The sequence below is a fragment of the Gymnoscopelus braueri genome (genome assembly GCF_963280865.1).
Source record: "Gymnoscopelus braueri genome assembly, chromosome: 13".
In the NCBI taxonomy this organism is placed as follows: domain Eukaryota; kingdom Metazoa; phylum Chordata; class Actinopteri; order Myctophiformes; family Myctophidae; genus Gymnoscopelus; species Gymnoscopelus braueri.
This window is the reverse complement of record NC_137615.1, coordinates 19229272-19517629: the sequence shown is the minus strand read 5'-3', so window position 1 is coordinate 19517629 and position 288358 is coordinate 19229272. Positions and strand designations below refer to the sequence as shown.

General features: G+C 40.1%; 2 protein-coding genes and 1 long non-coding RNA gene across 3 annotated transcripts; 1 reads left to right on the top strand and 2 right to left on the bottom strand.

Annotated features, from left to right (window-relative positions):
* Positions 1 to 85065: 85065 nt before the first annotated feature.
* hs3st4 (heparan sulfate (glucosamine) 3-O-sulfotransferase 4) lies at positions 85066 to 211691 on the bottom strand (the record flags this gene model as incomplete). Its single annotated transcript, XM_080447511.1, has 2 exons — positions 210959 to 211691; positions 85066 to 85720 (listed from the first exon to the last, which is right to left on the bottom strand). The coding sequence occupies exons 1-2, from the start codon at positions 211624 to 211626 to the stop codon at positions 85066 to 85068; spliced, it is 1323 nt and encodes a 440-aa protein (XP_080303637.1). The 5' UTR covers positions 211627 to 211691.
* Positions 186205 to 191154, bottom strand: LOC308098600 (uncharacterized protein). Its single transcript, XM_080447010.1, has 9 exons — positions 191091 to 191154; positions 190897 to 190985; positions 189785 to 189912; positions 188424 to 188831; positions 188133 to 188340; positions 187263 to 187513; positions 187006 to 187153; positions 186720 to 186829; positions 186205 to 186552 (listed from the first exon to the last, which is right to left on the bottom strand). Exons 2-9 carry the CDS (start codon positions 190934 to 190936, stop codon positions 186241 to 186243), a joined length of 1605 nt encoding a protein of 534 aa, XP_080303136.1. The 5' UTR covers positions 190937 to 190985; positions 191091 to 191154; the 3' UTR covers positions 186205 to 186240.
* On the top strand, positions 191762 to 195649 carry LOC308099008. The gene is made up of 3 exons (XR_013934346.1): positions 191762 to 192046; positions 193211 to 193306; positions 193477 to 195649. It is a non-coding gene; the product is annotated as an uncharacterized lncRNA (long non-coding RNA).
* Positions 211692 to 288358: the final 76667 nt, after the last annotated feature.

The following is a 288358-nucleotide window of genomic DNA, read 5'->3' as shown; positions in this document are numbered from 1 at the left end:
CATGACGTCATATTGAGGACCTTAAGGATCTCTATATATGGGGTCGGAAAAGGGACACAGAGACAGACAGACAGATACACAGAGATTTGTGCATTTTTGCTTCGACAACTGCTGATCCGACTAACTTCTTCACGACTCGGCACTTCACTCCCTCGGGCCCTCAGCAATAAGCACAAGGCTAATTTGAAGTCGATCGGACGATTCCCGGGATATGTGGGGCACACATAGACACATGCACTTCAACAGTTGGGATCTCTGCGGAGTCATCAATATTGTTTGGAGAACCACAGATCGGACAGAATTCACACGGAGCACCGCATTCCCCCGGGTCCAACGACTCGCACGGTGAGTTTGAAGTCGAATGGTCAGACTGTTCTCAAGATATGCGGACAGATCTGCACATATTTTGCACATTTATAGAAGGATGTCAGTCTCTCTTCTTATATCTTGCTACCGTAGTTGGCCCCGTTACCAGTGACCTCACTGTTACTTTGAGGCTTGCACGTCCCATTACTGGTTTGACTGGCTTTTTGGTCACAGGTGCTGGTCTCCTGAATGGTTTCCTTGTTCCAGAACTTATTCATTATTGGGGAAATGAAAGGGGAAATGAAAGGGTAGAGGATAGGCTCCAGGAACCTCTTGTATACCCATAACAGGAAAGGAATCACAATGCAGGGAATGCACACCATAGCTTGGCTTAGATTGGCGGACTGACAGATCAGTTGACTGCTCTCCAAAAAAGTCTTTCTGTGTTTTGATGCTGCAAAGTACATACAGTACAGTAGCTGCGTTTAGGACAGGTGCAGGAGGAAAGTACTAGTAAAGATAAAAGAAAATAAATATACACACAATACAGTACACAATGTTACAATAAGGCTGATCCTGGCAAATGGCTCAAATCACAGTAGAAAGGTTTAAATGAGGCAGTGAGCCAATGACATCACACTGACATCACTGCAGTGGCGTCAATTCAGAAAAATATAAGGTATGGCAAGGTTAGGGTTGCCAACTCCCAGAGATTAAAACAAGGGTCACCTATCCATTCGCGCGGCTGGAAAAAATTGGGGGTCAAACCCCCCCAAAATGCATAGAAAACTATGCATTATACCTATAACACAATACAAACACAATGGTCTTACACCTGCATTAGGTTACTATTCATGATTTAAAAAAAGAAATATATATATATTTTGTTTTAATATTTTTCTTTTTCTGGAGCCAAGGTATGGCACCTGCCATACCCAATTGATATGGCGGTAAGAGAGAGAGAGAGAGAGAGAGAGAGAGAGAGAGAGAGAGAGAGAGAGAGAGAGAGAGAGAGAGAGAGAGAGACATTTTTTTTTCTGGCTCATGAAATCTATAAATAAATTATAGAATGTTAAGAAGGAAAGTCATCTTTGTATTCTATATACATTTACTTTCCCTTTTAATGGCTTGGATTTTAAAATAAAATACCAAAGGCTTTGCTTCTGAAACAGAAGCTGATAAAGAGAACTAGGAAACCACAAGTCAGTGGAAAACCTTTCCATAAAGGCAGATCACAGATAATTTTATTTGAACATCTTTCACCTTGTAGGCTCTGTCCATACAGAGCTGGTTAGCTTACTCACTGCGTTTAAGTGTTCAAGGACACTATAGGCTAGTCAGATACTCAACACATGTTTTGCTTTTATTTTTGTTAACTTTTATTTTTAATAGATAGATGATTTTGCCACTGCTCGTTGCAGAGAAACCTAATGTCTTAATTAGTTTGTAAAATATTTTGGAAATAATAAGTCTCAAGTCACTGTCAATATTTCGATCAGTGCAAAACTAGGGTATGAAAATTAGGACAACTATTAATCAGCATGCAAGGTCATTGATTAATACCAGGACAAGGTTGCGGAACACAAAAATATGATTGATGTAATATACAGTAGATATACACTTTTAATTTTTCATATAATCAACGGGCAATGGATTTGACTTAGAAGTAAGTTATGAGCAAAATCTGTGCAGCACCACTGGCAACCCTAGCGTAGGGCAAGTAGTAAGTTAGTCGATTTTAGAAGGGCAAGTAGGAAAATACCTTAATGTCGAACGCTATACATACTGTACAGACGCACGCACGCACGCACGCACGCACGCACGCACACACACACACACACACACACACACACACACACACACACACACACACACACACACACACACACACACACACACACACACACACACACACACACACACACACACACACACACACACACACACACACACACACACACACACACACACACACACACACACACTTTGCTATCTGGAAGGCTAGCAGAATATTCATTTTCAAGCTTTGAAAGAAAAAGCTCAATGTTGAAGTTGCCTTTGCAGTTGAGCCTTTGGCACGCAATCTGCTAGTATTGATAGCTAGCCAGCAAAGTTCTTAATATTGGCACGGAATTGCAAGTGGTACAGAATGCATGTTAAAGCACAAATGTTGCTGTGTAGTTCATCAATTAAGTACATCTAAGAGGTACTGAATGGATTTTGTTTTTTCTCCCAGTGTGGATTTCTTCTATCCATTGATTTCTTACTATTACTGTATGTGGTAGAAATGCTGGGGAAGGCCTACTGTATATCTGGCAGCGTTTCTACATGTCCTTCCTATAGATACTGGCTAAAAGAGGAGCATCATACATTCAACAAGGAAACTTGAGCTGCAGGGAATCATCACTGTTGGGTGGAAAACCTGTCTTGAATGTCCAAAACACTTCACAGGAAATGGAAAAATGGATCCAACGTACTTATTATTCAATCAGAAAGGCTAACCACTTTCAACCTGGCGTCCCTATTCTGAGCATGCCATTATAGGCTAAAACAAACACACACAAAAAAAGGAAGATTTTTCCAAAAATAACAAATCTACGAGCTCACAGCGAGTGACACAGCATTGTGAGCTTGTAGAAGATGGTGGGTTATTTTTGCAACTTTTGCATGACACTTATAAATAAATACATACAAAATGAAATATAGAGATACAAGGTTTCTGCCAGACAGTGAAATTATGCCAGACAGTCAAATTATGTTGAACGTAACAGCTTGGGGCCATCAGGACAACAAGCAGGTCTTTCCCCCATTTATTGCCAGGCTGAAGACTATGTTTTTGCCCTGTCCGTCCGGACTGACCGTCAGTCCGTCCGTCCGTCCGTCCGTCCGTCCGTGTGTGTGTGTTGTCTGTGTGTCTGTCTGTGATCAGCTAATCTCCGGCACCGGTGGACCAATCGGCATGACATTTTAATCAACAATAGCATTTCATGTCATGAAAGGTGCTATACAAATAAAGTTTATTATTATTATTATTATTTAAAACAGAAAGACTAGTTTCTGTATGACCTCACAGGGTAGATTTTATAGTTGTGTTTTTGTACATGTTAGTAAATAAAACAAGACCAGGACACCTGGTTCTGCCAGACCCAGAATGAAGTCCTAGTATGTAACACACCTACAAACCACTTTATAACTGAAGTTCATGATGTCATGAATAGTTCATGATGTCATGAATAGTTCGTGACGAAAGGGGACGTCACAAACTTTTTTTTGGCTGGGGCCGGAGGACAAATGGCCCCTGCCCATGTATGGACGAAACATGTACAAAGCCTCATGTAAGCCCGACCCCTTGGGTCTGGCAATAATTGACATTTTGAATGTGGGAAAATAAAATCCTTAACCTTACTTGATGTCCCTATCCAGTCAATGGTTCACGGACATTTAAAAATGAAGTACATGACACTAACTTAATCCTATTCAAGTGACCTCCAGTTTTTGGGCGGTGTAGCCGCCCCTATAAGTGGGGTTGGGACACCTCATTAGCTGTATTGTGATTGGCTCATTAGTACACCCCTAGCTGTACTGTGATTGGCTGACTCTATTCAGCACTGTGATTGGCTAGCGAGACACATGATGACATTAATAACCTATAAATAGGATTATGCACTTCAAAAAATCCATATTTTTTTAAAGTGAGCTTCCATCACTATGATGGCCACTGTGATGACCACACCACCCACTTCACACTGGGTGTGATTTTTACAGTACCTTTGCAGAGCCCATGCAGGCCCTCATTCTGGAAGATGTGTTGGGGCCACTCCGTCCAAGTTCAGCTGGGCCTGGAATCAAACCTTCGGTGGGCTGGGTGAATGACCGTGGTGCAACTGTGCAGGGTACGTATGAGTACGTCATGCGTCTTTGGAAGGGGAGGAACAGAATAAGTTTGAGTCCCTCATGTCATGGGGGGGGTGTAGATTACAGTGGGAAAACAGTGGGACAGTGGGAAAACAGCAGTCATTTCTACCTACAGTATGCGCCTGTTAAAAATAATATTATATGACATGCAGAATGCCCGTTCATTTATGTCATTTAAAACCCTGTCCATGTTCTGTAACTGTCACTACTTACTCTCTTTGCCATCAGTGTAGAAATTCTTGACGTTGCTGAAAGGCCGGTTCTGATGGAGGCGAAGCACACTTCGCCTCTGTAGCTCAGCAACGAGACTATTATAGAAAGACCTGGGGCCCTCTGTTTTTATCAGGGTACTAATTGTCCCAAACCGAACCCCCCTGTAGTGGATGTTTTTTGGCCGCCTCCGCTGCTTTCTCTCTTGAATCTGGAGGAAGTAAAGAGATGATTATTAGACAAAGTCCACAATAGAGATTGAAATTGTACAACCTTGTAGAGGATGACAGCATTACAGAGTACTCAATGGTATTGTCAGCTTGTCGTTACTGAGTACAGTAATTAGTCAAATTAGTTATGTTACTGCACTGTGCTCTAGTATTTACTGCTGTGATGTTGACAGAATGTACTGTATGAAGATTGAAGATAAAGATAATTTTTTTATTCTAGCACCATTCTCTTGGGACAAAGAGAATGTAATCATACCTGGAAACAGAATTTCAGCATCCTAGCTGCTGTGCAGAGTGTCTAACCTCAGTGTGTCTCATGGCATCAGCCGCAAACAAATCAGTCAGCTCCATATATGGGCAAAAAGGGGGCATGCCCATATATGGGCATATGACATCAGCGATCTCCATATATGGGCATTAAATGGACAAGGACTGACAGACACAGAGATCTCCATATATGGGCATATTGGTCAGATTGGTGGTGTGAAGGCCGCGTAGCGCCCCGAACCTCTAGTCTTCATATATTTGGTCCTCACTAATACTCATTAGAAGACCATTTCTGTTTTCTCATCTGTGTCTCAGTGGAGGGGCTGGGGACAGTTCAGAAACCTGCCTACCAATGACATCATCGATGAGGATTCCAAGTGAATAAAAACTACAGACTCTCTCTTCCTGGAAAGTTAGCATGCAAAAATAAAAGCCATTGTTCTTGGCGTATTTGTTTGCGCCTGATGCCATGTAAATATGTTGATACCTTGATTTTTTTATTCTGATGATTTTTTTTGATTGATTGATTGAAATTTTTATTAGGCAAAAGAATGTAAAACAACACAGTTACATTTATAATGCTTTTGTCTAAAAGGTCCGGCCAAAAAGTCCTTGCGGACTTGTTTCCGTTGGGGTCCTTGAGTTAATTTCATAGACATATATAGTAGCAACCAAACAGTTCAAAAATCAACATGAAAATACAGATAATACAGAAAAAATACCACTATGTACAAAAAGAAAAAGCATTTAAAAAATATATGTACAAAAAAAGGGGGGGGGGAAGCATGGAAAAATAAAAATTATATACAAAAAAAGCATGAGGAAATACAAAATATGTACAAAAATGCTGGTGGCGCTACAACAGGCCAATGTTAAAAGGGTGGCATTTGTTCCTCAACATAGTGTGAATGTGTGTGTACCGATTTGCGTGAAATTTGGTTAAAATGGGAAGGAGTAATATTTAAAAAAAATGTTTTACATAAGTCAGCCTCTTGGTGGCGCTATAAAAGGCAGATGTGAAAAATGCAGGGCAAAGGTTTTTCCTTGGCCTCTAGGGAATGCACATACGTTTTATACAGATCGGTGCAGTTATAGGTAAAAACACGAATCGGCCTGTTATAGCGCCACCATGAGGCTGATTAGAAAAAAATTCAAGTGGCATTTCTTCCTCAACCTAGTGAAAATGTGCGTGCAAAATTTCACGTAAATTGCACACTGTGTTCATGATTTGAGGCATTTTGTTCAAAACGGAGCACTCCGGCAAATTTTGGAAGCCAATCTTAGACAATCAGGATGGAATATGAAAAATCTGAAAGACCCGTTTTGTTTAATGACTATAGAGATACTGTGTACCGATTTGTGTGATGTTTGGACAAAATCCAGTTAGTCGAGTACCGTCAAGAAATGTGTTTTGCAAAAATCGGCCTCCTGGTGGCACTATAACAGGCCCATGTGAAATATTTGGGCCAGAGGTTCTGCTCTGGCATCCAGGGAGTGAGTGTGCACAGTTTCGCTGCGAGCAAGCCAACGGTGCCGGAGATTAGCTGTTCACAGACGGACACACGGACGGACGGACGGACGGACAGGGTGCAAAACATATAGTCTCGGCCATGTCTTTGGCCTAGCGGAGAGAATAAAGTAATAACTTCACAATTTAATCATCTATTATGACTATCTACATAATAATTTATGATAATATAAATAATATATATTTATCATCAGTGCCACAATACGTCAAATACGTCATGAGGCGTTTTGGAAAAACATGTTCAGAACCCAAGATATGATGATTTGAAGATTTGCTGCTCCATTCACTTCTTGTTTAACTTTTTACTGAAAAAGGCTGTATCTCGGCTCCTAAGCACTTTTTTTTTTACAATTAATTTTGGTTGTGGCACTCAGAACCAAAATTCCATAAATAAGCATGGCACTGAAAGAGTTAAGTACTCATTTATTGTAAGTACCTAAAAGGTGCACTGCTTGCATGTGAGAAATAATTAATGATTCAAGATTGCCCTCAAGGGTGCAATAACAAGGCTGAAAGAAAAATAACTGTTTGAGAAATCTGTCTAAATTACTAAAGTATTTACCGTTTCAATGACTGTAGTCTGCCACATCTTGAAAATGTATGGTAGTAGTGTCACTGTAGCAAGTATTGAATCACTGCATCATTTAAAGCCTAAGTATTTAGTCTAAGTCATCTTAGACCATGTAAGACTGGACTGCCATTTAAAAATGAATGTCCAATCAGGCGCCCTGTCACAACAAACAAGTCCCTCTCAACCAAGACTTGAGAGGTGCAGCCAGGGAATTAGGTTTTCTCCTTCAAAAAGATGTGATGTTCGTCACACCCACAGTATGACTAAAACAAAGACATGGTAACAGGGAATAGAAATTACGATCCCACGTCACACAACACAACGCAACACAACATTTTTGTTGAGGAAAAAAAAGCATACCATTATTGCAGCACATTCTCACACCAATTGTGTCAAAGAGGTGACGAGTTGGGACAGGATTTAGTTAGTTAGTTAGTTTCATTTATTGTCCACATGTGGAAATTTGTCTTCGGTCTCAACAACAGTAAAAAACAAACAGTTACAACAACAGCAACAACACACAATTATTTTCTCATGGCAAAAGAAAAGTACAGGACAACAGTACATTTGACCAGTGGTGGAAAGTAACTAAGTACGTTTACTCAAGTACTGTACTTAAGTAAAATGTTTTGGTATTTTACTATACTGGAGTACCTCCAATTCTCAATAATTTTACTTCTGCTCCACTACATCTCAAAGGCAAATATTGTACTTTTTACTCGACTACAATTATTTGAAAACTTTACTTAGTTACTTTGCAGACTTTTATTATTATTACAAAACCAATTCAGACCTATATATACTTTGGCAATTTTGAAAATAGCCGAACTACAATATGACAACGTGTCGCTTTGCGAGCTTGTACTGTAGATTTATCTTTTCAAAGGCTTTTTATACATGTGAAAACATGTGAAATGGGACCTACAGACAGTCAACAGTATATAATAAAGCCCATTTGCCCTGGACGCCACTAGACAATGTGCACTGCACGACCAGTCAGCCTACAAAAAATATTTTTTGAAAAGTATTTTTTGACCCGGTCCAGATCCTAACCACTGAAAAGTAAAAGCAAAAAAGGTAACCCAAAATGAAAACTTTGAGGACTCTAAACACAACCATCTCCCTCCATTGGCTTGATTACAGAGATGGCCTAATATCAAAATCTTCATTGAGTCCTGTTGGTGCCATAGTTTTAAGATAATGGATCCACCATACTTCTCTCCTCAGTAGGAGATTGTCTACATGTAGGAGAGGTACAGTAGTTGTGTTGCAACTACCCTCCAGTTCCAACTTCATCATGTAAGGAATTTGGTTTGGTGCTCAGTGTGCTGTGTCACAAATAAAAGAATGTTCCTATAAAAAAAGTTGTTGTCATGACTACTCTTTCCGATCTGAAACCCACAGTCATTACAATACTTTCACATACCATAAATACACCAGGGAATCACAGAGTGCAAAGGAAACAAATGACACCCCCTGTCCCAAGGCTCTCAATCAGTCAAGGAAAAACTCCCAAGAAAATAACATTGACAGGAAGAAAAAAAACTTCGTTCCAGGGTGAACAGGCAATAAGCACTGATTGGGCAATACTCAATTGCAAAACATAAAATAAAACACAAAAAAGTAAAATATGCTGGAAGAATGACGATCACCATTAACAAATTATTCACAATAGTATTAACAGTAGTATATATGTCAAGTTCAAGCTTCCACCCGCCAAGTATGTGGCGGGTGATTGTGCCCAAAAATGGTCTGAACCCACCGTCAGCCCAATTGCCATTGTTAGGCAACGGTTGACAGCGCAAATCGTCAATGTTTGAGAGGCAATGGTTTCTGTTGTGTGTGACATCAGACCAGAGCTCGGTCAGCGCGAGCGAGAGAGAGAGAGAGAGAGAGAGAGAGAGAGAGAGAGAGAGAGAGAGAGAGAGAGAGAGAGAGAGAGAGAGAGAGAGAGAGAGAGAAGGGGGAGGGAGGGGGAGAGAGCATATTTCAACCACGCAATAAACCGGGAACAGTTGGGTACGGAAACCCAAACAGGCTGATCGACGCGTCACAAACTGACGTGGTGTCACCACAATAACCCCTGGCAAGCTGATAATGCGGCGCTTCTCCTTGTCATGAATAAAACACAATGAGAGATATGAAGGGTTAATAAGGTTCACAAGACAATTGCCATAAAATATGGTGCTGTCTGATGCAGATCATAAAATATGGTGCTGTCTGATGCAGATCAGTTAAGGACGAACAGACACACATCAAAAAGCTTACCAAGCCCACGTTGATAGATTTATACTGCAACCAATATTTGTATTTTCTATCATTCACGGGCTTACGTTCAGGTACAAAAAAAAAACAGTATAATGCATATTGCGTACTATAGCGTATTATTTCACAACGCCTCTCTGTGTGTTATTATTATGCATAATCATTTTCAATGGACAGGACCTTACATGCCACATACAGTACTGCAGGAATATTTTTTAACCATTCTCAAAGATCAAGGACTGAAAAAATAAAGTAAATAAAAGTGTGCAGAGTGTGAATCTGACAGGCATTGCTGACAACAAACCAAGCTGTATTTTATTGGTGTTGCTTTAATTGGAAGCCTGAATCTTTAAAAACTTTGGGATGTAAGAAAAAAATAATCGCTTCTGTCTGATTTATACTTATTTGCGCACTGTGTCCTATTTTTGTACTTTGTAATTTCTACTTTTGAATACTTAGTATTTTTAAAAGCATGTACTTTTCAATATTTAAGTATTTTTTTTAAAGCAAGTACTCCTGTACTTTAACCCCAAGCACAAATTTGACAGAGCAACGTTCACTTCAATATTCGACCAGGAGTATCTATACTTTGACTTTTGGATTTGAATAATTACAGTCCACCACCACAAGTATAAATCGGGTATACGAAAACGGTAGCAAGAAAGCTCCATGCACAGCTCTGTACAGATCCTAACCACTATGATTTCTATTCCCATACACAACTTGATTTTCAAGGTCTGACGTCTTCCTTGAATGGATGATAGGAATCTGGCTCTGGGGGTTAACAAGGGAGCTCCACATGCTGCTTAACAATTCAGTCCACGCTTGGCCCACGTGAGCATGCATGCAATGGGGCCAGCACTTGTTTATATGTGTGGATAAAGCATCCCACTGGCCACAAATTAAGCATTCAGGCTCTGCAGCCTTGTTGTGGCCCAGTATGACGTGTGGAGAGTACTAAATCTGACTCGACGCCCTGGGTGCACCGCCAGCCTGTATGGGGAGCTTCATAAGAGTTCGTTTGCAAAATACAGATATCTCCGTTTATGTATTTATATATCCGAAATTATGTTTTGTTTTTCGTTTTTATGTCTGTGTTTGTGCACTCCAGGAAGTATCAATCAAACAGGTGTTGTTGGGTTGTTCTGATAAGATATCTCAATTTTGTTTAATTTTCCAAAATAATATTTATTTATTTGTTTTTGTACGTGTACTTCAGGGAATATCGATCAACTGGTGTTTTTATTATTCATTTTAAGACAGTATCTCATTTTGCAAAAGAACTCTGAAGTATCCTTTGAAATTATGATTAATACACAGCATTCTGTGCCCTTTGCTTTACATACAAAGACCTCTCTGAGATATACACAATTGCATTGTTTACAGATTAAAGGCACAGGGTTTTGATTTGAGATTTAGTTCTGAAAAACATGTGCCATGGAAGATATCTGTAATTATCATAATCAACCTACTCTACATTCTACAGTATGTCACAGCTATTATAAATATCCTATTGAGAAACTCATTTCATATTGTTAATTGTCACCATTGTACATTTTTTGGTATGAATACACAATTATTATTATGAGCACCATAATAATTAACAGAAACAATTATCCTCTACTGTACCTAAAATAAAAAAGAAGAAAAGAGCAAGAATAACAACAATCGGTGTCACTCAATGCACTGTTAATGGACTCTACTATAATATTTTCAACATACATATGTCACACTAGTTTTGATGAATGACAACGTGAGTCCGATAAAATAAATCAAAAGGAAATTTCCATTTCAGTAAGCGGCCAATAGCTTTCATTTACAGATGGAGAGACTGAGAAGTTCACATCGCTAAGACGGAATGAAGTGAAGGAATGAAGATCAATGAAGTGGAGAGGACCTCTCAAATCCATTTAAACTATATTTATTCCACAGGCAGTCTCAAAATCAGCCTCGGAGGGCTCATTTATCACCCATCACCTTGACCTAAAGCACAACAAATGAACTGCTATTTAGTCAGCTCTTTATAGGCTGCAACCCATGTGGATGCATTTTGTATTCTAATGAAGAAAGGTATATGGCACATAATAAAGTGGCCTTTACTCTGTCAAACATTATAAAAAGGCATCCACTCCAAGCTTTAGGCCACCAGCCAGCCAGGTCAGACATTTGCTAGCACAGGTGAAGTGTTACTGGTCGAGTTTTTATTCTTACAGTATGTATACCAATAATTATGTTTACCAGACCAGACAGATATTGGAAGAGAAACAAGCAGCCCATGCTGTCAAAAGACAAATGCTACCCCATTTGTGAAACAAATTATTTGATTACATGATAACATCTCAGGAAAAATAAATGTCCTTCTTTTTAAGCGGCACTTAAAGCAATATTATGAAAATAAAAATATAAATTGCCCGCTATATTACATTGTATGAAGTGAAAGTAAATGAGAGATTGATTGATTTTTTTATTTTCTTTTCTCTCTGGCACTTCTTGACATTCCCTTTATTCAGAGAAAACCTCCTCACTTGGTAGTCATAAAGAAAGCAGCCAAAGGGTAGAGATATACTGTTGATACATAAAGAGAAATACAATAAAAAGAACCAGGCCTCCGTCACCTGATTGTTTTCCATGCTATCGTGTTGCATTAGATCTGCAATATACGCAGACCAGATATGTGAAAGCTGATTCAGTCTCTTGTTTTTTTTGGGAGGGGGGGGGGGGGTGTTTGCCTGCTAGTCTAGGCAGGACCTTGAACTGCTGCTAAGGAAGCCAGGTAACTAGACTTGGTGCCTGTAGGTATCTTGGTAAATGTAGGGAAGGAAGGAAGGGAGGGAGGAAGGAGAGAGGGGGAGAGAGAGAGAGACAGAGAGACAGAGAGAGAGAGAGAGAGAGAGAGAGAGAGAGAGAGAGAGAGAGAGAGAGAGAGAGAGAGAGAGAGGATCAGAGCATGAATGTAGTATATGTAGGTTGAGGAAGATCAGTTGGGATGGGGGTAGGGAGAGAAACTGAACTGGTATGCAGGTATGGAATCCTCACCTAGATACAGCTTGTTGAACACTGGAGATGATACATTATTCAAAACTCAACTTTTAGCAGTATATGGAGATTTCCAACAAACACAGATAAACATAATATAACCCTAAACCCACACACAGCCATGCCAAACAATATTTTTTAACATAAGCTTGTAAAATGTAAAGAGTCACCTCACTCACCAGATTGGCTAGGTCATTATATACTCAACCTGATGCCTTCTTTCACTGTGAGTGGAAAATAACTGTATTTATTATTTGTGTTGATCACAGTGTGAACTTGCAAGATCTGGCTGTGTGCAAGCAAGCATACATAGTAAATATACGTATTTTCCACTCACAGTGTGATGGTTTTCAGAACTCTACACAGTCTACAGGCCTGGTCATCATTGAATTCAGTTGTTTTGGAGTAAGCTGCTATGAACATTTTGGGGTATTTGAACTTCTGGGGTTGTCCACGTGCTGCTTTTCACGATAGCTATGGTAATTTCCATGTAAATGGAAAAGTGGTAATGAACAACGTTTTTTTTTCTAGGGGGGGGGGGGGGGGTAGTCTCCTGATAGTTTTTCGATTACCAGCATCGTTTAGTTTATCATTTGCATTCTTAAGATAAAATATTCAAGATTTTACTTTTCTTTTTACATCCCATATACAGGCACACAAGAGTAAAATTATATTGGTTATTAGCACCCGGGGTGCTCTCTGGTCGTTCAGAAATTCAGAACTGTCGGAATGTCAATCAGACATTCTGAGCATGGCACTCTGGGAACACTCAGAGCACACACTGACCAGTCCAAGTGAAAAGCCAGGTTGCCCAGAGCGTTTGAACATTGGCGGAGTTATTCATTGCAAAATGCGATGGTTGCAGCTTGTATGGTACTCTATAGTATTCAACAGTCTTTTGAATGTATAAAGACACATTAGCTATTCTGGACTTGGGAAGATATTGTGTGCCTCCCTGAATAAAAAAATGAGTTAAAATGTAGGGACATCAGCATGAATTATCTTGGCAAGCCTGGACAGAATGACCCTAAATTTCTCTGGAAGCCAGAGTTCTTTGAATTTGCCCTTACAGTACCACCACCTATACGTGTGACTGAACAGACTGCAACTTGACTTTGAGGAATCTAGTTAAACTCTCAAAAGTGCAGGCAACATCAAAGTGACTTGAAATGTAAGAATTTACTAAAAACTAACACTGTAACCTATCCAGTAACCCAGAGGATTAAGCTGATGTGTTCAGAACCTATGGCCTATACTTAAGCAATAATTCTACAATCCAGATAATCTCTCAAAATTACAACTAATGTATTTCACTGCCAAGGTGCTATGATCACAATCTAGAGTGACCTCTGCTAAGAACCACAGTTGAGACTGATCACTGCTAACCACTTGAACCCCAGCATCCTTTTTCTGGCGTGAACAATTGCCAAAAATAATAGATCTACAAGCTCAAAATGTGCTGCAAAGCGACACGTTGTGAGCTTGTAGATTGGTTATTTTTGGCAAGGCGATTTGGTGTCGATGGAAAAAAGCAGGGGGAGGGCAATCGTACAAGGAACGATTCGAATCAATCGGACCCAGTTTGAATCCGCTCCCGTGGCTAGGAATCCCAATCCAGAGTGACCTCTAGTGGGATCAGCCAGTGGACTCCATGATAGCAAAAGCCAGCTCCAAGCTGTTCTTCCTTCATCGTCTGAAAAGAGCTGGAATTGTGTGATCTCCCAAGAAACTATACTGGATATATTCAACCTGCACTCAAAATATGCTAGCACAGTTCCATCACGCAACTCCTGTCAGATGACCTCAAGTGTGTGATAAGAAAAGCCTGCCAATTTCTGATTATTATCGTTTAACACTATTTAACCTTAATAACTACCGTAACAGCGATTATTAGTCAAATTATGAAATCTCGATAGCTACTCAAACGTGCTCCTCTGTCTGTCCCAGCTGCCACAGCTTAAAGACAGAAAGCAGTGTAGGGACTTTGTGCTTGGGTCACTGGACGCCAAATCTCACTCACTCAAAGAAACCAACATAAAATTCTCCTTCCTGGCGCACGGACAAATCGATACCTGAACTCCCATACTTTGCCAGACCATTAAACACAGACCTGTAATGTAGTAGCCCATTACATGTTATAATGTTCCACCCAACACCCAACTAAAATATACTTTTAAGCAAGTTATTGACTATTTCCGTGTATATTCAGATGTATTTTATTATGCCATGCAGTACTAATAAACATTAGTACAGAATGTGAAATATATTGTCAATGCAAAGTTTTTGTTGAAAGAATTTTGACAGAGTTACTTGGTTACACAAATCAGTCACTTGGGGTAGAGGTCTGTGTAACGTAGAAGAGTGAGTAGATTTAAAAACACCTTCTAAATCCTAACCTAAGTAAATCTTCTATTTTTTTTATTCAACAAATGTAAAATAATTCCTGTTGCAACATCTAAAATGACACAGATGCTTTCCCGGTTTTAAAGGTATAACAACATATAGGCTTTCCCGGTCTTAATGGGTTAAACCATGTAGTGGATGCAGGTTGAGCTTTGAGCATATCAAAGACTTGAGAAAGTGTTCCTTCTGATCAGCAAAAAAAACAAAACATCGTCTCACATGGCAAGTACCCTGCACTGAGAGGAATTAAGGGAAAACCCAGTCGGTTCAGAGAGACATCACATGACAAAGTATTCATAATTAATTAGTTAATCAGTTCACACATAAACACTTGCGAGGTGAATCTCTATGGGATGCTACATCATACACATAAGTGCAAGGGTCACGTATTCTCCTTTGCACTTTGGCATATCGTTTATCCTCGCTTTTAGGTGGAAATCTTGCATGTCCAAAACAGTTACTTTTCAGGAAATGGAAAAACAAACTTAGTAACACGCTCTTGTTAATACTTATCATTGGTTAAATATTTATAAAACCAACAGACATGAATTAACCACTTTCACTTTCAAAATGAAAGTGTTGTGCGCTTGTAGCTATTTTCGCTACTTTTGCACGACACTCTTGTACGACGAAGCATCAATTTACAAAAACAAACAAACAAACGTTGAAATATGGAGATACAAGGTTAATGGCCGACAGCGACGATATCAGGGGTGGGGGAACAGGAAGGTGACAGGGAGCCATTTCAGTGTGAGGAGTAATTCCCACTGTTATGACTTCCCCCTTGCAAGTAAGGCTCAGGATTCTATATAGATCAATGCAGAGGACTCTCCATACAAATGCCAATAAATGAAGCACAGGCTCCAACCCAAGAGAACCTGGAGATAATGCAGCATCTCCCATGTGTGTTTGACTAACAAGTTCCTCCTTTGAACCTAACGCAATCTTCCTTTGTGAAATACCAAAGAATTGATTAATCCATCTGTACTGATCTGAGTTTTCTCTGAGTTGTGTTGCATCCCTTTGAAATATTCAGAGCAGTGCTCTTGGAATGAAGAGCATGTGGACCTCTGCTCTCTAAGGGGCAAGCTATGTGAGTGGCTGCATACAAATTAAGTATCCGCACAGCATAGGGGATAAAAACTGTTGAATCCACTCTTGCATAATTTTAAAAACAAAATAACCAGTCACTCATTATACACCCATTCCACACTGATTTGGGTGCTTAATTAATTAGGATACCTCACAGGTATTTTAATTAAAACACAGGCACTGTTGCTGACATCTGTAGTGAACGTACATACAGTACACAGTCCCCTCAATACAGCCATCTAATAACCAAGATGGCGGCAGGATGAACTGCGTGCAATTACACACAACTGCAATTCATAATGAATTCAGTCAGATTTAATTTAAGTTCAAATTCATAATAAACCTAGACACAGAACATTGGATGCAAAACTACTATTGTTGAAATAAAAGTAGAGCGCTCGGGTGGCGCAGTGGTTAAGTCCCTGCCCAAAGTCCCTGGAGGTTGTGGGCTCGAATCCACCGTGGTGCAGTCCGGCTTTGTCGGGCGTCTACACAAACACAATTGGCCTGTGTTTGGGTGAGGGAAGACGGGTGGGGGGAGCGATATTGGTCATTGCACGTAGTCCTGCGTGCTGGGGCGGCACCTGTCAGCAGGGAGTGTTGGGCGGGAGGAGTAGGAGGGGGGGGTCTTCTCATTGGCTGGCGAGTCAGTAGGATACAACAGCAGTGACAACACATAAATGTGTGCGGGGAGGAATTAATTGGCATAACGACTACATTGAGGAGAAAAAGGGGGTAATAAATTGTTGGCTAAAATTTTTATTAAAAATAAAGTATGGATAATAAGATGAGAATTGAAACGCAATTTAACTGATATTCAAGCAATACAATGCCATCCAAGCTGTGTACAGCTAGGATGGGACTCTGCTGACTTCAAGTGAAGAAGTCGTAGGCCGGTGGAACTGGAAGGAACACTTTGAGGAACTCCTAAACCCAATGACATCACACCTATCTCCCTGCCTGAGGATGATAGGGGATCAGCGTCAATCTCCCGGGAGGAAGTCACTGAGGTAGTTAAACAACTCCACAGTGGCAGTGGGGTTGATGAGATTCGTCCAGAAATGCTGAAGGCTCTGGGTGTTGAGGGGCTCTTGGTTGACACGTCTTCTCAACATTGCGTGGAAGTCTGGTACAGTGCCGAGGGAGTGGCAGACCGGGGTGGTTGTCCAACTTTTCAAAAAGGGGGACCAGAGGGTGTGTGCCAATTATAGAGGCATCACATTACTCAGCCTTCCTGGGAATGTTTACGCCAAGGTACTGGAAAGGAGGGTCCGGCCGATAGTTGAACCTCAGATTCAAGAGGAGCAATGTGGATTCCGTCCTGGTTGTGGAACAACTGACCAGCTTTTTACTCTCGCAGGGATCCTGGAGAGGGCCAGGGAGTATGCATATCCAGTCTAGATGTGTTTTGTGGATTTTGAGAACCCCGGGAGGTGCTGCAGGAATATGGAGTGAGGTGGACCTTGTTGAGGGCAATCCAATCTCTGTACGCCCAAAGTGAGAGCCGTGTCCGTGTGCTCGGTAGTAAGTTGGATTTGTTTCCGGTGGGGGTTGGCCTCCGCCATGCAGGGCTGCGTCTTGTCACTTATCCTGTTTGTGATATTCATGGCAGGATCTCAAGGCGAAGTCGTGGTGTAGAGGGTCCTACTCTCACCTATGGTCATGAAGTGTGGGTCATGACCGAAAGAATAAGGTCATGGATACAAGCGGACGAAAGTAGTTTTCTCAGACGGGTGGCTAGCCTCTCCCTTATGATAGGGTGAGAAGTTCAGTCACCCACGAGAGACTCGGCATAGAGCCGCTGCTCCTTCACTTGGAAAGGAGCCAGCTTAGGTGGTTCGGGCATCTAGTACGGATGCCTCCTGAGTGTCTCCCTATGAAGGTCCTCGCTGCACTTCCCACTGGGAGGAGACCTCCTGGCAGACCAAGGACCAGATGGGGGGAAATACATCTCCACACTGGCCTGGGAACACCTCGGGATTCCCTAGGAGGAAGTGGCTAATGTTGCTCAGGAAAGGGAAGTCTGGAGCTCTCAGCTCAAACTGTTGCCCCCGCGACCCAACTCTGGATAAGTGGTTGAAGATGGGTGGAAAGTTCCAGCTATATTATATTATATTATATTATATGGGCCCAGGTTGTCCTTGCAACCATACATCATGAACAGGTTTCATTGTTTACCAGTCACCCACGTCTAATTGATAAAATAAGAGCTAATCTAATAAGTGCTTTACAAAACATAATGTCTACCGCAAAGTTACATCTACTTGCATAAAACATATAAGCAATATCACTTCAGGTGATGTACTGAAGAAATGCAATAAGTATGCTAATAAGTCTTAAGGTTGGCTTAGATTAATCATATCTGAAAAGAGAATAGTTTTTGTATGAGTAAAGAGCTAATGAGAAAATATATCATTGCCTAAGGTGGCGCCATGCTGTCACTATGTGGGGTAAGGCAATTTTGAAGAAAAAAATTAAGTCACTCCAGTTTCAAACTGAGTTTGTGTGTGTGCATGTGTTCGTGCGTGCATATAGTAGGTAAACAAGGATACAACATTAAAAAACTGAAAAATATAGCATGTATTTCCTAATGCTTACTTATACATTGCAATGTGATGCGTTGTGAGCTTGTGCCATTTTCAGCGTGGCACACAGATCTCGGTCTACAGCTCTTTGAGGGCAATCAGCAATTCCTGATGCAAAGCAATACAAAAAAAATGGAACCGCAGTCTGTGTATTTTCATCTATTTGGATCAGGTGATTAATTTTCCTTTTTCATTTGTTGAACATGTGTGACAGAGGACCAATCTGCCCTGTAACTGTTTTAACGTTGACTTAAGGCTCTGTATACACTTCTTTCAGTTGGAAATACATTTTTGTTGAGTGACAGGTTGTAGGACACTTTTTCAAGGGAGCATATGTTAGGCTTTAATCTGTGAGCGGCAACCAGGGGTGCTCACCTGGTTGCCGATTACTTTACTCAGTTACCTGGTTTTGCTTTTGAGCAGTTATAGCTTGAATGTTGCCGAACCATGCCTTCTTATTTAGCTTTCTTCTGGCTGATGTTTAAATGTAAAGAATCCCCAGAGCAACCCTGTTTTAGTAATGGAATCAATAGTTTACAGTGTAACTATGGTTCTCAGAGTAAAGAAACTGTACACCAGTTGCCTATTCTTTATGTTTGGGGACATAAATAAATTAGGTGCTATTGCTTTTATCAGACCCAGCCTTTAATTGCCTTGGGTGAAGAGTTTTAAAAGGAACACAAGGGTGATCAATTTACGCTAATTTGTCACCTGACATATCTTCCCTGTGGATTATATTATGGCAGCTGACAAATCAGTTCAAGCTAAAACTGTATCTTCCCAAGGGATTATATGGCAGCTTATCAATCAGCACAGCTAACTGCCCACTCTGAACTGGCACTGTGAGCGGTCTCCTTGCTCAAGAAATGTACCATGTCAAGCATGGATGAATTTCGTCCATGGTAGATGTCCCGGCTGAGAGGACACTCAAGTTTATCTGGGCGCAAAAGAATAAAAACACAGAGGGATGAGGTGAGGCCTAGCTGCCAGCACCAAAGTGAGCCAACTCTCTCCCCACACTGTCAGGGACTCCCAGCAGGATTATACCACTTGAGTTGTGTTGACACTGACAGTAATCTATCTATCTACTGTAGTAATCTGTAAATCTATGCTTTTCTTTTTTGCTTTGTTAAATTATTTGTACTTTTTCTGTAATTGTATTATTGCTCTGTAAAGCACTTTGAGACGCATTTCATGTCATGAAAGGTGCTATACAAATAAAGTTTATTATTATTATTATTAATTTTAAACTGCTAAAATGCTAAATTGTCTGAATAAATATGGTATCTGTTGAGTGTTGGGCAGAAACGCATTACCAAGTGATACATACTGTAACATTATTACTTTCCCCAGTAACAAGTAATAGAGGACCCTTTGTCAAGTTTCGCCTGTGGTCACGCCCCTCTTCGCTCCCATTTGTTGCCGTTGCCTGGTTTGACAAAAACCCCCTCTCTCCATCCACAACCATTGTTTTGTTGCCTCATATTGATATTTAATGTATTCAATTCTTATTTTAAAACTTAGTAAATAACCGGCTGCCTGAAGGGAACTTTACTGACCTCAACTGCAAAGCAATGCAGAGGGTCATGCAGACAGCAGAGCATATCAGTGGATGTGAGCTTCCCTCCATCTAGGTAATATACTATGTATGAGTCTTATCAAAGATCATAGCCATCTCAACCACGGACTGTTTCAAATGCTACCAAGTGGCTAGAGGCTTTATAGCCACAGAACCAAGGGCAGTATATTGCTAATTAGCTACTCGCCCCAGACAATCAGGATTAGGTACGAACGAGCCAGGAAAAATAAAAATTAGCTTGGTAAATGGAATGGAATAGAGAAAACAAAAAATAAACCTTGAACTTCTGACCCCCAAGATTTGGCAAGAATATATTAAACCCATAGAGGTGTTACCCCGTCAGAAGGCATCCATATCACAGTTCAGTCACAACTTGGCTTGTCATATTTTATTACATTTCTGCATTCCCAAGAGCTCTTGACCACGCCAACAGCAATACATGCATTATGTAAACTATACGTAAATTGTATGAATACTGTAGTGTATGTACATCACTGCAACCTGCACATCCTTTTCTAGTTTCTGCTGCGGAGGGTGAAAGGCAGTGTTTTCTCATATTTTTTTTTACAGGAGTGCACTAGGTCATACTGTATGTGTTTTCTATTTGTATGGCCATTTGCAACATAGGTATTTATCTTCCCTATGTTAGCCCTTAAATGATGCCACTGCAATACTGCCTTCAGCACTCTGATTACACTGCATTAGTCGCTGGCAAACGTATAGCACTACAGAAAATGAGTGGTTAGCCACCTACGCAAACACACGTGCATGCACGTTTTCAAGTGTTAAATGTTGACAGTCCTTATTCTGCTCTGGTAATTCCAAGGACAGCATGAGCTGATACATGAGACAATACATGCTGTTACTTCATAAAGGACTGTTTGATACAAGCAGAAAGACAACAGTTTTTCTGCTAATGATTTTTCCTGGTACTGCTAAGGGACCAGTCGAAATTTACATAAGGGGGGGCATGGAGGAAATGTATGTGCCCTGATCTAAAATGCCATGACCCTCCCTTTGACAAAAAAAAAAAATCAATGACCCTCCCCAAGTGATTACAAAAAAAAGAGTAACCCTCCCCGCCTAGAAGTGTCACGATATATTGTGTCACGATATAGCCTATCGTGGTATTAAAATGTGATGATAGGTATTGTCATGATGTCATACTGTATCGTAATATTTTTTTAATTTTTTTTTTTATTAAAAAAAAACACTTTCTTTTTTTTTGCCGGTGAAAGTTAGGAGTTTTTACTGTATGATATGAAATGTAAAGCTTATCATAATCATAGTAATTATTAATCATGTCCTCCATCATATTCAAGGTATTTTGGAGAGAAATGAAACAGACTCCAGTCAGTCACTTTCAGTTTAAAGCACTGCAGAGGGGAGGTGTTGTGTGTCAGCTGATGCTCGTTGACGCTCGTTAATGTGACATGCATCTGCACTCTCAAATAGGCCTACATCTAATCTAAGATTGTATTATACTGTATCTGGTATTATAGATTTTTTTTAGCTGTTGGAAATAACTAGGCTGCGCTTGGTTGGTAAAGTCCAGATGACAAAAATATGATGTTTGTGGAATTAAAGTTATGCAGTCTTATATTATATTATATTTGTTATATTAGTGTCTATCTGTCCTCTGAAACAATGGGTTTATAGTTAGTGAGAACTTCACTTCTCCATTAAGCTTGCACAAATGTATTTATTTGTGTGTACAAAGCACTTTGTAATTGTTTCTAACTTGCTTTATAACGTTATTTATAAGATGATGGCCAATGTTGATGATACATGAGAAAAGAACATTAATAATATATCATATCGATATCATGCCCAACATGTATCTTATTGTGAAATTCTTGACACCCCTAACCCTCCCCATCAAATACAACATGACATTTAAAACTGATATGTCCAATGTTTAGCTTTCCACATTGATTAGAACATTGCTGTAGTGTAGTCAGTCTTGCTAAATGCACAGTGTATCTGTAGTAGTGGTAGCAGAATGGATAGTGTTCTCATCTTACATGTGGGAAACCCATTGAATCCTGGTCAGATTGAAGAAAGTTGAATATTTGGTAACCAGTAGTTTAAAACTTTTGTCACTCTGCCCTTTTAATTATCAACTACAGTGACTACAACTACACTGTTGCCTACATAAAACAAATTAGGCTATCAATTATGGCCTGATGCTTCTGGTTTTACCTGTGGAGCTAGGCATCTATACACAACTGTCCATATAGATCCACATTAATCACATGCACAGAATTACTTCAAATGATTATGAATATCCAGTTATAGTAGGCCTATTTATAATGCATCTCTCCAATAACGCCTGTTGAAGTTTTGCTTAATTGTTCAACCACCATCGTTAAGACGCTGAATAGATTTGACTGGGTCGTTCACACTCGCTGTGCGTTGATGGCTTGTTAACGACCGTCATTGATTCTAAATAGACAAGGTGTTACTTGATTTGAATTCTTTGTATCTTTTGAAATGGAGAGGGGTCATTGACCACTGTTCTGCTGTACTAAAAAGGTATATAAAAAACGGACTATTTTATCAATTCAAAATTGCATGACCCTCCCTTGGATTCAAAGTAAAATTAGCTGACCCTCCCTTGGACCAAAATTAGAAAGGCATGACCCTCCCCTATTTTCCTCCATGCCCCCCCTTATGTAAATTTCGACTGGTCCCTAACAAACATGTTCATGTTATCTGCAAGGCACTGAATGGCCCCGGTATAGGCGCGCGCGCACACGCACACGCACACACACACACACACACACACACACACACACACAGAGTATAATTTCAGCCCCTGTAACATGGTGCTAAACGGCTGCTCGCTAACAAATAATACAACAGTGTACAGGAACAAGTTGAATATCTTTTAAAAATATTACAGACCGGTAATTCCAGTCCCAGTGGTTGCCATTTCATCTGTCTGTTGTTGCCACAAAAAAAAATCAAAATGAGGTTACAAGCTAATGTGATTATTATAATGATAAATATGATACTAGAATCCAAGGGCTCCAATTAAATCTGTAATTAAGTTTCATAACTAAGTCTCAGTTGACAAAGAGCAAATATGAATCTATTTACTTTACCACCCTGAGATCCTCCTAGGGCAGTGAGTGTTGATGTACTGTAGGCTACTGTATAAAATGCCAATGAATGGTCTCATTCAAAGTCCTCCAGAATTGTGAATTTGGGGAATGAACAGGTAAAGTGCAGTATACACAACCAGGTTTTACCATAAGGGAACACTGATGACATGGTTTGATAATTTACGGTGTTTAGTGTTTTGTAAAATATGACAAATTCTAGTTTCTACTCTAAATGTACCAGTGATATTCCCCTCATTGAGCATCACGTTAAATCAGGCAGGCCACATAGCCAAGCTCCTAGCTCTCTGACACACTGTCAGCCGATGGCTCAGATGAGCAACTATCCATGTCAGCTGACAGCTAAGCTGATTCACACACCAGTCATTCTCACAAACAAGGCGGTCTTTAATTACAGACCCGTATTCTACTCTCTGTATCCCAACACTTCAGACTGACTGTAATCTGTGTAAGCTACCAGCTCCACGTTATCAATCATATTGTATCGTTGTTCTGTTCAGTCCGGATGGCTGGGGGAGATTTGTTATTGAAACAAACAATATAGCACGCACATCCACTCACTAAAAACCAGGTGCTGGGCTGAGGTCAGAAGCCACAAAGAAGAATAAAAGTCAGCGCACTGGGTCATGCTCCAAAGCTTAACATTTTATTTTGGTTCCTTTTACTCCATTGGACGTGACGTTTCGAGCCTACTGGCTCTTCATCAAACCAAATGATGAAGAGCCGGTAGGCTCGAAACGTCACACCCAATGGTGTAAAAGGAACCCATTGTTTTTTGTAAGTTTTGGCGCATGACCCAGTGTGCAGACTTTATTCTTCTTTGGAGATTTCTTATTGCACATGCTGCAGGATGAGCATCAACGGGCAGCGCCTCGCGCCCAATTGGCTATTCTGGTTTATCCCATGAAAGCACACAATGGTGTCGCAGATGTGACGAGTTGTGAGCTTGTAGATCGGCTGTTTCCGGTGCACGACACCATTGTAGGACGGAGCATAAATTAGGCATTACGCTCGCTACCCATCTGTCTATGTGTGGATGGGGACCTCGGTTTTTAGTGAGTCCTGTCCCTACTGAGCGCCCCTAAGGGCGGCAGGAGGTAGAACGGCCACTTGGGAATCGGAAGGTTCCCCAGTTCAATCCCGGACTCCTCCTGTGTTAGTGTTGAAGTGTCCTTGAGCAAGACACTTAACTCATTGAGTGCAATTGACGTGTTTCACGTGTTTTACCGCAATGGCGCAACGTGCCAATGACGTGTTTGACGTGTTTTTGAAAAAAATGATATCATTATCTGAAGATTTGCAGCTCCATCCACTCCATCGCACTGGCCAGAAATAGCCAGAAATAATACTGGCACTCAGTGAGTTAACACCTAACTGCTCCCGACAAACAGGTTATTGGTGCCTTGCATGGTTTCCTCCGCTGTCAGTGTTTGAGTTGTGTGAATGGGTGAATGTAATGCACATTGTAAAGCACTTTGGATAAAGGCACTATATAAATGCACATCACCATTTAACCAATCGTCGGTCACATTGACCATTCTAAATCTAGTGCTGACCATACTGTACCACGCATCCGTGTACACCCGTCTTTATGGTCAATCGGGTTTAGGAGCAAGCAGTAACAACCTTTTAAAACACTTCTACTGTTAACAAAGACGTCTTTACAAAAACAATGCTGGCGTATCTACACATTAGAGCTGGAAAAAAAATTGCATTGTATACGTTCCACGTATGAAATGCAAGGAATTAATAATTATTATTATTTTATTGTGTTTTTGAGGGCCTAAACGTGCTCAAAAAGTTGTATTTTATAGATCTCAAAAAGGGGTGTGGCCTAATGGCTCAATAGCGCCACCTACAAAATTTTAAAGTTGAAGCCCCACAATACGGTTTCACCTATTTGTATGAAAATTGGTACGCACGACGTGTATCATGTCCCGACTTACAAAAACGTTTTGTGCATTTCATGCCATTTTCACGGGTCGCACTTTCACGAACTCCTCCTAGAAGAATGTTTTTTTTCTATGCAACTTTTGAGCTGATCGGCATACAGACTTGTGGATGATGTCATTGGACTCAGTCCGAGTCCTTGTCCTTCATTGGCGTGACTTGGCTCCACCCCTTTTCTGATTGGTCAATATTTGATAGTTCCAATTTTTTGCTATAACTTTTGAACGGTTTGTCGTATAGAGTCATGAGTCGCCTCACTGGCCTCGGTTGAAAATCCTTGTCCTTTATTAGAGTTACTTAGCTCTTCTCCCTATTCTGATGTGGACAGATGTGCGAGTGCCCGTCATCGCTGCTTGCAGCTTTAATTTATTATTTATAATTTTGAGTAATGTGATTCAATATTAATATTAATGTAATGGGAGGTATATGGCCTTGAGTGTGTCATAAGTCCAGTCTGTTTCTAAATACCAGTAGAGGCACTAACAATACAAGAGTCTGAAGGCTAAAGGCTGCCATCCTTTTAGGGCGCTGCAGTCTCAAAGGTTGGGGAAATGTAAAATTATTATTAGGTGTGTGTGTGTGTGTGGGGGGGGGGGGGGCATATATTGTATATTCACTGAAGCAGGTGCAAGGAAAGGCCACAGAGTCACCTAAATCGGTAGGGTTTATACTGCCTATTGGGTTACAAAATATATTTTGTGCGAAGTTGACCTAGAGGGTGGCACTAGAGGAAACATCATAGGGTCAGTCAAACGGTTAGAGTTCATCCACTGCAGACAGCAGTGTGCTCAGCAAGTTTCATGGTAATCTGTCCATTAGTATGTGAGATATCTTGTGGGCAATGGAAAGCTTGGGTGAAGGGTGGCGATAGAGCAAAGGCGATGGGGTCCCCAAAATGAATACTGCTCATTATCCTGGGGACATGAAAATGCACAGCAAATTCCATGGCAATCCAGCCAGTAGTTTTTGAGATATGTTGTTTAGGACCAAAGCGGTGGACGGACGGATGGGCGGACCGACATTGCCATCCTCAGAGCCAAACTGTAAAATGTATTTACAAAGTGATCCATGCTAGCCAGACAGGGAGTTGCAAGAAAAGAAATTTTTAACACCCTGCTAGATAGGAAAAAGTAATCAACAGAAAATGCTAGATGCAGAATTGAAATGTGTTATTTGATAAAACAAATTTCAAATCTTTTTGGAAAGAAATTAAACTATTCCAATATGATCACACTATCTGACTTTCCCGTTGAAAATGTGAGTCTCACGGTTGTCATGGCAATGTGGTGAAATATCTAACCTCAAGTACCGCTGAGGCTCAGAGCAAGTAGAAACGGTTCCTCAGTCTGACTGATAGAACAAGCTGTGATTTCCCCTGAGCTCTAGATGGATAGAGATAATGACACTATCCACAATCATTCTATAAGTGTGAGCCCAGCCATCAAGGATGAATGGTGAGACACTTTTGCCCTTTCTCTATGGGATCTGTAGAAGTTTACATACTGTAAAGTATATAAATAACACGCATAATGTAGTCGTTAAAGAGCCAAGAAAAGAAAAATGTTTTAGCCCCGCTAGCAGCGACGCTTCAACGATGGCGATGCCTGTCATTCGGTCGGTTGAACTGTTCACCACTTGGTCCCATGTAACATCTTCTTATTTTTAAATTGGCTTAAAGGAATAGTTCACCCAAAAAATTACTTATTTTCTATCAATTACACACACCCCATGAAGCCTTGAATTCATAGAGATTTTTCATTCATAAAACAATAATTTGATGACCGGCGGAGTCTCAATTGTATCTCCTAATGAGTCTCCAGCTGACCGATGACCCAAATGATTGGTTTAGGAATGCGACAAAAAAAAATCTATGAATTCAAAGCTTCATGGGATGTGTAATTGATAGAAAATAAGTCATATTTTGGGTGAACTTCTCCCTTAAGGGAGACCGGCCGGCCGGTGGACCACGTCAGATATTTCATGCGTTACAACACTAATCCGAGTACCTGGCTGTTATGTGGTACAAGAATGAACAAAATTGCAACAAAGTTGCAAGTAAAATGTAACTGCGGGGGTCATGCCAGTAGCTGCCTGGCCCTGGATAGTGAGTCAACCACATAATCTTGACGTCCCTGGATCAATTCTGGCTGAAGATCTGTGCTGCATGTTGATCCCTCTCCATATCCATCACTGGCTTTGTATTGTGTGTGAAAGTTTTGGACTGACAGACCAAAAAAGAAAAACGACAGACAGAGTGGCTTATACTACAGTAGCTATTCTTGGTCACAGCTATTAAAGCAAAAACTGCCTAAAAAAGTACAATGGAGGCTACAGCATAATGAGGGTTGAAATTATCCACATTGGCAAGGATACGAATTGTTCAATCAATAATCAGAGTGCAAGAGTGCATGAAATTGGTAGCATTAACAGCAAATCATTCTGTTTCGCATGTAAACAACTAATGAAATTATTAGCATAATTAAAGTCAATGATGAAACTGTTCTGTGCATGTACTGTAAACGCTGTCATTGTCAGGAAGCGCAAAGTATACTGACGGCAGATGACGTAAAGCACCCCAGCTTAATGTGTACTCTTCAATGCTCTGTCAAAAAGTCCATTGCAACAGGTGGTGAAAAGATAATTATCTGACTCAAAGGGAAAAAAGAACAGTGAAGACCCATCTTGTCAGCTTCTCATGCCTGAGATGAGCTAACACTAACAGTCTTTGTTACAGTAAAAAGATCATACCTGATGAGCACAGAATAATTTATCCACCAAAATACAGAGCTGCAACTATAGATTTTCTTAGCGATTATTCTATTGATCACTTATTTTTCATTAATCGAATAATAGAGAAGCATGTTTTGTGATCAAATATATCATCAAATCGACCTGAAAATATCTAATTGATTCTTTTTTTTATAATCGTCCAATTAACTGTTACAGACCAATTGGACTTTACTGTCCATTTATGCCATTTAAAGACGTAATGTACAAACTAGGATGTGTTTTTTGTGTGTTTTGTGTATTCAATGTAACATTATCTGCGGATATCAAGCCTAGAAATAATTCTTAATCAGACTCTCACAAAATAAATTCTTAATAATGGACTGTCTGTCCACTTTGTGGATGAAGCTGAAGTGAGGAGCAACTGAAAAGTAGTATTTCTCTATAAGCCCTTGAACACAGCACAGGAAGACAGTCATTGATGTTCAAGGTTTCATGACATCAAATTATTTTTTTCCTTTTAATACACATTTGAAGGGCCATGAAGACTTTTTATGTTTTGTAAACCAGCATGTCATGAAACCTTTAAAGGGATATTTCACTTTCAAACACGTTTTAAAGTGAAATATCCCTTTAACTAAACAATATCATTGCGTGATTACTGTATGTTAAGCTTACATTTCATGTCAACAATAAAATCTGCACACCACTTACTCCCGTTTCCACTCAATAAACCTTTGCAAAGCTACTTGGTGTACAGATTTTTTTTGTTTTACATATTGAACCCTTTTCGATCCAGCACTCTGCCTACAGTAGGTCTGGGATGTGCATGTGTTTCACAATTCAAGCTTACATTTCATATCACTCCTGTGACTTTCACCAGTACGAACGAGCAAGAGAGAGCGAGCGAGAGCAAGAGAGAGCGAGGGAGAGCGACACTTGATATAGAGGCAGCTATAGAGAAAATAAATGATAAACTGACATTTGTCTAATTTGTGGCACCTCCTATGGGTCTAAGTGAAATCCCTTTCGACTCATTGTGTAGAGGCCCTTGATATTAGACGTTTTTTGTTATTTTCTTGTATAGGCCCCTCCCACAAACTTTGGAAGCAAATTATAGCCAATCGGTAGGGAATATTAAAAATCACATGAGTACAGTGTCTGAGTTTTGGACAAAATATGTACTGTAGGAGTAGTTAGCATAGCAAAAAGTGTGTTTTGAAGAACATGCAATATGGCATGGCCTATAAGGAGAGCTGCATCAAGATCTGAGGACTCTATAGGGGAAAGGACCTTTTCAATGTACAACCTATGGTTCATGAAGTATAGGACAGAACGTGAAGCGGCCTAGTGTAGCTTCCATGAGGCCAATTTGAAAAGAAAATGGAGTGTCTTCCTTAGACTACTGACAGCTTGCACACAACGTTTGGTGCCGATAGGGCCAGTGTTTTCCGAGATCAGTTCTCTCTCTCTCTCTCTCTCTCACACACACACACACACACACACACACACACACACACACACACCTACCCACCCCTCGGCCTGGCAGAGATAAGTATATCAACAAATCGATGTGAACAAAATTAAATGGCAGATTTTTTTTTTAAATAATCATTTAAATCAATTAATTACAGCGAACCATAAGGGAGCAGGCATACCTGAGCTCTGTATTGATCTAGTGTGCAGAGCAGACATGATCCATCATGAACCAAGCTCTCTTTCACTGCAATCTTTCTCTTAGAGCGGCAAATTGTCGCTGGTGGGTGGAAACCGTGTATGTCCAAAATCGTTCCTTTTTCAGTATTATTAAAAAAAGAAAAGTTTTAAAATATTGAAAAATAGCTACAAGCTCGCAACACGTCGCAATGCTTGTAGATCTGCTATTTTCACTACCGGTACTTTTGTGCGGCACTCTCGTATGATGCAAGTATGACATTAATTAAAAAAACATTAAAAAGTTGGAATATGGAGATAAGAGGTTTCTACCTGACAGCAACGAAATGTTAGACGTTAAGTTGTTAAGAATTGAGGGTTTGACATAATGGCTTGTTATTTACTACTATACCGTAAAACCACTAACAGAAAGCTTGTTAATTTAAATTGGTAGGACTGAAGCGATATATAAGCAGAGGTGTTTGTCATTACGTCTTCAAGATCTGCCAGTACGACTACGCAACACACTGCTAATGTACTTCTTTACTTTTCACCAGCTGGCTTCTGCAAGGTAGCCCCTTTGTTCTTATTCCCATCTTCCTCTGCGCCCCCACAATCTTCCAACAAGAAGTGACACAATATAAGGGATCCTCTTCAATCAACTATAAAACGTATAGAGCTATATCCTGATAAGTTACATTATCGTCTCTGCTGGGTGGAAACCTCACATGTCCAAAACAGTTACTTTTCAGGATTCAAATTCCAAAAATAGCAGGTAGTACAAGCCCAAAACGAGTCACATTGCGACGCGTTTTGAGATTGTGCATCGGCTATTTTTGCTACAGTACTTTTGAGTGACACTGTAGTATGACGAAGTAGGGAGTTAATTTACCAAAAACACAAACATAAAAAGGTTCAAATACAGAGATACTGTAAGAGGTTTCTGCGGGACAGCAACGATATACAAAATAACATAATTAAAAAATATCACCTCCCCCCGTCCTTCACTCCTGGAACACTACTCATGCCATACTGGCACTTTTAGACGTGCACACACACACACACGTACAAACATCAGCAGACGTGGTGGTTGTCCTCAGATCGGGGGGGGGATGAGGGGGGAAGGAGAGTGTGGCAGCTGAAACCTAATGTAGATGTATGCTTCGATGCAATATACATCAATATACACTCAACAAAAATAAGTCCAGCACAAAACTTTTCTGCCAAAGCATAAAGTAAATAATCTGTAACACCCACATCTCTGGTGGTGGTGTGCACATAACACAATATACTGTACTTAGAGTAAAAATGCAACACAGTTTCATACAGTCTCTAAATATACATTCTTCTAAAAAATATTAATTAGAGGTGGACCACCTTTTAAACCCGGTTGACTGTGTGTACTGTATGTATCTTGGTTCAGTAGTGCCATGTGCTATACAGAAGCCCATTTTTACTTTGGCCATTTAATTTGGCTAGAGCAAAAAGTCATAACACTGAATTGGCTGTTCCAAATGGGATATTACTACTTCAGTCAAATGTTGAGGTACTTTTACTTTACATGTTTTGTAAAACAATATTTTGCCAAATATTGTACTTTTTACTCCACTACAATTATTCGACAGCTTTAGTCTCAAGTTACTTTGCAGATTTAGATTATTATTACAAAACATACGTACCACTAAAGCCCTAATTTATATTTTGTCTATTTTTGATGTTTGAATAAAATAAAATAAATCGAGTACTTTAACTTACTTTTGTACTTTTACTCAAGTGAAAGTACAGGCCTTTTACTTGTAACAGAGTATTTTTATATTGTGGTATTGATACTTTTACCTACTGTAAGTAAAACAAATGAATGCTTCTTTCACCACTGGATCTAATCATCTACTATAGTTCTCTATGGCTAAAGCTATAGCAAAAACACTTTGCTACTTTATAGTCCTGTAGCAGAGGCCCTCAGATTTTGAGATACCCCCACCCGAGTTAGAACAAAACACAACCATGTTTTTTCTTATCTTTAGGGTCTCCCATTAATGAAATGGATTGTTGTGAAATTTTATTTTGGGGCAAAATTTGTTTTTTTGGCTATTCTTTAGAACTACCCCAATCTCTGAAAAAGGCAAATCTGAATAGGGCAAAGGTGACCAAATATGCTATAACTTGAGAATGCTCACTCTTATCTTCATCAAATTTGCTGAGGTATGAACCAGGTGTCTACCCTACATCACCAAAGAGTCAGAATGTAATTTACATAAAGAAATACTGAAATATAGTCCTTTAAACATACCTTTAGTTTAGGCGGAAATTGTACTTTTGTAGTGAGGACTCCTCTACTTTCCCTCATTTAGAAAAACAACATACGTTTATGTAAAATAAGCTGTTACTGCATATCCTAAGATGCTATTAAACAATAACCAGTGGTTGTGTGGAGAGATCTAGTACAGTTTTATTGCAAATGAGACTTCTTTAGACATACCCCTAATCACAGTATTCAATTTGTGTAATGCTTCTCTGTATTGAGGCCTGCAATTCTCAACAAAATCAATTAATCTATGCACCTTTGGTTTGGATGTGTAAATAAAAAAGTTCTTACTGAAATCATAAATTCATATTTCCATTAATTAATGACATGGCTTCATGTTGCCCCTGCCACACACAGCAATCATGTGTGAGTGTGATTGTATATGGTGATGTACTTTGCTCACATACATAATTGCCTCAACATTGCCCCAAATTTTTCTGGAACAAAACACAACAAAACTAATAGTCACAAATTGCAATTTGCAGTAATTCAGAAGGTGGTGGCAGAGAATATTGTCAGTTGATAGATAGTATTGTTTTCAATATTGAAAGGTTTTGGATAGTTCTGTGGATCAATTTAGCCCAAACTAAATTCATCTTTGACTATACACCCCACCCCAAAAAAAAGTCTTGCATTATGAACCAATCTCTCTGCACCCCTCCCCTTACCCACCCAACTTCATAACTCCTCCCCTACATATACGAGAATATATATATTTTTTAGCGCAGTGTCATCTTGTAGATACAAGATTTTGAAAAACATTAAATAGATGTTTTAACACATTAGGAAGGCAATCAGTGTGAGTGTGCAAAGAGGGGTCGGGGTGGTTATGGAGGTTAGTGTAGAGCTGTCAGAACCGAGTATCTACTGGGTGCCTAGACAGAGGGGAGTATGGGGGGTGGGTCTGGTCTAGAGTTTAGTGGGCCTAGGGTTCCCCTCAGGTGGGTAGAGGGGAGTATGGGGGTCACTGGATTGCTCCCTGGGCACTTGGAGCGCAGAAGAGCAAAGTTAGGAGCCAAGGAGACCCTGAGTTTCTCCTCTCCCCCATGTCCGATGTGCAAAATCTCCAATAGAAATTATACGCCATTTCAACACATTTTTTGCAAACGATACATGAAAGATAAACTTGTATCTTTGCCAGATCTCACTCCAAGTGGCTTAGGGAGCCTGCGCTCTCTTCGTTCTCAGCTCCTCCAAAAGCAAATTAGCATTTGGGATGCAAACAATTTCTAAGTCACGGCACGCTGGAGGACGGAGTGAGGAGGAGGCAGAAATTAAGGTATTGGAATTTAGCTAATGCGTGAGGCTGAGAGGAGTGTCCCTATGTCGCCTGGCTCACTGGATAGTCCCACTGGTCCCAAGTGGACCTCCACGCTGGCTCCCGAGATAGGCACCCCCGAGATAGGCTCTCTTGAGTTAGCATAGGTAGTGAGGACAGTCCCCAGTGGTGGTGGTTGTAAGACCTCCACATATTGCAAGACTGTGTCATATAAATATGTATGTATGCTGGCCCCAAATGGACCTCCTGGCGGGTCTGGCTGGCTCCTATGCCCGAGATAGGCGCTCGTGAGTGGGCATAGGCGTTCGTGAGGAGGGTCAGCCCCCCCGTAGTGGTGGTTGTAGGACCTCCACGTGGTGGTGCATGACTGTGTGTCAGGCAGACAAGGGTGTATGTCGGACTGGCTCACAGGAGAGTCGGTGGTGGCTGACCATTAATATTCCCAGGGGCCCCCACTGACTTATCATTATGGCTCAGAGCGTCCTCTCCCCTCTCCAGAACAGCTCCAGAACAAAAACTTGGTGTTTGCCAAAAGCAATGCTTGTTTGTTGGATAGCAGCATAGACACATCCCCTTATGGGTGTGGAGGTCGGTTAGATTGGGATTCTATGGGGAGACTGGAGCCCAGGGCGTCATGGGCTGTCCCCTATACGTACCTTCTTGCTGTTAAAATTATCCAGAAAAAAAGATCAAGGTTCAAGCTTATTGCCAGCAGTACCAATCACAAAATAAAGACATGTGAAATTAATTTTGCACTAAAACCTCACACAACTACTAGTCTCAGGAATAAGGAGATGTTTGTGACAAGCACATCTGCACCTTATCCACGCCACACTCCTCCACCACCCCTGCCTAGACACCCAGACACTAGATACATGTTGTGATAGCTCTGTACTGACTTGCACACCCTCTCTAGGCCCATAAGGGGCCATTTCTCTCCACTGTATCCCCACTGAGGAGTCCATCTTCCCCATAGACCAGACAAGTGGCCATCTTTTTTGAGTGTAGCGTTGTGAGCTTGTACATCGGCTATTTTCACAATGTTTGTCTTTTTCTTACCTAATATTTGAGATAATATTGAGTCTTAAGAGTAATTAAATTGTAACTTTAGAAATGTGTAGATACCCTGTATACACTTATACTGTATGTTGGTTTGTTTACCGTTGAATGAGAGAACAATGTTGCACATCAAGCTAAACATCTGGGGACCCCCCAAAATCATTTGGGGGACCCCCAGTTTGGGAACCAGACACCTTTACAAACAAATTGGTGAAGAAATTTCCCGGTAAGGAATTTCTTCCAAGATTTGTGTAATATTCCCAGTCTATCACATTGGCAGCCATGTTTTTACAAATGTCACAGTACCACCCAGTAATAATTAATTTATTCCTTATTGGTATCAAAAGAAAGCTTCAACAGAATGTGAATTACATGTATAGGTGATGAATTCACCAATCCTGGGCATTATGGCATGTAGAAAAGGGAGACATGTCAAATTACATTGTTAAATATGCTTATAACCAATTGCTTTAATATATAATTGTACTTATAATCACTTGACTATAATTTATATATGCTAATTGGATTCCTAGATCACCAAAACATGGGGTTAGGCACCAAAATTACTTGTGTAGGGCAAATAATGAAGGAGTAATGGTCTTTTAAGGAACTGGTGGCGGCCATCTTGGAAATTTGACATTTCTAATGATCAGATTTTGGTAAACTTTTGATATGTTATTAAGTATACCTGATACTACAATAAACCATTGAGAAACCTTTTGTTCTAATAATTGTTGGGTCAAACCATATTTGCACCCGCCTATAATGTTTTATTTCCAGAGAAGGGGTATGTCTAAAGAAGTCTAATTTGCAATAAAACTGTACTAGATCTCTCCACACAACCACTGGTTATTGTTTAATAGCATCTTAGGCTATGCAGTAACAGCTTATTTGACATAAATGTATGTTTTTTTCTAAATGAGGGAAAGTAGAGGAGTCCTCACTACAAAAGTACAATTTCCGCCTAAACTAAAGGTATGTTTAAAGGACTATATTTCAGTATTTCTTTATGTAAATTACATTCTGACTTTGGTGATGTAGGGTAGACACCTGGTTCATACCTCAGCAAATTTGATGAAGATAAGAGTGAGAATTCTCAAGTTATAGCATATTTGGTCACCTTTGCCCTATTCGGATTTGCCTTTTTCAGAGATTGGGGTATTCTAAAGAATAGCCAAAAAAACAAATTTTGCCCCAAAATAAAATTTCACAACAATCCATTTCATTAATGGGAGACCCTAAAGATAAGAAAAAACATGGTTGTGTTTTGTTCTAACTCGGGTGGGGGTATCTCAAAAACTAAGGGCTTTTTTGAGGACTTGCTACAGGACTATTAGGTGTCAGTACTGTATTTAGCACTAGGCTATGTCATTGATTTCAACTCAGTGGCGACTGGCGAGGCCATGTCTGCTCTTGCAGAGGATGATCCATGACCCTTTGCACAATCCTTGTGTTGGATACATCCTTTGTTCATTTTCCTGTATCTCTCTCTGTCTTTCAACTGATCCCTCACAGACTAGCTGAACAAACAATCTCCTTGTCATCAGACTGTTGTTCTCTCTTGCACGTGGTGCAGGGCTGGCTGCTCACGAGCATTTAGCCTTCTCCACACAAGGTGCAGCACTGTATTATTGTCTCCGCCAGGCCAAAGGCATGGCCGAGACTATGTTTTGCACCCTGTCTGTCTGTCTGTCTGTCCGTCCGTCCGTCCGTCCGTCCGTGTGTGTCCGTCTGTGAACAGCTAATCTCCAGCACCGTTGGCTTGCTCGCAGCGAAACTGTGCACACGGACTCCCTGGAGGCTAGAGCAGAACCTCTGCCCCTTATTTTTCACATGGGCCTGTTATAGCGCCACCATTTTAGCAAAACAGTTTTTTGACAGTACTCCAACAGATTTGGTCCAAACATCACGCAAATCAGTACACAGTATCTCTATAATCATTAAACAAAACAGGTCTTTCAGATTTTTCATATTCCATCCTGATTGGCTAAGATTGGCTTCCAAAGTTTGCAGGAGTGCTCCGTTTTGAACAAAATGCCTCAAATCATGAACACAGCGTGCGATTTTTAAACGCTAATTTCCACTAGGCCGAAGAAGAAATGCCACTTGATTTTTTTCAAATCAGCCTCATGGTGGCGCTATAACAGGCCGATTCGTGTTTTTACCTATAACTGCACCGATGTGTGTAAAACTTCCCACTCGCTAGAGGCCACTCCCTGGAGGCCAAGGATTAGGAGGCCGACTTATGTAAAAAAGATTTTTGATATCACTCCTTCAGATTCTATACAAATTTCACACAAATCGGTAGACATGATCTCTATAGTCATGTGATCAAGGCTGATCTGTTTGATTTTTTCACATTCCATCCTGATGGGCTGAGATTGACATCTAAAGTTTGCAGTAGTGGCCCGTTTTGAACAAAATGCCGCAAATCAGGAACGCAGCGTCTGATTGCGGTGAAACTTTGCACGCACATTTGCACTACGTTGAAGAACAAATGCCACCCTTTTAACATTGCTCTATTATAGCGCCACCAGGAGGCAGATTTGTTTTCATTGAAATTTTTCGCACCAGTGCACTCCATCAAGCACGAGAACACCATTCAAATAGAACATGGCGGCCGCGTCCATTGAGTTTAATAGTGTTCAGAAATCCACCAGGCGCAACTACTCATGCGTCTGGTCGACTAATGCCCTCTGAAATAGGCTAGGAGTTGGGAGGAGTATCAAGTAGTTATTGCTCAGACCTGTGCCTTTGATGGGTTTTATTTACTACACAAATACAAACACACATACAGTTAACACACCCAGTAGCCAACTCGTGCTACTAAGCGGCCAGTCAAACCACTATCATAGTCTAACTTCGATCCTGCAAGTAGGCTCACATTCTACTAACAAGATCTTGACCAGGTCAGGTTATAAACCTAGGCAATAAACACAGAAATAACAACAACAATATTACCAACACAAATCTTCAAACAATAAACATATAATCATCAAGTCTCCTCTAATCACTTCTAGCATCTTCCAACTCCAACAATGAAACTGAGTCTCTCCCTCAAACCTCAGACACATAGGGAGATAGGACCCCCTGGAAGTCACTTGAATTTCTCTTCCGATAGCACACTTCGCCTACCCCTCACCCCCCATGTCATCTGAGCCTCTCTCTCTCTCTCCTCTGGAGATAAGGAACTTTAAGGAATTTATGACCTACAGCCTTCCAAACAAGCAGTACTCACCTTCATGCATGTATGTATGTATCCACCTCTGCCTGTCTATGTCAGCCTATCATTCTGGTAACATCCTAAATGAGCAGGAAATACATACATAATAATAATCATAAGCGTCGGAGGCATGGAATAACTCTACAAATAGATAGCTACCTTTATTGATCCCGTGGGGGGAATCAGTCGCCCAGAGGCAGCACAGCAGTTAAGAGTTCAGAGTTACAGGTGAAGAGGTAAGGAGTAATGAAAGAAAGTACAGTAAGTAAAGTCGTATACAGAAATACAAGGCAAGAAAAAGAAAAGAAGCGCTGTCAAAACAGAACAACAGTATGCAATAGTATATACATATACAACTGTCCTGCACTATGCAGGAAAAACAAACATTGCTATGCGGAAAAACAAACACAAGGTTACAGTGTCTCACCGCATCACGTCCTGCACTATGCAGGAAGCAACAACACAAGGTTAAAAAGTGTCTCACCGTATCCTGTAATGGAGAAGTGGCACCCTAGAGAAGTGGCACTCTATTTGGTTCCTCAAGCTACTCTATTAGAGTATGTAGTGTATGTGTGTGTACTGTATGTCTGGGTGCACCTAAATTATATGCTGGTGTACCTAAATGAAAAAGTTAGGCACACCAGTGCAACCAACTAAAAAGCTAGTCTGGAGCCCAGAATTATTGAATTATTCTAAATTATATTTGAATATCTTTCAGCCATGTCTTGACGTCAAATGGCTAGACAGATTTTTACAAAGTATAAAATAGGGCATTCATTTAAGAAAGAAATATAAAAAGATGAAATATGGAGATACATGGTTTCTGCACAACAGGGATGGTTTGACAGCTACACTGAGCAATGCCTCCCAGCATGTGAGTCCGTACAGTATGAGAAATTATGACTTTTTTTTTTAAACTCATAACCAATTGGCATGATGGCAACCCAAGTGATAAAATAAGGTCTGGGCTGAAAATAATTAATATTGGGTTTGTCCTTTAAGCATTGAAAGTATGTGGTTTGTATATTTATCATTTTCATTGCACAATATTAGGCATATAAATCTTCCAAGCCAAGTGAAAGCCTTGTTGCTCTTCAAATAGTATTTTGTTATTTCATCCAATTGTTAATATGTTATTGCAGTGTTATTATAACATCTTAGAGTAACTGCAGAGGTGTAGAGCTTTGGCTACTCAAAATGCCCTGCAGTCAATAAACAGCTGTCTCCTTTCTCATTTGGCTATAAAAGAGTTTATACAGAAGAGACAGCTTTCACATCCCGGCTCTCACGTGGTGTCAGAAGTGTACTGCTGGCCGAGAGAAAGATGATCAGGACAAGTTAAATTTGAGTGGTAGCTGTGATCAGTGAAGCAGGAAGGGATGTTCAATTTAATATTTCACTCTTGACTTGTGCCTCAGTAATATAGTCCCAGTGCTGTCAGCTTCCTTGCAACATTCTTCTGTGAGGGGAGATCTTTTAATGAGAAGAAAAATGTAATGTAATGTACTTTTTTAGTTTTTTTTTGCTTATCGTTGCCATTACCCTGGATGTGAGAACTGCAGATGTCAACTCAATCCTTGAATAGGAGATTTTTTTTTCTTTTTGAAATTTGCAAGTTATGCTATTTACAGTAGGCTACATACTGCAGAAGATTCTTAATCATGTGAAATGGAGAGCATGTGACAAACCTGACATAACCTTTTTTAATCATGCTGCTCAGAGAGGTACATTTAAGACGTTATACTTTGTAATACAACATTGTTGTTGCACAAAAATAGCCGATCTACAAGCTCACGTGTTGTGAAGCAACATGTTTTTTGTGCCATTTTTGCTACTGTATTTAAAATGGAATGGAATACAAAATCAATCAATTATCTTTTATTATCGATTAATTAATTAGTTTGATTAACTGTTGCACCCCTTTACAACAATACTGTATAATTGAAGATTAAATCAAACTGTTTGGTGAGAACTAATTGCTTCAAATCAAATTGGTCGGACGGAACCGTCTAACATTTGTTCGACTGTGGTGACGGCTGGGTTGCTTATGGATTTACTGTCATTGCTGAGTGCGCTGACAATCAAGAAGAGTCTTCCATTGATACTAAAATAAAGCACAAAAAATGACAAATTAGAGTATTCTGTCAAGTGGGAGAAACATTTGTGAGGCAGGAATAATTTGGCGGTGAACAATGTGTGATGTACTGTTGAGAATGTTGTCAGTTTTCATGACAGGCAGCCACCAAAAATTATGAATCATGGCTTAGTTGGCTGCATGGCCAGTGTACATTTTTAGATCTTTCTAGCCCCCCCTCCCCCTCCACCAGGTACCCCATAGGGATGTGTTCTCTTGACCCCTTTGCACTACCTGTACGGCCAAATATAGTTTCACTAGTCATCTATCTATCAAGCTGTCCATTGTTAGAAGTTGTATTTCCCTGTATCCTCTATTTTCTGTTAACCTGTCATTTTATTTTGAAGGCACCTTGGCAGCGGGATATTTGGAGATGTGACTTTCACCCTACATTTACTAGTTGGATATTATTGTCTCCGCCAGGCCGAAAGGCATGGCGAGAGAGTATGCTTTGCACCCTGTCCGTCCGTCCGTCCGTCCGTCCGTCCCGTCCGTCCGTGGACAGCTAATCTCCGGCACCGTTGGCATGATCGCAGCGAAACTGTGCACACACACCATAGATATAGAAACCTAGATACCTCATTGGCCTCTGCAGTTCATTGTAACGACTGGTCTCTCAATACAAGGCTCTTCCGGGGGCTGTTTGACTACTGACCAATCACATCACGTTAACTACTGGCCAACCACAGCGCGTCTAACTGACTAGTTGCTGCGCGGCTGCCTCTTAAGAAAAGACCCACCCCACCTGCCTCTGATTGGCCTACCGAAAGCCCCCTTCTGTGACGCACACGGAAGTTTCCAGCTTGCCCCCGGAAGCATAGAGGAAGCGGAAGTGCGTCCGAGATGCCGACGCTTCAGAGCCAGAGGAGGCGTCTACCTTTATATGTCTATGACACACACTCCCTGGATGCCAGAGCAGAACCTCTGCGCCAAATTTTTCACATGGGCCCGTTATAGTGCCACCAGGAGGCCTCATTTAGCAAAACACATTTATTGACAGTACTCCTACAGATTTTGTCCAAACTTCACGCAAATCGGTACACAGTATCTCTATAGTCATTAAACGAAACAAATCTTTCAGATTGGCTAAGACTGGCTTCCAAAGTTTTAACAAAATGCCTCAAATAATTAAGACAGTGTGCGATTTCCGAGAAATTTTGCACGCACATTCTCACTAGGCCGAGGAAGAAATGACATCAGCCTCATGGTGGCGCTGTAACAGGCCAATTCGTGATTTTACCTAAAACTGCACCATCTGTGTAAAACTTTGTATGCGCACTCCCTAGAGGCCAAGGAAAAACCTTTGTCCTGCATTTTTCACATCTGTCTTTTATAGCAGGAGGCTGAATGAATGAATGAATGAATGTCTTTAGAGTAGAGTGGTGTGCAGTAAGCTCTGAACAGAGTGATCTTAACTGCGTCAGAGCACATGCTGAAGTTACGTGCGAGGATGTTCGCCTGCGCATACATCCTACGGCACTGTCTGTGAATATCATCATCGTCTGTCATGTGTTGTGTAATAAAATGGCCGAGATACTTGACCTTACTACAGACATTGAGAACATTAAAATAAAGTTTAAAATCGGGAAATATTTGACCATTGTCCTCTTTAGTTCTACAGATTAAAACAACACACTTACTGGCATTATACATTACATCATTTTCAATACCATACACGGTGCAAATGTTGAGAAGCTGCTGGAGACCAGCGCTACTTGGGCTCAGTACCACCAGGTCATCTGCATACATCAGATTATTCACTAGATTATCACCCAGCATACATCAAGTGTTACAGGCATTTAACTGCTTAGACAGATCATCCATATATTAGATTATCCAAAATTCCCCCCTGCCTGACACCATTAGTGACTCGAAAAGGGAGAGATAAACTATTTCCCCACTTAACTTTCATAGTCTGGTTTGTATACCAGTAGGCTAAAATCCTAACTATGCTCCCAGGCACCCCTCTTTGGGTTAGCTTAGAGAAAAGCTTAAAATTATTGATGCGATCAAAAGCGCGTGACGCATCAATAAAGGACATAAGGACTGATGAGTTTTGTCCTCTATATTTATCTACTATTTCCTTTAGCGCATAAATGCAGAGGTCAGTGCCATGCTTTGGTTTAAAACCAAATTGATTATCTGTGGAGTGAATGTACTCATATATTTTGTCCAACAGGATAATTTCCATCACTTTAGATACTATACTTGCCAATGCTATGGGTCTGTAATTATCTAGACTGCACATTTTTCCAGTCTTGTCCTTAATTACAGGTACTAATAGAACAGAAAGCATAGAATCAGGAAGCATGCCATGAAACATAAAACCAGTAAAACATAATGCGAGGAGAGGATATGTTCTCACACTGGCATATTTCAAATGCTCAGCATCAATACCATCAAGGCCACTTGCTTTGTTGTTAGTTAGCTTGTGTACGGCATTATACACCTCCTGTGCTGTGATAACCATGGGGTCATCACTCATGATGTTGTCTGCCTTATATGGCTCACTGTTGATACAGTTAAACAGAGCACTATAATGCAGGCGCCATACCTCAGCTATATTGTTTGCACCTGAAGCTCCACCTGCAGCACATGGTAAGGGGGCTTTGCAGTTGTTTAGAACTCTGACTACTTTCAACCACATTATTACTTAACAGCTTCTTTGCCATGGAGTCAGCCCTCATGTTTTGTTCATTTTTCTGTATGTAGCAAACAGCATACTTAAACCTGGCTGGCTTATGTGAAACACATTTTTGGATATTACTCATTCAGATTGTATCCAAATTTCACGCAAATCGGTACATATGATCTATATAGTCATGTGATCAAGACGGATCTGTTAGATTTTTCATACTCCATCCTGATTGGTTAAGATTGACATCTAAAGTTGGCAGGAGTGGCCCGTTTTGAACAAAATGCTGCAAATCATGAACGCAGCTTCCGATTGCAGTGAAATTTTGCACTCACATTCGCACTACGTTGAGGAACAAATGCCACTCTTTTAACATTGCCGTATTATAGCTCTTTTTTTCTTTTTTTTTCCCAAACATCACGCAAATTGGTACACATTATCTCTATAGTCAAGTGATCAAGACGGATCCGTCCTATTTCTCATATTCCATCCTGATTGGCTGATTCCGAACATTGCTGGGCCACACCTGACCTGGCGGAGACCTGTGCTCCGAGGAGCACTCTTTCTAGTTTGTTATCATTACGACAAATTAAGGTTGTGGCTCTCCACAACCTTTCAGACCTACTGTAAGTGCTGATGTTAAAAGCTTCAGTTTTAGAATACAGCAACCAGTTAATCACTTAAGCCCTATATACTTTGTTGTATGACAAATCAAAATGCTGATCAGAAGCTCTCAACATGTTGTGATCTGGTAGATCAGTGCACATTGCATGAATGTTGAGTAATGTGTACAGCGCATTTTTAATCAACATTTAAAAGAGTATCATTAATATACGTTAAGTGTGCCAAAGTATGTTAGTGCTACTTTTAACCTGTAGCCCCATGGTACGCAAAAAGCTACAGTGTAATAACTATACATTGCATGATAACATATAACCCTGTTATAAACAATCAAGTAATTCAAATTTTTAGTTCATCACAATAGAAGTGTCCATATAAACATTACATCTCACAGACTTAATCATAAAAGTACTAGTAAAATTATGAAGTACATCTTATCAAATCAAATTTGATTGGCTTAAAGAAATTCAACTTTATTTTGAAAGTGCATTAAACAGAACAGGATTTTTAAAGAAATGTATTAGAATTGTATTTAATTATGGTGGTTTCAGTTGCATTTTAGTGATGTAAATTGCTTTTGGGGAAACAATTTGAACTAGAAAAAGTGCTCCTCGGAGCACAGGTCTCCGCCAGGTCAGGTAGGCTATTGTGGCCTCCTGGTGGCGCTATAATAGGCCAACGTGAAAAGGGTGCCATTTCTTCTTAGGCCTTGCACGACAATCGGACACTGACTGCATTCATGATTTGAGGCATTTTGTTAAAAACATTTGTTTCGCTAAATTAGACCTGCTGGTGGCGCTATAACAGGCCAATGTTAAAAGGGTGGCATTTGTTCCTCAACATAGTGTGAATGTGCGTGCAAAGTTTCACCGCAATCGGACGGTGCGTTCATGATTTGCGGAATTTTGTTCAAAACAAGCCAATAATGCAAACTTTAGATGTCAATCTTAGCCAATCAGTATGGAATATGAAAAATCAAACACAACTGTCGTGATCACATGACTATAGAGATCATGTGTACCAATTTGCGTGAAATTTGGATAAAATTGGAAGGAGTAGTATAAAATAATATATGTTTTACATAAGTAGGCCTCCTGGTGGCGCTATAAAAGGCAGATGTGAAAAATGCAGGGCAAAGGTTTTTCCTTGACCTCCACGGAGTGCGCATACAAAGTTTTACACAGATCAGTGTCAGATCGGTGCAGTTATAGGTAAAAACACAAATCGGCCTGTTATAGCGCCACCATGAGGCTGATTTGAACATTTTAAAATTGTAGTTCTTCCTCGGCCTAATGTGAATGTGCGTGCAAAATTTCACGGAAATTGCATGCTGTGTTCATGATTTGAGGCATTGAGGGACGGACGGGGTGGAAAACATACTCTCTCGCCATGCCTTTCGGCCTGGCGGAGACAATAAAGGTGATGAAAATGTGAATTGCATACTGTTGAAGTTACATTTTCATGTTAACCACTATGAAATTGGAATATCACACCTTTTTAGTGTTTAAGTGCCTTTGGTCTCTTCGTAAACCTCTGTAGAATTATATAAAGCGTGTAACTACCATCGATTCTTTACTTTATTACGCTATATATACACGCTATATTATTTTACACTTTTAGCCGCAAAACGGTGTTGTGCAAAAGTAGTGAAAATAGCAGATCTACAAGCGTTACATTTTGAGACTTTTTGCCTATAATGACAGGTAGAGATGGTTTTGTATGTAGGCCTAGTTGACCCCATCTGAATGTATTGTAAACTGCAGAGTACAGTATCCGCATCAGCGTTTACTTTGTTGAGAGCCGATTACAGTTGGAAAAGATAGGAGAATGAGCGATTCACGGATTTGTCGAGCACCAACGGACAATGGCATTGTTTATTTCTTTCAGTTGTGATTCACTACGAATTATAATTCGCATCATTTCTATAAGAATTATAGTTTGTCCAGAAAACAAGAGGTAGCAGTAGTCTCTGATCCCATATAATAAACAAATAAATGCAAAAACTGTCTCTAATTAATTTTACATGTGAGGAGGTGTTTTTTTTGCATACATATCTCATAGTAGGCTGAAAGGTCCATTGCAGTCTTGTCTTCCATTTTGTAAGACAAGCTCTTTAAATTTTTAAACCCACCAGGAGGCGTACTTTAAAAAAAAAAAGAAAGAAAAAAAGCTTTGGATCGAGATTAAACATTTACACAGATTACTTTGGCGCTTGTCCAGATGGGGTTTCCCATTAGGGAGAGAGGGGGGTGAGTCAGAGGGGGGGTGGTTGTGGCAGAACAGACTTGCCTGGAGACCCATGTCTACCTTGGCTTGGAGGGATTCCCTTTGGATGACTGGTACTGTACATGTTTAGTTCTGCATCGTATGCTGTGACTAACCTGAAGATGAGATGTAGAAATCCTTCCTTATCAAATGTCTACCCATTCGGCCATTTGGGACTTTCATTCAGCCTGCTGCTGGTGAACATCAAAACACACAGCATGACTGGACAGCAGTTTCCCTAGCCTAATAAGGAAGGCTAAATGGTTGTTATTCCTATATAGTCAATGGCCAATACTGTATCTCATCTATTTCTGGTCAAGTTTTATGGATCAATAATTGAATGCATCCACATCCCCCCCTGACCCGTTAGAGCCGTCTGTGGGGATGTTTTAGTGGAACATACAGTATGCTCACTGTCAGGTGGAAACCTTGTACAGTATGTCCAAAACCATTACTTTTCAGGAAATGGAAGGGGGAAAAAAAGAACTGTAGTTATTATTTCGGCACAAGCAATTGTAAATACTTTTAAATGGTTACATATTTATAAAACATACTTGACCACTTTCACACTGCCATCCCTGTCAATATTTTTGGGATTAAAAAACATCCAGTGTCAATGCTATTTTGCGCTTTGCAGAAACATGCAGTGATACTGTTTTCTCTGGAGACCAGGCTGAACCCAGACATGCTGACTTGTGATTCAAACCCTCCATTGCTAGAATTGATTACATACAACGGTGGGTCTGACCATGTGAGTCCATAGGAGAACTAGCTTATTAATCAGCTAATTATTTATTTTTGTATTTATCTTATTTTATTTATTTTTTATTATTTATTATTTAACCAATATCTCAGGCCATTCCAATTTACAAAATAAAAAGTTAATTGATCAAGCTTATCATGCACTTCAGACAGGACCTAAATACAATAGCTACAATCCTGGCTTTTCTTGCAAAGGTTCTCTCTCTCTTTCAACCGGCTGGACAGCGCCTGCACACAGCAAATAAACCTCTCTCTGCTCATCCTCTGTCAGACGCGCTACACTCCATTGGTCACTCGCAGACAAGCTGAACAAACTCTGTGCGCAGAAACAATTCTTTCTTGATCATCATATCGCCATTCGTTCGCCTGTCTCCATCCTCACGAACCTCGACCTTTCCAACCTGTGCTGCTCTCATCTTCGTCACATTTGTTAACGTTGGTGCTTCAAGCTTCAGGCAGTGGAATCTTTGGTCTTTAGCGTAGTGTTAACCACTTAAAACCCCAGCATCCGTATTCCGGGGCAAACGTTAGCTGAAAATAGCAGACCTGCAAGCTCACAATGCGTCACGTTGTGACGCATTGTGAGCTTGTAGATCGGCTATTTTCAGTACAGACATTTAATGTAGAGCAAAAACAGAAAAGTCAATAGTATAGAGCCCTGAGGGACTCCCGGTCAACCAAGCATAGGTGTTTAAGTGGTTAAGAATGTTTCAAGGCGTCTCGCTCAGACTGGGTTCTGGTCAACAGGAGGTTAAAAAACACGAAACGAAGGCAGCCACTGGAAAGACTAGAAAGACAACACTTAGTAGATTGTATACCCCAGCCAGTATCCTGCTTCCACCTGAAATATGTAAATTTGACCTTGACATTGATTGTGACCTTGACCTTAAACGTTGTGACTGAAAATTATGTCATGTCTTCGAGCCAGCCTACTGATCGTTCCGACCAAGATCCATGAAAATCCATCAATCCTTTCTCGATTTGGACCTCAACCTTTATCGTGATTTTTACTTTTGTCCGTTTCGACCCACTCATTGTATAACAAGTGGGTCGAATAGATATATTAGAATATATATTGTTTATGGAACCAACCACTCAAAAAGGAATGTTGCAGGGTCCTCCTAACACCCGGGGATATTTTGGAATGGAACAAAAGTTGTAAGAAATTGTATTTATTAAAGTTAAAATTCATAAATACATTTCCGGTACATTTCTGGTGCATTTTGGTGTGAGGGTTGAGGGCAGACACAAAACAAAATGTGTTTAATAATGTTTAGAGAAGTTGTAAAAAATATATATATATATATATATATAAAAAAATGTAGTGGAATATTATTGTGAAAAATATACCAGTGAAATTACACAGTATGACTTTAAACATCAGTAGAATGTTTTTTTTATTGATGAGGTCTGAAAAATGTCACATTATTGAGTGTCACTGAAGAACAGTAGTTTTTCTTATAGCCCTAGGCAACCAAATAAATAACACGCAATCATGTCATTCTGAGCACCTCAACCAACATGTTAAGATTCAATAAACCTCAGAGCTGAAGTAGTTAGGATGTAAACAAGACGCCAGTACCGCTCACACATGAAAATAACAGCCTGGGAGAAACCACGTTGGAGCTTCGTTTCATCTTCTGTGTACTGGGCCGCTGAAGGTCCTTTACCAAGCAAGAGCTTTAAGCTTAAACACCTACGCAAGTTTTATTATATTCCTATTAAGCAGGGACAATTTGGGGTTTGATAGGGTACCGCTGACACCATTTCCCCTTCACAATCAAGTTACCAAACCCAAATCTCAGAGGAATTCCGAGATCTAGCCTGGATCGTGACCCTGAAACTGAAAGCTCTTTGACAGTGCAAAAGGCGAGGCCTATCAAAGCTATGATGCTCACATATGGTATCATTTCCCCCTCACTTCAAATTCCCCAGTCGGAGAACCAAGGAATCTGCTGCCCTGAGGCAATTAGAGTAGCTGTCAATGCAACAAACGGGACGGCTGATTCTATTCATTTGGAGAAGGAAGAAAAGAGAGGGTGGGAACAGAGGGTGTACAGAACCTCTCTGACAATAGTAGTTTGACAACTGCAGCCAAATTTAGCACTACAGAGTAAAATCCTCAGTGTTAATTTAACCCTGAGAGTGTACAAATGGAACCAAGTGGAACCTACATACAGTACTGGAGGACTGTGCATTTATTTAAATCTTTGTTTAATGATGTTCAGTCCCGTCTTATTTATAATAGATTTCCTGCCACAGGGGACGGGGGAGAGTACAGTTAACCACTGCTTTTTGTTTAGTTTTTGCACTCCACCTTTGGAGTTACGTCATGGCAAGGTTACTGCACAACCCAAACCTCTACTAAAGTGGTCTTGCCCTTTAACAAAGTTGCTAAAAGGTGAATATCACTAAACATTTTAATTTGTGTGTCCACGGCCATTATTTTATTTCATCAAACTATGCAATGAAGATATTTATTTTTTCCTTCATACCAGTGTTGGTGGTTGATTTTAGCGGTTTATTCATCCAATACTGTAGGTTCCAATGTCTTGTCAATGATAGGGGAGTGCTTGTTTTGTTTCACTCAATGACCTACCTCTGGGTAATTTCGAAACAGGTGACTATCTATTGGTCTTGCCAACCTGGACATACTTCCCTGTCTGTTGGGAATGGGAAATGCAGGCCTACATTTCGCGGGAATTATGTAGACATTTACCGGCCTGTTGGGAAAAGTGGGAAAACTACTGTGTATGCCATAATTCCAGAAGATTGGAGGGAACCGCCACTGGTAACATTTCTGTCAATCTACAGTAGTACTAAATACTGAAATACATATTGTACTTTTGCTTTCATGACAATAAATATTACAACATTAAATATGTAATGGCTACTTATTTCTACGTCATGATTATATAAAGAAAACGATGCTGTACTGTATGTAAAAACAACCCCCTATAATATCATCCTTCCATTAATTTATTTTGGTACTGTGTAAAGATCTCCTTCACTAATGACAGTAGAGACCCAAGGTCAGACAAGTGTGTGAATAGCTTGACAAATTGAATTCTTCACAGAATGAAAAACAATCAGTGTCACCAAATTTAAATATCTAGATAATACTGGACAGCCTTCACGCCCTGCACTGTGCACCCTTTTTGCATGTACACACTGTCCTACTTTGCATGACTTTGATTTGAATATCTGTTAATTGAATTTACTGAGAGCTCCTTGTAAGCATATTATCTCAACACAAACATTCCGGAAAAATTCAAGTTGAGACACTCTATAAAGTCTGAAAGTATGCACAAAAATATAACTAACAATGTTACTGGTTTGGTTTGATTTCCTTTGATCAAATTGCAATTCACTGGTGTATCTGAAATTGTATTTATCAAATTAAATGGTTGAATAATTAGATTATTAGGATAAACAAGTACACAAACTGCAGGAATTTAGTTACAGCAGGTCCACCACTGATAATGCCAGAATGTCTGGTTGTATAACCTAACTAAATATTTTATTCAGTTCTGTCAAAATGATCATGTAGATAGAGATGAAATACAAAATGGTGACCTTGAAAGTGGAGATCACCAATGGTGTATTTAAGTACTATTCACAAGGTTGAGTAATGAAAAGAAAATGTCAACACATTACAAAGATATAGTAATTAAATTAGTAATATATGTTAAAAGACAACTATCCTTATAATTAATTAACCTCTAACTGCAATATAGTAGATAAAGACTAATTAAATATAGAGTGCTCTTTATTCAACTTAGCCACAAACTAGCAAGGGCCGATCCAAGGAGCGCATATCTCCGCCAGGCTGGGTTGCCTACCCAGGGTCTGTGTAAGTCATGGTTTGCAGCCGTCAGGACCCGAGGAAGCTGCCTGGGAAATACCGTTTCTACGTTTTACATTTCAACTTGTTGTATTAGTATCGCCCCCTATGGGCAGAAGTAAAAGCAATTGGCACGCGGCGGTGCGCTCTATAGAGACCCCTCGACATCTGCGGCCAATTTGGGGTTGATTGGATATTGTGTTTGTGATACAGTATATAGCGTTTTTGTTAGAAACAAAATTTGGAAGCCAACTACAGGCAAGCAGTACATAATATAAAAAAATCTGTTTGACACACATGGTCACATGACTCCCGAGATCATGTGTACCTAATATAGTTAAAGAAAAAACCTCTCTCTCTCTCTCACACAATTTGCACTGATATCGGTGATCTCCATATATCGTTCTGTTTAAATTCATCTGTGGACAGACAGACAAATCTCACAGACAACTTTAACACACCCGGTAATATAGTAGACAGCTAAAAGAAAAGGTGAAACAAGCGTGAACAATGCTAATGTTTTTGGATTACTGTTCCTATATTGTGGTTTCTGAAAGATTGGCATGCAGGCTAGTATCCTCCTGTTGTGCTGACATTAAGTTCTGTAACACGTGATCGCCTTGGAAGTGTAGTGATAGCTAATTACTTACATCTTGCTCTAAGGTTAAATACAAAACAGATACACATAGAAATCATAACATTCACGTCTTGCCGATCTGGGATATCAGAAGATCGCCTTAATTATAAGGGCTATGTAGATATCAGAAGATCGCCTTAATTAAGGGCTATGTAGACAGTAAAACCCCTCAGTGTTAATTTAATTAACAGTCAGGAATTTACAGTGTAGATGTTAAATCTGTCCCTCCCGTCCCCCGTGGGGTGCTCGTTTAGAGGGAAGACAACCCGAGTGCAGGAATCCCTCCCTTTGCCTTCACCCACCGATAAAGACATGTTCACACCTGCATACAGCTTGTGTAAAAAAAAAAGAGAAAGGTTGTGCCAGGGCCAGCTGGCACACTAGGCAGCTGTCTATACTGACTGCCACTGGAGCAAATTTATAAAGAATTAACATAAAAAGGCTTATATAATACATATCACAAACTTGACTATTATTCACCTTATTCTTGGCTCCTCTCCAGGGCAGCGTCATTGCCCCCTACAGGGCGGCGCCATTGAGTTTCTCTGTGTGCTGCTTCATTGTCTCCGCCAGGCCACCAGGAGGCCAATTTGGTGAAGATTAGCTTCCAAAGTTTGCAGGAGTGCTCCATTTTGAACAACATTGAGCACATATGGAGATATGGGGGTATGGGGTTCCCCACACCCCCTACTCCCGTGGGCAACGCCCACCGTCGGCGTGGCCAGGAATAAGGTGAATAGAGACTTTGTACCGTTTTATAAAATAAAATAAAAATACAGGGGTACACACATTCACTCTATAGAAAAAACAAACATACTGTACACACTACTGTACTCAACAAAATACTCAATGTTAATTCATCCATTTGTAACTCTAAAGGTCCTTATACACACCGGCGAATATGCGAATATACGCAAAATTCGGACTCGTTCCGAATAATTAAAAGACGCTTTTTCGCTTCGCGAAACTGATGTGGACGCTTGCATTGACTTTATAAGGTTTAAAAAAAAAACGTATTTATTCGCATGAAGAATTCGCCCCGGTGTGTAAGGACCTTAAGGGTCGTTACAGATGGGGAGCGGTGGACGTGGGCGTTACCGCTCGGATCAGCGGGAATCGTGCTACGATCATTATTGTTTTGTCCTCCTGCGCGGTGCGGGGGGAAAAAAAGCTCACCACAATCCAGCACTTGCCGCCCGCGCGTGTGTGAATAAACGAGCACGAGCGTGAGAATTTCACGGTACAGCGCCCGCCTGCCTCACCGCCCCTCAACTTCTCCGCGCGTCCCAAATAAATCGCCCGCCTCTCATTGAAAATGAATTATAGGCGCGTCGGCCGCTACCCGTCTGAAATGACCCCAAGAGTGTACAAATGGACCAAATGGACCCGACTCTGAGAGTGTACACATGTAACCAAATGGACCCTTACGGTCCATTCGGTTACATGTGTACACTCTCAGAGTTAAATGAGCAACACTCACATTTTACAGTGCACCTGGCTGTTCATGTATTCCGTTAGCACACACTTTGTCAGGAACTTGACTCAGGTCAGTATAAGAATGAGTTCATGCTTTTCAGGGAGGTCAATATGAAGACAATTTTAGCCAATGATGTATCCTCTCTGGCAACACCCAACATTTCTCAGCTGTCATCACCATCCAGACTCAATAACTATGAAGGATTGTCCTGGGCAAGGTCAGGCCTCAGTCACCGTGTCCCAGTAGCTTCCAGCTGATCTTATTGTGATCTAAAAGAAACTAATGAGGCTAAATCACCCGACTCTCGCTCAGCACCTTTTCCTAGCAAGCAAGCAAGACATGATTTGAACAAAAAAGGAAGCTTCATACAGTGTTTGTAGCAGCGCATTGTGTGCAGACGATACACGACACAGATGCAATATAGCCGATCACTTGCATATATTGCTACTAAATAAAGCATTAATGTTTAATGAAAGCATGATTGTAAACTAGCTATAATGTTAAATTATTAAAAGGCAGCGAAGAATGTGAGGTTACATTTAATAAGCCACATCAGTGTAATGTGATTGGTTCTCATCCTACAATTATGTTGTTCACCTATTGCATTCTTAATAACCACACATTATCTCCACAGAGGCTTATACAATATAGGCTCTATATTACAGAGCTATATTCAGCATTTGATTTGCTGGGGAGGGGGAGGGGGATGGGGGATCCTTCTGATATCCCCCCTTCTGGTCATTCATTTTTATCGCCGGTGGGCATAATTATGTTTTATCCCAGCTTCTGGTCAGACTGAATTAAATACTACATGCATTTCCTTTTGGGATATGTAGACTGTCTGATGAGTTTGATATTTCTGTTTGATAATATCACAATTTATCAATTTAATTAAAAATATATATGTTAACCACACCATGGCATCCCTATTGTGGGCAAAGTTTAAAATCTAAAAACTTAATAAACCAATCATCACAATAACTTTTTATTTAAAAAATGAGGAAATAGCAGATCTACAAGCTCTATAGATCTGTCGTCGCTATTTATCATACAACAAAGTATATAGAGCTGAAGTGATTACTTTACTTTATGTTTTGCACATAATCGAACCCTGGCCATATTTTTTACACAGAATGGCTGATCTCACAGCACTGCTAATAATATCAACTTTATTCTGAAGAATGTGATTTTCAACAAGACGATATAGTCCCTATACCCATTGGAAACACAGCAGACTCTCATTTGGTATTTTTTTTTAAACTTATTTCAGACATTTTAAATCTGACAGTTCTTTGTTTTTTTCCCACCAACATCATGAAACATCGTAAAAAGCTTAAAATAGTCTTCCAAGTTGTACGGTGAGTATGAATGATTATAAATCTATTATTGGGAGAGAAAAATTATGTTTTCAATCTGCATTGGATGAATAACAAAGGCCTACTAATCCATTCAGAAAACAAAACAAAGCAGTGACATATTTTGTAAGAGAAACTGCATACAAACAAAAAGGCTCTAGGATTCTAGCTCCATGCGTGGGTTTGAGAAGAATCACTTATTTGCTGACATGGATTACATTGACAGAACGTCACAACAAGCCTTCAGTACAATGCAAAGATTCACAGAGGCTTACAGTAAGGGCTTATAGTCGCTTGATGTTGTATACTGTAAATATTTGCATATTACAGATTATCAGAGGCTATGTTATGGATCATATACAGTACATGGGGATACACAGATCACTTGTTATATTGTGTTAATAGATTGTTTCCGCCAGGGGTCTTCAATGTTTTTCAGGCCAAAGACCCCTTAGCTGAGACAGAGATGAAGCGGGACCCCCACTAGATATCTTTCCGAAATTGTATATTTCAGAAAGATATTTTCAAATTCACTTGCCATAGCACACGAATGCACACAGTGGCTCTGGACTCCCTCTTTGCATTTATCATTGGGTCAAAAATGTGCATTGCCATACATGGTTACATTGCTTTTGTTGGCAATATCAGCAACTAACCACAGGGACTGTACGCTAGAGGCATACAAGCAAAATACCTGCAATGCCGATAGAAGAAATATATCCACTTATACCATGTCATTGTTTTTTATAAATCAAGCATCATTAAACTGAAAAGAGACATTCTTCAATTTTTGTTTCGTATTAGGAATAGTAAATAGCTCACTAAAGTGACATTGGTATGGTAGGGAATTGAAGAGTCTTGCTTTGGCTGCTAATAGTGTAGCTGCATCTATTTCGATATTAACTCAAGGTCTCTCCACTGCTACGGTATATTGCAGAGGATTCTGTCTGTGTGGTTTTCCATAGTGTGAGTGAGTGGACTCTGGGGGGGAAAAGCAGCAGTGATTTCCAACATATTGCAAGCTTTTTTTTTCTTTCTTTTTTCTTTCTGACATTGTGGGCAAAACGCAGGTGCATCATTATGGTGTAATTACCCTGCTGTTAGTTTTGGGGTATATTATTCATTACATGCATTCGCCACACAGTGTTGTGACAGGGAAGGTAAAATGAATGAGCCCCGCAGATAGGATCAGCTACAGCAGCCCGTATTGTCATCATTAATACTGTGCCATAGCCAATAAATACACCACTTTCAAGGCCACTGCTAAGTGACTCCACCCACCCGCCCACACATACAGTAGAGTAGTGTACACACACATCCGTGCACACACAGCACTAAAGCTTAGCAGAAACAATGTACTTAAGGGGTTGTACTCGGTGAAAGAAGAAAATCGTTTACATTGAGATTTTCACAGACAAAATCCTAGGCTGCCTGCTGTTACTATGGACATCAAACTTTAAAATTAAGCTTTACCACTTGAACCCCAGTATCTGTATTGTGGGGGAAAACTGTCACAGAAAATAGAAGATCTACAAGCTCACATTGCATCGGCTATTTTCAGCGAAGATATTTAATGTAGAGCGAAAACAGAAACCAAGTATAGGGTTTAACTCACTGAGTGCCAGAATTATTTCTGGCACTCACTCATTTAAAAAATTTAAGTAAAACAAAAGTGCTTAGGAAGCGAGATGCAGCCTTTTTCAGTTATAAGTTAAACAAGGAGTGGATGGAGCTGCAAATCTTCAGATTGATAATGATATCTTGGGGGGTTTTTTTCTATTTTTTTCAAAAACACGTGAAACACGCTAATGGCACGTTGCACCATAGCGGTAAAACACGTGAACCACGTTAATGGCACTCAATGAGTTGAGTGGCAATAAAGCTGCAATCCACAACTGCCGTGTCCTACCCAGGATTTGAATCTCACGCACGAGAGACCACTTCCATTTCTACCGCTCTTTCAATGAAGCATCCCTTGGTCAGGGGAGATGGTGTTTTTCACACACAAACACACACACAGTATATTGTTGTAGGGCGGTGGGGTAGGGTGATCCTTGAGGATTGTTCAAATCCAGAGCTCAAAAAAGGGTTGAGAACCACTACTGTATCATACAGATTGGTTAACATAATGTTTTATTCAGTAACCACTTAAAGCCTATATATTTGTTGACCAGAGTCCTCCAGGGGTCTATACTAGGCCCCCTCCTTTATCCCCCTCTACATCAAATCTCTTCGCCACCCGGAATAGGGACCTTAAGGCTCATGTTATTGGTTATTACCGGATTGCGGCTTTAACTTCTAATCATGAGCGTAGTGATCGCTTACTGATAGCGTTTCAAGTGGCAAAGGACGGCCAAATTAGCAGGGTCCAGGACTATGCTGGAGAGAGGACTCCAAATCTGAAGGACTCCAAAGGGGGATCATCACTGCACATGAGAAACACTTACTCTCATAGTAGCAGGGAAAACAAGGGAAGCCAGATCTCTGTGACTCTGGGAAGAATAAATTGAGATTGTATCGATCCTGTAGCTGGGCAGCAACAGAGAACGGAGCTCACACGGCTCCAGGAAAGGCCTCATCAGCTGTGTTGCTGTAACACACCACATAGTAAAGTCCTCAGTGTTAATGTATCCACTTGTGACACTGAAGAGTGTCCAAATGTAACCGGGTCCATATGGTTACATTTGCACACTCCCAGGCGGCGTCTCAGGTCCTTATTCTGCTCTGTACTAGCTCCTCTATCCTCGCTCCTGCAAGGGTTTTGTAAAAAAAAAAGGACATTTACACAGTATATGATGGTAGATATGTTGCAAAATTTGAGAGCTTATTGATTTGATTTGAGCACTCAAACTTGAACCTGTAATCTGTAGTCCACACACACGTAATCTGAATTTGAAGTCACACAAATAAAAAAAAAGTTAATTCACAAAAACAATATTCACATGTGTCAATCAACAGTTGCACAACAAGAATTGTTCATTATTCTGTGACTTCAAATGTAAATTTACGTAACTATTATTTGCAAATGCAAATTTCAATGTACACGCGTGTAGATTGCGAGTGCTCAAATGAAACGACACATATATACCTTCACTGTAGAGACACAACTTAAATTAACACCGTACACAGTACAACAGAATTGTACTGTGTATGTATAGAAAAAAAAGGTACAGGTTGAAAATATTAAGAATCAAATGCAATCCTAAACAGAGCAGCATGCTAGCAGCTCAATAGCGAAAAACCATAGGTCTTCAACAGGGGGTCCGGGACCCCTAGGCCGAGTTACTGCAGGGCAGCCCCCAAATATTTGTGTGATAGGAACTTTTTTTGAAAAGTTGTAAAGTACAGTATAGGGGGGAAAAGAGCAGCCCAAGTACAAAGCCAAATGTCAAATTTACAAAGTATTGAGGGTTTAAGTGGTTAAATGTGTGAAGTTACACATGAACAAAAAACATTAATAATGTATACAACAACACTGATGATAGTGCTGTCAAACAAGTCTATGAAGCTAAAAAGTTTAATCTGCAACATCATTTTATACAATATGTAGTGGGGGTCCCAAATCATCTCTGTCTCAGCTAAGGGGTCCTTGGCCTGAAACACATCGAAGACTCCTGGTGGAAATAATCTATAAACAGAAAGTGCATCAATGACCTTTGTAAAAAGAAATAAAAGAAAAAAAAAGAAAACAATAAAATAAATTTTGACCTCTGGCATCACAGGTAGTTGTAGTTGAAAGTAGCAGTTTCAGCCTCCGCACTGAATGAAGACCCATAATCCATCAAACATTAAAACCTATAGTACAACCTGGCTGATCTGTACCCAGTGGGAATGCAAGTGTTTCCGACTAGTAAGATACAAAGCCCTGTTTTATTTTCACCAACTGTAGCAATGTTTTTGCAATAATTCCATACCTGTGTGACAGACTACTTTCTACAGTAAGAAACACTTCAGTATCCCTTATTGGTTATCAATGCATCAACCTTCACCACCGGTTTCCATGGGAACTACTTCAATACCTTTGCACCTAGCTGTTTGTTCCTGTAGTATCCAGAATTCCTTCCAATCCCATACGTGACATTCTTACTGACATACAGTAGCAACTTCCTGTCTATCTTTGTAGTAGGATAAGTCTGAATTCAAAACTGAAATCTTTCCATTGATTTTGCAAGTAGTTCATGACAACAATTTTGAAACTGTCAAAAAACAGTGCTTAACACACACTTCCAATGTGTCTCAGAGTATAATACAAAATACAACAGAATGGAAGCTCCTTGCTTGCAAAAAGTGGAACTTTCATTAGTGCTACAAAAGTGCGTAACTCAATATGAGTGCATAGAGCAGGTGACAAACAGATATAAAGCATTCAGGTACATGTTTTGAGCTCAGAGTGTCTGACAAAGTGTCACGCTGCACTGACACTTCTTTTCACCTGACAGTGAGGGGGTTCACGGGGGGGAGGGGACACACACACACACACACACACACACACACACACACACACACACACACACACACACACACACACACACACACACACACACACACACACACACACACACACACACACACACACACACACACACACACACACACACACACACACACACACACACACACCATCCCAGTTCCGCTCACTGCTGAACCAACCTGTCAACCTAAGGAGTTGCTAGTGAAGCATGAAAGAACACAACCCATGGCCAATAGACCCTCTTTACAATGGATATTTTGATGGGTAACAGTAATAATGTTAATTGCGGGTGTCTTTCATTGTTACTGCATGCAGCATGGACAGCTCCTGTACAGTTAACTTCTGTTAACCTCAGTCTTTAATTGAAACACCCACAATCAAGCAATATTACATGAGAGGGTTTGCTTAACCGGCATTATTGGCATGATAAACAGGGACAGGACACTTGCGTTGTGTAAGCATCACTGAAGTACCAATAATGAGGCTAAAGCCCACCCTCAAGTGTAATATTGTGATTATTCAATGGTTACCAACAAAAAAGACATAATCAAATAAAAATGTATTCATATTGTGGGGCAATTCGCTAAAAATAAAATAAAACCTTTGCTAGTATTATCTCTATTTCCCTGGAAATACATGGAGTCTGACTGAGACAATTTCTAGTCCCTATTGAGTCAGCCAGCCAACTTGAGGTAGAGATTGTGGAATTTCCCAAACGGAATAAATACCACAAGAAATACAAAACTAGTTGTTCAAACTAAGATATCTGCTGAAAAATATATTGTATTATTATTATCATTAATAATAATTAAAGATAGGGTAAGTTGTTATTTTTGTTAAAAGGTTAAAGTACTATATTCTGATAGTATAATCATTGCTACAGAGCATTTGTTCGGGCACAGGGGTCTCTCCAGCTCTTTAGTAAACAGAATATAAGTACATTTCCAGGTAGGTGACAAAATGTAAGCCAATCAGGAGAGAGCACTGAAAATGCATTTTCTGTTTAATAAAGAGCCGGAGAGACATGGGAGACTCCTTTTACCGAACAAACACTCTATAGCAATGAGTACTTTCAGAATATAGAGCTATTTAACACTTATTTTAACCAACATAAATCACTTACCCTACCTTTAATAATTTATAAATGTATAAATATTTAAATGTATATATTTTCATGGAGAGATTTAGTCACCACATCGGCTCACTTTACTGTAGCACTGTGTCACTTTGCGGCACAGCTGATGGAGTATGCCAGTTTGTGAAAGCTTCTAGTAACATCAAGGCCAGGTCTGATCAAGGTTAATTCTAACCAATGGTGGAGTAATATATATTATAGTATAATATTGTAGTGTAGTATAAACTACCAGTATAATTAACATTATCACCTGCAGCTGCATTTACAATCAAAATATTTGCTATCAAAAGGGCCCATTGTTTTTGCTGTAGCTGCCGCCTCTGAGTCAAGTCTGTGGGCAGGTGGTGGGCGAGTATAGAATAACTTCTTATTGACTCAAACAAACACTAGATACAAACATACAGAATGTATATCGAGCAGAGAAAGATCATAATAGAGAACAATCATATTGTTGCCGTATGGCAGAAAATCTTTTTTTTAACGTGGGTCCACGGCTAAATACATAATTATCAATTTGGGGGACCTTGACATGAACATGTGGGTGGAAAAGCCTCCCTTATAAGCATTATTTGTTTTAAATGCATTTTAAAGTGCTAGGTTCGGGCCCTCACACTTACTCCGCACTGCCGATTCAACCAATTTGTCTGAGTCATAGTGGCTTTGTCAGAGTACCCGTTATACCCATCAGCCTGTGTCCTTTTTGTGCCAATATGGAGATTTCCGTTTCTGTCGGTCTACCTGTGTGTCCCTTGTATGCCCATATATGGAGATATCTGTATCTGTCAGTCCTTGTCCCTTTATGCCCATAAATGGAGATCGCTGATGTCATTAGTATATATGCCCATATATGGGCACGCCCCCTTTTATGCCCATATATGGAGCCGACTGATTTGTTTGCAGAAGATGCCATGACGACACATTGAGGTTAGACAACACACTCCATATTTGGGCGTAGCAGCATTGGGAACTCCTTATATGGTTATGGCTGTGTCAGAGGTCCGCCCGCCAGCCGGCCGGCCCGCCCTCCCATTAGCACATTTTAATATAGGATACTGTTTCAGATATTACTTTGTCTGCCTGCCAGGTGAGCCAACGTCAGTTCCCTTCTTGTTTCTCATAATTGTCTCCGCCAGGCCGAAAGGCATGCCGAGAGAGTATGTTTTACCCCCTGTCCGTCCGTCCGTGTGTGTGTGTGTCATTCTGTCTGTGTACAGCTAATCTCCGGCACCGTTGGCTTGCTTGCAGCGAAACTGTGCACACACTCTCCCTGGATGCCAGAGCAGAACCTCTGCCCCAATTTTTTCACATGGGCCTGTTATAGCGCCACCAGGAGGACGATTTGTGCAAAACACATTTCTTGACAGTACTCCTACAGATTTTGTCCAAACATCACACAAATCGGTACACAGTATCTCTATAGTCATACAACGAAACGGGTCTTTCAGATTTTTCATATTCCATCCTGATTGACTAAAATGGCCTTCCAAAGTTTGCAGGAGTACTCTGTTTTGAACAAAATGCCTCAAATCATGAACACAGCATGCAATTTCCCAGACATTTTGCACACACATTCCCACTAGGCCGAGAAAGAAATTCCATTTGAAAATGTTCAAATCAGCCTCATGGTGGCGCTATAACATGCCGATTCGTGTTTTTACCTATAACTGCACCGATCGGTGTAAAACTTTGTATGCACACTCTCTAGAGGCCAAGGAAAAACCTTTGCCCTGCATTTTTCACATTTGCTGTTTATACCGCCACCAGGAGGCCGACATATGTAAAACACATTTTTTGATATTAAGCCTTCAGATTTTATCCAAATTTCACGCTAATCGGTACACATGATCTCTATAGTCATGTGATCAAGAAGGATCTGTTTAATTTTTACATATTCCATCCTGATTGACATCTAAAGTTTGCAGGAGTGGCCTGTTTTGAACCAAATGCCGCAAATCATGAACGCAGCTTCCGATTGCGGTGAAACTTTGCACGCAGTCGTACTACGATGTCGAACAAATGCCACCCTTTTAACATTGCCCTATTATAGCGCCACCAGGAGGCCAATTTTTGCAACACTTTTTTTCCTTATATTACTCCTACAAATGTTGTGCAAATTGGTACACATTATCTCTATAGTCAAGTGATCAAGTTGGTTCCATCCGATTTTTTATATTCCATCCTGATTGGCGAATTCCGAACATTGCTGGCCCATAATAAACCTACCTGACCTGGCGGAGACCTGTGCTCCGAGGAGCACTTTTTCTAGTTTTCAGACTTTTTTGCTAATATTTGGGAAAGAGCCTGCAGAAAACCGGTATAGACTCAGAGCTAGTTTATACAGACACATGATCTTAACCACCTACAATTACTATTGCAAACATTTAGAAAATAACCAGTCTACAAGCTCACAATGTGCCACGTTGTGTAGCATAATAACATTTGTGATGCATGCTCTTTATCACAGTGCAAGAAGACCTTTGTTTGTATTGGTTTGAATGAGAAAATGTTACACATAATGACCAATTACAATGACCAGCTATGTTTACCAGTTCAGTATGTGTCTCAGTATAACATTCAAAATTGATTCTGCTGCAGGCAATCCAGAGCTGTCCAAAGGACTCCTCACCCTTGCCTTTTTCCTTGAATATGAACTCCCAGTTGGGGGTTGAGTCTGGCCCTCATCTTGTGCCTTGGTCTACCAGAGTTTCTGCAACACAGCAACATTTATATTTCAACGGGTAGGTATGAATTATGCACAATAACCAGTGAGAAGGAATTTAATGATGCCTCACTGGTACAGCATGCCTTGGCAAACGTGATTCCCCCCATCTTAGCTAGGGGGATGGCGGTGCTGATTTGAACACATCTTGACCTCATCTTTCTGGTTGTGTAGTGTTTGCAGTCAATGCACAGGTTTGGAGTGGGAGATGGCAATGAGGGTACCGCACGCTGTCAGAATATTGATCTGCTGTGACATCTAATGTAATGATTCTTTGTCAGTAATGAAACGGCTGGACAGACTGAATTTAGGTCATATCCCCGATGGCTTTTAATTAAGACTCTCTGTGCGGTCTCCTTTTGACCTCACCATCTACACACACACCATTCAAAACCAGTTGATTTTTTGTCATCCAAATAGCAAGCACCTCGGATCGGTTGTCATTGTGACCTTAATTTGTTGAGTAGATGAACCCACTGCCTTGACATCACAGATCATACCATGGTAACAACATATTGGACTTCTTAAGGTTTAAGACACAATGTAAGCGTAAGACCTACATTACAGTATGTGTGTGTGTAGGGCACACACACACACACACGGTTTATAAATACATCATCTCTGATCTTCTGCATCTTTCGATTAAAATTGATTTAAATTGATTTAACTTGGATCTAACAGTCCATCTGCAGGCACATTAAAAATTTCAATTATTCATTTAAACAGTAATAGTGTAATGTGTGTAATACTAAATGTGCAATGAAGTTGCTGTAAATTGTAAGTGATGTTTTGTCCAATGAAGGGGAAGCATAGATGATTCAATAATGCATTTTTTATCAGCACCATTTGCAAAAGCGAAAGGCAGCAAGTGCAAAGGTCAAGTGAATGATGGATGTTAAGGGCATGTCTGTGTTGAGATACTGCTGATTAGAATGCTTATCTTGATTAAACAAGATCCACATAGGTGATATTTACATTTTAGCGCTGTATAGTAGTCCTAATAAATACACACAGTATATAAGTATTGCACACCTCTACAAAAAAATTTACATGAACAACTATTCAGCAGCTAAAAGTGGTTTAAGTTCCTCTCTGTGTCCTTAAACGGCAAGGACATGCAAGTTACCTTGATTGCACTTTATTTGTGTCCGGTTAGGCCTAGTGCAGGTGGCTAGGTCAGTCCCTAGGTCTTCAAGTCTATTTATATGCCGTTTTTCTTGGTGATTGATTGCACGTGTTAAATTTGTCTCCATTTCCACCTACTGGTGGCCTACACACTACGCACACCCGACCAGGACTGGTGCAGAAAGTCAGGTCGTATGTTAAGTCATCTTTACACAGTCTATGCTGGCTTTTAGATTATTTTGTTACCCTTTTTGTTACTAGTGTAGTGTTACTACTTCTCTCTGTATGCATCTTTGTTTCATCCTTACTTCGGTGCTGCTATGATGACTAAATGTACCTCTGGATTAATAAAGGTCTATCTTATCCTGATTCTATTCTTCCTTTTCCACTGCTTTGTGACAAAGGGCAAAGGACTAAAGTATGTGATGTTAGTGCTACAAATACTTATCTTTCAACTGAACAACTGATTGACACCTCTATTGATTCGGTGTTGTACATAAACATTACTGAAACCCTAAAAGCATCCATTTTCAAATTATAGCTCAATTATCAGGTTTACATGCTCTGAGGTCAAAGGTTGATATGAGATCCATCATCCGTTTCACCTGTGCTGACATAATTTTAATAGTAACACTAGACTGACATGCTGCAGATCAACTGAAAACGACCCCTTTCCATCAACATCTCGTCTGTCAAGGTTAAAAAATCCATTTCACTTTGATATTACTTTCATCCTAACGTGTAGCTTCAATGCATTAATTATAACTGTATTAATTAAGAATACATTTAGGTTTAAGAATTATCACAATATGTGTCATTTTAAAAGAGCTGATTCAGAAATGGATATGAATTAATTTACACTCAGACAGACATCTCTAAAATCAAAATTTGTTTTGCTCAATTTGTATCACCAAGGTTTTAACTAAATTGAATATACTTTATTACTTGTAGTACAGTATGATTACAGTATGTCAATACCGTAGCTTACTAAATAGCAAAAAATAAGTTTATAACCTAAGTAGAGTAGAGATGAGAGGCAGGTAAATGTGTTCAGGCATATTTGACCCTTACGGGTCCTTGGGATTTGACTGTGTACTTGTGTGGATGCTCATTCCCACTCTCTCTCCTACACACCACGCTAGTAAGTGAAACAGCCTCTTCTTCCCTGTGTTTAGCTCGTTATTTTACGCATTTGTATTGGCATTTATTGTTTGACTCTTGTTTTATGTCATTGCTGTTCTTTCATCTATGTTAATTGCAGCATCTTTCCATTTTCCTAATTATGTGCCTGTAAAGCACTTTGAACCTTGCTGTACAAATACAAAATATATGGTATATTAATTGAAGCAACTAATGACTAGTGACTACAACTACTGTGTAGTCATGCAGCTAATGTAGCATTTAATTAGATTATTCAATTATATTAATTCCTAAAAGGAAGCAAATATGTGCATCAGCAAAGCAATAGTTTAGGTTTAGAGTCTTGAAGCTGTCCTCACACCTTTCAGCTGATATGTTATTTATTGCACTCGGCCTGCGTGTAATTGCTGTGGGCGAAGTCTTTAAACTAAAAAAGGTACAACAGCCCTAGCTCACCCCAGTGTTTGCTTGACTGACTTGAAAGGATTACACAAGAACTAGTGCACTGAATTATGCTTCCTCACACATGTAGGACTTTATAGCATCATTTGTATTTTGTCATACCAGATCTACAAGCGGCAATGAGTAGCATCACATGGCAGAGTATAAATTAAGCATAATATGACCCCCCCACTGGGCAATTTGAAGGTTTGGTGGGAGGGGGGGGGGGGGGGTGGCGGCAAGGGAAGCCACTCACATGGGGCTCCTTCCATGGGGCTCCTTCCATGGGGCTCACTGAGGGAGTCCAATTATATTTTGAGGACAGCCATTCTTTTAGGTCAGTTTAAAATTTGGATGGGGGATCGAGAAGTTTCGTCCACATTTTGTTGCCAGTGTAGTAGAATGCATCCCCCCCCCCCATGTTTGTGCCGAATTTAGGAAGACTACTAGCAAGACGACTACTAAACCCCTTTGGAAACTTTTAGAAAGCCCTTCTCTTCCAGTTTAGGTCACACCCACTTCCAGTTTACATTTTTTTAATACAAACACAAATACGTATCCTCATTGAATAGATAGACAGTGCCACCTCTGCACACCCCTGATAAAAACGTATACTGAGATGAATATCTGCTCCATTGAATATGGCCTACTTGTACACTTGAGATAGATGATTCTGAACTTTATTTAGGTGGCTGTAAATCATTTTGTAAGCATGGCAGACTGCCAATCAGGAAAACTACCGCAGTATCATGTCTTTTTTATTAGTTTGTATAAGTTATGGTTTGATTGCTAGCCAAGACATACTTGTATCAAAGACTTCAAAAATGTGCCTCTGCTTTGTATTAAAATAGATATGGGTGGAGGCTGTTTGGACTGATGTGTCATGCCAATTGCACACCTACAGTAAGGTGCTTGTGGTTTACTGTATGAGGCAGTATAAATACGTAATATCAACATATTACTGATAAGTATAGCTGACATTCTGACGTCCACATTTCGGGAGGCATCTCTTTTGAAATGGCTTAGACTGACTCATTGAACATGAAAATCTAATTTAGTCCATGGTATGGTTTTGTGTACAATATTCAATCGATTTAAAATTGCATAATTTAAATATTGCCACTTATTGTTTCAGTTTCAGGGCCTGTGTTTGACAGCGTTCATTCAATGTATACAAATAAAACCTACAAGATGATTCAGTCCTAATTAAAAAAAGAAATCCAGAATATATGATTTTTAAACAACAGTTTTCCCATTCCTTTGTTCTCCCAGTTGTAGTCATTGCCATGCACTATGGTCTCAGTTGCTGTCAACCCCCGCTGCTCTCCTGAGGAGAGTGGAGACAAGAACACATGAAGTCACCAGCCACTTCTTTTCACCTGACCTGAGGACTTTCTCCAGAACCGCGTGCGGAGGATCACACTGTATCCTACAATTCCCCTCCCCCGCTGAAGAGATGCCCCAGTGAAACAGTAGGAGTCGCTAGTACAGTGACAAGGACACTCCACCACGTTTGTTGGTTGGAGCGCCTGGCCAAGACAGAGGAGGCACAGTTGTCAGGAAACAAACAGGTTTCTGTGGTGTTTCGCGAGTGTTTCAACCTTATGCCACCTGATCTCCCCAATCTACAGTAATCAAACACAATATCCAAATGTATGGTTTTAACGAGCAGAAATTGTTTTCAAAAATATACTCTACCGATAGATGCTACCTTTTTTGCTTTGTGCAGATTCTTTAGTTGGACAGATGTTATGCTATGAGTTATTACTACACACACTGCAGGTGGATTGGGTGGTTCAGTGTATCTTGGATGCATTAAAGGGACAATAAACAATATTCAGCAACTACTGTAGATGTCACACAACATCTGGGGGGAGTACCTTTATTCTACACCTTTTCAAAATATCTGCTGATGTATTATTTTCTTAGCATTATTTTCATAAAATTATACAGAGTTTTAGACATTTTACAGTGGATCTCTCCTACAATCCAAACATCCAGGATGCATGTTGATGTTAGAGTTCCACTCCAGTCAAGCCACCACCATATAAATGCCTTTGGACATTTGTTTAAAACTGGTGTGCACATTCAGTTCACTGCTGACTGACTTTCCGAATTAGAATTTTCCCTGCCTCTTGAAAACAAATTCCCCCCTGCTGTGTGTGCCTGGTTTGCATATCACGGAAACATCAAAGAATGTTTATGCTCTGAATAAGATTCTTAGCCTGCTACCCTGTGCATAGTGCTTTTCCTCATTCTGAAATATGATCTATGGCTCTTACTCTAGCACTGAAAGCTATGAATCTAAATTATAATTGGAAGATACACACAGTCAGTGTGTCCCTGAGAACATTCTACAGAATCCTCCACTATTACTGCAGCATCGATGCTCAACCTTCTTAATTTCAAAGATGCCCATTTGATATTCATTAGGCCACAGACACCCATTTTATACGATTTTTATCTCTGCGACCCCAATCTACAGTACACTGTTAAATTCTCAGTGTTAATTTAACTATGAGAGTGAGAGTTCCATCTGTATACTCTCAAGGGAGTTACAGACTGGGGTCCATTTGTACACTCTTGGGACCTTTTCTGAATGCATCTTTCAATTATTTATTTATTGTATTAGTCTTTAGCCTTGCCATTTCCTAGCTCTGGTGACTTCATATGCTGTCAAATGTCCATGATAAAACCTCCATGTCACAATGCTAACGATGGTGAAAACGTAACTTTCAGAGTTAAATCAACACTCTGAACTTTACTGTGTGGGTACCAATCAAACTTCAGGCTGTTACATTTGCTCATAATTCCAGGAAAATGTCCACGTAAAGCTGCATTGTGTGATACACAGCCCCTACTGTACAAGGGCAATTCTGATAACAAGCCATTGTGTTCATAAACCAGTCAGCTCTACCCCCCTGGCTCCCCATGTCTATCACAAGAATTCACACACGCAAGACTATGGCGGCCAAAGCGAGACAAATCAAACAACTTAGCAACTACCGGCAGGCAATGTTTCTTTAAGACCTACTTTAGACCCCAAATCCTCTTAAAACATTCAACAGAAAAATGTTTTAAACATAAATCCCGGCTTTTCCCTGTACCTGTGATGAACGACCATGGTAATTTGCCTCAAGAAAATGTCTGATTAATACATGGAAGTCTGTGTGTTAAATTAACATAGTAAATGATTAGACGCACTCCCTACGCACTCTCTGATAAGGGAAAACAATTTGTTTCTTTTCTGACCTTTCGGTTGATTAGAAAGACATTCTTTGAGAGGTGGATTTGTCTCTAGAATATGAACAAATTGGCCAATTCGGTAGACAGGAGATAGCGTTCTTTAATGGATACATATTGCAGTCTGTTTGATAGCATGGGCAGCAGGATGGGAATACCTGCAAGCAACAGTATGATCCCAAGATGGTTCATTACACTAAATGTACACAAGCCTTACTCCCTGCCCTGGAGGACTAGCCCCCCCACACACACACACACACACACACACACACACACACACACACACACACACACACACACACACACACACACACACACACACACACACACACACACACACTTAAGTTTTTGCTGGGAATGCTTGTTTACTCACTATATTTGAACCTCTATGCTTGTTTACTCACTATATTTGAACCTCTATACTGTAATTGATAACAATTAACACAGAAAGCTGAATAGCCATAATAAAGATTGAAAGATATACTGTAAGTACTGTAGTATATTGTACTTCCAGTGTTGAGGGGGTACACAGTAAAAAACCCTCACTGTTAATGGTTCCATTTGTACATTCAGAGTTAAATTAACTCTGGGGATTTTTCTGGGTAAAACATACTGAGGGTGTTGTTCAAAGATCCTTCTCTTCAACCTTAGTTGTGTTGTTCTGCATCGTTTTTCTTTCCAGTTGAATCGCTTGAGGCTAAAACCTGACCCAACTTGGAGTACTGCTGCATCATTTATGCAGTGTCAGCGTCAGTGTTGTGGATGCTCAGGCCAGTAAACAGACACTATTGACACATTACCACAAACCAAAAGCTTAAATGAGAACCATGATTATTCTGTATAATTCTAATCAATTACTCTAAATCATTTTTATGTGCACATCACACACAAGAGCCGTAACACTCCATTCCACAGATATGGAAACCAATAAAGATAGCAATCAAAGTGATCATCTCATTAAAAAAGGGTGAAGCAGGGTAGGCTACTGCACGAACAGGGAAGGGCCTCTGTAAGGCCACTGGGACACAGTCTAGGGGCTGCTGAAGATCACCATAGGCTCCCATTAAGATAAGCAAGAGAGAAAAGATTAAGAGGAGACCTAGTTAATGGAGACACTATTGTGAGTTTATGCAAAGCGAATTAATTAATGAAATTCCATGAATTAGCATTAGGCTTTGGCTTCATCACGTTACTACACAGCATTATAGTCACCGGGGAATTTAGAAATACAGATGCTCCTCTCTCTATTAAACTGATAATGAAACTGATAGCCAACGGAAGAATTATTTGTTAGATTTGGTAAAAAAAAAAAAGGGATACTGTCCAGGCCTAATTCAGAGAATACCAGCATTCAAATAAGTAAAGAAAATTGGGGCTGCAACTATCGATCATTATCTTAGTGATTATTCTATTGATTACTTTTTCGATTTAATCAAATAATCGAGAAGAACAGTTAAATTAATATTTAATATTTTTTATATCAACGAAACAACGAACCACTTAAATTGCTATTTTATACGTCCTTACACAACGGTATCATAGAAAATTAATGACAATAGCTGATCAACATACAAGCTCACAATGCATCGTAGCTATTTTCACTAATTTTATTATATAATATTTTTTTTACTAGCTCGTAGAGTAAGCTGGTCTAGAAACACATGGCAAACTAGAAAGAGCACAGGTCTCCGCCAGGTCAGGTAGGTTAGTGTGGGCCAGCAATGTTCTGAATTCGCCAATCAGTATGGAATGTGAAAAATCGGACGGATCCGTCTTGATCACTTGACTATAGAGATAATGTGTACCGGTTTGCGTGATGAAATAAAATAATAGTTTTGTAAAAATCGGCCTCCTGGTGGCGCTATAATAGGGCAATGGAACGATGTACAAAAACGAATTTCACCCACTTCTTTACCTTGTAAACCTGTGATGTGACAATAAAACTGATTCTGATTCTGATTCTTCTGATTCAATGTTGAAAGGGTGGCATTTGTTCCTCAACGTAGTGTGAATGTGCATGCAAAGTTTCACGGCAATCGGACACTGCGTTCATGATTTGCAGCATTTTGTCCCCACTCCTGCAAACTTTAGATGTCAATCTTAACCAATCAGGATGGAATATGAAAAATCAAACAGATCCGTCTTGATCTCATGACTTTAGAGATCATGTTTAACGATGTATGTTAAATTTGGATACAATCTGAAGGAGTAATATCCAAAAATGTGTTTTACATAAGTCAGCCTCCTGGTGGCGCTATAAAAGGCAGATGCAAAAAATGCAGGGCAAAGGTTTTTTCTTGGCCTCTAGGGAGTGCACCTACAAAGTTGTAAACAGATCGGTGCAGTTACGGGTAAAAACACATATCGGCCTGTCCGGGGACCCCCAGGGGTCCTTGAGCCAATTCCAGCAAAAGGAGAAACAGTTTAACCACTTCAATCCTATTTACTTCATTGACCGGAGTCCCCCAAGAATCTATACTTGGCCCCCCTCCTTTTCCCCCTCTATAACAAATATATTTCCCAAAAGTAGCCAAATGTTCGGCCCAGAAAAGGGATGCTAGGGTTCATGTGGTTAAATAGACGGGTTTCCTGTTTGTAAACATGAGAGGATATGCGCGCGCAGTGGAGGGGTGAGCCTATAGAGGGCGCTATTACCCGCAGCAGCTCTAGTCAAATCTACATTCATAAAATAAATGGTCTTCACCGGGTTTAATGAAAGATTAAATTATGCAGTTTGTAATATCTTGTTTACTCAATCAAATTTTGATTTGTCGGAAGTTGGATCTGTTCGTCTTTTATTTGTATACAATAGCAGCATTATGCCTATTATGCCTATAATAGCAGCATTATGCCTATCTAACTCCCAAACACACAACAGAGGGCACTTCCGGGTTGGTTCTACCCCGGGCATGCGCAGATTGCGCATTCTGCTCTGTGATGACGTCGCGCGGAAACCTGTCTATATTTAAGCCCTATTTTAGTTTTTGGCTATTTTCTTCTTTTTGTTTTCTTCTCTCATGGAGGTACCCTGGCACAAACTATTTTCAGATGGGGGTATGCGGTCTAATACATACACAATTTGGTGGTCCTTGACATGACAATGTTTGAGATCCACTGTACTATTGAGTTTTGGAGTTTGCACATGCTCAGTTTGGACATCTGATACTGCAATCAGCCAACATGAATAGAGAATATCCATACTTGCAGACTATAGAGGCAATGCGTTCTTACCAAATATTGTCTTAGCTATTGCTAACAACTGAATAGGTAACAACAAGGCATATTTTTGTAATAACAATGTAGAAAGTGTTTCCTGAACTCTGCCCCATTTCCAATGTGCAAGCATAATAATATAAGCAGCAGAACCTCAAGGTATTTCACTTGACTTGGAAAAAACCCTGTAGCCTTACTTAATTATACAGTATTATGACATGCCACACTGTGCTCCTTTGGGGCCTAAAACGTCATCTAATTTGCATTTTATATAGTTCCTTTTCCATAGCACTTTACAATGTTTATAGCAGTGGATCTCAAAGTGGGTTCCAGAGTGTTTCAGGGGGACACCAGCAAAATGTATGAAATCAGCTTAACCACTTTAAACCTATAGCCGCATTGACTATTTGAAAATAGCCAATCTATGCATCACAATGCGTTGTGAGCTTGTAGATCTTCTATTTTCAACAACAAAAAAAGTTTACAAGTTTTAATATTTTAACACAAATCTTGTATGGGGGTCCCAGGCAAAAGAAAATATTCCGATGGGGATCCACAGGAAAATACATGTCATTTTTTTGAGAACCACTGGTATACAGTATGTGTTGCATTCCCATTCACACGTGTTCACACACACTGACGTACAGTCAGAGGCAGTTATGCAAAGCACCAACCTGCACGTCAGGACCACATGGGGGCTCAGTGTCTTGCTCAAGGACACTTCAACATGATGCCAGGTGGAGCAAAGATGGAACTGGAAACCTCAAACGTCACTCCTCCTGAGCCACGGACACCCCTCATTCCCGTTTTCAATATTAGGAGATGGTTCCTTAAAATGTTACGCAGAGTGAGAGAAAGAGATGGGATATGTCTGTGAAAAATATACAATTTGTTATGGGGCCTAAGCCCATTAAGCACAGAATCCTGTTTTTTTTAACCAACTCATTGCACACCTACTCTGAAAAGTGGCTGCGATAGTGCTTAATTGTTTTAATCTTACCTGCAGTAAATCAAACTGAATGACCCCCGTCCCTAAAAAATAAATAGAAATAAAACAAAATTTAAATTTAAAACTCAAGAAAAATAATGCAGGGATTCTTAAGTCTGTCAACTATTGGAGGAATAGCCTACATTATTTCCACAATGTGTGAAAGTGAGCTAAAGCCTTTCAGTTAGTGCACCAGATGCTAATGTAAGCTTGTAAGAGGGATCTGAAGCGCAACTATGACAATCTACCTACACCATAGTACATTTGGAGCAAAAATAATGATCATGCCAGTGCCACTAATTCAATCGTTTAGCGTTTAGTGAATACATGCTTGTGTCAGTGTGAAGCTTATTAACAGAGGCCAATGGTTGATCCACTGTCCAAAAGCAGGTACTGTAGCTATACTGTAGCATCTCCTACAACCAGGGGGGCCAATTGGTATGGCTAATGAAACTGGACATGGGTACATCAAACTACACGTGCTACAGAAGGTTCTTGTCGGTTTCATGTTAAAAAGCTACAGCCTGAAAGTGAATGCTTTATGGTGTCTCAATCTAAGAATAATGACAGACACATACACATTATGGATGCAGTTCATATCATTCGGTTGTCGGTCACAGCACAGGTTATTCCACATGTGTGCATTCCGCATTTCCACAGATCTCTGATTTGGGTGTATAGACAGAATAAGACAATGTCTTTTTTCTGGCATGGGGGAAATTGTCCAAACCTTTTTGGCACAGTAGCCATTTTCTAGCAGTGCATCTGTGTTGCCGTTAGCCACAGGCTGCGCCCACACGTGCTCTTCATACTGAGATAAGCTGGCATGGAAAAGCGATTAGGAATAGATGTGGACAGGAGGCGAATTGCAAGGATTGTTTTGTGATTACCTCTTGATAACTCTATTTTCAATTTCTGAAATATGCAATTTCTCAGAACCAAAAACGTGAAACCTTTTGGAATTTCCTACAAGGAACACCTTACAGGTCTGTAACTCCGAGAGTGTACAAAGGGAACCAAATGGACAGGTACAGGTCCTTTTAGTTACATTTGTACATTCCTCTCTTGAAATTTAAAAGTTTGCGAACCAAATGGATAAGGCCCATCTAAATGGAATTTGTCTTCTAGAATCTAATCGTATGCGTCACCAAGCCAGCCTGTAAGTCCCAGGTGAAGTGATAAAAGGACCTAGAGGGCGATTGGCAGCTGACCAATGAGCTTCGTCTAAAGTTCCACCATGTAGGCCTGTCACAATTATTGTCTCCGCCAGGCCATAAGGCATGGCGAGAGAGTATGTTTTGCACCCTGTCCGTCCGTCCGTCCGTCCGTCCGTCTGTCCATCTGTCCGTCTGTGACCAGCTAATCTCTGGCTCCGTTGGCTTGATCGCAGTGAAACTGTGCACACACACACCACTCCCTGGATGCCAATTCAAAACCTCTGCCCACATTTTTTACATGAGCCTGTTATAACGCCACCAGGAGGCTGCTTTTTGCAAAGCACATTTTTTGACAGTGCTCCTATAGATTTTGTCCAAACGTCACACGAATCACAGTATCTCTAAAGTCATTAAACGAAACGGGTTTTTCATATTTTTCATATTCCATCCTGATTGGCTAAAATGGCTTCCAAAGTTTGCAGGAGTGCTCCGTTTTGAACAAAATGCCTCAAATTATGAACACAGGCTACAGCATGCAATTTCCGTGACATTTTCCACGCACATTTTCACTAGGGCCTAGGCAGAGGAAGAAATGCCACTTTTCAAAACAGCCTCATGGTGGCGCACTGGCGCAGGCCGATTCGTGTTTTTATCTATAACTGCACCGATCTGTGTACAAGGAGGTCTAATATAGAAAAACTATTTTTTTGAACAAAATGCCTCAAATCATAAATGCAGTGGCCGATTGCCGTGCAAGGCCTAAGAAGAAATGGCACCTTCTCACATTGGCCTATCGTAGCGCAACCAGGAGACCACAATAACCTACCTGACCTGGCGGAGACCTGTGCTCCGAGGAGCACTTTTTCTAGTTACGTAATCACTTAATCGCAATTATTTGAGACTATCCATAGTCATACCCATCCGGGTATTTGCAGTCTTTGAGTTAAGCGCTGTGTACAGTACAGTAGGCCTACTGTACTGCAGTACATGCATTGCATTTGTATTGCTGAACAGCCATGTCGTGCATGCATGCATGCACACACACACACACACGCACGCGCGCGCTACCTGCCGCCGCGTCATGAACCCACAGTGAACACACAGACACACACACACTCACCCGGCGGTCGCTCCCACAGCCATGGGAAGTTGATGTTGAAGCAGTTTGAGCTATGTGCGCTAATAATAACACAACCTGGATTAGAACATTGCGTGTGTGAATCTGTGTGTGTGCTTGTGCCATGAAGACACGGGCCATACATTAAAGTCCTTCAAAAGTTTGCAGCGTACTCTGTCTAAGTGGCCGTGTTTGTCTGGCAGCTGGTCAAGCGCAGTTTGATTTGATCATGCAATCATCCCATAGCTTGGGGGGCTCTAACCATGGCGACGATAGCTCCCATAGCCCGAATGAACATTGAACATCTTACATTTTGGGAAAGTGAAAACAGGCGTTGTTGTTTGGTGCATATGCTAATAGTCAATGGCCGTGTGCAAATTCAGATCAATTGCTCCAGCCATTGAGGAGAACCGGGCAGGACATCAGACAGGTTCTGTCCACAGAGGTTTGCTTAATTATATGTAAGGTTTTCGTTTCCATATTTCAAACATTTTTTTAAATTGTGGAAATAACCGATCTACAAGCTCACAACGCGTGAGCCTGTATATCAGCTATTTCCACTATTGTTTTTTTTTAAAGTATAAAGTTATTAAATATGTCGGTAATTTCTTTGTATATTTAGGTAATATTTGTCATATCTGCCCTGTGCAAATTCAAAACCTAAAAGCCAAACAGAAATGTAATTTTTATTCATATGTTCCAAAGTTCAATGATAAAAACACAATTACATCGTTAATCGCAATTATATTTGTGTGACAATTAATCGTCATGGAAAATTTCACAATCGGTCCGGGCCAGCCCTACCACCGTGCACTGAACTGTCACCACAAGCAACCTAACTGCTGATCCATGTCAAACATATATGGAACTCTGCCAAAATGGTTTGGTAAAAATCACGGCAGAGGCAGTGGAGTTCATCTGGGCAGAAAGGAACCAAACCGTGACCTTCAATGGTTCAGTTTGTTCAATGACATTTTGTTCCTTGTTAACGTTAATCTATTCATTCAATTAAAGTGTTATTGAAATGATATTTTCCTCATTGCCTTTGTGAATAAGGCTAAGGGTATGCAATAAACAAATCACAACAACGAATGTCGTTGATGATAATATTCGGTTGATAATATACTGCATCACAACCATATTTGAGATAGCCTACTCGGTGAGGCAGCTACCAGATGCAACACTAATCCCTGATTGCCAGTTACAGTATAAAGTTATGATTATTCAGAGCATGATAATTGCCCTCAAATGCATGCATGACTAAACAAAACATGAAAAAAAACTCCCATCTCAGTTCTGGGCCAGTGTTTGTTAGTTGTGAGAGATAAGAATAGCTCTGGGGTTGATCAATGACTAGAATATTTGAATGTCAGGTGTCAGCCGGACATAATGAAGGACCTCTAATATCAGTAGTTCATTAATTATTTTGTTTATGTGGCTCCAATAATAGTATACACTGACCACACCTCTCACACAGATAATTAATGTTTACTGGCAGAAGGTTAATATCCACTCAAGACAAAATGAATCAACAGTAAATTAATGACACCATTAACTGCATTGATTGATAACAAAATTAGTCTTCTTTAGATGCAAGACTTACCTGGGTGTGTGAGAGTATTGATTATAACAAAATATTCCTCTTTTAGAGAAGTCCTTGTCCAGATGGTTGACTTGTGTGGAGATGATCACTGTAAGAAATGTTGTGACTCAAGATCTGAAATTAAGGAAAGCAAACAATATTCTTTTACTTATAGTGACGTCACACAGGGGGGTTAGGACATAGATACACTCCCCATGCTAGTACATGTAGGCCTGCATAGACTGGGATCAAGTTGCTTTGCAGATTGCTGATCCATTTTCCATATCTAGAGAGAATAATGGAAATGGTTCATGCATATACTACAGTACGTACAGCACATGCATGTGTGCAAATTAATGGATACAGAAGGTGGGCTCTAGACCGATCTTAATTCAGAATGAAAACAAGGTTTTCCATAGGTACTGCAAAAAGCCTGGTGATGCAAGGTTACAGGGTGCAAACGAAGGTGCTGGATTTGGATCCTTTTTGTGACACAACGCTGATACTTGTGTTGGTTGTACCTCCAAGGCAATGGTGGATTTGGCCACGCCCCCAAACACCCAAAGAATACACAGTTTTCATTGAATTATTAATTAATTATTAAAGGTTCTATGACATTCATTTTCACTTTTTTTATTTTCAATGTTTTATTTGGGGTTTTATGACCTCAATTACACCCAAAAAACCTGAACTTAGAACATTCAGTGGATTTTCTGTGGTCTGGGGTTTTCTGAATAATTAGGCTGAAAAGTAATCTGAGCTTGGCCCTTCGACAGTGAGGTCACTGTCGATTAATCCCGCCCACTCTCCTCCTCGCCCCTCCCCTCCCCTATCCTTTCCTTTGGGGGGGGGGCGGAGCAGAGGCGATGATTGACAGGCAAAATCCCTCACCAGCGACACCCGCAGGCAAAGATTTCTTTTTTCATTGCAGTTGAAAAGGCTTTAGAAATGTGAGAGAAAAACACCTGCCATTGATCACTGGAATGGAATTTTCACTTAAAACTTTTTGTACACTTTTGAAGGACCAGGACAAAGACTTTGAATGTGGTGTAAAAGTGAATGTCATTAAACCTTTAAGTCTCTTTCTAAAATGAGTTTATGTATGCAGTGCATTTTCATGTAGCTACTTGTGGAGTCAATGTGTTTCCTTTTTTCTTCAACATATTCATTACTTAGTTAGTAAATGGCTCAAACAATCTTACCTTAATTTTTGTTGAGGTCTGGCTGGCACTGGCAATTGCCTTCCTGTCAGCCATGTACCGTCCATGCATGGGCAGATCAACAACATAAGTTTATCTGGGAGCCTTTATTTAGTGTCTTTGTGGTTTACAACTGTTACGCTCTCCCTTTCAGAGGTGGCCAGTTGGTTTGACTGACTTCTCCTGTACATTCACCAAGACACCAAGAACTTTGGCCCAACGCCCTACACTTCTCTGGCCAATAACACTGTTAAGTTGGAAGTTGAACTAATTATCACCTGCACTGAACTAGTTCTTGGTAAAACTGTGGCTTGTTGACTTTCTGGAATCTATGGCTAACCCAGGACAGACTGCACCACGGTCAGTCACACTGTCATGTTTTATTTTTATGTTGTTCTGCTGCAGACTTTAATGGACCCTTTTCACAGCAGACATTTTGACAGGTAAAAGCAGCAGAAGGTAATATCGTTAATTGTGTGTGTGTTCCATTCAGGAGACTCATGTGTGCCAGCATGATGTTAACTGCACAAGAGCTATCCATGCTGGCCTGGCACAGTAACACCTAAATGAAACACACCCACAATTAATTGTTATTAGCTTCAGCTGTGTTTACCTGTCAACATGTCTGCTGTGATTGTGAAAAAGGTCTATTTCCTATCTGGAGTAGTGAGGACAGCGGGATGATGAGCCCCCGAGTGGAGAAAATGAGGGAAGAGAAATTGAACCACTTTCAACAAGCTACAGTCATACTAGGGCATTATTTTTGTGCTGTTTCACAGCTGCCGATCAAAAGTGTCTGCTGCGGGGATTTAGAGGTTTTGTGTTATAGCTACGGGATATTGATGCAATGGGGCTTCTTGGATCTTGTTTATATTTACAGACAATGGCCCAGAAATTGTTTTACAGCCATACAAACTCAAATTAAAAAGTCTGTTAAAAAAGTCATATTTTTGATCGCAGCTGGTTGGTCCACATGAATAGTAAACTACTTAACAAAAACACAACAGTACATACAAGTACATCTTTAGAGAACAAGAGGGACTCGTCTGTGTTTAGATGAGCACCTTAGTTGAGTACCTTCTGTCATCCTGTGCTGTTCACACAGCTCAAACTTCATCATGAAGTTTGCACTGCGGACGACACCACCGTCATTGGCCTGATTACAGACAATGACGATACTGCCTACAGAGAGGAAGTGAGAGCCCTGCCCTGACATTGTGGTGTCAGGAAAACAACCTCCAACTTAACGTCAAGCAAAACAAATGAGATGATCATGCATGTTTTTGAAACTAGAGGTTCGGACTAGAGTTTGAAGTTTGAAGTCGGTCGGTCCCATATACAGTATGCACACCATATTTGGGTGTAGCTGCATTGGGAACTCCTTATATGGTTATAGCAGTGATGTCAGAGGTCTGCCCACCCACCCATCCTCCCATTAGCCAATTTTAATATAGGATGTTTTAATTTAAATGGTTATAAATGTTAACTCCTTTTCAGAAACATACTAGTGCTATTGGTGATTTGGTGATTGATATCACAAAATTATAGGCAAAGATATGCTGAAATACAAAATCAGTCAAATGTTTAAATAAATGGCCGTCATATTTGATTCTTCTTAAATCAAAGAGTGACATCCAAAGATGATTTGTACAAAATGTCACCCCCTCCCCCCCTTCAAATCAACAGGGCTGTGGTGGAGAGAGTGAGCAGTTCCTCCTCCTTCACATCAGTGACAACCTAGGCTGATCACATCATGTGAGACAACAGCTCTTCCTCCTCTGGAGACTGTCAGCATGACCCCCATGATACTCTGAAACTTCTGTAGCTGCACCATAGAGTTTCCTGGCAGCTTGCATCACTGCCTTCTACTGAAGATGCTCAAAACACAACTGCAAGGCTCTACAGAGGGTGGTTGAAAGAGCAAAGCACACCACGGGGGCGCTGCAGTGGAGAGGGTCAGAGAGTTCAAATTCCTGGGGGTGCACATCACTGAGGACCTGCACCTGGAATGTGCAGACAGAGTGGGTGGTGAAGAAGGCAGAACAACGCCTCTATTTTCTCAGACAACTGAAGAAAGCTGGCATGGGTCCCAAAGTCCTATAGAGCTTTCAGAGGTGCTGTTGGTGTATAATATACCAAGATCATATGTGCATATGATGCTTTTTTTTAACGATTTTATTATTTTTATAATATATTATTATATATTACCTGAGCTGCTATATTGTCTGAAGGAAGACAAACAAAAATAAGTTTTACTCTTATGTACCTGTACACAAGATGTAACTATAAAGCACAACCTTGAACCTTGAACCACTAGAACTGAGTTGCCAGCCATGCAACTAGTCATCCCACCAATGTTCATTCTGCTACGGTCTGCCAAATGGTACCAGACCATCGGAACCTGAGTGAATCACATGGATGTAGGTGAATCGCCCAGGTTGGCATCTACCATCGCCAATGTACAAACCCAGCGGCAATGAACACACAGGAAAACTGCAGATTCTCTCAATAAAAATGTTCACAAAGGTTTATGCTGGACCAGGTACTGCCAGAGAACGAGTCTTTAACATAGAGATTACAGGTATATTATATACATAACTCGGCCGTTACCCTTGGCTGTATGTTTGAGGAGGGATGCCATGGGATTGCAATTAATGTTATCGATAAAGACTAAACTTTGACAATGTTGTTTTATAGAGAGAATACACCAATTTCCTTCATGTTTTCATTGCTTCTGGCACATTTAATGATGACGGAAGAAGTCAACCTGTTTTATTCAGCCGCTTTTTATGCAGTTTTCCTGCTGCTAGCAGTTTTTAGAAATAGTGTCTATAACTGTATTGTCTGCGTCCAGGCTTCATCTTGCCAGATTATGTTAGCAGTTGTTGTTGAGCAGGATGGCACTAGTGTTTATTACACTTTAAGAAAACCAAAACCTGTCAAATTTGGCTGGACTTTCCTCTCGACAACTCACAGTTTTACTGAGCTGTCTAAGCACACAATCTTTTGTGGTTTGTAGTTTTATGGTGCATGATGTTGTACGTAAGTGCAGTTAATAGGTTTGTCACCTATTATAGTATAAGCCATCATCGTGCATGAGTCTGGTAGATTTTCTTTTGTTTTTTACTAACTAAACAAAGCCAGTGAATTAAATATGAATTTTTATTATGCTAATTCACTGTGGCCTTGTGCCTTCTGTTTTAAAATGCCTAAACCAATTAGAATTTTCTTGAGCACTCTCCCTGCACACATAACTGTGTGTGTGTGTGTGTGTGTGTGTGTGTGTGTGTGTGTGTGTGTGTGTGTGTGTGTGTGTGTGTGTGTGTGTGTGTGTGTGTGTGTGTCTAGCTAGTAGTTACTACTGCACAGCCTCATAGAAAGTTTTGAGGAGCTTCAGGAATCCACTGCACACATTACAATAAGCATTCCCTTTCTTCAGTAATGTCCCATCATGCTTCGTTGAGGCTTGAGAACACATACATCTTAACAAGGTCAACGTGAGGTTGAACGTGAGGTTCAATGCCTTCCTTTGTCAGTGAACATTTTCTCAATCAACCACTGAAACCCCAGCATCCGTATTCTGGATTCATTATTAGATCGTTAATAAGGTGTTACAGGGATGTCTTTTTGTAGATCAAGAAGTTACCCCTGCCATGCGTTACACGGCCTATTTTAATTGGGATTGGTTTGCATTTTTGTTCAACAATACATTCAATAATCTCCACAAATCAATCCACTTTTTAGTTGCAGTTAATACAAGTAAAACATTAAAAACTGGTCAAATGTATGTGGTAAGACAAAACGTGAAATTATCTTCTCTATGTTAGCCACATACCTTATTTTATGCATAAATCTAAAACCTTATTTAAAAAAAGACTTCTGGTAGGGGAACCCCATTGCAAACTCATTTCTGAGTTGTACAATTACAAACTGTACCTCTCTATTGTCCAGTGTCTTCCTTTAATGAAATTCATATGACGGAGGTGAAATGGAATGTGAAACATGTTGAAATCTTGTCATTATACCTATATTTTACAATGGCAATAGAAGAGATATCAGTTGCATAGTAAAACTATATGGTACTTATCGGTGTCCTTAATAGCATTGTACCTCTTAATATCAAGTGGCAGTTAGATGAAATGACAAATTAGAGAATTTTCCAAGAGTGATGGTGAAATGATTCTATAAAAAAGACTTGAAAAGTGAAGTTTGGACCTTGCCAATTAGCACCAAACTACTTGTATGTGCAGAAGCCTTGGCTCTCAGAGCCAAAACATACACAAACTGGTTCCTTGCAGTATCTGTACTGCAAATATCAAAATCTGTCTTAATAAACAAGCTAGTGCATCTCCCTATCCCCTTTTCGGACACTTGGACAATGCTGCAGTAGCAGCATGTAAAGCACTGGCGATTACTGTATTTAACCTTTTATATTACAGTATCCGTCGAATATCCGAAAATAAAAAGGAACTGAACTGAAGATAGAGTCTATTCTACTCTAAGGTTTAAACAATATGCCATTAATCTTTTTTTTTTATCATGATTGCTATTTTTTTAATCAGGTCTATATAAAATAGAGAGTTACTGTATAATTCATAGCATGTGACATATCCAACCATCCATAATAATTAAAAGAAACCCTTCACATTGCAATGGAACATGCGCATTGCATAAATAATTCAGCGACGGTTGATATCCTTATTGGTCGGTAGGTCAGCTGGGTGCAGTAGGTGGCCAGGGAATACACCACTCATTATTTCAGTTCATGCCAGTCGTGGGTGATACGCATTAATACATTAAGACCTGAGGCCGATTCTACGAATGCTTTCTAAATCAGTAGTTCTCACACTTTCAAGATTTTTCAAAAATAGCAGATGTGCAAGCTCGCAGCGCGGCACGAAGTGACACGCTGTGAGCTTGTATATCTGCTATTTTTTTAATAGCCAACGCTAAAATCTAAAATGACACAGATGCTTTCCTGGTTTTAATGGCTTAATACATTAGTACATTCCAGCAGTGGTGGACAAAGTGTACTCAACCCCCCTGTACTTGAGTAAAAGTATAGATACTCCTGGTCAAGTATTACTGAACTGCAAGTGGAAGCTCTGTCAAATTTGTACTTGAGTTAAGGTACAGGAGTATGGGCTTACGGTAAATAAAATTAATTAAAAAAGGTATTCAAAAGTAAAATTACGTCGTACAAACAATTATAATAGTGAAAATAGCAGATCTACAAGCTTGGTTGTAGATCGGCGAGTTCCCCTATATTTGAAATACATTAGTGCTTAAATGGTTAATTCATAATGTTCTTTTTCCCTTCCTGGAAATGTAGGAGTCAAAAGTACAATATTTGTCTTTGAAAATATTTAGTATCCAAAATTACAAATACTCAAGTAAAGTACAGGGGAAAAAAACAAACATAAGTACACAGTACTCAAGTAAAAAATACTGTGTTACTGTCCACCACATGACATTAATACATTAGTACATTTCAGTAAAATGATAGCAATGGCTCATAATGAGTGGGAAACACATCTTTGTCATCCGAGTCTTCCTTTTCTGTGCGGCAAAACCACCGATGAACCACACAGCACCACACGACCCCCTGTGGGAGAAACATGTGGAGGACAGCTTAGCATGTCTTTCATGTGCTGGAACTCTCGCAGGATGAATCAAAAGTACCCCACCAACACTGTACCTGCAATAAGCAAAAGAAGTGTCTGAATCAGCTAATGAGAGCTTGAAATACAAGCGTAAACTTTGGCAAAGGAATTCCCCCATGCATTGTGTGTGCCTGGCAAATGTAAATGATGTCACTTCAGAGCACAACGTGCTTTCATAGACATTCGGCGTATTGCAAACGCAAGTCTACAGCTGCTCTAATAACGCTGCAAGGTTTCTCTTGTGAATTTACTGAATTACTAGCAGACAGATTGCATGGTTTGAGGGTGTTTCAGCTATGGATGGATGTGTGAAACTTCGCAGATTCTCCAGAGAAGACCTGTCTTCGTTGTGATTATCATATTTCTTTGTTTCTCAAAGAAATACAAATTTCTTTTTTCACCCTTTTTTGTAATGCAGCCAGCTTTTAAACAGCTCTGTGCAATAATCATTTGCAAATAAGATGCACTCGCTTTTTTTTTTTTATCAGCTTAGCAGGTTATATGAGGTGAGAGTAGAGAGAGGGAGAGGAAGCAAGATGGGGAGAGAGAGCCAGAGAGAGATAAAGAGAGAGAGAGAGAGACATGCACAGACAGACAGAGTGATTGCCAAGAGGACACCAAGGGATGGCTGCACACAACAACCTCAAAGTGGAAGTTGTGTCTCTGGGAAAGTGAGACTCAGCGGTAAGTGTTCAGACTTGGTGTTACAAAGGGCAGTAAAGTGCTTACTTTGATTGAATCAATTGCTCTGCGTAACTAGCTGGCGGTGCAGGGCCTCCCCAGAGTGACAGAAAGGTCTGCAGAGAGTGAACCAATCCAACCTTGCGTTGTTCGGAGAACAGGGAAGATTAACAGTGCAATGCATCATAGCTGTGCCAACCACTGATGTGTAGCAGACTGTATTTATTGACTCATTGACTCTATTGATTGTCTCAATTGATGAAAAGTCCAGAGACAACAGACAGATGCACAGCAAGTTATGCAAAAAAAGATCATGGGTCATGTTACTCTTATTTCATTGGATAAGCATGAATAAAGTAGGATTTAGAGAGAGAAGAAAATACCTGCGAAACCCTGTTATTATATAATCTTCACTCTAGCACAGTGGTTCCCAAACCTTTCCATGCCAAGGACCCACTAACAGCCGTAGCCTCTGGCTGTGGGCCCCCTGTAGCAAAATGGCTTCACCCCAAAAAACTGAAAATAGCGAATCTACAAGCTCACAATGTGTCATGCTGCAACGCATTGTGAGCTTGTAGATCTGCTATTTTCTTTTTTGATAATTTATGAAAAATAATGACATGCCCAAAATAGGGATGCCAACAATCTCATGAATTATTATTAATTATAATTATAATTATAATTTGTAATATATATATAATTGTATATAATTTATATAATTGTATATAATGTATATAATTTATTTTTAGGATTTTCTCTATCCCCTCTCCCAATTCCACCCCCCGGCGGCCACGCCCCCACCTTGAAAACCACTGCTGTAGCATGTGTGACAACCCAGTTTGTCCTGTTGATCACAAGCAGGTGGAAGTAACTTTTAGGTATATCACGTGTCCCTGACAAGCATCAGTTGATCTGATTTAGATACATACAGTACAGTAACAGCTCAGTAATTTATCTGGATATGTAGCGAAATTCACATTTTGACATTGACATTGTTCCATTGACAGGTTCACTTAATAAGCCATTAAACTCTAATGACAGCAAACGGCACCGCGGCAGATGTTTGTCAAACAACTTCTGTGCAGTCGTCCTGTGTTGTTCTTCACCCTCGTTAACCTGTATTACGTCGACGAGAAAGGGATGCAATCAAACTCTGTAGAGAACTGTCAGATTTATCTTTTCTGGTCTATCGAGCATGTTTTGGCATGGAAATGGTTATCATCAGGGTGTAACATGATTGAAAGCATAAACAATCCTCTTGATATTTGCAGTTAACAAATGATATGTCATTATGTTACAGCCATTGATACTACACCACGTCAGAGTGCCTGGTCTATGAGGACGCTAATATGCAGTCAACTATGCAGCCAATTTTCAAACCCAAGTATTGAACGTGAATGGCAGGCGCCACACATCTATTTTGCAATTGAATATGTGTGCAATTATTGAGTGCAGGGCCACAGAGTTATTGACACTAAGGAAATTAACACTTTGGTCGAACTGGATTGATGAAAAAAAATAAGAAGGATTGTCTCCACATACAATACAAAACACTGACAACTGAGAAAAGATGAGTGCATAAGGGATTATTGTACTATTTGTCTACCAATTTCTTTTTCTTTTGTTTTCTCTACAGCAGCAGGACAGTGTCAAAAGAAATAATCCATAGCACTTCTTGGCCTCAGCCATTTGAATAGAATGTCTTTTTGTACTGTATGCTGGTGAGTGGGTGTGAGGGCAACAGACTGCAAGGAAAGTAAAGGGAGGAAAAAACAGGCAGAGAGTTTGCCCTTAGGGCTCACGAGGTAAGGACACTTAAATCATCGCATGCATTGCCATAGTCAACAGGATTTTTTAGATCAGCTCTTTTGCTTTAAAAACAAAATGAATAAATCATCTCCTCTTCACAAATATAAATATATTTTATGTATAATATATACAATAATGTTTTGCCACCATCAACAACATTAGTATTGAGGGAGAGAACAAAAAGCATGTCAGTAAACTCTTGCTGATGGGTACAGACATTGCAAAGACAGTCATGATTGATTGACGTGCTCAAGCAGTCTCTCTGAAGATGATGCGAAACGATAGTTGTTGTTTTATTGAGAAGGCTGGTGGTGTGGCTGTGCTATGTGCCGAATCACTGTCTGCTAGTCCTGAGAGCTACGAGATTCTCCACCTTCCTCCAGCTCCCATTCAAAGTTCTGGCCAGTCATTTGGTAGAACATCATGTTAAAGGGTTTGTAGAACTTGTGCAGTCGGCGAATCACGTCAGGGTCAATTTTGGGATGAGTTCTCCCTTTCGACTTGCCCAGACACCTCGGGGTGCTGCTGTCCTCTGGCTTCTTCAGACACGGGAACCCTTTTGTTTTGTTAAAGTAAAAATGTTTATCTGTGACAATCCGCTTCAGTCCCAGGAAATCCTGCACTTTGGCCATCTCACCTGCCGGATCAACAATAAGCCTCTCCCCACTAACAAAGTGCATCTGAGACAGAGGGAAGTACTGCATCCAGCTCTCGAGGTGGAGAGCATATATTCCTATGCGCAGGGCGCTCCATGAAGCATCTATGAGACCCAGCGTCCGGTTCTTAAACGCCAACACCTCAAAGGTTGAAATCTCGGGTTTCTTGGACAATGTCTGTGTGTAATCTGAAATGGCTCTTGTGACAGGGTTACGCACCACAATAATAAGCTTGATGTCCCTGGCCATCGTGTGGATGCGCTTTGGGGCATGGTTAGTCACAAAGTAGCTGGGCGTCTTCTCCATAGTGATCTGGCCCTCCAGTGTTGAAGGCATCAAGTCTCTGTGAATACAAACAGCAGACACAGCAGTTAGTTCAGGCCAATGTGACATTGAACACCTATTGTGACACAATACAAATTATATACCCAAGGACAAGTGCAAGCAAATTTGGGGCGTTTATCAAACACAAAGTTACTTGAAATTACAAGTGAAAATAAGCGTTATTATCACTGGACATTATGTTGTGAGGAAAAATGTACCGCTAATTACATCCATGGAGTAATATGCAAGAGATAAAAGAAAGGAGATAAAATGGCAGACGAACAAGTATGCTCATTGCTTAATTGACTCCATCTGTGTTACTCCAGGAGCTGTTTTGGAACATTAATAATGAGTTCGCTGCATATCATTAATACTGTGGTGCCTGGGGTATTGTTTTGTCATACATTTATTATGCGCGTGAGGCTCCACTGCGCTCTGCTGTGTGAGTTTCATTCCTCAGCATTCACGTGCCTTGTGAGCAGGCACTTCTCTTTCCTCTCTGTCCAATGTTTAAGGTTAGAGGCTGTTCAATGAAGGGAACACTAGATTCATTATTAGTTTCATTGTGATCATTAATTGTAGAATAGAAATGTTCCTGTCTTTGGAACTGGGTCCTGTCAGTATGGCGGAAGGCTTTTGCCTTGGTCACAAATATTATGGTCAACGTTTTCTCAGAGAAAGAGTGGTGGAATCAATCAATGCAGAGGTAAGTATTATTCATACACACAGTCTTATTTCTACAGTTTCTATTCTATTATATTTTTATTTTGATAAATAAAGCATTGTGTTATTACATCAAACAAATCCTCATCAAATCCTTACATCTGTGTCCAATCCTAATCCCTGCTGTTCTGTTTGTTTATTGGCTATTGGATTCTGTGCTAAATTGGTACAATAAATCCTTTGTGAGACAGCATTTATTTACTTAGAACTTCAACCATAAGAACCATGAGGTACTGTGTAATCTAAAAGGAAATGGAATACAAGTATAATCTGGGGGTTTCTGAAATTAAATCTTTGTTTGGAAATACATTTGTTGTTTGCAAGCATACAATGAAGTTATTTCATAGACTTGCACAGTTAGACAATATTTCCTATATTTCTTTGATAAAAGCAATTTCATTCTTGCAAAAAGAACGAAATTCCCCCATTAACTTGGCCAGCAGTACAAACTTACAGTAACGATATGGTCACATCAATCATTCGCATCTTGGACATATTCTAAATTAGCTGTTCTCTGCAAAGAATCCAATTTACTGTGTAAAGCACATCAACTGTTATGCACATATCGACCACCCTTGCACACATACACCCATGGATACTGAGCCGCAAGTCTCACAAGTGGCTTAGTAATTGCATCTCAGTAACAGTATTGCATTCCTGATGGGTAATTTCCCCTTGGATTATGTTTTTCTCCAGACACTATAGAACTGTGGTTACTTCTTCCCCTGTAATGGGATATTAAACATATCTACAGATAGCATGGTGACTGGGAGGAATATTAGTTTTCATTATATCCCATCAATGTTGCACACTTCTTCACTTACAGTAATGAATGGCTAAAGATTTTTATAACCTTTCAAGGTCTTGAGCTCTTCACTGTTTAAAACTCAAGTATGAGGCATGGGAGATATGGCACAAGGTTTATCGAAATTAAAACACAAGGAGGGCATACTGCAAAGCACACTACAATTAATCACCTTGAAACCACCTATGTGAGGCACCTTCAGCCTACTGCATGAGCTGGGGTGTCTCAGTGGTAATGTGCTGTGCTTCTTTGGAGCATATCCAATTGACAGGACAGATGAACAATGTTCAAGGTAACCTTTTTATAAGGCTTGCACGTCGTCGTAACAAGCTATTGTCCTCATCAGGCCCAACGCTGCTCATTATATGTTTAATTACCAAAAAATGGAAATGCACGAGCCAGATACTTCCCATTGTGATTGAGGTCCCATTTGATTGGGAATCAGTCATGGATCATGTGCATTTAAAATGTCAGTGGGAAGGAGAGGCGGACCAAAAATCTGAACGCAGATAAACAAGGTAATTTCCCTGTGCACGGCAGATGACTGCTCCGGCCTTGCAGTCTAGTGGAACCGAAGTAAACAAGAGGAAACAGTTAACACTCGTTCCTCTCCGCATCAGCTGTTCAGCTCGACACGGGTCATTCAGGTGGGTAGGTAAATAAAATGCACAACGCTAAAGAGGCCCTGCTTACCATCTGCTGTTTACAGGCTCAAACCGAGAACACATCACATGACATTTGCCTTCTGTTTTACCAGACTCCAAGCCCGTTATTTACATAGACAAACAGAAGTGTGAAAAGAAAGTTTCCCTGGAACTTACAGTATAACGTGCTCCAACTTCAGTATCTAATAAGGGTGAGGGTTATGCATGATTTATATCACTCTTTAGGGTTATTTGTTTGTATGACAAACTGTACGATGTACATTCATGTAGAGAAAATATTTTATTGAATTGAAAGGAGGAGTCCATTCGGTGTGTGTGCAGAGAAAGTGCATAACCCACCGCAATGTCACATGTCTTTGATTTAGACACAAGACAGCATTTTATATCAGGTGTATAGAACCAAAATGTTATTCATATCGTCCAAACTAATAATTATAATGATTTAGCCTCTTCAACTTCTACCTAATGGTAGTAAATGGGTTTAGTGGAAATGGAGAGAAAGCCATTTGACAGCAATAAATGTCAATTTGGAAGTGCCAAAACAAAGATTATCAGCGGAAGCACTGCATAGTATATTCAACCCTTTCATTTGCAAACATAACTTTTTGAAGTACTTTTTTCAGCAACTATGCAAGCAGCTAAACAGGTGAAAATTAATTGAGTCTGAATTCATTTTAGACAGACAGACAGACCGACCGACCGACCGACCGACCGATAGATAGATAGATAGATAGATAGATAGATAGATAGATAGATAGATAGATAGATAGATAGATGATAGATAGATAGTAGATACATTGAAGTACACTAACCCTAACATTTGGGATGAATATTGTGTCATGCAATATTAGATAAAATACTGACAGAGCCTTCTCCATGCCACTTTCTTGTACATGCCCAGGACAAAATATGCTCTATCACCTACCCAAGCATTTTATTAAATGTTTCATTATGTCCTGTCAGACTAGCGAAAGGGGATGTTTTCAGGGTCTTGCTAATTTACATTCCAGATACTAATAGGGCCGAGCTGTGTCTTGGCGCACAGAAGGAGACTACAGAGAAGCTTGGTTTTCTCTAATAAACACTGGCAGAGCAATAAAAGCTCCCTCCATCTCTCGTTTGGATTGATCATTGTTTTGTCGCTGAGTTTTAATCCACTGAACCTTCTCCCTATCCTGTGTCAAATGCAATCAACCATTCTGGACGAGGATGAGTCCACATACTATAGCTTCAGTCCAGGGAAGACAAAGTCCTTGCCAGTAATGCGGTCTGACTTCTGTTACCAAAATAATGCTGTTATGAAGAATGTTGTTTCAGTGATAAAACAATGTAAATAGTTTAATTGTGATCTGTTAATAGAGACAGTCTTTGTACTTTGCAGTTCCAACGGTAAAACTTTTGCACACCAAGCCGAAAGTTGTGAGTGGAATGTTCAAAGTGAGGAGTCAAGTGGCCGCGTCCCTGTCATGAACTCACACTGTTCTCTTTGGCTTCTGCCATTTACTGTGTTAATCAACAAAATAGGTACAGCTGGTCAGGCTTATATAACAACCCTGCCTGACCAGCTTGATCTAATATGAGAGTGACACTAGCGTTGACTCCCATTATAAGAATGGAATGCGGAAATGCTCGTTCTATGCATAGACCGTAAAAAAAACGAAGGGAACGGTGACGTCACCCATTGGTTTCTACAGACCGTAAATGGAGCCGATTGTTCAGGAACGTGCAATCTGCCATCTTTAATATATACCATTGGGCACGTCGGAACTCAAACGCTATTGCTTGAGACCAGACATGTGACCAGGGAACCGGAAAACAATCCCCAAAGAATGCTATTGGTTGGCTAGCTTGTCATTCAAGAGCGGGGACGGGGAATGAAGGCTATTGGTTGTGTAGGTTGTCAATCAAATCATCCCGCCCCTCCTGGAGCATAGCCTACTTTATCGTCAATTTTAGAATAAATGGGACCATAATTTAGCAAAACACTTATCATGATGATTGAAAGGAGACTTTAAACTAGCGACTGGAAGCATATAGTATTTATGACAATTTTTATTAAGGTAAGAAAATCTAGTCTAAAGTTCGTCAAAAACCCATCCGCTTACAATGAGAGAATATTCCTTCTGAGACCTGTAGGGGTAAAACAGCGCCATACAGGCCTTTCATATGAACTGTCTCTCTTCCGTATCGGCCTCATTGTAAATATGTCAGGCTGGCCCCTTGGTTCTATGTCAATGAGACAGTTCCAATGTTTGGAACTATAGCCCATAGCGGCCCGCTTTGCGGCGAGATCAAAGCGTGTCATAACTCTTTCTCTCTATGGGTCTGTGCCTGACTAGGCTACTGCAAGGGTGTACTCAATGAACACTAATTGCATTCAACTCAGTCCCCTTGAAATTGGTCGCGATTTTATTAATTTCTTTGGTTGCCAATTGGCTACCCCAACGGCACCTTCCCGCAACCCCACTTTGTGTCGCGACCCATAGTTTGAGAACTGCTGTTGTAGAGGAAGCAGAAGATAACAGTAGATTAATTCAGAGACACGAAGAGAAGTCAAGGTATGTTTTAGTAAATCATACAGAGTAATTTAAATAACTCCTCCATTATTGCCCCTTAACCCCCCACTAAAACATACATATTAATGAGGTTTAAAGTGCAACAATCTTGTGCCCTAGTTTATTACATATTCTCCATATGTAAAATTCTTGTGCACCTGGTTAGTAGATCAACTTTCAGCAAGTTGAGTGCAAGAGCATTATCACCCCTTAATATATTAATATCTGGTCCTACTGTATATGCTAAAAGAGCTGTTAGACAAAGCACACTTTGTGGAAGTCAGTTACACACATCAGCTACATAATTACTTATAACAGACAAGCAATTTGAAAAATACAGCAAACCACTCAATGGCTTTGTGCAGTGGTGGTTCATCAGTGGTGTAGTTCCAGAGTTAATGAAGACAACGTGTCACTATGTTCCTAAAGCAGTAGTTCTCAAACATTTTCATTCCATGTATTTGGCCGTGGACCCCCATCTGAAAATATGTTATGGCAGAGACCCCCATGAGAGAAGATTTGTGTCGTACTCCTCACTATTTGTCGCAATGCGTTGTGAGCAGGCTATTTTTTTACTGAGGTTAAAGTGGTTAAACTGATTTTGATGCTATATCAACTAATTTAGCTGTGGAGTGGGGACCCTCTGGAACTAACCAAGTTCCCCTGAGTATCCCCGGACACCACTTTGAGAATCACTGTTACAGAGAGTGAGGTTTTTCCATTGTTAAGTCAGCTCGACTCTCTCTGAGCAGTCTTTCATTGAAGCTAACAAATACAGTAGAGTACACAAACTAACCACTGACACTAACCAATACAGACATATATGGTGCAAAAGGGAGGGTTTTTGCATTCTCGTTGAACACACACGGTAAAACAGACAGCCCTGGAACATCTGACAGCAAATATGAAAGGAAAAACTAAACAAAACGCTGTAAGCATCGTGTTATATGAGCAACAATACTTCAAGAGATGCAAAGAAACATGGTGCATGTTTCACAATTGTGCAGTGTGTAATCTACGTATCACATCTATCAAGTGCATATTTTCAGTAGCAGTGACGCACACACTTAACAAAGCCAATGGTTTACAGAGAAGAGGGGGGAGGGGGGGGATGGCCGTTGGTCAGGTGAGTCATTCCTGTGTTGTGGTCTCAACGTTTGAAGAGCACACAAACAAGCGAACCGTGTTTATTTCCCACATTAGAGGGTCGGGGTGTCACTGTTATGCTGTAGGGCAGTGGTGGAAAGTACATTTACTCAAGTACTGTACAGTACCATTTTGAGGTATTTTTACTTTACTGAAGTACTTCCAATCCTCCTATAATTTGACAAACCTCTGTGACCGACCGTCGTGTCAGCAAAACTGTGTGCCCGGTTCTCCTCACTGGCTGGAGCAATTGATCTGAATTTGCACACAGCCATTGACCATTACCATCTGAACGCAACTGCGAAGCCCGTTTTTCTATTTCATCAAATCTCAGCTGTTTATTAACGTTTTAAAAAACAACGGGAGATCGAACTGCGCATGCGTCGAATCCACACACCCACTCTGTTACAGTGTTGAGGCCGCCTGCCTCGCCTGTCTCGCGCCCGTGCGCGCGCGCACACACACACACACACACACACACACACACACACACACACACACACACACACACACACACACACACACACACACACACACACACACACACACACACACACACACACACACACACACACACACACACACACACACACACACGTACACAGAAAACATTCGGTAAGCGAGAACTCCACTCATTTCCCTCTCTATATTTGGTGTGTAACTTAGGACTCACTCTGCAACCTAATGGAAATGTGCATGGACTGAAACGCATGGCAATGTGCATGGATTGAAACCCCAGATTGGGAAGAACCTGTTTGTTATGATATTTAATTACTTACCTTTGGAGCTCTCCTCCACTCCCACTGTACCATTATTCTAAATAAATGCCCGTTTAAGGCTTTCAAAATGTGTGTCTGTGTGTTGGTTTGGTCTTCACTATATATATATATATATATATATATATATATATATTAGTGATGAGCGGGCCGACCCGTAACCCGCAGGTCCCGCGGGTCAACCCGTGGCGCGGGTGGTCGAGTCAGGATTTCAGAGGCAATTATGCGGGCATATAAATAAATGTGGGGCACCCTCACATTTGGTTGATGTTGAAATATCTAGGTAAAGATCGGTCAGATTATGATATAACATACAGTATTGTAAAGACTTTGCCATAATATAAGGTTAAGACCAAAACACAGATCTGTCTCACCAGCAGTACAGTAGGTGTATCCATGGTGCAGAACTGCAACAAGCATTACCATATAGAACCACTTGCCCTCTGTACTTTGTGGAGTGATGGGGTTCCATATAGTGGCTTTATCTCGGAAAGAACCCAAGTATGGGCTATAAAAAATATCACTATTGCACTTGTAATAGCCTTCTCCCAGAAGGACAGAGAAAACAGGGACTGCACAAAATCAAACTGCCTATTTCCTTTAGTGAATCAAAGTGCATTACAAAAACCCTGATGCCGTGCCGATGCAAATAGTCCATTATTAACTACAAAGTCTCAGCAAACAATTTTGTATTTGACATGACTTTAGTGAAGGTCTGGTTCAGTTAGTGGCCCTAACAAGTCTATGCTAATACAGGTTTACTGTACACTGTACATGGACAGTATAAGACTGTGGTTGTCAATCATTTGAAAATGTTCATCTACAAGCCTGTAGATGAAGAATAGGATTCAAGTGGTTAAACTTATTTAGATTTTTTCTTTTGCTGGGGACCCCCCGGAACCCCCTCAAGGAGCCAGGGGGGTCCCCGGACCCCACTTTGAGAACCACTGGTAAAAGGGAATGGTTCATTGCTGAACTTTGCTGTCCTAAAGCCTGAGTTATACTTCAGATCACAACGCATTGCAGCACCACACGTTGAGAGCTTGTACAGTAGATCTGATGTTTTTGGTGTGCGACACCGGTGTGCAAATCTTTGAATATATATTGTTTAAAGCGAACATTTTTAACTCTATTCTTTGCTTCTGGGGGTCCCTGGAACAAAACATTTTGAGATGGGGGTCGGCGGCCAAATACATATCATTTTGGGGGTCCTTGACATGAAAAAGTTTGAGAACCACTGATACAGAAACATAAGTTTTTCAGAATACTGTTGGGATTTGGAAGACATTTGTGAATCGGCTTCAGGTCTTAATGGGTTAAAGAGAAATTGACAGTCAGAAGTTTTTGATCAGCCCTCCTATATCAAATTGAATTGTAAATACTTGATGTTGATGTGTCTATTAATTAATATGTGAGCATTTCTGTCAGTGGCACTTGTACTGAAGTCATTGTGTTTCATAAAAATACAGGTTTACCTCTTAGTAATCTCTCAAGACAGATTCAGAGCTCCGCAGCTGAATCTGTCGGCAACTACCGTTACAACATGTAGAGTTTGATGTTGGTAGGAGTGAAAACAACGACGCACCACCGGAAGAGGAGGGCTGAAGGCGAGTGAACGGGTCGACATCCGGTCACTACACAGGATCGCGTGCGGTGCCCTCAGAGGCACCGCCGATGGGTTACCAGATTGACCTCTTAACGTATGTGATGTGTGTGTTCTGTGTTTGCAGGTATCAGAGAACACAAGACAGCATGCATCACAGAGTGCATGGCTGCGCGCATCAGAGAAAGCGCACATCAGAGAGAGATTAAATTGATTTGGTGTCATGTCTCTGGTACTGTAGGGCTCTGGCTGTGCTTTTTTCGAGTTTGGGCCACGGGCCAGGGCTGGAGCTTTGGGCCCGTGCAGGTCTCTACTTCACAGTGATATTATACTTGCATTTGCCCCTAAAAATAGATATTTGCAAACCGGAAGAATATTTTTTTACGAGCACAGAGTCAGTGTCTACAGTACAACCTACCATAATCTTTTCAATCCAAAAAAGAATAAGTAAAAGGGGAACAAAACTGAATTAAAAAATATTTGTAATCAGAATCCCCCAAGCCCCATGTATTTTTATAATCGTAAGCAATCCTAAAACAATTATTGTCATTTGTTTGGATTGTTCTAATTGCATATTGCCTCTGGACAGCACACGCCCGAGAGAAGAAGATAAAGAGAGAGAGTGAGTGAGTGAGTGAGTGAGTGAGTGAGTGAGTGGTGAAATAACATAATTGATAAGATGATAGACATCCTTTACAGTCCAGATATACACTAGGTTTTGACCTAGTCCTTCTAAAATACTTTTAAAACTTTCATACTTTACAATTCTGCAGAGTCACGGAGCAAACAACTTTAGTAGTGGTTTTCAGAAACTTTTCTATCTTGAAGCGCTGTAATGAAATTTGTGCTACAGTATATCGTTACAAACAAATCATCAACACTGAGCGTCGGGTAGAACCGAGTCAGTTTGTTTTAATTAAAACATAACACAGCCTCCCCACAGCAAACAGGCCTATTATACTCCTGTAGAACTATGAGCTTCAGCAGAGCAGTTGAGTATAGAACTGACAGCTGGTCTTGATCAAAACCCTATTCCATCCTTTCTTCCTGAGATCCCCTGAAGACCGTTTCACATCCAACAGTGGGGGAGCCAGGTACTTCTCTACCCACAACACCAGACTGCAGCACTAAGATCTGAGGCTGGTGTTCAAATGCCCTTTGGACACAGAACATCATGAAATAAAGCACTGGCAAGGGAGGAAAAAAATGTGGCTGTTTGGAACATCTTAATATACTGCATCATCAGTTCATAGCAGCCTTATCTCACATCATAGATAAAAAAGAAAACCACCCAAGTTCACATCTCTGTCAGTGTAATTGTGACATTTTAAAAAGGACAATCGTCTCCTTTCACAATGTAGACATGAGCATACAATGCCCATGGCAGAAATAAAATCCCTACATAATTGTTCATTAGGACTCAAATGCATAGTACAGCAAATAGCAATTTGCCACAGAATTGAATATTGACTTGTGTTTGTTTATTTGTCTTTGGATGAGCTGATGAATGCTTCGGGCTACACACACACACGCAAAAGCATGCACATACGCACGCACGCACACAAAACCCCCCAAAATCTTATTATTCATGTTATGGTTACAAAAACAAGTGAGCATGGGTTATTTCACACTGTTTTCACACTATTGCAATGTTGACAAGTAAAACCATCATTTAAGCCTTCCTTCTTCGACAGAATGTTTTACTCAGGAAATGCAGTCAAAATGTATTTCCCGAGTGCGCTCGGGTGGAATACAAATTCCAATATTGATTCATCACATATATTCTTTTATTTATATATATATATATATATATATATATATATATATATATATATATAATTTTCAGGTAAAAAAAATCGCGTTTAAGTACGTACAGTATAGGGGAAGGGAAGAGTGTGTGGAGGTGATATACAGTACAGATTTGCGTTTTGTGTGGATTTGGCTTTTGGTTCTACAAGCCCCAAATGTGTCGCAACGTGCCGCGTTGTGAGCTTGTAGATCGCCTATTTTGGTGATTTGGTGTACAGACACAACTCGGGTCAAGTCTACAGGGTTTGAGGGGTTAATCGTATTGCACGCAAAAGTTAGAAATAATTGAAGTTATATTGCCCAGCCCTATAGTTCCTGCCCATCACAGTGAAGACTATAGGGGTTTGAAACCTCTGCAGTGCATCCGGCTTGGCCAGGCATCGTTACGAAAACAATTGGCCGTGCTCATGGGAGGGAAGCTGGACGGGGAGGGCGTTCTTGAACTGTCGCTGCACTAGCAACTTCTATAGGTTGTTGTTCTGTTCAGTTGGGAGATGAACTGGGAAGAATAGCGCTCGTACAGTACATCCACATGTGTTACGTCCTCCCAGGGAATCTCCTCACTGTCAGGTGAAAGGAAGTGGCCCGGCGTTGGCACGTGTATTGGAGGAGACGTGCTTACCTAAACACCCTTCCTAAGATTACCAGTAGGGGTCAGCAGCGACAAACATGGACGTATAAATTGACAGAAAAACTACATTGGGAGAAAAGGGGGGGGGGGGTGTATTTCCTTAAAGCTGACATGCCAGGGCTATACTGTAGCAAACATACTGACCTAAAGGCTTCATCAGTGTTTCACCAGTGTCGGCCTGCCACTTGCTTGAATATTAAGTTACTGCCCCAATGTAATTACGGGGCCAGAGCTCTCAGCTCTGGACCTGTTTTAATGTTCCCCTCTTTTTTCTTCTCCCACTTTTGGCATACGCTTTTTACGAAACTTGGCCATATGGTAGATGGTCATGAAAAACTATCAAGAAATAATTCTCACAATCTTTCGTCAAAAGGTGGCGCTATAGCACTCAATTGAAAATGCCAACTTTGAACAGGTACAACTCATGCCCTGTTTGACCTACAGCCATGAAACTTCAATATACATATGCGTCTACTCATGATCAACAACTTTCACACTCTGACTTTTGACCTCTGACCTTTAGATCTCCCACCATTTTGAATAATATGAAAAACAGTTAAAACCTATCTCCTCCTGGGATTTTTTAGTAATCTGCACGAAACGTTTTACACATGAACTTTGAACCTATGCCGAAAAACATGTGCAAAAGATTTTCCATAAGTGAAAAAATGAAGCTTTAATGAGCCAATGAATATTGCAGTTTTATGACAATTATTCATCTGCCCCTAACACATACATGCAGACTCACATTTCTTTGAAACTTTGCGGTAATGTTGAGGGTCATTTCAAATATCACTGAAACCAATCTTACTCCAATTGGTCAAAGGGGGGCGCTATAGCGATTTTTTGAAAATGCAAACTTTAACCAGGCAAAAGTCATGTCTCGTTTGGCCGACAGCCATTAAACCTGCTTACACATGTGCCTTGACTCATGAGGAACACATGTATCACGTTGACCAGTAAGCTCCGCCCTTAGATTGTCCGCAATTTTGAGCAGTTTGAAAAACACTTAAACCCAGGATTTTCCAGCTATTTGCGTGAAACTGTATAATCTGAGCGATCTCCTTTTTCACAGGTTTTTGTCTGTTGGTCCAATGGCTTCTCCCTTAAACGCGTGCCTCACAACCTGAAGGTTGCCAGTTCAAGCCTCACATGATGCAGACTCATTTAAGTTAAATTGCAAAAAACATGACTGTATCAATGAATACATGTGCAAACGGTAAAGATAACATGAAATGCTTATTTGAGAGTATGTTTTTTCAATGTATGACGTACTTCATTGTGAAAATAGCCGATCTACAATCTCACAACTTTTCAGATAGCAACGTTTTGTGAGCTTGTAGATCGGCTGCTTTCACTGGTTTCGGTTTCGAGGAGACATACAATTTCTCTATTGGTAAATGTTTTGTGAACGAGTGATCTTAGTGTTAGTGAAACAGGGGCTTGGTTCATGACAGAAGGCAAAAGTTTATGATCTTCAACAGACAACTTCAGCCTGGATGAAGCTATAGCACTACAGGTAGTGTCTCAGCCTGTGAGTCTGAAGGTTGAGAGTTTGATTCCTGTCAATGGCAATAGGTTGAGCTGTCTGTTTCTCTCACTCTGTCTATCTGGCTCTGGTAGGTGGGTCATTACGGGGCCAGAGCTCAGCTCTGGACCTGTTTTAATGTTGCCCTCTTTTTTCTTCTGCCACTTTTCGCAGTTCTGGCTGAACCGTGCATACGCTTTTTACGAAACTTGGCCATATGGTAGATGGTCATGAAAAACTATCAAGAAATAATTCTCACAATCTTTCGTCAAAAGGTGGCGCTATAGCAAAATGCCAACTTTGAACAGGTACAACTCATGCCCTGTTTGACCTACAGCCATGAAACTTCAATACACACATGCGTCTACTCATGATGAACAACTTTCACACTCTGACTTTTGACCTCTGACCTTTAGATCTCCCACCATTTTGAATTATATGAAAAACAGTTAAAACCTATCTCCTCCTGGGATTTTTTAGTAATCTGCACGAAACGTTTTACACATGAACTTTGGACCTATGCCGACAAACAAGCAGCAAAGATTTTCCATAAGTGAAAAAATGAAGCTTTAATGAGCCAATGAATATTGCAGTTTTATGACAATTATTCATCTGCCCCTAACACATACATGCAGACTCACATTTCTTTGAAACTTTGCGGTAATGTTGAGGGTCATTCCAAATATCACTGAAACCAATCTTACTCCAATTGGTCAAAGGGGGGCGCTATAGCGATTTTTTTTAAATGCAAACTTTAAACAGGCAAAAGTCATGCCTCGTTTGGCCGACAGCCATTAACCTGCTTACACATGTGCCTTGACTCATGAGGAACACATGTATCACGTTAACCAGTAAGCTCCGCCCTTAGATTGTCTGCAATTTTGAGCAGTTTGAAAAACACTTAAACCCAGGATTTTTCAGCTATTTGCGTGAAACTGTATCATCTGTGTGATCTCCTTTTTCACAGGTTCTTGTCTGTTGGTCCAATGGCTTCTCCCTTAAGCGAGTGCCTCACGACCGCAAGGTTGCCGGTTCAAGCCTCACTTGATGCAGACTCATTTAAGTTGAATTGCAAAAAACATGACTGTATCAATGAATACATATGCAAACGGTAAAGATAACATGAAATGCTTATTTGAGAGTATGTTTTTTCAATGTATGACGTACTTCATTGTGAAAATATCCGATCTACAATCTCACAACTTTTCAGATAGCAACGTTTTGTGAGCTTGTAGATCGGCTGCTTTCACTGGTTTCGGTTTCGAGGAGACATACAATTTCTCTATTGGTAAATGGTTTGTGAACGAGTGATCTTAGTGTTAGTGAAACAGGGGCTTGGTTCATGACAGAAGGCAAAAGTGTATGATCTTCAACAGACAACTTCAGCCTGGATGAAGTTATAGCACTACTTGTAGTGTCTCATTCTGTGAGTCCGAAGGTGGAGAGTTTGATTCCTGTCAATGGCAATAGGTTGAGCTGTCTGTTTCTCTCACTCTGTCTGTCTATCTGGCTCTGTCTGTAGGTGGGTCATTCCACTTTTCAATTGCATCGCACAAAACATGACTGCATCAAATAATGCATGTGCAATTTTTTAAGACATTACAATCTAATATTTAATTCAGACACTGTGAAACCACATGTTGCTTTTCACTTGGCAGGATGTAAAATGTCATCTCTCTCTCTCTCTCTCTCTCTCTCTCTCTCTCTCTCTCTCTCTCTCTCGCTCTCTCTCTCATCTCTCTCTACTCTCTCTCTCTCTCTCTCTCTCTCTCTCTCTCTCTCTCTCTCTCTCTCCTCTCTCTCTCTCTCTCTCTCTCTCTCCTCTCTCTCTCTCTCTCTCTCTCTCTCTCTCTCTCTCTCTCTCTCTCTCTCATTCACCAGGTCAGGTCTGTTGGTCCAATGGCTTCTCGCTTAAGTGTGTGCCTTAGAACCTCAAGGTTGCCAGTTCAAGCCCCACTTGATGCAGACTTCATTTAAGTTGCATTGCACACAACATGATTGTGTCAATTAATGCAAGTGCAATTGTTAAAGATAACCTGAAATGCTTATTTGAGAGTATGTCTTTTCAATGTATGACATAGTTCATTCTGAAAATAGCCGATCTACAATCTCAAAACTTTTCAGATAGCAACGTGTTTCTGAGCTTGTAGATCGGCTGCTTTCACTGGTTCACTTTTATCTTCAACAGACAACCTCAGCCTGTACAAAGCTATAGCACTATAGGTAGTGTTGCAGCTTGTCAATCCGAAGGTTCAGAGTTCGATTCCTGTTAATGCAATAGGTTGAGATGTCAATTCCGCTTCCATCTCTCTTCAATCTATTATGTTTCCAAGTCTCTCTCTTCTCTCTTCAATCTATTCCGTTTCCATGTCTCTCTCGCTCTCTCCCTCTCTCCCTTCAATCTATTCCGTTTCCATGTCTCTCTCTCTCTTCAATCTATTCCGTTTCCATGTCTCTCTCTCTCTTCAATCTATTCCGTCTCTCTCTCTCTCTCTCTCTCGCTCTCTCTCTCTCTCTCTCATTCACCAGGTCAGGTCTGTTGGTCCAATGGCTTCTCGCTTAAGTGTGTGCCTTAGAACCTCAAGGTTGCCAGTTCAAGCCCCACTTGATGCAGACTTCATTTAAGTTGCATTGCACACAACATGATTGTGTCAATTAATGCAAGTGCAATTGTTAAAGATAACCTGAAATGCTTATTTGAGAGTATGTCTTTTCAATGTATGACATAGTTCCATTCTGAAAATAGCCGATCTACAATCTCAAAACTTTTCAGATAGCAACGTGTTTCTGAGCTTGTAGATCGGCTGCTTTCACTGGTTCACTTTTATCTTCAACAGACAACCTCAGCCTGTACAAAGCTATAGCACTATAGGTAGTGTTGCAGCTTGTCAATCCGAAGGTTCAGGGTTCGATTCCTGTTAATGGCAATAGGTTGAGATGTCAATTCCGCTTCCATCTCTCTTCAATCTATTCCGTTTCCATGTCTCTCTCCCTCTCTCCCTTCAATCTATTCCGTTTCCATGTCTCTCTCTCTCTTCAATCTATTCCGTTTCCATGTCCTCTTCAATCTATTCCGTTTCTTTCTCTCTCTCTCTCTCTCTCTCTCTCTCTCTCTCTCTCCTCTCTCTCTCTCTCTCTCTCTCTCTCTCTCTCTCTCTCTCTCTCTCTCTCTCTCTCTCTCTCTCTCTCTCTCTCTCTCTCTCTCTCTCTCATTCACCAGGTCTGTTGGTCCAATGGCTTCTCGCTTAAGTGTGTGCCTTAGAACCTCAAGGTTGCCAGTTCAAGCCCCACTTGATGCAGACTTCATTTAAGTTGCATTGCACACAACATGATTGTGTCAATTAATGCAAGTGCAATTGTTAAAGATAACCTGAAATGCTTATTTGAGAGTATGTCTTTTCAATGTATGACATAGTTCATTCTGAAAATAGCCGATCTACAATCTCAAAACTTTTCAGATAGCAACGTGTTTCTGAGCTTGTAGATCGGCTGCTTTCACTGGTTCACTTTTATCTTCAACAGACAACCTCAGCCTGTACAAAGCTATAGCACTATAGGTAGTGTTGCAGCTTGTCAATCCGAAGGTTCAGGGTTCGATTCCTGTTAATGGCAATAGGTTGAGATGTCAATTCCGCTTCCATCTCTCTTCAATCTATTATGTTTCCAAGTGTCTCTCTCTCTCTTCAATCTATTCCGTTTCCATGTCTCTCTCGCTCTCTCCCTCTCTCCCTTCAATCTATTCAGTTTCCATGTCTCTCTCTCTCTTCAATCTATTCCGTTTCCATGTCTCTCTCTCTCTTCAATCTATTCCGTCTCTCTCTCTCTCTCTCTCTCTCTCTCTCTCTCTCTCTCTCTCTCTCTCTCTCTCTCTCTCTCTCTCTCTCTCTCTCTCTCTCTCATTCACCAGGTCAGGTCTGTTGGTCCAATGGCTTCTCGCTTAAGTGTGTGCCTTAGAACCTCAAGGTTGCCAGTTCAAGCCCCACTTGATGCAGACTTCATTTAAGTTGCATTGCACACAACATGATTGTGTCAATTAATGCAAGTGCAATTGTTAAAGATAACCTCAAATGCTTATTTGAGAGTATGTCTTTTCAATGTATGACATAGTTCATTCTGAAAATAGCCGATCTACAATCTCAAAACTTTTCAGATAGCAACGTGTTTCTGAGCTTGTAGATCGGCTGCTTTCACTGGTTCACTTTTATCTTCAACAGACAACCTCAGCCTGTACAAAGCTATAGCACTATAGGTAGTGTTGCAGCTTGTCAATCCGAAGGTTCGATTCCTGTTAATGGCAATAGGTTGAGATGTCAATTCCGCTTCCATCTCTCTTCAATCTATTATGTTTCCAAGTCTCTCTCTCTCTCTTCAATCTATTCCGTTTCCATGTCTCTCTCGCTCTCTCCCTCTCTCCCTTCAATCTATTCCGTTTCCATGTCTCTCTCTCTCTTCAATCTATTCCGTTTCCATGTCTCTCTCTCTCTTCAATCTATTCCATTTCCATGTCTGTCTCTCTCTCTCTCTCTCTCTCTCTCTCTCTCTCTCTCTCTCTCTTCAATCTATTCCGTTTCCATGTCTCTTTCTCTCTCTCTCTCTTCAATCTATTCCGTTTCCATGTCTCTCTCTCTCTTCAATCTATTCCGTTTCCATGTCTCTCTCTCTCTCTCTCTCTCTCTCTCTCTCTCTCTTTCTCTTCAATCTATTCCGTTTCTCTCTCTCTCTCTTTCTCTTCAATCTATTCCGTTTCTCTCTCTCTCTCTCTCTTCAATCTATTCCGTCTCTCTCTCTCTCTCTCTTCAATCTATTCCGTCTCTCTCTCTCTTCAATCTAATCCGTCTCTCTCTCTCTTCAATCTAATCCGTCTCTCTCTCTCTCTCTCTCTCTCTCTCTCTCTCTCTCTCTCTCTCTCTCTCTCTCTCTCTCTCTCTCTCTATTCACTGGCCCCGTATTATCGCTGCTTGCAGCTATATTTTGCTTTTGTATTCGCTGTTTATGCTTCAGGCTGTACATACAATTTCATCCCAATATACCTAATACGATATTAATTACATAATGTGATGATTTCTTGCACTCTACCGGGCAGACACTGGAAAAAAGATGAAAAGATGTGTATTTATCCTATAATTTACTATCTAAAATGACCGTGAAGGATGTATTTGCTTAAAAGAACAGTAAATGGAAGTCATACCTGACTACGCCTGAGGCAAAAGCTAAAACGTACCTCCAGGAAATATTGCAGATCTGGTTCAGTTAACCAGAACCGATTAATATGACAGTTTGAACAGCCTGAGGAAAATGGCCAGCACTCATCCACTGACTTACAGTAGGGAGATTCTACTGAGGTTGACTAAAACTCCACACTAATACTGCAAGGCAGATGCTGTAACACCCTTATAAAACCTGGTTTAAATAAAAACCAGTAAAAGTCCTCAGTGTTAATTCAACTCTTGAGAGTGTACAAATATAACCAAATGGACCCGTAAGGTTCCATTTGGTTGCATTTTTACACTCTCAGAGTTAACAATGGATAAATCAACAGTGAAGGTTTTACTGTGTACTGCAACATATTGGCCGCACAGCCCAGCAAGAGGTTTATCATAGGGTTAGCTTTGATAATGAGCTTTATGAAGCAGTTTTTACACAATCTGAACCGCAGCTATAGGCACTAACCGTTTGTATTGTAACACCTTGTGTTGCCACATCTGCTTGGGTGACAAGAGCGAAGGGCATCAATTAGCGTGTAAATAAACATGCACACAGAGAAGACATAAAACCATTTCACAGCGTAGAGGACCCATATGGCTAATGCCATCCCAGAGAACAAGTGGCAACAAACCAGTCACCGAAGACATTGACTTTAAGAGCATCTGTTTGCATCACAATTCATTTTGTACCATGATATATTGAAAATGAATGTTTCAATAGGATGTACAGCCTTGCATATTTGCATTCTATTTTGACTTGAGTATAGAATATACAGGAAAGGTTCCCGGTTTGATTCCTGACTTCATTTCAAAGTGTCCCTCGAGCAAGACACTGAACCCCTAAATGCTCCTGATGAACAGGTTGATGCCTTGCTTTGCATGGCTGCCTCCGCCATTGGTATGTGTGATTGGATGAATATAATGCACATAAGGTGCTATATAAATTTACCATTTACACATCCCACAGTGCATATTGTCCTTGTGATTGTCGTATTTGCGTATTTTGAAGGTGTTAAGCTACAATTACGCTGAGCCGAAAGCTCAAGAACTGCTGAGGTTAACCACCTTCAACCTGGCGTCACTATTTTGGGAATGGCATTATAGGCTAAATCTTTATATATATATTATATTATATATTATATTATCAGATCTACAAGCTCACAAGTTCTGACCTTCACAGATTGGCTATTTTCACTATTTTTGTAGTGAAGGAGGGAGGGCTTATGTGGCTAAAGGAGAATTGTGCTGTATTTTTGGAGGCAGCATTGATTCAACCCCAGTTGAATATTTGCTCTGTCTGTGTGACATTTTAAAAACAGTAAAACAAAACAAACAAAACAAATGCAGCAAAGATTAATAGGAGTCAGACATTTCTCTAGATGCAAGCCAGAAATAAGTCCTATCAGGTTTATATGAGCAGGCATAGAGAGTAGGATCTTTTAGGTTCGGTTTAAATTAAAACAACATGTCATCATGGTATAACAATGCAGCCAATTGTCCCTGGAAAACATTTTTGATACTATTTTCAAACTTAGGCTGCCCTGTATCTGTCTGATATATCCTGCTCTACTGTAGTCTGGACTCATCAAATCACTTTTCGACAATTTCATTTCAGGAACGTACGGGCCCTGTATCCCATCGGGGATACTGTGGCATTATCCCCAATTAATTCCTGAAAGTAGGCACTAGCTTGCTCTCTATTTTGAGTGTCTCTTTCTGACTTTCGCCGACAGACACTGTCAAATCAGAGCGGATCCAAGACGACTTTCTTGTCAAAAATAATCACATCAGATAACTCACTGTTCTTTGACTGGAGGCATTTGTATTTTCTCTGTTATGCTGTATTTCCAGCTTGCATACAAAAAAGTGCAAGATGTTAGGCAGACACTCCAGATAGGCTGTTGTTGAAGTTTAGGCAACGTTTCTGACCTCATCACTGTTCAGATTCAATGGTCATGCCACTACAACCATATTAAACTATCTACGTACAGTAGGGAAAATAACTATGTTTTGTGCAGGTCTGGTAATAATTATAAATATGAATTACTATCATTATTATTTTCCAGGAATGAGATCATCTCCAAGTTTTAACATGAAAATAAAAACTGACATACTGGCCTGGGATATATGTTAAAGGGTTAGTTCAGATTTTTTGAGTATTTTCTGTAGGAAATACTTACCATTAATGTAGTGGTTGCAAAGGTATTAATTGATTGCCCGAGTCCCGTGGTCAGAGTTATGGTCCGGTTCTGATAAATATGAAGTAGTTCCGGTAGATTAGTAGATTTGGTGGGGGCCGCTCATTAAAAATAAATTAATTTTAAAAACTAGCGTCATTTGTATTGTTGACCTATTTCTACCATATAGAGCAGGTTTCGTTCAATTTCGACCCCTCTGTCACATGGTACTAATGTTTGTGTCCAGAATGGGGGCGGCCATAGCTGAGTGGTTAGTGAGCCCGCCTAGGGAGCCAGAGGCCCTGGTTGCCCCAGGTACGATTCCAGGCCACGCCAGCATGTGTCGATGAAATGAAATTCGTCCCTGAGCAAGACTCTTAACCCCTAATTGCTCACAGGCCCTCATTGGAAACAAGCCCACAAGGACTTTCATGAACGTCCTGTTAAAAGGAATTATCCTTAATCACTGCGCCGCGGCAGCCTACTCACGCACAAAATATATGACACAAAAAATAGTACCATGTGACAGAGGGGTCGAAATTGAATGAAACCTGCTCTATATGGTAGAAATAGGTCAACAATACAAATGACGCTAGTTTTTTTTATTCATTTATTTTTAATGAGCGGCCCCCACCAAATCTACTAATCTACCGGAACTACTTCATATTCATCAGAACCGGAAAATAACTCTGACCACGGGACTCGAGCAATCAATTAATACCTTTGCAACATTAATGGTAAGTATTTCCTACAGAAAATACTCAAAAAATCTGAACTAACCCTTTAAGGTTACATTTCGGTACGTTTTGGCTACTGATCACAAGCTCACAGCACGTCACACGATGTAAGCTTCTAGATCACCTATTTTTGCAATTTTGTCATACAGCAAAGTATATACTTTACAGCTTAAGTGGTTACAAAAATGCTGTTTTAATTTTTCCAAATGAAACCCTGATTGGCCCTTCTCCCCAGTTCAGGCTGTAATGGACTCAACTGCGAGTGAAGTGTGACAGCGTGAGAGAGGTGAGAGGTGACAGACTGATTAACACTTGCATGACTAAGCCATCAATATGACCGATTTTGAGATGCAATAGAGACTGAAGCACAAGAATACAAACTAAAGAAAATGACAAGAAGTTACTCAAATGGGGCAGAATAAAGGTATAAAATAAAAAGGAGAGTAAAAAGTTTATGCAACCTCCGAAAACTTACGATGGTTGGTTTTAAGACCATCCTGGCAGTAGCAGCACTGCTGCTGCTGCAGAGAAGGATGAGAATTGATATTGAGGAGGGCCGCATACAAAGTACCTGTCTTGGCCCCAAATCACTAAATCCACCCCTGATTGTTAGTGAATGAGATGACTCAAGGTGACAGCGAGTTTGAGATTTTGATTGACTGCGCCACCCTCTCAGAAGAAGATCTCGTGATGGGATTGGAAACGACTTCTCGGTTAAATTGTGCAGCGTTTATGATATGACGGGAAAACCCTGAAGCACGATAACAGCAAAACAACATCCATGCAAGACTTAACCTCTTAAACCCTATATACTTAGCTGACCGGAGTCCCCTGGGGGTCTATACTAGGCCCCCGTTTTTTTTGGCAGAAAATGGCCAATCTACAAGCGCATCACCCGTTATGTTGCGCCGCGTTTTGACGCATTGTTAACTTGCAAATTTGCTATTTTCGCTGAACGTTCACCCAAGAATAGGGACGCTAGGGTTCATGTGGTTAACCCTCTAATCACGCTCCAATAACATCAAGTCAAGTCCTACTGAACGGTTATGGTTGACCTGTGATTCTTTGTTATAATGGCTACATTTGCTGAAACACTTTGACATGGAATAGTAGTGGAATAAATTAAACAATCCTACTGTTATGATACAGAGTTAAAAAGTGTACATTCACAGTGGATGTAATAGAATAGCAAGTCATCATGTAGCCTATTAAGTTAACAGTAAATGGCTGAAAGACTGAAGCTAGCTGATGTAACAAAAAAAAAAAAAAATCCTGGAAGCAAAGTATGCCAGCCTACTGGTGTGTGTAATCTTAGTCAGCTGATTTCAAGCCATTCAAATTTACTGTGTTATCATCATTTTTTTCCCTCATGCCTGCATTCTCTGGCTTCTCTAGCCTAATTCTAAATGTAGTATTGTAGTGCAATTTATAGTGTAACGCCTGTATGATTTTTATCAAGTGAAAGTGGTACAGTGATATGTTATTATTGTTGCCACTGTCCTCATCACGTATTGCAATGGCATAATATCGGGGGTTCCCTATTCATTTCAGGAACACATGTTGCATCCTTTAAGATATGGACTGGGTGTTTGCGATGCCTGATGCACATGTTTTTACCAGGGTATGTCCCAATCACAATTTGAAAATCATGATTTATTTTTTGCAATGAACCAGAATCTGTGTGTTTGGAACGTATAATGTGACATGTTCCCTGGTGGACGATTTAGTGTATTTTGCAACCAAAGATAACAGTGTGTGACAGAGGCTTATTTGACAAAGACCATGCAAAGTGACTGCTGCTGCAATGACACATATCTTATCAGCCATTGTATTATCTGGTCGTACAATATACTTAAAGCTGCAATCCCTAAGTTTCATTGTACCAAATATTTGAACCAGCCTGCGTGGGAGATAAAGCTTAAATCGCTCTTCCAAGACAAAATCCCTGGTTGGCATGAGGAGATACTTCAGTCCTTCTCAACACCATGGTCTAAATTTCTCAATGGATTAGTAGGTAATTTTTTTCTATTATTGTCTCCGCCAGGCCGAAAGGCGTGGCGAGAGAGTATGTTTTACCCCCTGTCCGTCAGTCCGTGTGTGTGTCCGTCATTCTGTCATTCTGTCATTTTGTGTACAGCTAATCTCTGGCACCGTTAGCTTGATCGCAGTGAAACTGTGCACACACACTACCTGGATGCCAGAGCAGAACCTCTGCTCCAAATCTTTCACATGAGCGTTTTATAGCGCCACCAGGAGGCTGATTTGTGCAAAACACATTTTTGGACAGTACTCCTACAGATTTTGGCCCAAAATCCCCCACATCGGTACACAGTATCTATATAGTCATTAAAAGAAACAGCTCATTTCAGATTTTTCATATTCCATCCTGATTGGCAAAAATTGTCTTTCAAAGTTTGCTCAGTTTCTCAGTTTCGAACAAAATGCCTCAAATCATGAACACAGCATGCAATTTCCGTGAAATTTTGCACACACATTCCAATTAGGCCGAGGAAGAAATGCCATTTAAAAATGTTCAAATCAGCCTCATGGTGGCGCTGTAACAGGCCGATTCGTGTTTTTACCTATAACTGCACCGATCAGTGTAAAACTTTGTATGCACACTCTCTAGAGGCCAAGGAAAAACCTTTTCCCTGCATTTTTCACATTTGCCTTTTATAGCGCCACCAGGAGGCAGACTTATGTAAAACACATTTTTTGATATTAAGCCTTCAGATTTGATCCAAATTCAAATCGGTACACATGATCTCTATAGTCATGTGATCAAGACGGATCTGTTTGATTTTTCCTATTCCATCCTGATTGGCTAACATTGACATGTAATGTTTGCAGGAGTGGCCCGTTTTGAACAAAATGCCGCAAATCATGAACGCAGCGTCCGATTGCGGTGAAACTTTGAATGCACATTTGCACTACGTTGAGGAACAAATGCCACCCTTTTAACTTGGCCTGTTATAGCGCCACCAGCAGGTCAAATTTAGCAAAACACATTTTTAGAACAAAATGCCTCGAATCATGCATACAGTGTCCGATTGCCGTGCACAGCCTAGGAATAAATGGCACCCTTTTCACATTGGCCTATTATAGCGCCACCAGGAGGTCATAATAACCTACCTGACCTGGCGGAGACTTGTGCTCCGAGGAGCACTTTTTCTAGTTACTGTATTTTTTTCTGGGCAGGGATTCAACAGCAATCACCGAATGAGACAGAAAAGTCTTCATAGAAGCTGTTATGAATATATTTCTTATTAGATGGTGTGACAGAAACTGCTGGCAGGTTGGTTCACACCGCTATTCATTGTCTCCGCCAGGCCGAAAGGCATGGCGAGAGTATGTTTTACCCCCTGTCCGTCAGTCCGTGTGTGTGTGTGTGTGTGTGTGTGTCCGTCCGTCCGTCATTCTGTCATTTTGTGTACAGCTAATATCTGGCACCGTTGGCTTGATCGCAGCGAAACTGTGCACAAACACTCACTGGATTCCAGAGCAGAACCTCTGCCCCAAATTGTTCACATGGGCCTGTTATAGCGCCACCAGGAGGCTGCTTTTTGCACAAAAAAATTGACAGTACTCCTACAGATTTTATCCAAACATCATGCAAATCAGTACACAGTATCTCTATAGTCATGTGATCAACACAGATCTGTCCAATTTTCCATATTCTATCCTGATTGGCTAAGGTTGTCTTCCAAAGTTTGCAGGATTGCTCCGTTTTCAACAAAATGCCTCAAATCATGAACGCAGCTTGCGATTTCTGTGAGATTTCACACGCACATTCCCACTAGGCCGAGGAATAAATGCCACTTGAAAATTTTCAAATCAGCCTCATGGTGGCGCTATAAAAGGCCGATTTGCGTTTTTAACTATAACTGCACCAATCTGCGTGAAACTTTGCACGCACACTCCCTAGAGGCTAAGGAAAAACATCTGCCCAGCATTTTTCACATTTGCCTTTCGTAGTGCCACCAGGAGGCCGACTTATGTAAAACAATTTTTTTTAATGAATGTATCCAAATTTCACGCAAATCGGTACACATGATCTCTATAGTCATGTGATCAAGATGGATCTGTTACATTTTTCATATTCCATCCTGATTGGCTAACATCTAAAGTTTGCAAGAGTGGCCCGTTTTGAACAAAATGCCACAAATCATGAATGTCCGATTGCGGTGACACTTTGCACGCACATTCGCACTACGTTGAAGAACAAATGCCACTCTTTTAACATTGCCCTATTATAGCGCCACCAGGAGGCCGATTTTTGCAACACTTTTCTTTTTTATATTACTCCTAAAAATTTTGTCCAAACATCATGCAAATCGGTACCCATATTTTATCTCTATAGTCAAGTGATCAAGATGGTTCCGTCCGATTTTTCATATTCCATCCTGATTGGCAAATTCCGAACATTGCTGCCCCACAATAACCTACCTGACCTGGCGGAGACCTGTGCTCCGAGGAGCACTTTTTCTAGTTATTCATGATTTATGGTACAAAAAAAGAAAAGGAATGTATACTAAAAATCACACCCTGTGTGAAGTGGGCGGTGTCTTGCTAGCTAATCACAATACTGAATGGAGTCAACCAATCATGTACAAAAAATAAATACATCTATTGAAACACTCTTTATGATGGAAGAAACCATAACTTAAAAAAAACAAATTTATGTTTTTTTTAAAGTTATGGTTTCTTATATAGAGCTATGCACATGTGTCATGTGACACTGGCCAATCACAGTCCTGAATAGACTGTGATTGGCCAATCACGGTGCAGGGTTAGGCGGGGTACATTTTTGGCCAATCACAGCGCAGGATTTGGTGTACAAATATCCAAACCTCACATATAGGGGCGGTTTCACCGCCCAAAAAAGACTGTTGGCTTTAGTGCTAAAAGGGAGAAGAGGGATGGGAATGTGACTTAAACACACACTAAAACAACTACCATCGAAGTAAAGAAAATATACAGGTAAATAACGTTGTGGCTTCCATGTGGATCTTGGACTTCATGGGACCAGTCTATGACGTCAGTCACCTATGACATCACTACTATGACATCAGTCATCTCCATATTTGGGCAATGTTTCACCCGGATCCGACCGCCATTGACTTCCAATATAAGATTAAAGTTAAATATTAAAAAAATAATGAGCTTGCTAGCTCAAAGGCTGCACCACAAACAGGTGATTTGTGCAGTTTGAAATGTCATATTCAGCCATCCCCCAGCAGAGCTTATCTTATTATTATCATCAAAGATTGGAGGTGGATAACGAGGTCCTATCTCTCACTGAGGACACAGCACGGCTCCCATATAAATATAAATTATATCACTGCAATGAAAAATAAAAAGTCGAATGGATCTTTTTTAAAGCTCTTCAACTAATCTCCGTTCTTAACAGTAACACTGTGATGATGAGCTTTTTCTTGGCCTATAGCACCTGTCTGGCTGTTTATTGATTAATCTAGTGCTGAGTATCATGACATGTACTATTATTGACAATACAGTCTTTGGACTCTTAAAACGCAGACGTGAGATTACACTGAAGATTGAGAGCAGGTGAGACGCGTGCACGTACCCACACACACACGCATGCATGCACGCACGTCGTCGCACGCACACAGTGGTGGTAAAAGTGCTCAAATTTTAAAACCTAAATAAAAGTATCAATACTGCAATGTAGAAATATTCTGTTACTCTTTTAAGTAAAAGTCCAGAATTCAAAATTTACAGTACAGTACAAAAGTATTGCCGTCAAAATATACTTAAAGATATACAAGTAGATCTACAAGCTCACAGCGCGTCGATTGGCTATTTTCAATAAGCCAAAGCTTAAATAGAGCTGAAGTGGTTAATGCATGTATGTTGTAATAATAATCAAAATCTACAAAGTAACTACAGTTTTAAAATAATTGTAGTGCAGTAAAAAGTACAATATTTGTCTCTGAGACGTGGAGTAGAAGCAAAAAGTATTGAAAATTGGAAATACTCCAGTAAAGTAAAAATACCTCAAAATTGTACTTTTGACAGTACTTGAGTACATGTACTTAGTTACTTTACACCACTGGTAACTCACTTACTGTTCAATGCGTTTCATTAGAATTGGGACAGTCTACTGGCAGAGCTGGATGACAGTTTAACAGCATAGTACAATATTACCACATAAATGTTTAGGAAATATTGCTGGTATTGTACCATTATTGCTGTGATTCAGAACTACTGTACTGTGTGTTAACAGTGTAATATGTTTTTAAAAGATCATATAAAAGGAACTTAATTTACATGCACATTCAATATCATTGAGCAATGAATACGTCCTTATAAAAACCTTTACATGCTACTGGCTGGCCAGCAAGTCATATAGAGCTCAAATATAATAGTTACAACATAATGCCTTTGAAGGTACAGCAACCTAACATTTAAAATTAGTTGAGTAAAACTACAAAGAAATATGCCATGAATACTATTATGCAATGTCTAAAGCTCAATCTGACACAGCCACTCTACAGTGTGTGTTGTATGTTCCCTGTCAAAAAGACATGCGATTATGGCTATGACACATACAGTAAATACTGCCTCATTTTTTTATCCTACGCCATAAAAAGACTACATTGGAATCATGGGTTTAAAGCTGTCTGACGTTGATGCTGATTCCAGAACATCTGGCCGTAAGGAAATAGGCTGCTAAGAACGTTCATATTCATGTACACAAGACCTAAGCTGCTCCATTAAGGGCTAAGCTGACCTATCACTGGAGCTTCTGCTAATCCGAATTGTGCTTTGGCTGCCTGGCAGAGATTGCTCAATTTATACTTGTGGGTGGGGGGTTAAATTAATAAAAAATAAAGCGTCTACCGTCTACTACTATTTATCTCTCAAAAATGGAAGGACAAAAAGTGAGTCTTTTGGTTATTTTCATTCTGTAGGAGTTTGTTACTGCATATAGTAATGTGAGTGCCATCTATGATCAGTCTCATCATACTCTAATGAACTGAGTGACAGTTATTTTCACAATTGTAGACCAGAGGAATCACATACAAAACGAGGTTTCTTATGTAAGAATGACAGCTATGCTTACTCATGAATATTTTCTTTTTATGTTTGACAAAATCCTTTCTGCTTTTTAAGGGTGTCGTAGGTGCATTGCTAGGCTGCTCTAAATTCTTCTCTGTGTGACTGTACTGTGCTGTACGTGGACTATTGAGCACAAACTGGCCTTCACATTAGGCCTTTTATTCTGTGGGTTGTTTTGTGAACAGCCAATATAAGCAGCACGCACGCGCACACACACACACACACACACACACACACACACACACACACACACACACACACACACACACACACACACACACACACACACACACACACACACACACACACACACACACACACACAAAGTACCAAAAATAAAAGTACTCATTGTGCAAAATGTATAAAAAATATTTAGAAAATAGCCAATCTACAAGCGTTGCGACACAATATAAGTGTGAAATATATGTAACTAAATATATGTAGCTAAAGTTTTCATATAATTGTAGTGGAGTAAAAGTACAATATTTTCCTCTGAGATGTACAGTAGTGGGGTAGAAGTAAAAGTATTGAAAATTGTAAATACTGAAAAAAGTAAAAACATCTCAAAATTGTACGTGCAGTACTTGAGTACATGTACTTAGTTACTTTACACCACCGCGCGCGCACGCACGCACGCACACACACGCACACGCGCACGCACACGCACACGCACACGCACACGCACACAGTGTACTGTATTGGAAGAGCTGACATGACACAGGGGAATTGGATTTGCTATGGCCATACAGTGGTAGGTTTTTAGATTACAGCAAGATCTAACCCAACACTCTAATCTCACAGGCTGCTTCTTCCAAGCTATTTTACAGAGGTTCCATTCCAGCCAAAGACTGAAGGGATTTGAGAGAGTGCACTAAGAGAAGGACACTTGCTTCAAAACATGAGGGCAAGTGGGTTAACAGCACTGTCGAATAAAAGAAAGACAGGCTATAGTAGCGGCCCAACCACTCCATTTAATGTCTTTCTCTATGCTGGACAGGCTTTACATAGCACCAACAGAGCTATTTTCCACTGTCGTTTCTATTTTCATGTATATTTTATGATTCCCAGGATCAAAGCAAATTCCACTGCCAAAAAGTATATTCCTTGCAAACACGGTTAGTTTTGTGGGAACCTCAGAACTGTTTGGCTTGATTTATACATAGTTGTGTTTCTATGAGTTGCACACCAAAAATAGTAGATCTACAAGCTCACAAAATTACGCAGAGCAGTTTAACAATCAACTTTATTGTCCAAAGTTTCACAAAGAAAACCATAATAATAATTATAAACACAAATAGAATAATTTCAATATCGGACACCAGCATATCGGCATATCAGCTAATAATATTGGCTGACCGATTTTGAGATATGAGTGTAATCCTGGGATGGACCTTCGTGTAGACCTCGGAGGCCTTGAAGCAGCTTGTTTAAGCACTTCCAGTGAAGGGCTGTATACATCCTTAATCTCCCCAGCAGAGGTAGCCTGACACTGCAAGTGAATCTGCCATACACGCACATTACAAATGCACCATAATGTCTTTTAGAGATATACAGATTAACTTGTGTAATCCCTGCTGCCAAAGGAAGTGCTTAAAGAGCCCCAGTATGCTTCAAATGTTTATGGGCAAAATAAACCCAAATATTAGGCCTTGGTCTCTGTTGGATGTCTCTTTAGCTGTACACTGATAGTTCAGCTCTCTACTAAGACAGTGGTTCTCAAACGTTACGAAGGACCCCCAAATTAATATGCATTTGGTGCAGACCCCCATCTGAAAATATGTTGTGCCATGGAACCCAATTCAAGATGTGTTCGAAACAATTTAATAAAAATTAAAAAAAATCACATGTGACCCGTTGTGAGCTTATAGATCTGCTATTTTCAAAAAGCTGATGTATAGGGTTAAAGTTGTTAAACTGATTTCGATGATATATTAACTAATTTAGCTGGGGACCCCCTGGAACCCCCTTGGGGTCCCTGGACCCCACTGTTCTAAGAGTGGTTTGTGAAAGAACAATTAAGAGATGATGGGAAAACGTAACCACTAAAATCATACACTTTGCTGACATGCGTCCCTGCAGGGCTCTACACTTTTCCCCTCCATTTTTCCCTCTACACTAAATCTCTTCGGTAACAATAGCCGATCTACAAGCTCACAAATCTACAAGCTCACAACGCATCCCGCCACAAAGCATCGTTTTGAGCTTGTACTGTAGATCAGCTATTTTCCCCGAATGTTGGCCCTAGAATACAGTATGCTCGGGTTCATGTGGTTAAACAATTTGGGAGTTTACACATACAGTACACCGTACATTGAATGCAGTCTCCATTCTGACGACGGGCTGTGAACTTGGGTTAACAGAGTGTTGAGCATAAATTGACTCCCTGGCCACAGTTTATATAACTTATTACGATCTGCTGCAAAAGCTTATGGGGAAAACTTGAGTCCCCGAGTGAAATTACAGTTCTAAAGCTAACAAGTTCACAATGCAGTCCATTCATCATCGGTGCACTCCTGAACAGTACAACACTTTTGAAATGGACTTGAGGGATTTCGGTTGGAATAAACGCGAACCGACAAAAATGCATCTGGTGCGCCGGCGGTGAGGAAAGGAGATGAAGTGAATAAAACAATAAACTGAGATGTGGTCTTGTGGGATGAACACAAAGATAGAACCTCCTGCTAAGCATGCCAACACTGCCTCACACATTTGAACAGAGATATTCAATCTTTGGTGTGTTTTAATTGCCACAGCAACCAGTCTGATCACCTAAGAGCCACCAATCAGCTAACACTTTCTTACCGCGTGCCATCCAGAAATGGGTCAGTGAGTCTGTTTTGTTTTGTTTTGTCTTGTCTTGTCTGTGTGTTCTGGGTTAATCTCCCAAAGCACTGTACCGATCAGCGCCAAACTTTATCGGGGCTGAAACCTTGCCCAAATATGGAGATGACTTACGTATGTCATAGTCGTGATGCCCTCATGAAGTCCAAGATGTTTCTTTTCATCGATATAAAAATTGTTTAGTTTAAGTCACCAACATCTCTGGACCTTTTAAAGTCACATTTCCATCCATCTTCTGTCTCCTCCCTTCTAGCACTAAAGCTAACAGTCTTTTTAGTATTTCTTTTTTTTTATTCTCATGAATAATGAATAGCGGTGTGAGCCAACCTGCCAACAGTTTCCGTCACACTATCTAATAAGAAATGTATTTCCAACAGCTTCAATGAAGACTTTTCTGTCACATTTGGTGAGAGCCGACTGGTAGCTACATGGTCACTGCAGTGTGTGTTTGAACTGTAATATCCCAGTGTAAGGGACTCTTGGTCACATCACAACCACAATACATTTATGTGGAATGGTTATTGTGAGAAAAGTACTCCTTTAATTCTGAAAGTAAGGGTCCATTCGGTTCCACTTTCCAAGTTACACAATTGCTGATCACAGTTGCTCTGAATAATCATGTAATGTCTCTGTTATATGGGATAATTTTACACACAACGCCAATTCAAAGTGCCTAACATGAGGCATAAAATAAACATTTAAAGGCATACGAAAGCAAGAAATGAGGAATATTTTTTTTTTAAGTACAATTGTGTTTTACTTACTTTCACACTATCAGTAATACACTCATCCGGAGTATGGTATTGTGTAGGAGCATTTATCCTTCTGTTCTGACGCAGCAATATAATATCTATCATCTTTCTTGCTGCAGGAGAAGGTGTAATCACTCACCATTTACTACACATAGAGACAAAATACAAAAGCTAACCTCTAACCTTCCAACAAACTGTTAGGGAGCACAAAAGGGTCGTGACTCACCCATTAACTACTATGGATTAGTTCAGCATAATTTACTGGAAGGTGTACAATTCAACACAGGACCATGTCCTCTGTAGTCACGATATAATAGACCTACTATACAGAACTTATTGAATCAAAGCTCATCTTCAGCCCCATTAATGTGGAACTTTGAACATTTTGTGACAGTTTGAATTCCTAAACACTTGTTCACCAATCACCAGTCACCACAATCACCATATCTCATTAGTAACTAAAGCCTGATTTATACTTAGTTGCACGCCACAAATACCACATTTCCAATGTATTTGATAGACTTATTCCTAAACAGGCACTGATGAACAAATGCTCAGCTAGATAATTAGTATAATATGTTGTGTTTTAATTACATGCTGAAAACAGCTTTATTATCTCCACCTTTAACATCAGAATTCAATTAAGCAGTGAGATTAGATGATTTGGAAGAGCAAACTGCATTGCGGTTTTCTGGTGTCTCCTGTAATGTGAGGAATCTTAAACAGATGTTAATCCAAAGAGTATGCCTCCAATACTGAGCACTGAGGGTGGGAGCTGAGCTGTATACCTATATCCTCCATGAGCAAACCAAAAGGTTCTAACTATTTAACCACATGAACCCTAGCATGCCTATTCTGGGGTGATCATTTGAATGGTTTTTCGAATTATAGGTGGTTAAAAGTAAATTCCTTTTTGAAAACTAAAAATGTGTTCTGTGAGTTCTAAAGCCCCTATAGCTGCCTTGTACGCTGCATCCTCGAAAAATAATTGTAAGTTATATCATATATTACCTTGCCTTAAGCCTGTCAACATCACTTTGTACACATAGCTGTATTTGTCCAGAATTTTTCCTGACTCATTTTAAAATAAACAGTTATGAAGTATGTTACCCTACACCAGAGGTTCATCAGTGTGTGCCTTGGGATTTTGTGACAACCACACTTTAGCAAATAATAAACTATACAAAAGTTATGAATTATAATGTTTTAATTGCTATATCAGTACATTGTGCCAATACAGAGGCAAAATGTAAAACTTTATCATTATCATTTTTTTCCTATATTTTCCCAATTTTATATTTTCGGTGTGATGTGACACGTGAGCTTGTAGATTGGCTATTTTTTGCTGTGTGTGAAAGTATGAAATAGGGTTTAAGTGGTTACACTTCTTATTGAACATTAGTAAATACAAATACATGTTTCAGTGAATAAATGTGTTATAGAGGCTATTTTGCATGGCTGAATACAGGTTAAGATTGACTTAGGTATAGGTGGCTAGGATAGGACTTTAAATTACCAAACTTGTTATATCAACAAAACACATCGCATTCTGTTTGTGAGACATGCATGATGCAAAGGTTTTGAAAGTGAAACTGGCCAAAGTCACTGGCCACCTACTGTATTGCGCTTTGGTTTGAAAAACCACTGCCCGGCCTGAATAATACCATGTTGTTCTAAAATCTAATTTGGCACCCCCCAGGGCTGGGCTCTTGGTCTGTCACTACATACGCTCCCTCTCAGTAATATCGTTAGTAACCTGCCCACAGCAATGTGTGGAGGGTATTGTAACCGGTACTGTGTTTGCGTGTGTGTGTGTGTGTGTGTGTGTGTGTGTGTGTGTGTGTGTGTGTGTGTGTGTGTGTGTGTGTGTGTGTGTGTGTGTGTGTGTGTGTGTGTGTGTGTGTGTGTGTGTGTGTGTGTGTGTGTGTTTCGTGTGTTCGTGTGTGTTTTCGTGTGTGTGTGTGTGTGTTGGATGAGCAGATTGTTATGAAACTTGGTGGGAATGATCAATTGGCTGTGATATGAGTAACTTTTAGGCCAGAAAGGTCAAGGTCAAGGTAAAAAAAAATCAACAATGCATGGGTTTCATGATGTTTTTGGTCAAAAAGGTCAATGTCACAATCGAAAGATGTTGAGAGGGTACAGGCAGGCACATTTGTTTAATTTAAGACAACTGAGAAAACTCCCTTTCAAACACAAACACAGTCATTTGAACTTTCTTTTCAGAGAGCATAATCTGTCCCATCCTGTCCTGTGTGTACCTGGCACGTCAATGGAGGCCACACTTTCTCTGTGCAGACAAAACTGATCTACCATTTCTACTGGCATTGGGCATGTTTTGCCCATTAAGCACTTAGGCCCTACAGTATATACTTACTGTAGTAAAACGGACCCGATTTTACTGTACTTGGTGCTCTCTTTTTTCCCTCTATACCAAATCTCTTTGCCGAAAATAGCCGATCTACAAGCTCACAACAACGTGTCACGTTGCAACGCGTTGTGAGCTTGTAGATTTTCTATTTTGGTGAACATTCCCCCCAGAATAGGGATGCTGGGCCTCAAGTGGTTAATGGAAAAAAATAAAGGATCTATAGATGCATGCTTTTCTTTCAACCATTGTTGCAACCATTGCAACAAACATCTCTCTGGCTGCCCCAACTCAAAACCTAGAAACATTCACTGTATTCAAAACTCAGCAGCCCAAGGTATTCCCACCAAACAAAAATGTAATACAGTTCTTCAACACGTAGGTCTCCCTTCACCGCTCCCTCCCTGTAAACCCACAGTCCTGCAACGAATTGTGCCCCAGGACATCATGGATTTACAGTACTTACTTACTTATGAGCGTACTGTAGCTCTCCCCTTCACTCACATGACTTTAGGGTGTAGTTTGGCATAGCTTACAACTTGCCTTAACTCCCATCTCAGCAGTCATTCTTCTTCCCTTGTCCAATCCCCACAGTCTATTATTTATGTACTTCTACAGACTGATGTGGTACTACCCTGTGCTCTTACATTTAGTCACATGTGCAGACAGCCCCCCCCCCAACACACACACACACACACGCACATGCACACGCACACGCGCACACACACACACACACACACACACACACACCTTATACAATATTCTGGGTTGCATTTTTTTGTTAGACATTTATGATGTACACAGTATCCATTCTGTTATTTTATTTTCTCCAGTTTTTTTCTCAGTACTTCCCTTCTGTTTTCTGTATAGACAAGCACGTTTATTGTGCTTTATATATAGTGTAAATTAGACTTAAATGTGTCAATAAAACCTGATGGTAAGATGTGGCTAGAGATTTGATTCAATGTGTGTCTACTGAAAAATTACTTAAAAGAATACTGTTTTTCAATCTTCAATCTCCATGTCTTTATACTAGAGGAACAGACCAGTCATTGAACTGCTACAAACCACCATCTGAACACACACAGCTCTTAAGAAAGATATGCTATGTTCTTGGTGGTTTCATTATCAGTCCTCTTCAAAAACAATGTTGGTCAAAGAAGACAGAGCAAATAAAAATACTAAGCTAATTAAATAACCACGTATGCCCTATTTAAAAATAGCAAGTATTTTTGTACATCGGTATTTTTGTCTTTGTTTCCCGCCTATAATGCCTAAAAGTTGAAAGTGGTTAAACAATGAAGAGTATTAGCGCATGTGATTGAATTTCAGAACTCCATTAGCATTGGAGAAGGTTTTTCTTTCCTTCTTTCTTTCTTTCTCATTCCATGATAATTAATGGCTTTGGGCATACAAGGTTTCCACTTGACAGTGAAGATGTACTATATTTCTTCGATATTCCATATTTCTAGCAAATTTCTCTTTTGGGTCTCTAGCTGAAAAATGTTGAGAGCCACTGGTGTAGACAACCACATACTTCTTCTGATACAAATGGAGTCTCCAGCCACTTCTTTCCACCTGACAGTGACAGTCACCAGGAGGGGAAACAGATCCCCTCCCCAATGGACAGACACCCAGACCCATAGATATATATAAAGGCTAGATGACTCACCCGCACTGCTGGCCAATGGAGTACGACGTTGCCACATGGCGGCCATCTTGGGACGGTCATTCATAACATTATGTCTATGGTGCATATACTTTGAAATAACCATAGTGTGCTCAATTTTCATCCGATTTTCAAACGGTTTGGTGTGTTGTAAACACCAAAGATGTATTTATGATACTGCATATTTAATGTTATTTAAAAAAAAAACATGATTATAATTATAAGTATGCAGTATCATAACTACATCTTTGGTGTTTACAAAACACCAAACCGTTTGAAAATCGGATGAAAATTGAGCACGCTATGGTTATTTCAAAGTACATGCACCATAGACATAATGTTATGAATGACTGTTGCAAGATGGCCGCGGTTGAGCTACGCTTGCGACGCCCCCTTGAGCCATCTAGCTTTTATATATATCTATGCCCAGACCAACCAGTAGGAGTCGCTAGTGCAACCACAAGGACAACATCCTTGGCTGGCTTCAAACCCGCTATCACTGCCAACTGTGTGTTCATTGGAGCAACTGGCCAAGACAGAGCAGTGGTTCTCAAAGTGGGGTCCGGGGACCCCCAGGGGTCCTTGAGGGGGTTTGATGCGGTCCCCAGAGTTAATATAGCATGAAAATCAGTTTAACCACTTTAACCATATTTTATACTTTGGCTGATCGAAAATAGCCAATAAACAGATGCTATGCAGACACGGCCTCGGTTTCCACTGTTATGTCGATGATACACAACTCTACCTCCCCACAACCATCACTGCCATCACCCACTCCACCCTCACCTCCTGCCTGACTGACATGAACACATGGATGCAATCAAACTTCCTAAAACTCAACTGCAATTAATCTGGAATCCTAATCATTGGCCCAGACTCCCTCACCCACTCCACTCATGACTTCTCCCTCAACATTGATGGCTCCATTGTCACCCCCTCCATCCAAGTCCGCAACCTTGGCGTCATCCTGGACCCCACCCTCTCCTTCCAGTCCCATGTCAACCAGATCACTAAAACTGCCCTTTTCCACCTTCACAACATTGCCCGCCTTCATCCCAGCCTATCACACACTGCTGCTGAGAGCCTGGGACACTCATTCATGCCTTCATCACTTCAAGACTTGACTATTGCAATAGCCTCCTATACGCTGTCACCACCAAGGTTCTCAAGAAATTACAGTACGTATTAAACTCTGCTGCCCGCCTGCTCACCAGAACCCGATCCAGTCCTCCGTGACCTCCACTGGCTCCCAGAATAGATTTCAAAATACTAATCACCACTTACAAGGTCCTCAACAACCAGGCTCCCTGCTACTCAGGGGCATCGTTACGCGGGGGCTTCGGTGGCTATAGCCACCAATGTTTTATCCAAAGCCACCAATAAAAATTGCGCGCGGGGGGGAGGGACACATGGGCTAAGCCCCCAACCTAGTAGAGACCTAGCAACGCGTCTGCTGCTACTTCTCTCAACTCCACGCCACGGCCCTTCCTGCTCCTTTTTGGTTGCTATTGAGCATCTAGATGATCTAGCTTTAAAGTCACTGGCTGACTGTGTTTTAAATAACTCAGCAGCTCCAGACAGTATTAAGTGCATCATACTGTCACTACATTATATATCTAATGTGGCTGAACGGTATTTAATGGAGTGTTTATTCAAATATGATGTATTTGATTTTGCATTAGTTCTTTCAGTTCATTCATGCCTCTTGCAGGAGGTAGCCATGAACATCATTACATCATTATCCGCACAACTAAGATATGTTTTCTTTTCGTTTTGAGCAACAATGATCAAACCGTGTGTCACAGGGCAGCCCGTGCCCTACATAGACACACACTGACAGATTTTGGTAACATGCAAAGACTGCAATATGTTTTAAAACCTGTTTATTGAAAACTGTGTAAAAATGTTAGTTGATTGATGTTGGTCACACTTGTCTCTCCTGCACTGCTGGTGGCAATCCTTTTGATTAAGAAGGTACCAAGTGCTGTGGAGGAGAGGGGTGTTTAGGTACTTTGTATAAAATGTCATTCATTTGAAGTTCACCCCATGAGTTTAATTGTAAAACATAATTTAGAATTTTTAGGTTACTCGTATGATGTGGGTTATTTATGGAAGTATTTATGGAAGTATTGTTGCTAATTGGTTGTGTCCTGTGGTAGGATCCACAGTTGTAGTTATTAACTCCCTATTTATAGGAGGCTGCAGAAAACCGAAAGGTCGTCAGATGTGGGCAGGAACACATCTCTGAGGGAAAGCTGAGGGGCCTTTTGTGATAAAGGTTTAGCCTGCAAGAGTTCTTAACCGTTTGAGAGTTCTTTTGTTTCATTAGTGTTTGCCTTAAGTGTTTATTAAATAATTTCTCTATTTTTGAATTTTTGGCCAGCATTATTTTTTGCTATCTTAAATATATTTTTGCACTGTAAAAAAAAGCTGCACTGGAGTTTGGTGGAGGAAAAACTTGCATCGCTTGACTGTTTTTGTAGCCTTGGCCTCGTCAACTTTACACCGTGGGTTAAAAGAAACCATTGCAATCAGGGCTACAACTATCAATTACTTTTTTTGTGATTATTTTATCGATTACCTTTTTGATTAATCGAATAATTGAGAAGTGCAGGTTTTTTATATCAACGAATAGATTAACCACTTAAGCATAATTTCATTATTTGTTGCAAGTATTTGTGATTTTTATATATTCTTTCCTATAATGACATGCCCAAAATAGGGATTGATTATTAATATTATTTTATTACGGTGCTTGAGGTAGTCGAGGATCTTGGTGCCTGGACTGATTCAACGGAACAGGATCTGAAGGTCCAGATAAGAGGGCCCTTGCCTGGAATGCCCAGCATGGGAGGAGAGAGTGGAAAGCGGGAACTGGTGGCAAGAAAACTGACCCTGTGGGAGCCAGCCCAAGCCACAGCCAGGAAGGGAAATAGGCGTACCACCTACTTAAACACACAGTAAGAACACTAAAGAGCACAAGACCCTGATGCTTGACAGGAGGGTGTGGAGGGCAGAGATTCAGGCCAGTCCGCAGACTCGCATCTCATCATCATATTATAGATGTTTTATAATCAATTAAATCGATTGACTCTTGCATCCTTAATTGCAATGAAAACAGATTCCTAAGAAGATAAACGGATTAACTGAACTAGTTGTAGTTATTAATGTCTTTAATGGATACCTTTTCATATCCGAGCAGAGCCGTTAAAAGCCTGTAGGAAGGAATTTTCCACTCAATTAATCCCCTGTCTGATTATGCACATGATCATGTTTCACTTGTGCGTATTCAAATCAAAAGGCAAAAGTAATCCATTCAAGCAGGCTTGAATGTTGTAGGCAAAACCTTCGTCGATTTGCATGATTCATGTTAATATCCACACAGTGTGATGTATTGTTGGTTTTGCATGAGGCACAGCAGTGCACAAATGAAACTACTGTAGGAAGAGTTCTGGAACATGTTTTACAATGCATATCATGACCAATCATTTAACCCACGAGGTCCAACTGAGATCTGCCTCATTATGAATCGTGACTCCACTTTCACTTTTACCCCATAGAGTCAGTGGATTATTAAAAGATGCTGATTCTTCATCTTCGAACTGTAGTCACACACACACACACACACACACACACACACACACACACACACACACACACACACACACACACACACACACACACACACACACACACACACACACACACACACACACACACACAGTCCATATTTGCAAGTACTTGTGAGCTTGCAGATTAGCTATTTTCAGTTTACAATCCAAATCCAAATATAAATCAAGTATAAGTCAACCCAGGTTTTCCAAATCTAGCCATCACATTGACAGCCTTCTCAGGGGGGGGGGGATTATGACCAATAGCAAACGTGTCCAATTCTACTGCCAACAGAGCGGCATATTTCACAAACAAAGAGCAAACTATTATTATTATTAGACAAATATTAACAATTCAAACACACAATCCAGGCTAAAAGCAACACAGTCGCAGCTGCCAAATGCAGGAAAGCCAACTGGCAAAAAAGAAATCACCAACTGTGAATGCGGAAGTTAATAAGCTTATAATATCACTGCCCCATCATTAGAGCATGAGAAAATCTGACAATAATTATTACATTTATGTATTCCATTAAATTAATGTGTTGCTTGGATGTACTCTTATGGCAGTTTTAGCCTTATTCTTTCAGCTGCAACCCCGGTGGTGTAAAATTGACGTATTTTTCTTTATATAAAATAAATACATATAGGCGGTAAAGTACGTAGGCTTACTTTCATACCTATATCTTTTAAGTACAAGAAGTACAAGGCTTTCGTGTTCCAATCAGTCTCTGTTGTAGAGGGATATGGATATACAAAAGGATGAAATGGATTTGATATTGTTTGCAGACAACAGCTCATGGCTCAAGAAGCTTACACAGATAGCTCACTCCCGCCAACTAGAATCTATACCTCTCACTTACAAAAAACTGTCAGTGAAAGCCAATGGGTTTTGCCAGTCTCTGAACACTCTTTCCCTTCTAAGAGAGACCTCTCATGAGCCACCAATCTCCATGGGATATTTTACGAAGGGTGATGCCATTTTCCAAGAGAATCGATTGGTCAGTAAGTAGGTGGTGCTTTTAGTTTACAGTTTACAGTTTACAGTTTACAGTTTACAGTTTAGGCATTTAGCAATTAGCAGACGCTCTTAATCCAGAGCGATTTACAGTAAGCAAGGACACAAGATAATACATCATAATACACATAATACATCAGATGCATAAAAAATAGTAATCTAATAATAAAGTAATAATAAAGTAATACATAGTAGACCAATAATCTGATAATAACTAGTACATACATAAACCAAGAACCTATCCTCGGCCTACATTGACGCTATACTCACTATAGGATGCCAGGCCAACAATAGACTGGAGGAGCCAGCCCTATCGAAGGTCTTGAAGGGCGGATCCAAAGCCTTGCGCTGAGTACGAGCGCCGCTTCCTATTGCTTCACCAATCTATGTCCCCCCCCCCCCCCTGGCCTGTGCACGGAGCACGCTGACGTCACCAAATTTAGAGCGACGCCCCTCTGCACTCTGATTGGTTAGGAGATAACAAGGTCCTAAACCACCGTTCCTGCAAGGTTCTCCCAGGCTTTTTTTCTTTTGAAACAAAAAAAAAAAGGCATTGGTTTCCGAGGCTAGGCCAACAATGACCTGGCAGCTGTCTACATAACATGCTATCTAAGTTACATTTTAGCCGTTGCATAATCCTGCAAGGTCGTCAAAGGCTAGGGCAAGTGCTACGGTTATGTATGCATAACCATAAGTTACCATGCCGATGTTCCCCAGTAAAGCCTGATTCATACTTTGTCGAATGGCGGTATCGTGCGTCAAAAATAGGCGACCTACAAGCATACCACGTGTCACAGATGCAATGCGTTGTGAGCTTGTAGGTCGGCTATTAACCCTACATCCTGCTTCATAGTACATCCTTCTGCAGTCATATGAGGCCTTAAAGCCGCATTGTGCAAAACACGGCCCCTTCCCTCTGGCTCTCCATTCTTTGTTTAAAAAACATTAAAAGGAAAAACAACCTTCACACAGAATCCCACAGACTATGGCAGCCAAAGTAAGTAAGCATCAAGCTGTTTCAGCTTTGTTATCATGTGAATGAAGTGAATGTGTAGGTAGTTTCATTGCATCTAGCAAGTTAACTGGTTAATACTTTTTGCATGGATACAGCCGAAAGTGGAGAAGTCATTTTGTGCTGGAAAACATGCCATAATGCACTAGTGGGTATGGGAGGGGGTGAGCTGCACACTTTAAAACAGCGAGGGGGGTGCCAAGGGTGTTTGATCAAATCTGGCAGGAGCTCGGAGAGGGGAGCCTGGAGTCTTAAGACAGGGGCTCACAATACAGTACACCGTATTCTGATGCGTTGTGAGCTTGTAAATTGTCTATTTTCACTATTTCTGAACACGTTTGAAAATGTTTGAACGATTTGAAGATGATAATGTTTGACAATAATGTCATGCCCCAAAATAGGGATGCCAGGTTGAAAGTGGTTAACTGGCACTATAATTTTAATAAAGATTATACAGTATATTTGGCATTGGCAGGTCCCTGTTTTGAAAACCTGAGTATCAGGATGAGTTTATAGAGTCAAGTACGATTTTGTTACTTGACAAAAGGACGGGGAAAACAACAACATGCACACTGCACAGCCTCCACATGCACATATTGGTCGGTAGTGTATCTATGTGTCAATGAAAGCTTCACACAGCACAGATTACTTTCAGGCCATGCAGGTTTAATGTGCAGCTTGTGACAGGAACACACAGTCTAGTGGCCATGTTGTCAAATCATCCCCAACATAACTGGCAATTATTCATGCTGCTTAAGAGTTTCATGCCAGACATTGGAATAATTTAATATGCAAGTCTTGCGTTATTAAACAAGGCATAAATTGTTTTGTTTTTTTCTCCCCTTCTCCTTATTGTAACCCAGGTTGTGATTAGATTTGAAATTGTTGCTCATCCAAAGATAAACAATAGCAAGCCAGTGATGTTTTGAGCAGCTTTCGGAAAATGTTGGTAGAAATTTCGCCACTTATAGGGAGAACATGCTATGCAGGCAAGTGCAGTATATGACTTTAACATTTAAAGGCAAATGGCTGGCTATAATGTTACATATTAAAGGCCACTTTTATTAACCTAACCTGCCTTTTCATGTTCCAGACAAGATAACAATCAATTCAGATGATTATTACCCTGACACTTGACCCTGACTACTGTATGTAGGTTAGCAAGCATCGCCCAGCTTGACAAAGAAGTACAGTAGTTGTTTCAACTTGTCGACTGATCAGCCTAATATTAACACGTCCTGTCATTTCATCATGTCACATTCACACTCTCTTGCAGCATTTCTTGGTCCAAGACATTCCTGTAGGCCAGTAGTTTTCAAACTTTTAGTGCCCAAGGCACTAAAGTCCAAATCAAAATCTCAAGGCACACCTGTATTCACGGTGAAAATACAAAATAGCTGATGTGAAAGTTCACAACTTGTTACAAATCCTTGTGAGATGAAGATATACAGTAGATACATGTGGTGGAAAGTAACTAAGTACATTTACTTAAGTACTGCACAATTTCAGGTATTTGCACTTTACTGGAGTATTTCCAATTTCCAATACTTTTACTTCTACTCCACTACATCTCGGATCCAAATATTGTACTTTTACTCCACTACATTTATTTGAAAACTTTAGGTACTAGATTTTGATTATTATAACAAAACATACATTAACCACTTCAGCCCTACAGTATATACATTTCGGCAATTTTGAAAATAGACGATCTACAAGCTCACAATGCGTCGCGAAATGGGACATTTATGCATAATGAGTACTTTTACTTTTGGTACTTTAAGTACATTTTGATGCCAATACTTTAGTACTTTTACTCCAGTACATTTTGAATTCCAGACTTTTACTTCTATATTGCAGTATTGATACTTTTTTAAGTAAAACATTTGAGTACTTTTCCCACCACTGTTTATATATATTAATATATATATATATATATATATATATATATATATATATATATATATATATATATATATATATATATATATATATATATATATATATATAGCAATAATAATCTGTGGTTGTCACAAAAATCCCAACACCTGGACTTGTCTTGCGCCACACTAGTGTGCCACGACACACCGTTTTGGGAACCTCTGCTGTAGCCTACTGTCAGTGGTGACAGAGAGCCCCGTCTCCCTGTCATTTAGCCTGACCGTGACAGAGAGCCACACGACTCTGGACTGCATGTGCATTCCCTCTATCTACACTCTATCTCTGCTGGAATGAGCTATGCTTGAAGGCGCTGTGTGCAATTGGTGCTTCTGTGATAGAGGCACTGCTCAGGAGGCTCTGAATATCTGTCAGTCTGTGCCATAGTTATTCCTTTCAGCACTTTTAACCAACTACACTTGCTGCAAAAAATGTACAAGGCGTCCAGCGAAGATACACGTCGAGCAGAGGTAGACCGCCTGCTCGACAAATGATGGGCTCATTACTGCCTTGTTTGGCCAATGACTATTTCGGAGAATAAGGTTATGTGTGTACCTCTAAAATCCACCTGAAAAACGTCCAAAGCCAGTTATCAGATGAAGTCTAAAACTAACGTCGATATTGCTGAAATGACACACGGCAGTTGCTGTGCTGGATCGCTGTAATTTCTGTCGCAATTAACAAAATCTGCCCCACATTATGCTGAACAATAGCCTTTTTCAAATATCTCCCTAAGGGCAATGCCTTAGAGGACAAAATAATTAACAGCTGTGCTGACTCTGCTTTTGTAAAGATTGTTTTTTTTTTCTTTTCTTTTTTTGCTGTTTTCATTATCAGTGTCAAAAACATGTCTACGGAAAAACAACAGGAAATTGTAAACCTCAAATTTCTGAATTGTTTGCAAGATAGTCATCTTGACTCCGTATTCTGTCTCCTTGTTATCAGTAACCTGCAGCTGAATGGCCCTAGAGATAACTCAACTGAACCATCCACAAAAAAAAACTATAGGATTAGCCATGTTTCGTTTTATTTATTTCTCTTTTTTTTCCTCTTTTTACTTTAAGGCGAAAATACAGTGCACTAAACAGATTGATTTAAGGTTTAGATACAGAATGTATGAAATAGTTTGATACCAAAGCATAAAAAGCAACAGCCTTATCATAAAAGATGCATCCATGACTACCGTATGACACAGCCTATCATCACTGTTGGACGCGTAAACTTTGGATAATTATTATGGATAATTATCCATAACCGTTACTTTTCAGGAAATGGAAAAAAGGAACCTGTGTTCCAATGGATGCAATGTGCTGTAGTTATTTAGTCACAAGCTCTCGTTAATACTTTTCATTGGTTAAATATTTACAATAAATACCCACAGACAGACTTAACCACTTTCAACCTGGCTGGCATCCCTATTTTGGGCATGTAGGTGAAATTTTTAAAACAACAAAAATTGCTGATCTACAAGCACATTGCATCGTGACACGCTTGTAGACCAGCTATTTTCCCTACTTTTGTCATATGACAAAGTTAAAAATGCGACATTCATTTATTAAAGAAAAATTACATCAAAGCATGAATTATGGAGAGACAACCTTTCTGCCTGACAGCGACAATATCATACATGCCTCTCTTTTATGTTTGAGGGACACAGTAGATATAAGGCTCTAACATTTCTTACATACATTGATTTCATTCTGCTGTGCAGTGTTCTTCCATGCATAATTATTACATGGCGTACTTGTATTTTTAACTTTTAAAAAGTCCAATCTAAATAACAGTCGTTCCCTCTGAGTGGAGCCATTTCAAAGGTTGCAGAAAAGAGCCAGTGAAGCTAGTACCAGAATATGGAGTAGTGTTTTGATAGCTGTCTTGATAGGTTGGTCTAGTCTTGGGAAATCTTGTGAATAGAAATTTGAAGAAAGTGCCAGTCAGAGCAGCTAAATGTCATCTAAAATATAGCACAGATCAGGGTCTAAAATTTTCTTTGCACCCAATTAAAGATAAATATGCCATGGCTTGATATGAGCAGAGTCGGGTTACCAGGCCACTTCCATTTTGCAGCAATTAGTCTGCAGTAGAGTGGAAGTTTCAGTGACGGGTGAGCTGTGAAGTGATATCCACAGACCTGGCACATAGCATCAGAGAGTTGCAATCAAAGAGCATGGCCTTCTCTGCCTCAAAGATGGCCAAGTTCTCAGCAGAGAGTACTTCTTACAGTCAGGGGTGGACCAGCGACCTCAAGGTCACCTTCTCCCTCGCGTGTTGCTGTCCTTCATGGCCTAGAACACATGCCCTTTATAAACGGGGAAAATCAAGAAATGACACACGTGACCTTTTGGCGGTTCTGGCATCATTGCCACTGACCTGTAAGCCCTTTTATTCCACTCCCTTTTGGTTCACAACACAAACAGTTCTTTCACAATTCCCTTGGAAGAATGAACATTTCTGGGGGCATGTTTCATTATGCACAGTAATATCCTTGGTGTCAATTTAACACAGAGTGACTATAAATAGACCCCAATTGCCTGGGTCCATTTTTACACTCTGAGAGATACTGAAGATTTTACTGTGTGGGCAAAAGGAGATTGGGTGCTAGGGTGTCAATTAAGGTGCAACTGCACATTTTGTGAGCAAGCAGCAAATTTAGCGCTGAAGTAGTTAAGTAAGAAGATAATGAACTATTTTATACTGTGTTGACCAGTAAACATGATGTTTATCTCCACTACTGGTAAGGCTCTGTGTCTGTTGGTCGGTCCGTCCGTCCACTTTGGTCCAACACAACATAGTATCTCGAACACTACTGAAATTTGCTTTGCTGTCTCCAGAGGATGAACCATACTGATTTTGGTGATCCCATGGTCTTTCTTGTAGTGCCACCACTATGCTAAAACTTCCGCTTGCACACAAGATACAGTACTGTAGCTCAAACTGTAATGGGCCGATTGCCACGAAACATGCTGAACACATTTCCTTTGAGAATTATCCCTAGGTAACAACATAGCCTTTCCTCTAGCGCCACCTTAGGCCAAACAGCATTTTGTAGCATTTAAGGGCGGATTCAGACTATGGTCCCGGGTGCGCACCCCGGACCACATGGCAGATGGTGTGGTAGTGTGAACTTGGCGAACCGTTCCCCGTAACGCATCACCGTACCGTACCCGAAACCACCTGGGGAAGTAGTCTCGGGTCCGATTGCTGCGGACTCAGGAACGGAACGTTGCAGTGTGAATCCATCCGTACCAAGAGAAGGAAGTGGACTGCTAATCATATATCCTTTATATATTTTTTATAACTACACATTATTTTAGCTGGGTTATACCTTCTCATAGTTCTACTTGAATGTTGACAAGAAATAATAATCCCGCTAGTGTTTGAGTAGCGCGAGCCGTGGAAAAACATAAACAAAAAACACATGTGTAGTGAACGTGTATTTAAGGATAAATTATATACCAAGGATTAGCCCGTGACGTCACGATCATATTGATAATAACAGAGACGCGAGAGACGACGTTACATTTTGAGGTTTCAAAGACCAACGCACACACTGCTTTGGTTGTGTATTGTTTTTCAGTTATTATTATAACTCAAGACAACGTCAGGAACATAGTCAAACTTTATTATTCACTCTGCACTCTGACAAGTGACTCTTCTTCTGTGAATGACATCGCATCTCCCAAAGCCCCATTGTCAACAGCGCCCCCATGAGGCACATATTTAAAGGGTAAGACCACTTTGGTAGAGGTTTGGGTTGTGTAGTTACCTTGCCATGATGTAACTCCAAAGGTGGGCAAGAAATCAAAAATAATTGCTCCATTGATTAGAAATTTATAATTCAAAATATGCTCCTCATTGACTTACATTGTATGGTAAAACAGCTCTAAAAGTCACTCTTTTAGCACATAAATGAACCAAAACATAGCTGATTCGGACAATATATAACATCACCAAACCCAGTACTGTTTGTTTTTTTAATAAAAATGTCAACTTCCTGTTGACTTTACTATTTGAAGATCTGGATCCGGATCCGCGGATCCAGTCCGGGTTTTCTACTTATTAAAAATGGCAAAATCAACAGGAAGTTGAGATTTTTATTTAAAAAAAAAAACAGTACTGGGTTTGGTGATGTTCTAAATTGTCTGAATCAACTTTGTTTGCGTTCGTTTTTGTGCTAAAAGAGTGACTTTGAGAGCTGTTTCACCGTACAATGTAAGTCAATGAGGAGCATATTTAGAATTATCAATTTATAATCAATGGAGCAATTATTTTTGATTTCTTGCCCACCTTTGGAGTTTCATCATGGCAAGGTAACTACACAACCGAAAGTGGTCTTGCCCTTTAACATTACTGCTAAATGAAATGTACTCGAGTACGACAGAATTTTGGCCAGTGTGAATGCTGGCCAGCTGGGAGAAGCCAAGCGTACTCGGGAACGGTTCGATTCAATCGGAGCCAGTCTGAATCCGCCCTTAATGAATTTAATTTCACTTTTTAAACTCTTCTTGTTGCTTAAAGTACATACAATGCCCGCTCTATTTTGGCACTATTAATACTCTTCCCTTTTCTTATTTGTAGCCTCTCTAGTGAGAGTGCGAGGCTCTAATGATGGCGATGTGGGTTGGTGTAGCTAGCAGGGCTGTTAGTCTGACAAAGCTGCTCTTGGTTATTTTTATTACAGGTTAGTTAATATGCAGCACATGTACAGTAGTTTCCTGTCTGCAACTGTACATGGTTAAAATTCATCCATATTTACAATGCATTAATTATTTACAAATAAAACATCTTGCTTAACCTGTTTACTTTAATATGGCCAAGCCATTACCAAAACTTTGGAAAATAATTTGCATGGCGGAGAAAAGTGGTCTTACATCATCATTATTTTATGTAACTATTGATGTTATTATTACAGCGGCAATACGTTCTAGCTTACAGTTTCATTGAAATTCACTAGCATCAATACAAACGATGGACTAAATATTTCATTTGCTCTTGCTGCCCAGAAATTGCATTGCTCTTTTATCCTTATTATGTGGTCGCTGAAAATGATGCTTATTCTGCTACAGCACAGTTGTCAGCACCGCCGCCCAAACTCATTTCTTCACCTGGCAAACCAAACACTGGGATTTAAATGTGTGTGCGCAGGTGCGAGTGTGTGTGTGTGTGTGTGTGTGTGTGTGTGTGTGTGTGTGTGTGTGTGTGTGTGTGTGTGTGTGTGTGTATGTATGTTTCCGTGTCCGTGTGTGTATGTGTGCATGTGTGCATGTGTGCGCGTGTGCGTGTGTGTGTGTGTGTGCGTTTGTGGGCACGTGTTCATGAATGAGTGTGCATGTGCAATGTGTTACATGTGAATGCTAGAAAACGTGGTGTTTCTGAAACAGCATTTCCACACGTTCCCTCAGCATATCTACCTTTATGTCCACACTCCGTAGCACCACAGTGTGGCTTGCCGACAAGGACTGATCTTCAAGCAGTGGTGGAAAAAGTACTCAAATGTTTTACTTAAGTAAAAGTATCAATACTGCAATACTCTGTTACAAGTGAAAGTACGGACTTCAATATTTACTTAGTGATTTTGAAAAAATAGCAGATCTACAAGCACACAATGCGACGCATTGTGAGGTTGTAGATCGGCTATTTTCAAATGGCCGAAATGTATAGAGGGCTGAAGTGGTTAATGTATGTTTGGTAATAATAATAAAAATCTAAAAAGTAACTAGTAACTAAAGTTTTCAAATAATTGTAGTGGAGTAAAAGTACAATATTTGACTCTGAGATGTTGTGGAGTAGAAGTAAAAGTACTGAAATTTGGAAATACTCCAGTAAAGTAAAAATACCTCAAAAGTGTACAGTACTTACAGTAAGTACAGTATTTGTGTACATGTACTTAGTTACTTTACACCACTGTCTGGACTAATTAGGTTCAACAGTGAGACGTGGACAACTGATTACAGTATAATCTCCAACCTGAACCACATTACCATGTTGTACCAAATGATCGTCACTTTGACAGATTTGTTAACCACTACACGCTCTCAAGCGGAGACCTCACCTCCCACACACTCAGCCCACTTCCTCCCCCCCCCCCCCCCTGCTCGGGTTCAACTGGTTAACTGCTCCATTTACAGTACTTAGAACACGTTCATATAAAAAAGAATCACAGATTGCTCCATGAAAAATTCAGTTGGCATTGGATGATCCCATACCATGCATACGCTAACTGAGATGGCACTCTGGAGACAAAGGGAAACAAGAAACAAACAATGTCATTAAATATGGATGTTTGTCTTCTCTTCTGAAACGGTTGTATTTGACCATGTAATGGTGCCTTCACACGGCGATCCACTGAGACACAAAGAGAGAGGCTGGTATTAACCACTTCAGCCCTATATACTTTGTATACACGACATATAGCAAAAGCCGATCTACAGTACAAGCTCACAATGCATCGCGATGTGACGCGTTGCGAGCTTGTAGATCAGCTGTTCTTGCTATTTAAATAAATAAATAAAGTTACAAATTGCGGACAACTTTCAAAGATTCAGATTTGCCCACAATAGGGATGCCAGGGTTAATGTGGTTGAAGTGCAACAGAAACAGCCTGTGAGAGGATATGGCTGTAATAAAACACAAGATCTAAATATTGACTACGAACTGCAACAACAATATAGCATCCAAGATTCCTGATCACTTGGCAGAAAATATTAACAGTCTGCTCAACACTATCGCAACTTCATCTTTCTGCTATCAGTGAAAGTGATAGCAGAAACTCCTGCCACTTAAAAATGCTACATCACTGAGGTCAACATTTGATTATCCCTCTGAGAACAAATGAACCGTTGAATGGTCAATCAATTAAAATTGCTTTGCTTGTTTTTGTCTCTACATAATAACAACTATAGCACTCCTCCTGCATATGGGAGAAAAGTCTAACGTTGCCAAGAGTCCTCATCGTTTAATACTATGCTGGGGCCACCGAAGCTTGACTTCAAAACTGTCTCAAGGTGGATTATCTCTTATACCAGCTCAGCCTACAAATTACCATGAGGAATTACCAACTCCGTTCATGGAATAAAAATGCTAGTACAGCCATCTTCATCATCCGCATTTTAATAGTAACATCCTGGAATGAGCCGCACGATCACTCACCACTACAGTATATGGATTTATCAACATCACAAGCATTCCCTATATGCTTGTTTGAGACGTTTGAAGGCTGTCTTCCAACCTGCAATTTAATAGGCAATGGATGTGTGGGGGGGGGGGGTACCCTGATCGAGCATCGGGCTTTAGCTATAAATATTCTGACTTTCTTTTCATGTAGGCATCAAGGCAGACAGGGAAACAATGGTGGTCTGATTTTGTGCTTCCTAATTTCATGATCGGCATCACACACAGCTCCGTGCATCACTGCTTTCATATAACTTGTTTCCCCGGACAAAGTCAAAACTGTCTCCTTTCATCTCCAGCAGAGACATAACCCCGGTGCAACTCTGCTTCCCAGACACTGTCTGAAGTGCACAGCGAGCCGTGGGACTTATTTACTCCTCTCGTCCATCATCTACATGTCAAAACCACTTTGAAACTCTTATCACTTAACCCTTTCAGACCGGGAAAGAATGTGTGTAATTTTTCAGGTTTCTTAGGGCTATTCAAAAATAGCAGATCTACAAGCTCATAGCGCGGCACCGAGTGCCGCGCTATGAGCTTGTAGATCTGCTATTTTTGAAATCTTTGAATATATATATTTTTCAAAGCAAACATTTGTAACTCAAATCTTTATTTTGCTTCTGGGGGATTCTACAAATGTCTTCTAAATCCTAACAGTTTAAAAAAATATATATATATGTTGCTATAATCAGTGGTTCTCAAACTTTTTCATGTCAAGGACCCCCAAAATTATATGAATTTTGGCCGCGGACCCCCATCTCTGTTCCAGGGACCCCCCAGAAGTTGTAATAGAGTTAAAGATGTTCGCTATGGAAAAATAGATATTCAAAGATTTGCACACATTTTCACGATAAAAAAAAAAAGAGCAGATCTACAAGCTCATAGCACGGCACTCGGTGCCGCGCTATGAGCTTGTATATATCTGCTATTTTTGAATAGCCACAGAAATCTTAAAATGACACGGATGCGTTCCCGGTCTTAATGGGTTAATCTGAGTGAAGAGAAATGAAATGACGCTGTAAAATGAAAAATGTGCTCGATAATGACAGCCACGGCAACCATGATAAAAGGCGGATGGTGGTACACTCACTGCAGTGCATGACACGTCTCCTGTCAAATGTATCCAAATGTGTATATCGCATATATTCTATATATACAGTATTGTATATGTCCATTCTATACGTCTTTTCAAAAGAAGAAATTGAAAACAACAACAACAACAACTTGCCAAGCCTCTTATCTACCCAAGGCCTAGGCGAGGGGCATGTTTGCACCTGCTCTGGGTGGTTACCATGGAAACAAAAAGAATGGCTCAGGACTTTCTCTTTATTGAGCAAGTATGAAGAAAACAAAATACTAAGATTATGGCCGTGAAAATGACAATACAAAATGTCTTGCCATGGCATGGCATAGAATGTGCATGTACAGTACTGTAGCGTTAGTGTATAATCAGGTCAAGCACCTTGGAACTATAATTTGGGAGGTATATGAAGCAGAGGTAGAGCATAAAAACACACACTAAAACCTGCCCTCAAAAGTAATTCTAATTGTCTGTTTAGAGTTTGATTTGAATGAAAATAAGTTAAATGCTTATTTTTTTATACTGTATGTGGCATGAGAAAAATGAACCCATCAAACAAAACTTGAAAGCTTGAAAGAGCAAATATTGTACAAAATAAGTAAATACATTATTTTTTTTCCTTCCTACTTAGAACTTCCTAGTTCTAAGTCTTCAATTCCAGGGAGTCATTATGAGAAAGTTTTCTCATTATAATTGAGACATTCTGGCAAACAGTACAGCTGTCTTTTTATGCCACGAACTGAAATGAAGAAAAACCTGATTATATTACTTAACTTAAAAGTCTAGACTTTTTTTTAGATCACATCCCTGGTCATGTTATGCACTACTGCACAGTACTGTTAACAATACATGCAAAAAACTGCATGAATAGTCCGCCTGCCTGTCATGTTTCACTCAGAAATATGTGCAGAAGTTAGGTAGCCTACTTGAAATGCCATTTCACTGGGTTTTGATTATTTTACGGCAATTGTTTTTGTTTTTCTAAACAATAAATGAGAAGAATAGCATAGGCCTACAGCAGACAGCAGACAAATACATTTATTATTCCCATTGGTTGCAAATAAATCTCAGTTTATGCAGTTTGTAAATAAGTAAAAACAAGCCATGCTCCAATTAAGGTTAGCATGCAACATGGCCTTGGTCAAGTTGTTTATTTTTTTGCGTTTGATTCTAATTACAAGATTCTGTATCTGAATTACAAGTAGGCAGAACACACTTTAAAGGCCTTTGCAGACAGGGTGCGATTAGTCAATCAGTTTTTACCGCATGCGAAAAGACGCACAAATCGAACTGGGTTCGATTGAAAAAAAAAAAACGCATCGCCACTTGCCACACTTCAAGGACCAGTGTTGCTACTGTCATTGTCCATGGTCAACATCATATTGTGTTTGCTTTGTCCATTTATTCAATAAATGTTACTGAATGTACCTGAAAGATTCCGCACATGTGTGCACATGCATGGTTTGTCTGTCTGTGGACAGCTAATCTCCCCCACTATTGGCTTGATCGACATGAAACTGTGCACACACTCCCTGTAGGTCAAGCAGAACCTCTGCCCCAAATCATGAACTCAGCGTCCAATTGCTGTGAAACTTTGCACGCGCGTTCCCCACTAGGCCAAGGATGAAATGCACCATAACAGGCAGAGTTCTGTGAGCGGCTAATCTTCGTCACCATCGGCATGAAACTTTGCATGAACACTCCCTGGAGGCCAAGGAAGAACCTCTGCCCCACATTTTTCACATTGGCATGTTATAACAGGAGGACAATTTTTGCAACAAAAAATGTTTATATTACTCCAACAGATTTTGTCCAAACATCATGCCAATCAGTACACATTATCTCTATAGTCATGTGATCAAGACGGATCTGTCCAATTTTTTATATAATTTTTTTTCAACTTGCCCACAATAAGCTACCGGGCCTGGCAGAGCCGGAGAACTGTGCTCCAAGGAGCACATTTTTCTAGTTAATTATTTTTCTGTTGTGTGAGAGTCGGTCTGGCAAAAATAGACTGTGAGCGTAATGAATGATAATGGAGTGGGGAAAAGAACTGGGTGGTTGCGAGATGCGTGGCTGACAGTATGGACCTTGTTGACAAAAGCTGGTTAGAATTGTCTCCAGGTGATTGTCTTACTGTATGTAGTTTGTTGGAGGTGGTCTCCCTACTCTTTCGTTAAGAAATGTCTTATGCCCAAAATAATGCCCTGGTGTCGGGGAGGACAACTACTGGTCAGAGGTGGAAAAAGTACTACACTTTCTTACTCAAGTAAAAGTATCAATACAGCATTGTAGAAATACTCTGTTACAAGGAAAAGTCTGGAATTAAAAATGTACTTAAAGTACCAAAAGTAGAAAGTACTCATTATGCAGAATGTCCCATTTCACAAGTTTTCAAATGTATAAAAATCTTTTGAAAATAGCAGATCTACAAGCACAGCTTGTGAGCAATGCGACGCATTGTGAGCTTGTAGATCGGCTATTTTCAAATGGCCGAAATGTATATAGGGCTGAAGTGGCTAAAGTATGTTTTGTAATCATAATTTAAAAAAAACTACAAAGTAACTAGTTACTAAAGTTTTAAAATAATTGTAGTAAAAGTATAATATTTGCCTCTGAGTTCTTTTCTCTGAGAGAAAAGAACTGAAAGTTGGAAATACTCCCCTAAAGTAAAAATACCTCAAAATTTTACTTAAGTACAATACTTGAGTAAATGTACTTAGTTACTTTACACCACTGCTACTGGTCGACAATGTCAAACAGACGGGGCACCGGATTGGATACTATGTGCTTGGACATTGTTGCAATTTATAATGAATTTTAGCTTTTTAACCCATTGAGACCTGGAAAGCATCTGTGTCATTTTTTGATTTGAGCTAAAAAGCATTATTTTACACTTTGGGCTATTCAAAAATAGCAGATATACAAGCTCATACGCTACGAGCTTATAGATCTGCTATTTTTGAAAAATCGTGAAAATATGTGCAAATCTTTGAATATATATCGTTTTAAAGCAAACATTTTAACTCAAATCTTTGCATCTGGGGTCCCTGGAACAACAGACTTTGAGATGGGGGTCCGCGGCCAAATACATGTTGGGGGTCCTTGATATGAAAAAGTTTGAGAACCACTGATATAGCAACATACGTTTTTTTCCCAGAAAACTGTTAGGATTTAGAAGACATTTTGTAGAATCGGCTTCAGGGTTAAAATGAAATGCTTCTACGCTCATTGGGATTTGTGTGGCTCGATCGATTTTCTACTTTTGTGCTCTCTAGTGCATTATCCTTTTGTTTATACAGTATGTGACTGTATCACAACTTATATCACAAAGCACCATTTCAACTCCAGGATGCGTTTCTTCAACACATATTTACTTTGCAAAAATGTCATCTCACCATTTCTAGTGCATTCCTCAGGGAGCCCTGAACAATGTGAGTGTCTATTAATCTTGTGACAGATGTGTCACAAGATTAATACTCTTTCCCAAAGTAATTCATAACACCTAGCATATTCTAAGGTCCACACAAAGATGTTCTTACCCATCACAATGGCATAGACATTTGAGAGATAATTATGAATTAATTAATCAATAACTATCTTTATTTATCATTGGAATAAAATAAGTATATGGAGGCCTGGCCTGCATATAGTTCATTGAATTTGAGTACTGCCTCTTGAGAAGGATGTAATTTCAAATCCCACGTTCTATTTCATATGTAAAAAAAATACTACTACCTTGTGAAATGATGGCTTGCCCCTTTAGGACCTACTTTTTAAAGTTTGTATCATATTTTTCACCTCGCCCATGGTCAACTGAGTGTTTGATGATGCACTCCAAGGCTTTTGGGGGAACATGCATCAAAATAAACAAAGTGTGTCCCGGTCAGCCGGTATATTTGCCTACCGCCCTTGAATTCAACATGCAAATATTGTTTGCATGATCAAAGGACAGATATCCTAAGGAATTGGTGTTTATTGCTCAGCTCCCGGGATAGATAACTATTAAAAAATAAAAAGCACCCACAGATAAAAGGCTGTAAACATCAATCATTCCAAATGCAAAATCTGGAAATGATGGCGCACAACTGAGCTCTGTAGTGCCCATTAATCCTTTAAAAGCCACCAAATTCAAAGAATTCAGGGGAATAATGCTACTCTTGACCACTTTGATACACAGTAAAATCCTAGGTGTTAATTTATCCCTTTGTAACTCAGAGAGGGTACAAATGGAACCAACTGGACCCATTTGTACACTTTCTGAATCACATTAACACTGAGGACTTTACTGTGTTGCTTTAGCACAGCCGTGTAGCCAACATAAATGGCTTTTACATTTAAATCACTGCTTCCCAGAATCCAGATTGGAACATGTTGTGTGGACTACTGTAGTCCTACAATCTGCAGATCTATTGCATTGTAGTCCCTCACTCTGCAGATATATTGTATTGTAGTCTTACACTCTGCAGGTGTGTGTGTGTGTGTGTGCGTGCGTGCGTGCGTGCGTGCGTGCGTGCGTGCGTGCGTGCGTGCGTGTGTGTGTGTAAAACACTGATCTACCGATCCAGCCACCTTAATAGAAGAAGGCATGTGTCGTATATGTGCCTTCTTCTAGCACACCATAGTAAAATTGCCTCCACACAATGCACACATTATAATGCATGCCATGGGAAATCCAATAAACTACAGTACATTTCATGTTTTCAACTTTCATATTTTCCGTACGCTTTGTATTTGTATGAAACTACATCATTGTGCAATAGTTCTACATATGCGTCACATTTTTCCGGTCACACAGCGCATGCATGGACACGGACAGTCATGCTGTTCCAATGAAAAATAAACAGTCAACCCACTACCTGGCTCTCTTACTAGCCTATGTCAGACGATGTGTGTGTGCATGTGCACGGACGAATAATTTGTCAAAAGCGGGTCACATTTAGTTAGGGACAGATCGGTATTTACCAGAGGTTGGTATGGTCCAGAAAGGGGGGGGGGGTCATCAAACATTATTTTGAGCCCTGGGGGGCCATGTTTTTTTATTTTGGCTTGGGGGTGTCATGCAACTTTAATTTGTTGAATTTTTTATTTTTCAAATGTTCAGTTTTTCATACGTGTTATACTCCCCTATCTATATCAAGTTAACCCTGTATGGTGACTTGACATGGTATCTCCCACTTCTGTTTACGTCCCGGACGCAGTGAACAGGAGAGACAGTGTTGCCAGATTGGGCAATTTTAAAAGTAATTTGGCCAGAAAGAAAAGCATTGAGCGGGCACATAAAAGTTTCGCTTGTTTTTAACATATCAGGCGGGTTTTATTAGAGAGAGAGAGAGAGAGAGAGAGAGAGAGAGAGAGAGAGAGAGAGAAAGAGAGAGAGAGAGAGGTCGTCCGTCACCTGACGGTGAGTGGAAGTAGTTGTAGGCTAGCAGAGACATTGTAAATCAATCATCACACCTCACGTGAATTAATGTATCCACTAGCTGCCAGATTCATGTTTAGATCTTAGTTGGAAAAGTGCAATGGCATATCATCAGAGTGTTGAACACTTCTCCATCATGTAAAAAAACCTAATATTGAACACAGTGTGAGGTACCGATCAGAGAAACGTGTCAAGTTTATCAGTACTGTGTGTGCGCTCCAGAGAGCCAGCTAGTTTTTAAATAGGTTAGTCTTTTTGTGTCTCACATTTCATGCCAGTATGATCACTTTATTGTGTTTGCCAGAGGTGTCGCATTGTTTTCTTTGCACTCTGTGGTTAGTTAGCCTCTTTAACTATTTTGTCTACTTTGGTTATTTGATGCTTTCATGCAGATATGAAGCTTTGTATGCAGTGTTTTCTGTTGCATATGGAAACTGACATTCTGATCGGAGGAAGAAGGTAAAGGAGAGACAGAGAGAGAGCGAGAGAGAAAACAACTCACGCCCGACTCTGTGTTTTTGACAGCTTGATTGTAAACGAGTAGCCTAGTAGTTAATATGAAAAATAGAACATAGTTGCTCAATCTTTCTTTCAGTTATGGTGTTTTTGTAACCCCAAGAGGACACATATGGAATCAAATGGGTTCGTGAAATAGGGCGCTAAATTCGCCTATAATAAACGTCAGAAAAGATCAGCATTCATTTTATTCTCCTCCTACTGGTGTGAATATTTAAAAAAATGTTTTTTTTTGGGGGGGGGGGGGGGGGGCATGCATTTTCCTCCAGTCGCTCAAGGGGGGTCACAGAAAATGTTATGGAGGTGGGGGGGGGGGGGGTAACTACAAAACTAACAGTCCCTTACCTATCCAATATGTGTCCTGTCCCGTGACGTGTCCCGCAATGCATACTGTAGGTAGGCAGGTCACACAATCGGATGACTAACCATATGCGGTGTAACAGCCCACCGCAGATGCACACCTGCAGTTAAACGTTTTATTATTCTAGATTCTCATTTGTTATTTATAATTATTATTCAAATAAAAGTTACTATTCCCATATTAAAAGGAGGACAGCCATAACTATATACTAAGGAGTTCCCAAAGAAGCTACGCCCAATGGAGTGTGTTGTCTAACCTCAATGTGTCATAATGCCATCAGGCACAAACAAATCACTCAGCTCCATATATGGGCACAAAAGGGGCCATGCCAATATATGGCCATATACTAATGGGATCTCGATTTATGCCCATAAAAGGGACAAGGACTGACAGATACAGAGATCTCCATACAGTATGTGGCCATTACAGTCGGATCGGCGGTGCAACGTAGGTGTGAGGGACGCGTAACTCCAGACGTGACACACACACACACACACACACACACACACACACACACACACACACACACACACACACACACACACACACACACACACACACACACACACACACACACACACACACACACAGGCTATTAACACAACACAACAACACAACACATGAGTTCTTTAAGTTGAACAAACTAACATGTTAATGTTCATTGTTGTATTAATTAAATGTAATGTTACACAGGTGTTACATGTTATTCATTGTTTTGTTAATAAAATGTAATGTCACACTGTGTTATGTGTGTTATAATTTCTTGCTTTGCAGCTTGACTGGCCAATTATAGATGATGAGTGGCTCATTTTAGCTGAACACGTTTAAGGTAAATTGAGCCACTGACAAAAAATGCTTTTTCATAAAAATAAAAATCAGCTAGGCAAAACATCAGCATTATATGATGAAGGCCATCCTAGTATTATATATTCTTTTAAATAGAAGTGCATTTGTTTTTTTTATTGATTTATCAACCTTATTATTGACATTTAGTGAGATTGTTTGCACCTGGCAATTACCCTCAGCAGTCATCATGTGACTGATGTGACTGCATCATATCAGATGTGTGACATTGCACCACCCACCATAACAACCATAGACCAATAAAAGCAATTGTTTTATGTCAAGTACAACTGTGGCAAGAATCACGTGCATCCATTGGCTATTAAACTTTAAAGAACAAGGAGCTATAGGCTCAAAACAAAGTGGCCCATTTTAGCTGATCAGGTGGCCCATTTTACCTGAACAATGCTATATCTAAAACAAGTGTGACAGCTGATGTTTCAAAAGCTTGTAGGGCCTAAACTATTTTATTTTATTACAAAAATTAAACACAAACATATTAACAACAGTCCTTATTAACACTCTCACCGCCGGGCCCGTAGCCTACGGGCCGATAAATCCAACTGTACAGCGCCGATCCCGTAGCCTACGGGCTGTGGTGCTTTTTCCTTTTTTCCGATTTTCTTTTTTTTTTCCAATTTTCTAGTACGGCACATTTCATCGTAACACCACCGGAAATGGAATTATTCAGGATCACGTTTTGCAGATCCGGTAGGCCTCCATTCTAAAGCGCACACTGAAACGCCATTTTCTTCGATTGTAGTTTTTCTCCTCGCTGATCACTGTTTAACATAAACTGTTCTAACTACAACATGGCGGCTCCGTTTGACACGTGGTTTGGACTGGTACACGCAGGGAGATCTCCGCGATGTTTACAAACAGTGCACAGCTCAATCCTAAGGATTTTAACGAGATCTATGGCGACGTGAAAAAAACAAAAAACAACAATAAAACGTTGGCACTGGTGAGTACATTATGAGATTAACCTCTGGCGGTCAATGTGTTAACCATAAAAAAACGAATTTCGTGTCATGCATTGCTTTTTCTTAGTTAGGCAATTTACCAAAAAGTGGCCCAATTTAGCTGATATCGCCCTACTTGCTTTGAAAAATACTTAAGAATAGAAAAATACAAATTACAATGTACATTTTCTTTTAAATGTCAATGCATTGCTTTAATAAAATTTGGAAATAAAAAAAAACGCTCATTTTGAGATAGGGCTTGGGTGGTCCCTTCCTAGAAATGTAGTGGAGTCAGAAGTACAATAAGGGTGTGTAAGTCATAAGCCCCCCCCCCCCCAAAAGAGAGAAAAAATATTGTACTACACTGTGCAGATACATTGTGCAGCAACATAACCAGTGGAGACCAGAGATCACGTGATGTTCAGTTCAATACAAAGCTGAGCGCCATGAGCTATCATTATTTTATTTGAGGAATGGAGTAGGCAACAATTACTATTAAGCCAAACGACAGCCACACATACGAAGTAATTGAGTGTGTTCAGTGGGTGTCCTCAAACCAAACGAGGTATGACTAAATGTATCCTTGGAAATGTGAAGCTGCGTTTGCTCGGCCAGACAAAGGAGGCATGGCATCCTCCAGCGCATTCTGCACAACACAGGGGGCCATGCGGTTTCCATGCCAGTTTCACAGAAACAGCAATCAGTGAAGAAACGGGTGAGAGGGAAAAAAATCTATGATGTTTAGGCATGCTGTGACTACAACGGCGGCAATCCTAAATAAGCTGTGTGCCTGCTCAGGCATATAGTGCTAAGCTTCAAGACAGACATTTCCTTTCTGAAGACAATCAAACACACGGAAAGTGCATTAGAGAAGAATGCTATCATACAGCTCCATGTCAATCATCTGAGCTATATGGTCACCGAGTTTGAGAAGCACACGTCGTGGGATTTTTTTTCCAGTTTCCCACACACTGCATCTCTTCATGTGTCGTATCTGCTGTACTTCTTCATGACAATGAAAGACTGTAAAAATAGACGATGATCAAAGGTGCAACAGGGACCGCTGAGAAGAAAGAGAGTAAAAAAATAAAAAAAGAAGAATTCATCAGCTGTGTGAGAGAAAGTGGGTCTGTTCACCTCTGTCTGAAAGCGTTGTATGAAACGGAGAAGCTGCTCCTCACTCATCTCCTCTGAGAGCCCAGGTGCTCAACATCACCTGAGGTCACTAACACTCTTCCCAGATGAGCCTCCATGTTCTCTGCCGGCATTATCAATGTTTAAAAGCTCGATCAAGATGGAGACGGGGCAGAGCCAGAGGTACTCACATCAAATTAAAAAAGCAGGGAAATGAAAAGGCAGCAATGAAAATGAAACAGGGTGAAATAGGTAAGCCAGAGACAAGGGGGAAAAAAACTGAGGGGGGGGGGGGGCTTTTTCTTTTCCTTCACTCACTTTTCTATCAGTACATTCTAGAGCTTATGACTATAAATCCTAAAGTAGGTCATTCGTTTTGGACACTTTGTGTCAGAAAAAAAACACAAATCCACAGCATCCCCTCTCTATAGTTAAAAGCAGAGAATGACACAATGATGAAAAATTTATGGGAAACAGAATACAGCGAAAACGCCGAATGGCAATTAAATCGTGGGATTCTTGTTCTGAGAGCCTATGAATAAGATAAACCCAGACATTAAGGGCTAATTTGATTCTAAGATCAATTTAGCCAACAAGACTACTGCCTCGCAGTGTACAGCAGTTATAATTAAATCCAGTCACTAAATATGGTGAGGCTCTAATTTCTCCCTAAAGCAACTGGATGAAGAAAGGCATATTCTGTCTTTTGTTTTGTTTTCAGAGATTTAGCAGGAACATGGTTTGTAGGCTATGGCTCAGCTTTGATAGACGCTATGGTTGTTTGGAGTGTACACAGTAAAATCCTCAGTGTTCTTTTTTTACTCTGAGAGTGTACAATGTCATGAACGGTACCCTTGGTTACATTTGTACACTCTCAGAGTTAAATTAATACAGAGAATTTTGCTGTATGTGCATGGTTCACACAAGGAAGATATGTGGCAGCCTGTGGCGTAAATTATAACAATCATCACAGCCATCATTTGAGAGTTTCCTGGGTAGGAAAGCCCTTTCTCTGGAAGCTTCAAGTCATTATAAACGACTAAGGCAACGACTAGGCGTTCCTGGTGGCAAGCAGCAGGCATGTAAATAAGTCCTTCTGAATTAAGAGACCAGTACTCCAAAATAGACTCTGGTATTTGATGAAAGGGTTGAAACTGAGTATTTGATGAAAGGGTTGAAACTGAGTACTGTATCTTCTTTGTGAGAGAGGCTGGAGCATACAGTAGCTCCTCCCTCAATAACTTCACGGTAGTTACTGCTTAAAGGACAAACAATCTTTACTTCTCTTCAGATGAAATGTGCTCAACATTGTTTTAAACCATCATGAAAAAAAACGGGATTATGTCTGCCTTCAACAGTGAATTGTAATATATTTTCCCCCCAAGTTCTTCAAAGCCAGCTTTGTGATAATAAGAAAAAAACACACAATGAGCCCTATTTTGCACGTCTTAATTACTAGGCCTTATGTCTTTACTTAAGACCTGGATGTGTGGCCAATGCGTTTCGCTATTTTGATGACGGTAAAATACACCTTATGGTGCCATGACTAATTCAGGCCTTTTTACCGCATTTTACCGTCCTCAAAATAGCGAAACAGCATTGGCCACCACGCCTCCAGGTCTTAAGGTAAGACATAAGACCTGGTAATTAAGCGGCGCAAAATAGGGCCCAATGACTTTACATACAACACAGTACTAGTATAAACTACAGCTTATATGATATCAATAACACAATAACACTGTATATTACAGATAAAATGTATTTTTTATTAATACTGATTGGGTCCTAGGTTTAGCACGACATGTTTTTAGTTTTTATACATTTTTCGGCAACGTATGCTTTATTTAATATCAGTCAGCGTAGAGCGACAGGAAACCAAGGGCAAAGAGAGAGGAGAGACTCGGATTGGATTCGAACCCGCGCCCTTGTGCTCACATAGGAACATATGGTCTGTGCACTAACTGGCTGAGCCAGCAGGCAGCTGAGATGTGTGTTGTTTTTCAGCGATTGCTTGACATTTGCTATATGCTGTGTTACCAACATTTCCATACTTGCCGCCATTGCTGCTGTGAAGCACTCATTCAGGCATTATAGCTGTGTTTTGAAAAAGGAGTTTATGCTAAGTGTTCGTATTTCACTGGACATGAATATTGGAGTGTGTCACGAAGCCCTGCCTCATTAAAGGTGATATCATTAGACTGAAGACTCCGCTGTGTGACAATACTGCCTGAAATGTGGCATCCTTGAAAATTTTGCATCACAAAACAAATCCTTTATATCGGCCAGCTCTAGAAGTGCATTATGTATATTTCAAGTTGCCATTGTTAGCCATGTCACATTTCCGTGCACACTGTAGCACTGCGAGCGCACCCACTGAGATGTAAACGAGATGAAGCGAGTCCTGTTGAGAGGTGGCTGCACAAGCTGTCCTCTATTGTGTGCCCCTGACCTTTTAATGATCCGAGTCATCACCCCAGGATAGCACCCTTGCCTAGAAATGCAACTCACGCCAGCTTCTGACGAGGGAGATATGAACGCTTAAGACCATAGAGTACAGAAACTAATTTCATACCGCCTTGCAAAGCTGACAATGAAATCCCTCAGACATTAGGGTGATGGCTGGTATCGGTCTTTTTTTAATTACCTGGGAAACGGCAAGCCAAACAGTATACCCTCAAGATTCTTTGATGGTTATACTTTTCTGGAGAGATACTGTAGGTGAAAACTGTCGAACAGGGCTAACCCCTTTTCAAACTGGCTCATAGATTTCCCACTAATCCGGTGGGGAATAGGAGACACATGGGATGGATAAACATTGAAGGCAACTCAGAGAGCAAACAAGTTCAGCTGCTGCTTAAAAGTACTGTACAGTACTGTATGTCCTAAAGCAAACACCCCCATCCCAGCATGTGAGATGTTCCTAAATTGTCACATCTTGGAATAGTCAATGTGGTACCAGTGATTTTAGCCCCGCTTGGAGGGGAAGCTACAGTAGACATGGTTTTATTTATTTATTGGGCTGTTTTAGTTGTAAGAGGATAGAGTACATCTTTACAGAGGACTCTTCTCATAATAGCTGAAACTCTCCAATGAATAAGCCTGGTTATGTTCCTTGTTTTTTTTGTTTTCCAAGGGAAATACTGTGTTCCGCCATGTAAGCAATATGCCCCGGGTGAAAAGGCGCTAAAAGCTAAAGCCTGCTCAAAGCTTGTGTGTTATCCACAGTATACTTAATGGCATGAAAACATCTAAGGCCATAGCAGATGTCTCTTTAAGGTGTGTGTGCTGGTAATGGTGGAGTGTCTCCAGTGATACGGGCTAAAATGATTAAAGAGGTCACTGGCTCTGAATGGCTTTTAAGATTTTCACTACCATCCGCTCTTGATCAGTGTGCTTTGAAGGGGCAAGTCCACTGAAATTCACTCATGTGTTGTTATTGCTGCAGGAAATAGTCTAAAAAGGGGAATGTGGGAGTATGTGAATATGCCACAATCATGACATGTCATGATGTGATGATAATAACATATAATTAGAAAATAAATATCTCTTGCCTTGAATATGTCTAGTTCTGTGCTTAATTCCCAAGCTCTTGTTTGCTTTTTGGTTCATGTTATTAGTTTGAAGTTCTGAAGGTCAAGGAAAATCACTTAATTGCTACACATTTCCACATCCCCCATTCTATATTTGTATCATAATATTATCATTTATATAACCTCTTAAAGGTGTGGTTAAAGGTTTCTTAAACATTGTGATGTGAAAGGAAAACACTCCCTTGTACCTCAGGCACATTGCTTTCCTATAGGCCATTTCCAATACAGATCCTGTTGGGTCATAATTTGGCTCAACATTTGGTCCCATTTATTCACATATTTTGCAATATTTGCTGTTTAAATCAGGCTTACAAATGATTTCCAAAAAATACACATCACTCTGGAAATGACATGTTCCTTCTTCACATTGTACCTGTGTTACTTGTGTAGTATTTTGACATTATACTGTCAAACAGTAAACAAGAAAGACATTGCTATAAATAAAATGGACATTGCTCAGTTCCATTAATGGATTATGCTCAGGATTACTGAGGACTTCTGTCACAAAGTGAATTTTTTATAGACTTTACAACACTATAGAGCAGAAGCAGAATGTAATATTTCCTTGTAATAAAACAGAACTAATGTCTCCATGCCGTCATGTATAATGTAACTGTGCAAATAAAGTATATTTAGAACACTTATTTGTAAAGCATTTAAAACTGTCCAGAGTAAACCCCTTTAACTCTATAGTGCAGAATTTCTATTGTGATGATGATAGTGATCTCTTAAAGGTTGACAATAAACCATCTGTCAGCTGTCACCCAATGGTACAGTATGGATGAAAACAATGTAAATGATATGCAATGGCCACATCACAGTCATCAGACCTCAACCTCAATTAATGTAATGTTCTGGAGTCAAATAACAAAACATAAACAAATGGTTTCATAACAGCTTTTTGCCATTTTCCACGGAAGAGACGTGCCACAGAGCTCCAGAAATGTACATACGTTCTTAGTTACACCGTGGCCAAGTGAGCTATTGAGATGCATTTCGTGCACATTTTATTTGATCACTTCCCTCTCAGTGTCTAAAGGTAACTTAGAAAGATGTAATGATACAATCATTTAGTGGCTATTGTTTTGATAGAGACAGAGGGTTCTAAATATGCTCATTCCAAACCGTAATCAGTGTTAAGTATTTGGCACACGCTGGCATTATCTTTTAGACCCTTCTGGGGTTTTAGTTGCACAGCAAAGTGATGATGAACGACTCTGTGGGAGGATGCTATTTGTCTCCTTGATCAATGTTATCGTGAGTTTTCCTGCAATGTTTTTTTGCCCTCCGTTCTTGTCCACTTGCAGTAAGTCTCACTTGAGATAATGTCACTGGAAGGGTACGCCGAGCACTTTCGTTTCTCCTCCACTCTCGAGACTTTGCTTTTCATCATGTGCCCAACCAGACATAGGATAGCATGCTAAAAGGTTATCAGCAGGCTTCACAGATCCCTATCAAAGACCAAACACCTCGTAGCACTCTGCCAACACAACAGAAATACAGCAGAGTGACATGGCAGTAAACTGACAACACAGGCCAAAAGAGAAACCCTTTTCATTTAAAAAAACAAAACGACAGCATATCCTTTTCATGAGGATTCTTCCCAAGGAGTGCTTTGTTAACGCAGTAAACAACGCCCTCAAACCCTGACTAAACTGCATGATTTCCAGAAATGTGAGACGAAATATCTCCCAGGATGGCAGAGAAAAAGGAGGAGCGAGCTCATTTGATTTACTGCACAGACTGCAAAGAAGAAACGCAGGTTTACTAGAGAGAGAAGCAAGGCTTCCCTCAGCACACAGCAAATAATCGTTTCCACTTTGAAATGTATGAGTAAACTAGAACTGCATGTGTGAGTGTGTGTGTGAGTGTGAGTGTGAGTGTGAGTGTGAGTGTGTGTGTGTGTGTGTGTGTGTGTGTGTGTGTGTGTGTGTGTGTGTGTGTGTGTTTGGGGGAAGGGGGCAAGATGGACATCTGTCTCATTTAAGGAGAGCTACATTTCTTGGAATGCATTACTGTGTATAGCATTCTGAGTAGGAGAGGTGTCCTGAGAAAAATATCCACATAGCCTACTGTACTGAACTTTGCTTGGGTAATTAATTTGTAAATTGTGGAAATATAAGCGGTCCATATGACACTGCAGCACAATAACCCACGACAAATATACACGAAAATAAACAGGTTGCATTTTGAACTTAAAGGGATATTTCACTTTCAAAAAAACTTTTGGTCATTCTATCGTCTACTCAGGCTTTTGTGAGTCCCCCAGATCGTTTTTAAGTTGCTTGATTCAGTATTTAGATATTTGATATTCATTTTATCAGACACGCCCCCTTCCTATACAAACCCATTATAACTTCAAACTCCATTTTTAACATGTTAGATTCATCAAAAACACCCGTCCTTGGTTCTGGTGACTGACCCTGCCATCCTAATACGCGAGGGGGCCGTGTTTTTTCGATAACTTTTTTCATTTATTTTTAATATTTTTTTTGGAAAATGAAAACAATGAAATACATTAAAAAAAAATTATAAAATAAATGAAAAGAAATAACGAAAAATCACGGCCCCCTCGCATATTAGGAGGGCAGGGTGAGTCACCAGAACCAAGGACGGGTGTTTATGATGAATCTAACAGGTTAAAAATGGAGTTTGAAGTTATAATGGGTTTGTATAGGAAGGGGGCGTGTCTGATAAAATGATTATCAAATATCTAAATACTGAATCAAGCAACTTAAAAATGGTCTGGGGGGCTCACAAAAGCCTGAGTAGATGATAAAATGACCAAAAGTTTTTTTGAAAGTGAAATATCCCTTTAATGGTCCAGGGGTAAAGTACCCTCTACCTAGCAACGTGGAGACAAGGGGTTCAAATCCTCTGCAGTGCCTTTGGCCTGGCCGGGCACTCCAACGAACAACACTGGTCGTTTTCGTGTGAGGAGCGGGCCGGGCGGAACATTTGTAACTCAAATCTTTGCTTCTGGGGTTCCCTGGAACAAAATATTTGAGATGGGGGTCCGCGGCCAAATACATATCATTTTGGGGGTCCTTGACATGAAAAAGTTTGAGAACCACTGGGGTACGGGATAGAGAGGAATAGTGTGTTTCTCCCCATGCGTTACGTCTCCCCAGAGAAACTCCTCACTGTCAGGTGAAAAGAAGCGTACTGCCGGTGTCACGTGTTTCGGACGAGACACATGCTCACCTACAGTACACCCTCCTTAACGAACCAACCAATAGGGGTCAGCGGTGACAAGGGACCACAGGACAAGGAGGAATTGGCATAACTAAATTGTGTTTAACCGCATGAACCCTAGCATCGATATTCTGGGCACACATTCAGAAAAATAGCTGATCTACAAGCTCACAACGCATCGTGTTGCGACGCATTGTGAGCTTGTAGATCGGCTATTTTCACATAACAGATTTGGTGTACAGGGGAAAGAAGGAGTGGGCCAAGAATACAGACCCCTGGGGGACCCCGTTCAACAAAGTCTATAGGGTTTAACTAAGTGGTTAAATTAAATTATTCATAAGTCGTGCAAAATTCCTACGCATGCAGTTGCTGATATACTCTAGTCTATACAGTATGTGCTACATAAGTATTAGCAGTACTCTTTATCATAGAGGAGTACTGTTCCTTTCTACCAGCTCAGCTAGTGACCATGAGAAAACATACTGTAAAGGCCTTTCCTGGGGTGAATTATGTTTGCCCTCTTTGCTCCTGACAAGCACTGTCTTGGCTCACCTTCTGTACATGTAACAATTTATATGGTTCCCAATACGAACAATTAAGGTAAAAAAACGGGAAAAAAAAAAATCCAGGCAGAGCAGATGTCTTTCTCAAGCGCCAAGGGGGAGTGCACGTATGTAGACAATAGCAGTGCTGAAGTACACGCATGTTTCCGTTTCACTTCAGGCGAGAGCTGAATCAATGTACTTTGACAGGTAATATACTCATGTTAAAGCTGTTAAGAATGACCCCCAGACACCTCTTCAATGTCTGAGACATAAAGAACCACGGAGAAGGCATACTGTACCATTGTAGTTGTAGTGAGTATACCAATTGTCACAATGTTTACCAACTTCACAATGTCGAAGCTTACATAATCCCTATAATGTATTGAGAAGAGTTTGTTTAAAAAAAATAATGGTAACATATGTTGCCATATGCTACCATTCATTATAAAGATTCAGTGTATGCAAATACCCGCCCATGTAAGTTTACACTTAGGTAAACACAATATAATTTGTAGTTCATTACTTATATAGTAAGTAAGTAAGTAAGTAAATAAGTAAATAAGTAAATAAGTAAGTAAGTAAATTAGTAAATAATATGGTATGAGCACGTGCAGTCCAAATAATGACAACTGACAGGAAAATAACAACCCTCTCTAAAATAGAGAACACACTGGTTGGAAAGTGCTCTTCATATTAGAGTTTGGTCTGTTGTTGCACAATATCCATTTCTGTATTAAAGGCATTATAATATTTTTTAGAATTTGCTTTGCTTTAGCAGTATTTGCAATATTGGTAAAGCTTACGTATAGTTTAATGGTTATCACTGTAACCACAGAGGTATATTCTGCATGCTAGGTCCTACTTAGCATGCAACCCAAGGTGAAATTAATTCTATTTTATTAAATCACACAGAGTCATTTCAATAACGTCCTGCTCCATTTTTATACCTCACCCCCCCCCCCATACATATTAATTAGGTTTAAAAAAAAGTTTGCCCTCCTTCCTCCCATATTCCACAAGCCAAAAAAAAAAAAGAAAAGAAAAATCACAAAATACTAGAAAATAAATAAATAAAACGCTGTGTGTTTGAATAGTAATGTTCCTCAGGTGCAAAACCATCATCACCCACTCAGTGGGTATTTCATCAGGGGTATTTCATCAGGGATGGGATCTGAATGCAATGTGGCTTCAAGTTGTGGCATACTGTAAATAATAACAATAATAATAATAATAATATTAGTGAGGCATCTGTGTCAGTCATTCAACTGATCCTCAAGCTCAAACCTTTTCTGCATAGCCCTACCTCTATCTGTACATCCATTTTTCAATGCTGCTTGTGGAGTTGTAATGTGCAAATCTTGTTAGGGGGAATTTTGGCGGCAAGCCACTGAATCCAAGCTGAGATCGCCATAGCAGTATACAACCACGATGCCAGATGCCAAGCTGAGAAACTGTGTGTAAATAGAAAAAATGAATAAAAACAAATAATGGCTCCACATTTGAAGTCCTGGCAAAGACATTGTATATATCCCATGTCTAAGGCTTTAATGAATTGCCTTGGAAGTCTAATTCCATTGCCTTATCCACAAGGTGAGGACAAAATGACAACAGGGTAAGAGGGTTAGTTGTCTCCAATATTGAATATTACAGAGTATGCCTGAGGAATCTGGTTATCAGAGTGATTTCATTTGTCTGGTCTTTGTGTGTAATTATTGATTGTCCCCAGAAATGTGGATAGCACAAAGCCCAGCAAACAGCAGGTAATTAGTATTTCTGGACCTTTGGCAGGATTATTCTTGCGTTCATTTGTTTGCATGAAAGCAGAAGGTGCGGTATATTTCCTGAGACTGCTCCAGAGATAACTGTGGGGCGAGCTTCGGCTTTCCATTTTATTTCTAAGAATTACATATAATTATATTATGCCACTGCAACTCAGTGAACTTTTCTATAAACACTAATAGGATTAATAATCTAGTGACAATCTGCAATCGCAATAATGTAAAGAATGTGCAAAGAGAACCAAATAACGCTCTGTTCCAGTTTATGATGTACGACATGCTAACCTGTGTGCATACCTGAGACAGCCTATACTTACGTCTAATGTTGGTGGGGGTGTTTCTCCTCTTAATTACCCTGCACGCTCATATCGAAAACACAACATCATATCTGAATGTGCGCATACAGGCTTTGCTGATGAGATAACGGCACGGAAACCGAAAGGCAAATAATTAAAAACAGCAACAAGTCGAGCCCAAGCGTAGCCATAGTTGTTTAACAATTAAGGTCATAATTATGCACTTCATCTATCCTCGTCTTGGGGGCAAATAAGATGAGCACAGTTAGAGCTGCAGCTTGTTTCATCACCATTCAAGCTCCATTTCATCATTTCCTCTTGGTGCTCACAAACACTACTTTACCAAATATGGGGGTGGGATTCAGTGTAGGCCTATGCTTTGGTCAGATTATTAATTCTTTCTTACAGCAATATGAGAACATTGGGGTATATGACTTGCCTGAGGTGAGAGCATGTTATTTTTGTTTTGATCTGTTGTTTGGGGAAGTGTAGGTAACTCTATTTCTGTATGTTAAAGTTGCATTCTAGTGACTAGGAGAGAGTACAAATAAAACAGGTCCTGACACACAGCGTCTTTCATGGAGAACAAAACGGGAGAGTTGACCCCCGTGCGACCTGGAAGGAAGCTCATCTCCACCGGCACGGCGTGGATGTCCTGAGTCAGGATGGTAGGAGTTGATGGCCCTTTGTTGTGGATCACTCAGTGCAAAATGTCAGATCAGTAGCAGGCTGCCACTCTGCCCCCGAAGCCCCAGGACTGGGTCAGACAACACAGGGCTAACACTTAACAACTCGTCACTTTTACCTGGCTCATACAAGCCCACAGGGTGGATGATGATTCATCAGCCTGTAAAAGTGAAGAAATACTGCAAAAGATCAGAGCCGTATACACTTACACGGTTCGATTTGCTGGGGGGGATCCATGCCACTACTTTTGATTACCCCCTTTCGTCATTCTTTTTTTCATAGCGGGTGAGTGTTATGTTTTATCCCCTGCTTCTGGTCAAACTGAATTAAAGGTAGGGTAAGTGATATTTTTAAAAACATTCGCACTACGTTGAGGAACAAATGCCACCCTTTTAACATTGGCCTGTTATAGCGCCACCAGGAGGTCTAATTTAGCAAAACATTTTTTTAAACAAAATGTCTCAAAACATGAATGCAGTGTCCGATTGCCGTGCAAGGCCTAAGAAGAAATGGCACCTTTTCACATTGGCCTATTGTAGCGCAACCAGGAGACCACAATAACCTACCTGACCTGGCGGAGACCTGTGCTCCGAGGAGCACTTTTTCTAGTTTAATCTGTATTCTGTCTGAGTTCTCTTTCCTGATTGGATAAAATTGGTATCCTGACCTGAAAATGCCTTTTCTGTTTAATAAAGAGCTGGAGAGACATGGAGACTCCTGTTACCAAACAAACACTCTAAAGCAATGAGTACTATCAGAATATAGGGCTATTTAACTTATTTTAACCAAAGAAAATCACTTACTCTACCTTTAAATGAATGAATTTCCTTTTGGAAAATGTAGACTCTCTGATATGTTTGATATCTATGTTTGACAATATCATAATTTAAAAATGTAATTTAATTTATGTTAACCACACTCCGGCGTCCCTATTTTGGGCAAATTTGTCAAATTCTGTCAAAAAAAATTGCATAATATCTCCAAGCTCACAACACGACATGATGTGATTTGACGTGCAAAAAGCTATTTTTTTTAACAAATGGACCCCTGCCCTGTTGCCCCAGGACTGGGTCAGACAACACAGGGCTACACGTGCCTTTTAGCTTGGCTCATAAAACCCCACACAGGGTGGATGATGGATCATCTGCCTGTGAAAGTGAAGAAATACCGGGGGTCCCTGGAACTAAATATTTTGAGATGGGGGGTCGGCGGCCAAATACATATAATGTTGGGGGTCCTTGACATGAAAAGGTTTGAGAACCACTGATATATAGCAACATAGGTTTTTCAGAAAACTGTCAGGATTTAGAAGATTTTTTTGTAGAATCGGAACCTCAGGCCTTAATGGGTTAAGAAATACTCCTAACCTACTGCACCGCCACAGTACAGTAGAGACTGCATCCTCACTGTATGCACAGTAGTAGATACTGTGTGGAGTGGTTTTGTTGTCTATATGGTCTCCCCTGGACCTTCAACACTGCACTCTGTTCCTGAATCTATAAAAACTTTCAGCCAAGAAAAATGCGTACCTGTCCTTAGGAAAGAAATGCACAAACCACCCACACGTGTTCCACACACTCAAGTTCCTGCTGGGATAAGCAAATCCACTCCCTTAAAGGTTAGATCTGCAATTTATTTTATTTTTACACCAAGCACTTCATGTCTACATTACGCAATAAAAGCTCAAATCAAAATCACAGGTATTGTCTTGATGTTTGACAGCAGAATTCATAACTGCAGTAGGCTATGACATCAATAATATTGTGGTCATGAAATTGATCTTATTTGTACTGTGGTTTGTTTGATTCTAAGACTTTTTCTTCTTATCTGGAATTTGTCTGAGCTTCTGATAGACATGTATTTTGGCTGTAAAGTGAGACTTTAATTTATTTATTTATTTTAACTTTGGTTATCTCTGTAAACGCCGGAGTAAAAAAAAGAACTGCATTTGAGTTTAAGATGGGTTTAAAAAGTTCCAAGTGCAGTTTCCATCTTCACGTCAAACTCTTCCGAGCACATACAGTATGAGAATATACCCAAACAGTAGGTTGTCAACTATATTTCAGATTGTATCTTTAGTGGATTCCAATGCTGCCAACATACTGTACACTTTCTGTAAAGCTGTCAAATACCTTTGCAATGCTGGATGGCTGGTTATTTGTAGCGTGACTATGACTTCTGCAATTCTTATTTCAGGTATATCTGTGCTAATCTGTGCATTAACCCTTTCAGACCGGGAAAGAATACGTGTAATTTTTTAGGTTTCTTTGGGCTATTCAAAAATAGCAGATCTACAAGCTCATAGTGCGGCACCGAGTGACGCGCTATGAGCTTGTAGATCTGCAATTTTTTTTAAATCGTGAATATTTGAGCAAATCTTTGAATATATATTTTTTTTCAAAGCAAACATTTGTAACTCAAATCTTTTGCTTCTGGGGGATTCTACAAATGTCTTCTAAATCCTAACAAAAAATATTATGTTGCTATAATCAGTGGTTCTCAAACTTTTTCATGTCAAGGACCCCCAAAATTATATGGCCGCGGACCCCCATCTCAAAATATTTTGTTCCGCGGGCGCGGACCCCCCAGAAGAGTTAAAAATGTTCGCTATGGAAAAATAGATCAAAGATTTGCACACATTTTCACGATAAAAAAAAATAATGCAGATCTACAAGCACATAGCGCGGCACTCTGTGCCACGCTACGAGCTTGTATATCTGCTATTTTCGAATAGCCAAAGAAATCTTAAAATGACACAGATGCGTCTCCGGTCTTAATGGGTTAACACTGTTCATTTTCACAGCTGCAAACACATCTAAAGGTTTGTGTTTATGCTACAGTACAAAGGTTCCAAATGAGAAACGCTGTGACACGGTGATCACACACTGGCCGGGACGTTCACATGAAACGCCACGGGTAAACACATATATGTTGTGGCCGCCCCTGCTGAGAAAATAAACAATGTACATTATTATACAGGATTTTCTCCCTCGTGCAGCCTGCATGGTGCAGAATAAGCAGAAGATGAGTGTGTTACATTTAACTCTCTATACCCTGAGAACGCATCTGTGTGTCATTTTTAGATTTCGTTGGGCTATTCAAAAATAGCAGATATACAAGCTCATAGCGCGGCACCGAGTGCCGCGCTATGAGCTTGTATATCTGCTATTTTTGAAAAATCGTGAAAAATGTTGTGCAAATCTTTGAATATATACATATTTAAAGCGAGCATTTCTAGCTAAAATGTTATTGCTTCTGGGGAGTCTACAAATGTCTTCTAAATCAGTTTAAAACAGTTTTCTGAAACACTTATGTTGCTATAATATTAATGTCAGTGTCAAGGAGCCCCAAAACGATATGTATTTGGCTGTGGACCCCCATCTCAAAAAAATAATAATCCAGGGACCCCCAGAAGCAAAGATTTGAGTAAAAAACAATTGCTTTATAGATATATATTCAAAGATTTGCAAAAAAAAAACACGATTTAAAAAAAAATAGCAGATCTACAAGCTCATAGCGCGGCACTCGGTGCCGCGCTATGAGCTTGTATATCTGCTATTTTTGAATAGCCAAAAGTATAAAATATGGATAAAGTGGTTACACAGATGCGTCCCCCGGTCTTAAAGGGTTAATGCAGCTTCTCTGGAGACAGCAAAGTGTGTGCGGTAGACTACCAATGACAAGCCACCAAATGTAAAGGCTGCTCAGAAATATGCCCACTCCAGTCCCGTCGGCAGTCATTAATGGCGTCCCCTCCCCCCATAAACCATAACTTGCTGTGAGTTCCTATCTCCCCAGGTAGGCTAAAACCCAACTCTTAACATCAATAAATCTGAACTACCTTTTTTTTTCTCCCCTCCTTTTTATGTTACAGAGGTGATAACGTTTGCAAAACCTTGGAACAGGAGAAGAGAAATCTACTTTTCACGGTGTACCTGATGCATTATTTAACCACTTCTTAACCCTTTAAGACCGGGAACGCATCCGTGTGTCATTTCGAGATGTCTTTGGCTATTCAAAAATTGCAGAAATACAAGTTCATAGCGCAGCACCGAGTGCAGCGCTATGAACTTGTAGATCTGCTATTTTTTTTTATCTTGAAGATTAGTGCAAATCTTTGAATATATTCATCATATATATACATATTTATATTTATATTTATCTTAACTCTTGTTACAACTCCTGGGGGTCCCTGGAACCCTGGAAGAAAATATTGTGAGATGGGGGTCCAGGGGCCAAATAAATACCATTTTTGAGAACCACTGAAATTGTAGCATCATACATTTTTTCAAAAAACTGTTAAGATTTAGAAGACATTTATAGAATCCCCAGAAGATTTGAGTTACAAATGTACGCTTTAAAAATATATATATTCAAAGACAATTTTCCACGGTTCTTCCCAAAAATAGCAGATCTACAAGCTCATAGCGCGGCACTCGGTGCCGCGCTATGAGCTTGTATATCTGCTATTTTTGAATAGCCCAAAGAAATCTAAGCATGACAGAGATGCCGTTACCGGTTTCAATGGGTTAATGGCACTAAGGAGCATGAGGATTGAGTAAACTTCAAGAGAGCGCCACCTAATTAAAACAACCTTTTTATTTATGCACATGCCTCCTATACGCTCCTCACACACACGTCTGGTGGTTGCTGCAGGTATAGTCCTGTGGCCCGGGGGGCTGCCTGGGCTCCCTGATGGATAGCCCGGCCTCTGGGCTCGGCTGTCTCCCCCTGACACGGGACGACCCGATTGATTACGCCTACTGCCAGTCTTCCTGAGAACTGCCAATACTCCCTATCAAGAGTCGGACGTGGAAGGTCTTGCCAAAATAAAGGCATCAAGTGTGCGTCTACAATTACCAAGCAGAGACCCCCTCGATGAGAGCGCGGAGGGCGAATCCGCCACTGAATGACAGAGGATAAGCCTCCCCCAGAAGCCTGAAATTTCATACGCTCTTAGCCCCACCGTCCTGTTAAATATGGGCTTCATTTCAGGAGATTAAGGACATCAACAGCTCGATGGCGCTTTCATAGGAGTTAAAAGAGGGAGGGAGATAAGCGGGTAACATGACCGGACGATAAGGAGCTATCCATGGAACACAACGAGAGGAACTCTTTTAAACCAGAAGGTATAGGATTAATGACTCTATAGCTGCACTGGGAAATTCAGGGAGTTAATTTCACTCCCGAGGGTGTGAAAATGGTCCAGCAAGGGTAAAATGGTTAAACTGACACTCTGGATTTTTTACTGTGTATAAGTTGGTTATTACAGCGCAAAGCAAGCAAAACAACTGTTTCCACATGAAAGATGGAGACTATCATTATTTAACACCGACAAGAATGCATGACAATAACAATGTGAACAGAAAAGATGTGCACATATGGAGACAACGCGTCTCTTTCGTTAATTAATTCTGCCACACAGCACTTACTACAGTATCTAAGATTATAGTGAGCATAAATGCTATGTAATTACATGCTAAAAGTTAGGCAATTACAGCCCATTCTCTCTTTTTTCCCCACAGAAACAGCTGCATAATCACATGTAAATTAGTTTGCAGGCTGTTATCGCTTACCTATTTGAATGGCATGCTGAAATCACAAAGGGGCAATTTCACTCTTAAATCACTTATTCCACCATTAGGGATAACAAAGGCTCATGCACAATATGAGTGATAAAGCCTTAAGTCCTTAAATAACACTCCTTTGGCGAGGCAAAATTCAGCGGTGGATCCAACGAAAGGGCTCCTGTCCTCAAAATTAAATTAAATAATTAAATAATATGAAATCAAATGGATTATCATTAGCCTGGCTGCCACTGGGCCTTTTATTTAGGGGAATTGGTACACTTTGTTGGGCTACAGTAGGGTGGAGGATCACTTTCACTGCACTGCAAGGCCCTGAGTATCAATTTCACCCTGAGAGCACGGAAAATGGGGTCAGAGTTAAATCGACACTCAGGATCTTCCGTGTGTACCATTGTAGTCATAGTTAATCAGGTCGCCATTTAGAGGTGAGATACCTAGCCTGGAAGTACTGTAATGCATGGAAGTATCATTTTCACTTCCCCTACACAGAAAAAAACCCTGAGTGCTCATTTACCCATTTCTAACTCAAGAGAGAGTGGAATCAAATGGACCCTGTAAGATCCATTTGATTCCATTTGCTCTCTCTCTCTCTCTCAGAGTTACAAATTGTGGAAATTAACACTCAGGATTTTACTGTGGCGCCACACGGTACCTCCTGGTGATCACTTATCAGTAGGCAAATCAGCTTAGTCATTGACCTTGCGCCCCCTGGCACTCATTAGTGCTGCATGTGACAGTGATGGAAGGGTGGGCTTGTCCCCCAGTCTGCCGCTCACACTGGGAATACACGGGTCACAACTAGTGGGTGGTCAGATTAGTGTGTGCCAGAGAGCTCTCTCTCTCTCTCTCTCTCTCTCGTGTGCAGTCAGTGCCCCCAGGCAAGCGTTTGTGCTGCCTGCTGCACAGGTGGGGGCGGGGTGGGACCGGAGGAGAAACGACGAAAGACCCCCCTCCCACTCCCCAGTAATCCCACTCTTGTTACTCTGGATATCGGGGGAGAGAAGCTAGATTGGGGGAGAGTGGCTGTACTGAGTGATGTCAGCTCGGGAAAAGCAGCACTCAAGGCATTATGGACCCAATGGCCCTGAGTGCACTGGCAATGACAGCAGATCAACTGCATGCTTTCTCACATGGCTCCGCAGCGTCCGTCCGTGGACCCTGGTGAACCGTGTGACATCCTCGGTTAATCCATTCGATCCGGGAACGCATCTCTAACATTTTTAGATGACTTTTGGCTATTCAAAAATAGCCGATATACAAAGCTTGTAGATCTGCTATTTTTGAAAAATCATGAAAATATGTGCAAATCTTTGAAAATATATATTTTTAAAGCAAACATTTGTCAAATATTTTGTTCCAGGAACCTCCAGAAGCAAAGATTTTAGTTACAAATGGTCCCTTTAAAAATATATATATTCAAAGATTTGCAAAAATGTTGATCTACAGATCTACAAGCTCATAGCGCGGCACGAAGTGACTATGAGCTTGTAGATCGGCTATTTTTGAATAGCCAAATTATTAAATAATGGTTATATTTCAAATCTAAAATGACACACGTTCCCGGATTGAATGGGTTAAACTAAATCCAGAGTCATTCTGCTTAAAGCTAGCCTGTATTAACTACAGATGTGTCACTAAAACTGTATACGTATATGTACCGTTTAGGGAAAGGTGCAAAATAAACTGCATGCATGCGTGTGTGAATTCTCATCTATCATAGCCACAAAAAAAGTTAACTCTAACGTGGCAATTTGCAGATACCGTATGCTGTAAGACCTTTTTCGTGTGCCACTTTGCTGTGCATGAAACACAATTATCATATAATTCATTGTTGTCTTGCATTGTTTAAATGTAATTTGTTACTGTCAACTCTGAACATCTAAACACTGCTACGTTTAACACTGAAATGTAATAATAATCTGCAGTTAACATAATTACTGAAATTTGACCAAGATCCTTAGACGTTCAGATTAACTTGTAATTAACAAGCAAACTACTGATATATCCACACATGATATCCCTTCTCACCATTTCACATTTGGAGCTGGAAACAGGATTTACCACACTGATACTACTGTAGGTGCAGAAACGTTCTATATTTTTGGCTCTGGCATTGTTCTTATGTCGACTGCACTTCTATAAATAATCTAAAGTGCCATGTTAACACCAAAGCCTTCAGCAATAGATTTGATCGCTGCGTACAAGAGGGGAGAGGGAAAAAAAAGAAAAAGAAAGGATGATAGAAATAAATAAATAAACAAGCAACTTGAGTATGTGGGATGTGTGGCTAATTCCATTGTTCGGTATAGGCGGGTGTGAACGCTATGGAATAGCGTGCTGCACCCACATGCTGTAGAAGAATGTGCCCATTGGACAGAGGCACCTGTGGTATTTAATCCACTAAGAACGGGAAAGCATCGGTGTAATTTTTTTAGATTTCTTTGGCTATTCAAAAATAGCAGATCTACAAGCTCATAGCGCGGCTATGAGCTTGTAGATCTGCTATTTTTGAAAAATCTTGAAAATATGTGCAAATCTTTATATGTTTTTTAAAGCGAACATTTGTTACTCAAATCTTTGCTTCTGGGGGTCCCTGGAACAAGATATTTCACAAATATTTACTTAAAAAATATATATATTCAAAGATTTGCAAAAGAAATCACGATGTTTCAAAAATAGCAGATTTTTTTAAGCTTGTAGATCTACTATTTTTTAAACATCGTGATTTTTTTCTGCAAATCTTTGAATAAATATTTTTTAAAGCAAATATTTGTGAAATATTTTGTTTCAGGGACCCCCAGAAGCAAAAAATGTTGTTACAAATGTTCGCTTAAAAAAAGATTTGCACATATTTTCAAGATTTGTCAAAAACAGCAGATCTATAAGCTCATTTTGAATAGCCAAAGAAATCTAAAAATGACAGAGATGTGTTCCCGGATTGAATGGGTTAATCAGCTTCCCCAGGCCATTACCCAGCATGGGGGAGTACAAACACCCAGTATTGTCTTTTCTCTAATTCTGTGCTATCTTTTATTAAACCAGCTTGACAAGACTGCGAGCGAAGGGGTGGGGGTGGTGGGGGGTGGGGGAGGGGGTGGGTTGAGGCACTGGTCGTCATGGCGGTGACAGGGCGGAACAAACACTTGTGATGCCGCTAGGAATGACAAGAGAAAGCACAGCCACATTCAGAGCAGATAAATAAAAGAATGTCCCAAGCTCTAATATACATTTTAATTGGATATTCAGCTATGTAATGGTATAATGACTTTGAAGAGCATTTCTTTATGACTGTCCGTGACAAAGGCAAAAATGTATTAACAGAAGCTAATTTGTCATATCGATACCAGAGCTACAGGTAAGACATTCACCGCCAGGATTAACAGTAAGAATTTATGGAACAATGTGCTTCTGCAATGATAAGGAACCAAATCTGAAGCTGAGGACATCCTCCTTTTATTGATCGCTAACCTGCCCGCTCTTGGCTCCGTTTTCAACTGCTTGTCTTGCCTTATTTTAGTGGTTCTAAAACTTTTTTAATTTCAAGAAGCCCCATAACTCAGAGTGTCTACAAATGGAACCAAATGGACTCGTACATTTTCCCCAGAAATTTCAAAGAAATTCCAAACACTTTCAAAGAAGTTAAAACAATGCCAAAAATGTAAAGATGTTTAAAAACAAAATAGCAGATGGACAATCTCACATCGCATCACAATGTGACACGTTGTGAGCTTGTAGATCGTCAATCTTCACCATACAACGAAATATATATAATTGTGTGGCTAAGAACAGCTTTTGTGTTGAATCAATTCATACTACAGTAACCTACTTGTAGTCCCTTCTTTTTTTTTTGCAATCCTCAGAAAATGTTAGGCAAAAATGTAATGGTAGCATGACCTCTCCTCAAATGACTGCTATCAAGAAATTACAGTTAATGAATTCATGCACAGTGGAGTGCTTACACCGTGAACACATGCAAGACGAGGTGCACAATTGTGTGTGAAAAAAAGACCTCATGTCTTTAACCTTGATTCCATATACATAGATTAAGGGAGCTTGTCTAGACTCAAGAGCAGCCAACGGAAACGCTGTTGAAATCTAAATAATGTAGTAATGAAGGAAAAGAAAAAAATAAAAACAGATGGCTATATTAGTTCGTTGTAACCTTGAACTTGACTTGATTTTAACCACTTAAACCTTAGCGTCAAACATTCGGGTTTATTAAAGATATAGACTTGTGGGGAAAGTGCTGGTGACCTATCACTCTCGTGATCGGTGTATATAGCATAGGCTACGTAGCCTATATCTCTTTCTAAACATGTTAACCTATTCACTAGGTGAGATGAACAGTCACATATGCCTTTAAAACACATGTCAGCTGCAAAGGAATGTGTAACACTTATGAGCTGAACTGGTGAAAATGGCACTCGGGTGAAAGCTACTGTACAGGGTTCAACAGACTCACTCCTCTCCCTCGGTTCTTTCTCTCACTGCTGGGTTAATGCAGTTGCACCACTAAAGCTGTCAGGGCTTGTAACAGCACTGCAGATGTACGGCTGCTAGCACTAAAAGGCTATTACTGGGCGGTACTGTGGAACTCAAATATGTACTGTACAGCTACAAATATGATGTAGTGAGACGTACAGGTACACACACACACAGAGAGAGAGAGGGAGAGAGAGAGAGAGAGAGAGAGAGAGAGAGAGAGAGAGAGAGAGAGAGAGAGAGAGAGAGAGAGAGAGAGAGAGAGAATATATGAGGATGCAGACCTATGAAAGGAACTGTGCTGGGTAAACACAGTCCCTTTGAAATTAAGCTATTTTTCAGTCATGTTTTATCACTTGAAGGAACAGCCATCCAAAAGCTCCTATGACTGGAGATAACTGTGATATTTGTCGGCATGTAGGTTAAATACTGCTTTGGTATGATACTTAAACGTTATACCATGGCTTCTAATAGTATATTAAAATCAACTACAACTACAAACATTTTATTACCTTATAGTCCCTCTTAGCATTGACAAACACTGAGATAGTTGATATATAGAGTATACAGTACCTAATTATGCCTACACTATGAAATGAGGTCTACTATCTATTTAAAATGGTACAATATAATTGGAAAGTGTAGCAGGCCAAGGTAGACCATCCAACTCAGCACTTTTCATTGTATATTAATCATGCTGGGTTAACAGAAGGTACTGTACTGTAGCATCTGCATTCACATTGCATGGCCTGTTTTAGTCACCAGGCATCAGTCATTTTAGTTCATTACAGAGACCACTATTCAACACATTACATCTTTAACAATGGCAGTGAAAGGACCATTTCACAGTATTCTGTCAAAATTGATGAATTATATGCAATATCAAAATTATAGTTCAGCTGGAAAGAGTAAGAGATGACAGTAATAGAGGCTACAAAGCTACAAGATGACAACGTACGCTACCCTGAGGCGTGTTTTTCTCCAAAACCATCCGTTTCTTTGTTTCCATTATGTTCCTGAATCAGAAGCTCTCTAAGGGGGAGACAAAGAAGATCTACTTTATTCAATACAATGTAGGTCATAAGCCTTAAAGCAAGGGTCAAGCCCCTATAGAGTATTCTCTGCCCAACTCTGGAAGAGAATCAGAGACTACTACAAAACCCAGAAGACTCGTGTGGCCTTTTAATGTTCTGCTAGACGGTCCATGGTATAACAAACAAAATCATTAGCACAAAAATAATTGCATTATGCCATTATGTAATAAATAACTTTCCTTTTGTAAGATTCGCTTCTATGAATTACAGATAATGTCTCAATTTTCCAGTCTATTGTGCATTCATATCTCAATGAACAGAAACAGGATGGGTGCTTTTTTTGTGTTATTATTATCCCTTTTCCTGGCATTAAGCCATGATTGTGAAATGAATGAGCGGAGCATGTAACTCTAAATAGCTGGATTAAGCCACCTATGCTCAAATAAAAAAATATGTCATGTTTCACTGCACACTGGTAATTGTTCATGGGGGATTCCAGGATATTGTAATTGTAGGGGCTATTTCTAGATGTTATGCCATTTAGCTTTATATTTTGCTCAATCAGAAAAGTGCTAATTACGTGGAGCCTTTTTTCCTGAAATGTGGTGATGAGTCGCTGTGGAAACTAAATGTGTGTCACGTAATCCACTTGTAAAAACAAAAAGTGCAAAATCTTGTTCTCAAGTTTCTATTTGAGAATAGACATTTAGCTTTTAAACAAACAAATATATACAAATAAACACATATAACAATTTCATAGCTATAATTCGTTTTTAATGGTTATTTGTTTAAGTTTTTTTTTTGTGTAGGTGGGGGGTGGGGGGGTTGTAAATAACATCATAAAGGCTTTAAAGCTAAATAATCATATTTAAAATGCTACAAAATGCCTTTAAATCACAAAATAAGGAATTTTGGCCTCATCGTCTCAAGTCAACCTGGTCTCAACCAATCAGAAGGTCCCATCCCTTCAGGCAATGGGACGCTGGAATCTCAGTCACTGACATGGCTGCAGTGAAGTGTTTGTTTACAAGGGAGAGAGAGAAGGCCAGCTAAGCATGTTTGCTGCTATGTGGCTTATTTCTAATCTATAATGTTTTCAGAGACATATTTTAGTGTGCTGATTAGTTTAAAATTAGTATTACACCGTCTGGATGTCATCTTAATGAGATTCAAAACAGAGTAGCGCAGTAATTAAAATGTGTTTGAAGGAACATCCAGCTATGGGAATCAAACAGGTGAACGGAATCAAGATTTGAAGATATGAATTTATATTCATAAGAGTTGATCTATGTCATCACAGTATGTTTTCGTTTACAGGAAGTAAAGATTGGCTTTTCAGGGACTTTTGATATAGAAATACATAAAAAAGGCATCTATTGTTAGGTATGCCCATATGATGACCACAGACATGCACTAAAAGTGTGAAAAATATATTTTTCATTTCACCAGGTCTTTAATTTCAAGGACCCCGTTAACTCAGTCTCTGAGAGTATAAGGGTCCATTTGGTTCCATTTGTAAACTCTCAGAGTTAGAGACCTGTAAGGGTCCGTTTAGAACCCCATCAGGTAACACTGAAGGTCCCTGGACCCCACTTTGAGAACCCCTGTGCTAGAGGTAATAAGCATAGACATATAACGCCTCCTTCGGCTCTGAGGCATTTGTATCTCGGGCGCCATTTTATAGGAGGCAAGCTTCCGCGTGTGTCACAGAAGGAGGGCGTTCGGTAGGCCAATCAGAGGCAGGTGGGGGTGGATCTTTTCGTAACCCAGCCCTTAACCCTTTAAGAGGCAGCCGCGCAGCAACTAGTCAGTTAGACGCGCTGTGATTGGCCAGTGGTCAACGTGCAGTGATTGGCCAGTGGTCAGTGTGCTGTGATTGGCCAGTGGTCAACGTGCTGTGATTGGCCAGTAGTCACTTTGAGTGGCAGCGTGCCTCCTCTAAAATGGCGGCCACGATACAGGTCGCTCCAACGAACTGCAGAGGCCAATGAGGTATCTAGGTTTCTACAGTATATCTATGGTAATAAGGCCATGGGGTCACCAAAATCAGTGGGGGGAAATTGCACAGAAAATCTCATTGAGCTTGTAGTTTTCTAGATACCGTGCTTAAAACTAAAGTGTTGCGACCATCATTACCAGCCTTAGGCGGCACTAAAAACAAGAACAACTTTTAAAAACACCAAATATTTTTTTCTAACTAAATAATAGTAGTTCAGCAAAAGTGAATACATGCTGTATTCGGAAAAGCTTACATTTCTTCCACAGTCCTCCAGTCTATGACCAAATATTAAGCTTTCAAGCTGTCAGAAACTTGTCATCATAACCCTAACAATATAAATTACTGTAAAGTGTTTTGTTCCACTGCAGACTGACAGCACTGCTATCACAGTCACTATAGGAGAAAGTTACTGTAGACCCAGTGATGTCAAGCTGATGTTCTATTTCATTCATAACATTATTGCCCAGAGCCATCTCTGCGTGGCATATGACTCAACTGGGGGTCATCAGAAAACGTATGGTTATGCCACTACATCCATCATATTGTGCATTGCCCTGAGCAGTTTAGATATTACCAGAGCTGGCTGTGTGATAGGACTTGTTATACGAGCACTGACAGCTGTGCGTAATCAAGAGGCACACCTGCACCCAGAGATTCCACGATGGAGCCGAGTATTAATCCTAAAATTAAATCATTGCAGCACTTGGAGCTATAGCCTAATTACACTCATTAAATTTAAGTTTAATGTGTTGCATCAAATTGTACACAGGCAAAGCAGATTTGAAAAGGCAATAGTTGTAAATTCAAAAACTGCGTGTAATCACTGTAAATTGTCTGAAAAGGATTTGCAGAGAAACAAAGACAAATAGCGTGACCATATTTACTAATCAGAAACAAGGGCCAGGAAACTATTACCTAAACTGTAGAAATATACAATTTGGGGAAACTATCCCTTTGATTAGGCTTATGATTTCATTTTATTTAATTTGTAAATACCACCGTGTCTTTTGCATAGCGAACAGTCTATTTTGATATTTCTTCAATGAACAACTTAAATATTGATGCAACAAATACGAAACAAGAAAAAAACTAAAATATCCTCAAATAAAAGAGTTATACGAGTCATCATGACATGAGTCATTACTGACTTCATCTGTTGTAAAGACGATTTATACATAGCAGCATTTTCAGTGTTGCGAGCCAAAAATAACCAATTTACAAGCTCACACTGCATCGTTGTGAGCTTGCAAATTGGCTATTTTCGGTGTGTGACGGGGCACAACCAAGTATAAATCAGGCACGAGTAAATACTCCAATAAAATAGAAACTTGCGTTTTCGCAAAAGCTTACGGCCCTGACGAAGTAACTTTGACCAGATTGTTTTCCTTCTTGGTAACGTTCATGCTGTTTGCAGAGGCTTAGGGAAGACTAGGGAAGACGAGAGCTTAGGGCTGCATTTGTGTATTTTCAGCTTTGCACAACTGCAAGAGTAGAATCCAAGGTTGTTAAACTTGAAATGAACTCGGTACTCTCTTTGGAGGCACTGTCAAAAAATGACTTAGTAGTACCCAATCCATAACCATACTGTATTGTAGTGCGAAGTATATACAAACACATATTATCTTAATATGTAAACCTTCACGATGGTGCCTCTGCTGTTGTTCACCTTCTCTATGATTGGTCAATTTGTGCACATTGCGGTTTACTCTGCTGTATTGTAGTGTATATTTTCCAATGTCTCCTCAGGCAAACCTGAAAACGTGTCACATCCTGGCATTTTCAGGATACGGTGCTATTCAGCTTTAATAGCAAGGTGGTCTCTGGCGGGGTATATCATTGTACATTAGTATTTTTTTATTTAATTCTTTCCAGTCAAATCATGTTGCAAGCACTCCAGTACAACTGCTTTTCTTAACCACACTGCTTTTCTTAACTCAACATAGTTGTGTTGATTTATTTGATGCAGTCTCAGGAGCTGAGTGCGTTGTAACAACATTCATTGTTGTTATGAAAACTGAGGCTCACATATTGATTATACGCCAATCTCTCAAATCTCAATGATGCTATGAGTAAAATGTCACCCAGCAATACCCTAGATTTGGTGCAGGCTATACTAAGCATAAAATACAAATGAGAACAAAAATAAATACACAATACACACTCCTAACCACATGAACCCTACTCTGGGGCAAACATTTGGCAAAATCTACAAGCTCACAATGCTCTGGTCAACAAAGTATGGGTTTAAGTAGTTAAGAAATGCCATGTTTAAAAAAGTCAAGAACATGCATGAATTCATGCATGAACACAGCTCCTGAGTACAGCTCACACTTTTTGAAATGTTATGGTTATGAATCTGAAAATAACTTCAGGTACGGTGCCTACTCAAAATATACATATACTTTTTCCTCTAACAGTCCTGACATTGACCAATAACACAATATGCACACTAGGCAATTTCTTTTTTTTACTGCATACTTGATGGAAAATAACACATGACCCACAAGTTGCCTTTAATGTATTTCCAAATCAGATGATGATTGAACTGTCTACGTTTAAATGACTTTCCTCACACTGGACTAGGCTGGGGTAGCTTGAAGCCTTGATCGTCTGCAGATTTCACCGCTATGAATGAAAGAATAGAAATAGAAAGACTACCTGTTTACTCTTGTTTGTACTATTTTGTATTCTTAGTGGCATCTCTTCTTTGTTTCTGTATCTGTCCTGTGATTCTACCTATGGTACTGGCATGACAACTGCATTTCTCTCATGTGATCAATAAAAGGTCTATCTACTCTACTCTACTCTACTGTATGTATCTATTTACCCGTGTCTGGCTAAACCAAGATATCAAGTGCAAAAGCATAGCACAGGAACTAAGAATTAACCTGAATCTTCACTACATGGACACCGTCCTAATGGAACTTCTGATAATGCTGTCATACCTAGGTACGTATAATGTTAAGATGTTGTGTAGCAAAATATATCACATTTTCAATTTCCATTGCAATTCCCCTTCCGTCAATACGTGTCCATGACACGCTGTCAGTTTGAGGAATGGCTCGTCATTGTCATGCCTATGGGCAGTGCGAATTGAGTTGCACAGCTGGAGTTATGTTAAACGTAAGGCAAAGTGACAGAAATGCTAATCAGGTATCAAAACTGACACTGTTTTCCCATCGATGCACATCAGAACCTTCAATGATTTATTAGTCAAAGTGAACGCACGTGTCAGTGTTTGGAGTGTGCTCGTGGGTAAGCGCGGCCCCTGCCAAGGTGCACCACTTAGCTGCTCCCCCCATTTCCCCTCAAGCATGGGCAGCAATTTCCACAGGGGCCTCTGACAGCGGAGTTGGAGAGTAACTTTCAATATAGGTAAGCCACATGCAATATATCTAAGCAACTCACTCCAGAGTGTACTAAAGGGCCATTATAAGGCTACAAGGTAGAAGGGGGGGGAATATGCGTGCCTACTTCAAATGGGTTCCACTGCTGAGTAAGCGTTCCCCTCCCATCTTTCATTCCATCCCTGTCCCCGGCTCGGAGAGGCAAAGGCGAGCGGAGCGGACCCCAATTATCTGACCGTCATTCACAATCCTTCATTTACCTCCTCAATCGCACGCTCACTACTGCATTAATTTCAGTCAGGAGATTCCTGCCGCAGCCTCTGGGATCCGGGGGTGGAGAGGTTAAACACTCCACAGCTCAACCGAATTTGACATAGGAACAGAAGGATGAAACTTAAAAGACAGCTCATTGTGTGTGCCCCCCCCCCCCCATACTGGAAATTGTTTTCATCGTGGCCAGGCAGAGAAAAGGCTGTCCATTTGCTCTGCATCCACTTTGGTGTTGCCAATTAATGCAGAATGTCTTCACGAGCAGGATTGTGGAACAAGGCCTGGTTTGACGCATAAACAATGCTCCAGTGCATAATTAAAACAAAAGAAAACTCAACATCCATCCACTCTCACTAGCCTATCCCGCAATGGCGTTCCTTTAGCGTTGACTTCAGTTGCTGTCAGTGTACACTGGAGTAATGAGATTACTTCAATTGAACGATTGGATATTGCTGGTGCCACTCAGACGTTAACCTTTTTGTAACGACTCATAAAAATTCATCAAGCATAACCCTAATACCCCGATAATGCATGACACAGTATAGCCATCAATCACTCTTAAGCCTAAAATATATAACTAATTTAATCAGCATGATTTCCCTGTATGCATTAAAATAATATTCATGTACTGTAGTGATAAATATTGGAATAGCTGGTTTCTGCATAATTCATTCTTCTTAACATCTGAGAGAATGCCCGCCCCCACTAAAACCATTTTATTGGTTCGCCTGCAAATCAAGACCAAGTCCCGGCTGCCAAGTTTTGCAGCCATAGTGGGTTTGTTCATTTTTAATAGCAAGGGGAGAGAAAATAGAATGGCTAATGATGTTGATTATGTAGAAGGGCAGGCCAACATGTTGCATCTTCCCTGAAAAAAGCATGAATCATCAGAGACACACACACGCATATCCACCACACACAAACTATTGTCCTCATTCAGAACAAACAAATGCACACGCATGCATATCACACGCACGCACGCACGCACACACGCACACACGCACGTGCGCGCACACGCACGCACACACGCACGCACACACAATTATTCTCCAAGGATCCTCTTTGCATTAAGTCTTCCACTAACTTTGATGGTGCTGATCGCCATTAAAAAAGATCCCTTTGTTCATGTATGTAATTAATGGCAAGTCTTTGATTACTTCTCATTACTACTCATTTCTAAAAGGGGTGAAATTAATATTCTACTCTTGGCCAAACTCATTTTCACAACATCATAATTATGAAAACAAATTAAATAATCTCCTGGTGTATTTTAATTTGTTTTGGGGGTTTTTTTGCAATAAAATTCCACACAGTAGGAAAATCCGTGGTTTCAGTACAGTGAATATGGTCCATGCACTTTGTATGGACAATGTGAGCCACTATTGCATGACTGTAGCCTGGAGCAATTTATGCTTTGCACAGGTTTTCCCTGCAACCGTGTGCTTGAATGAAATCAAATGTGCTAGCTGGGTAAAGTTGATTATTCAGGGCTACATCAAGATAAACTCATGCTGACAACAATAATAATTCTTCTGTCTGACCACATCCGCATCATTTGATGAAAGGAAATCTGATATGTTTGTGTTGAATATCCCACTGCCGCTAAGCCATGATACTCTGGCAGGGGAGTGATATCTGTGACTGTCATATATTGTTACATTTCCACTGTTCACATTTCTCCACAAATTTGACTTCCATATGGCCAGATTTGGTATCAGTATGTTAACTTACATTTCTACATACCTGACAGTATGGAAGAAATCAGCCAATCTCTTATACTGTAATATTTCATTCTGTACATACACACATAAATCAGTGGAGGGCCTCAGGAGGTCTCTAATGGGAAGCAAATACAACAATGTCACTGGGAATATACTGTACATGTAATTAGTATGGACATGGACCACATGCTTTGGACATGTGATTAAAGAGAAAACAGACTAGTGTTTGGTGATCCACTTTCCCTCTGTAATAAAGATGTCCCTATTGCCGTTCCAAATTGCTCCTATATGCAAGGGAGGAAATTGTCAGTGTGCCCCTGATATATTTGCAGTTATTAATGGGACAGTGGTCGGTGGCTGCCTGCACAATATCTGACCTCTGAGAGTACATTAAATCAAGACATTAGGGACTGCAGTTGGAGCCAGCTATAAGCCTCATTTATATTTGGTCGGACAACGGTGTCGCGCGCCAAACATAGTAGATCTACAAGCTAACAGCGCGTTGCATCGTCCCACTGGCATACGGCGGATTATAAATTAAGCATGAGGCAGTGAACCCTCTGGAAAAAAACAAACAGAAGGAGTCTGAAATCACACCCAGAGGCTATAGCCTCTAGTTACAGTAGTAACGTTCATAGTTTTCACAGTCATGCATCTGTTCCGGATCACTAAACCAACCTGCGGGCTGGGGCCCACAGGTTGTAATTGGCACAACACTAAGATGTTATTGATAACATAAAATGTATATTACAAATCAATGTTAAAAAATGTCACTGTATTTTTTTTCTTTAAAACCTTGATTTTTTCTTTAGATAACGATAAACGGGAACTTAAAGTCTACTCTGTTAGTTCCATTCATCCAAGCCGGAATACAATCGATTGATTGATCATTCAAATAAACTGCTCTGAAAATGCACGCCCCATGGTCAGATGGGTGGGCGGGGCGCCAACACTTTCGAGATTTGCCGTGATCCAGAAAAGGGGCCCTGATGAAGAAAAGGTTGGGGCGGTTCCCAACCTTTTCTTGATCAGGGCCTCTTTTCTGGATCACGGCAAATCTCGAAATGCACTAGCATATATTTTTTTCAAAAGTATATCAGTGTATTGTGACACAAAACGTAGGATATTCAGGGTTTCATATGCCTAGTGGGGGTCAGGGGGAATCCATGCATCTGCTTTTGATATCTCCCCTTGTGGTCATGCATGTTTTATCCCTGCTTCTGGTCAGACTGAGTTAAATGCATGCACTTCCTTTTGGAAAATGCATGTAGACTGTCTGATTATGTTTGATATTTATGTTTGATAATATCAATATTCAACAACTTAATTAAACCGCATTTTAACCACATTAAGATTGGCGTCCTTATAGTATGGTGGCCATGATCTTATCTAAAAAAAAACAGTGTTGTGAACTTGTAGATCTGCTATTTTGGCTATTTGTCGTATGTGCCAAAGTATAGCGATTACGAAAATGCCAATCCAAAGTCGCCACACTAAAGCTATAGTGATGGTTAGTGGATTTTTTTTAATACAAAAATAGCAGATCTACAAGCTCGTAGCGTGTGCTATGAGCTTGTAGATCCGTTATTTTTGAATAGCCAAAGAAATCTTAAAATGACGCCGATGCTTTACCGTCTAAATTGATTAACTTATCCAAGGACAGAGGTGTGTACAGTAGCAGGAACAACATCTTAAAATAGTCAACTCGTCCTTTGCAGCTCTGCATGTGTTACTGTAACCAATTTCTACAAAGTCATTGACAAACTGTGACATGTTGTCTTTCAACCCCAAATTACTCTTCCTCATTAACCCATTAAGACCGGGAACGCATCTGTGTCATTTTCAGACGTCTTTGGCTATTCAAAAAATAGCAGATATACAAGCTTGTAGATCTGCTATTTTTTTTTAATCGTGCAAATCTTTGAATATATGTTTTTTTAAGAGAACATTTGTAACTGCTTCTGGGGATTCTACAAATGTCTTCTAAATCCCAATGGTTTTCTGAAAAAGGTATGCTGCTATATCAGTGGTTCTAAAACTTTTTTCATTAAGGACCACCCAAAATTATATGTATTTAGCCACGGACCCCCATCTCAAAAAATGTCGTTTCAGGGACCCCAAGAAGCAAAGAATTGAGTAAAAAAAATCAATATATATATTCAAAGATTTGCAAAAATGTTCACGATTTTTCAAAAATTGCAGATCAACAAGCTCATAGCACTATGAGCTTGTTGATCTGCTATTTTTGAATAGCCAAAATGACACATATACGTTTCCGGTCTTAACGGATTAATTAAAACTAACGGCTTCATTAGCATGTGATAATGTTAGCAGCTGACTGATATGCCTGTGCTGGGCACACTGTTTAGCTGTACTGTATGAAGGCCATTTATTTAATGTACCTTTTTACTATTTTTTTTGTTGGGGACAAATATCTCATTTTGCTGGTAGAGGTCACACAAATAAATCGAAACGTAGCTCGTTTTTTGGCTACTAAACCAGAAGACGACAGTGAGTAATTCATTTGTCCCTTCGTTGGGAACGATAGAAAGACAAGGGTAGCAATGGTTACAACGGTGCCATAGTTTTGCTGCTGCAGAATCGGTTATTGATTTGATATACACTCTTTAAGTTCTTGCTAGCTTAAGTATGGGTATTGAGGAGTGCATAACTCTGAGAATAAACTCCCTGAGAAGTGGAGGAAATTTGGTCGTGGAGATTATTTACTGACTTTTTCAAGATGCATGAAAAAAGTACATTCCTCAAAAAAAGAAAAGAAAAACTGAGCACAAGAATCTATTTCAGCTGGATGTTTTTTTTTACAGTAGTTGTAGCAAGTTCAACAACTACTATATACATTTTTTAATCTCTAAGTTTTGGCCAGGGCCACATTGGACATAGGTTTAATTATACTCCATGTGTTATCCTCAGTATGATTTATATCGTGTATTGCAAAATATACATTTTGATCAATCAATCAATCAAGTCATTATAATAGCATTTTTTTTGTATTACTAGCTTGACAAGTTCTTGTGATTACATCCACTATTATGACTGTGAAAAATGCTGAATAAATGCAATCTACACTTCCTATGGTTTTGGACCATGCAGCTGTGAGAACACTGAGTGGGGTCCAGAATAGAAGGTATTTATTGCATGGGATACCTGCCATGGAAATGTGTTTTTGTTGTCATGGCCTCATGTGGATTTGGTCTATATTTGGTCGAGTGCAGCCGACCCTGCACAACCAGACAACCATATGTTCCCAAAAAACTTTTCTGATGGCAGACGTATTGGTCCATTATGACCAACAGCAAACATCACCTCAACAGCTTCTCCCCAAGAGCTGTCAGCTTACACCAAAAGCCCTCCTCAACCCCCGCACGACCAAATAATCTGTAGACAACCCCTATAGAGCTGTCTGTAAACCCACCCCTGTTACTGTTTATCACCCCATTGTTTAACCGCATGAACCCTAGCGTCCCCATTCTGGAGGTGAAAATTCTGCATAAATTGCATATCTACAAACTCACAACGCGTCACAATGCGTGATTGTAGATCGGCTATTTGGTGTAGAGAGGAAAAAAGGAGGGGGCCTAGCATTCAAAATAATTTTGATTGTATGACCTACGGTTCAAGAGTTATAGGCCAAAACGTGAATCGGCCTAGTGGGAATGTGCGTTTCACGGCAAACGGACGGTTCGGTCGTGAACTGTCATGATTTGAGGCATTTTGTTCAAAACGAACTACTCCTACAAACATTGGAAGCTATTCTTAGCCAATCAGGAAGGAATATGAAAAATCGGATCGTTCTGTCTCGACCACATGACTATAGAATGTGTGTGTACCAATTTGATGATGTTTGGACAACATTTTTTGTTGCAAAAATCGGCCTCCAAGTGGCGCTATAACAGGCCAATGTGAAACATTTGGAGCAGAGGTATATTTCCTTGGCTTCCAGGGAGTGTGCATAAAATGTTTTGCGCCGATCACTCCAATGGTGCCGCAGATTAGCTGCTCACAGACGGACGGACAGACACACGGATGGATGGACAGACAGGGGCGAAAACATAAGTCTCTTGGCCACGCCTTTGGCGTGGCGGAGAGACACAAATAAGCAGACAAAATTGGCACTGGAACAATATCAAATTGAAGCTGATAAATTATCTTTGTACGGTACTATACTTTATCATAAAACTGGCACCCCACCTGAAAATGTATTTTCTAGACTGGAAGACCCCTGTTACTGAACAGACACTAGAAATTATTATTATCAGAATACACTTTTTACCAAAAAGATATCACTTACACCACCTTCAATATTACCAAATTGTTGCTTTATCTCCTACATTCTACTGAATATAAACCAAAGCTACTGTAGAGTGACAGCAGTTAATCTGGGGGGACAATATGTACCTCAATTTTAACCTCTGTGCTGAAGCACGCAATTTGAAAATATCCACCTACAGTACATAACATGCATGTCTATAGGTATTACCTAGTATAATTAGAACAGGCGTCGGAAAACAATCACCCGCTCTGTCATAAGCCAAGTGCCTATTTTACATAGTAATGCTGTTAATTGCTTTGTGTTTGCAGTGCTGTATCTTGTTTTGTTTTCATTTTGCATGTTTAGTCTAATTAAAGGAGGTGTCAATGAAATTACACTAAAGTTCTAAACATGAATGGTAATATATTATTTTTATAGCATGGACTGTATAGTACATATAGGAATAGATTGCTTGCTTTGCATGATCGGTCAGAATTTCAAAAAATAAAAATACAAGACTCTAGACCTAGTATTTAATGCGAACAGGTCTGAACAGGAGGAGACTGAATGATTACATTAATTTTCACACCAGGAGAACTCCTCTTAGCAACTTTTAAAATCGACGGAACCCGTGGTGGACATTGTTATGGCTTTTGAATTTAGATTGTGTGCAAGGTAGATGGGAAAGAAAAACGAGGCACTAACAAAAGGGCCACATGTCTGACTCAGTGGGTTGCCATTCATTGTGGGTAAGGCACATGTCCCCTCTGACGTCAACGGTTCAGTGCAACCCACTGTTTCATATCAATTATCCTTTTTGGCTGCTATTTATTCAAGGAATATTTAATCCAAGTATTTAATTTTATTTTTTTAGTTCATTTTTAGAAGAAAAAATACCTTGCTCAACTTTTGGGAAGTCAACTAGCATGACAAAAGAGAGCCACAGCAGTTTAGTGATGTACTGTTCCTGTCCTATATTAATAGTTATTGATACTGACATTGCTGATTCCATCATAACTTCAATACACTAGCGATGCCTCTGCTCTGCTATTTCCAGATTTAGTTGACAGTCTTCAGGGCAATAGTGTCACCACAACCACAACTTTCTGCCTACAGTAAATGCATGCAACTTCACAGGATGTGCTTTTCTATCAAATTCTCTCAGCTGAACAATAGGCTAACAGAGCAGGATATGTTCGATTTTGTATGAGTGAAACAGTTGCAAATACAAATATTACAGTAATAGGTAGTTTTATTTTTCCTCCCCAGTGAAACACTGGAACTTAAAGGTTAGGAGAATGTACAGTACCATCATGTATTTTAAATGTGTGTATTACAACATAAAGGCATACATTATAAAACAATGGGGAGCTCTGTAGCAGAATATGTCAGGGTTTGTTTTGTTTTGTTTTGTTTATTCAATCATTTTTACACGGTTGGGCTGTCAAATTTGCCCAAAGTGATAGTACTGGCTGTATAATGTGAGAGTAGCACAAGCACCCAGACAACACAACAAGTTGAAGTAGATGCCAAACAATCATTACTATTCTATACATGAGAAATAGCACCTATAAATATGATATGAAAAGTATATTATTTAGCACCACAAGATATCTTGAAATTGACAGCCTCTAGATAATGTGAAGATGCAAGTGTTAAGTAGAACAGGACCCTGCTAAACCAGACTGGAACTATGAAATAACGCCAAGAAACATATGCCAATTATAACCAAGGCAAATTAAACTATACGTTATTAAACTCAAGGTGTAACATCCCTCTCCCTCTGGCATCGCTCTGTTGCTTAACTAATTATCATGGCACATTAATTCTCTAAACCCCACAGCATTTGTTGAGTTTACCCAAGATGTGTTTAGCTCAATAAAATAAAAATAAACAGTAACGTGTATAACAAAACAGATTTAAGAAAGAGCAATTCATGAGTTGAGACAACACACAGCCCTGGGCTGCTCAGGCTACTTCATTTGTATTCTACAGATTGCATCAGAAATTTAGAAACAGTTAATTGGAGACAATGTGGCGAGACGCTGATATGGTCTGACATGTGACCACCATAATGGCATTACAGAGGAATTAATTATTAGAATATGCTAATTGTGACAAGAGAATGCCATACACAATCCGCAGAAATACATAATACAAAAACACAGACATGAATCCTAAACATTCGCCATGCAGAATTATGCCGGAGTGCCTTTTGCCTGGCACATTTGAATCAAAAGGCATTACTCCCTTGCATCCAACTGTGGACATGTTTACAAAGACCTCATTTATTACTGATTCCCAGCCCAGCGAGCATGGCCTCAGTGTGACGCTGATTAGAGGGCTTGTAAAAAAAAGGGGGGAAAAAAGAGCTTGAGAGCCCCATTTCACCGCAAACCTATACTTATTTAGTTCTGCAGATTTATACATCCAGCTATCTGGGCAAGAAAATCCAGCATGACATGAGAGTGAATTTTGCCCTTTTGAAAAGGGGGTTAATCTCTATTTCTCTCATGAAGAAACCTCAATCTTACAGTGGGCAGCATGCCTCCTATGATACAGGGGCTGCAGCAATAAATTGAATTAAATAAACCCATTAGTTACAGCAGCTACCTTCTCACCTCGGCTTAGATGCACTTTCATGGTAAGTTGGCCCTTCGAAGAGACCATAGGAACCAGCTTAGGATTGTGATGGCAAAGTGACCTTGTGTCAAAAGACAAAAGGCCCATCCATGTTCATTACTCAAATCAATTAAAATAGCATTGTTGGCCACATAGCACAGGCCCGGCATGTTCCGCAGGTGCTTTAGAGTGAATCTATGCTTATTCAAAAATCAATTCATACTTAAGATTCTGCCTCCTCTTGTCTTCTAGACATGAAACAAACTAGAGGTCGACTGGAGTGGAAAGTGACTTGGCAGAGTCACCCCAGACACACTTAAAATGCATGGAATGAATAAGTGCAGCTCACGAGAAATCTCAGAAAAATAAGAGACTGGCTTATTCCTGCAACACCAGAAAATGGGTTGAAATAGTATTGTTATGGCTTCCATTGTTTGCCTCTCAATTTACCTTTTATGGTTTAGGTCAAATCTAGTTTGTTTCACCAAAAATATTCTATCTTTATTCTTTAAAATAAACATAATTTTACTGCAAGGTGATATTTAACAAGAAACTTAATTTTACTGCAAGGTGATAATTAACAACAAACAAGTTTACTGCAAGGGGATTTGTGTGTCTGTGTGCATACATGCATGTGTATTTGCTTGTACACATGCCACAGGCCATAAATATAAAATATCACACATTAGCTACAGCAAGAGAAGGCGTTACATGGCCGGAGGAAGGTAATGACCTCATTAGAAAGGCAGAACACGTTAACTCTTTCCTAAATCTCTAATGCCAATAATTCAAATTATCCAGGAAAAACAATCACCTTCTGATACACCAATTAGTAATTAGCATAATCCCTAAAAGCGCCCTTTTGCATTTCATCGGCTTAATCCAAGTCGCAAGGGAGTTTGGCAAATGCCACAGCTGGTATAAAAAATGTCTTCCAACACATTAAGAGCAATGAGAGCATTCCTGTGCAGCAGGAGGCTGATTAATAAATAATGCGTCATATTGATAGTTGGAAATGAAACAAAATGCGTTTCATTAAGGCTGTTCTAAAATCAGACCCGCTCAAAGGGAAGATTTTCCTCTTTTAACTCCTCTATCAAACCAGAATAGCGTTTACCGCGTACACTATGTATACATACTGTGTTGGGTATGCTTTACGCATCTAGTGCTCAGCTCATACACCGCTGCACTGCACACGGTGCTAAAATTATTCTAATGGGATACCCCCGTGGTGATTTCAGGGAAAGAAAGACCATGAATAAGTAAACAACATAAAGCGATGAGCAACTTCAAAGGCGACGCGGGACAATCAAGACAAACAAGCTCCTGGAAGCCAATGAATGTGTTTGTCTTTGTTTTGTGACAGTGACTCAGGGGTGTAAACAGTAGAATTAGCTCACACCTCCAGAGTCTCCGCACATCGCCCTGCCGTAATTGAATTAAGTATGTCTATCTACGACACAAATGACTCATGCGATTATGTCCATTTCGGTAGCATACAACTTCGCACTTTCATTCAACACCTCGAACCGTTCAAAGAAATGCAATAATCCTCAGGGGAAGAAAAAGTATTCAACAGGATCGCGTCTCAGTTTTAAATCAAATTTCAGCATTTCATCGAAATTTCTATGCTCAACAATGACTACATGTGAAAGTATTGCCTCTGGAAAAAAACAACAACGTATAACAAGTCACAGGCACACAGACGGAAAGATAATGTAAGGTAATGCTGGAAGGTTGATTTTTACACTTCATATCCCTCAGCATAACATGCAGCTGTGGCAACATATCAGGTCACGGACACATATTTGAAACACACTCCCAGCAGCCCTCGTATCTCGCCTCTGTGGACGGTGCTGTCAGGCGTCTCCTCTGACTGAACAAATGCATCAGGCTGCTTTTTGGTTTGTGTCATGAGCCTGCATTCCTCACAGGCGATAAGGAGCGCGCACAGCGCAAGTGCTCCAGGAGAGCCGAAAGGAAAATTGGAATTCTGACAAGTATGATTGACATGCTTATTTGTCCCAAGGAAGTCTTATTCGTAGAGATTCAAAGATGGCTGTAAAGCAGCATTCTGCAGAATGGAATCATTGTTCCTTCTGACTGGAAGCACATCATGGCAATTCTGTGGCATGTAAATAAGGAGGGAGATAGGCATCCCCTTTAAGCTCAAAATGAGTTCATGCTTTATTCTTTATTTTTGGTTTCAAAATAAATAATTTACCAGGCGCAGCAATGTCTGTCACTTTCAGGCAATCCATCCATGTCATGGAACAAAAACATGAGCATCCATCTACCTTATATCCTATTGTCAATGGAGAGGGAGAGGCAGCACTGAATTCTATCCGTCTCTTTTTGACGGACACAAAAATACAGCGGATATGAGCCTCAATGATGGGGAACAGTACCCTATGGGCACATCACCGCAATGGAAACTAAAGCTGGTGAATTAAATCCTAACCGTAAGTAAAACACAATTCAACTTGAAACCATCAACCTCTACTGCAGCTGCAAAGGGAACAGGCGAAAGAAATGAATGTGTCTGACAGAGCAGGAATGCATGTGAATTCTCAACAGAACCAAAGGCAGGATAATAGTGAGCACATCATCCATCCAAATAACTCCAGAGTTTGTTTTGTTTTCCTCTCTCCATATGCCACAGATAATAAAGCAGCATTATGTGCTCAATACTTCCTGTGTTTACAGCCTGATACCGTATGAATAGTTAGAGAATAACGCAGCAACACCAAGAGTAAGATCAAGTCGAGAGCGGAACCAGGAGTCAAATTAATATAAGGGAAGGGAGACCATTGTAGTCCCGCAGAGAAATTCAGTTTCAGCTTCACGCAGCTGATGGCTGCTCAGATGGTTATGATGAGCGCTCAGAGGTCTGTCATACTGTATGACAGACCTCTGCATTAGAACAGAGGTCTGCACTGCAAAAAACGGCCTTCTCAAAATAAGTAAAAAAATATATAATACAATACAATTTTGATTGAAATAAGCAATCTAATCTGCCAATGGAACTAGTATACTTTAGCTTGTCAAGATGTCTTGAAATAAGATGTGATATGTGGGCTATCAAGATAAAATACATCTTGAAATTAGCTGGAAAAACTAATTGTGAGCTTATATTAACTGATATTAAGTTCTATAATAGATCAAATATTTCTTAAAGTTAGCTGGAAATACTCAAATTAAACATTTGTTACTAGTATTAGGAAATGCTTTTTGTGTCATAATAAGACATTTTGTCCAGTTTGGCAAGCCTATGAATTTCAATTCAAGTGTATGCAGCTTATTCTAAGCTTTACAAAAGTGATATTGTTCTAGATATAAGACCCATCACCCAGTTTGGCAAGCCTATTCATTTCAATTCAAGCGTATGCATCTTATTTTAAGTTCTACAAAAGTGATATTGTTCTAGATATAAGACCCATTACCTACTTCAAATAAGACTGAAATGATTAAAACAAGTCTTGCATTAAACAAATAAAATATTTATTTTCTGCCCTTTATAAAATACAGCAGCACTTGCAGTGTATCACATGGCAACTTCACAGTACATACAGTAGTGTCTGACTGGAGCACCATTCACCCCTCCCTCCAACAATTGACTGGACAGAGGCCTCACTATAGTTGGTCATTCACAACATAAAAGAAAATACAAAAATATTGCACTGGCATTAGTTGTTTTCAATACTTTTGGCTCACAGTGTGTACTGAATTAAAACATATGTACTGTATAACAATATAGATAATTGCACAACGTGTCTAATTTGTATAACATTGAGGTTGTACTGAACATATTATGACCAATGTCATGTCCCTCAATACACGTACAAAGTGCTTACTGTATACTAACATTCAAATAGGACATTGCTTCAAAAGGGCAAGAACACAAAGTAGGGTTGTTAAGTTGCCTTGCCATGATGCAACTCCAAGGTGGATAAGAAATTGTTATTAGAAATTGATGATTGAAAATATGCTCCTCATTGACTTACATAGTACGATGAAACAGCTCTCAAAGTCTCTCCTGTAGCCCGTAAACGAACGCAAACAGCTGATTCAGACATTATCACAAAACCCATGTTTTCTTTTTTAAATTAAGATGTCAACTTCCGGTTTATTTTACAATTTGAAGATCCAGATGCGGATCCAGTTCAGGTTTTGTTCCTCATAAAAATAGCAAAATCAACAGAAAGTTGAAACAGTACTGGGTTTTATGATGTTTTGATGTTTATGATTGTCTGAACCAGCTTTGTTTGCGTTCGGTTTACGTGCTAAAAGAGTGACTTTTCGAGCTGTTTCCCTGTGCTATGTAGTCAAGTCAATGAACCAATTATTTCTTATTTCTTGCCCACCTTTGGAGATACATCATGGCAAGGTAACTACACAATCCAAACCTCTAACAAAGTATTCTGCCCTGATATTTTAAGACATATAAAGGCATTGTTTTAACAAAAACAGCTGTGTATATATATACAACATTCAAACAAAACGCATGAAAATGTAACAGTTTTCCTCAAAATAAAGTGCAGTGTAATAACAATCCAATTAAACACTGTTTGGATACAATGTACTGCTGGGCTAACAAGGCCACATAGAATTGAAGGCCCTAGAATGCAGTCTCAGACTAGATTATAGCAAGGGTGGGGAACTTAAGTCCACATCTGACATTGGAAAGCTTTCATCGGCATGGCCTGTATGACATAAAGCAGAACATATGATGTCCCTTAATACACAAAGTGCTTATTGATATTTTAAGATTCAAAATATAGGCACAGCTTTAACACAAACAGCTGGTCAATATAACATTCAAACTAACAGCTGACCAGTGTCCAGTCCAACAAGTCCAGTGTAATAACATTCAAATTAAACTGTTCTGTACTAAAAATGTACTGCTGGGCTAACGAGGTTACATAAAATTCAAGGATGGGGAGGGGGGTACTTAAGTCGAAATCTGACCAGAGGTTTAGTGGCCGATGAAAGCTTTCCAATCGGCCATGGCTTTCTTGTACGATGGAGTGAGGTCTCCCTCATGGATTTCGTCCAAGAGGACCTCCGTTTGTATGACAGAAAGTACAGTGGCTACACACTTGGGGTACCTAAGGTGTAGGGCATAATAGTAGGCCATAAGGTACAAAACACCCTCTGCTACCTCACATTTTGGGAGTGTAAGTATGGGCTCATCTCCTATAGCCAGGAGGCAGTTGGACTCACTCACAATCAGCACAGGAGAGGATAGAGGACGCTTCTTCAAGTACGCATTGGGGTCTTCTTTTTCCTTTAACACAAAATACACACAGCCGTATCAGGTAATGAACTTTTGTTTCAAGGATCATTTTTTAAACCTAAGCCACTGCAGGATCTTCAGCTATAACTAGTTCAACACATCAGATTGTGTTGCTTTTGACAGGTGAATATTATACTGTAATGTGGTACACAGCTCACCTCCAGGACATGCACCAGAGCCTCACTCGCATCTCCTAGCTTCTTCGGAGCAGCAGTCGTAGAGGGGAACAGTGATGGCAGTGCACGGAGGACCATGAGAGCCTGTTGAACTGTTGAGGAAAAAATGCATTACTTTTATACTTTGATAAAGTGCACGATCAATGATCTACAATAGATATGTTTTAAAAAATGTTTTTACATTCAACAAACGATGGGACAGCCAAGAGATGAAAAAGAAAGATAAGGCACTTGCACATTAACTTGATACCCAACATCAAGTGCTTACTTTTGGTCATTCCCATTGGAGGTTTCATCATCTTTTTCGCCACACCATAAAACTGCACCTTCTGGCAGAAGTCGTTCCATCTTCCTTTCAGTTCATCAATGTAGTCGCTGTTATTCCTGTCCAGGATGCGGCGAAGTTCCTCCATCACCTATGAAATATTCAATATATAAACACAGACATTTTAATACATTTAGGTGGAGGAAATTAACAAAACATTAGTAAATGTTTTGAAATATGCCTCGTCAACAATCACTTACATGTTCAATGACCTTGAAGCAAGGATATGCCTCTATAATTTGGTCGTATTTGCCCTCCTCGCGAACAGCATCTGAATCGATGAATGCTCTTCTGGCTTTGAACTCCAAATCCAGGAGCTGAGAAACAGACTCGTGGCTTGGATTTTTCTTTTTGAACAACGCCTGTAGGGTTTTGTAGTGCTTGGCCATGGTTGCTGGACTGTCGGACTCGGAATCAGGACTGTCGATGTCTGCCGATGTCTGCTTGTTAGCTAAGACACAAAAATACATATTAAAGTCAAATAGCTCTATATTCTAATAACAATCATAGTGTTTGTTCATTAACAGGGTTCTCCTGTCTCTCCATCTCTACTAAACATAAAAAGCATTTTCAGGTTAGGATACCAATTTTATCAAATCAGGAGAGAACTCCAACAGGATAAAGAATAAACACGTGGAATTGGAATTGATGACACAGTAGTGAGGAGACACATTTTTAACTAGGACACACAAATTCAAGCTGAAATGGGTACTCTCTTGATTGCCTGAAATTGTCAACCCACCTGAAAATGTTATGTTCTGTTTATTAAATAGCTGGAGAGACTATAGCAATGATTTATATCAGAATAAACAGTAGAGCTTTAACTTTAGCAAACAAACAACATAAATATATAAATCACTTTCACTACCTATAAATACATAACATTTGATATGAATGAGTGATTATATATAGTAGTAAAGGAAAGTAGTTGCTGCACACGAGATTGAATGCTTCAGGTCTCTAATAACAGTCAAATCAGAATGCACATTTGCCAATACTAACTAACAACACATCACACAAATATGAACCCCTTACACAGGTAAATGTGTGAATATAAATTTGAAGGTCACCTCTTTCTGCGGTCGTATTCTCCTCTGAGGAGCGGTCTAGAATGATGGTCGAGTCACTTGATTCGATTTCCTCTGTGTCAGTTGGCTGATCAAGACGGGGCGTCATTGGCTGTGGACGGCGCTTCTTTGAAGGTCTCCCATCTGGAAAGATCTTTTGGGGGGATCTCACGTTCTGCAATCTTTTGAATAGCTGTCCATGCACTGTGGCCTGTACAAGACAAAAGTAACGCAGTCTAAACTCCACTTAAAATGCCAAACACTGTAGTCATGAACTGGATACATTTCACTTACCCAAGTAGTCTTATTGTTCAGGTCCTGCAGCATGGGGTAGTACAGGACTATTCTTTTTGCCATAGCTGTAACTTCTGGTTTTGATGGGTATCGGTCAGATTCAGCATCCCCCTTTGCCCTCAGGATTGCGATCATACTGGTCATGGTGTTACGGATGAGCCGGCATCTGAGGTCCTTGGACATTTCGCAGTTCTTCTCTTCACCCTTCTTCGCCAACTCAAAGTATTGTTTTCGGACGTGCTCAAGTTCAGTGTCTGTGTGTACTACGTATTCTGGGAAGGATATCTTCACAACCTTTTCAGGGGTTGTGTAGTTTGCAGCTGGACATACTCTAACAGGTGTGGACGTCTGTGGGAGTGGTGACTTGTTAGCAGAAGTAGAACTGCCTGAGTCTTCTCGGCCAGATTCCTATAAAACAAAAGAGTATGAAGTACTAGCAAAACCAACATTTCCTTTTTACTGTGTTAAACTGACAATTTAGCACAAGTATGCCATGTTAAATTTGGGAGGTTAAATCTTGCACCAGCTAACCGAACACCAATGAATCTCTAAACAAGAGGATATTGGAGTAATGAATTAAAGGGATAGTTCACCCCCAAAATGACTTTTTTTCTATTGATTAGTCACCTCATGGACACTTATGGATATTATTTAGTGTTTGTCGCATTCCTAAGCCAATATTTTGATGACCTGCTGCGGTTCCGGTAGGAGACACAAAGAGTCTCCTTTGTCTCTCCTACCGGAACTGCTGCCTACCGGTCCACTGGTCATCAAATTATTGGCTTAGGAATGTGACAAAAAAAAAATATCCATGGATTCAAGTCTCCAAGGGGGCGGCCATAGCTGAGTGGTTAGTGAGCCCGCCTAGGGAGCCAGAGGCCCTGGTTGCCCCAGGTTCGATTCCAGGCCAGGCCAGAATATGTGTCGATGAAATGAAATTTGTCCCTGAGCAAGACTCTTAACCCCTAATTGCTCACAGGTTCTCATTGGAAACAAGACCGCAAGGACTTTCATGAACGACCTGTTAAAAGGAATTATCCTTTATCCTTTATCCATGGGGTGACTAATAGATAGAAAACAATTTTTTTTTTCTTTAACAATTGTTGATCATGGTTTGCATTATTATTCTGTTAAGCAGAACAATAAACAAACAGTTTTGTGGTGTAACAAATCAATAAAAGGTAGGCTTGGAGAATGGTGTTACAGTCTAAACAAGTACCAATGCACCAAAGTTAAGTTACTAAAGTTAGTGTCAATTTAAAAATGATTCAATAACTTAACACTTCTATAAGCCATCATGACGGTGCTGCTTCTAAGTTATATAGGTTGCTACTTAACGCCATGTTATTGTAGAAACTGACCTCGGCATCAACATGACCTGAAGACTGCCAGACTGCTTTTCTCCTCAAAAAGTTTTCTGGGCCTGGGAAAAGGTCCCGCAAGTCTGAACGAGTCAGGGTGCGCATCATTGCCTCACTAATGCTTGCAGCTATAGGAAAATAGGAAAGATATTATAGATACAATTAATATATAAATATATAATATAGCAACATTAATATATCAAATATTGCCACCTGGTTGCTAGGCCAACTGGAGTCTGGGGACTGTTTATTGATCAATTGATTTAATTATTAATACAACTGGAGCTGCAAATATTGATTATTTTCTTAGCAATAACTCTATCAAGTAATCTTCTATTTTTATAGAAGTGTTTTTCTTTTATAATATCAATGAAACCGATTTGATCCAGGGGGTCGCCAGCAAAATGACTGATAATTAGGAACCAAATGGACCCTTACCGGTCCATTTGTACACTGGAAAACAGGTCTGTAACCCTCTGAGTTACTGCTGCAACCATAAATACAATAACAAGCAACTAATTGGCTTTATATCTAAGCATCTATATAAAATATAAAGTATTCTAAATATTAGCCCTATAAAAAAGGTATATCAAAACAATGTTTAACAAGAACTTTGTCACATCACAAGAGTACAGGTTAAGAGTGAATGAAATTATTTTTCTCTAGCCTGCATGTCCCAGTTATCCAAAGCTTAAATTGGCATAGAGCTTATTAGATCAGCCCCACTAACTTCGTTCTAAGTTTTAAAAAATATATATCATGTGTCATTTCCAGGTGTAAAGTAACTAAGTACATTTACTCAAGTACTGTATTTAAGTACAATTTCACAAGTTCCCAAATGTATAAAATACTTTGAAAAAAGTTTTACAAAGTAACTAGTAAATAAAGTTTTAAAATAATTGGTAGTGAAGTAAAAGTGTAACATTTGCCTCTGAGATGTATTGGAGTAGAAGTTAAAGTATTGAAAATACTCCAGTTCAGTAAAAGTACCTCAACATTGTACTTAAGTACAGTACTTGAGTAAATGTACTTAGTTACTTTCCACCACTGCTTTTACTACGTTTTTATAAGTATCTTACATTATGTTTAAAAAATATTTGCATGCATTTTACCCCTTAAAGTCGCCACGGTGACGTCGTCCAATTCATCCATGTTGTTAGCAGAACTAGCTAGCTGGTTAGCTCACCTTGTTGGCTTCGTTCTGCAAGTGTGTACAAAGTACAAACACATGTATTTCAGACATAAATAACATTCAAACACGTTGACGTAAAAACAAATTTTTAATCTAATGTTGTATGTAACTTACCAGCAATAACGTGTGGTTTCAATTCAGGTTTCGTGGTAAAGTTGCAGAGAAATAAACACGGTGTAGTGTTTTTTTCATCATCTGAGAACCTACTGGAAGTGTAATCACTGATGATCAGTACAGCTGTGTGTGATCTGAGATCAGAGGGGCCGCGTTCACTTCGGCTGTCTTCGGCTGTATTCGGGTTTCTTCGGCCCTTGGGTCACTACCATTGCCAAAAGGAAGGGGGGCTGTAACACTAATTCATTCGTAAATCAATTTAAAACGCATATTTTCTTACTTTATGAGGGTTTAAATACAAAATTGTAAGTAAACATTTGTTTTTGTTCTCTACATTTTATGCAGTGGAATTTAAATGAAAATATAAGATAACTGAAACAGAACTGTACCCTTTGGTATAGTGGTAGGAACCGGATATGCGCTTTGTAAACAACAGCTGCGCGCCTTGGCTCAAAAAAGAGAAGCAGAATGGAACGTACACAGTCACAGACCCGGCTTTACCTCCACATCTAAAAGTTATTACCTTATTAGATTTCAGTATTTGAAGAAGCCGTTGTAACGTGTTGCTACAGACGGACGAAAAACGTTGGACTTTGAAAATGATTTGGCGTTGTTTTATCTGCTACGTTTTCGTGGCACTTAATCTCAAACAGCTGTTGAGTCACTATAACTCCTTACACAGCCGTAGTCCTGACTTTCGCGTGGTGTGTGGCATTGATGGCTGTCCAAATGACTACAGGGTGTATAACTCATATTATTACCACATAAAGCGAAAACACGCGCATTATCTTCAACAAGTTGCGCATGGAAGGGGGGATGACGGCGGAACCTGGCAACCAGGAACTCTTGAAACCACAAACACTGTGAACAACAGCTCTGTAGCTGAAGACGACGTCCCTACAACGCAGGAATGTCCTTCAGAGACTGAAGATAATTCATTCAGCGCCACTCGAACGGTAGGTAATCATTGTTTTGTATATTCATTGTGTATTTATCTCTCTAGCCCTGGTCCAGCGCTCTCTATCTCTAACGCTCTGCCAGCGTCATAGACAGAAAATTCCACTGCCGTGCGAGGTCTCCGTCTTTAGTAAAAAATAAACAAAACTATTTCGCTACTCACCAAAACAAAGGCAGTTTTGTGTTGTTGAAAGTCTATTCTCCAGGGTGGGCAACGTCTTAGCACCCCACCTTCTCTATATAATACACTTTTTGGGCAGAAAGTAAAATATGTCCGCCAGACGGACATTATTGTATTTACTCCACTGCGCCCCCTACTGATCTGGTCAATGGTCATTTATATTGACCAGATCTGTAAGGGGCGCAGTGGAGTTCATAAAATAATTTCCGTCTGGCGGACATATTTAACTTTCTGCCTAAAAACTGTATTATACAGAGAAGGTGGGGTCCTGAGAGGCTTCCCTCCCTGGAGAATAGACTATCAACAACACAAAACAGCCTTTATTTTGGTGAGTAGCTAAGTAGTTTTGTATTTTTTTTTACTAAAGACAGTTAATACAGAGAACTCACTAAAGCTCTGGACCCGCCCCCTCCTGTCCCCTCCCCAGAGAGCTTTTAACCAAATTGACTTGCTGGTCGCTGTGGGTTCATTTGGTTTCATTTGTACAGTCAGAGTTACAGTTACAGACCTGTTTACCAGAGTATCAATTGAACCAAAAGGAACATTTGCGGGTCCATTTGGTTCCATTTGTACACTGTTACAGACCTGTGTACATGGAACCAAATGAACCCATAAGTGTCCATACAGTACAAGTATACACAACTGGAGAACACACAACAATGGTATTTTGTTTAAAGTTTCACTGGTGTCTCTATAAGTACAGTAAATGTATAGTTAATGGAATTATAGAAAAAAATACATAACATATTGGACGAAATCTTATCAAAGAGAAGTTCTCAGATTGGGGTCACACACACAAATCCTATCCAATGGTGTTCTGTGGCCTAATGCATATTAAATGGCGTCCTTGATTATAAATATTGAGAATACTGCCTTAAGTTATCTAGCTTACCTAGTTAAGATTAGTTATATTGTATGGTGGTGTTAGTTACCTTCATCACCTTTCCCTGTTTTAATAGAGATATTTGTTTATCTTTTTCAGAGTGGAGAAGGTGGAGATGGTCGTGCGAAGGTTGACCTTTTCAAACATGCAACTGCATTTCTTCTTCAAGCCAGGGAAACTCAACGACTGACACAGGTAGTGTGTGCAATTGTCTTCTAATGGGATTTCATTGTTAGTAGGAAGCATATAATAAATAATCTTAAAATTGTATAATAATTTAAAAGCCCTCATGGGAGATGTATTGTTTGTTTGTTTATTTATTTATTTGTTTGTGTATTTATCCCCCCATCCCCTCCCCTCCCCAGAGAGCTGTTAACCAGATGGTGAATGGAGTCCAGCAATATCAGGCGGCATTACTGGAGCACCTAAAACATCAAATGAGTGACATGATTGAAGGACATTCTGGGGACCTTGATCAACTGAAGAGTGATGCAATGGGTATATTTGACCAGTTTATTGACCCTTTCAGTGAAATTTCTACAACCCACTTGCAGGACAAGACAATCAGAGAACTGTTGAAACCGGTTGAAGCAGAGCTTATTGTCTTAAAAAATACAGCATGTTATGTGAAACGTGGAGATTCCAGAGCCCTTACCATTAAGAGCCATTACTTTCATTACATACCCTTGCTTAAAAGTTTGGAGCAGCTGCTATTACACCCAAGAATTCTTCAAATGATTGAAGAGGGGCCACAGCCATGCAAGGATGGATTTGTTTATGATTTTATTGATGGAGACATTTTCAAGTTGCACCCACTGTTTTTAAAAGATCCCAAAGCATTGCAGTTAATTTTGTATACAGACGAAATTGAATTATGCAATCCTCTTGGATCTCGGGCAAGCAAAAACAAATTGTTATTGATCTATTACACCTTAGGTAACATTAATCCTAAATACAGATCAAGACTTGCTGCAATTCGTCTGCTTGCCATGGTAAAATCAAAAGATTATGCCCATTGTGGTATTGATAAGATATTTGAGAGGGTTAAACATGATTTAAATGAACTGTATGATGGTGTTAAAGTTGTCACTGCAAATGGTGAGAAGACGATCTATGGGGCGGTTATGTCTGTGTGTGGAGACACTCTAGCTCAACACGAAGTTGCTGGATTTAAGGAAGGAGTAGGGTTTGCGTACAGTAAATGCAGACACTGTGAATGCAACTTTGAAGACATGCAGAAACAATTCAATGAAGATTTGTTTGTTAAAAGGACCATGCCAAGTCATATAAGACAATGTTGTGACATCGAAAAGGCAAGCACTGACTTTGTGAAAGAAAACCTAAAAACAACATATGGTATAAACAGGAGGAGCAAATTAACAGAATTCCCACACTTTGATATAATCAATCAGACCCCTCAGGACATCATGCATGTTATTCTTGAAGGTGTTGCCCCATATGAAATCAAATGTGTTTTAAAGCAACTAGTGCTTTCAGGGCATATGGAGTTGGACACATTCAACAGTGCTATTATTGGTTTCCCTTATTCTCCTCTGGATGCCAGGGATAAGCCTTGCCCCATATCTGTCAATACATTGACTTCAAATGACAATAAACTGAAACAGTCAGCTGGGCAGATGCTGGTTTTATTAAAGATCTTGCCATTTCTTTTTGACTCAATGGGAGAAAATGATTACACAAAAATGCTGCTTAAGTTGTTAGAGATAGTCAAAATTGTGTTTTCACCTATTATTGCTCTCTCCACCCTTTCAAGGTTGAAGCTTTTAATTGAGCAACATTTGAAAGATTTCAAAGAACTGTTTCCAGATAGAAATATTATACCTAAACAGCATTACCTTTTGCATCTTCCCTCTCAGATTAAGGCACTTGGTCCTACAGTGAGGCATATGTGTATGCGCTTTGAGTCTAAACATTGTTTTTTCAAACAGTGGGCTTTGAAAAGTAGTTTTAAGAATATTTGTAAATCTCTTGTGAAGCACAACCAACTATATGAATGTAGTCAGAATGTGCACAAGAAACATCCAATTGTTTCAAGTGAACTTGAAATGGGCCCTGTCTCTGAGGTGAAGAATGTCCGATATGTAGAGGGGAAGATTAAAGACTTCTTTGGAATAGAGCAAGTTGATCATGTAGTTTCTATACCGTGGATAATGCAGCATGGAAATAAGTATACATGTGGAAAATCTTTGGCTATTTCTAATGTCATCAGTGGTACTCCAGAGTTTGGTCTTGTGAAAAACATTTATATTGTAAATTCATCATTGTATTGTTTTGAATGCCAACCTCTCTCTACAGTTGGGTGGAATGATCAGTATTTAGCGTATGAGGTAGAAGTTCCTTACCAGGCTCAAGCCAATATTTTTGTTGATGCTGGAAATCTTGTTGATTATATGCCATACTACTATGTGACATTAAATAATAGAAAGTACATTCCGGTTAAGTATGAGCTCACAGACGTCATTGCACATGCTTAATGTTGTGTGGGGAAGAAAGAAAACAGTACTTTCCAATAAAGATGACTTTTCTGGAAATCAACTAAGTCTTTTGCTTGATATGAGAGGATACAACTTTTACAAATAACACAACGGCTTAAAAAAAATGTGATATGCCAAAAAAGCTTGTTTTATCCAAGACATGACTCAATACCAGATAGTTTCAAGATGTTATCACTTACCAAGACATTCAAGTTACACTGTATGAAAACAAGTCCCTATATCTCACAGAAATAAGACTGGTTAGATGATTTTACCTTATATTAAGTGTGATGAGGTATTTTGAATAGAAATAAGCCAGATATACTTCATAAGATTTTGATTTTTTGCAGTGTGTCACCTGACTACTCAAAAATTCTAAACACAAACCATGTGGGAATAGCATTTCCCACAAAAACACACAACCTCTGAACACAAAGTCAGTTTAAAAAGAATGTATCATCTGAAACTGGATGTGCATGTGCTGCCATGTGCAGTGAAGTGAAGTGTTTTTAACAGCTAAAGCAGCTTAACTGTCAGCGGCCCCATTTATTACACAATGAAAGATACATGTATGCAAATATGTAATATTTAAAAGAAAACCGCAATCCTACACTCGTAATCAGGATGCAATGCAAGTTTATGAAGCAAAAACCAATGTTTCAACAAACAGAGTTCACAGGGCTATAGATGGCGATAACAGAACAGGAAGGAGTACCGCTCAGCACATTCATTTTGTCTGAGGTGGGAGTGAGAGACTTTGGCTGGCTGTTCAATGTCATTTGGGTCATTTTGTGGTGCTATCTTTGCATCTCAAAGTCGCTCGATCTGGAGGGGAAACAAATAAGATTTCCACTGCTGTCGCCAGGCGGAACGCTCAGAGAACTAGTACGATGCTTCTCGAGAGCTGAAACCCGTCGGAAGCGGGGCGGGCATTGGAGAAAGACCTGACAGCAGCCGTCGTCCACTCTCTTGACGGGCGCCAGCGCGGCGTGCGCATGCCTGCTAATTAAAAAGTTTTAATTCCTCAACTGCCGCACTGGCATCGGAGCACTCTGAGGTTCGTCCTTGCGAGCCTTGGCGACGTCTTATCAGGCGTAGGCAGGATCCTGCCCTGCTGGTGGAGGAGCGCTTCAGCGAGGCACTGGCGCAGCGCACGGGCGCAGCTGGAGGATGCAGGGGGGGGGGGGGGGGCGGGGGGATGGCATCCCGCCTGCGCAGGGGATCTGGCACGCCGTGCTCTACTGTTTCCCCACCGACTGGTGTCACGGCCCCCCAGTCGGGTGGCAAGAGTCAGGGGCTAAGCTGCCTGCGGAGCGTCTGAGGGAGGGAACTCCGGGCTAAACAAGGGATAAACTCTGGATTTAGACTCTTCTAGCTGCCCCGGGCCCGGCCCGCGAATCCATGTCTCCATTACACACTTCCTGTCAGAGGGTCCTGTCCTCCGCCTGAAGGTTGCAGGTACTGCAACGCCAATGTCGCGAGTACACTGTGTTCCTCCTCAGTAAATGTCCTAAAGCGGCTGAGCCACACACAATGTCCTGACACGTCCTCCATGAATAGAATTTAATATTTTTCAGAAAAGAAAAGGCCACGTGGAATTCTTTGCAGCTGCTTTTCACAATGCTGTGCTGAATGGGGGGGGCGGGGGGGATTATTATTTTTTTCCCAATGATAAACTAGAAGGAAGAATGAGAGCCTTTGTTCAACAGCCTTGGCTGAGATAGAAACTTCTATGTGGGCTTCACAGCTATGTACTTTCTATTGATTAGAACATATTACAACTCATCACAAAGCGAAAAAGTCCTTCAAAATGGCAAAGCTGATTCTCTGAAATCTTTCAGCTACATCACATGAAGCATCACAGAACAAAAGTAGACACTGATGATGACACTGGCAAGGTACAGTAGTTTACAAAGAAAGCATGCTGCACTATAATGAACACCTACTACTGTAGGATTAATTACCACAAGCTACTGTATGAGGTATAACACTGATGATTACAACTTCTGTTACGAACACAGAAATGAAATCGCAAAACATACTGTATAGCCTACCGCTAATACGCCATCTGTTTTTATGACATGAAGAATAAAGGCTTTGTTTAACGGCACAAAGATGGTATAGGGCCAACAGCTTTAGATGGAATCTGATTTCCCTGACTTTAATTTAATGTTTGTCAGATGAGAAAAAAAAGACACATGATTCATCTTCAGACTTACCAATATTATGTGACTGAATCACTTTTGCGTGGCACACCAGACATATCTGAATAGCCTTTTGCCCACGACTTGCTAATTCTTTGGAAAAGGTGGCCTTTAATTGCACATCCCTTTGTTTTAAATACCACTTGCCTTTAATTTGAATAAATTAGACGCAGGATGTTTGCTGTCACCCTATTAAGATAGCCTGTAGGCTTCTTATAATAGAGAAGATAAATATCATGCCAAGTCTGTCAACATTAATAAGCATGTTTGCCAGTTTCAGGCTGCAAATAGGCTAGTCCATTGTTCTTGTATAAATACAATACATGAAACATTATATAAAACCTTTAAACAGGCAGATTGAGGAAGAAGATGGGGTTATATATATACAGTATATACAGTATATATACAGTATATACAGTATATCTCCCGGATCACTTCGCTTAAACATGAAAATGTGCCCATTTACAGTATACAGCAGTAAAACTTTGATAAATTATGTAAATCACAAACAAACTAAACACTAAAAGTTTATATGTTTCTATTGGGTTTTCATTGGAGGCTGCTACCTGATATCAGGCAGGTAGACAGGCCATACACTAGCTCATTCAGGATAGCTAAACAAGACCTAGATTCAACGAGCTGTTTTATCAGAATGACCAATGTAACATTTTGTAAATATATAAATAATATATTATCTCTAGCTTGTTCATGTTTTCTGTCTGTCAGAATCTATTGCTTCTGCTTTGCCTCCAGCGGATGCTAATGTGAGTAACCTGGGGCTCGTATCAATGATTCATAAAGATTGAGTGGACCTCCCTAATATAATATAGTAGGAGTGTCTATTGTGCATGCTGTAATTCTTAGTGTGATATTTAATGAGTGAGGGATCATTCAGTTAGAAATCCAATACATTATCATTGCTTGTGCAAGTCAGTAAATTATATTAGATAAAAAGAAAGTTCCATCCCATAACAAATCAAAATGCCTATTAATATCATCATTTACTGTACATTTACTGTACAAATAGGCTGGTCCATATTACATGTGGACAACACTACATATGTAGTGTTACATACACTGAGAAAGCCCTAGTTTATTATCAATACAGCTGAGTACTGCAGTGATTCTCTACATTTTAAATGTCAAGGACCCCCTTTTATCTCTGGGACCCCAATCTACACTAAAATCCTCAATGTTAAATGGTTCCATTCGTGTACTCAAGTAAGTTCAAGTAAGGGTTCCTAACTATCAAACCCCCCTCATAGACTCTCGAGGGTCCCCCAGGGAAGCCACGTTGAGAAACAGTGGAGTAGCTGCGGATTAGCCTGGTTCCAGACAGACCTGCCACTGCAAAAGAAAGAATTGCCCTCGGCAGATTAGGTCTGGCCCCTCTCAATAGAGATTGGATTTCTCTCCCTCAGAAGTTGTGAGGGACCAATCAGGGCCCAGTATGCAAATATGGGGCTGGTTTATCACCAGAGGCATTTTATTTATTTATTTTAATTCGGAAATGCAAGTTCCACACAGAGATTCCAGAGTAATATCTACGCAGTGATATATTAGTCTGGCCATGCCAGGCTAGCTGCGGATGTGTTTTCTCTAGTACATTGGTTCTCAAAGTGGGGTCCGGGGACCCCCAGGGGTCTTTGAAGGCGGGACCAGGGGGTCCCCAGCAAAATTAGTTACTATAAGGTCACAATCATTTTAACCACTTAATCCATATTTTATACTTTTCAAAAATATTCAAAAATAGTAGATAAACAAGCTCTGTGCCACGCTATGAGCTTGTAGATCTGCTATTTTTGAAAAATCTTGAAAATGTGTGCAAATCTTTGAATATGTATATATTTTAAAGCGAACATTTTTAACTAAAATCTTTGCTTCTGGGGGTCCCTGGCTCAACAAAAATTCTGATGGGGATCCTTGGCATGAAGAAGTTTGAGAACCACTGCTCTAGTATACAGCCAACTTCACTAGACCTGTTCACCCTGAACAGACAAGGGTACAGTCAAACAAGTTTAACAAGCATGCTTTTCACAATGCATGCGGAAATAATACCAAACAAAACAATCATGACATGACACTGTATTGGGGATCCCTTATTGCACATGCAGAACGCATATTAGATACATATTGATGTTGGCATTGGTAGCATGACAAAGTCTGTGCTTTGAATACGGACATGGTTTTTGGAATGAATCAACACCGCAAGGATTTTATCTCAACTCTCTGAATCACAGCCTAATGTTTGCACATGGATTACATGAATGCAGATTGTCACACACTCATGAATAGTCAATATTTAGAAACAGGTTTACTACATATTCATGTTACAACAATGTTGCCATGACTACTGAATATACCTGGGTCTTTTCAACCTCTGAGAGATTTCACTCAATTGAGAAAACACTGAGATAACTGTCCCCGCCTGTTGTGTGTGAGGAGACTTTGTTTAAATAACACTGTGCTGCACAGTGGAGTTTAGCTGTGACTGGCGAGCGACTCCTTGTATGATTTGCCCCGGTCAAACAAGCTTTTGTACTGAAATTAATAAGATGGCAGTGGTGTTGAAATTGATCTATATATTGTAGCGTTCACCGTAAAAGCCTAAGTGTCATTTAAAAGGGAATTCTACCAATGTTTAACCTAAACCCCACTATACTGATGTGAGGAGATCATAATAGTGTGGGGGGGAAATATCCTACTGTAAGTCTGTTTTTCTCTCACGATATGCTGAATTGTACCCCTGTGTTGTCAAATGTGTTTCGCATCATCGGGTTCTAGGTTTGGAATTTATGTAAGAAATTGGCAAGTTTCTGAAAGTGTAATGGAACCAAAGGGTAAATTTGGTTCCATTTATTTTGTACACCCTCAGATTTGACTGAGTCCAGTACATTGGCACCCTTATGTGTCACTTAAAAATGTGTATAGCCAATAATTAATTTCCACAAATAAACAAGTATCACAAATGAAAACCTGGCACAACCAGTACTATCTTTAATCATTAATCATAATTTTTTTCCCCATTCATTTGAATTAAATACCAATGTGTGATAGTTTGTCAGGCCTCGTGCTGTTATCAGCCAGTGCTGTTTTACACTGTGGTCACGGACCATTGGTACTTCTCTTAAATAAAAATCTAGACCTTGAATAAACTCTGGTTCATCACTGTATGCTCTGCCACTCTCCATTTTGGCCAACTGAATAGATTCCTTTTCCATTTCATTTTGGCAAGTGACTGTGTATTTTGCAGCAGGCTACTCCGCTCACTTAATCAAAGCAGTCTACGCTGCTTTTATGTAATTTGGTTGCTCTACATCAATAAAGAAAATAACTTTAAAATTAAATCCGGACTATAGATATTTTCCCAATGAATCAATGCAAGGAAGGAAGTGTGGAACCAATTGATTTTATTTTGTTCTTTCCTCTCACACACCCCACTGCATGCAACCCACTGAAAGACTCTCCTTTTACAATAGGCTACAGTTGAATTAAGATGTCGTTTATTGGCTCAACATAATGTTATCCAGATCTGTCCTGTCGACGCTTGTGCCAATGTTCAATTTGCACTGCATTATTTCATGCTTAACGTGATCTTTAAGAAATGGAAAGTAGACATGGATCAAATGGATAAACCATTTCAAATAATGAACCACATGAACTCTAGAATCCCTATTCTGAGCATATCATTTTAGGCAAAAATAGTAGATCTACTAGGTTGAAGATTGGCTATTTTTGACGAGATTTGGTGTAGAGGGAAAAGATTAGGGGACCAAGTATAGACCCCTGGGGGACTGCAGTCAAAGTACTAAGTGGTTAAAGAAATTAGATTACAGTCATATTTTGGAATATTGATGCTGCAATGACTATTTGTAAAACTGTGATATTATGCTGTAATTGCATTATTATCGTAGGGTTGTTTGGACATGTAAATACCACGATCCAAGTAAACATGGCTTCTGCACTGGATAATGAATAATGAATGAAAACACTGGATGAAAACAGGAATAGTAACACAACCATCTTCTGCTGTTCATGAAAACAACTTATTCCCATAATCAAAGCAGGGTCAACAAAGCAGTACTGTGTGTAGGTAGATTCATAAACACAATTTAGAATGTATCTACAATAAGGCTTGCTGTTGCTGTTAAGAGGATGAGTCATATGTTTCGGGTTGTTCTTTGCCATATCTGGGCTCTCTTTCCCTAGTTGTTTGCATCAAGAGTTTTGATTCAAATTTGTCTCGTTCGTTCTTGATTTTCACAAAGCTGAATCGCTCTCTGCAACTGTCAAACTGCCAGCATTAAACATGCCATTTGAACCAACAGACATACTAAAGTTGACATGCATACATGTAATTTTACCTATGTTGTGTATAACATGGCATTTGAGCGTTGGTTGGTACTTATTGCGTAAACAAGCATTTTAGCAGTGAGTACTGGAATTTAGTTTTCTGTTCTGCCAATAACCACACCCCGTTGTACTGTAGTCCCTTGTCGCTGCTGACCCCTATTGGTTGGTTCTTTAGGGAGGGTGCAGACACCTCCAATACGCTTGACACCGCCAGTCCGCTTCTTTTCACTTGACAGGACTTTCACCCGGGAGGACGTTACGCATGTGAAGTGAGACGCTATTCTTCCTATCTCCCAATGAACAGGGGCCTTGGCCAACCTGTATGAGTCACGCTATAGTGCAGCGTCAATGACAGCCGTCCCTGCCCGGCTTCACTCCCACTGTTGCCATGTCCGTTTATTATTTAAGCGACATTGGGCTTGTTTTTCTGTAAAGTCGCTTGTAAATATTGGTACTTGAGGGTTGCGGTTTCCTGGGCTTGTTTCTAAAGTGTAGATGCTAATTGTGGCTTCCTTCCTGATGTTGTTTAACCCAGTGGTTCTCAAACATTTTCATATCAAGGACCACCAAATTCACATGTACTATTTGGTCACGGATCCCCCATCGGAAATTATTTTCAGCCAGGGACCCCATACAAGATTTGTGTAGTAAAATGTTTCAAAATATTCAAAACTTTTTCTTTCATGTTTTTTTTATTATTTAAATAGCAGATCTACAAGCTCGGCTTGTAGATTGGCTATATTCAAATAGCCGCTGTAAATAGGGTTCAAGTGGTTCAACTGATTTTGATGCGTATAGCCTATTAACAAATTTAGCTGGAGAGCCGCCTGTGTGTGTGATCATGCAGCCTAGCCGCTTCTTTTGGGCTAGTTTTCATAGACCTGGTTGCTTGTTTCTCTTGCAAAATCTGGCCACACTGCTTCACTCCCTGGAACACAGCTGACTGTTAGAACATCCAGCCATGCTGGAGGCAGTACTGAAGATTCAAACTCCTCTAGTCTCTGCGGTGGTGGACAGGAAACACCACCCCCACCCCCAACAGATTGCATTTGACAACATGGAGTGGTAACTCTGGTACAATATATGGGAGATTCAACTCATTTAGCTACTGTAACTACAAGACTGTGTGGGTGTGGCAGATCATGTTTTGATTGACATCTCAACAGTCACACTCCACAATGGCTTTTTCCCTCTTCATGCGTTCGAAGAAGAAACAGGATGAAATCTAGGATGATTTGAACTATTTTTCTTCCGTTTTTGTTTTTCCTAGCTTCATCATAGAAGAAGCTAGGAATTAATCTTTTAACGATACTGAATAACAGACTTGATTTAACAGTGCACCGAGAGAGAGAGAGAGAGAGAGAGAGAGAGAGAGAGAGAGAGAGAGAGACTCAAAGAGGCGGATTGAGTGCAGAGGTTTACATAGAGAGGTTTTGTTGCACCTGCTTGGGCGGGGCAACAGATCCACACCAATTCAAACTCAACAGCAGGAAAGTTTACAAATCTTAACGGCAATATTTCCTTTCTAATACTTTTAGATGCTATTATAGTTAGAAGGCTTTTGTGGATTTGGGTTTTAAAGCTGCAACATATGTTAAGGAATAAAACGTAATTTTACTCAATCTATATGGTAGAGTATGCTAATAGAATATAACTAGCACATCTGCGGTGGTTAGAGGTCGGTGGTCTCGATCCTAGTTTCATTGAGAAATGTAGACCCTGGCATCAGGTAGTGCACCTACTGGGTGACAACTAGTAGGCACAATATCTCCCCTGCATGGGGATTCTCTATTGGCTGAGAGGTAGATTTTTGGTCTCCACAGAGACCTGGGTAGGACATAAAACATAAGGATTGCAACCATATGCATTTCCATGACTAGTTCCCATCTAAATCGCATGTCATTTAGGTGGATGAACACACAATTTCTATTCAGTGATTTGGAAATTAATGTAGAGGTCGGGAATATTTCATGTGATCTATAGAGTTCATTTTCAAGCACACGTTTTCAAACACACATTGGCATTCAAAGTTCAATTTACTCAGGGACTTAATATTTAAATCAGCTTTAAAATGTCATACTAATGAAGTTTTTTCTATGTTATCAGTACATTGATCGTACAGTATCCGATGAGTTTTCACTGCCAAAGCACACAAAGACAATCCAAATAATTTTGTAATTTTTTTTAATCAATTGTATTGCGAGATTTGCACTTCTTTCCAAAGATGTTTGTGAATCATAAGCAAATTAATCCTCTCTAACCCCTCAGGACCATGGTTGTCTTTAAAGTAATTGTGCAATTCCTATGATGATAACAGAAATGTTACATTTGGAAAAGTTCTGCCTTGTTAAAAACTTGGGCTTTTCATCACAGAGAGTAGAAAGTTGTTTTCCATGCCCAAGATTCCCCAATGAGACGGTTTTGATGACAGTTTTCTTATGCAAGGAGAGATCAACATGCACACTCTCAAAAATTCTTGTTGTGCTGCGAGTAAATCCCCTTAGATAAGAACTTAAATAAATAAATCAATATATAAATAAATAAAACACAGCATACTATGTATGTATACACTTTTCAGTGCTTTATTTGTCTTTCAGACCTTTGGGACATAAAGCATACCTTTTAATCATCACCAAACAAAGGTAATTGGATAATTGGAAATGTTTGCCACCCTCTCTCGTTTATAATGTACAATGAGGACAACATATCAAATGAATAAATCCACATCAACTGTGTGCTTTACGCCCTAATGAAGATCCTTGTCTGACCGAAATGTTCACAAATAAGGCAGAGAAAAGTGTGTGCAGGAGTATCTAGTTGCTGTTGGCTTTTTTACTTATCGAACATCGCTGACTGACTAGTTGCTGTCAGTAAACAGTGTTGTATGTACGTTCAGAGAGAGCTTCTGTTCCTGAGGGACTGCCGTCAACAAAGAACAGTACTGTACAAGTGTATGGGTTTAAGTGGTAAAGCCACATTTGTTCACACTACTATAGAGAAAATGCCATGAACTGACCTCCAGATCAAGCCTCCTTTACTGAGGTAACTGCTTCTAAAGGTTACACAGAGTGCAGCAAGCAGCATGAAAAATTGTTACGATCAAAAGTCAATGCAATACTTTTAGTGCAATGTATGTTGGATCTCATCTTTATACAGTACTAAAACAATTTAATGGTAGGCTACTTTGTTAAGTCGGATTTTGGATCACACCTAGTGTAGAAATGCTTCCATGTCAAACACGGAAGTGGAAGTAATCAACACCTCCGTGATGCATTTGTTCGATGTGAATGTGTTGCTTATGGTATCCATAGCAACAAGTGTCATCCCAGAAAAGTGGGTGACGGTGAACACGGAACTAGGGTGCTTAAAACATATCTATACTTATCTATAGAATCACATAACAACAGATAAGGTATAAACCGGCACATGGCTGATAACAGGTTAGGCCATTTGCACTAGCAATCCAACAGCTTTGTGACAAAGGTTTCTTGGTTCAGCATTGAGTGGCGCACAAGAGTTCAGATAACTGGAAATTGACGCAGCATGACAAGCACCAACAGGCCATCATGAATGTCCTTAATGTCCTATTTCCATTGATGATGGCGCTGCTTTGCTGACACTCTATCTGTTAGGCCCAAAACACACTAGAGGAACTGTTCAGGATGCCATGGATGTGGTGACACATTACGCTCCCTGTTCACACTTTATTTTGTGGCCTGTATCCATTACATTAATCTGCAAGAAATGGGCACTTTTTCTTCCCACCGTTTCCTATCATGTACACTTATAAATATACAGCAGATACGGTTATATGTTGTATGTACCAAATGATCATACGGAGTGCTGGAAATCGCCTTTTGGGTATTCCACATCCTCACACTGTTTTTCAACTTAAATAAATACATAATTTGAATGCTTTTAAATCCATTTTGAAAGACTTGGAGACATAATCGTTGGGGTGTTGGTGCATGACTGCATTTTGTTCTTTGCGATGTTGTTCAGTGTATAGTAATGTTGCCAGTTTCATGTCTGTTTACAACTGTCTGGCCAGGACGCTCTTGTAAAAAAGATCTTTATTCTCAGTGGGACCTATCCTGGATAAATAATGGTTCAAATAAAACACACAAACACCCTAACTAACTATAATGAGACTAGGTCAGATTTCCAAAAGTCTTAATCCTGAAGGCGTATCCTGTTACTTTAAGACGTACATATTTTCTAGGGTATTAAGGGGTGCTGAATCCAAATCTGCTGTATGTCCAGTAAAAAATGTGTGCTAATGCCTCAAAATGGACAATTTAGATGGCAGCCACCACTATGCTGAAATAGGCTATATTAAAATAACATATATTTTTGCCTAAACAAGGTAGAATTCAATGCCATATTCTGATTCGAGATCAAATGTGAGGAAACTGCTTCAAACTCATATACGTATAATGTGTAATCGAAATTGTAATTTATTAGTGAATATCTTTCACATGACTTTATAACATACCTGCTGTCAAATAAATAAACACATGAATACATTCCAGAAGTGTCTACCAGGTGTCTAGGCAGGGGTGTTGGAGGGATATGGAGCTCCTTAAGCGGGTAGAGGGGATATGGTGGTGTGGTTGGTTGGTTGGTTATGGGGTGCCTAGGCAGAGGTTTGTAAACAGCTGTGCCTCAACTTGCCCACTTTGAGCTTCTCACTTGCGGGTCGAAGTCGACAATACTTGTGGGGTGTTGGGTGTGTGATATTTTGTATGGATCTTAGTAACGGCAAGATGCATCCATCACACCGATCCATCCACCGTCCATTGGCTGTTGAGAGCCACTGTTTCATGTGTTGTGATTATTTCCTTACATGGATTAACCATTTGCTGTTGTCATATAAACATTTCTTAAACTTTCATGGAGCAAGTTAAGCTTACAGCATGTGGCAAAGGGAGGAGTAAATCTCCCCTGTGCTGCAGTGAGCGCAGAAACAGCGTGAATGGTCTGTCTTAGTGTGGCCACACACACAGACATGTGCACACACACTCTCCGCTTCCTCCGAAAAATGTTACCTACTAATTAAATATTCTTAACTGTGCTTTTTACTGAAATATTTACTAAGAAAAAAAATATGAATACAAATGTATTCATTAATTTTTTTATTCAGATTTTCATTTATTTGAGAACATTCAGAAAAGCATCTGGTGGGTGACCCCTCCAAATTATTTGGCGACCCATCAGGGCGTCACGACTCCCATGTTGAGAACTACTGTTCTCTGAGGTACCAGGCGCCATAATCCTCCTGAGGCATTTGACATTGTGGAGCAATATCTTGTAGTATTTGAGAAATTTAAATAAACAAACAAAGCTAAGTTTTAATTTACATGCACCCAGGAATATACTGTATACTTTCACACAAGAAATGGGTTTGTGACTAGAGGGAAAAGTGGGTGTGGTTGTTTTTCTGCCAAGGAGTGGTATTGGTGCAAAACAAGTCCCTGCAATTGATCCACAATCATGAAAACCATAGTTTGACCCCAAACAAGCTACTTAAGGCAGAATTGAACATTTAAAAATGTTCCCACATAAAGTTGCGGGTACCCCAACTTTCAGCAGCTGTCACGAGTTCCCTTAGGAGATACAAAAATGTTGTGCGTTACACCTTTACAAACAAATTGCTGAAGACATTCCGTGGTAAGGAATTTGTTCCAAGTTTTTTGCAATTACCCTGACTACAAATTTTCCCCATAAAGTATATGAGTTTCACGCAATTTCCTCACATTTGATATAAAATCTGAAAATGGCATTGGATTCCCTATATACTGTATGAAAACCTTAAAAAGCAGGTGTTTTAGTCAAAAGGATATGTTTTTTTAATATATTTCAGCATATTGGTGGCCACCATCTTTAAATTATCCATTTTGAGGCATTAGCAGACATACAGCAGATTTGGATTCAGCACCCCTTAATACCCCTAGAAAACATGAATGTCATTAATTAACACGATTTGCCTTCAGTGCTTTAAATAAACACATTTTTGGAAATTCTGCCTAGAGATCTAGTAAGGTGATGTGATGGAAAACATTTCTAAGATATTTATTAATTTTCGCCATTATCCAGTGCATATTAGTATTGCTGACTAATACTTCAATGCAGTTAATTCCAATTGGCATAGAAGACATTTCTAGACTCCATGTGGTGTAGCAATAAAGTTCAAGAGCAATTGACTGCATGCGACACTTCAGAACATAAGCATTCTGCACCACACAGTCTGTTGTTAACCATCAAAGGTGTAGAGAATTAAGGACCCTCAACTCACATCCATACTTAAATACCGTTATTGCCTATGAACACTAGGCTAATACTTCTAGACGGAGGTTAAACATTACACACACAATAGCCACACACAATAGCCAGTACTTCTCCGACAGAGGAAAGGAGATGACATTCCTTCTACAAACAACGACAAAAAACAACACGACAATAAATGTCAGTTTATATATACAGTATCTGTCCTCCTAACTTTGTTCAGAATTAGGAATGTTGACAACGGATGTAATTTTCACTAAGTATTTTCCCATGTTCCCTGTAATTCATTTGACAGTAGCCGACAGAACAGACAGATTGGGTCTATTCTCCCCATGGGTGCAAAACTCATGTTCCATGAATATCTCATTCTTTTCATGCACAAATCACGCCGAGGTTAACGTTACACGCAGGACAATCACAGACATAAAATTAAGGGCGCTTAAGGGATTTGATTGGCTCAGGGGCACTAAAACACACAAGCACACTTATTATTATTTATGTAAGCCTGTCATCTTCCTGTTTAATGAGCCTTGCACCATAAGTGTAATGAAACAGTTCACATTAACACAGGCTAAATGAACAGCAGAGAGCTCCCATCTCTCTGCAATAGTACGAAAGCAGATGCTCCTCGGCTGACAAACCAGAGCAGAAGACTGTGCTTCTATGGAAAGCACGCACAGCAAGCTCTCTGGGTGAAGGTACTCAGAGACCTTATCCTCATCAGCTCAGTGAGTCCATTAAAAAGCCTAAATTCCCCTTGACAAACATTGCCATGCGAGAATAATGCTTTACTGAGCGCCCGCTACATGGACGATGATTTAACCTTGGACTTGGATTGTACTGCCATGAACACCACTGATAAACAAAAAAGGCACTTCTCTGTCTAATAGCCCATACCTGAATGAAATTGAATGCCAACACAATAAGAGTACATACACAGTCAAATCCACAGTGTTTGGTCCATTTTTACAAAATAAATTCTTAGTTAACTAATATAGTAAGGAGTTGATCAACTAATCAATTATTAGATTTAATCGACAAATCTGTAAGATTTTTGTTTGCCAACTGCAATAACGTAAAAGCAACTCTTTAAATCTCAGTTATTCTCATGCTTATTATTTCAGGAAATTAACTCGATATGGAGAAAAAACGCAAACATTTACTAATCAACCAACAATGTCTTGGTCAACTAACATCAAACCAACCGATTAATTGATTACTCAACTATGAGGCGGCACTCTTAGAGTTATATTAATGATTAATTCATGATTTTACTGTAAGTGGACTGGTGGTGTACAGTACCAACAGACGGTTGGCGTTATGCTGATCACATCTGTTCTTGTGTGAACCAACTGCACAGGATAGACAAAATGTATGTCAGTAAATGTAAAATAAAAAATATTGCATTATGTGTTAGTTTGTTTATGGTTCAAATCAAAATGGAAATAAATTGTTTACGTTCTTCAAGTACTTTATGAGGTGGGTGCAACACTGAGAAATACACTAAACATGCAATTCTATCAATATATACTGGAATCTGTAAATCCCACATCTACAGTATACTGTATTCTATAGCTTCTGCATTATTTAGTATGTGTGCGCATGCTTGTGTGCATGTGTGTTAAGGCTATACACTAGTTACAGCTTCAAATAAACTGAGCAATCAGTTTTTACTCTAAGTTTTAACTTAAACAGAGCAATTGGTTTTTACTTTCAGTTTTTGGTCAAAGCCAAACCATGACTAGAGTAAATGAGGTAGTAAATTAAAAAGCAGTAAACGCTACAGTAAACTGAGCATAGATTAAATGTAATAGTTCAACGAGAGGCTTAAGCAAAATTAACTAACATCATCTATCTTCTTGAAAACAAAGTGAGTGAGTGTGTGTGTGTGTGTGTGTGTGTGTGTGTGTGTGTGTGTGTGTGTGTGTGTGTGTGTGTGTGTGTGTGTGTGTGTGTGTGTGTGTGTGTAAGTAATATGGGATTTCAAAGCCTGCTATACTGTAGGTTTGACATAAAACAGGAAATGGTGTGACACAGTCTATGACAGGCCCGTGTTATTATCAGCACTATACTGACAGCTGTAAGAACACCATGGACTCATGACCAGGATGATATACTACTATATTGTTCCATAATAGATAGTGATTCACGAAAAACACTATACAGCACTTCGACCAAAACAATATCATTTCTTGTATGGGTCAAAGTATTAGTTCCAAACTGCAAAGGCTATAAGTATGATGGTTTACATAGAGTACATATCAGTGCTGATGTGGTACTATGAGTATGACTGTTGTAATAAAATAATACTAATAATACTACTACTATTACTACTACTAATAATAATAGTAATAGTAAAATACTAATACTAATACTACTACTAATAATAATACAATATTTAAAATAAAATACTTATTTGGATTATTCGATCTAAAATTGATCCAATTGTTAATGTTATGCAACTGTTTGATCATTCTATCCGGGGGATCAAAGGCTAGACTAGACCTCACCTGTACCAGTCCAGCCCCCTCTCGTAGTTCCTGTCAAAGAAGTGTGGCTCATTCCCAACGGCTCTAACATCCGGGTGGACCCTCAGAGCCTCCAGCAGAGCTCGGGTTCCACCTTTTTTCACCCCGATTATGATGGCCTGGGGAAGTTTCTTCTCCCCGTAATCCGACGTGCAGTTCACCCCGAGGTCGCCGTCCGTGGTGCTGAAGTCCTGGCGCTCCTTGAGGAGCGCCAGCTGGACTTCAGCACCGCGGACAGCGGCGGTGCTGCTGTGCTGCTGATGCACCGAGGCTGGCTTAGTGGGAGCCGCCTGACTCCTAACCCACTCCACCGTCCTCTGCTCCGCTTCGACATAATCTTTCAGAGTGGAAATCGCAGTGGTCCGAGCCGAAGCGGTAGCCTCGACGAATTCCGAGTCCTCCTCGCGGGGGTAGCCGCCCTGGAACGAAGTGGGATAAAGTTTCTCCCTCAGTGTGACAAAAGTTGTCTCCTCGGTCACCAGCCTGCCCTGAAACGCGTAGTTCTCCTGCAAGGGGAACTGCAGCGAGTTGTAGCAGCTCATCAAGCTGTAGAACAGGTATGTGACGGAGAGGGACAGGGTGAACATGAATAGGATCTTCCGGGGCACTTTAGAGGTAAAGAAGACCTGTGTGCTGGACCAAAATGCCATCTCTGATAGCAGTGATCCTCTGATCAGAGAAGTGCCCAGACATGTTTCCACCCCAAGTCTTGCATCTATGGACACTCAACAACAATAATCTGTCACTATCAGCAGCGGCACCGCTCCTCCAGCTGAAAACGCGTGAAGCTGGACCGCGCCGACCCACCACCACCAAATCGCATATTTATAAGGATAGTGGTGGAGGAAATGGATCGATGGAATTTCCGAAAGAATATCGCGTCCCCTTTCTCTTGAGTATCGATTTCTTATTCCAACGCTGACAGAGTATGTCACCATTTATTGGACTGAACTTGCAGATTTGAAAGACTGACTGGGGTCTGGCGTCCTTCCAAATGAGCAGCCCGGCTTGAACTGGACAGAGTATGATGGATGGAGTCTTGGCATTTTATGGAGAAAAGAAAAAGCGAGTGGCTTGAAGTATACAGGCTGTAGGGCTGCAAAGAAAAAGCACGTCTTCGTCAACTGCTCACTCAATCCTCGATTCACCACAGCTGTGGATTCAAAACCGCCAATTTGGCAACAAATCCGTCGGATCTCTCGAACAAAGAGTAAAAAAAAAAAGAATGTCCCCTTCTGTTCCTAACTTTTTGAAACATAAAGTAACAACCTAAGCTAAATGGATACTCTTTGTGCTACTAGGGAATGCTGTCCTTGTGCCTTTATAGATCTTACGATGTGCGCATCGGGCTTGCGTGAGCTCATCTGAACTGAAGCGCTGTATGTGTGGAGCCACCGCACAAGTAAAAGTGTACACCCACTTTTTCTCTATCCCCGCACAAGTAGGCTATAAACGTCAGATTTCACAATCTAAAATAGTGGAGTAGAAATACTCTCCCCCCCCCTCATTCACAACATCATATACTTGTGAAAATGGAGGATACTAGTGCCCGTGCCTCTACACCAGTGGTTCTCAACCTTTTCAGGCCGTGACCCCCTCGAAAAAAAATACATTTGAACTGGGGACCCCCCACCCTGATAAGCACTTGGAATTGTAGGAGTTGAGGCATTACATTTAGTTTGACTCGGTTTCACAGATAAATATTGTGAAAATAGCAGATCTACAAGCTCACAAAGCCTCACATTGTGAGGCATTGTGAGCTTGTAGATCGGCTATTTTCACAATTGTTGCCTGCTCTTTCTTATATTATTTGACAATTTGGCCATTGATTACGTTTGATGCAGTAATGGTCTTTTATTGTATTAATAAGGTCTTAAAAGTCCTAAAAATTTCACTTTACAGTCATCTGGGGACCCCCCCCCCCCCCCCCAAAAAAAAATCATGTGGATTAGGTCCCCACCCACAGATTGAGAACCACTGCTCTACACAATGCCCCTACTATCTCATTGTTTCTATAAAAGGTTCACTATGAATCCCGACAAGATTATTTGATACATATTTGACATGTTCCTACACAAAGCTCATGTCTGCTCCCTACTGGTGTGTGAAAATAGCAGATCTACAAGCTCACAACACCTCGCAAAGCAAGGCGTTGTGAGCTTGTAGATCGGCTATATTTTCAGAATTGTTGCCTCTTTTTTATTATTATTTGACAATTTGGCCATTTGACTGTTGATTACTTTTGATGCAGTAATGGTCTTTTCTTTTGTATTAAAAAGGTTTTAAAAGTCCTTAAATTGTCACTTCACTGTCACCTGGGGACCCCCCCCCAAATCATGTGAGGAGGGGGGTCCTGACCCGCAGGTTGAGAACCACTGCAATGCACCTACCATCTCATTGTTTCTATAAAAGTTCACTATGAATCCCGTCAAGACTATTCTAAACATATTTTACATGTTCCTACACAAAGCTCATGTCTGCACCCTACTGGTGTGTCCAATTGAGAATTTTTCAAAATTATAAAGTTTTGTTCCAAATTAATTTACAAAATGTGCACAGTAAAATCCTCAGTTACTATAACTCTGAGTGGAAACATTAGAACTCTTCCACCAACACCATCAGGGTTAAATTAGCAATGACGTTTTTACAGTGCACCTTGATAATGAGAAATAAAATGCAATGATGGATTATGGTGGCTGAATTCTCCACTTTGGCATAATGTTCAAGAGTAGGCTATGCTTGGGATGATCAACGCTGCATTTATAGACTGGTTCCACGTCATTAAAACTGAGATTTCAGTCAATTCGGAGTGTTAACTGACAATTCTACTCTGGAGAAACACATTTCTGCTGAGAAATAACATATAACAATGCATGTGTCATTCTCTAAATGGTAGGTGCCAATTATCACTGAGCCTTGGATTTCAACACAGCGGAGTAAACCACAAATACTGTAGCTACATTTCAATCACTGCGGGGAAATCCTCTCTGAACTGTATCTGTCTATGGGCTGTTCCGTAGCCAGCAATTTGTCATGTCAACAGTGGACATAAATGCCTTTTATTCTGTGATGTGCCATGTTACAAGCAGTGTGTGTGTGTGTGTGTGTGTGTGTGTGTGTGTGTGTGTGTGTGTGTGTGTGTGTGTGTGTGTGTGTGTGTGTGTGTGTGTGTGTGTGTGTGTGTGTGTGTGTGTGTGTGTCTGTCTGTCTATGTGTCTGTCTATGTGTCTGTGTGTCTCTCTCTGTGTGTGTGTGTGTGTGTGTGTGTGTGTGTGTGTGTGTGTGTGTGTGTGTGTGTGTGTGTGTGTGTGTGTGTGTGTGTGTGTGTGTGTGTGTGTGTGTGTGTGTGTGTGTGTGTTAGTGCGTGCGTGCATGTGTGATAAACCAGCTCTGTTTTGCATTCTGCAATTGGAATCTCACAGAATCAGAAAATCTATGCCATCCAATGGGACCTGTACAGAGAGGAAATAAATCCTGCCCTTCCTCTTTCTCCCAACACATAGTTATGAATCCCCAGTGCAGATACACATATGCAGTACGGCATGTTGAATTTCCCTATAATTATTATTGAGGGTATTGAAAACCTCTTGAAATCCATTCTGCCACTTTCAAATAAGCCTCAGTTAATCCTACCATATTCATCCATATAAAATGACAATTCTTGTACAGTCTGGAAGAATAAGCCTCTAGTTGATTTATTTTCAAAATAAAATTTTGCCTAATCAACTAACGCTAACTTTAACCTCAAACATGTATTAGATTGAGTTTTATTTTTTGTTTGTTTGAAAACCAAGGCCATGCTTACTGTAAAAACAATGGAAAGCAAAAGCAAAAGTCAAATGAATGTTTAGCACACAGATGGCCCAGGGTGGAAACCTCTCCTTAAAATGTGTGCTCTTGGCACAGAAATATATTGCTTTTATCTTGTAAACAATTCATCTAAACAAAGGCTAGTTTGTTTGAAGGTGTGTGTGTGTGTGTGTGTGTGTGTGTGTGTGTGTGTGTGTGTGTGTGTGTGTGTGTGTGTGTGTGTGTGTGTGTGTGTGTGTGTGTGTGTGTGTGTGTGTGTGTGTGTGCGTGTGTGTGTGTGGGGGGGCATGGAGCGCTTGATGGTCTCATTGAAATAGGTGTGATCACATCCCTACGAGGACAACAGCTCTCTCTCTCTCACACACTGTCTGTTACGTGGGTAAAGCACCAAGTCTGTTAATAAGCATCACTCTCTGATTGTTCCATTATGTTCTTTTATAGCACTTTATGCTATTAAAAGGGTAGACGCTACCTCTTCACAATCTGTAAATCTATTTCTTTATCCTCACCCCTACTCAGCTTTCTGCTTTTTGTCACATGCTGCTGTATAGTTGCAAGAATACATAATTAGCTTAAGCATGAGACTGAAACTCTACCAACACTTTTTCTAATCGTTACTTTGTCACATGACGTCGAATATTATGTATAATACTGTATATCACATTTCTAGTCCAGGAAAACAAACTCATGTCAACAGAATCTTGTTCACAATGATGGCGAGATCAAATGTGTAGCATTTATGAATTCAGCAAACACACACAATTTAAAATGTTCCAAAACTCTTACCACTACTCAGAAATAATACTTAACCATATGAACCCCAGCGGCCCTGTTCTGGGCATGTCACAATAGGTGAACATTCGGTGAAAATAGGGGAACATTTGCCGGAAATAGCAGATCTACAAGCTCATTAAGCATCGCGTTGCGGCGTGTTGTGAGCTTGCAGATAGGCTATTTTCCGCGAAGAGGTTTATTGTAGAGGGAAAAGGGGGGGGGGGGGGGTACATACCCTTGGGGGACCCCGTTCAGCGAAGTACGGCATATAGAATTTAAGTGGTTAATGACTGCATGTCTTTAAGGCTACAGATTCAGCACCTTGTTAAAAGGGTCATGGTGATGTTCTTTTACAGTCACAAATAAACTACAGTACTGTAGATACAGAGTAAAAATCACCACATGGGTCCATCACTCTCAGAGTTCAAATAATGCTGAGGATTTTACAGTGTACTGTAAGATACCTGCCAGTATTTTATTGTGGTGATGTTTTGTGTTCACTTTCCACCTGCGTGTCTTTGTGTCTTGGACACTCATGTCAGTGAGGTTTATTACGGACTATAAAGCTCTCACTCATCACTGTGCCTTGCAGGCCCAGCGTGACTGGTCTGCATCGTCCACTTGCATTGGTACATAGCAGATCTACAAGCTCATATGAGCTTGTATATCTGCTATGTTTTTTTGTACCCACAAAGCCCTTATAGCCATGTTTCCTCATTATTTGTGATCTCTAAAATAATTAATAATAATAATAAAAAATTTGATAATATCTTTGTGGAAAATTCTGGTGAGAGTTGTTTTTTGTTATCTGTTGCTCTAGTCAGAATTTAATTAAGCACAAGAGCTTTAACATTGTCTGCTACTGATTCATGGAACTCGCTGCAAGAATATTAAAAAATGAAATGATGACTATACTGTATTGGTCCCTCTGGATGAGAGGGCTCAAGAGGGAACTGTCAGTGTTTCATTTAGATTTGCATTTCATTGTTTATTTAAGTATGTTCATCATAATAACACATCCTGACCCAGATAAGGGTCCACCGGCTTTCGCTACTGTCAGATGTCTCTTCACATTGTAAACACAATAGTGCCCTCCTTTACACCGTACATAACACCGTATGTTCATGTGGGTTCATTTGTGACACTTTATTTACCACTGACATAATGCGTCTCAACTATATAGATTAAACTTTGTACCCACATAGCATATTATCATTACCATTTGCCAGAGCCTGATGACTTCCTGTCAAAGCAAGGCAATACATTCAGTGCTAGAACTGTTCGATGCACAGAGGAACCACAGCCACATTGTATTCAAAGCTAGGTTTTAAACAATCGCTGAGAATCATTTTCAGATACTATTTGATCCATAGTCTCACAACACTTACTGTACTGTACCTAACATGACCCAATTGGTCAGGAGAAAAGAGCCTTTGTTAAAGCTATGTGCTTGACTTTTCCACTACTTTACCTCGTCTGTCATCAAGGTTGAGGTGAGCATCTGTGCTTGCCTAGTGGATAACTCCAGCTGGATCTCTGCCTCCCCCCCCCCATCCCACCCCCATCTCTCCACCAAGTCCAGCCTTGACAATTCTGGGCTCCTGTTCTTCCCTGGGAAAAAAAGAAAGAAAAAAGAAAAGAAAAGAAAACCTGCCCTCTACAAGGCCTGCTCATCTCTACTGACAACATCACGGCCACGACCCATTCCTCTACTACATTCACACTCGACAACGTTCCCCATGTTGGACCGTTGCTTACAAGCGTATCAGTCACCATCTCCCTTCTCAGGCTCTAGTGATTTCCTATCTACAGGGGGAGAGGACTGTGGCCAGGCAGGGTTCCTGAGTGTGCTCTCTCTGTGCCCCTGCAGCTCAACCACAATGCTACAGGCAACCTCGTCCCCAACCCCCCTAAATCCTCTCCAGGGAGAGATCTGTGCATGAGATTCACACAGACGCGAGGCCTGCATAGTCTGTCCCTGCCTTCCATCCTTCCCCATCTCCTCAAGGGGCACTTCACGCCCCCTCCTGTCTGTCATAGCCTGAAAACTCATCGTTTCACGAAACACTTCGCCTCCCCCTCTCCCTTACCCTCCTCCTGTTAACATGCTGTTGTTTTCTCCTTAAGACAAGCCAGAGAGCCAAAAATATCGTATTAATTCTATTGTCTGAACACAATGATTTGGACCATGAATTATCATTGGTGTGTGCCCAGGGTTCAATTTGTTAAAACAAACCCAGCGGGGGACATTTTCTTAACCACTATAATGTTTATATCTTCATATGACAAATATCTGATCTACTGTACAAGCTTAGTTTAGTGTAGCAATATCGGTGCTGACAAATGAAAAACAAATCAAGACCAGGTGAAAATCTAGTATAAGGCTGTATCTACCATGTACAAAAACGTAGATGCATTTAATTTGAAATGTCACACACAAGAAGTGGCAACACTCGGCCAAGGTGAGTGAGGAAGTTGTGACCACCTTCTGAGGACGCTGAGGGTGTAATTGAAGACTGTGGAGCCTCTGTAAACTACTTTGGAATTGGAAAATTTTGAAATAGCCACAGCCAATGGGGAAACTCCAACACTCTGCTGGCCGGGCGACCAGTGCTGTAACTTAACGGTTCCCCAACCATTTCTGGATCAGTGCCTGCTTGAAAATGTTGAAACTTAACATTCGTTCGGATGGGTGGGCTGTGTGCATTTTCAGATCATGTTTATTTTAATCAAGCAATCGATTGTGTTCCGGCTTGGATCAGTGGAACTCTTCAGCTCACAAAAAAAGATTCAGCTCACAATGCGACGCAACTTTTTTTTTTTCAGCGAAAGCTTTCTCCACAATAACAGAAAACAGAAAAGTTACTAGTATTGAGCCCTAAGGGACTCCGGTTATCCATATGGGGTTTAAGTGGTTAAAGAAAAAGAAATACCATGACATTTGTTTTTACATTATTTGTTATATTAATGCTATACTGTATTATCAACAAAACCGTAGTCAGTCAGTCACATTTATAGGGCTGGTCGTGCTGTTGCGGTCAAGACAAAAACGTTTTCTGAGTAAAATCCATTTTTGATAATGAGAGCATAATGAGAACACAGAGGTGCTGTACTACCCAGCATGCCTCATATTCTCACAGGTTTACAGTTTCATACCCGTCGTCTCTGTGGGACGTGACTGCTTGGAATGACAATGTTTTAAAGAGGATTAGCACTCTAAATCAATGTTAATTATATTCCTCCATGTTCTCATAAATTAAGGTAATCTCAACATCAACTGCTCATCTATTCACGTCTACTGAGCTTGGTGAAAAAAAGAATCTACATATTCATATAGACTCCTTTCATTTACACAAGTTTCTGTAACAATTACACTGTTAATCAGTCTGTGTTAGAGTGGCTAATAGGGTTATTTCCCAATGAAATAAATTTTATGATCCGGTGATGAACCAATAAAAGTTTAATTTCCATCTTTGACCTTTTAACCCTAACCCAACTTGCTAATGCTCCCTTCGACACATTTATTTTTCGAAGAGAAAGTAATTTCTACCTTTTTGACCTTTTCTAATCTTATTTTTAATTTAACATTATTGAAGGGTGTTTTGTGCATTATGAGGTCATGCATACTCTTGCACATGACTATATCATTGCTGTCGGGTGGAAACCTTCTATGTCCAAAACCGTTCCTTTTTTAACATTATTTTTAAAAACATTTTAAAATAGTGAAAACGCATCACATTGCAACACGTTGTGAGCTTATAGATCTGCTATTTTCGCTACTTTTGTGTGAGACTCTTAAATGATGATGTAGGGCATTGATTTATGAAAAAACTAAAAAGTTGAAAACATTTAGATACAAGGTTTCTGCCCGACAGCGACAACATGTATTTCTCCTGCCTTCTTCAAAGATCAGAGAATTGAATGAAAACATGCATTATTGAAGCTATATAAGCCACACCATAAATTTTTTTAAAGATATTTTGGGGACTTTTTCTGCCTTTGTTGATAGTACAGGAGATAGACAGGAAATAGGGAGAGAGATAGGGAGAGAGATGGGGAGAGACACGCAGCAAAGGCCGTCGGGAACGGGAGTCAAACCCGCGACACGCGGTCAGGCATTAGAGCCTATATGTGGCATGCGCCTGGACCGCTAGGCCAGCGGGTGCCCACACCATAACACATCTGATGATGATTGCATAATTAGGACAGATAACATGCCAAATAACAATAATTTTAATGAACAGGAAATGTCTAGTATGCAAATAAATAAATAACACATCCAGAAAGTGTTGATTTCCCGTTGTTCTTTTCCAATACAGTTGTAATAGATATACAAGTTGCAAACATCAGTCCCAAAAGAACATCATTGTACATTATGCTCCGAGAGTGGTGAAATCAAGGCACTCGCCAAGTGAAATATTTCTCAAATGAACACAGGATCTCTGTTGGATTGATTGATTGATTGATTGATTGAACACTTTATTAGTCAGAAATGTAAACAGCAAGAGGTCAAACATTAAGGCGGTCCATCGCGGTCCTATGTATTCAATTCATCAACATAGCATAAGAAAAACTTAAAAAATAACAATAATACATCAACAAATACAAAACCCTATATGTACTAAGGAGAAAAGGGAAAAACGGCGGCAGTGAATGACACCTCCTTTCTATGGGAATTTGCATTTACCTCCCCTTGTGGTCTCCTGATAGATGCTTTTGCAGGCCAGGTTTGAAAGAAACCAGCGATTCACATCTTTTAATGGATGGTGTCAGGGCATTCCACATTTTGGTGGCAGGCAGAGTAGCACAAAGAGAATTTGTTCTATATTTGGGTGGTAGGCTACCAGATCGTTGTCGCTCCCTCTAGTAGTGTGGCTGTGGGTGTCACTCACTTTGGAGTTAGTCAGGTATGAGGGTATTGAGGGCATTACCCCTTTGACTATCCTAAATACCAATCTCATTTTTATTAGCTTAAGCCTGTCTTCTACCCGGAGCCATCCCAGACTAGCAAAGTGTGTTGGAATTAGACCGGGTGGGTCATGGGCTTTAGGCAGAGACGTAGTCAAATCAGTTTGTTTTGGGAGCCTGTCTTCTACCCGGAGCCATCCCAGACTAGCAAAGTGTGTTGGAATTAGACCGGGTGGGTCATGGGCTTTAGGCAGAGACGTAGTCAAATCAGTTTGTTTTGGGAGGTCTGAAGCTTAGATAAAGAACCAAGAGGTGCAAGCATACCGTAGTCAAAATTACATTTTGTACAACAATTTTACTTATGTTCATTTACAGTAACATTTAGAGATCTGGTATTAACCTTTTTCAGGAACAGCTGCTACAACGGCCCTTCCTTACGTACACGTACGGTATGAAACATTGTCGCAAAAATAGGCAATTATTAACAGGTTTGTGAAATAAAAGCCAAAAACAAACGTTCAAATGTTTTCATACAGTATGTAATAATTTCTGTTTCTATCTTATGTTCGATCTTTACCCATTCTTGTCTTTATTGTGAAGCACATCGTAAATACAACTGTCATATGAAATATGCTATAAATAAATTTGACTTGACTCTCCACAGCAATGAGTGAGAGGCTGATCTTCAACGCTTGTTTTCAAGATTGGTCTCTCATAAAATTCAACAACATTTTTCATAGTGGCAGCCTATAACAGCACATGATTTGCCACCCATGTTGCAGGTATCTGTTTGGAGGTGTAATGCAAGTAAATAGCCTGAAACACTGATAGCACTGATTGCATTGGTACAGTAGGCGTATTGGTCACAGAAAAAAAACATTATTATGGTAATACACATTGCTAGTAAAACATTCACGGTTCAAAACATTCATTACATTTCCCCTTCCACAGGGTAAACCTAGGCAGTATCAGCCATGCTGTACAGATCCAGTTGTTAGTTCAGTGCATCAAGGATGTAATCCTGTTATATGCCTCACCTACTCCATTTTACGGTGATGATTATTTCTATGATAGGTGTAATTTGGCCTATATATATATCTGCCCATATTTTGTCTTGTAATTCAGTGCTTGGTAATCCCTCTAAGAGTATTGACCTTGCGAAAGACTCATTTAGTGCCGGGGAAGGAAATTTGACCATCGCTGTGTCTGAACACAAAGGACATGTAGGCATTTTTACCAGAGCCCTGGTTCAGATTTCAGGGTTAGAACAACACAATTTGCCATGATGATGAATGATGCATGTGTTGATGAGATCATTGACACAATTAATGATTCTCTCTTCCTCAACATGGCTTCTCTTTCACAAGGATACCGATGACTCTGATAATTACTTCCTCTATGGTCTACTGTACTATACACCAGTGATTCTCCACCTTTTGAGAGTGGAGAGTGGCCAGTGGTACCCAAACTGGGGGTCGAGGGGTCCCCAAATATATATATATATACTGTATACTTATTATTTTATTTGGGGGGGGGGGGGTCCCAGATAATTTGTTTAATGTGCAACATTGTTTTCTCACCAAACAGTAAACAAACCAATATACAGTATAAGTGTATACAGGCTATCTGCACATTTCTAAAGTTTCAATTTAACGACTTTTAACACCTTTTTAATACCAAATTGGTCAAATTGTCAAATATACAAACATTGTGAAAATAGCCGATCTACAAGCTCACAACGCTTCGCAGTGCGGTTCTGTGGAACCCAGTAAAGGAAAAAAATGGAATGCCTACAATTCCAAGTGCTTGTCAGGTTGAGGGGGTCCCCAGTTCAAATAGGATTATTTTGGCACGGCCTGAAAAGTTTGGGAACCCTTGCATTAGGCCACAGACCCCCATTTGATACAATTTCGAATCTCGGTAAAAATAGTCTGAGACCTCAATCTACACTATAAAATCCAAACTAGATATAAAAATGTCATTTGTATACAGTTACAGACCCTTAACGGGTCCATTTGGTTCCATTTTTATATAGGGCTACATACCCGTAAAGGGTCTGACATCAGTGCATGTTGAAAATCGAAAATCAAAAATCAAAAATAGCAGATCTACAAGACTCGTTGTTGTGAGCTTGTAGACAGGCTATTTTCTTTTCTTTCTTTGTTTAAGCCATTTCAAAATAGGAAAATTGCTGAAAATATGTTGCGGTCGATCTGACCTTCATCAGGTGTCTTGATACCTGATGAAGGTCAGTTCGACCGAAACGCAATACCTATTTGCTGTAAGTGAAGACAGTGTGCAGGATTCTTTCCTGTTCACTCCTACATGTCCTACCAAGTACTGTAGGTGTTCAAAAGGAATTACAATAGGGAGGCTGCAACCAGAGAATATCTGGGGATCCCTTGGCAAGGATAAGTTTGGGAACCCCTGGTCTACATTGCACTGCACTTTTTTGTTTTTAAACAAAGGTTTGTAGGCCATAATGTCACCGGTATAACACACCCCTACACATCAGTCACTGCAATCATTTCTGACTAGCACGATTCATAACAGTCAAAATGACCATCTGGAGGTACCAGAAGAAGGTCATGAGATTGAATTAATGGATTTGCTCCTCTAGCTGGAATAAATGATGTGCTGTTTGCGAAGTACGACATTGTGCCACTTCTTTGGTTTAAAATCCTTCCAACTTTCACGTTTTACTCCCAAAGGGCAATATACCTGTATGAGATTGTGGGAAATCAAGGCCAAACCACTTCTTAAAGATGTACGTTTGTTGTGTCTGCGTGCTGAAGTTTAAATTCAGTTCAACTTTAACCCATTAAGACCTGAGGCAGATTCTAAAAAACTGTCTACTAAATCTCTAAATCTAATATAAAACTCATGTTGCTATATCAGTGCAGTTCTCAAACTTTTTCAGGTCAAGAACCCGCAAAACTATTTGGCCGCCCATCTCAAAATATTTTGTTCCAGGGACCCCCAGAAGCAAAAGATTTGAGTTAAAAATGCTACTTTCAAAAATATACAGTATACATTCAAAGATTTGCACAAATTATCACGATTTCTCCCAAAAAATGCAGATCTACAAGCACATAGTGCTGCACGAAATGACACACTATGAGCTTGTATATCTGCTATTTTTGAAAAGCCAAAGTATAAAATAATGGTTAAAGTGGTTAAAATGATTGACCCCCCACCCAAGGACCCCTGGGGGTCCCAGGACCCCACTTTGAGAACCAATGTGCTATACGTAGCTAAAGTCTAAAATGACACAGATGCTTTGCCGGTTTTAAAGGGTTAATGTCAACCGTGTCATGTGTATTAATAATACAATGAAATGCTCTCTCTGCTTTAAACACTTGCCCCAATCCTTGGCATGTCATAATAGGCAAATATTCAGAGAAAATACGTAAACATTCTCGGAAAATAGGTAAACGTTCGGCGAAAATATCTATACACTCACAACGCATTGCAATGGAAGTTGTTGTGAGCTTGTAGATCACCCATTTTCATACGACAAAGTATAAACAAGGCTTAAATGGTTAAAAATTCAAGCCACAGACAATAATGTTTGTTTGAAGGGTTCCACTTCCACACTTAAGATGTCGGGGTTTGATCCTACAGTGGTTGAACGGCTGTGGTACACGACACACTAAAGGGGGGCGCATGCCACCATTTTTGGTGGTCACCTTATCAACGCGGTGGTGATAGAGAGAGCTCTCTCTATCACAGAGAACGCTCTCTCTATCACCTAAACGGTGATAGGGTGACCACCGATTTTGATAGCATGCGTGGGCCTTAAGTAAAGCTGGTCAGTAATTAAAGGTAGGGTAAGTAATATTGTGTTGTTAAAATATGTGTTAAATATCTCTATATTCTGATAGTACTCATTGCTACAGTATAAAGTGTTTGTTCAGTAACATTGGTCTCCCTACATCTCCAAGCTTATTTTTCTTTTTCCTGGCCCGTTGCTTCAAATGTGATTGTCCCGGGTAAGAAGCCAGTATTTAGCAATCTACTGCCAGCAGAGCTTTTCATAGTGGAGCTTTTCATAGCCACATTAAATAGATTCTTTAGCAAATTAGTGTGTGTGGATGCATGAGCATGGGAATTCAGAAGGAAAGAATTCAGATTCAAAGAGAGAAATGGTTTCCATTATATTGCAGTTTTGTCTCTTGGAAGCAGATGCAAAAGATCTTCAGTGCAGTAACTACAAGCTACTTAGAAACGGGTGAGTCAATACTGTATATCAATTGATACTCTAGTGCACATCATGGATGAAAAAAATTTGATAATCACATTTCTCAGTCTGCTTAAAACATGAAAGCATGAATTGGCATAAAATCTAATAAACCTAATAAGAGATTTTCATGTTTTATTTCTGGACCTAGGAAATGCATTTGGCTCGGTACCACACCGTAAAATCTGTTAGATGAGAGTGTTAAACTGTACATGAACCCTATAGCGTCCTTATTCTGAGCATGTCATAATACGCAAACATTTGCAGAAAATCGGCGAACGTTCACCGAAAATAGCCGATCTTACAAGCTCGTAGATCTGCTATAAGACAATTGGTGTCTAGGGGAAAAAAGGAGGGTGCCGAGAACAGATCTCTGGGGGACCCCGGTCAATGATATACGTACGTAGATAGGGTTTAAGTGGTTAAAATGGACCAAACTCAGAGTTACTCCGAACACTCTGGACTAGGCTGTGCACACACACTTCTGTGGGTAGCATTTGGTTTCGTTAGAGTAACAGACATATCTCAGCAGAGCATACTTTCCAATAGGGACAACAAGGTGTCAGGCTATAGCATTATAATGAGATAGTATATGTCATAGCAGAAGGGTGATTTATACTTAGTTGTTCGCCGGTGTCACACACCCAAAATAGCCGATCTACAAGCTCACAACGTGTTACAGTGCGACGTGTTGAAAGCTTGTAGATCGGCTATTTTGGGTATGCATCATGTACGAGAGTGTGGTCACCCTTTAGCATTCACCATGATGATGAGAGCGAGAAGCTGCAGGGTGGGTTATAGGTCCCTTCCCACAGTCAGGGCATATGTGGATGATATGACAACAGTGATTACTACGATGGCTACAACAGCACCTTGCACTAATTGGCTATTTGGCAAGCGTTACAACATCCTGAAATGGGCCAAGCAAAGCCATGCAAAGCTCGGTTTACAGAGAGGTGACACAGGGTGTTCTTCAAGGTAAAACATCTTGTTTTTACGTTAGATTAAAAGTGTGCAGTAGCCCATAATGTGGAATTACAATTGACTATTTAGGCATTTAGCAAACACTCTCCAGGGTGACTTACAATAGACAGGGACCCCCAGAGGACCTTGGGGAGGTTCCAGACGGTCCCCGGCTAAATGAGTTAATATAGCATCAAAATAAGTAAATCCACTTGTTAACCCCATTTTCTACTTTGGCTATTCAAAAATAGGCAATTTAAAAGCTCACAACGCGTTGTGTGTTGTATATCTATTATTTTTAAAGATTTCCAAAAGTCTTGATAATTAAAGATAAAGTCTCTTGCATAAAATCCTTTCAGATTTGGATCTGCTGTCAAATACATTTGGTGGTCCTTGGCATGAAAATGTTTGAAAACAACTGTGTGTGTGTGCATACTGTAGGTTATAGGTATGATGCTTCTGTGGTTTGATGCTACAGTGAGGTTAATGAGCTCCTGTGTGAGGCCAGCCAGGTCATCTGTTCCTGTCCATCTGCTTCTGGATGCTGAACTGAAGGGTCAACTGTTCCAATATGTTATTGTCTCCGCCAGGCCGAAGGCTATGTTTTCGCCCCTGTCCGCCCAAATTTTTCTAGTTAATGTTGAAACGGATTGATCTTTGACTATTAGTGGTGGTGATACTGAGGTTCAAAGTGTACAGTAAGTGAGATTACATTTTATGGGATTATGGGATGAAGTGTGGAGCTTTGTTAAGTCACTGCGAGCCTAATTTAAGAAAACATGTACAGTATGAGGATGGGAGATGTCCAATTACTGTATCTAGCCACACACAAACCTTTCCTTTAACATGCAAACAAGGTTTCTGCTGCCCCTGCAGTTAGATTTCATTGGGTACTGTATACTGAGAATTGGCTGAGACAAATGTAGATCTGTTTCTGTTGAATGCAATTAACACTCCTATTTTAGGAGAAGGTATAGGTAGGTACTTTATTCATCCCAGAGGCAAAATTAAGGTGATACATCAGCTCTCATCAACAATCAACAACAAAATTACAGTAGAATAAAATAAAACTAGACGCGTCGCAATTCTGGGAAATTGCAACGTGTGGTTGCGCCGACGCCGGTCGCGGGTCTCGGCCGCCGGGACTCGAGGGATACACCGCGGGAGGAATACCGTCAGAGGCCGCGCAACGTGCCATTCGAATCGGGTGCCGATCGGATCCTGCCTTCGTGATATGTGCCGTTTTGATTTTAGGAAATAGACCCCTCCCACTAAATAAATAGGCCCCTCCCACAAATGTAACGGGCCAATCATATTGTCACGTCACTCGTGATATCGCTTTTATTACATTTTGAGAGGATTGTTCCTCTCAAAAATCATGTTTTTGCATCAAACGGTTACGTTTTGTGCATTTGTGGCGCCCCCTATGGGTCAAAGTGGAAATGCTTTTGGGGATTCGTTGAGTAAACCACCCTCGACATGTGATTTAAATTTGGGATTGACGTTTCGTTCGTGATTTCTGGCATTTTTGGTAAAACAGGCCCCTCCCACTAACTTTGGAAGCCATTTACGGACGAACGGTAAGGACTATCAAAATGCCGTTTGGATATGTTTATCGCATGGGCCCATATCATGTGTACCGATTTTTATGAAATTTTGACAAAATATGTGGGATGAGGAGCTAAAAGTGTGTTTTGAAGAAAATTCAATGTGGGGAGTCTTGACCCTAACCTCACTCCGTCAAATTGAAGAAGCTTGCGACACACATTTTGTTTCACAGCCTACTTCCATCTGAGACTCCGGTCGCATAATCGATGACAGACGGAGTTTCATTTTTTCAAGCTACTAGGCAGGTGATTGGATGATCCCGCACCTAGCAGCCGCTGATTGGTTCGAACACGCAAGGTTCGGGCAGCTTTACTCCGTGAGCAATCCCAGACTCCTTCCTGAAATCAAATGCAAATGAGATTTCCGGAGGGAGGGGGGTTTACCAGGCTATCTTGACCCAAGGAATCTAGGGGGAAATTTTATTTTATTTTACGACCTACGGTTCAAGAGTTATAGGCCAAAACGTAGAGGGGGCTTTTATAGCGCCACCATGAGGCCGACTGGTGTAATTATTGTTTTAATAATTTTGCACTAAATTATGAATCTCCCCTCCAAGTCTTGTAACTCTAGCCCTTACAGTTTCTTAGAAAAAAATACTTGAAATCGAGTTTTTTCATTTTCCCATTAAAGTGGATGGGGAAATGTAATGCACTAATAAATTAAAATCAATTAAACTATGCAACCAATCTCTTAGCAAAATACAAGCGCACGATTCCCGGTCAAGCCGGTCATTTTGACATATGGCACGACATTGGGAGGAGTAGCGGTTTGAAATAAAGTTAATCTTGAAGTGGAATAAAATGGGAAGAGTACTATAGTCTGGTTGCCCTGTTAGGGCAACCACACTAATAAACAGACATTAGTACAGTACTAAGAACAGTCCAGTAGATTTAACTCTGAGAGTGTATAACTATAAATGTAACCAAATTGACCTGTGAGACCCATTTGGTTCCAATTGAACACACTCAGAGTTAACACTGAGGATTTTACTGTGTATATAGTCTTTTACTGTGAATAGTCTACTGCGGCAGGCAAAAGAGATCTCCTATACCGCTGCTTAGTGCAAACGTAGACCGTAATAGTCTGTTGTTACAATGTTGCTCCCCACCAACATACCAACGATAATTTATGACTTACTGTATTTATAGAGAACACATCCAAACGCAGTTTTTCTGCAGGCTAATTTCGTTGCACACCTTTCTCAAAAGTAGAATTCCCACCGGGTCCTCCTCCTCTTAGCACCTGCCCACATCACTACACCAGGTCACCCTCTACCACACCGACATGTGTAACAATGGAAAATAAAAACATTTGTGGATGTACAGTATATACAGTATGAGAGGAATAAACACTGCCATGCCTGAACTACTGTATGAGTTTTCACCAATCCTATAGCTAAATGTATTAACCCATTCAATACCGGGAACGCATCTGTGTCATTTTAAGATTTCTTCGGCTATTCAAAAATGGCAGATCTACAAGCTCATGGCGCGGCACAGAATATATATTTTTAAAAGGGAACATTTGTAAAATATTTTGTTCCAGGGACTCCAAAGATTTGAGTTACAAATGTTCGCTTTAAAAAGTATATATTCAAAGATTTGCACACATTTTTAAAAAAATTCTCCAAAAATAGCCAAAGAAATCTAGAGTGAGATGCGTTCCCGGTCTTAATGGGTTAAATGTCACCAATGAAAATGGACTAAAACGAATGCCAATTATATTTCTGTATTCCTCATTTACCCTGTTCCAAGAGCCACTGTGAAAATATCAAAACACGAATATATGATCCTTTAATCCCAACAAAATTCTACTATATCATGCTTACTGCGTTTCTTAACCACTTAAGCCCTATATACTCTGTACTATGACTATACTACTGTACTACGACTATACTACTTTGTCGTACAACGAACAGTGGAAATAGCCGATCTAACCGTACACGTTCATGAACCTTTTTTTGTAATCTATTTTTTTTATATATATGTTGACCTATAATGACATAATTGGTTAATTGAACATGTGTGGAGGATAAATTGGCATACCATTAGTTTCAGTGCGATGTTGGTGTAAATCTCTTGGAAGAGATAATGACCTGCCAACCGACGGGGGTGATTCCTTGTAGCTGTGGAAAATAAACAAACGGCAACAGTTTTGAATGGCACAACATCATTTGTTAAGGTTATATTGTAGTCTGCGCGGCCAATTGTCCAGCATGTCGATGCTGCAGGTGAAATGATAGATACCGCACTTTATTTAATCAATAATTCTGCTTTCCTCCAATGTTGACCAGGCTGCCACTGTGTGGTCTAATTAGATGATAAAAAGTGATGGATGCGTATTAAATGCAGATAGTCCTTAAAGCAAATTCCTTGGGGCTTTGCCCCATTTCCCGCTGACCTTTTAGATCCTAACTTTATTGTAAGTGAATGCAATTGTATGCATTTGATGCTCATGGCACGGCAGATGGCCCCAAGCTTGGCTATAGAACTGCATCACTGTGGAACTCATATAGTAACAAGTGGAACAATTAAAATAGTTGCTAGTGTAAATATGATGAATGCAGAAGTCAGAGGAAACTAATGCAAATGCACCGACATGAAGATAAATAAGTTTGGAAATGCGCAATGGGTCAATTTCTGCATCCCACCTTTATGAATAAAACAAAGGATAAATCCCTATTGATCCTCATTTCAAAACACGAGATAATGAGATTTCAAAATTTTGCTCCCAGATAAGTCACAGTGGCTTTGCTGCAAGGAGAGGGACAAATTGCCCATGCTGGGGTTTGTTGTGCGGGAGAATCCAATAACCTCCCTGAATGGGTCATATGTTCAATAGCATCGCATAAGGACATGGGGACCAGGAGACCATTACTGGAGGGAAGATGGAGGATGTGTGAATCACAGCACCATGCTCACATGGATTAGGCGTTCCCCACAGGATCAGCCAAGGGCCACGGAAGGCCCTTAGAGCTGCGGAACTTTTTCAGCCGATTCCTTAATACAGTAAGAAGATTGTCATAGAGTTCATGGAGCTGCACATTGGCTATTTTGAGGCCCATTTGATCTGTTCACGATAGGGTTACCAAGTACCTGCAATTCAAAGAACGAACACCCGGCCAGGGGCGTCCCCTACTTCCAAGAAAAAAAGGAACGCCCCCGAAAAAGATAAAATCTCACATTATATTTGTACAGTTTTAGCATATTATGTTAACTACTTGAACCCCAGCATCCATATATATTCTAGGAGGGAGCATTAGCCAAAAATAGCTACGAGCTTGTAGATTGGCTATTTTTGGCATAGAGAATTCAGGTCCAGTTTACCAAGTCTAGAGGATAAGACCTGGAACGCATCTGTGTCACTTCTTGATTTGAGCTAAAAAGCATTATTTTACACTTCGGCTATTCAAAAATAGCAGATATACAAGCTCATAGCGCGGCACCGAGTGCCGGGCTACGAGCTTGTATATCTGCTATTTTTGAAAAATCGTGAAAATGTGTGCAAATCTTTGAATATATATTGTTTTAAAGCGAACATTTTTAACTCCAATCTTTGCTTCTGGGGGTCCCTAGAACAAAACATTTTGAGATGTGGGTCAGCGGCCAACTGCATATAAGTTTGGGGGTCCTTGACATGAAAAAGTTTGAGCACCACTGATATAGCAACATACGTTTTCTTTCAGAATACTGTTGGGATTTAGAAGACATTTGTAGAATCGGCTTCAGGTTTTAATGGGTTAAGTGGTACATACAGTACCTCCTGTATTCTGTATATGAGCTGTTTGAACCTGTAAGATGTGTGTCATTGATTGATTCCCAAAAATAAGGAACAAAGTATGTCATCAGTTCAATAAGGGACACGTCCTTTAGTTTCCAAATAAGGGACGATTCTGTATTTCAAGGCAACTCTAGTTTATAGTTCATCAACCTGCCTTCTTGAGAAAGATTTTAATTTGTCAATTGAACAGACCTGCTATTTGAATCTGAAACAGATGTTACAGATGTGTGAAATGTGTTGAGAACCATCTGTGTCCACTTCCCGTTACAGTTACTTGGACTAATGGACTATTCTGCAGAAAACGTTGTGACTTTTCATGTTTTTTTGCAGAGGTTTAATCACATTCTTTTTGTCGCTTTCTCACATTGTGCAAGTGAGCTATCTATAGTGTGCTAACATGAGGCTGATTAAACATACTCGGCCCACACTTTTCTGCCTTAGCACATGTGATACAGTAGCAGTAAATTAATGGGAGCACTGGAGTGTTACAGGGGTGACGTCTTTTTGTAGGCCAACCAGGAAGTTACGCCCGCCATGGCTTCACGCCACAGATTTCAAAAGGGATTTTTGCCTCAGGTTTTGGATAAATTAAGATAAGCCCTGTAGCAAACAAAGGCTTATGATATTCACACGTTTTGTTCAACAACATTAATTCCACAAATTAACACTTCCTTTTACAAATCAATATTCACAGTTGAAATACTAATTGGTGTAAATTATGTCATGGAACAAAACATGAAACTCTCAAATGTTAACCACAGATTTCATTTTCTGCATAAATCGAAAATCCCACGGGGGGAAAAAAAATCATTAGAAATTTGATGAGGGAACCCATCGCGAACTCACTTCTGGGTTAAACTGTAACACTCTATTGGAAAAGTGATGAAAATGCTCTGTTGGAAGCCTAATCACAGGAAAAAGAAAACTCTTGAATGAGTTTCACTCAGAGCTGGCCTAAAAAATCACTCGCCTCTAATGACCTATCATTGTGAGGTGTCTGGAATTGATGACTTCCATTTGCCCTTTCCACAACTTGTGCCGGGGAAGTAAGACTTCAATCTAAATGCTTTCCCTGGAGTGGTGTTAAACCCTTACTTCTCCCAAAGGCGTAGCAGTGGAGGCACCTTGACTAGAGCCGTGCTGGAAGCTGCCCGTGGACTGTTTGGGCCTTACTCCTGAGTCGCTGTTCCTGAGTTTGCGAGACGTCCCCGAGCGCCTCCCAGGTGTGGCTCCCTCAGCATAATTAAGGTGGGATCTGCCAGGGCTTCTGGGCCAGGGTCATTCATCAACTGGATCACCCGCAAGATTAATGTGCACTTGCTGCAGCACTGCAATGGATTGCTGCCACTTGCTGAGATCATTAGCGTTGGCCTGCGTACCACTGCAGAGGGCTCCGCTCAGTGTAGGGGGAGATTTGCAGCTTTGCATACTAAATGAATAGTCCATCATCGCCTAATTAAGGGATTATTGGAGACACTTGTGTCCAGTCCCCCGGACAGTAAACCATAACTGAAGGGCAAACTAGATAGATTAGCTCCACCTGCTTAGTAGCAAAGTGCAAAGTAATGAAACTGCTGACAAAGGTAAGCTCAAAGGAGAACGAGGAAGGAGGGCGTCATTACACAGTGTGTAAATCCCGACGGGATTCAGAGACACTATTTAATAACCCAGAGTGTTCGCAGTAGGAGAAATCGGGATTGCAACATTTCTCCATCGACCAGTTATACGGTATTAGCCGACATTATTCCTGCTGATCATTATGCGCTGTCAAATTCAAACTGAGTCTGAGATAAGAGGGTTAAGACTTTGAGGGCCACCGTCATGTATCTATCCTGGATTAGCTCTGTCACAGCCTTTGCTCAAGGATCTTGTAATAATAAATGGATAATACAACACAATAATACCCTACACACATGGCTCTTCAATAACTGCTGGCTAAACAATTCCTTGAGTTCCCTGTGAGTGAAATCGGGACGTTTTGTAAACGATTCATTAACCACATGAACCCTAGCTTCCCTATTTTGGGGCAAACATCAGTGGTGGAAAAAGTACTCAAATGTTTTACTTAAGTAAAAGTATCAATATTGCAATGTAGAAGTACTCTATTACAAGTAAAAGTCCGGAATTCAAAATGTACTTGAGTAAAAGTACAAAAGTATTGGTATCAAAATGTCCTTAAAGTACCAAAAGTAAAAGTACTAAAATGTTTGAAACAACGCGTCGCGATGCGACACGTGAGCTTGTAGATCGGCTATTTTCAAATAGCCTAGGTATAAAATAGGGATAAAGTGGTTAATGTATGTTTTATAACATAATAATTTATATCTGCAAAGTAACTAGTAACTAAAGTTAAAAAATAATTGTAGTGGAGTAAAAGTACAATATTTGCCTCCGAGATGTAGTGGAGTAGAAGTAAAAGTACTGATAATTGGAAATACTCCAGTAAAGTAAAAAATCACACCCAGTGTGAAGAGAGTGGTGCCTTTCATGAGTTCATTTCGTTAGTTACTTTTTACAGACTTTGATGACTTCAAATTATTTTTACTAATTTTAAGTACTTTAAAATGTTTTTACTGATTTTTACGTGTTTTTACTCATTTTAACATCTTAGTATTTTTACTCATTTTAAGTATTTTTACTCAATTTAAGTATTTTTACTCATTTTAAGTATTTTTACTCAGTTTAGGAACTTTAAAGTATCTTTACTAATATTTAAGTATTTTTACTCATTTTAAGTATTTTTACTCATGTTAAGTATTTTTACTCAAAAGTGTGTGTGTGTGTGTGTGTGTGTGTGTGTGTGTGTGTGTGTGTGTGTGTGTGTGTGTGTGTGTGTGTGTGTGTGTGTGTGTGTGTGTGTGTGTGTGTATAATTAGTGTAACTGGTTGCGTCTTTGTGTTGCAATCAGCCGCAGCTGTTGAGGCTGTGCTCAAACATACAGAGGGGCCGTGCTCATACACACAGACACACAGACAGACACACACACACACACACACACAGACAAAGTCACTCCTTGGAGTGGCTAGCACCACTCAAAAATAGCTCATAATTGTACTTAAGTACAGTACTTGAGTAAATGTACTTAGTGACTTTACACCACTGGCAAACATTCAGTGAAAATAGCCAATCTACAAGCTCACAATGTGTCTATCAACAATGAGCTAGTAGATCGACTATTTTCAGCAAAGACATTTGGTGCAGAAGGGAAAAAGGAGCGGACCATGTGTAGAGCCCTGGGGGACCTAAATATATTGGGCATAGTGTAAGTATAGAAGTTAAGCCAGAACAACCTAGAAGTGTGCATAGTTAAGCTGTGTGGTTCATTGCCTAACTTTACTGTTGACATTTGACCACCAAATTGCACCATATGTCAGATACTGAGTAGGCTGCACTAGCGCTCCTGTTTTCGCGTATAGAGGGGCGGGTGTATAGAGGCGCGGAGAGATTGCGCCTGATCCCATTGGTTCACCGATCTGTCCGTCAACCCCCGCCCCGTTAACACAACATTACGAGCGACGCCCACTGCACTCTGGTTGGTTGGGGAAATGAAACACTTCCTATACCGGGTACACCGACGCGCTCCTCCAGGCTTTTATTTTTTAGCAAAACTAAACAATAAAAGCCTGGAGATCGAGGCTAGATACTGAGTGATATGCAGTGTACAGTGATTGAAGAAGTACTCACATGTTTTACTTAAGTAAAAGTATCAATACTGCAATGCAGATATAGTCTGTTACAAGTAGAAGTTAAAAAGTTACTTCAGTAAAAGTACAAGTATCAGCATCAAAATATACTTAAAGTACCAAAAGTAAAAGTACTCATTGTGCAGAATGTCCCATTTCACAAGTTCAAAATGTATTAATTTTTTTTTAGAAAATAGCCGATCTACAAGCTCACAAAGCTATTTTCAAAAGGCCGTAATATATAGTATACGGCTGAAGTGGTCAGTGTGTTTTGTAATAATAAATACAATCTACAAAGTAACTACTAGCTAAAGTTTTCATATGATTGTAATGGCGTAAAAGTACAATATTTTCTTCTGAGATGTAGTAGGGTAGAAGTAAAAGTATTGAACATTGTAAATACTGAAGAATGTAAAAATACCTCAAAATTGTACTTAAGTACAGTACTTGAGTACACCACTGGAAGTGTAATGACTTTGAGTTATTTGATGATGATACAGTCAGTGTATTGAGTCATTGTGGATAGAGTGACTGTACTGTGCATGCATACTGAACAGACAGCCTCATTACAATAATTTCGCAAATCACTTTGCAGTTCAACAAATTAAAGTTGCAATCCATAGCTTTTTTTGGTGAATAAAAGGTTATTTTGACTAATCTGTATGATAGAGTATGTTAATACAATATTCCTAACACAGCTGCGGTGGTTGTATTTGGTCTCCATGCTCTTCTACGGAGAAATGTAGATCCGGTGGTCGGGTGGGACCACTACTGGTTATCAAGTGGAGCCGCCTGAAGGTCGAAATGCAATATCTCCCCTGAGCAAGCAGGCGTGCTCTATTAGCTCAGTGGTAGAAATGACGGCACTCATGCGTGGTCCCCGGTTTCGTATCCTGGGTAGGACATTAAAGTTAAGGACTGTGGCTTTAAGGACATTATGCAGTAAAATAACTTTGATGGCATCTGTAGATATGCAAGACGATGGTAACACTGAGTGCATGGTGCATATTAATGAGAAATGAAATGGGAATGGCAAGTGTTGAAAAGTACAACTGTTTGGCACCAACTGAGAAGTAAATAAAAAGGTCAATCCAGTGATCCAGGGATCAATCAAGGGATTGATCCAGTTAAGTCCGATTCAAATGCCCCAGATAATTGTACAGGTCTAATCTAACTTTATATCAATCCAGACAGAACATATTAGATTAGTTAGGGTTCAGCACCCACAACACCACTCATCTGTCAAGTCCATTTCATCTTTAGGGATGATGCCAAATCATGTCAACAATCCAAACAGATCAACATTTGCATACTACAGTTACACCCTATTACATGCTGGCGGTACAGTGGGCTTGTTTTGATGAGATGGATAAGATGGTAAACCATTAATTAAAATTGCAGTTTTTTAATTTAATTTAAATGTTTTATTATTTTGTCGCCTTTATTTCGATAATACAGTGGAGAGAGACAGGAAACAGGTATCGCGATATTATCGCGATAATCAAAATATGCTTAATACTCTTAAAATGCCACTTTTATTTAACCACTTGAACCCCAGCATCCATAGTCTGGGGTGGAACATTTGCCAAAAATAGCAGATCTACAAACTCACAACACGTCGTTTTGCAACGCATTGTGAGCTTGCAGATCTGCTATTTTTGGCAAAAAGAGATTTAGAGAGTTAAAAAAATACTGTATCAAGTACATTCTTTGCAGATGCGTTTTACCAATTATAGAGGGTTTAAGTGGTACCAGATATGCAGCTTGGCAAAGGTGAATTGATCCCAGTGTATGACGGAGGACAATTTCACGATAAATTAAAAGCTCTGCGATACAGTACGATTATTGTGAGCGTATTTTATCACGATAAACGATAATAGCGATTATCGTCCCATCTCTAGTCAGGGAATGAGATGCAGCAAATCTGCCATCAAAGCCTATGTGGTACGCGCCTTAACGACTTGGCTATTACGCACTAATGAACTTTGCAGGGTTGACGTTATACAATACATCGTAAACTCCTCGGTGTTAATTTATCTAGTTGTAACTCAGTCAGAGTGTACAAATGTAACCAAATGGGTCCATTTGGTTCCATTTTACGCTTCAGTTAAATTAACACTCAGGATATTACAGTATAGCAACAATCCTAAAATATGACTGTGAGCTAGCTGCACCATGAAAAGAAAAACAAAAGGGAGCATCCACTTGTTGTGTAAATCATCACATACTGTAGCCTCCCGGCAAAGGAGGAAGTGTGTGTGTGTGTGTGTGTGTGTGTGTGTGTGTGTGTGTGTGTGTGTGTGTGTGTGTGTGTGTGTGTGTGTGTGTGTGTGTGTGTGTGTGTGTGTGTGTGTTGGCGGTGGGGGGGGATTGGTGGGTGGGGGTCTCAGTTCAGCCTTTCTGGCTGTAAGCCTCTCTGTATATAAGGCTTGTTTTTCATTGACTGTGTCAGGAATCAAGAGGGCTAATCCCTCTGAGACTTCAGATGAAAGTTTCAAAAGAAATAATGAAAGGCACAGTGCCTGGGGGTGCATATCAGGGCGGACGTACAGCAAGCTGGAGAGAACAGCAGCAGCCGCAGCAGCAGCCGCAGCAGCAGCAGCGGCGCACGACAAGCAGCAAAGGAAGAACAGAACAGCTTCCCTCGCCTTCTCCACCCCCACCAGCCTAACTATAAATCACATATTCTGTCTCCAAGACATAAACAAATAAGCAGCAGAGCACAGGAAAAATCTGGCATGGCATTAAATAATTAAAAAATAAAAATAAATAAAACAGTTATTTTTTCCCTTTTGGATTTTTTTTTGCAATTCAAAATGATCCTTAAGATGACGGCAGTAGAGTGTTATATGGAAACACGAAACTAATGGCTGCTGCAATTGGCAATGCACCACGAGGATTATCCTTCAATATGCGCTACTGGCATGTTCTTTCCCCAAACATATCATGTAATTCCCAACAATGTAGTGTACTGCATATGAAACAATACCAATGAATCAGCTTTGGTGGCCAATTTCAAAGTCTGGTTTGGCCAAGACAGACTCTCTGTGTGTGTGTGTGTGTGTGTGTGGTGTGTGGTGTGTGGTGTGTGGTGTGTGGTGTGCGTGCGTGCGTGCGTGCGTGCGTGCGTGCGTGCGTGCGTGCGTGCGTGCGTGCGTGCGTGCGTGCGTGCGTGCGTGCGTGCGTGCGATCTAACCACTAGAACACTACTACTGTAACTGTGCGAGAGTGGCTTTTGAATGTATTTATTTTTTAAGACCAAATGCCTTCTAAATCAGCAGTTCTCACACTTTCAAGATTTTTCCAAAAAGTTCAAAAATAGGAGATGTACAAGCTCGCAGTGCGGCACGAAGTGACGCACTGTGAGCTTGTATATCTGCTATTTTTGAATAGCCAATGCTAAGATCTAAAATGACACAAATGCTTTCCTGGTTTTAATGGGTTCATTTACCTGGGGGGCCAGCATTACCCCTGTTGGGTGAGTTTCGTTGGACACCATTCTGTGGAACCACAATGGCCAGAGGAGTTGTTCAAGAGGAAAGTCATTGCCTGTGTTTCTTTGGCCATATCGGGCCAATCTTTTAAGTAACCCAAGGCAGGGCAGTGACAGCTAACGTACAGTGAGCTCCCATGATGTTCAATATCACCCGTTGGAAATATGTGATCAAAGAACGTTTTTCATGGTGAACCTAGTGAATCAGCATATACATGAATACATAATGAACTTTGTCTTGTGATCATTTTCAGCTGTGGTTATTTATTTATTTTTCAAAATGGTCCATTCCCTATGTGTGGCAAAGTTCTCATGACTCAAACATGTACCAAATAATTGCCATAATTCAAAGAGTATTTGAAAGCAGCAGTGTATTCTCAGTTTGTCACACCACACAATAATTTTGCTATAGCCAACAGAAATGAAGCCTGCACCATAATAATTAGAACAGAATTCAACTTTAAAATCCAGTGACCATGTTTTAACCCTCCACTGATGGTACCCTAATAATGTAACACCATGTGTGAAGTAAAATATGTTTTGTCTCTCTAACTCCGAGCGTCTTTGCCTCGCCATTCTGTGTGTTTTACGGCTCAATAGACAGCATGGATACATCCATGAATATTTTTGCCATAGTTAGCCTAGACCCAGTTATCATGGCCAGCTTGTAAAGCACAACAGCAATGCAAAATGCTGGTAGGGACAGGTGTAGGATGACTGGTCAAATCATCCTCAAAACCACTCTGATGCTCTACAACAGTTTGAATATTGGTGTGTGGACAATTGAAAATGATCAAACCCCACAGTCTGTGACACTATAGGGACGAACACTTCCTATAACTGTCTAGTGTGCTGCAGTAGCCATGTGTGTAGCTCATCAAAAAGTAATAGGATGGGTTTTTGTGTGAAGCCGAGTTCTTCTGCTGAGATGTCTAGCAATAAGCTGCCCAAAAAGACTTATGGGCTGCTGTCAGCTTATAAAGAGACATTATTCCAGACAGTGCTTCATACCACAGAGGCTCACACATCGTGTGAGCCTCTGTGGTATGACACACACACACACCTTACTTTTTCTTTTTGGTAGTAACAGCAAAACCTAACCACAACCTAAGTCGAACTCCCATATAAGGTACAGGTACCTCACACTAAAACTGACTACACAAAGTTATTTGTTATTATATAGAACTTCAATATGAAGACATTTCTGCCCAGGTGTGTAGCTACTCTCTAATCAGACTTATATCTCCAAATCACGAAACACAGCTATTCTCGAAATATGAATGAGAAGCTATGGTCACACGAATTTGTCAAGCAAGTCAATATAATTCTAGCTGAACTCTCACTGCGAGCATTTTGTCACTTAGTATTAAATACCAATGCCTAGATGCACGTGAACATACACATGGTGGCCAGTTTGCTCTTACGTCACACTCATCATCATGCCATCAGGCAGGGAGACAAATTACAATTTATTTTCCCCATGATCAGAAGAAATGTCTGAATCACACGTCTCTTATGAGCCTTCCACCCCAGTCTGGATATTCTCCTCTTCACATTAAACCTCCTACCTACCCTCTGTTATCAGATGCATTCCTCCAATGCAACGATGTGTAAAGCATATACTGTCACACACAACAATAGGCTAGCATTGCACAGACTGAGAATGTCAATTTTAAGTTGAATGATTTCTGGCTCAGTAAAACATACACATATAGTAAAAAGGTGACATTTTCTTTATTGCCCCCATTTGTATTGTTTGTTTATTTATTTATTTTGCACTTTACAATTATTAATTAGGCTAATGAATCAATTAATATGATTGATTTATGATTATTTATTTATAATATATTTATGTCTATATGAATGTATGCTTTTGTTTACAAATCAGGTTAAAAGTGCTCTTGAATTAATCATTGAATGAGGATGTGTGTGAAAACAGTTCTTATTCTTGTGTTGCATATATTTGTTGGCTAACAAAATTAAATCTCTATGCTAATAACTTGTGCAATTAAGAATAAAGATTATTTTTTTCGCCCAGACAACAATAGGAGAAAATCTTTGCCAGAATGTATCCCTTTATTTACATTTCACCAAAAGAAACACTTCCCTCAGCAGATTCCTAGGAAGAGAGAATTCTATGTTACTCTTCCTGTCTTTTCAAGTATTTATCATGGAGAAGACAGTTATGTTACAGTATGTACTAGGGAACATTTGTCCAGGCGCGAGATTCAGGATATACTTCTCCATTTAGAGAAGACCAGAGGGCATGTTCACATGGACAAGAAATGTGGTCTTGCTCATAGGATTGTGATAACACCCAGACTGGGGTTGAGTTCATCCACTATGTCGGGAGATAAAGATTCTGGTTTGGTTTTTCTATTTCTTCCAGGATATGCTGAGTTCTTATCACAGGAGTGGGACATGGTGCAATTTTCTAAAGACAGAAAGCCAGTTAAACTTGCCGAACAGTGGTTTCAAAGACACAATACATTTGTGTGATTCTTCAAACACAGATCACATTGCTTGTGATTCCATTATCCTCTATGATTATAAAATAAAAAATACCTTATCAGTAGGTTATATATGATATATAATAATCCCGCACAAGATTACAAAAAAGCCAATTCTCTTTACTTCATAAAATAATGTATAAGTGCATATTGAGACAATACAGTTATGTTCTTTAGATTTATCATTGATCATATCATACTGTATGTAAGATAGAAATATATCACTATAATATTGAATTCTCATGCAGTTGAATGATTAACCACTTACACCCTATTTTGAAAAATCTTCCAAATTGTTCCAAGGTTTTGTAAAATAATTTCAAAAAATATCTTCAAGCTCACAATGTGTTGCATCGCAATGTGAGCTTGCAAACTTTCAGAGATTTTTCCTATAATGACATGCCCCAAATAGGAATGCCAAGGTTGAAGTGATTAAAACAACACATTTTTCATGACTGAATGAAATACAAATTAAAAGTAAAAGAAACAAAGCAAAGACATTCTGCTGAAGCTTCCTGAAGGTCACAAAGAACTCAGAGGATCTGCAGAGGAGCCTTTATCAATTCATGCCACGTCCTGAATGAAAAGCAACACAAGCCATATCATCAATTCATGAGGCTCTAAACTGTCCAATTAGTCTTATCTGTGCTTTGCAAGAACAAAAATGTGTCATTTAATATGAAATGTGATAGAAATGTGTGAATGTAACCGTTCCAAGAAAGAAGCACAGAATATATCACCTATTTAATGCCTAATTATATAATAATTTCAATGCACTGCTTATGTCGGTGCCTGTTTTATGAGGTGCCGTGGGTGATTGTGCTCAGAATGACAAACGGAGATTTCAATTAAAGATGGCTTTCATAAATTAAAATGCTCCTGCTATGTCATATATACTCAGCGTTATGCAGCCAGTAAGGGTGTTCTTTAATCCTTTATGATTGACTGAAGTATCAAACTGTTGTGTGAGTGGAATGCTGAGATGAATCGACTCTCTAATAGGGAGCAAAGCAGTTCAAGAGGGTTTGGTCGTGACTTTTTAACATGTGGTCATAAACTATATGTTCCAGTGAAAGAAGGCTTTGACTACACAGAATGTGCTCCACATCCCATAGCTGCGTCAGGGTCCATATCAACTCTTTGCACAGCCAGACTGTGATAGTCAATGGCGTGAATGCTTTGGGAGAGGTGGCTGCCTGGGTGGACTGTGTCCCTCAGTGATACCCTGGCGCAGCATCTGAACGAATTGTGCCTATGATAGCTTCATTATCAGATAAAAGATGGTATTCAAATATGTGTCCACAGTGCGCTCTCCGTGTGTTGAATCTCAGACATCACAGGGTATCATTATTGCTTCAGGCATCAAGGACTGAAACCATTCCATAATTCTCCACAGGCGAGCGGTTTCCCCTCGGCAGGTGCCTGTTGCTATAGGAAGTGTATAAATCATACAGTGCGACGGCTGTCAGCTATGATGACACTCCTCATAAACACTGCTGACCGGTGGCCATGGCATTGTACTTCTTCATCAGCTCCCCCCCCCCCCCCCCCCCCCCACCACAAAGGAGTGCTGAGGGCACCGTCCACATCATTACTACAGGGGAACACCAGATTCACTGGTTGACGGACAACACTGTTATACACCGGCTTTACAGTCTTTAATTTAGCTGGTTTCCTTAGCACGTTGTATGCTGTTGTGCCGCCAGCAGAGAAGTAAGGCACAAAAGAAATCGAGTCCAATGGGTTTACGCCACATCGCAATATACAGCACAAACTTTTGTCGATGTGAGCATGCCGGGCTGCCCTGATTAGATATGTCTGGTTCACATTAATATTTCAAACATGATCATTATGATTATGATCCAATAGCAAAGACTCTCGGAGTAGACAGTTCCACACAATTAAAGCAAGCTGATGTGAATTCAGCAAGAGAGGAACTGTTTATGTTTTTAGCATGGGGTGCAACATACTGTACTGTATACAAATACAAAAGCATACTTCCAAAAATATCATCGGCTGCTTATAAAAGGCATACATACATGATATGGATTCAAGTAGACTAATTGCAGAAACATAATTTTGCTCCATACTTTATCATACTGACTGTATATAATTCTAACATCAGAACAAAGTTTATAGAATATCATAAAACTACATAGAGGTACACTCTTGAGCAATGTAATTGACATATTGAAACAGAGCCCATACAAATAATAAAGAATTCAATGATCAATGTGTTAAAATAGTTAAACTGAATTATAATGCTGTAGCTAAGAGGAGAGGAGCCCAATTATTTGTATTTATCATCTAATTGTATTTGTGTATACTGTATTGAAGTGATTGACTGTATAGTATACTCGTGTCATAGGTGGTGTCATACGTCGAGGGATACGAGTACAAGGAAAACGATTAACCACTACAAAGAAACTAGGATACCAGATAAACATCAAACCTAAAGAAAATGCAAGCATGCTTCAAAATGATTCAAAACACACTATAGCGTTGGTGCTAAATAAAAAAGCCTTTTTCCCATAGCAACGTGTATTTAAAATGACCAATGCAATGTGACCCCAACTATTCTCAATCAATATGCAAGACTATTGGTAAAAAAACAAGGAAGTGATGCATCATCAGTAGGAGGGGAGTTGGGGGGGGGGGGGGGCTGAAATGTGATAGGTGGAATGCCACCCACAGCTGGTTTATAATTAAGACAAATTAGCTTGTTTGTTAAAGCCTGAGGAAGACTCAGGGCCCCAGCTGTCTTGCGTCCAGCACAAAGCAGTTTAGAATGCAGATCTCATTGCTAGTGTCCAACCGGTGCAGTTGTCTTTTCACATGCAGAACCCACGTGTATATAATTACAAAATGTTTTGGGGGTCTTAAAATTAGGTATGGTTTGACGCACTGCTATCTTACGCACTGTGAGAAAAGTCAAAAAGTGAGAAAAGTAAAAAAGCGAGCGCATATTCGGATTGAGATGCACGCCTATGTAAGTGGGTTCATAATGCACACCCACTGCTTGCAATCAAAATCCATCTGAATTCAACACAACACTCATGTTCAACATGGTAGTTGACATTGCAGAGGGACTCAGCTTTGAAGTTCAAACATTAATTAATGATTTAGACCAGTCTATTGAATTAATTTATTGCATAATTGAAGACTATGGTCTCCGTGCGTCTTTGGAGAATAGAGTAGTGGGGGAGAGAGAGGGAGAGAAAATAAGGTAGTTTTAATTGAATGTAGCCTACACTCATTGCTGATAAATATGTTCAAATACCTCTCGTCATTTCATGAATCTGTAGCCTACTGGCTTTCTTTACAGTATGTCTCTGTACAGCAATAGGCCATCGCTCCAATGGCACGCGGAATGCGTAGCATCTCTGTCATACTTTAATGTGCGGTTTAAAAAAAGATCCTGAGAATTGAGAATGAGCATGTGAATAAGTTGATATGTCACAGACGTCTCTTGGACATGAGGAGACATTAGGCTACAGGTGGAAGGCGTGATTCTGGCCTCAGCAGCACGACCACTGCGGCTGGTCCACCTCTCGTTTCCATGTGATGTTTCCACTGAGGCTGGTCCACCTCTCGTTTCCATGTGATGTTTGCACTGAGGCTGGTCCACCTCTCATTTCACTGTGATGTTTCGGTGTTTCGATGTGCGCCTTGCTTTGCAACCAGAAAACAGGCTGGTTAACAAACCAAATAGGAGCTGGACACCCTACCCCCCCCCCCCCCCCCCCCCAAACGACATATTTCCGCCCTGTGCCATAGAGATCCTAAATAGGTCAATATATTGATCTGTTTGGTTTCCTATGCTCAAAAGAATAATGCACTGTCTCCCAATTTAGTCATTAGAGGGTTATGTCATTTTAACGTTTTAAGTTGCTTCATTCAGTATTTAAATATTTGATATTCATTTTATCAGACACACCCCCTTCCGATTTAAACACATTGTAACTTCAAACTCCATTTGAACCATGTTTAGATCCATTGAAAACACCCATCCTTGGTTCTGGTGACTGATATTGGCCTTAGTTCTAACGCATGAGAGGGTCGTGTTTTTTCAATTGCCCTTTACATCTATTTTTTGGGAAAATGAAAATAAATAAATAAATGAATAAATAGAAATGAAAAAAGATAGGTCAGAGGAAATGTGTGCGCGTGTGTGTGTGTGTACGTGTGTGTGCTTGCACGCACTCTGTGGCTGTAACTCTCAATAGCTACAGTATATCCATTAGTTAGCTATGGTAATAATCATAGTTAATTTGATTGGTTCAGGCTATGTTGCAATGCCATGGCCAACATGTCACTCTGCTGGTAGGCTGCACTAGCGTGTCTGATATCTGGTCTAGAGGGGCGGGTTCAAAATCTTTTTATTACACTGGCCGAGTTTTGCCGTTTCTTCAATCCTTTAAATTTAAAAGCTCTCCAGCATTTGATTCGCATTCTAGCAATACTAGGTTTTGACCTAGTCTTGTTCGTCATACATACAGTACAAACTCCACAGTGGCAGTGATGTGAAAGGCGGCGGGAGAGATATGTCACTCTGAAGAGAGTATGTTTTGTAGTCTCCGCCAGGCCGAAAGGTATGACGAGAGAGTATGTTTTGCACCCCGTCCGTCCGTGTGTGTGTGTGTGTGTGTGTGTGTGTGTGTGTGTGTGTGTGTGTGTGTGTGTGTGTGTTTGTGTGTCCGTCTGTGGACAGCTAATCTCCAGCACCGTTGGCAACAGAACCTCTGCCCCACATTTTTCATATGGGCCTGTTATAGCGCCACAAGGAGGCCGCTTTTTGCAAAACATTTTTTTTGACAGTACTCCTACATATTTTGTCCAAACATCACGCAAATCGGTACACAGTATTTCTATAGTCATTAAACAAAACAAGTCAGGTTTCATAATCCATCCTGAATGGCTAAGATTGGCTTCCAAAGTTTGCAGGAGTGCTCCGTTTTGAACAAAATGCCTCAAATCATGAACACAGCTTCACATTTCCGTGAAACTTTGCACTTACATTCTCACTAGGCCGAGGAAGGAATGCCACTTCAAATCAGCCTCATGGTGGCGCTATAACAGGCCGATTCGTGTTTTTACCTATAACTGCACCGATCTGTGTAAAAATGTGTATGCGCACTCCCTAGAGGCCAAGGAAAAACCTTCGCTCTGCATTTTTCACATCTGCCTTTTATAGCGCCACCAGGAGGCCGACTTATGTAAAACACACTTTTGGATATTACTCCCTCAGATTTTATCCAAATGTATCGCAAATCAGTACACATGATCTCTATAGTCATGTGATCAAGACGGATCTGTTTAATTTTTCATATTCCATCTTGATTGGCTAAGATTGACATCTAAAGTTTGCACATTTTGAACAAAACGCTGCAAATCATGAACGCAGCGTCCGATTGCGGTGAAACTTTACGCGCACATTCGCACTACGTTGAGGAACAAATGCTACCCTTTCAACATTGCCCTATTATAGCACCACCAGGGGGACGATTTTTGCAAAACATTTTTTTATATTACTCCTACAAATGTTGTCCAAACATCACGCAAATTGGTAAATATTATCTCTTTTGTCCGATCCGTCCCAGTTTTCCGATTCCAACCTGATTGGCGAATTCCGAACATTGCTGGCCCTCACTAACCCTGACCTGGCGGAGACCTGCCGGAGCAGCTAGGGGTGTGCCGATATATCGTCCCGCGATATATCGCGATACGTTTTCGTGACGATATGTATCGTTTTGGGGGAAAAATATATAAAAAAAAAAAAAAAAACACAATAATAATAATCAGGCTCGAAAACAGCCCCGAGGTGAAAAGGGTGACATGTTTTTTTTTTCTGGGTCAGGTGTCACACTATTGCCCTATTTGGATTAAAAACGGCTATTGTAGCTGAAAAGCTACAAGTTTGCGTCTGAATAATGCAAAAACAGAATTATTTGTTTGCATTTTCTCTCCCTCATATATTTTCATAATAAAAAAGTGCGTATCGTATCGAAATCGTATCGAAGTTGTGGGCCAAATATCGTATCGTATCGTTTGGTGAAATTAGTGTATCGGCACACCCCTACGGAGCACTTTTTCTAGTTTGATAAGTGCTCTTATCTTGAAAATGATTAGTTTAGATGACATTATCACGATGGTATCAAGTCCCACATTTAAAAGTTCAAAAGGTTTTTGTAGCCGGCTTGTCTCTCAGGGTCATGTGCAATTGAAAGGGAACACAGGTGGTGATGTGAAAGGCGGCTGGAGAGATATGTCACTCTGAAAAATTCTCAATTTGCATTTAATGATGTTTCTTTATTTCAATGCCCGTTTGCTGCATTGCATCACAAAATATATTTTGGAAGACTTGTGTGTTGTTGTTTTCTTGGTGTCTGTTTTCTATCCAAGGACTTGTCTCTTTGAAGTGATGTATCCACTGTATTTATTTTGTGTCCTCATTCAGGGAAGCGGTTCGCCACGTCTGTATCCTTGTTATCAAACTCTTCCTCTTCCTTCCTCGTAGTGTCATATACTACTAAATCTTAGTCAGAACTGGCTGATGGAATATTGTCTATGAGTCTTTGGATGGAAATTATCGGCCCTTAAGATTGTATTTCATTCAGTGACACTTCGATGGATAGTAGTAAATAAATCCCCATCATCTGTTTTGGTGACTTTCATGTCTAGAAAATAGATTTCCTTTTTGCAGTATTCCAAAGATAGTTTCAGGCCCTTAGTGTTGTTATTCAAATATGTATTAAATTCAAGTACTATATGTTATTTACATTGCATAAAGAATATATGTATAATATAAGAATTTTAGATAGATCTATGTAGCGTAAAAATAGCAAATCTAGTGTGAAATAGCAGATCTACAAGCTCACAACATGTCGCGCTGTTAAGCGTTTTGAGCTTGTAGATCGGCAGTTTTCTTCTGTGTGAGACACCGCCACACAACAAGGTATAAATCAGCTGGGCTTTAAGGTTTGAACCCCACCCGACTCCTTCTCTCCTCTGAGACCATACAGTATTTCACCCATGCAATGAGCCCTTCACAAGATGGAATCAGGTCTAGATTTTGAAAAATCTCTTTAGATCGACCCAAGGGTTTCTTTTATAAAAGGTGCTGGTAAGGAACTACGGATATTCTCCTAAATTAAGAAGTACATTTGCCAACTGCTTGTTTAATAGTCACAGCTGTTCAGACCAGAGCTACGCCATTCATTATTCTCATGTTTTCCTCTTCCGCCAACCATTTTCTCTCAAGTATGTGCTTTAATATTGGTGCGTAAAGTGAATGAGATGAGAATTGTGTTAGCAGTTGCCTCTTTTCCCTCAGGGCATCAGAGACAAAACACTTGTGATTAAATATTCATATGCTCTATTTGATCCCCATCATCATAGAAATGGGTTCCTTCAGCTTCATCCCCTTCTATCCAAAAAACTGCCGTCTCTAGGGGCCAGTCCACCTCTGTAATGTCTTTTTTCTTATTTTTTTTGTTGCTCACAGTAACTTTGATATGAGCTGCATATTTTTAAGACTATGTGTTGTTAGGTGAAGGAGGGAACAGCATCTCTATAGTGAGTGCAGACCTCAAGTAGCTGGATTAGATTTCATCTCGCAGCGATGTTACCAGAAGTACCCTCTCTCGCGTTGGAAGCACAGGAGGAAACTGTCTGTAGCAAAATGAACGCAATCCTAGCCGGCTTTGTTCGTGGTACTTATTCATGCCGAGGCGCATGTTGTGCCCAGCACACCTCAAGGACCCGTGGCACAGTGTAAGGGGCGAGGATGGAATGGAAACACGGGGAACGGATGGAGAAGTTCAATTATAAGGCATAAGCAATTCATATTTCTGCTATCCTTCCTTCGTGTCAGCCGCAGTTGTGTTCCCTCCTGAAATATGGCACGATGCTCTAATGCCTGTCCACGCGCTGCTGAAAGAACATCTATCACTTTAGATTTTCATCCTTTCATGTTATATGGCTAATTCAATTCTATGAATTTATAGCCCTGTTTTACTGCATGCATGGCTGACTGGCACACAGATGTCTCTTTAGAAGCACCTACCTCAGCAGTGGCGACAGCGTTCTGTCCGTCTCTTTCAGAGTTAATGGGACTGCATTATGATGGCGCGGGGATGGAGAATTAGAACAAATAGGTGTATTTAAAAAACAATTTGAAGTGTGTTTGCATCATATTGGTCATTTTGCATTGAATTAGGGACCGGTGTCTATAAAGCACCGAGGAAATTATGTGTCAGGGAGCGTGTTAGCTCAATTTTTAGACGGCAAAGCATGACTGCATTGATTGGAGTCCCTATGCATTTAATCACGGCAAAGCTTTTCAAGCCGTTATGGGACATGTATAATTGTAGTATGTCACATATTTTGTGAAATATGAGACTTTAAGGCGGAATATAAAGTAAACGCACAGGGAGGTATGTCATAATGGATGCTTGTGTTAACCCATTCAATCCGGGAAACGCATATGTGTCATTTTAGATTTTTAGCAATGACCATTATTTTATACTTTGGCTATTCAAAAATAGCAGATATACAAGCTCATAGCGCACCACCGAGTGCCGCGCTATGAGCTTGTAGATCTGCTATTTATTTATTTTCTGAAAATGTCTGCAAATCTTTGAATATATATATATTTTTTAACTCAAATCTTTGCGTCTGTGGGTCCCTGTAACAACATATTTTGATATCCATCAAAATATGTTGGCCCAGGGACCCCCTAGCCCAGGGCTACTCAACTTAAGATGGCTCAGGGGCCACTCAGCAAAATACCAAAAGTCCAAGGGGCCGCCATAAAAATGACGGTCCTATTTTGGATTTTTCGATTTTGTAACGCACAAGAAAATGTACATTTTGACATCATATTCTTTTCACTGTACCAGTTTATTTTGTGTTGTGTGTATGTCCAGTGGCAGACACCTATCCTGGGCGCGCGGCAAAGCCGCGCGGCCGGAAAAATGTGGGGGTCAAACCCCCCCAAAAACCCGAAATGCATAGAAAACTATGCATTATACCTGTAACAATTGACGCCCCTGTATGTATGTCTGTCTGTTTGTTTTTGAAAAATGTTTTAGCAACCCATATATTTGAACGGAAATGTATATTTTTATCCTGTGCTTAAAAAAAATAAATAAAAAAAAGTTTTTTTTTTTTTTTTACCATGAGGGGGCCGCCAAGACGCTGCGATCGGGCCGCATGCGGCCCGCGGGCCGCGGGTTGAGTAGCGCTGCCCTAGCCTGACTCCACCAGATGGGGAGGTATTGAGTTCACAAGTTCACAATACAGCCTCCATCTGGGATCGCTCAGAGATTGGAGTTTAAACCGAAACGCGCCCAGTCGAACCAATCAGCGGCAGCTACGGGGCGGGATCTTAGCGAGACCGGCTGTGACGCCATCGAGAAGCGCCTGTTGCATTGTAGTTCTTTCACTATTCATCATGGCCGCTAACACGAACCACGAACTACCACGCTACTTTTTTTCCTAGCAGCTGCTATACGTCATGTAGACACGTCAATATGATTGGTTGGAGTTAGCACGCCCAGACGGTGATAAGAAAGGCGGTCCCATCCAATCACCTGCCAAGTAGCTTGAAAAAAGGGACCGCCCTCTTCAGTGGTTGGGCTACCGTGATAACAGATAACAGGAAGTAGGTTGAAGGTTGAAACAAGTGTGAAGCAAGCATCTTCCATCTGGCGGAGTCAGGTTAGGGACCCCTCCCCCCCCCCCTCCCAGGAAGCAAAGATTTGAGTTAAAAATGTTGTTTAAAAAAATATATTTTTTCTAAGATTTGCACAAATAGATTTTTTCCAAACTAGCAGATCTACAACCTCGTAGCACGGCACTCGGTGCCGCGCTATGAGCTTGTATATCTGCTATTTTTGAATAGCCAAAGTGTAAAATAATGGTTATAGCTCAAATCTAAAATGACACAGATGCGTTCCCGGAGTGAATGGGTTAATCTGAGTCTATACTAATCCATGGATTTATGTTACATTGGCTATGGTAGGCATGAAATATAACGTTAAGTAGTTAGGTATCCACAGTGATCAAAGAGGTATGCAAATGTGTTATTTATGGTTACATATATGCCTAGTTCCACAATGGAGCCACAAACACTAACTTTCACATTCGTAGAACTGAATTTATGAAATTACAAATTTTCAAAAGGAAATTACATTTCTCACTATGGTGCCTCTTGAAATGTCTTCAAAGCATATTCATTACCTGTTTTCTTTTTTTTTTGGGGGGGGGGGCATAGCTTTGCAAATGATACTGTCAAAAAACATGGATGCGCAAGAAATTTAAGAATACGCTTATACAATGCTTTTGATTGTAAAATGCTGATTTTAATTTAATTGTAAAAATGCTTTGTGCGCCTCCCAGTATGATCACTGAAAAACATAAGGCACTGTTTGATCGGCCTAATGCAGATATCCTTCAGCCCGAGAAAGTTGTCATTTTAATTATGACCGCGTTGAACATCCAAGCCGTTGACTTGAAAGGAAATATAAAAAGGTTTCTTGTGTCTAGTCGGAACTTTTTGATTAACATTACAGCTGGCAGACGTGTTTCCATTTGGCTTCAAATGATCACAGAGAGGCGTGGCGTTACATGCCGAAATCAAATTATCAGTTGACATGGTATGGAAAGAATCTTGGGCGGAAAAATAATGACATGATTTGAGATAATACCATATAATACAGCTCCTGTTTGATATAATGGGTCCTCTGATTACATGGGAGATCTTGGAAAAGAACTGGAGTCAGTGAGGCTTTATGAGACAACATTGTATTCAGACAGTCAGTGATTTGCTGGTAGGAGGGGTGATTCATTACCGGCTCTTTTGAAGAATCAGCTCCGTGTATCATGCATTATGAAACGAGGTACTTTCATACAGCATGCTGTAATTGTATTCATTATTTACTTGGATTGGTATTTTAAATATATGTCTCGTGAAATGCTTTGTGGCATGGCAGAGTGAATTATCCCGAGGAAAATGATTGAATCTTACAGCCGCCTGCGTACACATGACGATGAATAGGAACACATGCTTGCATCCCTAATGTCTCCTAGATGGCAGAACCCTGGACAATGTTGGCTCACGTTGTCGCTGTATTTACCACTTTAAGACCCATTAAGACCTGAGGCCAATTCTACAAATGCCGTCTATATCAGTAGTTTCTCACACTTTCAAGATTTAAAAAAATTAAATAATAGCAGATCTACAAGCTCGCAGCGTGGCACGAATTGACACGCTGTGAGCTTGTATATCTGCTATTTTTGAATAGCCAGTGCAAAAATCTAAAATGACACAGATGCTTTCCCGGTTTTAATGGGTTAAACCCCCAGGGGTCTGTACTTTCCTTTTTTACCTCTTCAACATGGTGGTCCGGGGCCCCTATAGGGGGTCCTCAGAGTTACTACAGAGTTACCAAATGTCTGTGTTATAGGAACATTTTCTTTTCTTCCCAATAGAATACTGAAAATACACATTAACACGAGTCCAACATTTTATTTGCAAAGACAATGTGTAAACAACCAAACAAACAAAAAACATTTAGTTTACACAACACTGTTAAACAAACCTATAAGCCATCGAAGCTGCAGGAGTCACTTGGAGACAACCCCATAGGCACTTAAGATAAACCTGTGGTAAACTGCCAAGCTAGTGTAAAATCTCTCAACAGACATTGATGAGAGTGAGACTATCAGCTATATATAGTGAGCTAGCTTTGAAAGCATCTTAACAAGTAGCAAAAAAGGCTTTTAAAAAAGTTTAATATGCAACACAGTTTTATACAATAATATTGTATAAAACTGTGTCTTGCATATTCAAACTTTTTGGGGAAAGAGAGACAGAGAGACAGAGAGACAGAGAGAGACAGAGCGAGAGAAAAGGCAGGGACCCCTCACCAGGGTCCATGCCTCATTTCTCTTTCAGCTAAGGGCTAAGGGCCTTGGCTGAAAAACGCCCCCTGTTTTACAGTCTTATCGCCAATAATAGCCCATCTACAGTACAAGCTCAGAACCCGTTGCGTTGTGACACGTTGCGAGTTTGTAAATCAATTTTTGCTGAATATTCACCTATTATGACATGCCCAGAATAGTGATGTTAGGGTTCATATGGTCACTGAACAATTACTATTTATAATTAGTAATTAGTTATGGTTACAAGTTACTGCTCTCAAAAAGTTAAGTCTATATTACAAAATTATAAAACGAATGAGTTACTAGGAAGGTCGGACAGAGTGGATTATTGTCGGTATCGGCCAAGAACGAGGGGGTCTACCCCCTTTTCAATTGCAGCACGTCTTAGTTACGCCGTGCTAATATACACTGAGTTGGTGGTTCCCGGTATCGATCCCAGAGCCTTGTGGTCCACAGTCGTGTGGCGACAATATTAATATACATTTTAGTGTTGCTGTGGCCCAGTGTGAGACAAGACAAGTCTCAAATTCCATCCATCACTGTATCTGTTATCACTATGATAGATAGTAGTACACACAACAGACTCAACTGTTAATAGGCCTATAGGAAGGAACCATGTCTTCAGCAACATACCTTGAAATCAGTTTAGTTCTGCCTGGTGTATAACAGACGGTAATAGAAAGCTCACACTTAGACTTGCAATTGTGCGTGCGTGCGTGCGTGCGTGCGTGCGTGCGTGCGTGCGTGCGTGCGTGCGTGCGTGCGTGCGTGCGTGCGTGCGTGCGTGCGTGCGTGCGTGCGTGCGTGCGTGCGCTTGTTTGCCGACGACAAGACCCACCCCGTCCCCAACTCTGAGCCTCTTACCTTGAAATTATACCCTGCCTTAAAGGTACGGTAAGTGATATTTTTGGGTTAAAACAAAAAGTATTTTGTTAAAAGGTTAAAGCACTATATTCTGCTAGTAATCATTGCTATAGAGTGTTTGTTCAGTAACAGGAGTCTCCCTGTCTCTCCAGCTCTTTAATAAACAGAAAATACATTTTCCGGTAGGTGTCAAAATCTCAGCCAATCAGGAGAAAGTACCAATTTCTAAGCTTCATTTTTATAGTGTTCCAGTTCCAATTTTGCCTGCTCATTTCTTAGTGTCATCACTTCCAATTTCACTTGTTTAATCTATATCCTGATTGAGTTCTCTATCCTGATTGGATAAAATTGGAAATGAAACTGAAACTGAAACGAAAATGCATTTTCTGTTTTATAAAGAGCTGGAGAGACAAGGAGACTCCTTTTACTGAACAAACACTCTATAGCAATGAGTACTATCAGAATATAGAGCTATTTAACACTTATTTTAACCAAAGAAAATCACTTACCCTACCTTTAACCAATCACCACACCTCATGCCTAAATCTAAACCAATCAGGAGCAGAATAAGGCACGTCATGAAAATAAACCTTAATCCTGTGAAATTTTCTGCTATTTTCACATAAAGTAACGAGTAACAAGGCCATTTACTACTACTATTGCTATTTCAGTAATTGTAACTGTATTGTACAGTAATTAGCTACACTATTAGTTACCACAAAGTGGAGTAGTGCAGTTGTGCAACAACACGTTTCTCCCAACACTGTTAATGAAATGAGACCAGCAGAATTAATTCCACAATCTCCTGAGCAGACCAGCTGACTGTGGATGTTCCCAACCTATAAACTCGACTGCCAGCGGTAAAACGGAGTTGGCTGAACTGTAGGTACAAGAAGGAAGTACAGCGTGTACAAAGTTACAGGAGGTTCCAGACAATATTCAATACAGTGCAGTTGCGTTGAAAGCCTCTGCATATAGCATATCCCCTGCTCTGCATTAGCAGGCAGCTACGGTCTATATCTAGCTAAAGCGACCTGGTGTCAAGCTGTGAAGGCACCGGTGTGTGGATTCTGCAGGGACTGGATGCAGTTGAGCAGCAGAGGGAAGCTGACATGCACCTTTATCACATGGCTTAAGGAGACTAAGGCTGAGGAGAGACAGGGCCAGTGATGAATGGGATGCAGGTCTTGCCTCTCCTCTTCCTTTGACAGAGCCGCTGTAATCTGTTACAGAGCGGCCGTTGCCTCCATTAACTTCTGACACATGCACACCTGCACGCTCGACGCCAGTGACCTTCCACTCCTGTGCATTCACTCCCAGTCCTTCAGACCCTGAAAGCAAAAATATTTGAACGCTACCGTGTTTATAGAAAATGCCAGCGTGGGATGAAGGGTGCTACCGTGCCTTCAACGTGATGCTAACTGCAAATCCCTGTGAGGATAACAAGTCATCACTGCTGTACACACACTGTGTTTCATGTGTTTTACACTCGGATCGGGTCAGGAATTATTATGCAGGCCATGATTGGAAAACACTTTGGGTCAGCGTCTGCTGTTTTTAAAATGTGCAATAAAATTGCGACTTGACAACCAGTGTTCACCTCTTCAATGTGAATTTTAAACATGTAGCTATTTTTTGTTTGTCGAAGACCGAACCAGGTCAAAACACGTCCGTTGCTTTTCTCCTGGGTGAGGCAAATAAATCAATGACAGGACATTACTGAGTTTTCTTGTTTTCATTCTACTGTTGGGCCGTGCACCTTGAAACTCTTTTTAATACGGAGTGTTGCAGGCATTCTGTAACATTCAACTATTAGCTCATCTAATTACTTGCTGCTGTTTAATATGTGTAAGGAATACAGAAAACACATGAAGCTTTATGTTATGTTCCATGACATTCAATGCTTCTCGTAGGTCCCTTCTAATAGATTTTCACAAACTGACTCCTTGTAACTGACACAGAAAATAAAAGTATCACACACAAAACCAGACAGCAGAAGGCCGAAGTACAGTAATATCAGTAGATATGCTGTCAAAGGAATGGGAGCTTCCAGCCATTCACTCCCACACCGTTACATTATTTTTCTCCTCTGCTGAACATGTGAACATTCAGCCATTGACTTCTTTGCAATTTGATGTCTTAGAACGAGTTCACATCTGAGTAATCTCAGTTACTAAAATGCGTAAATTGGACTGACCTTTTTGTTCTCGCCTGACAGTATACTTAGAACTAGAAAGGTGCGCTCAGTAGAGCGCTAATCTCCACCCGAAGGCAGGCCCTAAAGATAATAGTGATGTACAGTATATAGTGAAAGTTCTACAGTACCTACAGTCTTGAAGGAGTAGCAATCATGTCACCCAAACATGTCATTGTCAAACCCAGCATGCGCACTTGGCAATTCTTTATGTTTGTGATTTCAAGACGGCTGTATTGGGCTATTTTTGGTGGACACGTTGCCTAACGTCGGCACTCTAAACACTTGACTTAATTAGGACAGTTTGGTCGGAGTTGAATGAGTGAAGACTCGTAATTTTGGCAGTTGGGGGTATATTTTCACATTTATTCATTAATATATTTTGGTGTAAATTTTACATTGGTTTGTACCAGCAAACTTGCATGTCTGCGATTGGTTAATCCCATCCCATAGACAGGAGGGACTGGAGCGTTGTTATTGGCTACTCCTGCCGTGACTATTCCATAGCCTGGAGGGATGATTGCTCTGGGATTTTAAATGAAGAAAAAAAACAAAGAAAAAATTAATTGAGGTCCTTGGCCTGCTGGCAGTGTGCTCTGCTGGCAATATGATGCTGAATGGCAGTATGGGATATAAGCTGCAGACAGAGACACAGACACACAGACACATACCCACACACAGGGCCAAACGCATTATCTCCTGCCATGCAGAGTTAAGAAGGAGACGGTAGATCCCATGGGAAAGTCAGTTTCAGCTTCACCCATGCAGCATGGCTGCTCCGAGGCCCTTGGGGGGACCCGTTAGGAGTTAAGTAACCTCCCGTTACTTACTTTCCTCCGCAGTGGAAAGCCTGGTTTTCTCTCTTTGCACTACAGTTTCCCCCAGATCCCTAGATTTTAACTGAACCAAATGGTTTTGACAGTTTTTATGCTTGTGATTTTTATCTGTGTTTCTTATTTCTGTTTATGTGTACAATTTCTTGATACTGTGTTTTTTTTCTGTTGTGAGGTGTACAGAGACCCCTTGGGGTGGCACCATAAACAAATACTACTATACAGTCTCTTACCTACAAGGTAACACTTGCTATGCATCCCATGTCTACTCTATAATGCGTTATACATATACTTATGTAAAAAAATATATAACTTTTTTTTGCACTAGTGTCCGCCAGGCCGTAAGGCCTACGCCCTTGTATAGTTTAAACTTTATGATTTTAACGGGTCCTAACAGACCCCCCCTTGGGAGGACCCGTTAGGAGTTAAGTAACCTCCCGTTACTTACTTTGGAAAGCCTGGTTTTCCTTCTAAAACAGAGCCTTGTGATCCGGTAAAAAAGCAGCGCTACGAGTTAGAATAAAAGATGGATATACCAAATGAACACATTTTAAACTAGTGGAATCATTTTGGAGGTGCACAGCACTCTTGGGTTCTGCCGTGGGTTATATCTGCTCTAGACCGGATCAAAAAACTGAAAAGGTAGTTTGTCCCAGGCTTAAGTGTCTTGCTCAGGGACACTTCAACACATACTGTATGCTGGGTGGGCCGGTAGGTGAACCGGTGACCTTCCGATTACCAGACAAGAATCTCCCACTAAACTATGGCTGCCCCCATAATTATGCTCACAAATTTTATGCACCCTTCAACTTTTCCACATTAACTGATTTAAAAAAAAAACATTTTCAACTTGAAAATGTAATTTGTCCTAATGCTGATACTGGAGGTTCCCTTGACAAATATCAGTGTATTTTTTTGTACAGGATGGCACTTGAATAAAAAAACACAAAGGGTTCATTAATTCAGTGAGTTTGAGCTGCAGTCTAATTTCCACTTTGACTTCAATAATTAAAGTTAAATTGCATACGGTTAATGTTGAAATGTTTAATTATTCTGTGGTAAAATTCACCTTGCACCCTATAATCCCATTGAGATTAATTAGTATTGGAGACACACAAAATGTCAGTTGGTGGCTTTAACGCTCTACTCACAAACAAGAAATGAAAAAAACTACTTGCTGTATTGCCATAGAATTTCCTTTGCTCCCGGAGGATGAACGCTCACCATTTGAGTGACCGACACGTATTCGCTTGGCTAAAGCCACGCTGCGCACTCGAGCTTTATTTACATTTATTTTTTACTTGTGCTCAATGTTTTATTTAATGCCGTTTTCAATGTTGAGTATTACATGCCTGAGACGACGCATTCTAACCCCAACTAGACAAATTTCACCTCCCAGCTCGTCATATTATGGCCGCTTGGTCAAATATAATAATAAATGTGTCGAGTTGGGGTGAGAATATGTTGACAATGTAGCTGACTCAGTGGACATTTTTTAATCTAAGCTTAAAACTCACCTTTTCTCTTTGCACTACAGTTTCCCCTAGATCCCTAGATTTTAACTGAACCAAATGGTTTTGACAGTTTTTATGCTTGTGTTTTTTATCTGTGTTTCTTATTTCTGTTTATGTGTACAATTTCTTGATACTGTGTTTTTTTCTGTTGTGAGGTGTACAGACACCCCTTGGGGTGGCACCATAAACAAATAAAATTGAATGTACTACTATACAGTCTCTTACATACAGGGTAACACTTGCTATGCAACCCATGTCTATAATGCTTATACTATGATGCAATATAACAGTGATTATAACACATTATTAAAATATTATAATGCATTACAACTATGAGAATTAACATGGGATGCATAGGAAAAGTTACCATGGTAAAAGTCCACCAGGGCCCAGCAATTATGACCTATTTTAATACTTGACTTTATAAGTCTTTATAATGTGTTATGGTTGCATTATGAGTACTCATAACTGTAATTATATAGTGTTATAGTAAGCAGATAACGAAGCATGTATTCTTGACCTTATAAGTCATCATAAAATGCTTTATAATTCTGTTATGATAAATGGTGCATTTATATAGCGCTTTTTAGCCAAAGCGCTTTACATAGATTGTGCATTACATTCACCCATTCACACACCAACATTCAAGGCACCAACCTGCTCATCGGGAGCAATTAGGGGTTCGGCGTCTTGCTCAAGGACACTTCGACACTAAGTCTGGGGGAACCCGTGATCGAACTGGGAACCTCACGGTTCCCATCTGGCCGCTCTACCGGCCACTCTACCCCTGAGCCACTGCCGCCCCATGATTATTGTTATAAAGCATTATGAGTATTTGAGAGTGCTTATAACTAAAATGATACAGCATTCAAATGCATTATACAATGCTTATAACGCATTATTAGACATGGGATGCATAGCAAGTGCAGTTACCATGAGGTTACCCGCAGTGACATGGAAGTGAAGGCTGTTTGAATATATTTGAGCAGCTTCATAAACCAAAAAGGCACACAGTACAAACAAGTTGAGTAAAATTGCCTTCTCTGGCATGAAGTCAGATGCAATGTGTGCCCACGGGGTCTTTTTTAGCTGGCAAATGTGTGACGGACACTCGGACGGGAAGAAAGTCTGATAGCAGGCGGTGGCATTAATGGCCTTTAAGCACTTCATAAATACTATTAATGAGATTGGAGGCGTATCCATTACTCGTAGAGGATGAGTTAAAAGAACACTAGGGGAATTTGCTGTGTCGTAAATACATAGCCTTCTCGAAAAAGGTTTTGCTGTTTTGGACTGGTACATTATCTTCAAATTGACTTTATATTGTCATTATATTGATTTTACCACATCAAATGTGATGCAACGGCTTCATAAAAAGCATGTCGCAAATGTGTTATGAATAGGTTAGGCCACTTGCAAATATGATACTAAATATCACCGATTTTGTTTGTGGTGTGGCGCATAGAGCACTATTGTGCAGCATTATGCTAAGCAGAGGGTTTACAGTTAAATGTACATTAAAGTACAGGTGTGGTGTGCTCCTGCTCAGGAAAATCATGAGAGGCCTACATGTATGTTATTATGTAGAGCTAAACTAGTCACTGTGCTCAACAAGGCTTATGAGACACTGTACAATACAGTATATTATCTTCACAATGGAAATTTACAAGGCTGTTTCTTACTCTAGCACCCTTTGAAGTCTTGTAATAAAAATAAATTAAAAGAGGACACTCGTGGGAGGAAAATGATGATGACAATGTCATTTGTGAGTACAAAAAAGATTTGATCGTTAGGCTGTCAGAGAAAATAAGTCACCCCATTTAAGAGCTGTGTCAAATGTTCATGCCATTGAGTTATTCAACGAATAGAGCTTTGATGTTACACTTTAATTACATTATTAAAGTATATATAGAAACAACTGATTAGACTTTTGCACCAGGTGACCCTAATCTGAGCGAGAAAGGGGTGCTCAGTGGAGCGCATATCTCCGGTCAAGTACTGACGTCAGTTTCGCCCAAATACAGAGTCCCACAGTTCGGTGGATTGGCAGGACAGTGAATCCGAGATGAATTCACACAATATAAAAGACACACGCATGCATGCGTACGCGACTACGCGCACACGCACACAGAGTTCTAGATGGCTGTCCCCTTTGGTGCCACATGGTAAAAAGCTGACGCTCATTAGCACATGAGATCATGTGTACATAAAATGGTGAACACTGGTAAAAAAAAAAAAAAAAAAAAATCATGTTGCTGCATCAAAACAGTATTTGCATTTGTGGCACCCCCTATGGGTCAAAGTGAAATTACTTTTGGCTCCGCCGTTCTGGCATGGATGGGGATCAGTCATGGCCAGAAGGTAGTGGCAGCAGATTCAGGTTACAAAGGCCAACGCGGCTTTGTTTATTTCAAGGCACAAATGCAATTAACCTGCACGTGAACTCGTGTTTTTGAATTAATTCCAGTCTACACAGCAATGAGACAAGTGCAGACAATTCCTGATATAAATCCACCGTAATCTCAATTAGGGATTAGAGAAAATAATCGCACATTTTCACCTAATTCCACAAAAGTCACCAGTCGAAGTATGCATATAAACTGAAATCTACATGTGTTCAGGATTTGTAAAGGTTCTGGGAGAGCAAGCAAGACCTGCAACTTTACAGCTCAAACTGCGGTGGATCCATCTTAAAAATGTAAACAAACACCCCCCACACACACACGCACACATATGCACAAACACACACACACACACACACACACACACACACACACACACACACACACACCTAGTACATAGTAGAATACTCATTTTATTTTATTTGTTTTATTGGGAGTTCTGCGAATTTATGTGTGCATTCAAACATGTCTCCAAACCTATGATTTGGCGTTCATTGGGGAGCAGCCCATTCTGTTTACTTTGGGTTACAGATGGGGTCTTTAAGCGTATCAGAGTGGAAATTACCATATGTAAAATAGGTGAGTTATGATTGTGCAACAGCGCTGAATTCTTTTATATGACATTGTAACATTGATAAATGCTCTACTTCATCATTTCCCGTTAGTGTAGTGTAAAGCATTTCATGCATTATACATTCATAAACTCAACTCAACTGTATTGATTCAACTATGTTGGGCAACTATATGAAGCAGCAAATCACAGGAAAACACTGACATAAAAATGACATGTTTTTATTTGCCGTGTAGAAATATTGATATATGATGTTTTAATAGTCACGGTTTTCTTGTGGGCACTGTAAATGTACACATAAAGATGATAGACAAGTCTATCCTGCTCTGTTTCGTCCACCAGCCTCACAGAAACACTGATAAAGACTTGAAAAATCAATAAGCTACCCTATGTTTTATGACCATTCTACAGCAGGAGTGCTTATGCAGCATCTGGCCTCTGACCCTCAAGTGAATTTCTAACACTTGCTTTCCGTTAGTGTCTCTCATGTAGTCCACAAACCCTTTAGGCCAAATGTCACCGGACAACAGAGGTCACTAAGTATCAGTCACTTTTATTTTTTCCGCCCCATCCAACTTTACTGGAATCCAATCACGGGCGCACAGCAATGCGGATCCACCTCCCGAGGGGGGGGGGTCGGGGGTGTGTGTGTGGGGGGGGGGTGTTCAAGAACCCATAACGGCCCTAGCGTCCCATAATGAATCGTTGCCTCTTAACAACGTTGTGTACTTCCTCGCTGTAGCAACAAAGGTGAGAGTTCATTTGTTTTCATGAGGTGTGTCCAGGGGAGGAGGAAGACAAATTGCAGAGCCGTGTGTCGCTGCCATTTGGCCGAGTGCCTCGTCCTGCTGAAGCCTCCCCAGAGTGCACCGCTTCTGGCGTCAGGTTCCACGAGGGCGGGGGGCGGGTGGTGGTATCATCTACTGCCCACACAATCAAAATATAACATGCGGCGTACTTTTCAGGCGCTTCTCGAGTAACTAGGTAATCCAAAACTCCCCCCCCGATCGCGCCGATCATTAAGGTCATGCTCTGATCTTCCAGACCCAACAAACAGTTCTTTGCAGTAATGATTTGGCTGGCTCCATATCATCGTGACAGATTTTGTTAGGCTGCATTTGACAAGATGGGCGAGCTGTGATTCTAGACGGGGAGTATAAATCTCCAGCTGGATCCTCCACGTACAGTAAATCTTTCACAGTATTGCCGTGCCTCCTTTAAAAAAATAGGAAAACTGTCATTGTGTTTGGTCTATACTTCTCATTTGCGGCCAGTGTCGACTTGGATGATTGGCTCCTCGTGTCATAAACACTTGGAAAATATGCCCTTAATTGGTTTTAGTTTTGTTTTGCTCTGCAGCGTTACAGTGATTCACCATCGTCAGGTCCTTTAGGAAACTGTCATTATACAGTGTGCTATTTGTAAGTTAATGAGTGGATTGGATATACCAGTGAATAAATCAGTGAGGCGCATGTGAAAAACATACGTACTGCGGGATGGCAGCATCTGCATTATAAAGAAACATTCTCCATGCATGGTGTTCACTCGAAGCAGTAGCAAGTGTTTCTTTTTCCCCTTGTCAGATGAAGGTCTAGACTTTTATGGAAATGAGGAACTCTGCCACAGGGTGTACATGTAGAATGAGGCAGTAGATACAGTCAATCTATATTTGCTATTCATCATCTTTTTTTTTCTCCCCTTTTTCTTTCTTGTGCTGTTTTAACCCATTAAGACCGGGAACGCAGCTGTGTGTGTCATTTTAAGATTTATTTGGCTTTTAAAAAATAGCAGATCTACAAGCTCATAGCGCGGCCGCGCTATGAGCTTGTAGATCTGCTATTTGTGCAAATCTTTGATTATATATATTTTTTTAAAACAAAATTTTTAACTCAAATCTTTGCTTCTGAGAGGGTCCCTGGAACAACATGTTTTGATGGGGATCGGCGGCCAAAAACTTTTGGGGGTGCTTGACAAGAAAAAGTTTGAGAACCACTGATATAACAACAATATATATTTTTTATATATTTTATTTAAAAAAAACTGTTAGGATTTAGAAGACATTTGTAAAGATTTGCACACATTTTCATGTTTCTTTAAAAAATATATCTATCTACATATGTATATCTACAAGCTCAGCTCATGAGCTTGTAGATCTGCTGTTTTTTTAATAGCCCAAATAAATCTAAAAATGACAAAGATTCTTTCCCGGTATTAATGGGTTAAGTTCCAATTTCAACTTTCTTCAGTCCTGCCTTTCATCTCTTCTGGAGTTGCCGCAATTTACACTTTGTCTTTCAATTCGTTCCTGTCTGATGTAGTGGTTATCAGTTCACCTCCTGCCTTTCCTCCACTCACACTTCTAAAAGGTTGAGGAATGACTCACGTGCGAGGGGGAGGGCATTCACTTCAGTTGAATGTGCGGCGAAAGACCTTTTTTTCCCCCTTCGAAACACCTCGCTCTTTATTTAATGTCTGCACACACGTTCCATTCCATCTCAAACAAGGAGCCGGGTGAATTTTCATTCCGTTAACATCATAAATCTGGACCAGTGTAAAAGGTGCTGGTACTCTGTTTGGGTGGTCCTGCGTTCCCATCTGTCACCTGTGGAGGAGTGAGCCTTGGAGATGAGCATGTGGACCAAACTGACCCACATTTTCCTGTTCAGCTACTGCCATCTGCTGTACGCAGGAGCCACAGCCACCCCCTCTGCCGCCTTGTCTCGTCTCGCTACTCAATTACAGCTGCAGGAAATGTGGAGTGGCTCAGTGATCAGTACTTATTGTATGCCCAACCAACAAGGAAGGAAAACAGAAAGGAGTAATTAAGCTGCAGACTGACTAGACTCAAGTACATTCTCTTGTACACAGAGAAAATGCCTTGGGTGCTGCAAACAATGCAGCCACCAAAACGTATAGGCTTAGAGAAGAAAAACAAGCAGACCTTGTTAGGTGTATTTACTATGTCAGGCCAAGGTAATGTATTACTGCAGACTAAAATGAGAAGGGACATGCTCCTTAATGGTCTAAGAAAGAGGACTTGTTGGGGAATTGGCTTCCATCAGGCAGCAAGGAGTGGAGATAGCACTTTACACCTGGTAAAATCCCACAACAAATGGTAAGCACTGCAGACAAAGACATGCAGTCTGTGCAAAGCTCAAAAACTCATACAGCAAATGACACCAATACACCCCGCTTATTTTTTTTCTTCCAAGAGTCAAGAAAAATGCCTCTTTTGGCAAATCAGGTTCCAAAGGAGAAGACAATATAAATTTTCAATTTATATTCCGTCTATCACAGAAATAGGACTGGAGAGGTGCACCAATACTGTGGGGACACATGAATCAGAATAACTGCATTCCCCAAAACAAAAACAAAACAAAACTGACAAATAATTTTATTTATCACGCCTGTAAACACAATGCCTTACAATGCATGGATGCTGTGCTTAGGGGATAGACAATAACTGATGATAATTGTCAAATCCACCATTTCAAATGTCAGTTACTTTGTACAACTAGAATCATATAAACATCTGTATAAATCTCAATCTTAGGGCCCGGTTTATACTTTGTCGCGCGACGGCATCGCAGACTGAAAATAGCCGGTCTATGCGTTCAAAACATGTACAGTAGTGGACGCCACACGTTATGAACTTACATACATCTGCTATTTTTGGTCCACGATGCATTAGGTCGAATGCTGAGGACGATGGTGCAGGGCACCATCAAGTTGATTGATTCGAAAAAATACCTAGTGTATTATAACAAAGCCCTGGGTTTCCCCTTGGGCGTTAGGATCTAAAAATATGTAAATTCCAGTGGGTATAAGATGTATGTGTGTTCACGTACAGTATGGGTTAAAAGAGAAGTGCAACATGGCCAGGATCTCAGCTAAGACTGCAATAGATCTGTCTGACACCAACGTGGCATTTCAAGCACCCCCTCTCGTTGGACCTTAAACCCCCTGGCCTTGACGTGCTCTCATTCCACTGCTGCAGACTTAAGACAAAGCCTGCTGACCTTTAATCTCTCGTATGCCCTGCACACAAGGTTTCTGAAATCTTAACATTTTACACAAGGTGTCTCAGTATCTGACACCCAAAAAATGCCATTTATATCCAATAGTTTAAGAGTCAAGTAAGAATGTTTGGTTGCAGAAATGTAGATTTCTTTGTTATTCTTTAGGGAATATTGATCTCCACAATATGATATGAGGATACGATGCACTGATTCTCTTGTCTTTAAAACAATAACCACAATCGCATATATCTACAGTGCACTGAACAGTATGTTCTGGAAATAAAGCCGTAGTATGAAATAAATAATGAAGCCTCAGCCAAGACTGATAATTGCTCTTTTACAGTAGGGGTGTCCATTTGAACTATGCTCCTCGCCAGATTTCCAAGGCCCAAAGATATAATCTAATTACCTGACTCCTGCCAGCCCTTACAGATTGAATGAACAAGCACCTGCTGTGCCAGTCTGGGACGGGACAGAGCTGGCAGCTTGTAGATTGAATAAAGCTGTCCAGTCGATGCCAAAGTAATGGCTTCTCAAACCAGAGTTAAATGCAATACTGATTTCATGTCGGTGTTGCTTTGTTGGATAATTCTCTCTGGGGCTTTGAGAAGAAGACCATTGCCAGTACACAGTGTCTACATAGAGCACACACCACACAGTATGGGGCCATTCCATCTCAACATTGTACACTTTTCCTCTCTACAAGAGGCCCCAACCAACCCAGGTTTCGTTTATATTTGTTTGAGACCAGACGAGAGTGGTACCAACCGCTGAATGGGAGAATGCACTGACTTTCAAGGGACCCTGGAGTGGATACCGTCGTCGGTTGTCCCAAATACAAGAAGGTATATTGGGTTCCGAAAGGGGCTAGGGTAGACCCAGACCCATAGAAAGAGAGAGAGTTATGTCACGCTTTGATCTCGTCTCCTGTAGTTCCAAACTTCCTCAACGAGAACTTCCGCATTCCAACTTAGGCATTCCATTCTTCCAATAGTAGTCTACGCTAGTGTCATCACTCTCATAGTTATATAACGCTGGGTAGACCCAGGTAGATGGGAGGGGCGAGGAAAAATATAGTGTGTAAATTACCCTGTAATCTGAAAACCCTGTAAGATTTAACCTTATTTGAATTCCTCATAAAATTCAAAGCTTTTAAACACTTTTAGTGCCATTTGGTTCGTTGGCCAAGGGCCACTTCACAGTATATTTCACTGAAATGTAAATGGTATAGCTGCAGTTAAATGCTGTTGAATTCAGACACAACATAATATAGCAGGACAGGTTATTTATAGTCACACCTGTACCGTGCAGGTGTTTTAACTCATCAAAAATTGCTAAATAGCCCCTCTGGGTCACAAATGTAAAACACTGGGAAATTGTGCTTTCCAATGCATCCCACACACATCACATCAAAACAAAAAGCAATTGACATTAATTATAATCATTCAAATGGGTCCAGGCCATTTGCAGTTATCCCAGTCAGATAAGAGAAAGGGCTTATGATTAGAAGTATATTAGCAAAATATTAAATTAGAATTAGGCTATTATTGACAAACTGCACAAAAGGATAATCTGCACCAAAACGTCACATTATACTGGCAATTGCAATAGACTAGCCTAGCCCATTGGTTCTCAAAGTGGGATCCGGGGACCCCCAGGGGTCCTTGAGGGGATCCCCAGCCAAATTAGTTAATATTGCATCAAAATCAGTACAACCACCACTTTAAATGTGTCGTATACATCAGCTATCTGAAAATATAGCTGATCTGTGAGCTTGTAAATGTGCTTCTTTTTTTTTAAAGATTTTGAATATTTTTGAAACATTTTAACAACACAAATCATGTATGGGGTTCCCTGGCACAATATTTTCAGATGGGGGTCCGTGGCCAAAGAGTCCTTCACATGAAAAAAGTTTGACTGCTTTACATACAGTACAATAATGTGTCTTCTCACCATCTGATTCTGTTGTCTGTGCTATTCTATTGTCATTCATTTCCGCAAACCATTAATAAATTAGTGGTAAAGCATGCTTGTGATGGGTTGCCATTTGCTAGGAGAATGACAATCACTGGGGGAATCAAGTGTTGGGAGAGGGAAAGATTGAATTCCTCTTTAGGCTCCCAAAAGGCCAACGACTGACCCCGCCAAGGACAATGACACCGTTTACGTCTTTTCAAAATGCAGACACAATCTTCACACTGGGTCACATCTTGATAAAGACGTGATATAATGCAATTTCTTACTTCATGTCCACATACTGGGGGTTGCCATGACAAAGAATCAATCCTAATCTGTAACAAATGTGTTCCATTCATAGTGGGAAATGGTTCCCATTTGTCCCCAGCTGGTCAATACACATTTGAAGTCCAGTCAAGGGCTCTCTAATGAATGTGTGCTGGCTTGTTTACCCTGGGAGACAAAGACATAATTTCTGACTCCATGTTTCTGGCCTACACTTTACCACAGCTTTTTCCATGCCAAGATTGCTGAAAAGCCTGTTTCTGAGAAAATATTCTGGGATGATTTTCACAGCTGCTTTTGGCTTTGTGCATCACAGTAACCACCAGGGTATGAGATGTAGAAAATCACTGTGTCTGAGTGAGGTTTACTGCTTTTCTTTGTTCTAAAGGGCAACACTTGTGTCTCACTGCAATCTAGAATAAAAGGTCTGTAAAGCCAAGTTCAGACGAAAGATGTGTGATGAGAGAAAACTGTTTTAAGTACTTCGTCATGAGAAAAATATAAGCAAAAAAAAGCAAAGCTTAAATATAAGCTTTGCTTGTAGATTGGCCATTTTCAACAAGCTCGGCTTGTAGATCGGCTGTCTTCAGTGTGGGACACCGTCGTTTGACGTAAGATAAATTAAGTATTAGAACATTGCAGAGGAACATTGCAGTGGTCTGAATTAGCCTTAACACTGCACTGTTTTATTTCAAGATGTAAAGAAAAGCCTATTAAGTGTTCCTTGTATATGAAGCACTTAAATGCTATAAGACAGTTCAAGGACAGGGGTAATTTCATAATCAATAACGGCTAAGGATCCTAATTTAGCGCATTATTCATGTTGACTACTTTGCTCCTATGGTTACTGATCGATGGGCAATGTCACTGAAATGACAAGGATGAATGGGTGAGGTAACATGACTTACTGTGTGTGCATGTCAAAAACCATTGATATTGATTCCAACCATATACAGTAGAACATGTTGCAGAATCACCTGTACTGTTCCAATTATGATTCTAGAGATGCACTGAAGATTTACTGCAACTTCTCTGAAATCCATTATGCTCGTCTTTCTTGACACATTTTACTTTTTCCCGTTGTTAATATACAGTATGCAGACTAGTTGTACAGCCATGGTGACAGACATGATGGATTTATGACGTTGAAGATAGGTCATTTGCGCCTCCCTGCTACAGATGTCGATAAGCATCAATATACAAGGGCATTCTGCAAATGGAACACATTTTCAATTTGCCAGCATTCATTCAAAATGGTTTCGTTCTGTGGTTTTCAGGACATCTCCCTTTGAGCAGAACCATTCTAGTGGAACTCACAGACGCTCCCTCTATCACCAGTGGACCAGATCAATACATGGATGCTATGAGTGCGCAGTAAAATCCTCAGTGATGATTTAATTTATCCAATTGTAACTCTGATAGTGCGCCAATGTAACCAAATGAACCTGTAAGGGTCCATTTGGTTACCATTGTACACTCAATGTAATACTCTGTTTTTCACTGTGTGCTGACTGTTTACTTAAAAACGTGTGTGTGAAGGAATGCTATCCCATTATGCTACTAGCCTTCTAATAAGCAACAGACCCATTAGTTACAGTACAGTGTGCACCTATGGGAGGGACATTAATATTTCCATTGTCTAATCTATTGTCTGCTGTACGGTGAGACACATACTGTAGGAAACTCATGTGGTCTAAAATCAGACGAGCCACACTTTCAAGTAGTGCCATGCACAGTCATAAAACACATGATAATATCTACTGTATATCACAGAGCACAGACATTACACAGGCATAACTAAGTTTTTTTTTAGAGGAGCAAGGTTTGCTAGTTTTTATTTGCTATATAAATATACAGACAAAAAGAAACCTTAAACTTGAACGTGGACTGTGGCAAGCCTGTAACGAGTTTTCAGTGCCTGAAATTGTAGGAGAATTATTTATAGTTATATAACTGCTGTGGATAAGCCCGGTGGCAAGTTTACAGTTCATTTGTTTGCTTTACAGCCTATGTGCTTCAGGGCTTTGCGTAGTTTGAGTCTCAGCAAAATGTTAATGCTAATGTTAATGTTCAGTTACTTCACATACTGTATCAATTAGTTATGTAAGCAGCTAGTAAGATACCACTTGAGAAACAAATGAAATATGCATGTTGCCATTTTGAGGCAATTTCACATCGCAATGATACCAACTTTTGAAAAAGCTGTTTTATAAACGTGTTGTTGACTATAAATGGACCAAACAGTTGTAGACACATTTGTTACCTGGGAAATGCTTTAGGGTGGACCTCGATAACCGCTCTGGTAATGTTTTGCTTCGTAAAATTGCAAGACCAACTCAGTATCAACTAGAAAAAGTGCTCCTCGGAGCACAGGTCTCTGACAGGTCAGGTAGGTTATTGTGGTCCAGCAATGTTCGGAATTCGCCAATCAGGATGACTATACCAACCATCTTGACTATAGAGATAATGCGTACCAAAAAAACAGCATGATGTTTGGATAAATAAAAAGTGTTGCAAAAAATCGGCCTCCTGGTGGCACTATGACAGGGCAATGTTAAAAGGGTGGCATTTGTTCCTCAAGGTAGTGCGAATGTGTGTGCAAAGTTTCACCGCAATCGGAAATAAATACAGTTACTATTTTATTAAAGCTGTATTTCATATAAATTACTGTATGGTGATAGTGTTGCCAACGCTTTAATAAGCGCTTAAATAAATTAATTAATAGTTTTCACACACAATACAGGTACTGTAATCAATCTATTATCATACACACCCACTCACAAGGCCTGTAGATAATGTAATATATCTACCTGTCTATGGGTGGCACTAACTACATCAACAGATACACTGGATACTGTCCATGATCTGGAGCTGACTTTGCCACATATGGCTGCCCTCAGATACACTTTGGCATCTTACACCCCCTGAATAGATTATGTTTTTCATCACCGCACAATGCCTGCCAACATATCAGTGACCAATCCAATGAACTGATTAGATTACATTATATGGCTGTGGCTCATGAACTGGTTCCAGTAGCCAATTTCTCGGAATCTGGCAGTTTGAGGTCACGCTATCCGTTTGGCTAACCACTGTGTAACCGTCCTTACCCTGACCTTAACCATACAAAAACCACACGTAAAAGTAACCATCCAATTTAATGCCTAAGCCAGGGGTCTTCAACGTTTTCCAGGCCAAGGACCCCTGTTCCAGGGGGTCCCCAGCAAAATTAGTTAACATAGCATCACAATCATTTTAACCACTTTATGCATTTATATGTTGGCTATTCAAAAATAGCAGATCTACAAGCTCACAGCGCGTCACTTCGTGCTGCGCTGCGAGCTTGTACATCTTCTATTTTTATTTTTTATCTTTTGAATAGATTTAGATAATTCTTTAACATAAATCTTCTCCTCTGGGGGTGCCTGGCAAAACATTTGCAGAAGGGGGTCCGCGGCCAAATACATATCAATTTAGGGGTCCTTGACATGAAAAAAGAACCACTGAGTTAAACCTCTCTAACATAATCTCTAATGCTGCTTAACCACCGCCAATAACTGAATTTAGGTTGTCTCCACTCCAGTCTGGCTTTTGGTGCCATTCATCACGGTAAATAAATGGTAAATGGTGCATTTATATAGCGCTTTTATCCAAAGTGCTTTACATAGATTGTGCATTACCCATTCACACACACATTCATACACTGATGGCGGAGGAAACCATTCAAGGAACCAACCTGCTCATCGGGAGCAATTAGGGATTCAGCGTCTTGCTCAAGGACACTTCTACATTAACTCTGGGGGAATCCGGGATCCAACTGGGAGCCCATCCAGCCGCTCTACCGGCCACTCTACCCCTGAGCCACTGCCGCCCCCATCATGGGGTGGAAACCAAAACCATTACTTATCAGGAAATGGGGGAAAAAAAAGAAGAACCTGTGTTCCAAAGCATCCAATGTCGTTATTATTTTTTTAAACCCACAGACAGACTTAACCACTTCCACTTTAAAGGGATACTTCACTTTCACATAAAATAAACATTAAAAAAATATATTAAAAAAAAATGAAAGAAGTTATGGCAAAATAAAGGCCCCCTCACACATTAGTAGGACACTCTAATGCGTGAGGGGGCCATGAATTTTCCATTACTTTTTTCATTTATTTTTAATATATTTTTTAAATGTTTATTTTATGTGAAAGTGAAGTATCCCTTTAAACATAAAAAAATAGCAAAATTTGCAGATCTACAAGCTCACAACACGTCACATCACAACACATTGTGAGCTTGTAGATTGACTATTTTGGCTCGGCCATTAATTTGCGGGGGGGAAAAAAACTTTGAGATATGGAGATATGATGTGTCTAACGGACTGATGCTTGCTCAGAAGCCACAGGGCATTCAAGTGATAAATCAATTTACAACTTCAATTTAGGCATTTAGCAGACACTCTTATCTAGAGCGACGTACAAAGCGCAAAATCATAGTAAATGGCAGTATTAAGTCATACTCTTGATGTACTTCTATGCCATTTAAATGTGCATAGTACTGGATAAGAGGGAGAATGTACATTTTGACTGTAGAGCCATGTGAAAGCATCCATTAAGCAATCCATGTGTCTTCTTCATAGCATTTGCTTGATCCAGGCATGTTTGTTTAGTTTACACAACTGCACATAACCAACAACAATCCCATGAAGAAGAAAGAGGAGCTTAGAGCGTGCAAAAAAGGGAAACGCCATTAACAGCGTTAAAAAAAAAAGTAGAACCACTTGGATTTGAACCAGGGTTTCTCACACGGGAACCCAAACATATACCGCTCATCAAAAATGGGAATCCCAAATGGCCTGGGGAGATAATGGTTTATAATAGCTCCTGGGCGTCTGGCTACTCTGCTACAGAGAGGGCCACGTGCAAGCAAGTTTCATTCCAAAAAACATTTCTGGCAGACGATGTGCTAATTTGTGAAATAAATGAATGACTTACAGGGTTGATGGAAAAATCTTCTGCAAAATGCCTAAAGGCACATTCTCAGTGTCTGGTATTTAGTTGTAATTGTATAGACCAGTGTTTCTCAAACTTTTTGGGCCAGTGCCCCCTCTCAAATATCCAGGTCCCTTACTGCCAACACCCAATTAAAATGTAAGCTTTATTTTGTATTGTGCTTTGTGCTGCTTATATAATTTAGAAAACATCAGTATCATGGTCAGTATGTATGTCGGTATCATGTCAGTATTAAACCCCCCACCCCAAGAGCACCTCAGCACCACCTTTTAGAAATATTACTTCCAGCGCTCCCCGACCTCCTTTGTACCGCCCCCATTGATAGACTGACACAATGTAAACAACATTATGAAATCATCTTAAAAGGTAAATGTTACCTTTCATACGTCCATAGGAATAGTTCACCCAAAAAATTACTTATTTTCTATCCATTACACACCCCATGAAGCTTTGAATTAATGGAGATTTATTAGTTTTTGTCGCATTCCTAAGCCAATAATTTGGTGACCGGCGGAAAGATGCTAATGTATCCGGTAGGAGACTCAAAGTTGACACTTTGAGTCTCCTACCGGAGCCACCGGCGGTCATCATATTATTGTCTCGGGAATGTGACAAAAACAAAAAAAGCTCCATGGGGTGACTAATCGATAGAAAAAAAGTTATTTTGTGGGTGAACTATCCCTTTAAATCCCACTGGTAAAAGCCTCTTTACATGCTGGATGACATGGTTCTGGAAAATCTGAACAAAAGAACAGTAATGCAAGCACAAGTTCTTGATTTAACATCCATATGATATGAATCAACTGGCGTGATTGAGGTAACTAATAATTCATCCCTTTGGTAATCAATATACTGTAGGGATGATACTGAATGTTATACTGTGCAGTTCAGTGATAGTTGTTAACAGGTAAACTGAATAATTCAAGTAAAGTAATGTCCCATTATAATGCATTTCAATCTCCTTCTTGTACACAGGGAGAAATTCAGAGTTTCCCCACCAAGGGGCTCCCTTGTCAACCACTGATATATTATGTAAAGCTACTGCAAGTCTTTGGAGCTACAGTATTAGAACAGCTGTGTAACAGTGGTTCTCAAACATTTTCACAACTAGGGCCCACAAATTAATATGTATTTGGCCTTGGATCCCCATCTGGAAATATTTTGTGACAGGGATCTCCATACAAGACTTGTATTGTTAAAATATTTAAAAAAGACAAAACAAATCACGTTTTCAAGATTTGTCGAAAACATCATAAAAGCAATATTTGGTATAAGGATATTTGGTATACTTTACATAATTATTGTTCAATATACTATTCTATTACTTTGTACAGTATAATGTAAAGAGCTCATACAATGATGACTAGCCCCCCATCCAACACACACACACACACGCGCACACACGCACCTTTAATGTGGCGAACATTTGGTGATGCGTTGTGAGCTTGTAGATCGGCTATGTTCGGCAAAGACATTTGGTGCAGAGTGGACCTAGTAGAGAGCCCTGGTCAACTACTGTAAGTATATAGGTTTTAAGTGGTTAAGGAAGACAAATATCTAAAATCATTAAAAAAAATGATTTTACCTACAGTACCTCCAAAGTAAATATGTTTAACGGTAGCCTATTAAAACATCTATAGAATACACATAATTATTTTTTTTAAATAATAGCGAAAACAATTATCAAATCGAATGCAACCTCACTGAGACACACAGTAGTAACGCACAAATATTCATGTGCATAATTCAGTGTGCGCACGGTGAGAGGTCAGCGTGTACAAATGTGCAACTCAATAGAGAAAACAGATGGTTCTGCATGGGACCCACGTTCACCGCCTGACCTTTCTTGATTGAGTGTAATGGCACACAGAGCAAATGCAAAAAGGTCACCGCTATAGACAGCTTTAATATTATAATTGGCACTTTTCCCATGGAGACAGTTTCTGTTGCAATGAGCTAAACCACGTGCGCTTACAGAAATCCATAACATATTCAGCGGCATAATGTCAGCAGCCGGCTGTCATATCCGCGGAACACAGGCTACCTGCTTAATCAAGAGGAACAGTACTGTGACCAGACGCACAGCTAGAGATACAGCATTGCAGCGGGTTTGCCGTTTTAAATTAGCATTCTGCTAATTTAGCATTTGTTTAATTTGTCAAGGACACGCTTCATATATTATAATAATTTAACCCCATGAACCCCAGCGTCCCCTAGTATTCTGGGACAAACATCCGGCAAAAATAGCAGATCTATAAGCTCACAATACGGTTATGGCCAGCGGTTCTCAAAGTAGGGTCATGGGAACCCCCCAGGGGTCCTTGAGGGGTTCCAGGGGGTCCCCAGCCAAAATGTATTAATATAGCACCGAAATCTGTTTAACCACTTTAACCCTATCCTGTACTACATCAGCTATTTGGAAATGGCTGATCTACAAGGTCACCACGTGGCAAAACATTGTGGTGCCATCTTCAAAAAATATATATATTTAACACAATCACACAACTTGTATGGGGCTCAATGGCAAAAACATCTTTTCAGATGGGGGTCCTCGGCCAATTATAATTTGAGGGTCCTTGACATGAAAATGTTTGAGAAACACTGTCTGGTGACGCATTGTGAGCTTGTAGATCGGCCATTTTCAGCGAAGACAAAGCGAAGATTTAGTGTAAAGGGAAAAAGGAGGGGACCATATAGAGTTTAAGTGGTTAAATCACAACAGGAAAATATGTTTGTGCACTGTAACATTTTATCTGTAAAAGATTTTTACAGTGTATGTAATCATGATACTGGTCCATCAATGGAACATTCCAGCCTTTGTAACATATCTAACATAGCGTCTACCTTTTTGTTGTTGTGTCAAAAGGCATATTGAATTAAACATTTGCATCTACAATGAGAGAAACTAAATCAAAACAATGACATGGCCTTAAGTCCCTGGAAACAGCCCAATTTTAGACATCTTCCCACTAAACATTCTAAACAGGTCCAAGTTTATTTCCTGTTGGAGTGAGTGTTTGTGAATATCAGTAGCTGACAGGAATTAAACTTGGACCCAAAACGGTTCCCTAGCAACACGATTCCACTGGCAAGGCCTATATAACCCATTAAAACCGGAAAAGCATCTGTGTAACAACTTTAACCATTATTTTATAGATATACAAGCTCATAGTGCGTCACTTTGTGCTGTGCTACGAGCTTGTAGATCTGCTATTTTTGAAAAATCTTGAAAATGTTTTCAAATCTTTGAAAATATATATTTTAAAATCTTTTCTTCTGGGGGTCCCTGGAACAAAATATTTTAGAGCTGGGAGTTGGCGGCCAAATACATTTAATTTTGGGCTGTCCTTGACATGAAAACGACTACAGGTCTTAATCGGATAATAATGGAAATTGTAGCCGGAGTAATTATTTTCACAGAGGCATTATAATAGGTTTATAGCTCAAATGGATTAGGCCAATTTGTTGAGGAGGGTTATGTAAATACAGTACATTCTAATTAATTTAATTTGAAGAAGGGCGAACATAATTGGGAAACCTCACAGGACCTTGAGGAACAAACAAGTCTTAAGCATTATGACGATAGCATTAGCATGCTAACTTGTACAGAGTCATGCCCCAGTAGCACACAAAGTAAAACTAATATTTACCAGTCAGCCAGCCGGTAGAGATTCCCTGCATGATTAATGGCCTTAGTTAGACCTTCTAGGCATGAGGAAGGTCTCCAATGCTGCATTTACTCTCCTGTGCAATGTATGCACTTCAAACGCTTTATGTAATATGTGGTGAACATATAGAAGGGAGACTCTGACCCTTTTGAATTTGCAGTTTGTATTTTGTGGCCGTCAGGCAGAAACCTTGTATCTCCATATTTCATCTTTTTTTAAAGATATTTTTGGGGCTTTTCTGCCTTTATTCATAGAACACAGTACAGAGAGACAGGAGATGAGTAGAAAGAAACAGGGAGTGACAGGAAGCAAAAGTCGTCGGGCACGGGAATCGAACTCGCGACTCACTGTCAGGCATTAGAGCCTATATATGTGGTTGGTATCTGCCTTAACCGCTAGGCCATTGGCGACCCAAATCTTCTTTATGTTAATTTTCTTTCGTCATTAATTACTTTCCCTAGCAGTGTCACAAAACTTAGCAATGAGATGTGTTATGAGCACGTAGATTGGCTATTCTCACAAATATCTTACATTTTAATGTTTTGTTCTTTATTTACCCAGTCTCAGGGATCACCTGCCCAAAATACGTACACAGGTTGTCAGTGATTAAGTCTGTATGTGGATTTTATAAATATTTAACCAATGACAAATAAGAGCATGTGACTAAATAATAACTTCTTTGGATCCGCTGGAAGGCTGTTTTTTTTCCAATTTCTGAAAAGTATTGGCTTTGGACATTTCCCAGGTTTCACCCGACAGCGACAATATGTTTATTTGTGATGTGTTTGTTCACCTATGACAACAACAACAACAAAGTTATTCTATATTAGAATCAGGGTTGTAGCGTTGACGACTCCAATCATGTTGTTGTGGCGGCTCCAGTGGAGGAACGCTATGACAGCGTCTGATAGATACATGTCAGTCCATGGATAATTTGTGAATGATTGATGGATATGTCAAAAGCACACTGCAGTGAGCTGTCATGCCTGTGAGAGAGGCTGCTACGTAAACACAGCAAAATAGGGGGTGTTCATTTGACTCAGAGCGTGTAAAAATGGACCTGTAAGCAACAAACCAACACTCTGCATCCAAACCAACACTCCACATCCAAATGATCCAATGCAGGAAAAAAACAATAACCAACTATAATGTTCCCTCAGTCGGGAATATTGTGTAGTTATCTTTTATAACATACTGCGCATGCAGTAGCCAATACAATTTGGATATTATTGCAACCAAGCAATGGGGAAGAAGAAATTATACACATTCATTATCCTCACATCCAGGTGGATTCTACAGAAGTCAGAGGCAAATATTTCATGTGACAAATATGTCTGTATGCAATGGTCAAACCTGTATGTCTCTGTGATTAGGACATTTAATAACTCACTCTCTGTAACACATTGACATTGTCTGCAGGATCCTGGCCAGGATGGCTTGATTTACCAAACCCCTTGAAGGGGGGCGGGGGGGGGGGGGGAGAGAAAAAATCTCATTGAAGAGACGGATTGCTGAACAGGCTCTGGAGCAGACCCATAAATCATTCTTTAATCAGAGCACACAGAGTGCGAGGTTAGACATTCACACCCTGCGTTAGCGCCACTGACACTCTCCCACTGTCTACGGGCTTCTGTTCCTACACTTTGCCTTCTAAACACCCCTCCCCTCCACCTCCTCTCATCCGGCCCACTCATCCACAAACTGCAGCCAGTGTTGACAGGTTTTGCGAGAGAAATAAGCAACCAGGTTAATGAAAACAAGCCCTAAAAGAAGCGACTAACACACAAGCACTTTAAACCTATATGCACATCGGCTATTGGAAAATAGCCGATCTACAAGCTCACAACGTGTCACATCAGAATCTTGGGGGGAAAAGAGTGAAAAACTTGAAATATGTTTTGAAACACAACACAAATCTGGTACCTTGAACCTTGAAAGCCTATATGTTGTTATACCTTTCAATGCGGGAAAACATCTGTGTCATTTTAGTTGTTACTATATATATATCTTCACTGTCAGCCAGAAACCTTGAATCTCCAAGTTTCAAATGTGTACGTTTTCTTTTGTAAATTAAAGCCCTACATCATCATACAAGACGACTGCCTCACGATGCGAGAAGTTGTGTGGCTTTAGGTTCTAAACAAATGACCTCAAAAACTACATGCTGGATTACTTGCCATGGTCACTGGAGGATGAACTCTACTGATTTTGGTGATCCCATGGCCTTTCCTCTAGTGCCATCCGTAGGCCCAAATGTCCACTTGCACACATGATATATCAACATGTAAGGGACGGATTGCAATGAAACCTGCTGAGCACATTCGTGCTCCCTGCAGGGGAGACCGATGCAATGACGCAATGCGACGAAACCGTTGCAGAACATTGCAGAGAACAGTTGCGGCTGTCTGAACTACCCCGTTGCAGGTCGTTGCATGCCGTCTCATTGTGTGATTCCACTTGTTGAATTGTGCTTGGCTCTCTCTGGGAACACTCAGGCACACAGCACAGTCCAACCTAACAATGGCAGAGTCTTGGACAGAGGAGAAAGAAGACCTGCTAATCAACCTTTTTACAGAGGGGACAGAGCAAAGGAAATGTGAGGCTGATGACCTGCTCTCACCAGCATGTTACGAACTGGTCTCTTATACACCAGGGCCCTTAGAACAACACTTCGCAGAGCTGGATGCATATAAACAATGAAGGCAATGTTCTTTGACTGCATTATCTATGTCCTTGAATGAATACTGAAAGGCAAAACAAACCACTCAGTTCTGTTTTTCTATTTTATATTTGTTTGTGTGTTTATTTTGTAGTAGCAAGGCATCAGTTTGTGACATGTTGGAGAAACATTATGAGCAACTTTTAATCCACGTCTCTGCATAGCCTCTTTGTCTCAAACTACTATCTCTTTTGTTTGGATGTCAAAGTCTGCATTAGAGCTGGAGATCCGTCTGATTCGGTTGAATTGAGGATTGGATTTCATGATTCACCACGGAGAAGAGAATTTCTATCCATAAGCTTAGTAACAAATCTTAGTTTTAGGCTGTTGTTTTCTTTTATTACCAGGCTCACGTGGCTTATTTTCTAAAATGGTTGCCAAATATGGTAACATGAATATCATAGACATATCCCAATTAATACAGTCTTTGATAACAATTTACTTAAATCAGTGAAGTGCAGTGCTGAATGTGAGACATTTTTAGACCAGTGTGACAAATATTGGTAATTTGCCAAAACATTATTTTGTGAAATAAACAGGTTACCGTATTTTCCGCACTATAAGGCGCATCTGAGTATAAGGCGCACCTTCAATAAATGTATTATTTTCATATATAGGGCGCACCGCATTATAAGGCGCATCCGCACTATAAGGCGCACTGACGGTGCGGCTTATAGTGCGGAAACCAAGGGAACCAATATTGATACATATATAAGGCGCATCGGATTATAAGGCGCATCCGCACTATAAGGCGCACTGACGGTGCGCCTTATAGTGCGGAAAATACAGTATATATACAGTAGTACGCTACTGATAACTATACTATACTTGTACTATATTAAAATGTAATCATCCTTAACCTTTTGAATTAAAATCGCTGTTTTATTTGATGGCCTTCGTGCCCTGGTATTTGGCCTTTGTGCCCTACAAGATTTTGACACCAAGTGGCCTTGACCCTAAAATGACGAAATTCCAGGCCTGAATGGAACTATCCGTTTTAGAAAGTTTCATTTGCATCAGATGACGTAATGAGCAATTACGTGGAATATTGTTGTAAAAGCTATTCGATATATTCTTTCTACTTAAAAATAAGACAATTTATTTTAGAGGTAGAGCAGCATGTGTGTGCAGCATTTTGCTTGGTACACAGTTTCAGAGTTAATTTAACACTGGATTTGAGTTAATTTAACACAGTATGCAGAGCACTGTGCTTGGTAGATAGTGTGAGACTCAAAGCCATGGGGACTAATTATCCTCTCAACCTCTGGACCTTCATTATGGCCATTCTGTACACTTCTCTTACTCAGACAAAGCCCTCAGCAGTTTTTTCCTCCTCCCATTTTGGCTTATCGGCACAATTACAGATTACAGATGCATGGAGATATACAAAAAACAACCACTGTGGGTCACTTTCAAGTTAACACTCAATGACCACTTGACTCTTTCACATGCATTTAGAACCCAGACAGTAATTTCTCAGTCCCATTTGGTTCCCCATTTGCTGTGGTGACACATACTGTAGATGTTCCATTAACTCGAACATTCTATTAGTTTATAAGTTAGATTGACCTTCCATTAAGTTGCCTCTACACCACATTAGTGCAATGCATGAAAGAGAAGAATCTTGTCTTTCTTTCTAAGGACTAGTGTTGTACCCGTTATTATAGTGTTTGTAGGCCACACTAAGATACCAGTCATGTATGACGTAAGTACTATGACGTCAGTCAACTCCATATTTAAAACACAGATAGGCAGGCAGGCAGACACTGATTTGTGGAATTTAGATTTTTGAACTCAACACTTTCAGCAACATACTGTAGGTTTGCATCCCAGCTCACCCAGTATGTGTCAAAGTGTGCCTGAGCAAGACAATTAATTGCCACTATATATGTCTATGAATTGAATACCAAGGACCCCAATGGAAACAAGACCAAAAGGACTTTTTTGGACGGACCTTATAGACAAAGTATTATAAATGTAATTGTGCCGTTAACATTTCTTGCCTAATAAAATATTCAATCAAAACCCCTAACTGCTCCCCATGCACTGTATTAATAGTGCCTGCACTGCTACTGTACTAATAGTTCAAACTGTTTTTGAAGGGGAAATATCCCATATAAAATATTTAGTTGCATAATTATGAATTGAAACTGGAAGCACAGAAGCTCCTTTGATTCTTTCATGTTAGACATTCCAAGTATGTCAAAATGTCAAACGCATCATCTCTCTAAAGGTTTGCTTTATTCATATTCCCCTTTTTTGTGGGAGGAGAGCAGCCTCCTCTTCAGGCCAACGTCTGCACAAACATGCTTTTAGCTTGGTCACAGAAGAGCAACCCTGTGTCCCCTATGTTTGTTGGAATGTGTTCCTTCAACCCATCAGTCACTGATAGATTGTCAACATTTGAGGCTGCAGCGTAGGGATAACGCATCCCACTTTCTGGGAAAGTATCAGGTCCTTCATCCACAACCGTAATATGTCCAATTTATGCTCCGTTGTACAATGATGACGCATGTTGAAAATGGCCAATCTACAAGCTCACAACAAGTCGCGGATGTGACACACAGTGAGCTTGTAGATCTGCTATTTTCGACATGCAACACCGTCATACGACAAAGTATAAATCATGCTTTAGTCTTCAAAATGGGTTGTGTTCAGGTTGACTAAGATGGGCAATAGAAGACTGTATTTTCATTTTGTGCATTGGTTCTGTACATTACCAAGTGCGCTCAATTCATGGGTCACTTACATAACTGTAATTAGGTGCATTGGGACCAAATGTTCTTTAGTGGAGGAAGCTGGATGAAATGTACTCCCATGTCCTAGGATGGTTTTGACTGTATCGTACTGCCCTGAGTATTCTGCCCTGTATCTTACAGTACAGCCATGACATCTTTAAGAGGCAGAAGTATTTGTCCCAGAAACTAATCTATGGTGTCGTCACTATTGATATTTCCACAGAAATGTAATTGGAATGGATGCATACTGTAGTAGGGAACATTATGTGCCTCAGAATTTCATAGCACAACTATCTACTGTATATCAGTGGTTCTCAAAGCGTGGTCCTGCACCCTCAGGATTCCTTGAGGGGGCTCCAAATGGACTCTACTCTGACAGTGTACAAATGGAACCAAATGGACCCTTACACTTACGGGTCCATTTGGTTAACAAATCAAGGTACAATTTAAGCAACTCAGTGATGCCTCCGACTATTGGACATACTGATTTTTATTCCATGGCAGATAGCCATGCCCGGGAGCATTACAGTATATTTTCGGGATGCCTGTCCGTCCGCCCGTCCGTCCGTCCGTCCGTCCGTCCGTCCATCCAAACATTGTGAACGCGATATCTGAGGAACACCTTGAGGGACTTTCATGACATTAGGCACAAATGTCCACTTGGACAGAATTAGAATTTGGTGGTAAATGTCAAAGGTCAAGGTCACTGTGGCCTATATGGGTCTGGACAGACATGGATGTAAACGGCAACAGGTTGGTGGGGTCATACAACCGCAATGCTATGCTGTATTTCTAGTTTTGTTTAAAACTGATAATTTACCACATTATAAAATGATAAATAAGGATATGCATTTTTTTTTTACAGTTTGACTGTTTTGCAGTGTACACACACACTGGATTTGCATAACCTACAAAACTAAGATATACGTACATATGCAGAGTAAAAAAGAAAAAGCTTTTTTGAATAAAATATTTATAAAAAATGGCATGATTAAGTATGTTACATCTCTCCGGAGCTTACTGGTACACATTAGTATGGAAGATAATCCATTGCCCTCATACAGTGGATGCAATGACCTTCAGAACATCTGCAAGAGGACCCTGAAGACCTGATTAAACAAAGACAGAAGAGCAGAGCCTGGCGAGTGGCTGAATGGTGATCAGGTCTGAACTTTGCTGCTTGTGTTGTTGTACCGACTGTTGCACAGACTGGAATCCCAATGAGTTCTGTAAAAGCATCCGACAATCTGTGTCATTTTTAAGCGGTGCCAGCCGCTTTTACAAGTATGTACAGTATGTATGTACAGTATATGTCCGTCTCTGTAGCATTAACACCTGCAACTGATTACAACCCAAACATGACAGCAAAGCGTGGCACTCACACAGCACTTAAAAAGACACACACACTGGCCGACACCGGCACTCTTACAAATCCACACACGGGAAGGCAAAGCGCAAACGCACGACACATGGAAAGACACAGTGACACATGCTTACTTACTTCACACTGGGTGTGATTTATTTTGTTAATAGCCCACTTGGCTAGTCATAAATGATATATCAAAAATATTGTAATATGAAGCCTTTGTTAAATGTAATAGTAAATTGACTAAACCATAGGTTTTCATTTGTGACACACACACACACACACACACACACACAGTTATGATTTCCCAGCCTGAGTTTGATCCTGTCTACACAGTAAAACCCTCAGTATTGACTTAGTTCTTTGTTCAAAAGTTAAAGCTCTATATTCCAACAGCAAACATTGCTATAGAGTGTTTGTAAGCTCTTAGCCAAGTCCCCAGCTCTTAGTTCACAGAAAATATAAAATATAAATCTAAATATTTTCAGATCGCTATTCAAATTTTATCCAAACAGGAGAGAGAACCCCACAAAAATAATGTATCAGCTTAAATATTTTGTGTTCTTTTTTTTTGGTTTGTTTCATCACTTCCAATTTCACTAGTTTATCCTGTATCCTGAATGAGTTCTCGCTCCTGTTTGGATACAATTGGTATCCCAACCTGAAATTGTATTTTGTGTTTCTTAAGTGCTGGGGAGACGAGGAGATGCCTGTAACAAACACTCATCCCTTTTAACTTGTGTAAAACTTTAACACAATTGTCTTTTTTTCTTTTACTGTATAGAAGACCATTAATATGCGCCAAGAGTCCTTTGACTTTGCCTTTGGTGAGCTATGCAAAGATCACTGTTAATGATTAAAGTGAGGAAGTTATTTAATATTCCATAATGTTATGAAGGTCAAACTCTTAAGTCACAACAGAAGGAGGGAGAATGTGGAAGAATCCTTTGTACAAAGTTATTAATCTCCTTGTATTTTGATCATACCTTTCATGAAGACACTGCAAATGAGGGCAACCTCAATGTCTTTCCAGAATAAATAAAGGTTTGAAATGAAATGAAATGACATGAAAGTAGTTTTCTGAAGGTTCTTTCTGTCCAGCCTATAGCTAGGCTGTATAGTAGGGTACAGTATGTACTATATGTTCCCTTCTGTCCTTCAGCTCTGTGCCTTGGTCATGGTCATTATGGCTAAAGTCTGTCTCTAACCTCAATGTATTTTAACCGCATGAAACCTAGTGTCCATAGTTTGAACATTCTGCAAATTCTGCATTGCAACGCTTTGCGTTGTGAGTTTGTAGATGTTTTTTATTTAAATACGATTTCAAGAGACAAACAAAACATACAAGGATACAAACATAAGGAAGGAAAACAAAAGAAGACAAGATAAGACAAAAGAGCTGCATTCTACAATTGCTACAGTTATTACTTTAGTACAAGGTTTTTTTCTTTTTGGAAGAAAATCCACTTTTCCCAATTTTTGTGAAACTTGTCCTCTTGTAGCATCAATGTTAGTTTTTCCATGGTGTATAATTCCCCTATAATGTCCATCCAATTTTCTTTGGTTGGAGGGTCCTGTTGGTAAACTAGATTTGGTGTACTGTAGAGGGAAACACTAGTGGACCTAGTATAGAGCCCTGGAGGACCAATTCACACTGTGTACGACTTTATTATAATTAAGCATTAATGTGGGAGGGGAGGACACCTACATGAACATGCAAAATCCACAGAAAGCCCCAGTTGGATTTGAAGGCTGCAGGACTGTTCTTGCTGAGGAAACAGTGTTAACCACGGAACCACTGATTAGTCTGTCCTATACAAGTACAATGCTTCTTCTCTCTACCACACTGACACAGTGAGACGCAATGGATGTTTCAATGTGAATGGCTGATTTCTTATGTTTTGACAACTTAACATTGCTATTGTAACACCAACAAAACAAAAGTATTCTTTTGAAAAGCCATCTATAAAAACAAAACACTCAGGTAAAACAAAATGTAATAGGTGACACTTTTGATATGAGGTTCTATGCAGATCTGTCAACAATGACATTGTAATGCTACAGTAGATTTTTGTCCACCACACGAAAGTATGACAAATGACCCCAAAAAATATTCCATCCCGTCTTTGCCGTTTTAGAATCTCTGGATCTGGTACATTCTATTCTGCTCCCCCTCCCCTCTGACACTAGTGCAGTGAGAAATGATGAATGATTGAAGCACTGCACGCACACGCAAGCGCGCACACGCAAGCACACACACACACACACACACACACACACACACACACACACAGTGCCAATGCTATCTCTTCCCACAGACACGGCACGGGCTGCATGTAGCGTCTTCCCTAAGCACTGTCGGAATGGTGTGAGCACGGAATCAGCCCCCTGTGACAAGACCCACTAGGCAGAAAATTGAAAACTACCATCATTATTTGTCACAATCAATTTGTTCTAATTAAATATGTATGCACCTATCCTAATGCCGCATGCTGATAAAGCCCACTCTGACTAGACAATGTTCTGAGCCATATCCATAGAAGTTGTAATCAACATACTGGACTACGCTTTCCAGCCTGAAGCATGATTATTTTTTTTTTCATCATACGAAAATAGCAGATCTTCAAGCTCACACCACCACGTTGTGTACGTGTAGCCTACTATCTACTATTTGTGGTACGTGGCACCGTCGTACAACAGAGCATAAATTGGCCATTATGAGGAGGAACGTGCTGAACAAAGTGTGACCCCGATCATAATGACAAAAACTAAACCCAGGGAAACACTGTCACCAATTAAGTTCTCCTAACGAATGTGAAGCACACCGGCTCCGTTTCTCAGGTCTGAGTGTTTCGCAGGTTACTATCAAAATAAATCCCCTTCCAAATCCCGATAAGAACATTAATTGAGTCTAGATTCCTGGAGGATAAAGCCGTCACGGATGAGAGTAAATGAGCCCTGAATATGAGTGGTGGACTGTAAAGGATTTACACATAAATAATGAATATGCCAGTAACTCAGAGTGCTCAAAGATTTCACCCTCACATTTGAATAATGGATATGGTTTACTGCTTGGCCAGTCCATATGAATATTTACATAAGTGTAAAACATCCCCATCTATCATTTCTACAAAGGCAGCCTTTTTCGTTGATGGAGAGTAATGACAGTACGTCAATATAAGCAACGCATACAGATACATATAGATTTAGCCTATTGTGTCTATACTGTATAACATTGATAGGACAGTACATTGTACTCAGTACAACCTTGATTAGAAAAGACCTCAGAAATAGTTTGCGCAATAGCCCAAAATGCTTGAACGTCTGAGTGAAGATTCATGAAAGATTATGAAACATACATTAAATCACATTCTGAAACACTGCATTGTCTTCTTTGCAATGTTGTTATTGCAAGTCATATACATGACTATAGAGCACCGAAGTCGGACATCAATGCCACTAGATGGCGCTGTTTCACGGGTTCGTGGCTTTAATTTTTGTGTTGAAATCCCCATTTGGGAATCTTAGATCACGTCATATAAGAACTGTGCTCTAAACATAAACACACCACCCCTGCGTTTTTGTCAGGGGGGTGGCTCTGCATCGATTATGATATTCATTCATATTTGATACAGCCTGTTTCTGGCGAAAATGGAATTAATTCTGCCTTAAAAGTCTTAAGAACTACTACTTCCGGGTCTGAAATCACTGTCCCCACAGCAGCCGCGTTCATGGGAAATGCAGTCTTTGGGTTGTTTGACTCGTTTCTAGTGTTTATATTGTGTTACTCTTTGGGTAAATGTGTACATTTACACCTTCAGTCGATGCTTCATATCCATATGAGTAAAATCGCCGGGGTGGTGTGTTTATGTTTGGAACACAGTTCTTATATGAAGTGATCTAAAATTCCCCAATGAGGATATCAACACAAAAAGTAAAGCCACGAACCTGCTGAAAAGCGCCCTCTACTGGCAGTGACGTCAGGACTTTGGTGCTCCATTATCCTCATTTAAATGCATGAATGGTTGAACCAGACAGTACTTGGTCCTCAAACACACCAGAGATTCCCATATATTGATTTAATTTAGGTGGTCCATCCAATTAACAGTTTATCGACCCATGTACCAAATTGGGGTGCAAGCAAATAAAAAAAGAACACAATTACTTTGGGTTGTTGAGCGGCATACATTGAGCGGCATCATTCACTGTTACAAACTCTCCACAATTTTCACTGTAGAAGCAATGTTTGACAGTGACACTTTACTATTAAAAAAGTGTGTGTTCAATACTTTGTACAGATATGTATTTTTCCTCTAATACTAATAGGACAGCAGACAATTTTGGGACGCTACCATTAGCAAACCTTAGCAACAGACAGCTGGATATAATAAAGCCTGATTTCTGTATTTGGTTGTGCACGGGTGTCGCACAACAAAAATAGCATATCTACAAGCTCACAACGTGTCATGTTGCAAAACATTGCGGGCTTGTAGATCAGCCATCTTTGGTTTGTGACACCCGCACGCAACTAATAGCCTACCCAGGCTTTAGATGCACCATACGTATATCATACTAGATGATTACTTTAGCTTGAATGAATTTGTGCACAGACATTTGCTCTATGAAGGATTAGTGCCATTGGTTTAAAAGGTCATGTTGTAAGAACAATGGTACATTCTTTACAGATTTTATTGGACTCATAGGAATAACGTGCAATCTCAAATTTAATCATATTCTTCATTAACTATACTGAAAGCAATTAATATACTGTATTACCCAGACAATACACACTTACCCATACCCAACCAAGACCACAAAGTTTGTTTATTTGTGTCATTTTATGTCATTTCTGTCATGCGTCATCAATCATCAGTATAATTTCCCTTTTCCCAGCCTGAGATGGCTCAGGGATAGTGGTCTTTCTCAGCTTTCATTCAGATGGCATTTTGTTTGGATTCAATTTTGCTAGGACTCGGTCTCGGAATAACGTTATGGATTTGGTTCTCCCTATTTTACACAGGGCATTACCCCTAAAGAATGTGTTGAAATGGAATCTAAGAAACACTGAATGGATCCGAAGGATGAGAAGACTCTGAAAGCCACATCATAGCTACTGTTATCAGTCAATAATGCAGCAGTCTTTATGGAAACTGGATTAAAAAGTGCAGCAGCTTCTTTGTGACTGAAATCCAAATAAAACTTAATGAAATCCCACCACAGCTATGTGGTTTCTCTCTTTAAACAATGCAGTATGCACCTCATTTGCTTCCAACAGCTGACAATTAACTCAATACACACACAGTGAAGTCCTCAGTGTTCATTTATCCATTTGTTATTTTATCCATTTGTAACTCCAGTGTGCAAATGGAACCAAATTGACGGATAAGGGGGTCCATTAAGGTTCCATTTGTACACTCTCAAAGTTACATTAACATTGTGTGTGTGTGCGTGTGCGTGTGCGTGTGCGTGTGCGCGTGCGCGTGCGTGTGTGTGTGTGTGTGTGTGTGCGTGCGTGCGTGCGTGCGTACATTATGTCTC

Excerpts from the sequence above, each read along its gene's own strand:
- LOC308098600 (XM_080447010.1), bottom strand. The coding sequence starts at position 190,936 with ATGGATGAATTGGACGACGTCACCGTGGCGACTTTAAGGG. Across the intron at positions 188,341-188,423 it reads TGAACAATAAGACTACTTGG|GCCACAGTGCATGGACAGCT; the intron begins GTAAGTGAAATG and ends TGTCTTGTACAG. Across the intron at positions 186,830-187,005 it reads TCCAATGGGAATGACCAAAA|TTCAACAGGCTCTCATGGTC; the intron begins GTAAGCACTTGA and ends TTTCCTCAACAG.